The sequence below is a fragment of the Antedon mediterranea genome, chromosome 10, assembly GCF_964355755.1.
Source record: "Antedon mediterranea chromosome 10, ecAntMedi1.1, whole genome shotgun sequence".
NCBI classification, from domain to species: Eukaryota; Metazoa; Echinodermata; class Crinoidea; order Comatulida; family Antedonidae; genus Antedon; species Antedon mediterranea.
Window position 1 is genome coordinate 2,875,662 of NC_092679.1, and position 288,358 is coordinate 3,164,019.

Consider the following 288,358-nt stretch of genomic DNA (forward strand, 5'->3'; position numbering starts at 1 on the left):
GTAAGTCGAAACAAAAAATTGATAGACCCTCAATTAAGTTATTATAAATTGTATTTGTAGTAAAATATCTATGAGATAAAAATAAAAAAATTAATTTTAGCCAGCCAGAAAGAATATTCTTTTTTTTTCTGGAACGCAATTGAAAAATACGGTTCAGCAGAGTAATACTAAAGGGTTGTTCGGTCAGTCACTTTATAATAGGTTAAAAAGAGGTGAAAGGTCAAAGGTTCATGGAGCTGGCAAAATGAAAATGCAGCAGACGTAATAACAACAGAGTTTTTGTGTCAGGAATTTTGTGTGTTAAATTCTCATTTTCAACGTTTTTCCGATCATTGATGAGTTATTGACACACATTAGAGTGTTAATTAAATATAGTACTTCTTTTCAGGTGCTAGAAATTTAAAACTGGTACGTAAGTTTTGTTGTTCAGTTCGTTCGAGCAGCTAGCTAGCTAGGCTAGGCCTAGATTTTAGGCAGCAGACCTGAGGTTGTACCTGCGGAAATGCTGTGTTTGACGGGGTGGTTGGAGTGGCGTTACTGTTCAACGGAACATGGCTACACAGTAGCTTGGAACATGGAGGTATAACTCCGTGATCGCAGTAAATACTATTAATTGGGCCTCTGTACTTACTAATAACGCACTAATAAATCTGCTAATATAATAGAAATATATAATAATAAATCAATATATTAAATTATCATATAAATAAATTGATGAATTTACTGCTGCTGTATGTAGAGTACTGTAGGCCTAGGCAAGCCTCTCTAGGCGAGGATAAACTGGAAAAAAATATTTGCAATACGCTTTTAATTAAATATTGAGGGTGTACTGTTGGAACTAATTCTATATTTAATATTAATATTATTGAATACTTAGAATGAAAATGTAATTGCGATGTTGCTAAAAATTAAGTTTATTTTTTATTCATTTATTTTAAACTCTTTTTAAGGCATAACTTAAAGTTTTTTAATCTTTGTTCTATGTTTGAAAAAGTCCTACAGACTTGTCATACCAATTGTTAATGTGTTCTATTTGCAGATAAATTGGGACCTTGAAAAGATTAGCTCATAATGAATCTTGGAAGAAAGTCAACATGATAATTACACAGTAACTTTTTTTTCCATAAGATTAAATTTAAAAAATACTGTTTCTCAATGTCACTAAATTCAATATACACGACGACAACGCATTATGGGAACACTATGGTGGAAGTTAAATTAAACGTTTATGATATGGTGAGTATTATTATAATTATATTCAAATGAGTTGCTTATGTCATCAGGGGTGGATCCAGCATTATAGATTAGGGGTGTTGGGGGCAGCTAAATATTTCATATATGATAAAAACGACCTGTCGGGTTGCAGAAAACTAAAAAGAGGCATTATTTTATTTTAAAAAGACATGGCTGTTAAATTTTATGCGGAGGAGAAGCTCAAGCCTGATTAGCCTCCACCTAAATCTGCGCCTGGTTACATTATACTTCTACAGTACCATGTGAAGAAAATGTGTTTCCCATCGTCTTTCCCAATATCCTTCTATGTTCCCTGAAAGAATTTTACTTTTTCAGTCATTAAAATGTGGCCAAATGGCCAAACTAGTTTCTAACTAGTGTGATACGTAATAAACTAGAACATCACATAAATGTGTTTGAAAGGTTATCATTAACAGCTCATTCTTGTCAGTAACAAATGATTTCTTATAGTAGTGACATTTTACAGAGTATATATAATTAGTGTAAATGACTGACAGTGCATATATTAGTGCATCACAGGCATACACCAAAGCCAACCCACACAATTGATGTCTGTCTGTAATTTCAATAGCTGCTCCTTTAATTTACATCTACTCTATGTGAATTCATCCATTTCTAAGTAAATCAATAATGAAATTAACTCATAATGTGGAGTATAAAATTAATAAAAAAACTCTATGGAATCGAGAAATCCTTGAAGAGTGTAATTGCAACTCCGAGATGCAATTTATTTGGTAGTTTCCTACTTTATTTTGATAAATTAATAACAATTGACTAACAACTATTTGAATTTAAAATTGTTCACTTGTCCAGATAAATGCAAGGTAGTACAGTGCTTTTCCATTAGTTAAGAGAGAGACCAAAATGGCACTAAAATTAAAAACCATGTTTTAAAATTGGACCTTATATTTATTTGTGTAAGTTGAAAGAAAAACAAATTTAAAGACACCAAAATGGTACTAAAACTATGTTCTAAAATTGATCGTATATTCATTAAAATGACAAAGGAATAATAATGTCATTAAAATTTTATATCGTAACCAAAATTCTTTTGTAAAAGCATGTTTTATTTAATGTTTGTTAGATGATAATAATAAATGGGGCTTCAATATACAGTAGCACATTATGCAAAAGCTCTATGCACTTTAACAAAAGAAATAAAAAGCAGAAAATTAAGAGAAAAAGGGGTAAAAAGGTGAACAGCCTTCAAATAAGCGATGGAAATACAGCTATACATAAACAGATACAGTACTTTTATTATCCAATATAATGCTCATGATATCTTGGCTTGCCTTAAATAAACATAAAGAAAAGGAACTATCTTACAAGTAGCCTGATAGATAAGTTTGTTCTCATTTTTTGTCATTGAACTATAAATAAACAATTACATTAATTCTCAGAAAGAGACAATTTTGTAAAAAACATTTGTATCATTTTTTTTGGTCATACTTTATGTCATCTTTCAATGTTTTTAGTTACTTCATGCCACATTACTTCTGATTACATTTTTAATATGTGTATTCTCAGCTTTAAGATTGATCATCCCTTCCTTTAATATATTGCTTGTTATTAGGCTGAGTAGTTTTTGTTGTTATTAAATACAAGTCCTAGAAATAAAACAATTCAAAATAGTTCACAGTATAAAAATGTGCTGTTTTCTGTTATTTTAAAGTGATTTTGAATGTTTTATGAATAATTAATATTATGGAATATTTTGTTTCTTATTAGTACTGGATCAATGATTATACTACAACATTAGGCCTTGGAGTCTTCCATTCTGGTGTAGAGGTGTTTGGCAAAGGTTGGTTTCATTTATTATTGATAACTTTTAACATACGTTTTCGTTCTGTGTTGAGACGAGTGGCCAAGTAGTAAAGCAAGTATGCCTCAGACCATAGCAATAAAATCAGTACAGGTTTTGACCATTGTTCTGGTGGTAGAAAAAGTCTTATCGGATAAGAACTTTTAAAACTGGAGGTCCAGTGTAAACATCTGACTTTTGTGTTCACTTTAAAGGACCTAGTGCATCTATCAGTAGAGGTTTGACCATAGATTTGGTGGTACAGTCAGTAGAACAAATATTCTCCAATACTGTAAGAACTTACAGTAAAACTGGAGGTCCGGTGTACACATCTAGCTTACAGTGTGAACTTTAACCTATCAGAGTATGGAGTTACCCTTGTGTACTGGTCAATATCAGTCTTTCTCTGTCGTTCACGTTTAGTCCACGTCCGTATAGGACCTAATCTAAATTTTCTCAATTTGAGCATGGATGTATAAAATAATATATAATTTGAAACAATAATATTTTATACCTCCATGATTTGAGTATGAATATTTTCATACAAATACTGTACTATACAAATAAACCTGGTTCATTTGTAGAGTGTTTCACGTATGAACCAATCGTAATTAAATACCAACACTGTATCTTGTGACAGTGTACAGTATTAAGTGAAAGAAAACAATGATAAATATTGATCATATTCTGACAGTATACTGTACATAATGCACGTATGATTTATAAGGGTTTGTAAATGACAATCATTATTTTATTACTGGTACAACCATCATCATTCTCTGACAGGCATTGCTGATAAAAACCAATCATCCATCAAGTAACAACAACAAAATGAATTTTACTATTGATTGTCATTTTTTTTCTAGGACAAATTATAAGCTGAAAAAAAGTATTATTTTTTGTCGAAAATGTATTTAAAATTATTATAAAAATGTAATTATAAAATGACCAAGTATAGTAATAGTATGAAATTTTGAATGATATGATGCAAATTTGCTATAATAAGAACACATCCTGTGTAGAGCTCCAATAAACCATTATGTGGTTTTGATATACAGGAAGCCTTGTAGTCTTGTACACTTTATGTGGCTTGCGCTAATGCCATCTTTATTTCTAATTCAATTGTAGGGGTACTGTAGCTAACAATTTTACTGTAGTCTGAAACGTTCAAACATTAGTTTTATTTTGTTTTTTATTTAAACCATATTTTATGAGGGTGATCCATCTAGCAATTGCTGATCATTTGGGATCCTCAGAACAGATACAATAGACAATATACAACAATAACAGTAAAGTATAAGAAAAACAAAGGGCTATAAATAAAACAAATTACATGATATTTTGATAATTAAAAATCTGTAAAAAAAAATTTGGAAGACCAGGATTTGTAAATTTAATACTGTATAATGACTTAAGTATAATCCCATGGTAGAGTATGTAATTACATTATAAATACTTATTTTTTTTAGCAATTAACAGTATAAATTACGAATAAATTAATTACAAAATTATATGAGAAAATTTTATAATTTGGCTTCCGTATGTCTGCTTGTTTTCTCTCACTGACAATGTACAGTAGCTCATTGATTGTCAAACCATTTCCTATACCTGTAGTAATCTAATACTAATAGTATAATGATACTACTGTGTGAGTGTAGTGTGTCAAGGGTCACTCGAAATGTATAGTACAATGAGATTTACCAAAGTCTTGAATTTAGCCTACTGTAAATATATTGGGGGGGGGGGCTTACATATAATCTAGCATGGGATTATACTTGGGTCATAGACGGTAATTGTAGTAAATCCTGGTCAGGTATGTTGTTTGATCATTTTAGACTATACAGTCAACTCTAAAAAAAACTCTCTAAAAACCGGAAAATCTCCCAAAACCAGACTTTTCTTGAGGCCCAAAAGGTACCAAATTCATCTTTACCATTAAAAACACATTCCAAATACCAGACTTTCCAGAAAACCAGACATACTATAGGCCAGCCCAAAGGTGTCCGGTATTGGGAGTTCTGAGAGTTGACTGTCTGTAATTTGTTGCCCCCTATTTGCGTTAAATCTTTCAATGTATAGTTCATTTGAATTGGTTTCTTCTTGCCAATACAGATTTATTTTTTTTGGACATAGCTATATACAGTTAATATAAATATATATTTCTATGAAAACAACAGAGCAAAGTAACATTTCGACATATTTATTTGTTTCTTATTGAATGCATTATTTATATTAATACAAACATATTTATCACACAAAAAATTCATTTTCTTAAAAGTAACCCGTCATATTGTCATAAACATTTATTGATAAAAAAATGTTTAGTGTCTCTATAGTAAACATACATTATTCAGAACACACATCAAAAGCATTCAACTGTCACAGTGTATGTACATCATGCTCCTGGTGGTAATATATTCTTCCATCTCACTACACAACCATAAGAAAACACGTAGCTTCCCATATTGAATAATTTATTTGGTTTTTTTATGTCATTTTTATTGAATGTTGTCAGCGTCGTTGTGCATACCAATGATCTTACTATCCAGTTAGGTTTTTCTATTGCAGTTTTTCAACTTTTAAGTCAATTTTATTTTATGATGAACTTGTGTACTGTATATTTTACCGGTACTGTAAAGTGTCAACTTCGTGTACAGTACTTCTTTGAAATTTCAAAATAATGGAAATCATCATTTTATTAAATTGTTATCAATAATGAGCTCTTTACAATGGAAATAATATTTCTAAATTTTAAATATATTTTTTTGTATTGTTATTAGTTTAAGTAATGTTATTGTTTTGTGCTAGTGCTATGTATTTTTTGTTAATGGTTTTCCATATAAATTCAAATCAAACAGCTTATTCCTCCCCTATGTCCAGAATGGTATAGACTGCTCACCTTTCCTTTTACAGTACTTACAGACTTTACTTTTATCAAATCATAATGTTTTTTTCCTCTTAATTTAAATTTTCATCATTATTTAATTAAACATCATACCTGTAGTAGAAGTACATTGTTTATTTATAGGAGTTACTTAGAGTAGTGAGTAAACAATTTAAAAGGGTAGAATTAGTATCAGTAGTAAATAAGGCCAGCAGAGTTATCGGTGTAGAAGTGAAACCTTTAGGGCAATTCCATGCAAACATGGACATGACCAAAAAAATTCAAATTAATTAGTCAGCTCAAAATTTGTGTTTATGTTACTCTTTGAATATGTGGGAACTAGGTTTTTAACTTTTTCAATTCATTTATGACTTTTTGCAGCCAAAAAATTACGTTTATTCAATGTTGAATATATATTTTTTTTTAGGTGTGAAAAATAGGTAATTACGTTAACTGATTATTATTTTCCCAATAAAGCAATATTTATAAAGTAACATGTCTAAGTAATACGGTAGTACACTTAAGATGTATGGAAAATATGATATAACTACAAATGTTGAATATCCCATAGAAGGCTGTGTATATTCTGTTATATATTAGGGTATGTAATGCGAGTGACAAAAAAAATGATTTTTTTTTTTTATACCATCATGATGATAATTTTTTTTAATGAAATTTTATAATTTAGCTATACTACTTTGAACAATTAAAATTTGACAAATAAAAATAAAAAATCCCCGTAAATACAAAATTGCTGAGACATTGAAAAGTGAAATGCGAGTGACATGTAATGCGAGTGACGTTAAAAAATGGACAATGTAATGCGAGTGACATTACTAAAACTCTTTTTTTTGTAAAGTAAAATAGTAATTAATCTATCATTAGTTATGAATTAGTCCCAGAATTAGTATATACATTAATTTCATAATACAATGTGTGATTTGGCCCTTATTTGGAGGCACTACAGTATAATAATTATAGCATTAGGTTTGTTGAGGGCACAATCCCTAGCAACGACCTTTTTGCAGTTAAATCATTTGAAAAATCAATCATTATAAGAGCTCATTAAATAAAAAACACTAAATCTGGTGAGATTTAACAAATTTGGTACAATCTTTTGTGAAGATAAGAAGGTAAGAATAAGTATACATTTATATTTAATCACAATTTTTAAGTTTTTTTTTCTTATATTGTTAGTGTTAATTATTTCAAATTCTATAATTTGAAAACACCGCATAGGCCTAGGCTATAATAAGTTATTTATATATTATTATTTATATATTATTATTTACTAGGCATATTTTACACCACCAGGTCTAAAGCATTGTAGTTTTAAAAACAAAATATATAATTGCTTATTATTTAAAAATAATTTTAAAATATCATTCACATTTGCATCCTGCCTTTAGAAATGGCCGAACGACAGAGAAAGTACCTAGAAAAACTGAAAGCCGAGGGAAAATACACCTCATACAGAAACAAACAAAATGAAATTTCGAAAAGAAGTAAAAAAGTAAAAGAAAAGAGAAAATTCTAGCTCTGCCACCAGCTTTGAAGAAGCAGAAGATTGATGCTCTTAAAGTTGCTAATAGAAAACGTGTGGCTATTAGTTCAGAGCAAAGAAGGCTGCTTTGGCATCAGACGGGCCATCACCTTTTAGAAGTGCTATGGCTTTGCTAAAGCCACTACCAGGGCAAAAAGAATGCTTGATGCTGGTTTGCGAAGAACTTTGAGTTCCATAATTTGTAAAATGGCTGTTTGAATTTTCTATTTTCATTTTTAGTGACCGTATAAGTGTTCTGTTACTGTGTTTGTAAAAAATCAAGATATTCTGTTAGTGTTAAAAATAGATGATGTCATAGAACTTCATCCAAATGAGTTGAAATAAAAGTTTTTACTTGAAAATTGATATAACATTCTTTGAGTGGTTTAATGTTGCATTATTTAATTATTGTCTACTTTTCTTTCTGCTTTGTTTAGTAAATACTAAGTTCATTTCTTACGGTAATGCGAGTGACAGTAATGCGAGTGACGGGACTTTTTTGTTAAAATGTAAAATATTTTTAAAATCTATGTAATGTTGAATTTTTTTTATTATCCTATTTTATACTTTAAAAGTACAGTAATTAAAAATATAAGATCTTTTGATTCATATATTTTTAGTTTAAGGACACGTTCTTATCAAATCTAATCAAATTTTTGTTGTGTCCTTTTTGTGTAATGCGTGTGACAGAATTTCGCAATGGCGTCATTGTCGAAGTAAAAGACATACAATTTTTTTTATAGTATTTTATTAAAGACTTGCACCTAAAGTATGTTCATATAAAACATTGACTTAAAAATCCAATTAGTATAGAAAGTACAAAGCTTAGACTAACAAAAATGACTGTAATGTGTAATGCGAGTGACCATGGAATTGCCCTTTAGATGAAATGTTTAATACATTCATACTTCAGAAATTTGACACAATTATGCAAGACCCATCACATCCATTACATTCAGACATCATTATAAGTAGATCAGGAAGGGTTAGACTGACACAGAAAAAAATATCCACAAACCGTTTCAGAGTTTCACCAATGTACATAGCATGCAATTTATTTAACAAAAAACTTTCAAGATAGTCACTTGTCATTTGTATTTATTTATAATATAGTTATCACATCGTATTACTTATTCTACTCGGGTACAAAACATATCTCGAAATTGTTAACAATTTTGACAATAAAGTTATCTTGTATCTTGTAGTCAGCTAATGTAAATAAATAATAATTACACCAATAAATATTACAATAATAGTTAAGCCAATAAATATTATCAAATCCTATTATCAATATGCATGTAAATTGCAAAGATAAAATGTATTCATTATGTGATACATATCAAAGAACTCTAAATTCCTATTTATCCATTATACTGTACATTAACTTGAGAGAAACTAAAGCTCTGTCTACACTATCAAACTAGTTTGACAACAAAATGTGATGTGGCCAAATATGAAGAAAAATGAAATAATAATTGATATCAGAGAAAAATTTCATTTTAAAATTTTGTTTAGCATTATTGCTAATCAAACTGATTTTTTAGTCAAGAAACATAGTTTTGTATTGTATTTTTTGCTAAGCAATTTTAGAAATGTGTTGTTGTTGTTTTGTATAGCTTTTTGCTACACTGGCGAAATTATTCCCTGATTGTCAAAACTTTATCTATTTACTTTACAGTTACTAATCGAGGCTCAATAGAATTATTAATCCACTTTTAATAATTCATCTATTATATTTTCGTTCATTCATTATTAAATATTATTCAACTCAATTTTATATGAGGGTTGTTATCATTTGTGATTCATACAACATTGTACGTGTGAATATTTAATTGATTTAGATAATTCTATGAAGGTAAAGTAGTTTATTCATTATTCATTTATTAATTCATTTATGACATTTGTGACATTAAAAATAAAAACATTATCCATTTAATAATACCGTAATTCTATAAAAAAAAAAATTTTTTTGCATGCTTTTTATTCATTTATTACAGATTGTCATTTATTTATAAACATTGGTCGTTTTAGAGGTTCTGATATTCCTGTAAATTTGTAGAATTTCCTTGGGTCGAATCTTTATCGGTGTGGCTTTTTCTCATTCTCACGTATTTTCGTTTAAAAATTAAATGATTTATTCATAGTATTTTTTCTATGGCTTAAAATGCCTGTACAGTGTATTATTAAAAAACACATACTGTATATTTTTTAATGCACTGAGTCATGCCTCTGGTAAAAATATAACATGAACTGCTTAAAACATAACATGAAATTTCATGAAGTAATTTATCCATTATCTAATAAAAACAATTTGTCTTTTTTCTTCCGTAGAATATGCATTTGGTGGGCATCCATTTCCAATGACTGGAATATTTGAAATATTACCTCGTGACGTGGATGACTTGGGCCAACAGTTTAGGTTCAAGTAAGTTTAAAGCTTGGTTCACATTATCAAACTTTATATGACAACAAAATGTGATGTACCCATATGGACATGATGATGTCATATCATATCACTAGCATTTTTTAGCATATCACTACTATATTTGGGCACACTTTTTGTCAAACTAGTTTGATAGTGTGACTGAACTTAAGAGTTATATGTCTGACTGGAGTATAGTTTATCTGTTGGGAAGGTATTGATAAAGATATCGATTATTGATCAAGATTGATTTATTGGTAACTGAAAATACAGTTTTTTGTCAAGCTAGTTTGATAGTGTAGACAGAGCTTACAGTAAGTCTGTTTTTAGAAAATACAACAAGAACACATACAACAGTCTTTATTCAACTCAATTAGTCATCTTTCTTTCTCACGCATTTACTGTATTTCCAAGTTCTTTAATAATAATAATGTTATTGAACCGCTCATGAAGAGATACTTTATCATATATCATAATTTAGAATGTTTGTACTAAATAAAGAAAATGTAACACGAGACGTGCAATGACATTTACATTCCTAGAAATCTGAACATAAATAAAAAGTAAATTGTATTTGAATCAACAGCTGTCAATGCACTCGAAAACTTCTTGTGTTTTAATTGCTGCAATTTATTTTCTAATGTATGTCACATTCATTTAGACTAGACAAAAAGTAGTGAGCCCTCTAGCGGTCATTTGTGATTTCTGAGATTCATCGAAGCGCGACAACATCACCCGGAAATGATGTGATTTTAAAATTTTAATAGGGTTAAACTCTTTTAACCAATTGAAAGCCTTAAATTATAGTTCCTTATGAATAATTCATGACAATAATTAAAGCAAGGGTTGAAGAAGCATGTGACTTGGTTTTTGGAACAGGATAGCAGTTATGATCGTGTCAGGTAATCATTGAATTTGCTCTTCTTTTTGTTAGATTTTATACGGTTTTTATCAATAATAATATTGTACATTTTTACGAGACCATAAAAAAATTCCTCAATTTTTGAGTAAGCGAGTGACTAAATAAAAAGTTACTATGTAATGTAAATATTCGTTTGACAAAAAATGGGCATGTTGATATTTTCAGGTATTTTTTAAATGGCGATTGAAATAGGTAAACAAATCACATGTATAACGGTGGTTTGTGCGAAGCTGGGCCTAGCCTTGATGGTCCAACGCGTACTGTGTGTTAATCAATGCGTATAGATACACACGTAGTCGTTTAGGCCAGTTTTTTACATGTTTATTTATTAATATTAGGCCCCATTCTCATTTATTTTAATTAATGTACTGAATGTACCACACTTTACAACTCTATATAAATTAGATTTTGTACATGTATTAAATTCAAACGTTTTATGGGATTTAAAACATTAAGCTAGGCCTTGTAGTAGGCCTAGGACCACATGTTAGGTTTTTCAGCCTAATTTATCATGCAGTATACCTCTAGCCCATCTTTCAAATACATATTTAAATTAAGATACTTTTTATATTTCTATATTTTTTATAGGATCTGACTCCAGAAAACATTTGCATCACTTGAAAGCGGCTATTTATGGACAGCATGTTGACATTCAAAAAAATTTGACCAGCTCTTATTAATTAAATGTCTTTTAAATTAAAGGTTTTCATTATAATGAAATGTACGGTGACAGAAATTTAAATGATTCTCATAATTGAGGTTTCTCATAGATTTAATATTGAAGGTAAATAAATAAAGCTGTTTGTTATTCTTGCCTTTAGAAATAAACATGTTGTTAGTACTATATTATTAGGCCTAGGCCATTATACAAATTAAAACTAAAAAATACAATAATCATATTTAAGGCCTACACAGCAGTACCTTACTTGATTTGATTTTTTTCAAATATTTAATTGATGAAATAAATGAGTTTGACTTTTCAATTAGTTGCCATTTTATTAGTTTCTGTGTGTTTTTATTTATATTCTTAAAATAATTGTATACAACAACTTTAAAGTATTGCGAAGAAGTGATCAAATTATAGTAGGCCTATTTGTATGTTATTGTCGCTTAAAATTATGCAGTTAAAGTATTTGATTTTAGGGTGACAGAAACGGTTAGGCAAGAAAAGAAATAAATTTGGGAATTTTGTTATGCGGTAAAAACAATTAAACATAATTTACCCCTAATGCATGTAAATGTAGAAAACATTGCTTATGTTAGCGCGACCGAAACTCGCTACTGGGAATAGAGCCTGCAAAAGCGACGCGTACACACCTACTCGGGCACCGGCGGAGCGCGATTGATAGTAAATATACCCGATTTCAAATGATCATAAAATTCTTTTAAAAAATATCAACATTTTGATTTTTTGAGGATTAAAAGTAAAGATATTGAAATTTAACATGCTATTTACAAATATGTATTTAAAAATTCGGAAACAATTTTAGCGTGATATTAAAACAAACTTTTTAGAGTTCCGCGATTTCCTACGCAGGATTTGTTTGTTTTCATTGTTAATGGGCGAATGTTACCTAAACTAGAATCGTTATAAATCTTTTAAATTTGTATTATAAGTAATTTCTTTAGTATTCTTAGTAACATCGAATGTCTCTAATTAACTAGCAGTTATTTATACTAACTATTGTTCAATAATAAGCGTGTATGAAGTGAAAATCTATAGTAATAATGTTCTTAGTCAGTTCGTCTCGCTCGCGTGAAGTCTTCGGGTTTCTCAATACAATTCTCAGCGGTAAGATAGGCTCGCGCTAATGTTTAAATCAAAAGCGCTCTCAAAACACTTTTTGTCTAAAATTCGCAATATGACGTGAGTGTGATGTATAATTACTATTCTTGATTGTGTGATGAAGATCAAATTGATCTTTTTAACTTTATAATTATATACAGTATATCTTTCTCTCTTTGTTGTGTCTTGAAATTTAACGTTAATCTAAAGACATAATATTACTCAATGGTATAGTCAAAGTCAAACAAGTGGCTTTTGATAGGAATGTCCACTGTCCAAGTAAGAGCTGTGGAAAATGAACAGAACTGAAAGATGTACAGTATCATACCGTAACCCTTAAAATAGTAATCAATTTGTCACTCTCCTATTCTGCTTATCCATAGTACAGTTTATATATCATGTTTTTCATTTACTACTCCCTGTTTTTCAAAAACTATTTTTATTTTTTATTTTTATTTTATTCAATCGAAACCAACAGCGATAATTACCACCACTAACAGGACTGTTTAAAGCACCGTGATTGGTCCTAACATTGATCAACGGCTTCTCTCATTCAGTGCCCACCTTGACTATGTTTAATGCATGCATTATGAGCCTTTTTCCAATTCCAAAAAATGCCTATTGATTATGACATAATTTGACCTATAAGTGCATATGATGTGTGCCCAGTAACGATTCTTTATTTTGACCTGAACCAGAAGACTTGGTCTATAAACTACTTTTTTTATACTTACCGTATTTTTAAAAGTTTTTTTTGTTGGTTTGGACGCACCGTTTGACACCAATATAAAGGTGTCGTTTTCCAATAAAGATTATTATTATAAACACACACAAAAGTACATAGCATCAAAGCTGTTTGTCGTTTATATAAAAATGATTAAAGTAATTGGCAGTGCTCCGCAAGGAAAACATCTGTTGGTATTGATTCCCACTTGTAATTTATAAATTATTGATGCTTTACAATAACGCAGTACTGTAGTTAGTGGTCAAATGTGTTGATGTCTAAATATAGAAATACCACATGAGAATTTGATTAAAATGACACTATGTTGTCATTATTACGCATAAGTGTAGATTATTATGCATTTTTAATTCTCCATGCCTTTATATATACAGTATTATGTCTTGTTTTCAGTTGTAAAATATTGCTTTCCAGTCCATATGTTTATACTGTTCGTAATTTATCAACATAATTATCCTATTAATATCTGCTTTTATGCAAATTAGTTACGCGCTGCCAATGTTAATGTGGAATTTTGCTAAATAGCTGTAACAATAATAATAGCTGTGTGACTGTCACATAGGAATGAATATGAAGTGTTGTAAGTAGACCATTGGCAATACATGACTTTGTTCAATGTGATACTAGAATGGCGTTTTGAATGCATGATATCAACTTTATTTAAGCTATGTTACTTCATAATACAGTGATAATGAGTTGTTTTTTTCTATGTGGAAACAGACCTTATTATGAAATACCTTGTGGCCCTTTCACATGGGCTAGAAAAACTTAAGAGTTTGTACACACTGGGGTGCACACCATACAAAACACATGTGATGCCGTGTGTACTTAAACATTTTCTAGGTACAGTACTGTGAAATGGGTCTTAAGCTCTGTCTACACTATCAAACTAGTTTGACAATAAAAGTGTGATGTGCCAAAATATGGCAGTGATGTACCCAAATATGGCAGTGATTTACCCAAATATGGCAGTGATTTACCCAAATATGGCAGTGATGCCCCCAAATATGGTAGTGATATGACATCATCATGTCCATATATGGGCACATCACATTTTTGGGTTACATTACATAAAGTTTGATAGTGTAGACAGAGCTTAAACACATGTGGCTGAAAACAGTGTGAACAAATTATTATGAAATTCTGACTGAATCCGAAATACGGACATACTGTAACATTGTCATAAAACATTATTAAGGTTGAAAATATAATATTATATTTGTAACACTTCTTTGAATACGGACAATGAAACCAAGTTGTATAGATGATCAGTCAGTCTACTTAATATTGTGTTGTGGTCTATTAAATTCTGTCAGTATTCAGCCAATGAATATGTAACTCAAATTATTGACAAAACATTTAATTACAGTAACTCTTTCCCCATCAATAATTTACAACTCAAAAGTGTACTCTATGAATATTTGAATTATTTTCCTAACAAATTACTATAATTTATGAAACGTGAATTAGTTCCTGGTAATAAAGCTCTATGTAATTAGGAGTTAGATGTTGGTATATTGGGTATTTAGACGTGAAGGAATATTTTAGTTTCGTTTCATTCACATCCTTAAACTCAGAAAATTGTTTATCAAATCCAGATGAGTACACTTTTTACAATTCTTTAGTTTCATTTTAGAATATTCTTTATTATAACGGTACAGTACATGTACCGATAATTCTAGTGTTCAATAAATATACATAACAATCTTCAGAATAAATTCTAAACCGCCCGGTGATATACTGAAATGTATTAAATAATTTGAAACGATAAAGATGAGGAATCTTTTGGAATGAGAAAAAGTTGCCTCAACTTATACTATAAGAGAGAGCATTTATACATTTGTTCCATCCATACCATTTTTGTGTTCCTTTTAATTCAGTTCAATAAAAATCATACATAAAAGTAATACCACAATTACCCAAAATTGCCTCCCTCTGGAGGCCACCTTCCCCAGTAAATTTATATATAATATTGCAATAAAAAATAAGAATTAAAATAAAAATTTCCAAACATATTATATTGTAATGTAAGATCACTATTTCTTCTCTGACTACATAACACTATCAAACTTTTTGTGACAAAAAAAATGTGATGTGCCCATATATGACAGAGCTTTAACAATGGATTCAGACTTCGGGAATTTTCGATCTGTATTTTTGCCATTTAATGTGGATTACATAGTAAATAATCTGTGATGTTCCGTCATCAATGTGGTCTGACGTCCACTATGGTTCATCTCAATATTGACTTGGTCAGTCAATATATTGTAATTTAAAACAAACCAATCAAGTTGCCTTGATTATAATTACATTATTTAAAATAAAATAATGGTTTGCAATATAATCAATTCTTAATTAGTTCTATAATTAGATCTAGATGAAATAATTAACTTTCATTTTAATCAACTTAATACAATAATTAATTAACTGACTAACTTGGAAAAAGTGGTAGTGCTATGATAAATCCCTGTGATATTTAAATAGCGTCTTTGTTTTAAGCTCTGTCTACACTATCATCAAACTAGTTTGAAAAAAAAAATGACATGACATTTTTTGTCATATAAAGTTTGATAGTGTAGACAGAGCTTAACTGAACACTTGTCTCCCTACATTCACACTGAACTAGCCTAAAATAAGATGGCAAGTTGGACCAGTACTTAGTTATTCAGGCGTTGTGAGTGAATATATTGAAATGAAGCAATTCTTATTTTTGATTTGCATTAGTTATTATACAGATATTGACTGCTTAGAGGTTAAATATAAGATTTGACATCCCCGAGGGAATGATATTAAGTTCGAGGGAATATATATTTCCCGAAGCGCCAGCTGAGGGAAATATATATTCCCCGAGAACTTAATATCATTCCCGAGGGGATGTCAAATCTTATAATTAACCGATATAAAAGGCAATATCTGTTATATTATATAGCCAAGAACAAGTCTGCTGGGTTGGGCGAAGCTAGGCTAGGCTAGGCCTCCTATAGTATTTGTATTGTATTTAAAACAAGCCTGCCTAGACACCTTACCTTGCGAAGAATAATATACAGATAATTACTAATTAATGATTCCTTGGCAATAAAAGATTCACTTAGGCCTAGGTCGTTTAAATTAACAGAAGAATTTCCATCAATAAGCCTATTAATAATAATATTATAATCAGGTAGGCCGAATAAACAATTCGTCTTCACCGGATGTTCAGCGCGTACTAGTTACTAGGTTACTACCGTGAGTATTGACCAATCACAAACGGTGTTTCATCACATTTAGGGTGGACTTATAACAAATGAGGGCGCTATGTATGCATAGCTTAAATAGTTTAGAAGATTAATTTCTTCAAGCAAATTCCGTGGCCCAGCGGATGAAACGTTGTCTTGCGATGGAGTGACAATTCCACCCGAGTTCAAGATCGAGTAGATGACTTTTGTTTATTTATCGGCAAACTCGAGTGTTGCACACGAAAATTACACAGTCAATATCATCGTACTCGAGAATTTATATGATTAATGACAGGGGACACGATTATTACGCGAAAATTACACAGTCAATATCATCGTTCTCGAGGATATATACGATTTACGATCCTCGCAGCGGTAGTCATGTGATGCAGTTTCAACCAATCACGTTCGCGTATTTACATAGGCTATGTAATATAAATTATTATTTAATGTAGTAGTTTAATGGAATTTGCTTGAAAATTTACTGAGTGGTGGTGAAGTGCTTAAAGCCCTATTAGTACCAAAACCATATTAATATGTGTAGTGCGTCACGTCAAAATCATTGTTGCTGCTGTATAAAGTGGAAATGTGTATTGATCTGAACGACACTCCAGCCTGACGACAGTATTACGTACTAATCCATTTAAAGAGCAAATACTCCATTAGAAAGAAGATCTTGATCTACAAGATAATAGAGCGTACAACGCAGTTGATGCTTTGTCCCGCTGCTGCGTGGACATTATCTATGTTAAATGGGCTATGTCTCGTTAATACTCCGACGCAGACTAGTCCGACGTTAAAGGGTAAACATCCAGAATTGGCCTGCTGGGATTGGATACTCATCCTTAGAGTGGCCGTGAATAATAGCAGTTTATCGAATTGTGTTATTATAGTGATATGTAAGCCACTGCGGAGACATTATTCTTGTTAAATATAATTTTTTTAAAGAAGTCTATTCAAAGTGTAAACACTGTTAGACCTCCAACTGTGATGGTTGAGCTCTTATGTAACAATTAAAATCCATATTTTGATCATTATTTTCATCACAATTGTCATTAACTGCCATGCTCACAATTACTTAACATGTACAGTAATACAAATTTATTTCATTAACATTTATTCGAAACATTTACATTTACAATGAGTTACATGGCAACGACAATAATAGGAGCTGTTTCAGGGATTGGAAACAGTAGTAAAAGAACTTGTCTTATACCAAACTCTAAACAGGAAAAAGATATATAAACAACTGCATTAAATCATTTGCTAATGTTAGATATATAAATTTTAATAATCATAAACCATTTTTTCAAATATTTCATTTAAAGACCCCTTCCCTGCAATTTTGGACGTTTTTTGGAAAATAATACATATATATCACTTTAAAAACATTAAACCATGTCATTCCTTGTCTTAAATGTACGTTTTATGGTAAATTATGATAAAAAGTGAGAAACAATGCACTACCTAAGTAGCTCGCGGCGATCGACCTCTCGTGGACGGTCTTAGGCCTAGCCTAGCTAGACTTAGTTTTGTAGGCCTAGCTGGTAAACATCGATAACGTACGAACATCGTACGCTAGCTATATACCTAGCCTGACGTTGTATAGTTGCTGCATTAATTGTCTTTCTATTTTTGCCAGACTCCGTTGATACAAATTGGGGAAAACCCGGTATTTTCGCTGAAAAGTTAGGAGTCTTCCATTTGTTTTGGCTTCACGATCGATCGAAAAGTGGGCGAATTACAGGTGAAAAACAAAAATATCAATCCGCGCGCAATGCATTTTGGGATTTATAGCGGGCCGCTATAATTATTAGAATCGATTTATTTTTCACATTTTTAACCGTTTAAAGACGAAAAAAGTTATCGCAATAGGACCATATAGTATTATTTTTACATTAAATATAGTTTGTGATCTTAAATTAGATCTAAAAAACGTAGGGAATGGGGCTTTAACAAATAAAAATTGTAATAGATTTTTCTGTTATTTTCTGTTGTAATAATAGGTTATTTATTTTGTTAATGTATGATGTGTTTTCTATTATTGTTTACCTTCTTCCTTTAAGTGTTTTATATTTGTAGTCATGTTTTGCCCTCCATATGCTTGGTCTTCCAAGCTGTGACCTGGGATGTTTGTTACATTTAAGTGTTTTATATTTGTAGTCATGTTTTGCCCTCCATATGCTTGGTCTTCCAAGCTGTGACCTGGGATGTTTGTTACATTTAAGTGTTTTATATTTGTAGTCATGTTTTGCCCTCCATATGCTTGGTCTTCCAAGCTGTGACCTGGGATGTTTGTTACATTTAAGTGTTTTATATTTGTTGTCATGTTTTGCCCTCCATATGCTTGGTCTTCCAAGCTGTGACCTGGGATGTTTGTTACATTTAAGTGTTTTATATTTGTAGTCATGTTTTGCCCTCCATATGCTTGGTCTTCCAAGCTGTGACCTGGGATGTTTGTTACATTTAAGTGTTTTGTATTTGTTGTCATGTTTTGCCCTCCATATGCTTGGTCTTCCAAGCTGTGACCTGGGATGTTTGTTACATTTAAGTGTTTTATATTTGTAGTCATGTTTTGCCCTCCATATGCTTGGTCTTCCAAGCTGTGACCTGGGATGTTTGTTACATTTAAGTGTTTTATATTTGTAGTCTTGTTTTGCCCTCCATATGCTTGGTCTTCCAAGCTGTGACCTGGGATGTTTGTTACATTTAAGTGTTTTATATTTGTAGTCTTGTTTTGCCCTCCATATGCTTGGTCTTCCAAGCTGTGACCTGGGATGTTTGTTACATTTAAGTGTTTTATATTTGTAGTCTTGTTTTGCCCTCCATATGCTTGGTCTTCCAAGCTGTGACCTGGGATGTTTGTTACATTTAAGTGTTTTATATTTGTAGTCATGTTTTGCCCTCCATATGCTTGGTCTTCCAAGCTGTGACCTGGGATGTTTGTTACATTTAAGTGTTTTATATTTGTAGTCTTGTTTTGCCCTCCATATGCTTGGTCTTCCAAGCTGTGACCTGGGATGTCTGTTATAATACATTCTTATTGTATTTGAAATAAATGATCATTTGACGACCTTTAAATTTAAGCCTGCCGTACACAGTAAAACACCATTTCTTTGAATTAAATACTGTACGAATAAACTCGTGTACCACTATTGACTTTTAACTTTACAGGGAGAGTATATGTTTAGGAACGACAGACTTGACAGAAGATCAAGTGATGAAGGTCGTGGACTGTCTCGGTAAAAAGTATGCGGGCGATTCTTATCACCTTATACACAAGAACTGTAATCATTTTACACAAGAACTATCACAGGTGAAATAATGTTTGTATACTAAGTTACCATACCTAGTGTGTTAGTGGCGAGTGAGTGGCTGAGCACTTACGTAGCCATAACATTGGCAAGGGTTTAAGGCTTCATGTTTCTGGTGGTAGAACAAGTCTTCTCGGATAAGGACTATAAACCGTAGGTCCAGTGTACACATCTACCTCATGTGCACTAGTACATCTTTTGAGATGAGTAGGGGGTTACGGGTGTACTAGTACGCTGATCATAACTAGGCCTTCGGAGTATAGGAAGAAGATGATGATGATAAGACCACCATCGGATATCAGATAAACTCAAGTTCATGTTAAAACTGATTATTTGTGGGGGTGAGGTGGTTCCTCTCCCAATCTAGGTTTGATTGTATTCATGGATATTGGCGTATTCAGTAAACTATAAATAATTCTGTTGATGTTGTTATCGTTGTATTGCAGATTTTATGTGGCAAAGATATACCAAATTGGGTGAACAGACTTGCCACAGTTGGTGCTAGGATGCCGTTTATGGAACGAATGCTACCAAAAGAATGGCTGACACCTTTAGCAATTGAGGCTACAGTACACGTGAAACAACCACAACTTTGACCTTAATGAACTTCAACCTTATAGAACTTTGACCTTATTGAATTATAGTATAGCAGGTTTATATTCAAATACAAGAGAAAACTAAATGAATTTCATTATCATACTATTTTCTTACATATATTTTTTCTGACTTGATGTGACTCTTTTGTTGGTAGAATATTAAAACTATGAAAATAATTAAGAAATTTATGAGATAATTGATGAAGTTTTCTAATAATTGATGCCTAAAAATTCTACTTAAAGTATGTCTGCTGAGCATAGCATAATTTGTTGATACGACTGTATTACCATACCTTGTTCATACCCATTACCAGATTGTTAGTTGGTCATCAGTTATTAGTGTTTGGTAACCTTGTTACGTACAACCAGGGAGTACCGCCCTGGTATAACCAAGTGTGGTGATTTCAATGGTATGTTGTAACCACTACCAAGTGTGGTGATATCACCAGTCAAAATTGATACCCACAACCATGTGAGATTACATTTCATTTACATGTTAGACATCTAAAGGACGTCTAAAGAGTCAATGAAGCTATACTGTATGGCTCACATGCCAGAGATACTCACAATCAATAGTACACATAACCAAGTGTAATGCTCACCAGTCAAAATTAATACACACAACCAATGGTGTTACCCAGTTAAGATAAGCACCTATTCCCTTGACAACAATTTGTCATTTGTGTTTGGGCCAGTAAACAGGATAAAGCAAAAATGAAAAAATAAAAAAATGTTTAAAAGCAAATAAAAAAATTCTTTGTTTAGGCCTTTCTTAAAATAGCTATGAACAAAAACCTTTCCTATTTCTGTTTTTTTTTATTTCCTATTTCTAATTAATTGATGTTTAAAATATTATTATTAAGAAATATTATTGTTAAGTTCATCTGCTGGTCTGAAACTTTTCATTTTTTACAATGCAATCCTTTATTTTTATTTATTAATAGATATATCATATATTTTTTTTATTAGGACATGCATGATTAGATATCTATAGATTAGATCGTGTTTCGAATTAATATTAGCAAAAATAATATTCTGGTACATATTGCATTTGAAACATAGAATACTTTAGCTTTTCCAGACAAAATCGAAAAAGACAAATTATATATACATACTTGGTCTAGTCTAGAATATAGACAATATTTCAGTTAGTAGATCGTCCGTCAAACAATCCCTTGGCTACTTAAATCTTCTTTCTCGTGTGCATGATCCGTAAATAAAGAAAAATATATTTATTTAGGGACCATGTCAAAATTACTGCAGTAACTCCGTGTTGTTTACTCTCAAACCTGTTTATGCAATTATTTTGCCTTTAAGCTTTGAAATAACTCGCACTACTTCTACATTGAAATTAATGTGCAATCATACGTTATCGCAGTACAATTACTGCAGTACAATTACTGCAGTACAATTACTGCACTAACTGCAATAGAATAATTTTGACACGATACGACATTTATGTTTTCTTTTGATAAGCAAATTTATGCTTAAAACCAATGCTGCTTCTTAAGTATTTAAATGAGATACAAACATACAGGTATAATCTTGGCATTGCTAAGTCAGGGTGCTTTTATTGGTTTTTGTACTTTTCTCTACATTTCTACACCAAAAAAAATACTTTATGCATTTAAGTGTAGGAGTTGATCTCCTGGGGTGTGTGTTTAGCATTTTGAATAATTGCCTTTGGACTTTGAGGGGGTTGTTATATTACCATATATGGTTTGCTACATAATGCATGTTTATTAACTGTTCTTTACCAATCTGCTATTTATATAGCTTCATAAACTGTACATACTGTTTTTGTATTGTGCTTGTGTTATGCTTGTATCTTGTGATAATAGCTGATATAATTATACCATATATCGCAAACTGTATGATTCTACCATGGACCTATTAGTCTATTATTCTAATGTATAGGTCCATGACTATACCATATTGTAGCCGATTCTAGATACTGTATGTGTCCAGTATCATAGGTAATTCCTATAATACAGTGGCATATTGTATCACATGTGACACCTGTATCATCACCTGTAAGCTTAACATACAAACAGTATGTGATGTGACACTGTGTTATAGAATTGTCTATGATACAAGACAATTTATACTAGATACATTACAGAGAATCTGGTACCATATGGGTGTGTGACTCAACATATCATGTATATTAATACCATAGCTTTTACACAAAAGCGGATTGAGAATTTAGAATGGTGTAAATTTAAACAATATAAAGCTCTGTCCACACTACTATCAAACTATTTGAAAAAAAAGTGTGATATCCCCAAATATGGTAGTGATATAACATGTAATATATGTCCATATATGGGCACATCACATTTTTTTTGTCACATCAAGTTTGATAGTGTGGACAGAGCTTAAATCATTGAACACATTGATTGAATAACCTTTAAAAATGGGCACGTTCTATTTAAGTACGCTCTGGTGTTACGGTTACAGACAAAATACATTATGTGTAAATCATCCGTGTCAATATCACATGTTATTTTGGAATCACATAGATTTATGCATACAAGTTGTTGTTCTATGCTACATTAGTGCCTATAGCACTCTTTAAATATTCACTTGTTTTTGATATTGAATTTTATATGAAACAAGTGCCTTTCAAATCAGACCAATCAGATGCCAGCATACATGCACATATTGCAAGTAGCTTTGAAAAACACACAAATTCAAACTGTGCGAACTGGCCTTTAGTGAAGTACAAATTGTAGTATACATTTTTCTCAAATTTTGCAACAATAGTTACAGGGTGTTTACATTGAAAGTAGTGGGTTTTTTTTCTGTTCTTTATAATATTAATAGATTAAAAGGTTTACGTAATTTTTCCTGGTTTATTTGACCTGCTAGTTCTGACGTCAAAGAAACTAAAAATATACCATTGTTTACTCATTTGTAATTGAATGGGAAATTGGATCTGCATGTTAGTTATTTTGTAAAACAATTGTAAATAGTGTGATTACGCACATTAAAAACAGAAGACATGACTTTGTATTGAATGTAATGTACATCAATATGATTATGATTTTGTTTTGATGTGAAAAAACTAACTCTGCTAACAAGAAATATATTTGTATAAAGTTAAGGCCGCTTTTGAAATTGTGGTTTTAAATTGGAATTACTTTTATAAGAGAATTGAAGGAAGTTGAAGACATTTTGTTAAAATAGCTCTTTCAAAGTTTTGATGAAGTATTAAATCATTGCATAGATTCTATACCTTTTTTTTGTGCTGGAGAATTTATAGTTTCGTTCTATTTGATTAGCTTGAATTTTAAAGCATAAATAAGAACTAGCTTAACTTGGTTATACATTAGTACAAAAATATGTCCCCTTAATTAATAGGGGTGTCCCCTGGATAGGTGTGTCCCCTAATAGGCGTGTCCCAAAAGGGCGTTCTATTGTATTTAAATACCATAAATAAATACAGTATATATCACTACAGGAGAAATTCAGGAAAAAAGTGAATGAATTTTGAAAAATCATAATCTTAACCAAATCAGTTTTTTTATGAAGAATAAATGTCACTCAACTTCCAGCTTTAAAATGGAATTGACTTAAGTAAATTTAAATAAATCAAGGAGGTAGTCAGTATGCAAGAATTCAAACTAATTTTCTTTCACTTAGGCGATCGATTTACAAGTATAATTTTAAATACTTGAGGAGAATATTTAATCATGTTTCATGAATAATTTATTGCATTTAGCTAGATTATACTTTTAAACTGTTTACTTTATGTACTTAAAGATGTATTGTCCCTTGAAACACAAAAAATGAAAAAAAAAAATATTCTAAATTTAAATTAGCCATATCAAAGTAATATTAATGTTATTCACTTTAAGTCGGAAATTCGAGCCAAAAACAACAAGTTTACGTAATTAACAGGTAAATTAATTAGATTACATTTCGTCTGGGAAATCGCCGCAAGCGAAAGTAAACAAAGAGTATGCATTATGCATGATGCTAATTAGGGTTGTTTTTTTTCACACAGATCGCGAGGAAGTTTTATGATTATGCATACAGAGTAGCCAAACAAGCGCGTTGCATTATGAGATATGTTTTGATTGAAAACTTTGACTGGAAGTCAGAGTTATTTTTTGAACAAAAAAACATCTGTATTTCGGTTAAATTATTTTTTTTTCTGACTAATTTTTGGTGAAAGTTAATAACTATTATGATACTTCAAAATGACCCCCTTTTTTTTTAAATTTAAAAAAAATATTTTTTTTTAAATTAGTCAAAGGGACAATACATCTAATAATATATTCGCAAAAGTGCATTTAACGAGGCATTTGATTATTAAAAGTACCGTACGGTACCGTAGACATTTGGCTGAACATTAGATTAATTCATGTTAAGAGGTGTGATTATTTCATTTTGTAAAGGGATTAAAAATAGGAAAATATAACATTTGGGTTCTTAAATAACAGTATAACAAATTGTATAGCATGTATAAATATTAAATTTCATAATGTTTCTATAAATTACATTTTTATTAGAAGTACACTAATTAAAATAAATATGTTGTGTATACAGTATTACAATCATGTTTTCTGATTATATCCAAAGCATATGCTCATATTATACCAGGGTTTTAAGACAGACACGTAGAGACTTTTATGTGGTTCTTTTCGTCTATTTTCTAAGCCTAAGTTTAAGCTACAGGCTTCCTTAAATAGTATATACCCAAACGTCTCCCTATTATACTTTATCTCTTTTTTTTTAAATATCAAATCTTAACAAAAACCCTGTGTACTATTTGAACATACATATACTGGTCTATCACCAATGATTCTTGGGTATAGACTGATGTTTTGGTCCTCCAAAACTTTTGTCTTGTGGATGGACCCAGGTCAGTACTGTGATTTTAATATTAATTTATATAGTTTATAATATTGAATTATTATTTGCTATACATTGATATTTGATTTATTTTTAAAGAAATTTCTAGAATATATTGTAACATTTGAGCAGTACAGTATGTAAAATATATTAAATCAGACATTAATATATACTATAATGTTTGTTTCTCTATAAATTATGAAATAAATTGTACATTATTATTATTATTATTTGGACCCGAACCTCTTCCAACTGCAACTAGCTCAGGGGTGCTAGATTTCAGTGTCACTTTTTTGACTGCAATGCTCATCTGATCAAACAATTAAAAAATCCAAAAATTTTTGACAAAGTTTATTTCATCGTTTATTCGTTACTAAAACAAAAAAGAGGTCAATCACCATCAAAATATTTCTCCTGCTCATCCTGTGTCCTTGTTTCAACGGAATCATAATCCGAGTTAAAATCAACGCTGGCATAATCAAAATCCTCATCTTCCCCATTTAGGAATCGTTCTCGCATACGACTCATAAATTCCTGTCGAAGCATGTGTTTCTCCTCTTCTGATATCGGTTCAGGAGCCGCCATGATCTGTTGGCTGGAATGCGGTTGATCATCTGTAAGACAAATAAATAAATGTTTATCAACATTTTAGTGGAGGTTTTTACCTGTCAGTTGTTTTAAAATAAAATAAATAAAGTGTAGGCAATCATCTATGGGGAAACATATTATACTATAGGTGTTCAATTTGAATACAGTACAAGCATTTTTCCAAAACCACTTTACACCCCTGGGCAACCATAGATATATTTATAATATCTTTAGGGTGCAACCTACCAAAATAAAATAGGTTGTAACATCAACTTGGAAAATCTCTATAAAGGGCAATTTACACAGACGAGTGGTAACGGTAATAAAAATATAGAATTTATGTTATTCCTTCTGACCATTTGCACACAATGTGGAGCAGACGAGCGGTTTCCTCTCAGGATAGATACAGATTCTACGTGGAACAAGCTACGCGGTTTACCGCTTACCGTTACCGCTCGTCTGTGTAAATTGATTGACCTTTAACACTGCTAGATAGATACATATTCTACATGTGACAAACTATGCGGTTTTTCGCTTGACGTTACCACTCGTCTGTAAATTGGCTAATTGGATAATTTTTCATTTGAACAAAAACAGTTTATTAATGAATAATAACCTATATTATTTTGCTCATTTTCATTTTCTGTAATTTGCTCTTCTTTATCATCATCCCCTTTCTCCTTTTCGTCTTCCTCATCCTCTGTGTCCTCATCCTCCTCACTTTCCATACACTCCTCTTCTTCCCTTTGTCGTTTAAATAAAGCCTCCCTTTCTTTCCTTTGCATAAAATCTATCAAGACCGTTGAAAACTTCAAATTTTGATCGTGTACGTTATCATACGGTCTTTCTTTTTTCTCTGCTTCACTCTGATATTGTCCAACGTAATAATCATACATAAAGGGCGCCCTCTCATTCATGGCTTCATCCCCGAAATAAACACCGTCTTTCTCAAGTTTTTTTAGCGCTTCATATCTTCTATTTTTTACAACCATTGAGTTTTTAGAACTTAAACGTTTTTTGGCTTCGTTCAAATAATAATCAACTTCGTAGTGTTGTTTTTTATCATCAAATGCAACCAAGTCATCGTCCGTTAAATACATATGAAATCTTTCAGCAAAGATTGACGGCTTTTCCTCAAAAAGTTTTTTTAGAATTACAACTTTTTCCTCAAGTGTTAAGTCTGTCTCGTCTTTTTGTTGACTTGAAATTCTCGCACCACTACAGGCAATGTTTTCAAACATTCTCTTCTCAATTATATGCATCTCATAAACAGATGATGATGTCACACTTTCATCGTCATCTGTAAAAAAGATATATCTGTTATTATTATTAATATTTGTTCAATGTAAATAGTCATAATTCATACTATAGTTATTGTGACTTCAGAAATTACAAAAAAAATCCTAAAAATTAGATTAAGAATTAAATAATTCGCTTCTTCAATTGAATCTTGGGCAGACCAAGGCATAAGAAGGGATTGCATGTCTTAATAATAATAATGGGCTAGGTCTAGCCTGTACGGTACCATGCCACACCAGGCAGGCACTGAAGTTCCTGTCTGCGCCGTTGTGCATACCATTTTGAAATTTCGGGCTTGGCCTATAGGTCTAGGATCGAGGGGCCTAGGGAAAGCCCTAACCGGTTAGACCTGACATTTCGACACCATTTTTAATTCTTAATTTATAAGTAACACTTTATTTGGAATTCTTGATAATAATAAAATGGTTAAGTTGATGCACATTCTATTTTCAAATGCGATTTGTTTTAGAAATCTTTGTTTACGTTACTTACTGTAAGTCGCCATATTGTCACCTTTGACATGATCTGTTGTTTTCATCCAATCGGAATCAGTTTTATAACGCCGATAGGAAACTTCGGAAAAAAACTTTCTCTAGTACGTCGGAGTGGTCGGAGCTCGTCGTCGACGCATCTTTCGCAAGCTCCTTAGTAGGCCTAGGAAAAGTATTCTTTTTTATTTAAAAATGAAAATATCTGTTTTGCAATGGCAGGTATATTGGTTGAACTGTATGTATGGTCTATGAAGAACTCGGTTGTTATTCGAGGTGTGTTCAGATATATGGTTGTAAACAAAAATTGGCCTTTTTATTATTTGTTTTTTGAATTCTTCAATCTAGGCTAGGCTAGGCCTAGCTAGAGCCCATAAAGAAAGTAGCCTAAGGGTCCTAACTGTAGGCATAGGCCACCTACTACAACTAGGCTATAGCTAGCTAGAGGTAGACATTCCAGGCCTAGCCTAGGCTTTACTACTACTATAACTAGCTAGCCTGGCTGGTCTATTAGTATTATTTATAATAGACAATAGGGCCTTAGTCAATGTCGATGACCTATTGAAATTCATATTTTAAGTTAAGTAGAAAAAAAAATAAAAAAACACCTTTCCCCCCTGAAACTTAACAACTACATTTTTTGTCTGCAGACAAAGATGTAAGCTGCCACAGCTATCATGACAAAGGAGGACTCAGTGAGTATTGTGGGTTTGTGCTTAAGTCATATAATGTCATTGCATTCACTTTTTCCGTTTTATTGATCATTTGAATTGGGTCATCAGAATTGTTCTTTTGTAATACAATCATTGATATAATTTGTCCTACATCTGTTAATGGATTAGATGCTGATTACAAAATGTGTCTTAATGATTAGTTACCATGGAAACTCGTTTACCTAAAATATTAAATAATGGTTTTTGCTATCAATCAATGTATATTTAACAGTATTGTGTGGTATTACTACTGTAATACACCTTAACATGATTAGAATTTCCCATTTTAATAGCATTTTATTGCTTATGCATATTCATTAATATTTATTATCTCTTTGACAGGCTCGCAAGGTTACAGTGAGCAGAAAATACAATACACAGAAAGTAAGAATTGATATTTTGTCAAGTCAGGTATCTTAATATATTACTATGAAATGAGTGCTCACCAAACTATATCCTATCTACTATTTATGACACATATAAACATACAATCAGGACATAAAGATACACACATAAAGAAAACAGATTTGACCTATACAGTATTATAAATATAATTTTTCCACTATTAATGCATGTTTTATTATAAAAGGTCGAGGTTTAATTTGGACACCGAAAAACAGACGACCTGAAAAGCTGCGTGAAACTATAAAGGATGCAGAGGTAAGTTATAACAAAGATGAAAAATATTTACAGGTACATTATTATTATTATTATTATTATTATTTTTATTATTAATGGAAAGAGCAACAGTTTTTAAATGCAGATTCTCCAAAAATCCTAAAGCTCTGTCTACACTATCAAACTTTATGTGACAAATATATATTGCACCCATATATGGACATGATGATGTCATAATTCACTACCATATTTGGGCATATTACTACAACATTTGGACACATCACACTTTTTTTTTTCAAACTAATTTGATAGTGTAGACAGAGCGTAAGGTAGTTCTGTAGATAAAATTTATATTCAGACAGAGCTTTAGAATGAATCCCTTATTAAAACAATAAGTGAATACTAACTTACATTTGCAGGATTTCCTTTCAAACAACGAATGCATTACAACAAGATGGAGATCAAGAAGACAGCTTCAGGTATTTGATAATTCATTTAATTCATTCAGTCATTTCCTTTATATAGTACATCCATATACAAAACAAAAAGAGAAAAAATGTCACCAGGAAAATAACAATACCATCTTCAACAAAAATATCCTAAAGCTCTGTCTACACTATCAAACAAGTTTTGACAAAAAAAGTGTGATGTGCCCAAAATATGGTAGTGATATGACATCATCATGTCCATATATGGGCATATCACATTGTTTTTGTCTGATTTTGGTAGTGTAGACATAGTTTTAAACATCAATTTTGCTGATGCAGGTTGGATTGTGGAAGTACATTAACTATGGTTTTAATTAATAGATGACATACATACAGTAAACCTAAATTTATTGGTAAATAATGGTATTTTTATGTCTGGGAAAGTCAGAATCTAAAAACATATTCTAGTTTAAAAATACACTGTTTTCTTGTTTTTCTTAGGTGCTTCTCAAGAACTGTGTGCTTATTACCTTCCAAGTGTCATCCCATTCTGGTGACGTGGAGCGAATCCTGGTAGACAAAACACTCCAAGGAAAATTGTGCAGTGACACTATTAGTCATGGTAAATTAACATTCATGTGATGATAGTAGTGTACTACAGGGAATCAAATATCCGACTAATTCCTGATGCTAAAATATTTAAATTTTGTTAAGAAATCATCTGACAATTATTACTAATTATTTTCTAATCTTATAGCTACCACCAGATTTAGTAACCAACTTTTATAGATATGTAATTAATAGTGGTGCTGTAGCTTGGTGGTTAATGTGCTTGCCTTGCAATCCCACGGTCCAGGTTCAATCCTGACTTAGTGCCAGAGTTGTAACTCACAACCTATTCAACTTCACTCCCTAAGCCTCAAATGAGACTTGGTTTATAAGCTCGATAATTTAATTGGCTAGTTTCTCACTGTTGTATGCGTATACAATTTTTTTTAATGTAATTTAACGGTGAAGATGGATAAAATATTATTTTTTACAGCATACATAACGGATGGATACATTGCGGTTACGTTTCCTGATAAAGCAAAACTAGGTCTCGTCTACTTGAACAAAAAACCACCTACTGGAAATGAACCTAACAAAAAAATGGAGAAACTTTCTAGCTTTGATCCTAAGGTATGCTAAATAAAATTATAAAAAAATGTGTAGAAAACAAAAATTTGCTAATGCTGTCCTTTAACTTTATGTGACAAAACAATGTGATGTGCCCATATGTACACGATGATGTCATATCACTACCATATTTAAGCATATCACTACCATATTTGGGCACATCACACTTTTTTGTCAAATAAAGTTTGATAGTGTAGATAGAGCTTTAAACTTATATCAATATTTAATTTAGATTTCATACATTGATCTTCCTGGAACAAAAGCTAGGAAACCAGAGCGAAATTTGACAGTTAACGTTAATCAAGAATGGGTAAGTTATTTTTTTTTTTGGTCGTTTAATGGCTAAAAAATTTAGTTCTAGTTTCAATTGTTTTGTAAAGCTTGGTTCCCACTAGCGATGCAACTTACGCAACATTAAAAAATGCCCTTCTGATTATTGTGTTTGTCCCTGTCTGCGTGAAAGCAAACCTGCGATGTTTGCAGCAATTATGCTGGAACTTTAATCCTTGAAAATCAGGTCAAATGCGGCTACATTTTGTGATATGTTGATTTTATTTTTTTCTTTTCCTATAAATAATATGTATTTAATTTTTTATTTTTTGGTCAGATTGTTGTGTGGTGGTCAATAAGCGGTGAAGAGGCAATGCCCTGGACACCAGCGTCCAATGAGAGGGATAAAGCCAACATTGTCATGTATAGTGTTTATGGGTAAATATCTCCCTCCATATTATTGGAATAATTGATAGAGTTATTATACACATTATATTTGGGATAGTCTAACAACAGTGAATATTAAAGTAGTAATTGAATAAAGCTTTTAATGATAATATAAAAATGTTTGTATTATGATTTTCTGAGGAAAATTGTTTTTTTTTTGTATTTAGAGGGAAATTAGAGGAGTTGAGTTACATAGCTACAGAGTGTGACCCAGTCAACGTTGCTTTTAGGTGAGTGATACCTTGTTTTAACATGGTTAAACAAAGAAAATCATGTACTGGTCCAGCTAAAATCATTTTGTTTTAATGTTATAACTTGCCAAGATGTGTTTATGTCACATACCATATAATGTTCCTGTATAGTAAATCTGGTGTCTATTCCTTTTTATATATAATTACCATTGATTTTATACTTTTATACAAATTTTAATATTGAGAATATGTAAATATCTTTGTAATTCAGCTTTGGCTGCGATGATGCTATTAAAATAAATGAAATGAAAAAAAAAAAAATGAAATGAAAAATACCATACCTGTTTTTTATACCGAGATTTAATATTAACAGATCAGCTTATTTAAATGTTCACGCCCTCATAATTATTTCAGTCATAGTCAGCCTCGCCATATCCACAGCTTGGAAGTCTCGTCTCAATCCACCGAGGACATCAGCATCGACACATGCATCTACGAATGTTCCAAGTCAAAGGTCAATTTACCTTTTGTTGTGTTATAGTTGTAATTCTTAATTTAATAAGTTAAAATAAATTCTCCAAATAAAGTTTTACTAATGATTTATCAATAAAAATCAGTATTTGTCTGTTTGCAGATTCAACGAGCTACTGTAACTACAATACCATTAAAAGGTGAGTACCATATTTATTTTGATAAATGCCCCATTTATTCGAGGAGGTGCTTATTTTTTTGGAGTTGTAAAACATAACATATATATATATATATATAACATACTGCATATACCCAATTATGAAAAAGGTGTAAAACATAATATATAATATTGTATATACTCAATTATGATAAAACTTTGATTTGAAAAAGTACAATTAATATCAAGAAATGGTAAAATAGAAATTGTATCAAAATGCTTTGTTAATTGTGAATCGTCTGTAGTAAATGAATTCTAATTTTGTTCAAGGAAAAATTTTATTTCATTAAATAAACAATATTTTGTTTTCAGCTTCTGTCACAGCTTTTGGAAGAAATCATGCGGATGATAAGTTAGTGCTGGGCTGCGAAGATGGACGTCTCGTAAGTAATCAGTTAAAAAATATGTTTGTTCATATAATCACTGTACTAATATACTGTTATTGATCAGACATAATCTTCTGCAAAATTTCTGAATGTTTCTACTTTAGAATTTATTGCTTTTTTAGGTTTTATATGATGACCACAAACGCCTGACCCAGTTTGTGCAATCGGCCCTGGTGAGTATGGTTTATCTCTCTAACCACACTTATAAAAGTTTGGAAACTATTTGTACAATTAAAGGTGTAAACATGAATTTGTAAAATAAAAAACTTGTATTTACCAGAATATCTTTTTCTTTTGTGTTTTTTCCCAGATGCCTAGTATGGTACAATGGCATCCTGGTGGTAGTGTGTTGTTTGTGGCAGGATCAGGAGCTGAAATACAGGTATTACAATTACAATAGGGGTATTGTACTGGGCTATTTTTTAGCAGATCTAACTTCTCAAACTCCTGTATGAACAGTGGAAGTAGATCACTGCAGGGTTTTTGCATGTGACCTGTAAAGCTTGGTTCCCACTAGAACGTAACGCAAGGACGTAAACGCAACACAAGTGTTTTAACCAATGACAAGCAAAGTTATAGACAGTTAGCAATCACAAGCGAATAAGCGTTGCGTCGCTAGTGGGAACCACGCTTTACAATTACCAGTATTACAATTAATTTTAGGTTTATTCTACTGGGCTATTTTTAGCAGATCTAGCTCTTTAAACTCCTTGCTGTTTATATATTGAACAGATGTGGTCACTGGGAATTGTTTTCATGTGACCAGTTGATTATTCCTAATGATAATGAAAACGAAGATGTTGATGTGGATAACACAGTAAAGAGGATGATCGTGAACAAAGAATACAATTGGTCTTATTATTATTAATTTGGTTTAATCAATTTTTCTTGTAGGTGTTTGATATGGCTCTGAACCCGCTAACGATACTTTCAGTAGGTGAGGATCCAAAACCTGCCCAGCTTTTAAATTTAGCTGCGTTCTTTAGGTAAGCCTATATTTTGTTATAGCATTTTTTTTTGTACCATTAGAGGTATGAAAAAATAGAAGCGAGACCTCAATAAAGCTATGTCTACACTATCAAACTTTATGTGATAAAGTGAAAATGTGATATGCCCATATATAGATGTGGTGATGTCATATCACTACCATATTTAGGCACATCACATCTTTTTTTGTCAAACTATTTTGATTATGTAGACAGAGCTTTAGACAAATTACTACCTGACTATCTGTTATATACTACCCATAGAAAAGTCCTATATCAAAAGCATATATATTCAAAAAAGTTGTTTGAGGCAATTGTGTGCATCTTTCTACCCTACAGAAATAGAAAGTACAATATGTAATTATTTAAGTAATCATAGTAAGACTTGTTATTACTTTAAATTTAATTAGTTTAATTGTTTTAACTTTCAGAATGTCTGTGACGGTAAACACAATGGAATGGAGTAAGCCAAGCAATACACAAGACTACATTGTAGATGCACATGATATATTAATGCTATTATTTGACAGGTAAAATGTCTTCATCTCAAACAAACAGAACAGAACCACTTAAAGATGTATTATCCCCTGAAAAAAACTATAAAAAAAATTGTTGTTTTAATGTCGCATAATACTTATTCACTTTGACCAAAAATTGAATCGAAAAAAAAATTTACCTGAAAAAAAGCTGTAATTTAAAGCACAAATTAGTCAAATTGGCAATGAGGTTTTTGATGTATTTAACCCTGGACCTATAAATTAGTATGATGTAACCATTTATTGCGTCATTTTATAAGTGAAAACATAATTTCTTTTTTTTTTTCCATATAAAGTGATTTAATTTTATTAAAACTACAACATGGCCTATACAAAGTTTTATTAATCTTAATTTGTCATATTTTTTGAGTGACAATACAGCTTTAATTCTACACACATTTATTTCTACAGAGGTCCAGTTTGTATGTTACAACTTCACCTTGGGGTCAAAAGTCGCGGTAGACTTGGTCCAAAAGAGCTGATGCAACATTACCTGGACCATAAACAGATTGACGAAGCCGTAAATCTTTTGAATTCACTCAACTGGAACACCGAATCAACAAGCTGTTTCTCTTGCATCACGAAAGTTGTCAACTATTTGCTCCGACTTCCTTTGAATGCGCAAAGAGAAGGTAAGAAGTGATACACACACCTAAATCTCTGTCTACACTATCAAACTTTGTGTGACAAGAAAATGTGATGTGCCTAAGTATGGACATGATGATGTCATATCACTACCATATTTGAGCATATCACTACCATATTTGAGCATATCACTACCATATTTGAGCATATCACTACCATATTTGGGCATATCACTACCATATTTGGGCATATCACTACCATATTTGAGCATATCACTACCATATTTGAGCATATCACTACCATATTTGAGCATATCACTACCATATTTGGGCATATCACTACCATATTTGAGCATATCACTACCATACTTTCAAAACTAGATAGTGTAGGCAAAGTTTAAAGCTCAGGTACAGGCATGAATTTTAAATATAATATCTGGTTAATTGTACATAAATCAAATATTTGTAACAAAAATAAAGACGAAAAAACATGAATTTCTTTTAATATGGTCAAATACAAAATTTAGCAATATTCTGCCATAAAAACCAGGAAGAATTTTTTTCAGTAGTTAGGTAGTTAACCTAATGTAATAACATGTCTGGTGACTCCCTAGAAGGTGAAAAAAGATGGTGAATATACGGTGGATAATTTTTGCTATAGCATGAAAACAAAAATCTGAAGTTGAATAAAAATACCAGAAATGTAAAATTCAAGTTATATTACCTATATTTAGTCATCCGATAACATTTTTTACCACACCGTTTAGTTTTCATAGCTTTTTAAAATGCCTCTCTATTTACACAATTTGTGTACAAAAGAATAGAGATTTTACTGTGTAATTTGAACTATCCCCCGCTGATAAGAAAGTGCTTATTTTCAACAAGCTCGTGTAACACAAATGAAATCCCAAAAATGATGAAACATAGGGGAAACTATAGATCGATGATTATTGGAATGTATGATCAATAGAAATGTTGTGCCCGCACCTGGCCTTTAAGGTCCAATTTCTCCAGATTGTTTTGAATACAATGTAAATTTACTGTTTAGATGCTACTAAAGGTAGAAAATATGTTACCAACCATGGTATGCCATGCTTAGAGCGCCCAGCATACTCATTGCTGATGCCAGATATTTTAAATAGCACCCTCTATATTTGGTTGTATTTGTTTAAAATATAGCACCCGCCATAATTTGTTAATTATTTTATATAAAGTCTTACGATATTTAATTTTGTTAAGCTACGACCTCTGAAAGATGCATTGTCTTCAGTCAACAGCTCCTAGTTACATTATCATAATCGATAATTTGTAATGTTTGTATTTCAGGTGCTTTGGAGTCGTGTCTCGGCAGCTTCTATGCTCCGGTGCGTCCAATTTCCGAGGTCATTGTCATCGAGTACAGAGACCAAATAAGTCGTCTAGCAAGGCGGTTTTTTCATCAGTTATTAAGGTACATAATTAGTTACAATTTAATAAATGAAACGCGTCATCACCTTTGTTTTCTTGACATCAGACACTGACCCCATTCCAATATCATTCCCACTAAAACAGTGCAATTTGACTTTATTGTTGTGCAGTTTTTAGTTGCGTACGACAGGTAAAGCTCTGTCGAACTTTATGTGACAAGAAAATGTGATATGCCCATACATGGACATGATGATGTCATATCACTACCATATTTGAGCATATCACTACCATATTTTTGGGCACATCACACTTTTTTGTCAAGCTAGTTTGATAGTGTACACAGAGCTTTTAAAAGAGTTGTTTGTTTATGAAGGTAAAAGAACTTCTTTTTACAGTAACATTATCAAAGTGTAAATTGAGAGCATTATAATAATATTTTACTTTAGTCGCCAACTGGTGAAATATGTCATCATTCAAGGTCGAAAAACTTTATGTATACTGTTGAGTTATGTTGATGATTATTTTACTGTGTATTTATGATGGATGATGTTATATTTTGCAAGTGGCCTGTGACAATTATAACTATATAAATCAAAACATGTTCGTCATTGTGTCTCCTTTAAAAAAAAAAACCCCATTCTTGGTGTTTGCTCTTAAAAACATCTCTCACTACAGCAATGTAATAAACACAGCTATCATAAATATACAAGAGCAGTTTTGTTGAGGTTGTTCACCCATCCTATCTGAACCTGTGTCTGGATGTCATCATTTGAAGTATCTATAAAAGATATTTATAAAGTTACTACTCAAAACTCACCTTTTCTGATTTTTTTTTTACAGCGCCATGAGCAATGAATGTTGAAATGGCGCTATATAAATCGAACGATTGATTGATTGATTGATATTTAAAATAAACATTCTCAAATTCTTTATTTGGACATGGCTTCCAATTAGTGACCATATACAGTATATTATTTAATTTTATCGAATTTAGCTGCAAGATTCTATTGTGTTTATAATGTATGATTGTAATTCATTGGTATTTATTCATAAAACAAAAATATTAAAACATGGCAGCAAAAATGCTGAATTGCGTTTCAATTTACAAAATATGTATAAAAGTGGTTAAAATTATTTAAAAAAATGACTGCTATAGGTCATAAACAAATTTCATAATGAAGAAACAGTAAAACTACATTAAAAGGAAAAATTATAAATGATTCATTTAAAAGTCAAATTTGGAACAGGACTGCAAAATTGGCGGTATCACATTGAGTTTCCAACAAACGTGTGTCTATGCCTAGTATTAGAAGGAGATAAAAAAAGCATGTAGTCTAGAAGAATCTCTACAGAGGCTCTTGGCAAGTAAGGTACAAAGTTCTTGACGTCTATCAATAAGTGTACCCAAGCGCATTTTGACGCATAGTGTTCTGGAGGAACTAACTCATAGTGTGTAGGTGTGGTTTTAATTGGGGAAGGAGAAAGTTAAGAAGTTTGGTCAACCCATCAATCACTCAGACCCATAGACAGCGTGTAGAATGAAAGATCGGGCCATCTTTAGTCGCTTTGAATCAGCTTGTATTTGTGTAGTTTTAATTAGAAAAGCAGAAGTTTAAACAGGTTTGACAACTCCTACTCACTCAACATGATCGAGGTAGATATGTACATCCGTAATCTGCAAGGTGCCTTCCTTCAAATCTCGAATTCTGGGTTCGAGTCCTATCTTATGATCCTTTGACAGGAAACATTATAGTACTTAAAAATGCCTACATCAACTGTAAATAGTGAATGCTAGAATTGGCAGCACTGACTACTTGGAAAGAAAAGTGTAATATTTGAGTCCACAGCGCCATGAGCAATGATCGTTGGGATGGCGCTATACAAATGGACATAATATTATTAATCATACTGGTGATGTCTATGCCATTGTATTAGTTACATAGAAATAAAATGCAAAATATCATATTAATATGAAAGGTCTTTGTTTTCATTTTCAGGTATAAACGTTTTGATAAAGCGTTTCTCCTTGCTGTAGACATGCACGCCAGTGACTTGTTTATGGTAGGTTTATTTGTCAGTTTTTTATTTTCTTGAGTGTTCCATTCTGTCATACTGTACTTATTAGCGGCAAACATGTAGTTGAACATACCGTGAGATAAAAAAACTCCAATCTGGTTGATGTTACATGTGAAAAGCTTTGTCTACACTATCAAACATTATGTGACAACAAAATTTGATGTGCCCATATATGGACATGATGATGTCATATTAGTACCATATTTGAGCATATCACTACCATATTTTGGCACATCACACTTGTTTTTTTTAAACTAGTTTGATAGTGTAGACAGAGCTTTACACTAAGGAAAATTGTGTATTAAAAGGTTTTATACTATAGTTGATACATTTTAGTGTAGAATTATATAATATTATTTATATAACATTTTGTATGGTCACCAAAATGATTGCATTGCAATCTGTGAACTCTGAATGAACTTCCTCTTTGCACATTGTGTGTGGGTTACGTTTAGCAGTAAAGTGAGTGGAAAAACTAAAGCATCTTCCCACTACACCTGTTTTAAACTACATTAATCACATTTTATTATTTAAAGGTGTGTTTTCTGCCATTTTAGTTTATTCTGAAATTACTTTCAGGGAACAGATAAAACGATAGAATAATGTATTAAGCATAATTTTTTAATAATCGGCTACAGTTGGCTTTTTGGTATTTTCTTTGTATTTGTGCTTTAAAATAAATGACTCTACACTATCAATTAAATAATAATCTAAAGCTCTGTCTATACTAGGAAACTTTATGTGACAAAAAATGTGATATGTATCATATATGGACAAGATGATGTCATATCACTACCATATTTAGGCATATCACTACCATATGTGGTACATCACACTTTTTGTCACATAAAGTTTGATAGTGTAGACAGAGCTTTAAAACTGTTTTTATTGGCAACATACAGATTTCTATCACATTAACTGAGTTGCTGGCATTAATTATAATTTTTCTATTTTTTTTCAATTTATGTCTGAGCTCTTTTCAAACTACAATATTAATCATCTCTTCCTTCTTTCTGCTACTACTCCCTCTGGTGTATTTTGGACATAACAATCATTATTGTCAACCATTACAATTACTTTTAGATTAAAAATTGTGCATTGCACTATTCCTTTATTTGTCAACACCCCCTCTGATGGTTTTTTGGACATTAACAATCATTACTGTCAACCATTACAATTACTGTTAGATTAAAAATTGTGCATTGCACTATTCCTTTATTTGTCAACACCCCCTCTGATGGTTTTTGGACATTAACAATCATTACTGTCAACCATTACAATCACCGTTAGATTAAAAAATTGTACATTGCACTATTCCTTTATTTGTCAACACCCCCTCTGATTTTCTGCTGACTGACTAAATATGCCAAGCATCTGTCAATGTTGATCACATGATTGAGTTGTCGCAGACTTTGTAACGGAAAAATCCCGTACCGTCAATTGCCAATCAATTACTAATAGGAAATTGAAAATCTGTAAATGCTTTTGCTGCAACCAATCAGACAAAAGATCTTCAAAATTATGGAAGTCCTAATCATTCAAAATCCAAAATTACGTTAGATAGATATTTTATGATTGATAGATAAAATAACGATTATTGTCACTTTGATTGACATGATTTCATGGCTGTGTGTTTGATTCAGTAATATATATATTATTTCATATTTCATCTTGCAATCTCTCTTTTGTTAATTATATTTGACACTATGTTTGGCTGGTTTTAATACTTTTGTGATTCAGCCGCCACAAAAAGTATTTCCCTACCTTTTTTTAATAGTGTTTTGTTAGTTACCTCCTTCCTGCACATTTTCCTGTTGTGTACATGCGACCATTGGCTTAACATCTTATCTGAAGCAATTAAATAAACTTAAAAGACACCAACCAAAAGTCAATGAAGTATTTAGGTCATTTGTACACACAACCCATCAACGCAATAGTATAAAGCTCTGTCTACACTATCAAACTAGTTTGACAAAAAAGCCCAAATATGTTAGTGATACACCTAGTTACGGTAGTGATATGATCATCATGATATCATCATGTCCCATATGGGCACATCACATTTTTTTGTTGCATAAATTCTCAATATAATACAGTATTGCACTAGCTAATCCCTCATTTAATTTAAACTATTGATAGAAAAAACAACCTGGATTAATGGAAGATTATGGAAAAAAAAAAACATAATATATTTTAATTTTTTATGTTTCAAAACACATCCCTTTATTTTATCAACTGACAATGACCTTACCTTGCACCCTATGTATCTTGTGTCTGTTTACAATAATCCTTACAGGCAGCTCATTGTTTATTTATAGACACAGTTTGTCATTTTTAGTAAAACAACATGAAATAGGCACACGTTTCTAACATGGGTAGCTAAGGTTGTCCAGTACCAATGTCAGGTATAATTTGTCAGAAATCTCTTTGTCACAACTGGCAGTTCAATAAACTCCGTAAAAGATGATTAAGACTTATCTATACCTTCATATTCTATTATGTATTTAAATTTAATTTTTTTTTTCAATTTTGTTGAAGAATCATTGCTGTCGGAGTTTGAAAAAAAAGCCTAAAAAGCTCTGTCAACAATATCAAACTTTATGCGACAAAAAAATGTGATGTGCCCATGTAGATGGGCACGATGATTCTTATTCTTATTCTTTTATTGCCAAATATAAAATACATGAAAAACACGACATACAAAAAAAAACAATAGAACCAACTGAGTGAGCTGGCATGGGACACAAAAGCGAACCTAATCAGTGTGACTTAAAGCCTGTGTTCCTCACTCACCCAGTTTCACAATAGAACCAACTGAGTGAGCTGGCATGGGACACAAAAGCGAACCTAATCACTATGACTTAAAGCCTGTGTTCCCCACTCACCCAGTTTCACAAGCAATGAATATATCATCTTAAAATATAATATATCAAAATTCCATGATGTTAATATCACTACCATATTTGTGCACATCACACTTTTTTTTGTCGAACTAGTTGATAGTGTAGACAGAGCTTTAAAATGGTGACAAAGTGCTGAATTAAAACTGATGTCGTATCTTGTGCATTATAACTTAATACATGTATGGGGTCCTAGGCCAGCTACCCAATGTTATCACAATACTGTACAGTAGTCATAATGTAACACGCTAAATTTATTACTATTACTAGAAGAATTTGTTAAACCTGTTTGAAGGTGATCACTACCGTATATCATTCACAAATTATTAATCTTGAGTTTATGAATGTTCTTAACCCAGATTACAGGTAGTAAGTTATGTTATATAACTCAGCTGTTTTCTCCATAAAGCACTGCTAATTATGTTTGAGATTTGCCAGCTGTTAGTGCTGGGAATTTTTCCATTTTTTTTTGTAAGTTTGAATAAAATGATAAATTATAGCTTAGTTACCACTTGGATGTAACACAACGACGCATGCGCAATGCAAGTGAGTTTATCGATTAAACGAAAGTTTAGTACCGGACCAACCGCGTTGTGATTGGCTAGTTTACTTGTGCCATGTTTACATGGTGGGATACAATCTTAATCAAAAAATAATGTATAATACAGTGATTATATGTATTTTAAAATTTCATTCAGTGTTTTACTTTATAACATCTTTTATTTCTGTTAAATTCTGTCTTTTTTAATTCATCATAATTAAGAAAAATATTGTTCAATGTTTGTTTATTTTTCAGGATATATATTACTTAGCATTAGATTTAAATGAACACGCCTTGGCAACAGTCGCTAAGCAGAAAGCAGACGATATCGAAAAAGAATTGCCAAATTCAGATACAGGTACGTAATTATTAGGGATGTCTTTATAATTTCTAAACGACTATTAGTTGTGTTATTTTAAACATAAATTTGCTTATATTAGTCTAGTCTTTATTTATAAATATTTTATTATTATTTGTTATTCTAGAGAACTTTGATTCTGCAAGTGAATCACACAGCAGCGAGAATGAGTTCCAAAATGAAAGTAACCAACAAGAATTACGGTAAACAGAAAATAAACTTTCAATTTTAAAGATGTATTGTCCCCCAAAAACATGAAAAATAAAAATTAATACAATCAGACTTTAAATTGGCCATTTTGCAGTTTTAATAAAGTTATTCACTTCTGGGAAAAAAAACATATATATTTCACTTATAAAAAGACAAAAGAAATGGTTAATTTTAACCAAAAACCAATATCTGACAGACAACAATACTTAAAAGTATTTTTTGCTTTAAATTACATTTTTTTCAGGTACTGTAAATAAATTTGTTTTTATCCAGTTTTTGGTCAACAAAGTGAATAACTATTATGTGACATTAAAATGGCATATTCAACAAAAAATTTCAAAAAAATTATTAAAAAAAACAAGACAAGACAATATATCTTTATATCACTTTAATTTAATTTTAATATTAAAAGTTGGATATTTTTTAAGTTGTTGGCCTCTTTTTGTCACTCCTTGGTGTAATCTATCTATTGTTGTTTTTTATATTTGTGTTTTTCCAAAATAAATAAATAAAATTTAAAAAAATACTAGGCCAATAATGTACTGTTTAAGAATAATATTTAACTCCTATGTTGTACATGCCCCATAACCAAATATTACATATTTTTATTCGCATACCAAACCCTAATTTCTTCCCTGTTCTATTGCCAAATTAAACATAAAAAAGCCAACGTTCAAATCAATTACGAACACTTAACACCGTTTCACACCAGTTCTCTACACAATTCAACCCACAAAATCATCACCCGCATCTATATATAAACATAAGTGTTAATATTGTAATTAATACGTTCGTATTCATTACATATCATATAATACTTAAATTATCTTTAAACGCTGTCAGACCACCCGAGTGGAATATTTTTGCTTTATTTTTGTGTGTGACTGACAAGAAATAATTGTATGAGTTCTTCCCCTACTTGATATGATCGTCAGCCAAGGCTAGAGAGTGTTTATTGTAATCTATAGGAATGTTATTTTCTCCCCAGTGTCATAAATTTTATCTGAGGTATTAAATGTTGCCTTTGGGGTGTTATTTTATACTTGAATGTTATTCATCATATTAGTTATCCTTTATAAATATGAAAATACATAAAACATAAACTATTAATAGAATCATCATAAAACTTGAGATAACCCATAATTGAACCCAAACCGATGAGGATGAAAAGGCATAATCAAAAGCTGTAATGGGAAAAACAAATATGAAATAAATATTTTATGTAACTTGTATTTCTTTCTGGTATTCTCAATTTAGCAATTTTGCAAAAATAAAAAGCACAAAAATTAATGGGCAAAAATTTGTTTTTCAGTTGAATTAATTTGTTAAATAAATAATTAAACAATTATGTGACATAATAATGTCATATCACTACCATAATAAGCATCACTCCCATATTTGGTTTGATAGTGTAGACAGAGCATTAGTTTTACAACAATTGAAAACAAAAAAAGACATTCTGCAGTAAAATAAAATAATAATTTCAGAACTAGTGGTACAGCTAAAACAGCAATGCAAGAACTTAAAGAGAAACAACAGACAAAGAATACACACTGGAAAAAAACGGAGGAAGACATAGACAAGACATACCAACGAACGTATGTGCACAGTTACATTACAATTTACAATCTATAATATCATGTATTCTTTGTTCTTCATAGAGAACCACAACTTTGAAACAAAATTTTTGACTCCATATTTGGTAATTTTAACCAGTTCTATCATTCTAAATTTATAGTTTTTTGATTGTAAAATGTAATTGTTCATATTTATTTAATATTAGATTTATTATTTAAGAATATATATATAAAAGATTTTTTCTCACGTTATAAATAATTTGTTTAAGAATTTATGCAAATCAGTTTGTATTAATTGAAATGAAATCATAATTATAGCGGACACTTACGAAATCCAACTCTGAGAATAATTCGGTTGTTTAAATTTTTATTATTGTTATTTTATTTTATGAAACATATTTTTAACAAGAAGCCTATTCAATACAAGCTATGCTTTCATTTAGGCTCCTCCACTTTATTTAAATTATTAGTAAAGTGTAATAAAATGAAAGGTATATTGTAACTGTGTAATCATTTTAATGTTGAATGTTATTGCTGCTTTTATTTTATTTTTTTTTAAATCTATAAATTTATGAGGCATCCTGTTGGCTTTTTGCTGTTGCATGTGTATAAATAAATAAAATAAAAATTATGATATTTTATTTTACAGTGCGGATCCCGATGACATTGTTATTGATGCTTCCCGCGGACTTGCCGGGATTCCTGAAAGTGTTTATTCCAAGGTGTTGATGGATAATCCATTTGGATGGGATAAGACAGGTAAGTAATCCACACAAATCCATCTTAATCTCCAGATATTTGATCCTAATACTTTTAAGATTATAAACAAATAAATGTTATGATGATGTTGTGTTAAGAACAAAGTGAAATGTTTGTTTTAATATTATTTCTCAAACATGTTTCGCAAGCGGATAAAATTCAATAAATATCGCTGGATGTAAGCGATTTAGCAGAGAATTTAACGAATAATTTGTAAATCCTGTTTCTGATTTTCCCTGTTTGTCGGCCTTCGTCGATTGCGTTGGTATGTTGTACTAATGTGAGAACTAGTTTGGTAAGAATTACGAGATTGCACGATTAATAGTGTACTTTAGTTTTTGCATAGTTTTAATGACTGCTTCTAATGCAACAGAACATTTGTATGTGTGTGGGAAAATGAAATCTATTTCCTGACCTGTGTCCAAAATGGGTGAGGCAACAACAGTTGACTCAAAGTCTATGGCGGTCAATCAAATCACTGTTATTTTGCGTCGCACTGCAGCTAAAAGTTGCATAGCGCTAACCGGTTTAATGTGTTCCAACAACTATTTACTGTTTTAACTGTTTTTGTTTTTTTAAATTTATCCTGCTTCTGCCTCAAAAAAGATTGTGGGTAATTTATTCATACAGTATTAATCAGTTATTTGTTAGTCGCAGCAGAAACAAGGTCCTACCACTAACTACTTAATATCATAAACAAGTATTTTAAGAGCTGATAAATGAATACATTAATTGTATGTTCTCATAGATACTGTAGGTGCTAGGCCAGACAGTTTCAAATATTGATTGATAAAGAGGCATTCGTTCAGCCTACTTGATAGCCACTCATGGTGGCTAGGTTAATGACTGGTAATTGGTGATGTTAGATCAACAAATCACATGTCTAGCCACCTGTGACAATCATGAAACTTAACATTCTTTATTAGTACATCATGTGTCCTATGTATCAAATGTATAATCTTTATTTATTTGGGCTGTGTTCATACGCGTCCATAGGGACGAATTTAAACGGATTCAAATCATATAGTAAACTCTTCCAAAACCAGACCTTTCTTGTCCAAAAGGTCCCAAATGTATATTTTTCATGGGCCCAGTTCGTACGCACTAGTGTTAAGCGTCCATAGGGACGAATTTAAACTGATTCAAATCATATACAGTCGGATCTCCCAATACCGGACTCTCTGAAAACCATTAAACTCTCCAAAAAATAACAGACTTTTCTTGAGGTCTAAATGGCTGTGTTCACACCAATAGTGTTAAGCGTGCATAGGGACAAAATTAAACTGATTCAAATCATATATAAGCTACAACTATAGACTTGTGTGATGTTAACTTCTCTTATTAAGGGTCATTCACACTCAATCCGGCATGGTTCCAATCTGGTGCCAGCAAATCAAATCATGCGGCTATGTGCATATTGATTTATGCATAGCTGCATGGAGCGTCATGAAAGCGAAATAATGAAGTTGCAATTTTTTTTCCGGACTGGAACCGTGCCGGAATGGGTGTGTTGTTAACTTCAAAGAAACACTTTGCTTCTCTGGCAAAACGTTACCATACACAGAAAAAGTTAAACTGATAGAGAAAGAGTTTGAATGTACCTCGTTGATATATTCGACGTACAGTAACATTAGACCACACATGTTTCAACCCTGAGTTTGAATATACCGCTGATATAACTTATTCAGAGTTATATCCAACTTAACACTATACAATATACACAGATTAAGTTAAACCAAAAGTATTTAACTCCGAATAAGCTTGGTTCCCACTAGCGACGGACATAACACAACGTAAGTGATTTGATCAATCATAAACGATGGATTATTCGAACAGTGGCTTATCATTTGTCAACACCCTTGCGTCGCACGTATGTCCTTGTATTGCGTCTCTAGTGGGAACCACGCTTTAGAGAAAAATCATGCAAGCATAGCTTTAGCGGGTTGTTCTCTCTGTTACAATTTATCAAAATGCAAAAATAAGTTTACAGTACATTCAAAAATTTTAATATAACTACCAGCTTCTGTTATTAATCATACCCATATTGCACTGTGACATCTTATATCAATCATTATTTTGTCAATAAAACTTGAATGATGTATTCCAGTCACATGACCTTTGACCCGACCTGTCACCACCTCTAAATCATAACTAATGAATCATTATGGGTCCATATTGAATGTTTTCGATTTTGTAAGTAATTTTGTATCAAATGTTTGAAAAATTGTAAAAAAGGAGAAAAAATGTACTTATTGTTAAAAGGTTTGAATGACAAATTATTTTTTTGTGAAATCAAAATAGGTATTCTGTATATCAATCCAGTTTTATTGTTTATATTTCGAGTGTCAATTGGTTGGCACTGGTAAAATATCAGTTATTTTCTCCAACATGTGCAAATGAAGTATGGCATAAATTTAGAAAGAATCCATTATTGTTTGATCAATATGATTTATATGAAAATTATATCTTCATAATATCTTATTCTCTCCAATTCTACCTTTACCCTTCAATATATTAAAACAATATTTTTACTTAAATCCAATTGTTTAGTCCTTTCGGTCGAAACATAATCTATCATAAGTATTTCGCCCTTGATCATAGCTCTGTCGAGAGCCCCTAACCGGCCTAGTAAAGCAGCCTAGCTTTTACCGCCTGCTTTTCTAGTGAGTTCAACCACGTGCACTTGTTACTTTGAAATTCCGGAACTCCTTTCGGACTCTTTGTTCTGTGTATTAATGCTTTCTTTAAGTGTTTAAGATATTTTGTCTGTTAGCAGATTAACTATTTTGATTGAATTAACACTTAAGTTGTACAATTGAATGTGTTTTTGCGCATGATAAATAATGTGATAAATGTTTACATAAACTGTTGGTTGTAGTGGGAGATGATTAATTTTGTTCTATTAGTAGGGAGAACAAGGTGACCCCCCCTAGGGACAAACAACAAGGTCAAAGTTGGCGTTTAGTCTTCTTAACAAACATGCTCTTAAAGTTAAAATTATCTTCACACTGTATTATTTATCGAGGGGCCTTGGATATAAAATTTGAGGAACTTAGGTGGTGAGATTATACTCGGGCTGTATTAACAAAGTCCTATGTCCATGTTTAACCTAAGTTAGAACTGCAATTATTGAATTATAAACTGTAATATGGTACTCAATCAACTTTCAATAAATTATAGAGAAACTTTAGAAATTACATTATCAAATGAATGACTAAATTTCAATACTGGAATTAAGATTGGTTTAATATAAAAACATCTTAAATGATAATAAATACATCTTAATAAATAAATACATATCTTTCAACTGATATAGTACATAACATTTTGATGTATAACCTATATTATTAACCATATTTCAATACTGTGACATATTTGGGTGAGACACCAAATAAAAAGGTGCAATTACCCAGTGGTAAAATTAAAGATACATTGGGGAAATCCAAGAGTGCATTGTACTCCTCACAGACATATTATACTTGCATCATTTAGACAGCAGTACAGTAATATTGGTTGTTGTTTTATCGTCCTAGATTGTCACAACTACCATAAATCCATAGCCGTTCTACAAACTTTATTTTTAGTAGATTCAGCGTGGTTTTATAGGTTGCCAAAATATACTTGTCATACTATTGTGATCCGTCTGAAAGTTAAAAAAATTTTAATTCATGATCAATTTGCGTAACCTACTTTGATCGGTGTTAACTGGTGGCGCCAGACATTCCGTTGAGATTTCCCCTTCCCTTGAGTTGAGGGTGAAATTTTAACATCTGTATGATTTCACTTTACCATACCAGCTGTGTTATTTTAACACAATAAATAGGTCCTCCATTCTTCTGTCAGCTTTATGGAGAATCTGTTTGTTCCCAGATATGTATGATTCTGAATTTCAAAATGTACTTTCAAAGTTAAATAGATGATCCCTCCGAACAAACACTATGTCTGTGTTTATAAATTGTAAGCACCCGGAACATACTGGTGGCGCCAGAGAACCGAAACATCCTTAAATTGAGTCAGTCAGACCAAACTTAAAAGCTTGGCTAAACGTGTCCTCATACAATTATATTTATTAATTTATCAAATGTTCTGTATATTTTTTTTTATATTCTATTGTGTGAAACCATAAACTTAAACTTAAACTTGAAGTAAAAGGCTACAAATGAGACATTTAATTAACAGCAAACTACAGTACCAAAAGGTATCAGTGGGAAGCCCTCCAATAGAGAGGCATTGTTTTAAGCTGTCTAGTGATAACCCAGCCATCTAAACACTTCAGTAATTAGTTATGAAACAGAAAAATAAGTTAACAGTTTATAAATTAATATGCCAAGTTAAGTTTAGACCCCAACATGGGGTTGACGGTGTACCAATTTGGTACTAGCTGCAGGGCTTGATTTGTCACCTACAGACATGCACACACTCCGATACCAATGATAAATAAAAGAAAGCAACATGGGGTGTATAGACAGTCACACTCCTTCATGGGGTCCACCAACCACAAGTAAAAGCCAAATAACTTGCAGCATTGAGCTTATCAGGTAATTATCTCACTGACGGTCCAGGTGTGGTATAGAACAGATTTTACAAGAACTAGTTTCTGAATGTTTTACGGCAATTTAAAGAGTTATTTGATCTCGGTTAATGATTAGAATTTCAACGAATTTAGCAAAACAGCTGACGGCTTATGTTTTAATGTTACAGACGTTTCCTGTTCTCATATTCACCATTTTAAATATAAATATTTTATTAATTTTATTATAAAGAAATTAGCTCTTTCAATACAATTTATTATTTATTTATTATTTTTAATTTCAGATTCAACAAGTGATAGCACAGGTGCGGAGGAAACGGCTGAAAAACAAGAAGAAAAATCCGAAGAAACTACATCAGCTAGGTTACATGTTGTACACTTTGGAATGGTATGAGGAGGAGAGAAATAGTCTTTATTTTAGACATGTTCAATGGTATGAAATGCTAAAGAGAGCAGAGGATTTTGGATATGTTGAATGATATGAAACGCTGAGGAGGAAACGTGTTTAGCCTTATTAAAATTGGTTCAAGAAATGGTTAGTACTGTATGTAGGTTGGGATAGCATACTTGCATTGCCATGAGACTGAACTGGTGCAAAATGTGAATGATGAAAAGAAGGAACCCGTCTGTAAAAATCCTGGCTACAGACTTGTAGCTAGTTCTCATCTCATTATATCTACCATATAATGACCATCTAACATCACCACCATAAATCATTGTCATCATCATCTCATCAACATAATCATTATCATTTTTCTTCATCACCGTAATAATCAAAATCACCTGTAATTTAAAATACAAAAATAACAAACAATTTGTATTTCTGTTTTTTATTCGATTCTATTACAGACATACTGCAGTTGTAAAAAATAAAATAATTATGATTATGCAGGCCCAGTGTGGACATCACACTATCCTGTCATAATAAGTACTATTATTTGTATATAAACTGTGTTCACACTGTTGTAAATAATTCTGTATTTATTGTAATAGGCCTATACTTTGTAATAAAGTCTCTCCTATTCTATTTAACTGATTTTAAATGTAACTGATGTATGTGATAAACTTCGGGAACCACATAACTATCATCATATCGTTGTCGTGAGGTTTCACTAATGTTTCCTCAATCTAGGAGGAAAAATGATGTGTATCGTGGGCACCATCTAGTAGATTACTGTATCTAGCGTAGCCGTGAGATTCAACTCATGCGGCAAGTGTGTGATACCATGGGACCATCTCCCACCCTGTTTTATCATGAGGATCTTTTCTAAGGGTTGGTGTATCATCTTGGCGTTACTGTGAGATGAACTGATGCGGAAAATGTGAGATGAACTGATGCCATCAGAAGAGATGCTGTATCATGTTGGTTTTGCCGTGAGATGAACTGATGCGGAAAGTGTGAGATACGAGAGCCATCAGGTGAGATGCAGTATCATCTTGGCGTTGCCGTGAGATTAAACTGATGCGGCATGTGTGTGATACTATGGCGACCATCTAGGAGAGATGCAGTATCATCTTGGTGTTGCAGTGAGATTAAACTGATGCGGCATGTGTGTGATACCATTGCGACCATCTAGGCTGGGATTGGTTCCAACAGACTCTATTGTAAACTTCTGCAATATCGATGTGAAAAATAAGAAAATTTCCATTTTCGCTAGATGCTCCCCTAAACAATTTCTGCGACCTAAAATCAAAAATCAAAATCGTTGTTTACTGTTGAAATTTATTTAGATTTGAATACAAGCTTCTGCGTACAGAAATAAATAGTAATCATAATGTTGTTTAAATGTCTCAACAGAGACAGTCACGTGACTCACGTCGCGTACATAACTCGATGTACCTGTGATCATCTCGATTTTACAAAACTTTTGAGTCGTATAGTATTAAAATTTCGCGAAAAGGTATAGATTTTATCTTATTAAGGCCTAATTATTTCGTGTGAATATATATATATATATATATATATATATATATATTGTATCTTAGTTTCGAAGTCGTTAAATTTCTAGAAAGTGCGCGACTATCCTCTTCTACCAATGTCTGCTGTATTTGTCGGTCACGTGTTTGTACACTTCTCAAATTAGTTACTTATTTTGTTATTGTTTATTAGACGTGACCAAATTGTATTAACAATTTAATTTCTGTTTTCTTCAAAATGTGCGAAAGATGTTGTACCTTGGGCCATGAACTAACAGGTGTCGAGAGAAGATGTTTTGTAGAAAACGAACATGTTAAATGGGACTACAGTATTATGTAAGCGGAGTGCGTCTTCTAGGGGTTGTAAGTTCAGGGAGCAGACGGTATAATTTGTGCGGTAAACCTAACAATCTGGAGTTTCGCTTTATACGTAAACCTACAGATCTTCAAAAACAACTGTATCATCTGTCGATGTGTATATGTAACGCAATGACGTAAGTGCAATACAGGCGAGTGACCAATGACAAAGAGAGGTTCGAATAATCCGTCACTTGTGATTGGTCAAAATACTTGCGTTGCGTTTACGTCATTGCGTTGCGTACCAATGGGAACTAAGCTTTAGGCTTACATACTTACCGGCTGAATATGGCATAAATGCTTCTGACGTCACTGTACTATTATCGTTGGGATCCAAAAACCGTTCTGGTCTGAACGTGTGTGGTTCGGACCACTCGTCTTCGTCCATGTGAACAGAGTACAAATTTCCAAAGATTGTTGTTCCTTTCGGAAGGTTATATCCACACAAATCAATATCCTCGACCGTTTCATGCGGTATGACCATCGGGATGACATTGCACATGCGCAGAATCTCTTTAATGACTGCCTGCGTGTATGGCAGCTCTTTCCTGTCACTCATGGTAACGTTCTTTTCTCTGCCAACAACTTTATCCAGTTCATCCTGAACCTTCTTCTGGACGTCTGGGAAAACCAGCATGTATACTAAACTCCACATGATTGCCGCGATGACGGTTTCTGTGCCACCAAAGAACAGATCAATAACAATGTACTTAAGGTCGTCGATGTTGTAAGATGTCTTATGAACGTCTTCTTCGATTGCTCCATTCTTTTTTGGTTGTTGATATTTTTCGTTTGCCGTGATAAATAAATCTATAAAATCTCTTGGTTCGTCTGCATTGTAAGTCGCCTGATGCGATTCGATACGCTCTTCTACAAACCGCATGATAAACGTGTAGGTTTCTTCTACTGCAGTATTCGCCTTCATTGGCAAATACCAGAGAAACGGCAAAAAGTTCGTCGCACTTTTACTGTCTATATTTTGAAAGAAAATCCCAACGTAGTGTATTAACTTCTGAAACTGCTGGTCGTCGTATTCGAATCGTTCTCCAAAGCATATTGAACAGATGACGTTACTGACCATTCGTTGGACATTGTGACGGAGGTCAACTGATTGGCTGTCCGTCTTGTGCAGATCTTGAATGAAGTACGACACCTCTTGCGTTACTTTGGCTTCCATCTTTGAATGGCGGTCTCCGAATGTGCGCAGAATGTTAGAGGAGAATTTACGGATTTCCCGCCAATGAGTTGTCGGCTGATGATTTGCAATACCTATAAAAGTGAAATGAAAGAGAAATTTTTATATACAGTAGTTGCCCCTGTTTTGATTATTGTACTGTTAAACTTGGTTCTCAGTAGGACGCAACGCAAGGAAGTAACGCAACGAAAAGTGATTTTACCAATCTCAAGGGATGGATTATTCGAACAGTCGCGTGTGATTGGTCAACTCACTTGCGTTGCGCCTACGTCCTTGCGTTACGTCCTTGTGGGAACCAAGCCTTAGAACCCCTTCGAGACCCAACAAAGCGTCCCATTAATGGCGGTTGACTGAAAAGTGCCCCTTAATAGATGTGTCATCTGAATAGGGACTTATTGCGGTGATCATGAACAATTGAATTGTTAGTAGTATGCATATTAGATTTTTAATCACATTATTATCATGACATGAACAAATTTGAGGCGCGTACAAAAATGGATAGTACAACCGTTTTTATACGCGCGAAAAATTATGCGCGTACAAAAACAATAAATTATTGTAGTCGTTAATTAAACATTTTTAGAAAAAAAATCATTAAAGCAAGTAGGGCCTACTGTTCTGTTCATTTATCACAAACGTTTGCCAAATTTTAATAGTCCCTGAGAATACTATTGGGTGATTGATAACCACCCCTCTACAAACAACTAATTAATCTTGGTCTTGAGACAAGGTTAATGTGCACGGCGGCCGTCTACATCAAGGTCATCAACGGTGCGCCAAACTAACATAGTCAAGGTGAACATAAATACGCGATGACGTCAATCAATAAACAGACGATATAGGATGAGTGATAAAATGTAGTTTAGACTATTTTATGTTGCTCATTTTTCCATCGTCATGTTTGCTTATCTCGACAGCATGCATGATAAATTTCATTCGGTAACCTTGATAAACGGTACAAAATGTTTAACAATTCTTTTTTTAATGTAAATAATCAGAGAGGAGAATAATGCGGACTGAGAGGGCGATCTGTCATCTACAGGCGCAGACTAATCGGTTTAGGGTTATTGTAAAAAAATGAATTCCCGCCTTTTCTTCTTCCTTTGGTCTATAGTTTTTGGTGCAACGGTTGGACGTGGTTCTATGCGTTTTGTTAATCGAGTGTTGTTTTTTTAAGAATCTGCCCATAGTACACGTCTATATGCCTTGTATAGTGTCCCTTTCACGTGACAGCAGTATAAACACACTCGAATACATCCCTAGTAATTTTCTGAATCAATTCGCCAAAACCTAACGCGCCAATATAGAATTGACACCGAGAAAAATCCGTACTAATAGGAATCTTGGCCCCCGCAGAGGTCTGGTTACAATGTAAACTAAATATGTTATTTTTATATAATTTATGATGATAAAAGTACTCACCTCGACCGCCGTTCAGTTTACTTAGCATCCAGTGTGGACGTCCTGCAAACTGGCGCCCCTTCTTCACAAACGCTTCCCGGATAACCGTACATCCATTCAGTACGACCACAATTCGCGAACCCATCTTCACGCTGTAGATAGGACCATATTGCTTGACCAGCTTTGTAAACGTCTTGTACGGTTTGAGACCAAGAAATGGGAGGTAGCCGACCACTGGTAAACCAGTCGGTCCTGGTGGCAACCCTGTATGCAGTCGTGAGCTGACGTAGTGCCATGTGAAGAGGAGTAACACGACTGGGAGGAAGAGAGTCAAAGTGAGATTGCTAAGATGTATATCCATAATTGGCGTATTTATAAATAATAAAGCAACAGTTTGTGTTATATAAGTCAGTACTGGTCTTAATTGATGTCGCTCGCGATTTTTGATAAAGCTCTGAGCTGGTTTGATGGGAGTGCTTGTCTGATTTCAGTCGCTCGAATTTAGATAGAGGTCTGGTCCGAGTATATGGTCCTACTCCAACGACTTTGCCGATTGCTATTAGCGTGGTAATTAGTTTGTTCAGTGCAATGTACTTCTAGAGAGCGACCGATCTTATGTCTCTCCAACTGGGTTGATGGCGGTAACAACGTCACGGCTGATATCCAATATACGAGAAAAGTCACGACACACACTGTCAAAATTTTAAACAATGTAAACCGCGTATTTTTTGTCGATAGTATAACCCGTAAGGTTAGCACGTCGTCGTTTCCTATTGAGGTCCTCACTGTGACGATTTCGTGAAGAGGTCATGTATACGCAGCGCTAGGGTCGCCTCACGACCCGTAGGATAGGTGTGAAGGCTTGCCGCTGATATGGCATAGTTTGGCCTCAACAGATGTGTTTGCATCACGATCCATATGTGTCATAGAACATTGCATAATGATTATATAATATTAAGCGGGTGTGGATTGGCAGTTGGCTTAGTAACATCCAACCAATGCGTGTCGTCCGAAGTTAAGCCTTGTCGCTGATTGGTGCATTAATGCACCGCCCATTTCTGAATTCTAAAGTTAAAGGTTTTTAATTGTTTTTTATCACACTTCGAAAAGCGGAAGCGTAGGGTACCACGGAAAATGTATTGCTATTTTAGTCCACGGTATTAGAGGTATTTCAGCAGTATAATCGTAACATCATTAAAATAACTGTTCGTATAAGAAGGGTCGACGTTCGTACGTGTCCTCAATTATAAAGCTTGGTTCCCACTAGAAAGCAACGCAATGACGTAAGCCGCAACGCAAGCGAAATGTCCAATCCTAGCGATGAATTATTCGCTTCCGTTGCGGCTTGGTTCTTGCGTTGCGTTCTAGTGGGAACCAAGTTTAATTGTGTATAAGTTTCTAGCAGCATCCCTAAAATTAAATACACTATAAGCAGACTGATTACAGAGTAACTAAAGCTTTGTCTACACTATCAAACTTTATGGGACAACAAAATGTGATGATGTGCCCATACATAGATATGATGATTTCATATCACTACCATATTTGGGAATTATTATCAGTATCATATTTGGGCACATTTTTTCGTCAAACTAGTTTGATAGTGTAGATAGAGCTTTACCGAATAGAACATATAGTTTATAGTATATTTTTAACTTTGACACCGAAAGTATAGATTATACACCACGTTCTCAAAGCTTCCTTCCCCGCCGGCCATTCGACAGGTGCGCAGAGACCTATTGTACTCCATTTTAAACCAAATTCTCGTTGGCCCAACTAACTTTTCTGTGAAAACCATTTTCTTCATATTTTTTAATCTAGCAAACACACAAGGTACGAAATGCGACAGTTTCTAGGATAAAAACATGTTAATCCCTCACACCTCTGATTACATAATAATCAAACTGTCTTCGCTTGAATGATCACAGATGTGTGATATCGCTTCACATCTGCTACGAGTAGTGTCGTCACAGGTGCGCAGTGACGCGCGCAATATCGATTATTGATCAAAAACAGGAAACAAATGTGTGAATTTACCAATATATGTTATTGATTAGGTAAAGTAAACAACATAACTCATCACAAGATAAAATAAAAACACCCTTGTTTTTTTTTATTTCAAAAGTCAATTGATTTAATAAGAAACGATAAGAGGAATGTAGTGTGTGAACATGCCATTAGTAGGAGAAGGAAGACTTACTAAAAGTGTGTTTCACGCTTGGACGCAACTTACAACGACGTAGGTGCAACGCAAATGAGTTGACCAATCACAAACGATCCATCGTGCCGTGATTGGTCAAACTTGCGATGCGCTTACGTGAGAGAGAACGGCAAGCTTTACGTTGTTTCTGTCGAGTACTCTACTCAGACTAGTTTTCAATTATTTGGTAGCGCCCTCTATCTCGTCACATAAAAATGTTTCAGACAGTCGTAGTGTACAAACAGGTATATAACATTTTACCGAGGAAAGACAAAATTCCAATTCAAGTTGTTCTGCTAGATGTTCACACATCTTTCTACAATAACGTAAGCTTTGATGGCGTAAGCTATAGTATTAATAATTAGTAAATCCAAAGTTAATTATTGAAGAATGAATGAATTAATTGGATGGGTTCAGATAGGTCAGTAACATGCCTTAGTTATTGTAATAAGTAGTCTACCAAGTATAGAATAAACGCAGTATATTTACTATAGCATTATATTACAGGGTAAATAAAAGGTAAATAAGATTATTTAATCAATCCCCTCCCAAAATTAGGGACCACATAGTTTTGAGTGATTTCGCCCTCTATGTCAATCTTATTAGTTATTAGCCTGATTTTACAGTCTGACTTTTGGATAACCTGAATATTAGTATTATATTAGGCCTATACATTATATTTGTTTATCTTCCAAAACTACTATCGTATTACTAATACTAACTACTGTACCGTACTCTCTATTTAGAAGGGAAAACAAAAGGTGCCACCATGGTTAAGTAAGATGTATGACATAAAAATATTTTTGTTACTCAATTGTATTGTAATAATGAATAAATAATAATAATCTGATGATAAAGTGACAATACTTTACGATGAATTTTCGCATTGTTAGGGTGTGAACAAGCGTAAGATTCTTTTTAAAAAATGATAAAATTAATATGCTAGAATTGTCAAAAACAAAGAAATTGTTTAAAATAGGTGGCGCTGTTTACAAGAAAATCAAAGAAGATCGCATTTTTTACCTTCACCGCGAAAAGAAAAGATTGAAAAATGGGGAACAAGTTAGGAAAGGGAAAAACATCTTACGATCTAAAGGCCGCAGACGGAGGCAAACCAAATAATGTAGAACCTAAAAGTTCAAAGAAGAAAAAGAATAAGGGCAGTAAGGTAAGTAAATAATTTGTTTATTCAACATTAACAACACAACGTGTGTTTCGGCTGGCTGCCTCATGTGTGGTAAAAACACGCCCTGCTAGGAGGATCAGGGAGCGAGACAACGTGAAGCGTCAACCGGTGGTTTGTGGTAACGAAAAGAAAATGGCCTACCTTTCCGTTCATTCTCCTCTTTATTTTTGCACTATTTCTAGTCATTTTGATTAGATATTTTAGCTATACAATGATTTTATTTAGCATAGAGCACAGAGTGGATTTCAACATGTTATTTTCATCATTTTATTTTCATCACTCATCCAGCTCTCAACCCATCAACCTCCTTTTTATCAATATATCATCATATTCATAATTTATCCATACATTAAAATAACACTTTGTTATGAATAAATAATAAGTAATGATTTATTCATTCACATTGATTACACAAAAGTCTTTTAAAAAATGATGGAATGTCATTAATTAATATTTCAAATTAATAAATAAGGTATTTAATTAATCAATTTTTCTTTTTTGTTTTTTATAAATTGTCACAAACCATAACCCATGGGGAAGTACTTTGGTAAAGTATATAATTACTGTGTACTCTGACACCATAAAATGTAATGACACCATAAAACAATATTGTAGTGATACAGTACAACAAGTTTGATTTAAAATCTAGGTATTTTTTAATTAAGAATAATTTTAAAACAACAAAAAAATTCTTAAATCATGTAACAATTTAGAAATAATTGCTCTGCCATACCGAGAAGAACGGTCTTCATAGCATCCACATAATATTGATTACATTATGTACAGATATATCTGCTATGATGATAAGTTGCGTACTCTTGCTTACTCATGCGTTTCGTTCCAAAGTAGCTGTGCATAGTCTATTGATTTTAAGATGCTTTTGTGGGAGTGATTGGCAGGAATGGGAAAAGTGGAATTGATTGCTTGAAACACCGGTGCCAATCAAATACATTTAAAAATTTTAATTTTTGAACCACCGGTGCCAATTAAATACATTACAAATCTTTGTTACAAAAAAGGTTTAATCTATTAAATGAAATATTTTTCTATTTTAAAATCATTATTTCTTCAACTATATAAAATTTTATACTGCCATATTATTTAAAGACACGATATAAACATGGTTTTTCTTGTATATTTAATTTTTATTGAATTGTAAAATATCTAATTATTTTTAATTATTTCCATATGTATGATTTTACATTCGTATTTAATATTAAATATATAGTCTGCTCTGCAATAACAAATGTACAAATAGCTTTTGATGTTTTTTTTTTCGTAGAACATTAATGTTGTACACTAATTCCAACTTCCCTCCGGAGACGTTGAATTTCCGAAAATTACTGTAGCATGATGCATGTTTTGACAAAGGAAAAAAAACTTCATGCATACATTTTCACTCAACTTAAGTGTAATGTTAAGTTTGAATGTTAACTAAAGTATTATTGAAATGAACAAAGATTTCAATTTTTATGTAAAAGAGAAAAAAGCTTGAATACTCGGACTGAAATCAATAGAATTTAAACAATTCAGAAAAGAATAAAAAACAAAATTGAGGTTGAAACATAGATTTTTATATAGTAATTATAAAATTTACTCTGCGATTGGAACTAGTCAATATTTAGAAATATTCATAATTTATACCCAAAAATAGTAAATATACTGTACCTCCAATTTTAAAAATGTTATTTGTATTATCAAGTACTGTGTGACATCATTATTTACTGTATCTTCAGTCTTGTCATGATATTAATTATACAGTATTTGGCCTTCATTTGTTCTATATTAATTAAGATAGTATAGTATTCCTTTTTTTTTTATTAAAAATTAAATTTTAAATTAATACAGTAAATTAAACTGCACAGTACAGTACCACAATCATACCATCATATTTTCACACATGGCCTATTTATTACTACAATATAGTTACTTGATATTGGAACAGGTATATTTTATTAAGAAATATTCCTTATCTGTACTTTAGTGCTGGTTGGTGATTTGCTAATTCCAAAAGGTAGATGTCATTATGACTTGGAAAGTGCATGGTCACTCACTCACCACTAGCCCAACTTCCTATATCCTGTTGGTCTTGAGTAAATGAAATATTAATTGTACCCAAGTACTGTAAATAGTTTTAGCTTGATTGATGTTTTTATAATAAAGTTATATTTTAGGAGTCCCTGTTGTAGGTTTATTTCAAGGTGGGCCTACAGTATTCGAAGGTGGGCTTACATACAGTACTTTATCCAGAGGGTGGGCTTATTCTATGGTGGGCTTACTGTATGCCAGAGAGTGGGCCTATTCCAATATGGGCTTATTCCAGAGTGTGCTTATTTGAAGGTGGGCCTATTCCAGGGTGGGCTTGCTGTATCCCAGAGTGGGTTTACTGTATTACAAGGTCTATTCCAGTTGGCTTACTGTATTCCAGAGGGTGGGCCTACAGTATTCCAAGGTGGGCTTATTCCAGGGTGAGCTTGATACATTGATGGTACAGTATTTCTAAGAGGATATTTTCGCCAGTTTACTATAATTAATAGTGCAGTCAACCAAATGAGCTACATAAAAAACTCATTTAAAAACTTTACAAAACTTGGATTCATACTCCAAATTCAGATTGATATTTTAATCAAAAATAAAAATAAAAAGGTTTCATGAAGATACAGTAATTAATTAACTGAGGTTGAAAACATTCATCTGGTTTACTGAGATATAAATTAAATGATTTTAAGTGGAAGCTTACTAATGAATTTAAACGCCACAAAATCAGTGAGTTGATAATTTATAAGTTAATGACAAACGTTAAGTTTAAATGTCTATTGGGGAAGTGTACTAACACGATTTTGTAGTTGTAGCAGGTTAGTTCAGGAGAAGTTGTTTCCGACGCAATATTTGACCGACTAAAACAAGACAAGTGTTGAACAGTATTGAAGGATACTGTTTAACATGGTTTAATTTAGCTAACCCTAAACAGTTGTATTTGACAAAATTTCCAATACCAATGACAGGTACTGTATTGGCAATTATAAACATATTCATATGTGATAGATCTAGCCGAACACAAGGACAACAAAGAGATGCGTTGTGTTTTACACCAGCTGTCTACAAGTGCCTAGCCTGTAATTATTAGGCTTACCACTAATAAAATGTGGTTTTATTTATTTTTTTTTAAGAGAAAGAAAGACTGTTTCATTTTATTTTTCTTCCATCCAAACAAAGAGATTTTAATATAAAATTATTGCTTTGTGATATATTACTGTTCTGTATCAATTCATATTTTGCTATGAGAATATTCTACAGTATTGACATTATTACATTTATTTAACATTGTATTGAATAATAAATAAATTGTTCCTTTTTTTTAAACAAAATATATTTCATTTTACCCATTTCATTTCAGTATAAAAATATACTGTAAAGACAAGATTTACATTTATTGTTGCATTTGATCGTATTTTTTCAAACAATAAAATATATTTAATTTTATTCATTTCAGTATAAAAATATATAGAAGGTATATATCTCGCATCAATGTGAAGACAAAACAATATTTGATACTATATGATAATTTATTTATTGTTTGTTCTATTGAGAAAAAAATGTAGAAATTTGAATAGCCACATTCTACCATTCTCAATTCCTTTAAGTTAATTTATTTCAAGAAAACGTTTTTCTTTAGTATTTTTGGTATTAATTGGTTGCCACTGGAATGCAATGACGTGCATTCAATCCAAGTGCATTGACCAATCAGAAGCGACGGTTTGGATGATCCATTGCATCATGATTGGTCAAAATTACTTGCGGTACGCTTACAAATCCTTGCGTTGTGACCAAGTGCGAACAAAATTTTATGATATTTTCACTTAAAAAATCTTCCCAAAATGTGTTCTTCATTCGGATCCAAAGTGATAGAAGGTGAAATCGTTAACTTCCTGTAGTTGAGTATCCGGAACAATCGGCACTTCCTAGGAACTGGAGCAGGCTTATTTGCCAACCCTCAACAGCTAATTCAGGATGTGGTGTGGTTTTAACACTTTGATTTGGCCTGTTTTTATGTTATTACATCAACCTGTGACTATCCAGTTTTTTTTTTTTATGTGCTCAATTCCACGTATATAGCCAGGAGGGTTTGAAAGTTCAAACGACCCACCTTTTCCTGAAGTGCCGTTTTGAAAACAAGAGACCATAGGTGTCCCCAGAATATAGCTTTTGCCAGAATAGAGGTGTTCCCAGAATGGAGGTGTCCCTAGAATGGAGGTGTCACCAGAATGGAGGTGTCACCAGAATAGAGGTGTCACCAGAATGGAGGTGTTCCCAGAATAGAGGTGTCCCCAGAATAGAGGTGTCCCCAGAATAAAGGTGTATCCAGAATATAATTTTACACAGAATGTGTTTTTTTACTGTACTGTACTTTTTATAGCAATCAAATCTAGGGAAGCTATAAAATAAAGTAGAACATCATGACAAATAATTATGTAAAATTTGCATGAACCCCTGTGAACTAATAATAAATCAAAACAATTCACTTAAAGTAAAATAAATGTCATTTTAAAGACATATGAGTTATATAAAGAAATCGTGGTAGAAAACATTTATAGATTTATCGTTTAAAGAAGTATGCAATCTGTAGAGATGTGGGTATGTCCTAGCCTGTCTACTGATGACACCATAATGATTTATTAATAATCACAGATGCTTGAGTCACAAACAGCAGTGTTGGCTTTAGTTCAGATACACCCCAACATACCAGATAATACATGCATTTTTGTCCGTGCTATCAAATTGAGTTTGTGCTTTTGGGGAACGGCCAAAAGTGTCAATAAAAAAAGCTATACGGTATATAAAAACATCTAATTTTGTGTTTTGTGATACAATACATATTTGTGGAGATGGGAACATCGCTAGATAAAATGGTAAGTATGTAACTTTGGTATTTTGTGCTGTTTTTTTCTGAAGTGATGCAAGTCCGTATGAATTTCATATTATTAGCCTACAGTAATAGTTGTGAAGATGGATGGATCAGACAACCATTTACTGTAGTTATAACCAGAGCCTATACTGTACATAGTGTAGTGTATAGCAAGACCTTACAATAGGATGAAGGCGAACTGTGGACCTTATGTAAAGCTTCTATTCACCACACTCTCCTCACTGTTGAAAAATGAAATCAGTCTTTTTATTACACAACCTGGGTTTATATAACTCATATTTTGATTATATCTACAAAATGTAACAACTTGTAACCAGGTTTGCGAAGTGTGAAGACAATTTTCTGGAAATTCTCCAGATATTTCACAGAGGATCCTTGTGAATCAAACCCGGTTACAAGTTGTAACAATTTATGCAGATTTGAAAAGGGTATATTGAATGTTTAATGACAGGCATTGATCTTGAACCTTTGTTATAAAATAAGCCTAATAAAACCACTTTTGTATAATTTGTGAATTTAATCTTGTATTTGAGCTTGATAGTAAATACACAGTGCCCATGACACTTGGTCTTGTTGACAAATGGTGTTTGCAAAACCATGAACTAAATCTATTCTTACTGTAAGCAGTTATTTACAAGATATTTAACATTATTAGCAGTTACAGGAGTACAGTAGCCTACTTTACTGTACATAGAGACTACTGTACTTTCATAGAGCCAGGCTGTTTGTTGCGATGCTAAATCTGCTTCGTGCCTAACTTACCTGGATAAACCAACATAGGATTTTCCCCTCTAAGGAGAAAACACGAATTTCAAACTAACAACAACTTTAGACACCCTTTCAATACAATAGCATTGTCCATGCATACCTTACAAATTCATACTGTAGAATCACTAACATTTGTTGCATTACCTAGTAAACATGAATTTAAATATTTTGGGTACTGGCCATACCGTCCAGTGCAGGAGCTATCAGTAATTTTTATTTATAATTTGTGTATTGTGACACAGTACATTCATGTAGCTATAGGTTAAAGGTTATTTCATTTCAGTACATACAGTATACTAATATTTATAATAATAATATTCTTGTTTTGGCAATCTTCCAATGTAAAGTGTAACAAAATTGACTGTATTGCTTTCAATTCAATAATGGCAACAAAATGTTTTGACAATGTCAAATATCTGTATAGGAATAATGGATTTCCTAAAACCATCAACCATTGTAGGTCACTGTGCCTGGGTAATTGAAACCTGGAGTCCCATGTACTTCACGGTTTTGAATTCTAAAATTGCAAATTAAAACTATTTCATAGACATTTTTATAGCTTTCGTTTGGGGACGGTAGATGATAATTTAACAGACTGTAATAGCTCGTATAATGGATACATTCTACCGGCTAAATGTGGTGGCTAAAATGTACAGAAAAAATATAAATACCCTGTATCTTGATTAAATTATCAGAAAGAAACCAACAATCAAGTCAGTCCACAAAGTTCTCAATTCTTGATTAACAAATTCCTGTACATTAGTAAATAGAAAGTCTTTTAAAAAGTTGTTTACACTTCAATGCAAATTGTGGTTTAGCCTAAAAAAAAAAAATTATAAAGCAATTTGCTCGATTCGATTCCACCCATCATGATCATATGATACACCACACATGTTACCATAATTCAGTTTATCACACATGAATAAAAATATCATAGATAGTAAATAATAGAGGGCTATAAAATATATTTGCTTGTATCAAAACTTTATTTTTCAAACCAATTTGTAACAAAGTGCATTGGGTCGTATGTTTATTAACGTATATTTAGGTTGATGTCTCCTGCCCATACGACTATAAATAAGGAATTGTCATGTGACATAATATTGGACGTCATTGTATGGAATGTTTTTCTTCATTTATGAATTAAATAATTTGTTCAAAATCAGATTGTAACCTTGATTTTATCCAGGTCCATTTGTTCTATTGTAAATTAATAGAAATGTGCAGATTAGGCCAAATAGGAGAAATGTTTAGTTTCTTCTGACCAGGATTTGAATATTTAATGAGGGCCGTTTCATAGTACTGTATATTGTGATGGACAGCACCAATGTCAGAATGATGTTTAGCCAAAATTGAGGCTAAACCACAATTCGAATTGAAGCAAAAAAAGGTATTTATTTACCCTGGACATGTTTTATCAAGAATTGAACACTGAAATTATGGACAAATTTGTTGATGTTGGTTTCTTTTTGTATTCTTTCTGTACATTTTAGCCACCACTTTTAGCTGGTTGAATGTGTCCATTTTACACAAGCTGTGACGGTTTGTTAAATTATCGTCTACCGTCCCCAAACGAAAGCTATAAAATTGTCTATGAAACCGTTTTAATTTTTAATTTTAGAATTCAAAACTGTGAAGTACATGGGACTCTAGGTTTCACCTCTGAATGCTTGAATTTTTTTTACAATTGATTAATAAAACTAGCTACTGCGTTTATGATAAATTTAGTAAAGAAAGTTATGCAACTCTAAAATTAGATCGAGGAGGGGAGGTGTAGATTTGAAATTAGTATTTTTTTTTTATTTTGTCTTTGCTGCTTGGTAATCCTGATTGACATAATGAAAAATGAAATGTGAAATATGGATATGGAAAGATCTTTTTAAAAGAGATGGGCAGGTGGGAATAATCCAGGGAAAAAATGGGGGGGGGGGGGAGAAACTGGTGACATCCAATATTAAATTTAAATAGAAATGTACTTTTGTGTTATTATTACAGTATACTATTCACGTAGGAAACTGAAATAACCATCATTCATTTTGCTGTTCTTGACGTTTGATGTAAAGATTTTCTTCTTGATAAATGCAAGAAATTGGTATTTCCAGGGGGAAAGGTGTAAACAGACTTTAGCAACCTCCCTCCCTAAAATTTAACACTCAGCCATGTCTTTTGTAAAATAAAATAATGACTATTTTTATTTTTTTGCAACCCGACGGATCGTTTATGAAATATTTAGCTACCTCTAATCTATAATGCAATTTAATTGACATAAATGCAAGAATTTGGTATTCTGGCAATTTTCCATATTATCATCACATGACTATACCTGTAGAAAGAATGGCATTTCATAATAAATGTTTAGAATTGTTTTGATTTTTAGTAGAACTCGTATAACTTTCACTTTAATGGGTACTTCACCCTCTTCCAGTTGAAAGTTTAAAACATGTAAAAATTCAAAAGAGTGTACAACAATTTGTTATTATTATGCAACAGCTTAATGTCTCATATGAAGGACGAGGCAATAAGATCTTGCTTGACTCTGTGTACCTCTTTAGTCAAAGACTGTTCTCCCAGAGGGCCCAGTGAACTACCTGTAGTATATCCGGTATCCCCCTACTCAACTCTAAGGGCCTGTTTCTATTGAAAAATAAAAAAAGAACAGTTTTTTGGAAACCGATTTCGGCAGTTGTTTATAAATAAAAATCGCGTTGCAGCTCAATTTTTACTCCCAATACAACCGGTTCCGTCCATGTGCGTTCGTTATGAATGACGTCATTGTATACACCACAATGCAGTTCATTAGGCGGAAGCACGATTGGAGCGAGGTCATATTTACCTTTTTTTCGCATAGCGCGATCCCCAAGAATTGCATCCATTTCGTCATAGAAGGGGTAGGTAATCCTGTCATTATTACCTGAAACGTTATTGTGGTCTTTGGTTAAAGTATAGGGCCTAGGTACGTCGCACCCTCCGATATTGTCAAGTTGAACTCGTCTAGCTTTCACACGCATTACAATATTCTTAAAAACATGTATGTATTTGAGTGTTTCTTCCGATTCCCGGCAACTCCCCTCATCTTCTTCAATCTCCCCACATATTATGAACCTCGTAATGACATCGGTCCACATTTTTTAGTTTAATAAAATATCTAGAGAAATAAAAATGACTAGGCCTAGGTCCTATCGCGCGGGTTTGACTGCGAGTTGACCGCAATCATGCTGCAGAGTTCAGTTTTTGGGGTCAAATTGAGATTGTGTTGCAGCTAAAAATTGCTCCACGGAAACCGGTTCCAGAACGGTTCTTTGCGATCGAGACCGCAATTAATTGAGGTTTTTGAAACCGTTTTTAAGATCTGTGTTTTTTTGTGGGGACCCATTTCTGCTAGCATGAAAAAACCGTTCTTGATAAGAACGGTATTCAAAACCGTATTTTCTGCTCTATAGAAACATGCCCTAAAGATGTACAGGTTCTTTAGTGAACATGAACCAGATGTGTCCACTGGACCTACGGTTTATAGTCCTTAGACGAGAAGACTTGTTTTACCACCAGAAGGATGGAGCGAGTAAGCACAGCTTCTTTTCCAAGTATTTTCTAACATCCAATTGTTGTTACATGTAGTGCAATGTTCTCCCAATATAGAATTCAAGTCTGGGCAATTAAACCATGGAAGTACTATTTTTATATCTCCATGATTAAACAATGTCTGAATCCTAGGTGATGGTAGTAGTATGGCAGACATCTGTCGCAAAACGTCGTCAAATAGACAATTATTACGGAGGCCATTTCCTAATCATCTTGATGTTTGTTTGTGGATGGTCATGTTTTATCCCATTTTGCAGTATGAATTCACTGACTTTACATTTCTTACATCATTCAGTCAGATCTACGGGGCGCCATTTAGAACATTACTAAATTTTGTTGACATAATATAATGTCCAGAACCGCGCCTCGTACAAATCCAGAATAGTATTATTCCAGTAAACCTTGCTGGTAAAAACTTGCTTTGGGAGAACGTTATTTAATTTTGTGAAATTAGACTTTTTTCATTGGTTTATTAGGTTGTCTCTCATTGCTTTTGTTGACTGCTGCCAGAATTACTAACCTACTCTCTGTATGCAAGTAAAGCAAAGTGTTGCTGTTAACTGTTTAATATTCAGAACGCATCATACTGAATCATTTAAATTTTAAAGGCTGGGTGTACATTCTTATTAACATACATGGAATCATTCTCATTTGAATTTTGAGGATTGTATCCTACTTTACGGTATTCACTTTATTGAAGCTTGAACAATTTACTGATTTTCAATTGAGACCTAATTTTAAAAAGTACTATACTGTATACAAATGTTTAGTTGTTATATAGCGCCCTGTAATTGTCTTTCCATATTGTTCTCTAGTACTTGTAAAATTCTGTCCAAAGAAGAAAAATATTTGTTTTTAGAAGGACGATGATAAAATAATAATAAATTTAGATTATTAAAAATGAAATAATTATTTTGTTACTATTATTTTTCATTTAATTTCCTGTTATTTAATATCGAAATATTTTTTTTTAAATGAAAACCAATAATTATGAATATTTTATGAGAGCCACTACATTCAAAGAAACATTTGCGGTACTATTACTACAGCATAATACCTTTATGCTATCAATGTAATATGACTCACAGCTATTTACTAAAAAAAATGATTTCATTATTGTAATATGTTTATAATATTCTGACCTTATATGGATAATAATAATCATGTGTAATCAAATTCTTATATAAGTTCCTGTAAATGGAATTTTATATTATTTGATATTTTTTATAAAATTACAATTTTGGCGCAATTCAGATTATTCTGCAATGCCACTTACATTTTTAATAAACTAGAATTGTTTGAATTGAAATCTCATTCTGTGGTGTTAAAAAACCTATCCATAAGACACCTTTCCTCATATTTATTAAGGGGACACTACTATTCATCGAAAGGACACCCCTATTCATAATGGGGAATCCCTGTTTATTAGAGGAAAACCCTATTCATCAAGGGGACAATCCTTGTATTCATCAAGGGGACTACACCCCTATTCATCAAGGGGACTACACCCCTATTCATCAAGGTGACTACACCCCTATTCATCAAGGTGACTACACCCCTATTCATCAAGGAGACATCCATTGTATTCATGAAGGGGATGCCCCTTAAGGGGACACCCTATTAATCAAGGGAACACCCCTATTAATCAAGGGGACACCCCTATTAATCAAGGGGACACCCCTATTAATCAAGGGGACACCCCTATTAATCAAGGGGACACCCCTATTAATCAAGGGGAATCCTTTGTATTCATCAAGGGGAATCCCTTGTATCATCAAGGGACACCCTATAGTAAAATATGGGTGAACCTATTAAACACCCTTACGAAGGGGACACAATTAAATTGTGAAACGAACGCAATACTGGTATGTACTGTAACACCAATAACGCCTATCCAGGGGACACTACTATTATGGGGACACTTTGTATACGGGTCCCTTACTAAATAATAGCAGTACATACTTTCTATAATGAACTTTAAGTATAGAAACCAGATCGTCTATCAGTAAAACGTTCAATAAAAAGTGAATAATAGGTAGCATAGTACCTAAAGAATATAATCATTAGCAATCCACTGTACATTACAAATTGAGGTTCTCTACTGTAAATTATTAGAAAACTTACTAATTTGAGTGAACAACAAATACCTAGGTATAATATATGAATATATTTTAACGACGTCATCTTCTATTAAAATGAGTCAGCAGCCTCTGTAAGTCATTTTAAATTAGTATTTAATCAATGTATTTTGAAATTCTACTTAAATATATTATAGAAAACATTTAGTTTTAATGATTTGTGTTGACTAGTAAAAAAATGTAATGACCCTTTGTTTGAAAATAATTGGCAGATTATTTTAGCATTTAGTTTGGACAACAGTTCAAGGAGATTTTGTAGGATTTGATATTCTGTGTCATCAGTATGGGTCAATTCAAATTGTCTATGAAAGAAAATTTTTAAACATATTACTGTATTAAAAATATCATTCAACCTGAAATTATACCACAACATTTCCATCGCTAAATTATGAATGAAAAAATTATCGATAATTGAGAAATTATGTTAAAAACTTTCAATATATTACTGCTTTTGTTTTTTTATAGTTATAAAATGTATTGTATTTTGTGTTCTAAATACTTTGTTGAGGTTTCCACTAGTTGCAGTCAAAGTTCTTGTAAAGTTAAGGTATACTGTTATGAAGCCTTAAAATACTTTGTTATCCAAAGGCTTTTGAGCCTTTCCATTTTCTCATCAAAATGGTTTCACTTGAATTCCTCATAAATAGTTGGCATTTTATTAGGAGACCACTACACCAATAAGAACAGTGTAATTCTTAGAATAAAGTCAATCATTATTGAGTAACTTATCCATTGTGCGTTTGGTTCCATGTAATGAACACATCGCACACCTATGTTTTAAGGGCATTTCTCAACACTGACCGCATAATTATTCCAAAACTATCACTTATTTATTTAGATGGAATACAGTAGATACAACAAAACAAATTTCAAAGACGTGTGTTTGAGGAGTTGGCTATGTTCTTTTTCAAACAGTAATTGATTTTAATTAGTTGCGACAGATTCTATAATTTTAGGCAAGTAACCAATTTTAGGCAGGCAGTGAATTTTAATAGGTGTCAAGTAGTTCAGATTGTTGGTGGCGAATATTAGGAATTTACTTGAGCTGCATATATAAAGTTATCCAGTAAAAATGGTAATAAATTGCATATCATACATATCTATACTTGTTAACAATAAACATATTTAATTGAACTGACTAAATTATGTCAAACTATCCGGGTCAAAATATGGAGAGAAAAATGTACAATAAAGTGTACTAAAAAGACCAACCTAAATCATTGAGAAAAGGTTGATTACAGCATGAAAGTACCATAAAAAATGATTGAAAAGAACAAAGGATATCTACAATATTTATTTATTTACTTGTGAAAAATTAAAATTAATTTGTTGCGTCAATTTATTGTAATTCTGTATGAGGGGTCAAGTGTACCTTGTTCTGTTTTCATACAAATATCATGTTCCTATAATTACCCTGAACAAGGTGTTTATTTACCTTCAAAAGTTCACAAATATGATATCCTCCAAGCCAGACATCATAGTCTCTCACCTGTCACATTTATCAATTAAAGAATTTCTGGTAATTGAGTCTAGCTTATACATGCATATTAATGAGGTCAGAGGTTGAAAGAAAAGTAAAGTTCTTGAAGATGATTCAAAGTTGATAAATATGATATCCTCCAAGCTAGACATCATAGTCTCTCACCTGTCACATTTATCAATTAAAGAATGTCTGGTAATTGAGTCTAGCTTGACATGCATATTAATGAGGTCAGAGGTTGAAAGAAAAGTAAAAATTCTTGAAGATGATTCAAAGTTAAGAAGCATTCCATGTCTAACGTGGCCTTCAAATCTTGGGGATTTATTTTGGGGAGCGTTTCAATATTTTTTGGTACGATATTTTATCGCGGGATGTCAATGGAGAATCAAGTGCAGGACTCGATAAACGCTATTTGGGCGGCCATTGCGGCATTAAACCGGAGGTTGTCTTCTCTCGAGGACCTAAATACTAAATTGTTAGAAGAAGCAACTGTAAGTTTTATTTACTATTTGTTATTAATGCACAAAACAACATTTGATTTCTCTTTTGTTTTATATCTTTAAAATTATAATTTTAACCTATTTAATTTTTTGCTAGAAATGTAAATTTTACATAATTATACACTTTTTAGATAATATATTGTGCAGTTGATGAAAAACATTGATTATTTAAAATACAGATAGTACCGGTACTGTAGTAATAATGACATCTGATTATATTTTTTACCAAAAAATAGAGCATTAAATTTGAAATTGCTGTAAAGTTTAAATTAAAACATGACCTTCCTCTAGCAATACTGTGATTATTTCTACTGAAACAACCCAAATTCATTTTGAAACATTTAAATTTTACCCTTATAATTTATATAGAAATATATTTTTAATCTTAATTTAAAATTTTGTTTGATGAAGCATTAAAAATTGAAAGGGAATTAATAGAAGAATAATACAGTGTGCATTGCTTATTAGAACAAAGCACCAATTAATTAATTTAATTAATTGCATCATAATATTTTCTTATTAACAATTCAGTTTAACCTTTATAATTATCTAATTACCATGATATAAATTTTTAATTTAAATTGCGTAATATTTTATAAACGTCAAAGGAATAGTTATGTGTGTGTATGTATAGTAGCATACCAGAGATTCCATTTGATGAAAAGAGTTGACTTATCGAGTGTCTTCACGCATTACTAAAAGATGAGTCAGTCATGTGACACACAAGACCAGAATGCATCAGCATGCGTGTCATATATCTTGTTACATTTTATCATAGCAGTATCTCATTGCCTATTTATTTCATTACGTTGAAGGCTTCGTAAAGGTTAATCTATTAATATTATATTATTGCATATATTGTGTGTATTTTGAGCTTTAAATACTGAAGATGATAAACAAGTAGAGATTATATCTTTCTAAATACATTTTTACATTTGTTCGTTTATCTACTTATTGTAATACTAGATTAATCATGTATTTTTTTTTATATATAATTGAATTCTTTTGAAGATTTTTAACAATTACAAAAGGCTAAAAACAAACAAACACCACAATAATCATGATAATGTGTCCTTTTCCCTAGAAAATGATTATGATATTGATATCATCAGTAAATACAGTACAGTAGGCCATATGAAATAAAGGATTGAAATTAGTTAAAGTTAAAAAAGGTTTTCAAGAATAGGGATACCATGAAGGTACCAACAGCAGATGATGAGATTAAGTGGCAATTGAGAGGGTTTAAAAATACAGTAACTGCTTACTCTATCATTGATCAACAATTTTCAAAAGAGATAGTAAATTAATGTGATGGGGTAGGGATTGTAAAGATAAATAATAAAAAAGAAATATGGATATTAAATCCTTGTCCATCTTTAACATGTCACTGTGTATATAGCACTATGCACCCACTCTCCACCCGCCACACCCCAATTTCTCTTTTGAAATCTTGCAACCAAGTCTACAAGATTTCAATTCACCCATGTACAGTACAGTAGCTTGGAAGGGATGACAGTTGACCTTCATCTAGGCTAGTTTGCACAACACATTGGGTTAAACATCCTATTTTGCCAACTTCTTCCATTCTCAGTCAAGAAAACATGGATTACTAAACATACTTTCCCAATTAATGTAAAGATTGTGGCCTTAAAATGAATCAACATAGCAGTCTATTAACAACGCTCGTTGTTCAGAGGGTTTAATTAAATTCAGTACAATATCATGCATGTTAAGTTTAAAATATGAAATTTGTATTTAACAGGATTTAATTTGTGTTGAATTACACGCTAGACTGGGTACATAGCACGAGGGAATTCCGTAACATCTGTCTCTAATTTTACTGTATTCCTAATATTCATTTAAAAAAACTATCATCCGAAACCAAAATATTTTATTTGAAAGTGCAGTATTGTCAGCAAACATTTTTAGGCTTTTTGGTATGAAGTAGTGGGAGGTGCTTTCCTTCTTTCTGTTTTTCATACAGTATGCATCTAACAGCGAGTAACTTGCCAATTACACAATGGATAACCTATGTAATAATTTATCGTGCTTATAACCTAAGTCTCATCTGAGGCTTAGGAAGTGGAGTTGAAAGAGTTGCGAGTCACAACCCTGACACTACAGTAGGTCAGGATTGAAGCTTTGGATTGGAAGGCAAGCATGTAAACCACAAAGCTACAGTTCCACTACAAACAGTTTAATTAGGAAAAAACTTTTTGTAGTAGATATCAAATTTACCAATAATTTGCCATGTATTGTTAATATCTTTATGAATATTACTAATTCACAATGATATTAATTATTCAAAGTGCAGTTAATACACTAAAAAAGCTGGTTGATATGATATAGTACACGTCTATTAAAACGCTAGTCTTTCATTTATTCTTGATACACACAGATGGCCAGCATACCTAATGGTTATAGCCTAATGAATGTTTGGTGAATTATGTATTAAAAAATTCTCAACAGCAATGCTAAATAAAAACTGGGTGTTACAGTATCATTTTATGAATTGGAAATGTAATAATAATGTAATAATCAGGAAGTATGTTTTGTTATAAAAATGTTTATTAAAATTGCAATCAATCATGTTGGATCATAAGTAACATATAAATTAACAAAAATAATGATTTTAAAACATTTTTTATAGAAATTATATTATTTTCAGTAATATTCTATTATGACTGATAGTATATTTTTTCTTGTTATTTAGGAAAATTGTAATTTATGTTTAATAGCTAATACTTGGACAAATTTCAAATTATCAATTTTTGCACATGTACTGTTTTTAAAATTTCATACAACAATATTTTACGAGGGTGGTCCATCCAGTCGAAGCTGATCATTAGGGACCCTCATAAAAATACAATGTGACGAGACATAAACATGAAACAATAAATATTGAATTGAAATAAATAGAATTTATAAAAATAAACAAAATAAAATAATGCACAACAAAATTTAGAATGAAAAATTATATAAATTAAATTTTAAATTCCTTAATTTGTTTTGCAGAAATCCAAGGAAGAAGCAAAGGTTGCCGGAGGAGAAAATGGAATCCAAGAGAATGCAGTAGGAGAGGTTGCAACAAAGGTGGAGAATGACCCAGCAGCAGCAGCAGGTGGAGAGGCTGCATCACAGGTAAACAGTCTATGCTCATGCCTGCCAAGAATATTTAGAATTGCTACCTAAAGCTCAGTCTACACTATCAAAATAGTTTGACAAAAAAAGTGTGATGTGCCTAAATATGGTAGTGATGAGCCCACGATTGTGATGATCATCACTTTTTTTTGTCACAAAGTTTGATAGTGTAGACAGAGCTTTAACTTGTATAAAGAGTCTTTTATATCTGTTCCGGCGCTCGAAAATCAACTTGAACGTCAATGTTTTGTTTCCACAACACTCCTTGCAGTTATGAGGCAATTAAAATATGCATAGCCGAGTGAAAATGAAGCATTGATGTCCAATTTGATTTGACGCATGCCAAAATAGGTGTGAAAGACCATTTAGCCAAGTAGAAGTCGTCTTAGGTTCTTCTTGCGAACAGCTACAGATATTAAAGAGATGTAATGAAAGTTTTTTAAGGGGTTTCATGCAAACATGATCCATAATTGTAGTTTTTTGAATTTTTTTTTTCAGTATTTAGAATTGACAAAATGCAAAACATATTTTCCAAACCTCCAAAAACTGATAAACATTTGCATCCAATTCAGTTGGTATTAGGGACGTAGTTTGGTTGTTGATCATTAAAAATTGAATGCTGCCTATTAATGTCTTATTCAGCATAGAATCACTCACATTTTCTAATTGTACTTTTTGAAATTTTCCAAATAATTGGCCTCATTAACTGCACATTGTGCATAATTGAATAGCCTGTGTTTCTACTTTGCTGTTTGACATTAATTTGTAGTGAAGGTAATTTAAATTAATCAACCTTCCATCAGGGTCATTTTTCTTGTTATTTGTGGGTATTGCACTTAGTTGCCATAGAGAAGATGCAATAGAAATGAATGTAAACAAAATTATATTTTGAGGATAAACTATAAACTGCCTAATAAACGCTACAAATGTCCTTTTTTATCTACTAGTAAAATTAGCAATACATTTAGCAACTGGAAATATGTGTGAAACATCTATTAGAATAAAATCTATCTATGAAAATTCTTTGTTTCCAGCAAAATGCAACAGAACCAGTGGCTGCAGATGTAAAGCCAGTGGAGGAGAAGAAAGAAGAATCAACTGAAGCTAAACCAGAAGCAGATGATTCACCAACAAAGACAGAGGAATCACCAGTAAAGGAAGAGGAATCACCAGCAAAGGCAGAGGAATCACCAGCAAAGGAAGAGGAACCACCAGCAAAGGAGGAGGAATCGCCAGCAAAGGAAGAGGAACCACCAGCAAAGGAGGAGGATTCCCCGTCGGCAAAAGAAGAGGAGTCACCAGCAGAAGTAACAAAAGAGGAACCAACGGAACAAGCTAAAACAGATGATGTAATAATAATTCATTATTTATTTATCTTTTTATGTATGGCATCAGCATTGTTTTTGTTGTTTAATAACACTTGAATGAACAATTAATTAATATTAATACTTAATTTTTTGTATTTTTAGGAAAAGGTAGTGGAAATTCAAGAACCACAAACAATTGAGGAACCTGCTCCAGTCACTACAAAAATAGTTACTACACCAGCTGTAACATCTGTATCATTGGAACAAAGACCAGAATCAATAGAGGCTGTAACAAAGGAGGAAACACACACATATGTTCCTCCAATCTTGGGCTCTGCATCAGTGGAACAAAGGCCAATGTCAGTAGAGAATGTAACAGTAGTTGAAACTGTAGAAGAAGTTGCACCAGCTGAACCCACCCCAGTAGAAGAACCTACACCAGTAGTAGAACCTACACCAGTAGAAGAACCTACACCAGCAGAAGAACCTACACCAGCAGAAGAACCTACACCAGCAGAGGAACCTACACCAGCAGAAGAACCTACACCAGTAGAGGAACCTACACCAGTAGAGGAACCTACACCAGTAGAGGAACCTACACCAGTAGAGGAACCTACACCAGTAGAAGAACCTACACCAACTGAAGAGCCTATACTGGCAGAACAAACACCAGTAGAAGAAGTTCTACCTGCCGAAGAACCGGCACAAGTAGAAGTACAGACACCGACTGAAGAGCCAGCTTTACCAGAACCTACAATGATCCCTGCTCTTGAACAGGTGACTGCTAATGAACCAACACAGATGGAAGAACCTAAATTAGTAGAACCTACTCCAGAACCAACAGAGGAACCAGAAAAAACTGCATCAGTAGAAGAAACAATACCAACAATAGAAATAGATGAATCTGGACCTTTAGACAATACTTCAGAAGACTCCATAGAAACACCTGCCACAGAGGAACCGTCCCAAACTGAACCAATTCCAGCTGAAGAATCAGCAACAGTAGAAGAACCAACGGAAATAGAAGAATCAGCACCAGTGGAAGAATCAGCACCAGTGGAAGAACCAGCACCAGTGGAAGAACCTACACCAGTGGACGAACCTACACCAGTAGATGACCCTACACCGGTTTCAGAACCTGAACCAACACCAGAGTTAATTGCTGTAGAAAATACAAATGGAGAAATTGACAAAAAACCAAATGACAAAGTTTCTGTGAACTTTATGTGGAATGAATCTGCAGATGTTGTAACTGTGTCTGGAAGTTGGGACAACTGGAGTGCCAAGACTCCCCTTGTTCATGAGTGAGTATCTCTATATTTAATTTGTGAATTTAAAGATTGAAATATTATCCAAATTTAAAAATTTAGAATTATGTTTTTGAAAGTACCTTGTCTCTGCTGTCATTTATGGTGAAGCATACGTTCAAACAAATCGTTCAATTAATTCAGACTTTTTTGACTAAAAATGATTGATAATTCAAAAACTATGTTTTGTTGCTCATTTGTTGTTTTGCACTTATTTTTATATATTGTTTGTGTTTGCCTAATTTTATATTTAGTTGTAATCATTTGTTTGCATGTTCAATATTTTCTTCAGTGTTTTTTTTTTTAAAGCTGCAAATAAATCGTGTTTAATGCATTAATTACAAGTGTACAAGAGTAAACAATTTGGCTTGTCTCTGCTCTTGGTTAAAAGAATACGCTGATAATGCTGTACTGTTACTCTGATTGCAGTAGACAATGTTCAACTGGTTAAGGGTTGTACAAAACCTAAACCAGGCCTTCCAAACTAAAACAAATAATCTGCAATGTTTTGATATACAAAAATATCCAAATAGTGCATAACACTTCTATTTAGTCTTTACTACTAGGCCCATTTTGTTTATCAGAAATTTGGATAATCTGTTTACAAACAATGTTCAGCATATGGCACATGTTGAATGTGCCTCTCATAACAAGGCAATCTAACAACAGCATGCTGAGCTCCAGAGATCAAAGGATTTATCTGTGGCTGCAACATAATCAGTTCCACACCGCTTAACAGATACCCTGTGCCACATAGAATATGTACAAAGTACAGTCCTGTTGGTATTTGTTGCAGCCAGACATAAGATCAAAGGACTGTTGCGAGTAGAGTTCCTATTTGGCAAGGCAAGCTCAGTGTCCTGTTGTTAGATTGCCTTGGTCATACCAATTGTTTACTGTAGATGCTGATGAATTTTATGTTTGAATGTATTTTTTAAACAATGCTTTAATAAAGTATTTCCGAAAGTTCAATTTTCAAAGTTGGCAATGTGAAATATTCCATTGAATGTTCTATTCAAAAAAATTAAAAGCTAATAAATTAATGCATTAAACAAAGTTATAGATATTGACTGACTTCAGCTTTTAGTAATAAGTTCTGCACTTCTCATTTTTGTTCAAGTTTTTATTTGTTATTTATATTTAAAACTAAAATTTTAATCTAAAAACAACATTAACTGTTCAACTTTACATACAACAAATTAAACATTTCATATAACTTTTTACTAGAATCAATTCAACTCTCTCATAACTAATTATCTAATGAAAATTGCTGTTCTTAACATTTTTTTTTTTCATTTCGCCCAGAGTTTTGCTTTAAATCACAAATCAAAAACATTTTAATAACACTGTGCTGTAATTTCACTAACTGTTCATTTGTTACGTAGTGGCATGCACCATCTGTCCACCATGATAGCTCTATCGCAAGGTGAATACGAGTATAAATATATAGTAGATGGTCAGTGGAGATGCGATAACTCCAAGGTAATTAGCATACGCAAGACAGGATGTATGAGGGATTCAATGCCAAACAAAACTGAACCTGTTATTGCGAAAAAAGAATTTAAATCTATGATGTTGTTTTACGATTAAACAAAAATGTTGTCATTAGTTTTCACATTAGGTTTCATGTTACAGTGGTTTTATGGAAAACGAAAATTTGGCAAAAGTCCAGTTTCAGTTTTGTTGGCATTGTTTCCTTTTAAAGCATGAGGCATGAAATGTGCATCCTCTCCTTACGAATGGGCATTTTTTTTTTTTTTTTTTTTTTTGTGTATATAATAATGAATAATAACCAATTGGGTTCATGGACCCCATTTTTTCCACAGTGAGGGTAAATTTATTTTGAGTATTGATTTAGCGGAGGGTGAATACAACTACAATTTCACTGTTGATGGCGAAACAAAGGTAGACACTGATCAGGTGAGGGAATTGTCCAATGACGATTCAGTATTTCATCGTTTTCCATAGCATGCATGTTTGAAACTTCCTTATGGCATTTTGTTTAGTCTTGTTCTGATGTAGCATGTTTTGTTCATTTCTTTTGTAGTGCAGTAGAACTCCTCTAAAGAGAACTCCTTCAGAACAATTCTTATTTAGGAGACTTCTTCAAAAGACAATAAAAGTGTCCCCTTAATATGGGCTGGCGAAGTGTAAAAATAAAACATATATCGAAATGATATTATATATCATTTCACAGAAAAGTATCCCCTTAATGGGAGTGTCCCCTTAATGGGAGTGTCCCCTTAATGGGAGTGTCCCCTTAATGGGAGTTTCCCCTGAAATATGTACTGACAGAAATGTTAAAATGTTTTGTATTCATTTTTTATAAAAGTTTCCCAAAAGAGTTCTACTGTAGATTTTTAATTTAATATTAACTTTACATTATTGACTTTGCATTCTTTATCTCATTCGAATTTAATACAAATTGTTTATTATTATAAAATCAATTTTATCATGATCAAAAATACATTTTAACAATGCTTTTGATTACATTTACTTTATAAAGCTCTATAACTATCAAACTTTATGTGACAAACAAAATGTTATGTGCCCAAATATGGAAATGATGATGTCTCATATCACTACCATATTTGGACATATCACTACCATTTTTGGGCACAAATTTTGTTGATAGTGTAGACATACCTTAACTTCTATTTAGAATCAGTTTTAATGTTCCTTTTAGATTTAGCAAATCTTTTCATTTCTTTTGTTGCTTTTCTAACTACATGCATCATACTCCTTACATCGCTGTTGTGATAGTTCCAAGGACTACACCAATCAAAGTTTTGTGCATTTTGTAAAAGCCAAATACAACACAATTTTCGTTCAGATTTTTGTACAAAATATCCTCCACTCTGTCTTTTTGAAATATGATATTTGAAACAGAAAGAATTGAAATTTTTTTTTTTTATTCTGTAAAAGTTTTGGCAACAGAAATATGGTGTTTGTCCAAATTTTAAATTAACATAATTATTTCAACAATTTGTGGTTTAGCTTGACGGCAGAATTTTGGCTCTTTGCATGATGTGTGCATTTTAATTTTTTTAGTAATATTGATAACAATTGCGTTAACTAAATTCAGTAGATGTAGTGCGTTTTTTAGTATTGTACTTAATTGAAGGTAGGAATCATTCTAAAAGTTATTTAGTATTAGACAATTTTATCATGACCATTTGCACTACAATTTGTTTTTTGGTTTTTTTTAACCTGCTGTCGCAGTTGTGTTTCACAGGACATCTCCATCTTCCATTCTGTTTTTGGAACAAGTTTGTATCTTTAATATGGTACCCCAAACTTGCTTTTGTGAGAGTTTTAAAAATTGCATTAAAATTACAACAAAGGGTAAATAATTGAAATGGAGAAAACAATGCAGTGTAAATCTATGTTTCCTTAATCTCGGTTTACACTATCAAACTAGTTTGCAAAAAAAGTGTGATGCGCCGAAATATGGTAGTGATATTCCCAAATGGTAGTAATATGACATCATATCCATATATGGGCACATCACAATTTTTTGTCACATAAAGTTTGATGGTGTAGACAGAGCTTAATCCTAATTCGGCTTGATCAGCAGTTATGGCCTTGAATCAAAAGTTATTAATGAAAATTGTCCATAAATATAAAAGCACATGTTATGTACAGTATGTTAATGCATTTTATTTATCTTTTTTTCAGCCAACAGTAGAAGCAGAATTTGGATTGAACAACGTAATCCAGGTGTCACAGTCCTCCTAAGGAGGAACCACTAAGGGGCATTAAACACAAAAACATGTGCAACATCTCACCGTGTGATTCCTTAAGATTCCAGAATATTCTAAGCTAAAACGGCTTAGAATTCTAGTTTTATGCCTAGGTTGTTACAAAGACAGAAAATCTTATGGGATGAAATAAAGACTAATGACCTGGATTTAGTCTTTGCTTCAACCTAGGTTCCAGAAAATGCGGCCTAGAATTCGGCAGTCTTTTAATATTTCTACGTTATTGGTTTTTGGTACACATCATCTCTTTAGAATCTATTGTACAAACAATTATATTTAAAAAAAGACAACTTGTAGTTAGTATAGACAATAGACATAATAAATAAATTCCACCTATTTATGTACTTGGATGATAAGAAAGGTCTTTTGCCAGGGTCTGGTATAACAATAGGCTTAATAATAATGGTCATCCAGGGACGTTTAGAGAGCGTTTTAGGGAGGTTAATGCTTTCCTTAGAATATAAAAGGGGAAACTAAAATTGCCTATAGTTAGGTTTTCTTTATGTGTGCTTTTTAGAATATTATGGTGGTCGTCCATCTAAAGATCTTTCTGGATAAACCATGACTTCTGACCTCCTATCCCTAGGTTGTAACCCTGTTCCCATTCCCAGAAATGACCCCCCTTCCTATTTATTTTACAGATAATTTTGAGAGGGTGTTACATATATAACAACAAAAAAACATTTTGCTTATATAAAGTTTTCTGTACCCACCTAAAAAATTCCAACTCTATTTTGTATTTTAATGCCATTCTTTTACTTTAACATTTTATTTTTTGTATTATGTTTATATCAAATTGGCAAATTATATTTACTTGTTTTATAGAAGAAATATTTGGATTGAGGTTTCTAAAAAATATACAACATTTATTTATACATTACAACAATATAATTATGTGTATACGTTAATAGGAGTATTGTAAAAATTATCTAAAATTTCCATCCATATCCTATGTATAATTTGCAGTGGTTACATAAAAAAAACAGCGCCCTCACAATGTATGAAATCAGTGATGTGTTATCAACGTGGCTCTCTGACTGTATTATGTTTTACATGTACTGATATATGCTTTCTTAATTCAGTTTATTTACCAATATCAATCAATTGATATCTTTCAATTGATATATATTGATTGATATCTATCGATTGATATCTATTGATTGATATCTATCAATATCTATTATTGATATCTATCGATTGATATCTATTGATTGATATCTATCGATTGATATCTATTGATTGATATCCATCGATTGATATCTGTTGATTGATATCTGTTGATTGATATCTACCGATTGTTATCTACTGATTGATATCTATTGATTGATATCTATCGATCGATTCAAAGTATTCACAGTGGTATTGGGTTTTGTCCAAAGCCGTGTTAGATATTTGATTCAAATTTTGTGAATGTTTTGCTTGCTTGTTACTTATGCAATGTTGTTAAATGTAGATCCACTATGCAAATACTCCCTCCAATTAGAGACCACTATTTTACATGATAAATAGAACATAGCTAGTGATCCTAATGATAGACCAAAACTTATAGGGTTGTCTGTAGTTGATTTTTATTAACATCATATTCAGTACAGTGATAGAACAACAGGGTAACAAATTGCGGTCCCTTTTTGGAAAACGTTATTTGTGGTTCCTAAATAGAGTTTCAGCGGGATTTATTTCATAATAATGGCTTGTTGATAATATTATTGGTAATATTCCTGTTTATGTAAAACATAGTATATAATATTACAAGAAGAATATAACACATTTTTTTTTTGGCAAATAAATTGTGCACTTTGTGTTTAAAGCGCTCTAATACAATAGAAGGTCGAGTGAGGTTGATTTCTTAAGGTGAGCTGAGCTCGTATTTAAACACAGTTTATTTACGTTTAGGTGCGTAGTTTACTTTCGTTGCCATAAGGCTTTAAAGGTATTTGCTTCATGATTACATAAAAACAACAATGATGACTTTTACTCAACTCAATGTACCCTACACTGTACATATAAACCCAAAGTATAATATAGTTGAGTAAAGGCTTTAATGTTCCTTCTACCTAATTGGCTGCAGCCGTTCATACTATCCTTCGTTGTTCAACCTATTTGGTACGCTGATCATAAGCAATTCACCTGCACTAAAATACTCTATTATGTAAATAGCAATTGTCCAATTTACATAGTGTACAAGTGTTTTACAGTCCGACAATCTTCTTGTTAGTTGTTCCATTAGTTTTGCACATCTGTGGTTGCGTACATTTAAACATACGAGGGCATTGCCTTGTGGGTAATAATATGCAATATTGAGGATTTCTTGCGCAATTTTCAAATAGTGAAATTAAATACATACTTTCACATTTGTAAATATCATTTTTTTTTTAAGGCTGTTCTATGAGTTTGCCCCGCCGCATGCCTATTAACAATTCAACCTGAATATGCAAATTTTGTGACGAACAATGTTTATTCAAATGCATGTAGAATTTCATGTTAACTGTGTATTTAGCTTAGCTATAATAAAGCAATATGAAGTATCTGCTGTTTGTGTTTGTTTAAATTGATCTAGTTTTTTAAAAACATTGCAAAAACAAACTTAACAAATCCTGAATGATATATGTTGCCCTGACCGTCTTCCGACAAAACACAAGTTTATTTTCTCCGGTTTTTTTTCACAGTTTAATAATGCAATATAGTAAAAATTTCAAACAAAAATTATTTGTATATAATTATTTGGACATCATGAAATATAAACAGCATTTTTTTATACTTAAAACGTACTTTATTAATGTTGATTTTAATTAATAATGTTGGTGAAGAAAATAACTGTTTACTTAAAATGTTGGTGAATTCATTTTAAAAAGGAAAAGAAATTGACTAAAGTTTTGAAATTAAGTAATGCACAGTTTATGAATGTATTTAATACCCTCCTTGATGATTAATTTGTACTAAAAAATAATAATTACACAGTGTACGTAGTACAGAGAAATATATAATTAAAAATGAATGAAAAGGTTTTGAATTTAAAAGTAATAATATACAAGGTAATTTGTTATTAATTCATGAAAGACAAATTTAATGTTTTTATTTTAGACTTGGTTCTCCTTGTAGCGTTGGAAGAAGTATTTATACGTTAAATTTTCCCTTTTTACTATAAGCAATTTGCTACCCTGATATTAATCTTGGTCATGTTCTCAATCTTGCCTAATAAATTGGAGATTTATTACTACTACGATGAAATTGATTTCATAAATTTTCAATGTGGATTGTAATTAAAAAGTAGTTTAAGCAGTAGGTAATTAGTATATTAATGTTAAGAGTTCCATAATTACTATTTTCACAACAAAAAAATGTGTTTGTTACCAGACATCATGATTACAGTGTTCATTATGCTTGCTGATTGACTCCAGTTTTCTCGTAATTCAAAATGTTTAAAATGATTTTATTAAAACATACTAAACATTAATGCCTTTTACTTTAAAATTTTGATCTAACAATATTTAGAACGTTTAACATTTACACAGAAGAGTCTATGATCAAGTTAGAATGCTATTTTGTTGATAACATCTTAAGTAAATATGGAACACCATATATGGAAAACGATCCCATTCTGTTGTTATCAGTTTACCACACTGACGCAGGTGCAACTTTACCCCCAGGTTTTAGTCATGGGTAATAAGCATCCCAAAATAAAGGTTTGGGGAGTCGTGTGCGACTGTAAAAGTGTACTATAGGTATATAGACAACCTTTTTGTAAAATGGAATATATAATTCACAATGTTATTTTGTTTGGATTTCACCGTTGCTTGCCTGGTTAACAAAACAGTAGTAGAACCCATCCTTCGGGACAGGACAGCCCTATTCACAAGACATTTTCCCATGAAACGGATAAGGGGAAATATACTTTTAACTATTCAGAGGTTGTGTCCTGAAAGTAGATACTGTATGTAGTAACATATCCATGGCAAGTCTTTGTACAGAATAAACCTGTTTGTATTGTGGAAGTTGATCAATTCAGCAGAATGGGGCTGGTAGTAGATGTCAAGCTGTTTGAATTATATTTAGTGTTAAATATTACTTTTTGAGTTCTGGTGCTTTGTGTGCTTATCCTGTTATAACTGAAGATTAAGTCTACTGCGACTATACCGCACTTCAGAAAATGCAATTAAAAGTATATACTAATCTAAAATTGACTATTGAGTTTTCTTTGACTTTTTTTGTGAGCGGTGTTTGGAGATTTCCTCAATGAGGAAGCCAAAAGTTCCTGTGAAGGACAGTGTTTCAATTTGTTAAATACAGTATGGAGTTTAGATCCAGTATGTTGTGAAAGTTGTTTTGAAACACATTTCCTTTCCAATTTCCTAAAAATGCCCTTTAAAAAAAAAGAGGGTGGGGTGGAGGTGATTGACTAATAATTGTAGTTCAATAACAAATATTCTCTTCCCCCTCCCCTATCATTTATATCAACATTATTCGATAGCTTCCATTCCTATTTTGAAGTGCATGCAGAACTAATAAATGCATGCACCAGCAACAGCCTATCTATAGTATACATTAGAGAAATATAATAAATGTTGAAATAATTTTTATCCGTCACTCTGCAAGTTTTTGATGGGGATTTTTGAAAAAAAAGAAAAGACAGGAAAAAAGGGGCAAGATGCATTGTAATAAGCCACCTTTTCCTTTTATCATAATTATCACGTTCATACTAGAATAATCTGGCTAAATACAAAAATTCATGACGTTTTGCACGTAGTCCATGGCCCAGCAGACGACGTATCCTGTATTTAATATCTTGTCTGCACTCTAGTAGTGAGCCACCAATGCAGAAATTCATCGAACCATGTGCTTTTATTGACCTGGAACATTCACAGGCCACTGACCTAGTTATTTGTACCCAAGATTCTCAGGAAGTAGACGATAGTATTTACAAAACGGGGGTGTTTATTTAGAGCTATAGTCAATCTAACTCAACAATTGCATTTACATATTATTTATATTTATAAAACGTAGTAAATATGTTATTAATGTATTTTAAATATGTTTGCAAATTTGTTTTAACGTTAATGTAAATTGAAATTCGGGATTTAAACTCGTTTTTCTTTTGTTTACATAAATCAACTAGTCCTGACCCAGGTAATTTTATCGACGCCATATTTGTTTTCATCAGTATGCTCGGAAAGAAGCCACGAGGGTAGGTAAATGTAAACAAACTTTTTTATTCGAGATTGTTCACTTGTCTCTACAAATTGGGAGAAATATTTGAAAAGGGATCGAAAGGTAAATTACTGATGTATTTTTTATATGGGAATATGCTCAAATCGGTTATAAAATTTCGGATAAACATTACATTCTTTTTTGGTTATCATTTTGCGATCTGGATAAATTGAGGCTGGGTTTGGCGGCCACCAACGGCTGGTCATCGCCATCTGCTGTTGCTCTGCATACTGCATCATGAATTCGGTATTTGTTGTAAACACTTGGTTATATTATTGAACAGAACTATCTTTAGAACATGTACCATATCATTTATTTATCCAAAATGTATGTTTAATTATGCTTTGATGTTTAGTGCATTGTTAATGTTAGCTGTCAGAAAGGAAATCAAATTTAATTTAATTAAGAAGGACGAAAGGCCAGTTTGTATTTTGAATGTTATTTTATGGTGTAAAAACGTAGCCCTCCACTCCACTGACACTCCAGCCTTCAGCCTATTTATATTATGACTGAGCAAAAAGAACATTCTCTATGGCCATTGTACTGTAGATTAAGGTAAGGGTCATGGCAACACTACTATGACCGAAATGGAGGCATATCTGTAAGTTGATTAATATAGGCATAATAATATTTTAGTGACATTAGGTCAAGATTTGTTTGTGTGAATAGGCTAGATCCTTATTTTAATTTCATTAAATTTTAAAGTATGTTAATAATATTAATAATAATACATTTTTCATTGGAATGATTATTTCTATTTATTTTAATATTATACTATTGATGCACTCTCACTTGTATTTTTGCTAATGAAAATTTTTGAATATTTAAAGTTCTTATTTTTGCATAAAAAATTAAAATGCAATTTTGGTTGCAATTGTAGTATGCCCTTTTTTTTCAAATTATGTGATAGCAATTTGTTATTGAAAACAAACAAGGGTATTTATTCTTTAGACCCTCAATTTAGGGTTACTTAGAATTTACTTAAATTATCATTGAATGTATTCAGTTTATTTTCTTTCTCTCCATTGTTAGAGGGTTTTTAAAATAAACTATTTGGAATTTAAAAAAAACTATTTAATAAAAAAAATGACATTCAATAAATTCTGTAATTGGCGAGTTACTTGCTTTATATTCGATGCATATGAAAAAAACATATTAATCTTACTTTATCTAAAATAAAGATACTGAATAAGAAATTGAGTTTAATTACTTACAGTAGTAATTATAATCATTTAACATTCACTTCTAGATGTACTTACAGTATGCATCTTTTTTTTTTTCGTAAGAGAACTTAAAAATCATGTAATCTACCAAACAACATTGCATTTGCATTTATGAGATTGCAAACATGTTTTGTAATTAATTGCCTTTCCCCTTCAATGTCATTGTCATCATAAGTAAAACAGTACTTTATACTGTACATTCAAAATTGTTTAAATTCTCAAAATTGTGATTTTATTCTAGTTTTCCTTGAAAATATTTAATTTTTATAACATTATAATGCATTGACACTGCCATGATAAGTGTACCGTGAGAGTGGATAGCTAAATTCTTCCAATTTCATAATCCATACATCTTTGTGTGGAAGATGGCAAACGTGAATACACATGTGATTACGCATAAGGTGACATATTTGTATTCATGTAAAACACAATCGCCTAGTGTAAAACAGGCTTAATGTTCATAGTTTATGGCCACTTACATTTTTATATACTTGAGAGGTAGGGTTTATTTATAGTTACCATGGAAACTCTGGTACCATCAAAATATATCAAAACTGAAAGGGATCAATTTGGCATTATGCAAAGCATAGAACATCTTGTATAACACAGTAGTAAAATCATTTAACAGAAGGCTAAACAGAAAAGATTGTCTACTCAGAGAGTTTATTGAACTGTGATTGGGAAACTGACATGAATACCCAGTCAGCAACAGATGTACAGTAGATTGCACATTAATTCATCTATAGCACATGGAAACAACAACAACATCGTAAAGGCATTGCATGGGTTGTATGTTTTTAGGTCAGCAGTATTGGTATCTGCAGCGATGCATGCACAAATTAAGAACATTGCAAAAATGCTTGCAAATCAATATCTCTTAATATTATCATCGACAATTATCACCTGTGTCTTTTGATTGCGTAGAGGTGGTCAAAGACCTGGCGTCAATAACGCAAGAATGCACAAACTGTTTTTTTTTTTTAAATGTCTTTATTGTTTCCGCATCTGACTGTTTTATACAGTATATTATTATTCTACAGCAGTATCTACATTTTCTAACTGCAGTACACATTTTCACTGTATGTGTTTAATAAGCGACGTTGATAACTCCAGAGGGCGCCATGTTTACAAGGTCAATTGGGACAAAAAGTTCCATCTAGGCGGTACAAATTTACATAACCGCAGTAGGGCCTAGATGGAAATTTTTTTGCCTGATTGACCTTGTGAATATGGCGCCCTCTGGAGTTACCGAAACCGCTTATTAGGTTTTTTAAGGTTTATTGCAATGACTGACTGATAAACTTCATCATTGAAACAAATTACAGTAAAACCATACGTATTATTGCAGTTAGCAAAATATAATAATAATAGTTCATTCTTATAACGCGCATAAGCAAGCTCTCAATGTGCTGCACATTATTGGATCAAACATATAAGGAAACATACTCCCGTGATAATGCAGCTAGTAATCAGTGCAGTTGTGTCTTGATCTAACCAGTACCCATTTATACACCTGGGTTGGGGCGACGAGAGGCAAATGTAAGTAAAGTATCTTGCCTAACGATACAAGCAATGCAGCGAGAGTTGGAATCGAACCATGATCTCATGATCAGTAATCCATTGTCCAACACACTGCACACACCTCAATATAGAAACTATATAAACTGTACTGCAGTAAAATAATTGTGCATGATCATTTAAAACAGAGCAATAGAACAATTGCTGCTCATTTTTATACTGAGTGGATATAAACTGATCCATACAGTACTGTACATAATAATATAAAACTAATACTAGTTCAATACTTGAGTCAGTTTTATATTTTAACAAATGTTGTCTTTTTATTCAGTGTTTTCTAGATCCCTGCAGTTCCTATTGCCTCAGTTCGTGACTCAGTTTTCAAAACAGATGCTTCGTCGTATTCACTCTCAATCTTTAAAGCGACTCGGTACATTCAAAAGTATTCGAAAGAAGTGCGGTCTTGTATGAAAACACACTATGGGCAACACCAGTGGTAAAGAGAAGGGTAAAGATGGTTTGCCTATGTCGCCGAGCAAGGAGACACCGTCATTTGATTTTAATCCGCGCAATCATCAGCATCGTAAACTTTTCCAGCAGTTGTCGTTAGATGATAATGACTTATCGCAAGCAAGTTTTAAGGTAACAATTGTTTTTAGGGTGAATAAAATGAAATTTCTATTCTCATTGTCATCAGCATAATAGCATAATACACTGTGGTGTTAGTTTGGTACGGTATCTTTCTAAATGAATATAAAGTTAAACACACAATAATAGCTTTCATTTACACTAGATAGCAGATTTGAATTGGGAAAAAAAAGCATCCTTATGCTTCGGAAAAAATGTTAATTACTTTGCTTCTGCTTTCTAATAATGACCAGTTAAGTAATTAAATGCACTATTAGAATAGCCTAGGGTGTTCTAAACAATTTAACCTTCTCCCTACGCACATTTTAATAGACCCCCTATGTCGGCCTATATTTTTCCTAGTACATTGTTGTGACCTTGGCAGATGACCAGAAGGTGAACACCAATTATCAGGGATGCGCTTAGAAATTCAGTTTATAAAAATATCAGATACTGTTTTCTTCTTTTCTTTCTACTGTTAAGAAAAGGAGATAAATTTAATATGATTTGTTCTTCTGTAGCTTGACAGCATATCTGCCAGCGCTTTGTTTACGGATTCTCGTTTTAGTAGATCATATTTTATAGTTTAGTTGCGCAGAGTATTTTTAGAGTCAGTCTACCACTCAGCTATTCCAAGGGAAGTGGGTGAGGATCTTCAACACTGATTCTATTGTTGTGTTCTTGGCACGAATCCAACATTATTGTCCAGATCCCTTCGGGATGTGATTCAATAATAATAGGCAACATTATGTTTTACTTAAAAACAATATTCAAGGACTTCAATTGAGTTATTTATAATCAATCATAACCAATGGAGTATAAAATTAGGGTGTATTTTTAGCTTGAATATTTCATCATTATACTGTGTAAGGATCTATCTTATATTATACAATGAAATGGATAACAAACATTTTAAAGCCCTGTCTACACTATCAAACTTTATGTGACAAAAAAATATGGACATGATGATGTCATATCACTACCATAATAATAATAATAGTACGAATTTGTAACTCGCCAATTCCAGCAGTAAGTGATCAAAGAGAGTACCATATTTGGGCACATCACACTTTTTTTGTCAAACTAGTTCGATAGTGTAGACAGAGTTTTTAAACAGTTAAAATAATGCCAAACAAACTTGTGGATGGATAACCAACTAAACCCACACAAATACATATTTAAAACGGAAAAAAATAATTACCCAATTCTGTACTTTATCTGGTTTATCAATATTTGTAATACATACAGTGTCACATGAATACTGTATTACAGAATTTGCCTATGATGATACAGTATCTAGAATCCGCTAAAAATATATGTTGTGTTTTATTCCATGTTAATTGCTTTTAATTGAACTATTTATTTCATCATTATTTTAAGAGGGTGACCCAGCCAGCGTGAGCTGATTTTACTCAGCCCTCAAACCAACATTGGTTTAAGCTCTGTCTATACTAACAAACTAGTTTGATGTGCCCAAATATGGTAGTGATATGAAATCATCGTGTTTATATAGGCTACTCGGTGTAGTTTGATAGTGTGGACAGAGCTTTATAACTTATAGTACAGTAGGCCATCTTCATTCCGTTGTATATTTCACATCTTATATTTTCACATACATGTCTGTTTGTTTTAAAGGATATTCATAGGTCAGAGTTCACAAGACCCAGAGCTAGTACTATTGTTGAACAACCTGTTCTCAACCTAAAAGCCTTACCCACTGTGTTCCATTGGAATGGAGGAGGCAAAAATGTGTTCCTATCAGGGAGCTTTAACCAGTGGAAGACCAAGATTCCAATGTCTAAAAGGTATTTGAAAGATTTTATTTATCCTAGAAGGCCTAGTTATGATCAGTTGCTGTGATGTACCAGTACACCGGGGTAACCCCCTACTCGTCTCGAAAGATGTACTAGGTTCTTTAAAGTGCACATGAGCTAGATGTGTGCACTGGACCTACGGTTTATAGTCCTTATCCGAGAAAACTCGTTCTACCACCAGAACCATGGAGCGAGTGAGCCTCGAACCTTTGCCAATGTTATAGCTATGTAATTACGGTTCCACTGTCTTAACCGCTTGGCCACTAGAAGGAATATAATTTCACACTGTCCCTATGAATACCGTATCATATCTGGCTGCTGAGGTCAGTATTGAGAAGGTGATAATATAGATTTACTGTAGCTACTCAAGAGTGCTCAAGAGCCTCCTCTCCTCAAAAGCTAAGAAAAACATCTTTCTAGGCAATGGTGATGACAGTAAAGATGAGGATGAATTAAAGAAAAGAGAAATAGACATTTTAAAATGGACCGGCCGTTGGAACATAAATTTCTCCATCTGATTTGTGTGCTGTATGTACAGTATGTGTACCCTAATATTTTGCATTATAATCTATTATACACTTACTAAAATAGCAAATTTAATAATAAAACACAGTTAGCGCTGAATTCCCAATATTATTGATTAAATCCAAGGTGATTTTTATACTTGGTTTACATTTTATTTTATATAAACAATTTTTTTTCAAGTTACAATTGTGTTTTATGAATAATAAATGAAAATCAAACATAGCATCTTCGCCGTATTGCCTGAAGATATTCTTCGAAATGAATAGGTTACAATACAAGATACATTATTCCCATTGTAGATATTGGTTGACTTATTCACCATTGATTCAATTATGAAGTTGGTTTTAGACTGTTTGTTGGTAATAATACTACTATATAATCAATATTGTATCTTGGCAGTCACAACATTATATATTTCTGTTTTAATTATCAATTCAAAGCCATTAGATTCTAATTAAATGTTTTTTTGTAAATATTTTGTAATAATTTTTCTTATGGAAGATATTGGGAATAAGCTGTTCCATCAATACTCTGAATTTCTTAAAGTTCTGTCTACACTATAAAAACAAGCACGAATGTGCGATAGTCGGGGTACAGCAAAGAAGCTATGATGACGTCATAAGACGCGATGTGACGTCACATACACATCAATAACCTCGCTACCAAATATTTTATACGGCTATACGGTACCATCTTCGAGACGTCATATGGCTGCATCCGGTTTGAAATTTAAAAATCCGGCTCTATAGCTTTGAGGACATCACTTTTTTTGTCAAACTAGTTTGATAGTGTAGGCTGAAAGCTGTACTATCAAACTTATGTGATAAAAAGAGTGATATGGACAGGATGACATCACATCACTACCATATTTGGGCACATCACACTTTTTTGTCAAACTAGTTTGATAGTGTAGACAGAGCTTTTGGCTAATTTGATGTTGTTTGTGTACAGTGTGTTTGCCTGTTTAAGAATTATTGATCAACAATTAATCATAGCTAATGAAGTTCGTTAAAGCGTATTATATAACACCTAAATAAATTCCTGTCATTTGATTGGACGATTGTGGGTCACATGGCGTGCAATAGTACGCACTATTAAACGATCGTTTAATAGTACTTTTTGAAACATTTTTGTGTACGAAAAAAAAAAACGTCTCGCGGATGAAAAAAAATCTAGTACACAAATTATCCTATGATATGGCTCTGTACTGTGAAATACAACAGCGCCACCTGTCGTCTGGCCTCAGTTTCGTTTTCTTTTAAACATTTGTGTACGAAAAAAAACATTCATTATTTGTATACCATGGCGAGATCACTAACCTACCCATACTGTAGTTTATCAACACAACCTTGTGTAAAAAAAATGTATATCTCTCTACTGATAAAGTGGATTTCACAGCCTTTATACCGTTTTTAAGAACTACATACAATGTTGGAGGTTGTGTTAATAATGCAGGCCTTTTCTTTTGATGTGAGCAAGTGCGATCACTCATCTAACACACTCCTAAACTGCACTTTAGGAGTGTGATTTACAACACACTTAAATTTGGTAAACTGCTACTCACCAAAATACAAACAGCACACCTACAGCACCCTTGAATGTATTGACGAGTGCAATTTGTAGCACACCTACAATTTTAAGGCTCGATAACGATAAATTAATGCAGCTAATACCCACCCACGACAACAACAAGTGCATGTGTGTTTTAATTACATTTGACGGAATTTGATTCCTAGTTCACATGTTTACTGACGTGGACATGATCACATTTCACAAATCTATATTTCAATAATGCTTCTGTAGAAAAATAAACTTGCCGTATAGATTTTCTCGATGTATTGTTATTATGAGATAGATTAATATGCTCTAGAAATCTGCACAAGGTCTTGTGTTTGATATTAACACTTAATGCTGATCCTAAAAGGCTGCCTTTGGCGCTAATATCGAGCTGTTGCACTTACAGTACCAAGGTTTTTATAAAATATTAGTATAACAATAGCTAGGTTCATGTTTGCTAGACATCTCCTGTTGTTTTAAATTTTTGATAATGATATGATGATATTTCATAATTAATTATGTTTCTTAATGGTTATTCATTGTTATTGTTATGCTCTAAGAAAACAACCAAAGATCATCTTCACATATTTAATCCTGCATCTCTTTTTTAAATTTTTTAGATTGAAATTGTATATATTTTTTATATCTTGTATCATAAATTGTGTTACTTACTGTTGGATGCGTATGAAATAAAATGTTTAAAAAAATTGGTTAAAGTTAATGATTTTTACCAGATTAAACCCTTCATGATTTATACTATAGTTATTCCAATTTGCAATACTTTGCAAAATTTTAAATGAAAGTTGCCAGGTCAGCATTTAGCAAAATAATGATGATTACAGTATCATATTGATTGCCTTTAAAGGAAGCATATAGAACATTGTTATCTAATCTAGAGACAAGCCTCAGCCACAAACAAGCATTGCTTTCAGTTTCATTTTTCCTGAGGAAACCCTGTTTTGTGGTCATGTAGTGAAGGTTACATCCAGGGGCCTACTCCAGTGGATAGCTTTATCAAAGCATTCATTATTGACCAATCATTGAACTTGACCTTGTTGTTGAAATAGCAGGTCAATGACCAGGTGTGAGGTACATAGCAGCGATTACTCACATGGATCTGTTTTGAATAATTTGATTTTTATGTCCACACTATCAAAGTAGTTTGACAAAAAAAAGTGTGATGTGACCAAATATCATGGTAGTGATATGCTCACATATGGAAGTGATATGGTATCATCATGTCTATATATGGGCACATCACATTTTTTTGTCACATAAAGTTTGATAGTGTAGACAGAGCTTTTAATGACTTGAAATTCTGCAGAATACATTTGATATTTTTGAAATATAATGCATTGCAACTAAAATAAAATTGGTGACTGCATTAATATTTTTGTTTTTTATAGCACTGGTGAGTTTGTGACCATAGTGGAGCTTCCAGAAGGCAAGCATGAGTACAAGTTCAACGTGGACGGTCAATGGACTCACGATCCTAAGCAGGTAATACACAACATAAACGTAGTGGAGCTGTAGCTTAGTGGTTAACGTGCTTGCCTTCCAATCCCAACGTCTGGGGTTCAATCCTGACAAAGTGCCAGAGTTGTCACTCACAACTTTTTCAACTCCACACTTATACTGGGTTTATAAGCACGATAAATGATAAATAGTTTATCCATCCTGTAACTGGCGAGTTTTTGCTCGCGTATGAAATATTTAAAAAAATTAATACAAAATAATGAATGGTCATATGTGACACTGTATTACGGAATTTGTGGTGATACAGTCCAGTGAATCTGATGCAATTTCAGTTTCTTTTTTTAAATATAAATGATAAAATTTGAAAGTGAATAACATTTCAAATCATAAAATTGGTTGATTAAAACTATATTGTAATTTAAATAACTTCTAGATGCATTAGTGTTCAACTTCATCCAATTATTACTGATAATAGTTAGTGGCACCATTCATTAAAGAGTGACCCTACAGATATCATTCATCTCCTATTACATTTACCATTTTCAAAAGCTATCAATATTTCCTATATTGTGTAATTAGAATCCAAAGTTATTTAAACTCGTTCTTTCTAAATTGAAGGGGAGCTTCGGGGAGGCATGTTTAAAACGAGAAGTTTGCGTTATTAGAGCCGTTTAATTATAGTGTCTGAGCAGGCTTGTATACTTTACAGACTAAATTAACCTTTTGATTTGGCCTCGGACTACAGCGATTTCTGAATTAGAAGTAGTTGAGTGATATTATGCAACTGTGATTTAGTCAGTATATGATTTGTATGAACACTGAAATGAAAGGATTTTAGCTAACCCAAAATATAAAATAAAGGAATATCAAATTGCCAAAAATATTGTGTAACAGATATAATGTTTTCTGATTTGTATTGCTTTTAAGATGGTATTTCTATCATCAGATAGTCTGGTAGACAGCTTAGTATTTAAACTAGAATAGGTATGTGATATGTTAGCAGGCGGCCCCTATAGGGCAGTTTATATGCTTAATAGTATCATGTTGTGGGCTAAGTGCCAATTGAAAATAGGATTCAAATGTGCTTGCTGCCTAGCTAAGCTTGAAATGTAACCCATGATCATACTAATGTACTGTATCCCTACCACCTAGGGTTCTGCAACAGCAAAATTTCAGTATTTTGGCTCTGTACCAACATTTAGAAGTTTAATTTAGACTGTCTGGTTTTTGATGATTTTTTTTTATTGGCTTGATACCAGCACATTTGTTCCTATCTGAAATGTGACAAGAACTAACAGTATACCATTGACCAATTAGATCACTTACCGCCAGTTGGTATGCTAACAGATTTGAACCAATGATTTGATGACAAGATGGCTGGCACCAAACTACAGTACCTTTCTCAGTTTGCCATTGCAATATAATGTTTATAGATATGAAATATATTAGTTTTCACTTTGTTTTTGTACCTACCAGCAATAGTGATAATTTTACTGTATATCAATTATATCAATATTCATATACGTGTTGGTATGTTCATTGTGTCATGATAACTAGCGTGTACGTCTCAGACACGGTGTTCTTTTACTGTTGTAGCTGCAAGTTTGGTAATGTCAATAGCATTTTCTAATTCATTGTTTAATTGTATGACCATTCTATAGTACTAGTGACTGGTTGCCTAGGTTCTAGGCCCTTCTGTAGTGTTACTTTATTTTTACAGTATTATATCAAATATCCCTTCTAAAATCATTTTTTAGACCACGCCCGAATAAATAACTGACGAAAGATGTACTGTAATAACCGGAAGTTCTGTTGTGTTTTTTTCTCTTTTAGCCGACTGTGGATAATAACGTAGGTAGTGTAAACAACACAATTAATGTGATGAAGTCTGACTTTGAAGTTTTAGAGGCGTTAGCCATTGATTCTATTAACAGTAGCAGTACTGCCCATCAGAATGTAACAAAAGGTATGCTCTTTAGATTTCAACATAAATTGATATGGTAAATTACATCTAACAACAGGACACATTTTCTATCAAAGTTTGATAATGTAGACAGAGCTTTTTGACTGTTTTAAAGACAATAGAATGAGTAACCATAACAAGCACAAACATTTATTCCCAAGTAAGCCAGCCAGCCAACTGCAAAATTAACTGATTTTAAATTTCAATTTGTTTGTAGGAGAGAGTAGTTCACCACCAGGTGACTATAGTCAAGAAATACCTAAAAGGATTTCACCCGAGAAGTCTGGAGGTCCTCCAATTCTTCCACCACATCTCCTGCAGGTGATGTTGAATAAAGACACAGGTCTACAGGTTAGTGAAACAGTTCAAATACAGATTTGATAATTAATTGTTAAGATGATTCGATGGCAACACCTTGGCAACCATGGTTTCTCACCATCATGCCAGGAGTGCCAGTCAGCAACCACGCCCTGGGTGGGGAGGGAGGTTGCATCGCCAACCAGCGTGATAAGAACCGTAGATAAGGAATCATTGGTTGTAAAATGGAATGTTCTCTTGTCTGTGTTCTCATGTGAAATTGTGAAAAACTCTCATTCTCTCTTTCCTACACTATCACACTAGTTTGACAAAAAAGTGTGATGTGCCCAAATATAGTAGTGATATGACATCATCATGTCTATATATGGGCACACCACATTTTGATAGAACTTTAGCTTCCTATAAAACACTACATTGAGTCTGTATGCTATTTTATTTTTATAGTACGATCCTTCGTTGCTTCCTGAACCAAATCATGTGATGTTAAACCATTTATATGCTCTGTCTATTAAGGTTAGTATCACCTCAGTATGACCTCAAATGACCTTTTGGAGGGTACAGTAGAACTCCTCCCATTAAAGAGACATTTTGTTGGCTCCTGAAGAGTTGTACTGCAATCTTAATTGCCAATTTACACAGACAAGCGGTAACGGTAAGCAGAAAACCGTGTAGCTTGTCCCACGTAGAATCTGTATATATCCCAAGCGGAAGCCGCCTGTCTGCTCCACCTTATTCATAAGGAATAACATAGATTCTATGTTACCGCTCGTCTTTGTAAATTGTCCTTAAGAGTACAGTATAAATAAATCGGACCATAATAATGTTTTCCATGGGGGATCTCATTTATATTGTAGGTTTTTTTAACATTTTTAATAGAATTTGTCTTACTTTGTTTTAATTCTTTGCCATGTAGGATGGTGTGATGGTTTTAAGTGCAACACATCGGTACCGCAAGAAATATGTTACAACAGTAATGTACAAACCCATATAAAAACCACAGAATGGGGTGTTCTGTTATATATTTGCTCTAGTCTGGACTGATAAAGATGTTTTATGTTTGTAGATACCCATATATGGTCATGATGTGTCCATATATAGTCATGAAGTACTCAAGTTTACGACATGTCCATATATAGACATGGTGTACCCATATATGGTCATGATGTGTCCATATATAGTCATGAAGTACTCAAGTTTACGACATGTCCATATATAGACATGGTGTACCCATATATGGTCATGATGTGTCCATATATAGTCATGAAGTACTCAAGTTTACGACATGTCCATATATAGACATGGTGTACCCATAATGGTCATGATGTGTCCATATATACTCATGAAGTACTCAAGTTTACAACATGTCCATATATAGACATGAGGTACCCATATATGGTCATGATGTTTCCATATTATCTTATGCCTATATAAGGTAATGATGTATCATATATAGTATAATATAATGCTGATATATGGTAATGATGTACGAATATTAATATCATAATGTGTTGTCATGCCCATATTTAGCTGTTGGGTAAGATGTCACCATTGCCTTATATAGGCATTTGTCCGTTAAAAGGTTGACTTTAAAGTGTGATTTACTTTCTATAGGTTATTGTGTACTGTAGGTGTGCCAAATTTATCAGTAGTATATTAGTCAACAAGGTTTGTGAATAATTGAAATATGATTGGCTTATAAATGTTTTAAAGGAGAGGGACTATTTTGGTGTAAATGTTTCGGTTTATAATTGATAAAATTGAGCGATGTGGTACGGTGTTAACGTGCATGGTCATTTTAGTGCAACATGATTTAAAACCAAAGAGTTCATAATACTATCGTATTTAGCGCTGAGGTTATTATAACTATTTTTTAAACCCACTTTCAGCTTACTAGCCCTGTTATTTACTTTGCTGAAATTGGTTTATTGCTGAAAATTTGAGGGAGGGTTAAGAAAGATAATGATTGTAAAGTAAGGGTTAGGAAAATTGTAAAATTACTGCATAAGCGTTACTGCAGTTTAGGCAGTAGAATTACTGCAGCAATTGTAGTAGGACTGCCACTGCATTAGTGCTAAGAGTTGCTTGTCTATGTTATTCGAGAATGATATGAAAATTATTTTAGTAAGAGAGAAAAATGAGATTTAAATTTGCAAGGATAAAAGATACTTAAAATCTGAAATTTACTACTGTACAAAAAATGACATTCCTTGTATTTGGAGGTTAACAATTTTAATTTTTTTTCGGCATACAAGCATGACAATGTCAGAAGACACTAGATATAAACATTCTGTATAACATTTTTTAAAGAAAAAAGCTCTGTATAGAACAGGAATGATAATTGGGTCTTTTTTTATAATTTAAAACAAATATGACAGCAAAAAATGGTTTATTTTGTGTTATATAATATAGCGTACCAATATAATTAAATTTCAATTCTATAAAATTTATCTTGAACTATTATTTAAATTTAAAAAATTATAAAAAGATTAGGTAAGTTGTTTTTTTAAATAAGTTTATTGTTAATATGCGAAAATCAAAATCAAGGAAAATATGATTATATAAGTTCTTTAAAATAATTATGTGCATTTAACACATTGGAGTAGGCAAAGAATATAATAATAATAGATTATATTCTTGAAAGAATGTATTGATCTGTTGATTAAGTGTGATTGGTATAAATTACCACTCACAGTATAACTTTTATTAAGATGAAATTAAAATGTAAAATAATCCCAGTGTTGCCAGGTTATATCTATATTTGACTGCCCAATTTCCAGTTGTAAATTCTTAAGTGTGTGCACTAAGTTTTGAGTTATGAAGAGTAGGGTAATAAAGTAAGAATTTTGTAAAGTGTTAAGAAGGAAAAACGATCGTACAGTATAAAGTTATTACAAAATAATTGTTTATATCCAGTTGTTAAGGTCTAAGGCTATGTTCAGACTGACTGACTAAGAAGTAGATTAGGATAAGCCAACTGTATTTTGATAAGCACACTAAATTGATTTCTGTCCACATATTGACCAATAGAGGTTCACCTTGCAAAACATGTAATATATCCCCATATATATAGCAACAAATATAATAACTTCTTATATGTACACTATCATATCGCGGTCAGTCTGTATGTTAGTCCTAACACCACGTTTAAAACAGTTAATCAGATTGTCTTTTGTACTGTTGTACATTTTGTGCCAAATAATATATCAAACAATATCAGTACATTGGTACTAATATAACAGTTTTTCTGGAAACAGCAAAAGTGTACGAAGCAATTTGAGGCTGGGCCTTGTAAATAATGTACAAAGAATATAGGGAGATTAAGTCAAATGGTTGGTTTGTAGAGCGACGGGAAAATAAAAATTATTGATGTTGTAAATGTGTAATATATTAATAATGTAATTCATTGCTGTATAATCTATCAAATTGGCAGGTGAATTATTCAATAACACTGTTCATGGTACATCAATGTCTGTTTTTAATTTCTTTTTTCAAACATAGAGATAATTAAGAGTAGTATAATAGTATACCACATATATATGGCGCTCTTTTCATGAATAAACATTGGTCCCCTGAATTTATACAAAAAAAAAATTTAATGTATAACATTCTACTCCAATGCATAAATAATAATAATCACAAAAAAATCATTTAGGTATTATTGGAGAAATTTATTTTCATATTTCATTGGTTTTTATTTCAGGATTTACATACCCAACTATAAAAAGCACCACTGTATTAAATAGATTGTGCGTGTCATCTATAACTTTTATATTTAAAAACTTCTGTGCAACGCTCTGTCTACACTATCAAACTTTGTGACAAAAAAAATATGATATTTGGGCACATCACACTTGTTTTGTCAACCTAGATTGATTGTGTAGACATAGCTTTAGGCTCTTATTTGTCAATGGAAGAACAACAATTAAAAGTCCTTATTTATTTTTTGGTTTAGAGGTCCTTGGGGGTTAGACAAGATTAGTTTCAACAACTCATTATTAATACTTAGTATTTTTACTAATAATACCAAAAATGTTTTTTAATACCGATTATCTTTATATTATCTACGATTGTCTTTCTTTCCTTTTAAATATCTTAACAATAATCTTATTAATCACACTATTTTACACATTAAAACTTGTTGGTTTTCTTTCTAAATTTGATCGACGATGTTAGCAGCTAGCGTGCATGTCAGTCCTGTACCGTCGGGTTCTACATTAATCTTCTTTACCACGCCATCTTCAATAACCATTGCATATCTGAAACATGTCAAATTATACTCTTTTAGTATTTAACTTTAGTATAACCTCATTAAAACTCTAGTATTTTCAACTCTTAAGCTCCTTTCCCACAACAAGAGTGCTTGTATAGATGCCTGCATTGGCTCAGGGGAGGAGAGGTTAATTGTTCAAATGTTTATTGTAAATAATGGATTTCAATTCAATGTAAAAACTCCAGATTGTTGGACCTCCACTTAAGTTCTGTCTACACTATCAAACTTTGTGTGAAAAAAAAATGTGATGTGCATATATATTGACTTGATGATGTCATATCACTACCATATTTGGGCACATCAAACTAGTTTGATAGTGTAGACAGAGCTTTAAACCTAAGTTGGGATATGCATCACAGTTAAAGTGACTAGTAAAATGTGCAACCCCCTTAATTTTATCATGTGATCTCCCCTTATATTATTTACATATCTGGTATCTCTAGGTATAGTTACAGTACCACCATTCACAAACAACATTACTATATTACAACAATAACATGAATTTGCATAAAACATAAATTATGTGATCTTTAATCATAAATAGTAAGGTTTATTAGTATAAATATTGGTATTGTTCGTACCTCTTTGATCGCAGGTTTCCTAAAATGGCAGTAGCGTCCAGTCCCAAGTCAACGGCCTGTAATAAAATAATAACATCGTATATTTTTAGTTTATTTCTCCTGTATTGATACTCTTTATTTACACATTGAAAAAAAAAAGAATTTTGACAAACCTTAGTAAATTCTGCACATGTATCTGCTAGCATACGAATCTGAAAAAGACAAGAAAATTAACATAATTATACAGGTGTAAATATACACCATTGATCGTGGCTTTAAACCTGATATACAGATAGACATATAGATATCACATGTTGAATAGCAACTCTTCTCCAACATGGCGGCTCTCAATCATATAGGATAGGGAATGTTTTTAGTGTTCTTTTAAAACGTGTAATAAGCGTACCTCTCCAGCTTTGTGGGCATCTCCCCACGCTGACATCACAAAGGCATCGTTGACAGAGATACAAGCAACAATGTCAATGTTCTTGCTTTTGATCTTGGCAAAGTCCTGCACATACCCTGGTAGATGAGTCTAAAAAAGAAACGTTTTATTCAATTCAATATTTTATTTCGGAATCCCTAGTCTAGAATCAAATATCATAATTAAATGAAAGGCTTGTTCTAACCAAAAAATGAATACGATTGTACAGCATTTGTAGAGTTACCTCTCTAGATAGCTTACCTTTGAACAGCCAGGGGTGAAAGCCCCAGGCACGGCAAACAGCACTCCCTTCTTGCCTTTAAAAAGGTCCGCCATATTGACCTTTTGACCTGGATTGCCTTCATGAACTTCCACACTGGGAATTTTGTCACCAACCTATAAAAAGGGATTTACATTTATTTAATAAGATATTAACTATATTGCCATGTGTGCACAAAACACGATTCAAAATAAATATAATATGTGTGTGTACCTTTCTTTCCTTTCTTTTTGTTTAGAAAGTCAAAGAATTAAAAATTAAAAAAAAAAGAATAGGCTAGGCCCTAGGGCCTATAGTATTACTATTAGTAGGCCCTCAATTCAACAGTGCCACACATGCACAGTAACCAGCGCGCCTAGCCTAATAAGTGGCCTACTGATGATAGAGCTAGGGCCTAGGCTTAGGCTAGCCTAGTCTCTAATAAATAGATACCGTTGGTTAGGCTAGCGTATGCCCTACTACTCTAGATAGACTAGAGGCTAGCCTAGGCTAGGGCCGCTAGTTAGGCCACTAGGCTAGCCTAACTAGCCGCCTGCCTTGAGACTAGCCTACTAGAGAGAGGTCCATTTTAAAAATGAAATGCAATAATTTACCTGTATCGGCATGTTATTTGCGGTAGATAGAGTAAATGCACGTAAAGAAAGACGACTAATATATACTTTTGAAATGTTTTTCAGTAAGTTTGAACCGAGGCTATTTATACATGCCATCAAACACGGATGATTTCGCACCTTTTTTTAATCGGCGGCTCGCTCTCAGATCTTTTTTACAATTTCTCGTTACAGCGCATGCGTAATCCTAAAAACTTTTTAATATACTGTTGTTAAGCTTTCAGCCATGCTTCAATATTATAAGTACGTACCTGCATATTGGACACACGTGCCGTAAAACTGCAAATCATTCAACCGCATTATATAATTCCCGGAAAAAAATTGTGGATAGTCGAAACAAAAGCCGCATAATTGCTTGACCGTGTAATTTTATTACAATTATTTCTTAAGTGCAAATGACCTGTCTAATAATCCTGATGATGAATACTTAAAATGTATTTATAACTATGACGTATTCTACTTGGTTCATTCCCGATGCTGTTTCGCTTTTTGTAATTACTTGTTGTATATTGAATGTATATGTATAGTTTTATGTGTATATTGAATAAATCAATTAAAAAAATAAATTTGTTTTTTTTTATTCATTTACTCTCTTGCTTCGTGCGTGCACCATAGTCACGTTGCGCGCGCAAAAAACGCGAGAAAGATAAAAATTGGAATAGCGCCACCAATTTGTTTAACTCTCGATCTCCAATTTCGCAATCACGAATTGTTTGCCAGAAATAATTTAGGTTTGTATTAAATAAATATTGGACTATTATGATATAATATAAGAGTATTACTTTATTTCGGTATTTTATCTTTGCAGATAAATATTTGAATTGTATAATTTATTACAAATTTATATTTAATTATTTGAATACTTTCAACGTTATCTTAATTAAGTCTGGCAACCATCTGACAAATCCATATGGATTTCCAGAATTTCGACTAAGATTATTCTTGCAATTCGTGAGCGTGACTGTTGTGCGACATTTTGTTGAGGTAAGTTGATTGAAATTACGTGGCAATTTCGGTATAAAATTGCTACTTAAATATGATCTCAGTTATGTAAATATAACAATTAACTAGTATAGCATTACTCAATTGATTTACTTAATTATATCGTTTTGTATTTTGATTTTTACAGGACATTTATCTACGAAACCGTTTTTGTAGCTTCTACAGTGTTCGTGTGCCACTGTAACGGCGCCACACCACACAAATTGACTTCCGTTCCTCTTTTGCATAGGAACGACCATTATTCTCGTTCGAGACAACTTGAATTGAATTTTTTTATGTCTTTGTTGGGATATCACGGTAAGATTAACTAGGCCTAATACTCATTTTGTATTTTTAGACCCTTTCCTAATTTGTAGGCTTATTATTTATTAAAATATAAATAAGACATTTATTTTTAAAATATTTATTTTGTTTAAATAATATTATATTATATAATAATATTAATAATAATATTATTTCTATCTCGTGCACTGCATGATGCAGACCGCCGTGAAAACCTCCTCTTGTAAATAAGTAAAAGATGTATTAATACCATCCATATGGTGACAAAAAATACTTGTGTAAAAATCTTACGTAGATGTTTGTTTAAATACGAAGACGTATAGTAGTATTAGGAGATCCCAGTATGAAACCTGTAATAAGTATAGCAACTATAATAGACGTTGTTTTTATGAGCCATGATTTTATTTCTACAGAGCCATTGGTTATACGAGCCAAGACAAGACCGCCTGCAAATTCTATAAAGCAGACGACGCCACTAGAAACTTGTATGTCCAGCTCAAAGTGTGCCAATCTACATCATCAACTGCATTTACATCAACAAACAAGACATAATATATTTAAAAATAAACACGTCGGTGATTCGTCGAGAAGATGTCTCTCAACGTCAATCGTAACATCACCGATCAATTCTACCGTTACAAAATGCCCCCCATCATAGCCAAGGTAAGGTTTTGGTCCGAATCTCTAATTGATCACCAAGAAAATAATATTATTAATTAATAATGGGATAAACAAATAGAATACTGAATAAAAACATTGAAACTTCTAATAATAATTGTATTATTCTACTTACTAATGATGATAATTTATCGTCCAATTCTAAAACTTGCCTTTTTTTTGTTTAATTGAGAAATTAAAGATGATTAAAAATTGTAATTTTTTCTTGCGTTACTTCAATAACTGAATCGTCATTCATTCGCTCATGACAAATTCATGATGAAATATGCGTTAAATAATTGATTGAATGCTAATTCAGTAGCTATGATATTTTCAAATGCCACTATAGCTGCGACTTTTACAGAAATAAATAATTTAGTTTTCCATATGATTTTTTCAGCTGGTCCCCAACCATTAAAAGGATAGAGATAATACATTATGATATATTTTGTACTATAATTATTATATAATACTTTTTCAATTGAAATAACCCTTACATTAAATATATAACAGTTTTTAACTCTATTAATATATTGATTATTTTTAATATTATGGTACAATACTAAAAAATGATGTACTTAATTATTCTATTTATTTTTTTAAATAATTATAAATTTGGTTTCTTTTCCCTTCTAGGTTGAAGGCAAAGGCAATGGAATCAAAACAGTAATCGTGAATATGGCGGATGTAGCCAAAGCCCTTAATCGACCTCCGACATGTAAGTTAGCGAGAAAGTTGATGGTCCTATTTTAGGGTCTTTTAATTGTTTATTGGTTATCCGCACTTGGCGGATAACCCCTTGTTATTGTCAGGATCTTTTTTTTTTTTTTTTTATTTTTTTTCTTTTTTTTCTTTTTTCTTCTTTCTTTCCCAGAATTTTGTTGCGCGTGTATCTCTAAATCTTCTTAACATAACATTGTATAACTTTATCAGAAGATTGACCTCTTACTGAAGATGTCGTAATAAGGTTTTCGGTCCCGTCCGAGTTGCGCAGCGTAAGTTACGCGTGATTTTATGAATTTCAATTATTGATCATAGATTAAAAACCAAAAGTCATTTTGTATTGAAACTTGATGAAAATTTAAGTCATATTAAGCGCAAACTTTCTATGAATTAAAAATGGCAGGTTGTGCAGTAAGTTACGCGCGCACGCGCGTTTAAAATTTCAAAATGTGAAAAATCAACTTCTAATCAACTTTCTACGCGTTTCATGTCATTTTGAGCATTTCAAAAATTCCTACACGTGCGCAATTTTTTTACGCGCGCGTGCGCACGTAACGCAAAAACATCATTTTTTGGCTTGAATTTTGTTTTTCCTGTCTTTTTTTAGTAGATTTACCAACTTTCAAACAATTTTGACTAAAAATCACGTCATACGAGCACGTAGAATTGAAAAATTTGCGCGCGTTTTTGATGAAAAAGTTAAAAAATTCGTGAAAATTATGCCTTTTTAAAAAAAGTCATAGATTGTAAACTACGTGGTGAACTTTTTTAAAATTACATATTCTGGAAGTTGATTAGTTGTAGATTTCGAATCATGCATCGATATGGCGAAGCGGACATTGTGACGTCATCGTTTGGCCACTCAAATATGAAATATAGGATTTTTGTCTCTTTCGTCATAGCTCGTCACATTTAATAGAGCGCATCTCCCCTTATCCGTATTCCATTGCCCTCTATTTTTTATATTGTCTAGGTCAATCAATTATCTTTCGCATGATTCACCATTTTTAACATTTTTATGACGTCATCTTGTTCAAAAGCGTCAATAACTTTGGTCCCTTATTTTCACCTATTCTGAACTGTACGTAGTACATATACAGTATATAGTACATACTGTATATACTCAAACGTGACACAAAATAGAGAGCGCACTAACATTTTTTCAATGTCATTAATCGTTTTTTTTTTGCGCGCAATATTCTAACGTATGAAGTGCACGTGCCTTTTGCGCTGCGGATAACCTAACTCGTCCGTAGTGACGAGTTCAAATCTAGTCTTTTTTTTCTATTTTCTTCTTTCTTTCCACGAATTTTGTTGCTAGTGTATCTCTAAATCTTCTTAACATAACATTGTATAACTTTATCAGAAGATTGATCTCTATCTGAAGATGTCGTAATAAGGTTTTCGGTCACGTCCGAGTTGCGCAGCGTACGTTACGCACGATTTTATGAATTTCAATTATTGATCATAGAATAAAAACTAAAAGTCGTTTTGTATTGAAACTTGGTGAACATTTAAGTCATATAATGCGCAAACTTTCTATGGATTAAAAATGGCAAGTTTCACAAAAACTTACGCGCGCACGCGCGTTTAAAATTTCAAAATGCGAAAAATCAATATCTAATCAACTTTCTACGCGTTTCATGTCATTTTGAGCATTTCAAAAATTCCCACGCGTGCGCAATTTTTTTACGCGCACGTGCGCACGTAGCGCAAAAACATCATTTTTTTGCTTGATTTTTGTTTTTCCTGTCTTTTTTAGAAAATTTACCAACTTTCAAACAATTTTGACTTAAAATCACGTCATACGAGCACGTAGAATTAAACAATTTACGCGCATTTTTGATGAAAAAGTTCAAAAATTTGTCAAAATTATGCCTTTTTTTAAACAGTCATAGATTCTAAACTACGTGGTGAACTTTTTTATAATTACATATTCTGGTAATAGATGAGTTGCAGATATTAAATCATGCATCAATATGGCTAACCGGACATTGTGACGTCATCGTATGGCCACTCGAATATAAAATATAGGATTTTTGTCTCTTTCCTTGTAGCTTGTCACATTTAATATAGCGCATCTCCACTTATTTGTATTCCATTTCCCCCCATTTTTTTATGTTGTCTAGGTCTATCAATTATCTTTCGCACGATTCACCATTTCAAAATTGTGATGACGTCATCATGTTCAAAAGCGTCAATAACTTTGGTCACTTATTTTCACCTATTCTGCACTGTATGTAGTACGTATACAGTATATAGTGTATACCGTATATACTCAGACGTGACGAAAAATAGAGAGCACACTGAAATTGTTTTCAATGACTTAATCGTTTTTCTGCGCGCAATATGTATGACGTGCACGTGGCCTTTGCGCTGCGGATAACCTAACTCGTCCGTAGTGACGAGTTCAAATCTAGTTTTTTTTTTGGTTATCCGCACTTGGCGGATAACCCCTTGTTATTGTCAGGATCTTTTTTTTTTCTATGTTCTTCTTTCTTTCCCAGAATTTTGTTGCTAGTGTATCTCTAAATCTTCTCAACATAACATTGTATAACTTTAGCAGAAGATTGACCTCTATCTGAAGATGTCGTAATAAGGTTTTCGGTCACGTCCGAGTTGCGCAGCGTAAGTTACGCGCGATTTTATGAATTTCAATGATTGATTATATATTGAAAACTAAAAGTCATTTTTTATTGAAACTTGGTGAAAATTTAAGTCATATCAAGCGCAAACTTTCTATGGATTAAAAATGGCATGTTTCACAAAAAGTTACGCGCGCACGCGCGTTTAAAATTTCAAAATGCGAAAAATCAATTTCTAATCAACTTTCTACGCGTTTCATGTCATTTTGAGCATTTGAAAAATTCCCACGCTTGCGCAATTTTTTTACGCGCGCGTGCGCACGAAGGGCAAAAACATCTTTTTTTTGCTTGATTTTTGTTTTTTCAGCCTTTTCTAGTACATTTATAAATCTTCAATCAATTTCGACTTAAAATCACGTCATACGAGCACGTAGAATTAAACAATTTGAGCGCATTTTTTATGAAAAAGTTCAAAAATTTTTAAAAATTAAGCCTTTTTTTAAACAGTCATAAATTCTAAAATCCGTGGTGAACTTTTTTTAAATTACATATTCTGGAAGTAGATGAGTTGTCTTTCTCGAATCATGCATTGATATGGCTAAATGGACATTGTGACGTCATCGTATGGCCACCCGAATATAAAATATAGGATTTTTTTCTCTTCCGTCATAGCTCGTCACATTTAATAGAGCGCATATCTACTTATCCGTGTTCCATTTCACTCAATTTTTTTATTTTATCTAGGTCAATCAATTATCTTTCGCATGGTTAACAATTTTTAAGATTGTTATGACGTCATCATTTGCAAAAGCGTCAATAACTTTGGTCACTTATTTTCACCTATTCTGCACTGTATGTAGTACGTATACAGTATATAGTGTATACCGTATATACTTAGACGTGACACAAAATAGAGGGCACACTAACATTTTTTCAATGGCATAATCGTTTTTCTGCACGCAATATTCTAACTTATGTGTCATGCGCGTGGCTTTTGCGCTGCGGATAACCTAACTCGTCCGTAGTGACGAGTTCAAATCTAGTTAAGGTTAGGCTGGTTACAAAATGCAGGTTGAATGGTGCTGTACAGTATGCTATATCTAGTAGCTTGCATGCTAGGCTGCCTATAATATGTAATTGTCCTTGTGGTAACCCTGGTTAGTAACCGTAATTGTGACGGAGATCAAAGGAAAAAGACCTAGAGATAGACCAACCAAGAAATGAAGGAATAGCATACGAAATGACATTATCAAGCTAGAAGTACTGTTACTAGCAGAAGCAGGAAGGATGGCTAGAATGACCTTGTCGGAGGTCATGAAACAGATGGCCAGCCACAGTGAAATTTCCACTCATGCTGATTAGAGCTAAAGTTAAATTATTGAATTTAAAGAAAATTTTAATTAAATGGTAACTTTTATTTTCCCAGACACTACCAAATTCTTTGGTTGCGAGTTGGGAGCTCAGACCCAGGTAGATTCAAAACATGACCGTTACATTGTGAACGGATCGCATGCAGCTGCTAAACTGCAGCTAATGCTGGATTCATTCATCAAGAAATTTGTGCTTTGTACAGAATGCGACAATCCTGAAACAAACCTGGTAAAAACATTTCTTTTTTCTCTTGTGGCCTTGTAAAAACTTGTTTCTCTTGTGGCCTGATAGAAATTGTATATTCTTAAAAAAATTATAAATTTTTTCATATTGCCAAGGAGAATAAGTGAGTTTATTCACTGTTCTTCCTCAGTCGCAATCCTGTTTCCTAAGACAACACCTGCACTCCAGATGTTCTACAAAAAAGGCGTATAAAGACCAATTTACGAGCAGAAAGCAGCATAGCTTGTTCCGCATATAATCTGTGTTTATGGTAAATGGTCATAAGCAATAGCATAGATGCTATATTACTGTTGCCGCTCGTCTGTGTAAATTGGCCTTTAAAAGAAGAAAAACACTGTCCTTGCTTTGTAAAGTTGATATTTATAAACAATCATTTCTTTATCCTTTTGTTTTTCTTGTGGTATTATAGATCATTAAAAAAGAGCGTATTGGTAAGGTCTGTAAGGCTTGTGGTCATCGAGCTCCAGTGGACATGAGACACAAAGTGACCACCTACATGACTAAACATCCCCCTGAGGAGTCGAACACGCCAAAGAAGGATAAAGAGAAAGCTAATAAGGGCAAGAAACAATCAAATGGTGTCGCTGAGCAAGATTCTGAGATTGTAGCTCCTGAACGAGTATGTAGTTCTTTCATTTTGTAAAAATAAAATAAAAAAATTGTAAATATACGCATCCAAGAGCGAGTAATTTTGGCAATTACAGGTTAGATAAACTATTTAATATTTTATCATGCTCATTTGAAGCTTAGGGAGTTGCAACCCTGGCTCTAGGTCAGGGTTAAACCCTGGATCTTAGGATAGGAAGGCAAGCAAATTAACCACCAAGCTACAGCTCCACTATTTATATTGTTTTATAAGGGTTTTTAGTGATAAACATAAGCCAGAAATGGCCACATTTTCACCCTTGTTAATAAGGTATAGTGCACATTTCTTTTCATTCAATAGAACTAATATTGAACGGCACCTAATGCATTATTAACTAATCAAATTGCAATGGTACAATCGGGTGCATTATAAATTGCAATAATGAATACTTTTGTGTTTTAGGATGACTATAGTGATGATGATAAAGATTGGTCTGTGGATACCAGCCAAGCAGCTGTAGCTGAGAGAATGAAGGACTTGACGGACGGTGCCAAGGGGCTAACCCTCAATGATGACTTGGAGAAAACACAGGCTGAACGAATTGATATCTTCTACAAGTATGTGCAGGTATGTTATGAATTTATTATGATTTTAATACGACTAGGGCGAGATTCTTAAAAAGTGGTTTTCACAGATAAGAAACTGTTTAAATTTGAATACTATTTTTCTAAAGCTCTGTCTACATTATCAAACTTTATTTGAAAAAAAAAATGTGATGTTCCCAAATACGGTAGTGATATGCACAAATATTGTAGTGATGATAGTGTAGACAGAGCTTTAGCCTAGGTGTGAATGGTGAAGACGGCCACATAGGTTCCTTTATCCAAAGCTCAAATTGTTAATATTGAAATTATATTTTACTACAGTACTAATAACAATTGAAATGTGAGACAAATAATTGAGGGCGCTATTAATGGCGACAAAGGCGAATCAAGTTTAAATGATGATGACTAATAATTATGTTTTTAATTTCAGAAAATGAAAAGCGACAAAACCATTTCAGAGACTGATTCTGACAAGAAGTTGCTAGCTGAGGCTGAACGTCTTGAAGTGAAAGATAAAGCGCCGTTGGTTCTCGGAGAACTGCTTCTAGACACGGGCATTATCGAACAGTTGAAGCGATACAGGATTCACTTCCTCAGAGTACGTTATACAAAAAGAGCATTTTTTTATCCTACCATAAGTCAACAATATACATATATTGTCGCAAATTTGATTTTAATATTGTAAATTTATTATTAATATTTCTATTTTTGTAATTCTTTATTTTATTTTGCTTGTATTGTTTGTCTAGGGTTGGAGAGACTCGCCCATTTGCGATAGTTGTCTCCTCAGTGCTCCCTTTTAATGTTTCACTGAAAGCAATAAATAATTTTTAAAAAGACCATTAGAAAATGTTTATAAATTGACCTTTTTCAGTTCACTCACGACAACCCGAAGGCTCAGAAGTATCTTCTTGGTGCGATTGAACAGTTGTGCGGTAAGGTTTACACCGCTCAGCTTATCGCTAAGGTCCCCCTGATTCTTCAAAAGCTCTATGAGCTGGATATTGTGGACGAAGAGGTGTTTGTTGCTTGGGGTAGTAAGGTAAGTTTTGTAGATTTAGAATTAATTTTTGCTATTTGTTGGTTCAGGTTGGTTGGGCTTCTACAGTGAAACTAATGTCACATTTGATATACTCTACAATAAGCAACAGAATGTGCTGAGCTATACAATTGGTACAGATTCAAGGCACTCTTCAACCATTGTTCTGGTGGTAGAACAAGTCGTCTCAGATGAGAACTCAAAACTGGAGGTCCAGTGTACACATCAGGCTAATGTGCACTTTAAAGAACCCAGTACATCTTTTGGAAGAGTACTGGTCCATTTGATAGCAGCACTTGACACAAAGGGACCCTTAGGGGAGTAGAAAGTTGTGGTATGGTTCCTCCACACCTGTGCGCAATTCAGCCCTGTAGGCTGCAAGTCGCTGGTTTTTCCCACGTTTACATTTAAAATGTCAATACATATATATACATATGTTTTAATTACAAACACTTATTTGCAGCCAAGCAAAAAGTATGTGTCGAAGGAGGTGAGCCAGGATTTGATCAGAAGAGCTGCTCCATTCTTAAAATGGTTGGCAGAGGCTGAAGAGGAAGCAAGTGAAGGAGAGGAGGAAGAAGTCCAGGTAAGTAATTAAAATATCAGCAACTAAACAACGCAATATATAATTATCTAAACTGTGCTTCTATCAATGGCACTTGTTAACCCTTTTATTACCGATTTTCTGAAAATAATAACGAACCCCTATTCAGAGGACGCCACTGTTAAGAGAACACTGTTGGATCCTGAAGGTGACCACCCTAAAGCTCTGCCTACACAACTTTATATGACAAAAAAAAATAATGTACCTATATATGTACACGATGATGTCATATCACTACTATATTTGAGCATATCACTACCATATTTGGACACATCACACTTTTTTGTCAAAGTAGTTTTACTTTGTTTGATTTTCAATTTCTTTTCATTTGTAGGTGTCTTTCTCATCGATGAGTACTGGTTTGGAAGTCAAGACCGTCAAAGATGAATCAAAGCCTCCTTCTGCTTTTGCCGAATCTGATGAAATAAATATTGATGATATCTAAACTAATGCTGAATATGGAAACATCACCTGAAAAAAAAGTTTCACAAGAATCTGTATTCATATATATATGTACAATTATTTTACTGTATTGAGGTTAATCTACTATTGTTGTAGCTTAGCCTACCACTATGGCCTACTGCAATTTCATAATGCTATCTACATTATAACAATAACAGTAGGTGTTCCACTATGGAGCACCCTTTACTTCAGCAGCTGCAGTAGAAGCTTTTTAACACTTTTCAAACCAATTTTTAAAAATCTTAACAATAATATAAAGAGTAAAATACTACGTTGCTGTCTGTCACAATGCATCAATCACATCTGACATATTTGATTGTGGAGTTGGTATTTATAACAATGCTAAGTTAGCACTTGACAAAAAAGTCAAGTCGTTTAACATTCAAATATACTGTATTTAAAATGCGCAAACATTTCCTAATCAACGTCAGTTGCGTAATTTCTGTTAATAGACAAGAGTTTTATTCAATTTATTTTTTATTTAGTAGTTAAGTAGATAGTGATAATTAGGGTTAATTAGTGTCACTTTTGGTATAAAATACTATATATATAGACAGTTGAATAGAAATTAATGTACTGTATCTGATTAAAAGGTGAATTTCATTATGACCTTTGACCTTAAATGCGCTATACATGTTTTGTTTATATTTCCAAAAGTTACACAAAAAAAACTATTAATTAATTTGTTTAAAATGCATGTTAAATTTTATGCAAAGACAAGTTTGGTTTAAAATTGAACAATGACAATTGTTTTAAAAATACTAAATTGTTCTACAAATTCAGTTTTTCTCTAGATATAATAAATAGTGTCTGGACTATACATTGCAAACAATTTGAGCAAAAAGTTGTTATATATATATATGGTGAACCAGCCACAACCTGTTGTTTTTCTCAGTATTTCAGTATCATAGAATGGTATTGTATGTTATTAAAGTTAATGTCTGCTTTTATTGAGTGACACTGCTTAATAAATGTTGCATAATAATTATATTGATGACTTTTTATTGTTTTTAAACTTTTTATTTTAAACAAATGAGTTACAAAAGTTTGATTTAGAACTGTAGTTGGCCAATGCTTGCAAACACGTGGCATTACACTACCGGTTGGTGATATAAATAATATTAAATACATAAACAATTTTTTAACCAAACTTGCAACCAACCGGCAACTAGTTGACATAGCGCCCTCAAAAAAATCTATTTGAAGAGGGCGTACTTGCAGATCAGCTGGGATGACAACACTGACCTATTAATAGAATAAAAACATAAAATACGAAGAAAGAAGAATATAATATTTCATATTAGAATTCTTTGTTAAAGTTAGCCAAGATAGGTTCTGATATGTCGGTAAGACGTGCCACGCATGCAGGGAGTTGGTATAAAAGTTCAGGTAGGCTGCAATTTTCAATTCTGTTCAATCTAGTAAGTAGGCTAGAGAAAGAAAGGCCTTCACATCTGAAAATATCGAGGGCGAATCTTTCCGAACGAAGTGTCGAGAGTGATGAAAACAAAAGAATCAAAGAAAGGAACTTAGGAGGGTTGGAACAAATAGTAGTGGGCCTAGTATATTCATTTGCTTATTATAATATTAAATGACCTTTGTCATAAAGTGTCTTATTTACACAATGATTTACAATATTTTTTTTATTTTTTTTTTATTGTACTGTACAAAGCAGAAAGGGTATAGAAACTCTCTAGTCTAGTGTTACTGTTGGTTTTTATTGTTTATAATTTATATGTTTTGCAGGTCGTGTTTTATCAAGTGAATTGGAGGAATGGTTGAATAATGCGGATAGCAACCACTCGCCAGCAAGGGCGATTATTGCTCCGTAAGTTGGTAGTTATTTACAAGAATATCGGTCATGGTTTATTTAGACAAAATATACCCTTTGCTAACTTATAAACATTTAACTAGTTTTATTATTATTGAATTTTATATATTATTTATCATTATCTTGTGATTTTTTTCAGCCATGCTGGCTTTACCTACTGCGGAGCATGCGGTGCGCACGCCTACAAACAAGTTGATCCTACTCATATGTAAGTTGAATCAATGTGGTGAACTGCAACATTTTTCTACAAGATCACAGAATGTTCACATTCCAACACCTATTGAAATATCTTAATTCTCTCCTCAGAAAACGTGTTTTTATACTCGGGCCTTCGCATCGGTTTGCTTTACGCGGATGCGCGTTGACCCAAACTACTTACTATCAAACACCTCTTTACAATCTACGAGTAGACAAGGAAAGTAAGTAGTTTATTGCATCAAGCCTCGTAAAAATAGAACGTTTCATCATGAAATTATCTGTACCATTGCACTTATGAACATTTGTTATTTGTATAATAATCCCCAGCTTTGGAGCACAACAGGGCTATTATAATTTCTTATAGATATATTAAGTCAAGCTATACACAAAATTTAATAGTCTTCATGTTAATTAATTTGTTTTAAACTTTTGGTCAATTATCCTTATATGGTTATTTTTCCAGTGAATGAAACGCTTTATGCAACGGGTGGATTTGATTGGATGAACATACAAACCGATGAAGCGGAACATAGCATTGAGATGCATTTACCTTACATTGCTAAAGTGATGGAAAGGTAACATTTTTTTATATACATATTTTCTTGAGATGTTATATCATAAATTTTTAAAATTTTACAATACTTTACCTCATTTACCATTTATGTTTTTCTTATGGTCTAAAGTGCAATATGTTTAGCGATTTAAATAAAGTCCCTACCCTGTAATATACAGTACTATAGTTCATGGTTTATGATTATATTTTTTCATTCTGTACAGTAGGCCAGACTATATTTACAAAATGTTTAATTCTGATTGTTAAACAAAAATAATTGAGTGTGAATCATTTTTTTCTAAAAAAAGAACAATAAATAAAACTGTTAGGTCGAATTTTTTGCAAGAAATATTTCTTTTTTTACAGTAAACGCGATATGTTCACCATTGTACCTGTATTAGTTGGTTCATTGGACTGGAAGAATGAACAACGATATGGTCGACTTTTTAGCCAATATCTCGAAGACCCACAAAATTTATTTATTGTTTCCTCAGATTTTTGCCACTGGGGTAAGTAAATGTTTTAAAAATATAGATCAGAAAACTATTAAAAAAAGTCTGTATTATTTCTAAAAGTTTGATCAACCTATATAGTTCTCCTCAATTTTCGGTATTTAAAAAGTGTTTTTGTTTTGTTTTTTTAGGACATCGATTTGACTATGAGTTTTATGATGCATCATATAAATCAATTCACAAATCTATAGAAGCCTTAGATAGAATGGTGAGTTTTTATTTTTGGTTGCCAAAACCATTTTCTTGGTTGGCCAAACCTTTTTCTTGGTTGCCCAAACCATTTTCTTGGTTGTGCAAACTATTTTCTTGGTTGCCCAAACCTTTCAGAATTTTTAGTTGGCTACAAGCAAGAATTTCTGCAAATCCGTATACTGTATGTGTTCAGTGTGTGTTTATTACACAAACGTAATATTGTTTCCAAGATAAGATGATATTTTATTTATTTGGTAGGGTATGGATTTAATATCATCTCTTGATGCTCATGGTTTCCATGACTACCTAAAGAAATATTCGAATACAATATGTGGTCGCCATCCAATTGCTGTGCTTCTAAATGTAAGTAACTGATTTTTTTTATTTTCTTTGATTAAAAAAAAATACTACTTCATATGAAGAATGAAGAGGTAATACAGACTTAAATAAATAAAATGACCACAAGGTAAAGAGAAACATGGGTCTGTGTAGCATGCCATACATATTTTATCAGTAGCGTGCCATACATAGAAAATGTACTATAATATTTTAATGGAGATTAAAACATTGATTGTAAAGTTTTCTACACAGCAACTGCAACAAACTAAATAGGCAAAAGAATTTTTTATTTTTTTATTTTAGGCTGTAGAAGATATAAAATTGAGACGAGGAGGCGAAAACGGAATGTCTTTTAAGTTCTTAAGCTATGCACAATCCAATCAATGCAAGAGTAAAGGTGATAGTTCCGTTAGCTATGCTGCTGGTGCTTTAGTCTTCAGTTGAGGGCGCTCCAATATTGCAATATTAGCAGTAGGTAGATTTTACAGAAGACAGTGCTTGTTAGCATTTGGACTTCCAAAGCAAATCATGTAGGTAGATAGCTAGACACATGATTTGTTATTTGTAATTATTTAGATTGTTTTATTTGTTGTTGATAATACAAACCAACTTTGAAGTCACTGTAGCAAAAAAGAACAATAAAACAGTTTGCAGTTTAACATTAGCATTGAAGATAATAACAAAGAATTTTAATGATAAACACACCAATTATTTACCCGATTCTCAGTGCTGTATATCCACATCCAACAATATTTGCCCTGTATCATAGAAAATTTCCATAATACAGCATCACATCTATCACATGTGGTGCCTGTATCATGTAAGTTTAAAGGATAAGTTAGGGTCTATGATACTATATGAAAAGTGATCCTTTATTACACCTATGACACTGGGGAAATCAGAGATCAGGGTGATTTATGAACGAATCTAGTAGCTATAGCAAGCCAGCAATATGCATGCATGGGTTACTGTCTTCATCAGTAACCAAGGATGCTGTCTTAATCAGTAACCTAGGGTGCTGTCTTAATCAGTAACCTAGGATGCTGTCTTAATCAGTAACCTAGGGTGCTGTCTTAATCAGTAACCTAGGGTGCTGTCTTAATCAGTAACCTAGGGTGCTATCTTAATCAGTCACCTAGGGTGTCAGTAGTATGTACAGTGTATCCTTTGTGTAAAAAACAGTAATAGTAATTTCATTGCAATTGCTTTATTCAAGGTAAGGTAAGAGATATAATTGTTCTAATACCTTATCACATATTTGCCAAACGTAACAAGTTCTGATAGTATGAAAGCAATTTTATTTTAAACAAATCGCGAGAGAACAACACTAGCAAGAGGTCTGTTTTTCTCTGAATTTTATGCCCAATTGAATGTGTGTAATAAATAGGGAGATCAAAATATGTTTTAGCTTTTTGGAAGAACAATTGATGTATATGTTAGTATTAGAGGGTATTAGATTTACTTAATCTACAGATACTTTGCCTCTAAGTTAAGCTCAAAATATTAAAAGGCCTACATAGATTGTAGATGCTATAAAACTGTATAGAAATAAGAATATTTTCCAATTTCCTTGCAACCATAATCTTTGGTACTACTGTATATGTAAACCTATATTATGTGAAAGCTATATTAAACATTTTTATTATCACTCTCTTTTTAAAACGAGAAAGAAGTCGATTTGAGAATTTATAGTGTGCACTTCCACCTTTACAACATTGATTTCGAAAAATTGCCATAATATCGGTTTTTTAAATTTCAATTATTATGCACACGCACACTTTAATATACACATGCACACTTTAATATACACATATTACCATATGCCCATATTGTCTTATCATCATCTTATAGGGCCATAGTAACTACTTATGAAAATAATCGAATAATGCGTTCTGCGCATGTGAATTGTGCAATAGTAACCACTTTTGACATAAATGGTTACTATAGCATAATAAACATGCGCAGAGTCGAATAATGCGTTCTGCGCATGCCAATTGTGCTATAGTCACCAGTTTTATAGAAAAATAAAAAGGTCGAAAATTGGTCCTTTTTTAAAAAATCCCTGTACTATAGTACTGGGAAATTTTCGAAAAATCGGCAATTTTTGACCTTTTTATTTGTTGACATAAATGGTTACTATAGCATAATAAACATGCGCAGAGTCGAATAATGCGTTCTGCGCATGTCAATTGTGCTATAATAACCACTTTTGACATAAATGGTTACTATAGCATAATAAACATGCGCAGAAGCGAATAATGGGTTCTGCACATGTCAATTGTGCTATAGTAACGAGTTTTATCGAAAAATAAAAAGGTCGAAAATTGGTCCTTTTTGAAAAAATCCCTGTACTATAGTACAGGAAAATTTTCGAAAAATCGCCAATTTTCGACCTTTAAATTTGTTGACATAAATGGTTACTATAGCATAATAATCATGCGCAGAGTCAAATAATGCGTTCTGCGCATGTCAATTGTGCTATAATAACCACTTTTGCCATAAATGGTTACTATAGCATAATAAACATGAGCAGAGGCGAATAATGGGTTCTGCGCATGCCAATTGTGCTATAGTAACCAGTTTTATCGAAAAATAAAAAGGTCGAAAATTGGTCCTTTTTGAAAAAATCCCTGTACTATAGTACAGGGAAATTTTCGAAAATTCGCCAATTTTCGACTTTTTTATTTGTTGACTTAAATGGTTACTATATAGCATAATAAACATGCGCAGAGTGGAATAATGGGTTCTGCGCATGCCAATTGTGCTATAGTAATCAATTTTATCGAAAAATAAAAAGGTCGAAAATTGGTCCTTTTTGAAAAAATCCCTGTACTATAGTACAGGAAAATTTTCGAAAAATCGCCAATTTTCGACCTTTTTATTTGTTGACATAAATGGTTACTATAGCATAATAAACATGCGCAGAGTCGAATAATGCGTTCTGCGCATGCCAATTGTGCTATAGTAACCACTTTTGACATAAATGGTTACTATAGCATAATAAACATGCGCAGAGACGAATAATGGGTTCTGCGCATGCCAATTGTGCTATAGTAATCAGTTATAATAATGATATAAGCAGTGAGTTAGGCAGATCATAAGTCAGCTCTCCTTAATTGCCTAAGTCACACAGCTGACTTAGGCAGAAACACAAAAAATATAGTATATTGATATAAGCAGTGAGTTAGGCAGAAAAACAAAAAAAAATTATGAGTAAGACACTTTTGTTATGAGGCTGTCGATATCATCTATATACAAAAAAATGCTACCTTTAAGTAACAACATTTAATAGCATAGCTCTTCAGATTAAAATTAACACTGATGATTTTAGAAAAGGTAAGTAGCAATAAAAGAGAAAGAATTTGTAACAAATGGGTTAAAAAATATACTATAAAAATGTATTTCTTATTTTATTAAAAAAATCATGAGTCTCCTCTCCTTAATTGCCTAAGTCACACAGCTGACTTAGGCAGAAACACAAAAAACGATCTGAACATGTGCAAATGCATATAAAAGCACTCAGATAATGTACAGAGGGCAGTATAATGATATAAGCAGTGAGTTAGGCAGATCATAAGTCCGCTCTCCTTAATTGCCTAAGTCACACAGCTGACTTAGGCAGAAACACAAAAAATATAGTATAATTTTGATATAAGCAGTGAGTTAGGCAGAAAAACAAAACAAAAATTATGACTTAGACACTTTTGTTATGAGGCTGTCGATATCATCTATATACAAAAAATGCTACCTTTAAATAACAACATTTAGTAGCATAGCTCTTCAGATTGAAATTAACACTGATGATTTTAGAAAAGGTAAGTAGCAATAAAAGAGAAATAATTTGTAACAAATGGGTTAAAAAATATACTATAAAAATGTATTTCTTATTTCATTAAAAAAATCATGAGTCTCCTCTCCTTAATTGCCTAAGTCACACAGCTGACTTAGGCAGAAACACAAAAAACGATCTGAACATGTGCAAATGCATATAAAAGCACTCAGATAATGTACAGAGGGCAGTATAATGATATAAGCAGTGAGTTAGGCAGAAACAAAATCATGACTTAGACACTTTTGTTATGAGGCTGTCGATATCATCTATATACAAAAAATGCTACCTTTAAGTAACAACATTTAGTAGCATAGCTCTTCGGATTAAAATTAAAACTGATGATTTTAGAAAAGGAAAGTAGCAATAAAAGAGAAAGAATTTGTTACAAATGGGTTAAAAAATATACTATAAAAATGTATTTCTTATTTTATTTAAAAAATCATGAGTCTCCTCTCCTTAATTGCCTAAGTCACACAACTGACTTAGGCAGAAACACAAAAAACGATCTGAACATGTGCAAATGTATATAAAAGCACTAAGATAATGTACAGAGGGCAGTATAATGATATAAGCAGTGAGTTAGGCAGATCATAAGTCAGCTCTCCTTAATTGCCGAAGTCACACAGCTGACTTAGGCAGAAACACAAAAAATATAGTATATTGATATAAGCAGTGAGTTAGGCAGAAAAAAAAATTATGACTTAGACACTTTTGTTATGAGGCTGTCGATATCATCTATATACAAAAAATGCTACCTTTAAGTAACACAATTTAATAGCATCAGCTCTTCAGATTAAAATTAACACTGATGATTTTAGAAAAGGAAAGTAACAATAAAAGAGAAATAATTTGTAACAAATGGGTTAAAAAATATACTATAAAAATGTATTTCTTATTTTATTTAAAAAATCATGAGTCTCCACTCCTTAATTGCCTAAGTCACACAGCTGACTTAGGCAGAAAGACAAAAAAACGATCTGAGCATGTGCAAATGTATATAAAAGCACTCAGATAATGTACAGAGGGCAGTATAAAGATATAAGCAGTGAGTTAGGCAGATCATAAGTCAGCTCTCCTTAATTGCCTAAGTCACACAGCTGACTTACGCAGAAACACAAAAAATTTGGTATATTGATATAAGCAGTGAGTTAGGCAGAAAAACAAAAACAAAATTATGACTTAGACACTTTTGTTATGAGGCTGTCGATATCATCTATATACAAAAAATGCTACCTTTAAGTTACAACATTTAATAGCATAGCTCTTCAGATTAAAATTAACACTGATGATTTTAGAAAAGGAAAGTAGCAATAAAAGAGAAAGAATTTGTTACAAATGGGTTAAAAAATATACTATAAAAATGTATTTCTTATTTTATTTAAAAAATCATGAGTCTCCTCTCCTTAATTGCCTAAGTCACACAGCTGACTTAGGCAGAAACACAAAAAACGATCTGAACATGTGCAAATGCATATAAAAGCACTCAGATAATGTACAGAGGGCAGTATAATGATATAAGCAGTGAGTTAGGCAGAAACAAAATCATGACTTAGACACTTTTGTTATGAGGCTGTCGATATCATCTATATACAAAAAATGCTACCTTTAAGTAACAACATTTAGTAGCATAGCTCTTCGGATTAAAATTAAAACTGATGATTTTAGAAAAGGAAAGTAGCAATAAAAGAGAAAGAATTTGTTACAAATGGGTTAAAAAATATACTATAAAAATGTATTTCTTATTTTATTTAAAAAATCATGAGTCTCCTCTCCTTAATTGCCTAAGTCACACAACTGACTTAGGCAGAAACACAAAAAACGATCTGAACATGTGCAAATGTATATAAAAGCACTAAGATAATGTACAGAGGGCAGTATAATGATATAAGCAGTGAGTTAGGCAGATCATAAGTCAGCTCTCCTTAATTGCCGAAGTCACACAGCTGACTTAGGCAGAAACACAAAAAATATAGTATATTGATATAAGCAGTGAGTTAGGCAGAAAAAAAAATTATGACTTAGACACTTTTGTTATGAGGCTGTCGATATCATCTATATACAAAAAATGCTACCTTTAAGTAACACAATTTAATAGCATCAGCTCTTCAGATTAAAATTAACACTGATGATTTTAGAAAAGGAAAGTAACAATAAAAGAGAAATAATTTGTAACAAATGGGTTAAAAAATATACTATAAAAATGTATTTCTTATTTTATTTAAAAAATCATGAGTCTCCACTCCTTAATTGCCTAAGTCACACAGCTGACTTAGGCAGAAAGACAAAAAAACGATCTGAGCATGTGCAAATGTATATAAAAGCACTCAGATAATGTACAGAGGGCAGTATAAAGATATAAGCAGTGAGTTAGGCAGATCATAAGTCAGCTCTCCTTAATTGCCTAAGTCACACAGCTGACTTACGCAGAAACACAAAAAATTTGGTATATTGATATAAGCAGTGAGTTAGGCAGAAAAACAAAAACAAAATTATGACTTAGACACTTTTGTTATGAGGCTGTCGATATCATCTATATACAAAAAATGCTACCTTTAAGTTACAACATTTAATAGCATAGCTCTTCAGATTAAAATTAACACTGATGATTTTAGAAAAGGAAAGTAGCAATAAAAGAGAAAGAATTTGTTACAAATGGGTTAAAAAATATACTATAAAAATGTATTTCTTATTTTATTTAAAAAATCATGAGTCTCCTCTCCTTAATTGCCTAAGTCACACAGCTGACTTAGGCAGAAACACAAAAAACGATCTGAACATGTGCAAATGCATATAAAAGCACTCAGATAATGTACAGAGGGCAGTATAATAATATAAGCAGTGAGTTAGGCAGATCATAAGTCAGCTCTCCTTAATTGCCTAAGTCACACAGCTGACTTAGGCAGAAACACAAAAAATATAGTATATTGATATAAGCAGTGAGTTAGGCAGAAAAACACAAAAAAATTATGACTTAGACACTTTGTTATGAGGCTGTCGATATCATCTATATACAAAAAATGCTACATTTAAGTAACAAAATTTAATAGCATCAGCTCTTCAGATTAAAATTAACACTGATGATTTTAGAAAAGGAAAGTAGCAATAAAAGAGAAAGAATTTGTTACAAATGGGTTAAAAAATATACTATAAAAATGTATTTCTTATTTTATTTAAAAAATCATGAGTCTCCACTCCTTAATTGCCTAAGTCACACAGCTGACTTAGGCAGAAACACAACAAATATAGTATATTGATATAAGCAGTGAGTTAGGCAGAAAAAAAATCATGACTTAGACACTTTTGTTATGAGGCTGTCGATATCATCTATATACAAAAAATGCTACCTTTAAGTAACAACATTTAGTAGCATAGCTCTTCGGATTAAAATTAAAACTGATGATTTTAGAAAAGGAAAGTAGCAATAAAAGAGAAAGAATTTGTTACAAATGGGTTAAAAAATATACCATAAAAATGTATTTCTTATTTTATTTAAAAAATCATGAGTCTCCTCTCCTTAATTGCCTAAGTCAGACAGCTGACTTAGGCAGAAACACAAAAAAACGATCTGAACATGTGCAAATGTATATAAAAAGCACTCAGATAATGTACAGAGGCCAGTATAATGATATAAGCAGTGAGTTAGGCAGATCATAAGTCCGCTCTCCTTAATTGCCTAAGTCACACAGCTGACTTAGGCAGAAACACAAAAAATATAGTATAATTTTGATATAAGCAGTGAGTTAGGCAGAAAAACAAAACAAAAATTATGACTTAGACACTTTTGTTATGAGGCTGTCGATATCATCTATATACAAAAAATGCTACCTTTAAATAACAACATTTAGTAGCATAGCTCTTCAGATTGAAATTAACACTGATGATTTTAGAAAAGGTAAGTAGCAATAAAAGAGAAATAATTTGTAACAAATGGGTTAAAAAATATACTATAAAAATGTATTTCTTATTTTATTTAAAAAATCATGAGTCTCCACTCCTTAATTGCCTAAGTCACACAGCTGACTTAGGCAGAAACACAAAAAACGATCTGAACATGTGCAAATGTATATAAAAGCACTCAGATAATGTACAGAGGGCAGTATAAAGATATAAGCAGTGAGTTAGGCAGATCATAAGTCAGCTCTCCTTAATTGCCTAAGTCACACAGCTGACTTAGGCAGAAACACAACAAATATAGTATATTGATATAAGCAGTGAGTTAGGCAGATCATAAGTCAGCTCTCCTTAATTGACTAAGTCACACAGCTGACTTGGGCAGAAACACAACAAATATAGTATATTGATATAAGCAGTGAGTTAGGCAGAAAAAAAATTATGACTTAGACACTTTTGTTATGAGGCTGTCGATATCATCTATATACAAAAAATGCTACCTTTAAGTAACAAAATGAAATAGCATTAATAGCTCTTCAGATTAAAATTAACACTGATGATTTTAGAAAAGGTAAGTAGCAATAAAAGAGAAAGAATTACAAATGGGTTAAAAAATATACTATAAAAATGTATTTCTTATTTTATTTAAAAAATCATGAGTCTCCTCTCCTTAATTGCCTAAGTCACACAACTGACTTAGGCAGAAACACAAAAAACGATCTGAACATGTGCAAATGTATATAAAAGCACTAAGATAATGTACAGAGGGCAGTATAAAGATATAAGCAGTGAGTTAGGCAGATCATAAGTCAGCTCTCCTTAATTGCCTAAGTCACACAGCTGACTTAGGCAGAAACACAACAAATATAGTATATTGATATAAGCAGTGAGTTAGGCAGATCATAAGTCAGCTCTCCTTAATTGACTAAGTCACACAACTGACTTGGGCAGAAACACAACAAATATAGTATATTGATATAAGCAGTGAGTTAGGCAGAAAAAAAATTATGACTTAGACACTTTTGTTATGAGGCTGTCGATATCATCTATATACAAAAAATGCTACCTTTAAGTAACAAAATGAAATAGCATTAATAGCTCTTCAGATTAAAATTAACACTGATGATTTTAGAAAAGGTAAGTAGCAATAAAAGAGAAAGAATTACAAATGGGTTAAAAAATATACTATAAAAATGTATTTCTTATTTTATTTAAAAAATCATGAGCCTCCACTCCTTAATTGCCTAAGTCACACAGCTGACTTAGGCAGAAACACAAAAAAAACGATCTGAGCATGTGCAAATGTATATAAAAGCACTCAGATAATGTACAGAGGGCAGTATAAAGATATAAGCAGTGAGTTAGGCAGATCATAAGTCAGCTCTCCTTAATTGCCTAAGTCACACAGCTGACTTAGGCAGAAACACAAAAAATATAGTATATTGATATAAGCAGTGAGTTAGGCAGATCATAAGTCAGCTCTCCTTAATTGACTAAGTCACACAGCTGACTTGCGCAGAAACACAACAAATATAGTATATTGATATAAGCAGTGAGTTAGGCAGAAAAAAAAATTATGACTTAGACACTTTTGTTATGAGGCTGTCGATACCATCTATATACTAAAAATGCTACCTTTAAGTAACAACATTTATTAGCATAAGCTCTTCAGATTAAAATTAACACTGATGATTTTAGAAAAGGAAAGTAGCAATAAAAGAGAAAGAATTTGTTACAAATGGGTTAAAAAATATACTATAAAAATGTATTTCTTATTTTATTAAAAAAAATCATGAGTCTCCTCTCCTTAATTGCCTAAGTCACACAGCTGACTTAGGCAGAAACACAAAAAAACGATCTGAACATGTGCAAATGTATTTAAAAAGCACTCAGATAATGTACAGAGGCCAGTATAATGATATAAGCAGTGAGTTAGGCAGATCATAAGTCAGCTCTCCTTAATTGCCTAAGTCACACAGCTGACTTAGGCAGAAACACAAAAAATATAGTATATTGATATAAGCAGTGAGTTAGGCAGAAAAACAAAAAAATATTATGACTTAGACACTTTTGTTATGAGGCTGTCGATATCATCTATATACAAAAATGCTACCTTTAAGTAACAAAATTTAATAGCATTAGCTCTTCAGATTAAAATTAACACTGATGATTTTAGAAAAGGAAAGTAGCAATAAAAGAGAAAGAATTTGTAACAAATGGGTTAAAAAATATACTATAAAAATGTATTTCTTATTTTATTTAAAAAATCAGTCTCCTCTCCTTATTGCCTAGGTCACACAGCTGACTTAGGCAGAAACACAAAAAAACCATCTGAGCATGTGCAAATGTATATGAAAGCACTCAGATAATGTACAGAGGGCAGTATAATGATATAAGCAGTGAGTTAGGCAGATCATAAGTCAGCTCTCCTTAATTGCCTAAGTCACACAGCTGACTTAGGCAGAAACAGAAAAAATATAGTATATTGATATAAGGAGTGAGTTAGGCAGATCATATGTCAGCTCTCCTTAATTGCCTAAGTCACACAGCTGACTTGGGCAACACAACAAATATAGTATATTGATATAAGCAGTGAGTTAGGTAGAAAAAAAAATTATGTCTTAGACACTTTTGTTATGAGGCTGTCGATATCATCTATATACAAACAAGGCCATATAGATGGCTGCAGTAGCGTGCTCATTAGTGTTTACCGTCCGACCGACCAACCTACCAACTGATCAAAATTACTGAACATGTTTAAAAATGTTGAAATGTTTAAAAACATTTATATTTTTTTAATTTACACGTGCGTAGCCTGTCACTTTTAACGTGTTCGTATAACGTAATTTCGAGTTGAAAAGTAAGTCAAGAAAACAGAAATCGGGCAAAAAGAGTGCGCAGTGCGCGCGCAAAAATCTGCGCACTCATGGCAATTTTGTAAACGCTTAAAATTGCCTGAAACGTACTCTTATTTCATCGAAAATAAATTTTGAAAATTTTTAGCACGCGTACGCATGCGTTACATGCGCTACGCACGTAATTGTATTGCCATATGATGATTTATGCCCTGAAATTTATGAGTACCAAATTTTATTTAATTGTGATTCATGGTTGGTTTGATTACAAACGTGATTTCGTTAAATCGTGCGTAGACCACGTAATTTTTTATTGCGCACCCTGAAAACATAACCACATCGATTCCTGGCCATAAGGAATATACTGTGAAAAATTGACTTAGCTAGATTAAACTGATATCGAGATAAGGTCAGAAAGCGATAAAACGCATAGTGATACCGGACCGACAGACAAACCAACAGACAGACCGACCGACCGACATAGTCAACTATAAAGTCGCGACCACGCGACTAAAAATCCCTGTACTATAGTACAGGGAAATTTTCGAAAAATCGCCAATTTTCGACCTTTTTATTTGTTGATATAAATGGTTGGCCCATACAGGAAAGAGTTTCCTGTATACAAGTACAAAGGATTCTAAAATAACCCATGTGGATTTGCCCGAATGAACCCTCTAAGGACCCTTTTGGGATCTATATGTGGTGTGCTACATAAGGCCCTGTATTAGAAATTAGTATGGGGTAAATAGTTCATAGATGAACTATGGAATAAAACTAAATGTGCACCCTCAATCTTTAAATAACATTTATGGATTTGCCCAAATGAACCCAAGGGCCGATCCTTCATGGACCTTTCGGGGTTCTCTATGTGGGGCTACAAGAGACCCTATATTGGAAATAATGTATGTGGGGTGAAAATGTGGGTTCATAGAGATATAATAAATATCCCTGTGCACCCTCGATCATCCATAAGGAATATTTTATGGATTTGCCCAAATTAACCCAAGGGCCGGTCGTTCTCCATGGATGGACATTAAGCCCCATAATGGAAATATAAGGGGTGACACTTTCATATAGACAGGCGTGGCCTATGAATTAAGCTGCCTGTGCACTCTCGATCCTTAAGAAAAATTTATGGATTTGCCCAAATTAACCAAAGGGCCGGTCCTCCGTGGACATTAAGCCCCATAATGGAAATATAATGGATGACACTGTGGGTTTATATAGACAGGCACAACCATGGAATAAAGCTGCCTGTGCACTCTCGATCCTTAAGGAACACTTATGGATTTTCCCAAATTAACCCAAGGGCCGGTCCTCCATGGATGGACATTAAGCCCCATAATGGACATATAAGGGGTGAAACTGTGGGTTCATAATAGACAGGCGGGGCCCATGGAATAAAGCTGCCTTGCACTCTCGATCCTTAAGGAACACTTATGGATTTGCCCAAATTAACCCAAGGGCCGGTCATCCATGGACATTAAGCCTCATAATGGAAATATAAGGGGTGACAATGTGGGTTTATATAGACAGGCACATGGAATAAAGCTGCATGTGCACTCTCGATCCTTAAGGAACCGATTTGGATTTTGCCTAAAATGAAACAACAGCAGGTCATCTATTTAAACCCTTCTGTGGTTCTCTAACTGTATGTTCAGTTCTACATTTGGCTCCTGTATCGGATCAATGCATTTGGCTACATAAGTTACCGTGTTAGAAATATATCGGGTAACTAAAACTGTAGGTTCCAATATTAAGCCATGGGAAAAGCCTGTCTGTGCACTCTCAATCCTTTTAAAAGGAACCCATATGGATTTGCCAAAATGAACCAAGTGTAACTTCTGAATTCTCTATGAGCCGTACATTCCGTTTATTGGAGATTCGTGGATACCTGATTGAAATTGCTCAAATATTTCTGAAAGACATTGTACTGTATAGTAATAGTATTATTCCCCTTCCACACCTCTTTGAATTAAATCCGCCCTGATAGGCTCTTAGGTACAGGATTTAAAGGCAATAATCACACTTGCATTTTTCAAACAGTATAATCTATTAGATTGAATAAAAATATCTATTATAAACAATTTGCCGTTAGAAATCTCTGTGCCATGTCGTTATTTAGATGAGAAAAACAGGTCAAAGGTTAACATTACAGACAAATAGGTGTTTCAGTCACTTTTGAAAAAAAGTTGCATTATGGCAAGTATAAACATATATATTGTGAACAATTTGACACCACAATTGGCTCCTTACGACAAATATTTATTAATTTATGTTTTTATAACCTTATTCAATTATGTCAAAGGTTAATAACCACACTTCCGGTCATTTTCAAGCAATATCATCTGTTATACTGAATATAAATGTATATCTTGGGAACAATTTGCTCCTATTTTTAATTCTGTCCGACCTGCCGTTACATAGATATAGCAAAAAGAGGTCAAAGGTCAAAATTGCTAACAATGGGGTTTCCGGTCAATTTTTCAAAGAAATTTCTGTTAGAGCTAATATAAACATATACATTGTGAACAATTTGACACCAACACTCACTACGCCCAGAATTTCCAGAGATATAGCATGTTTTTATATTGGTCAATTTTGAACTTTGACCCCTTATATCTCGAAAACGCTTCCTATCCTGATCGATTACCTTCCATATTCGTAATCTACGGAAAATTCTGGTCTAGAAAAGTTGGATGGCAATTTGTCCCCTTTCGGGTGGTGATATCCCCCCTCCTGCCACCGGACTAATACGTGTATAAGATAATTCAATAATATCACCATATATTGTTATCATCTTATAGGGCCATAGTAACTAGTTTTGTTAAAAAATAAAAGGGTCAAAATTTGGCCATTTTTCTAAAAAAAAAGTCCCTGTACTATAGTACAGGGACTTTTTTTCGAAAAATGGCCAAAATATAAACTTTTTAAAATTCAATAATTATGCGATAACATTGCCATATATGCCCATATATTGTCTTATCATCTTATAGGGCCATAGTAACTAGTTTTGTCAAAAAAACAAAAGGGTCGAAATTTGACCAAAATATCAACTTTTTAAAATTCAATAATGAAGCGATAATATTGCCATATATTGTCTTATCATCATCTTATAGGGCCATAGAGCCCGTTCGGACGGAACAAATTTACACGTGTAATGGTCGCATGTGGTGTAAACTTTTAGATAAACTTGCTGTTTCAAAAAATCTACCTCATGAGGTGGATTTTTCAATTACACCTTAAACCGCAAGCTGAATAACCGCAAGATAAGGAGCAATCTGACCCTAATAGTGTAAAGAGATGCACGAAATATGACCTTTACACGTGTAAATTGTTCATCATCCAAACGATCACTGATTACACATGTAAAGTTACACATGTAACTGATTTTACGTCCGAACACAGCCAGTCGAAATCTGGCCTATTTTCGAAAATTTCCCTGTACTATTTTTTACGAAAAATGGCCAAAATATAAATTTTTTAAATTCAATAATTATGCAATAATATTGACATATATATTGCGTTACATCACCTTATAGGGTCATAGTAACCAGTTATATCAAAAAATAAAAGGGTCGAAATATGGTGCATTTTTCTAAAATGTCCCTGTACATTTATAGTAGTTTTTATAAAATGGTTGGCAATATATATGTGTACTTTTAAGAAATAATAATAATCATATTTAATAAATAATTTCTGAAAGTAAACCCAAAATGTAAACTAGAATTCAAATTATCATTTACTAGTTTTTATTATCAATTATAAATTTGTTCGATAAAACCACATTTTATCTATTCCATGATTTAAATTACTCTACCTAGCCTTCATATAATATTCTATTATAACCAGTGGCGTATCCAGTAGGGGGGGCCGGGGCCCTGATTTTGTTTCTGTCGGCACATCATCGCGGCCGTCGGCAAACAAAGGTGCCGGGGAAAAAAATAAACTATTTATTCTGACAATAATTGAACTGTAAACATAATTCTTTTGAGTGTTTGTTTATTTACATATTATATCATCATTGATCCCTTCAGATCAACTATTTTTTATTTTCATTACATCTAACGAAACACGTAAAGAATGTGTAGCACGTACGTACGTACGCGGTAGATTTTTTACTCAAAAGTCTTTGACCTTACCCTAAAACCTTGTTTTTGCATGCAGTTGAGCCTCTCATGACCTGGGATTTGTATGTCTTCCTACGCTAAGAGATTATATAGTTCCACATGCCATGCTTTTTTGTCTAAGATATATTTATTATAAGTGCCAAAACCGGGTTTTTTTTTCTCGATATGAGGCCTTTATTATTCAACATTTTTAAAGAAATCGCGATTGGCATTGCTCACGGTTGAATGATTTAGGATTCTAGCTGATTTGATTGGTGGATGCGAATCACCCGCAGCGGAATGTTTTCTCTCGCGCGTGTACCATGAATCTCTCTGATCGTTACTACACAAAGTTAGAGCAATGAATTTGTCCGAATTCCGTTAAGTAAACAACTTTATAAATTTTATAAGCATTTAATAACATGTTTTATTGATATTTCCAATGGTGATATATAAAATAAATTACTAAAAAACGTAATTATATGTAATTATTTTAACCAAAAATGGCGTAGTTAATAGAATTATCGACTACTGAGGCCGCAAATTGTTTTACTTCTTTCGTGGCTAAAAACGATCATTTTTGGCGATGTTTTAGACCCTATATTTCGAAAACTACAAATCAGATTTTCCCAATTCTTTCTTTATTGTAATATGAATACAACATACTAACAGATAATGTTGGTTTGGTTTTAATTTTTATCGTTATCCCATATAAGACAATGACTATGTAATCCTAGAACATATATTGATCAGAGACGTCGTATGTACAAACTACAGATAATGACTCCAATTTTGTCGGCAAATTGGCAATTCCCGGCCCCCCCAACTTCAAAATCCTGGATACGCCACTGATTATAACACACCTGATTGTATTCTTGCAATTGGTTAATTACGCATGTCGTGTCATTTAGAATTAAGCCCTACATAGCTGATACCTTATTGGTGATAATTTAGAGTGCTTTAAACATTTTAAAATGTTTTTCCACGTGACGTTACTTCGCATTAAAAATTCGGGTCTGGCTCCATAACAATAGAGCAGTCAATTTTTCGACTCATGAAATATTCTCACCATCCAACTCATAATAAACATTAATCAATTGTGGAATATTCGTAGCTGATAAATATATAACATACAGTGGCGTAACGCAGAGGCTTATTTTTGACAAATCTGCTCATGGCCCCTGGGTTTAGCGAGTAAGCACTCATAGCCATTATGCCACTGATAACATATTATTGAATCTATACCTGAATTATACAGAGTTTGTTTTAGAAAGCATGGGTGCATTCCCCATCCTTTAATTAGCGACTCCTGTGCTTGTTTTTAAAATACAGCTGATAAATATTGTGTCATACGTCTTGTTCTTTCCTTTTATTAATTAATGTTAATACGTTTTGCAATTCCTGTTCTAGTTGTAACTGTAGACCTGCCATCTTAGTTGTTCCTTCATTTTCAAATTCACCATGTTGTAACTTTTAATAAACAAAACAAAATATAAAATTGATTTAAAATAATTATTAAAAATTGCGCAGTTTCTTTTTTAATACTGAAGCAATCCCAGATCGGAACAAATAAAATTGAGATATCTTAAAATATTTATATTATACACTTTCCTTCTTTGTACACTTGTGTTAAACAGCACATTGAGACTATTTTAAAACCATTAAATTACTTTACAAAAAAATACTATGTAAATGTTTTGGTAAATTAATATGAAGCCTACCTTAGTATTACTATGGACTGTCTTAAGCATCAGTTTGGCGGATGATAGTAACTGTATTGCTTCTCTGTGACTGGTTTTAGATTCACTCACCAATTGATAGGCTAAAGAAAAACAAATCGCATTGTGACCAAGAAATATCCACAACAAGCTATGAAATACCATTTGCGATAGCCTCAATATTTAAACATTTGACCATAACAAAACGAATAATATCATAATAAAAAGATTTTCTGTATAGAAAAAAATTATAATTTTTAACAATTATATTACACTCAAATGTGACAATTCACAATTGATTTTGTGAACGTTTATGGTTGACTCATTCATGCATATAGAAGCTTGGTTCTCACTTGGACGCAATGTAACAATGTAGTTGACCAATTACAAGCAACAGTTTGGTTGACCCTTTGTATCGTGATTGGTCAAATTACATATACATCTCTGTGTTGCGTACAAGTATGAACAAAGTTTTAATAGTATTACAGAATCTTCCATTACATGTGATGCATACCTTTAGAAAGTTCAATGGACTGTTCCATTATCACCATGCATGTTTCTACATCTTTGGACCAATCACTGTTTTGTGTTCTACAACGATGAGACTTCTGAAGACATTGTATTGCCTGAAAAAAATTAGAATTAGACAATGAACATGATTTGTACATAGGCTCTTAAGATCACAAACCCACCCACACCAAGAGTGCCACAATTTCAACACAACCAAGATACAAGACCCAATACCTTGAGATGGGCAGATTGGTCCACATGTATACCTTATCATTGTCTATTTGGTCACTTGAATGTCCATCACCTAGGAGTCTTGCGTACGACCTCCACACATCGGCATTTCCCGTAACAATCGATGTCAAACGACCAAACAATTCCTGCAGTTTCTTCCGGTGTTTTGAAGCTAACATAAAAAATGAGATAGCGATTGTTAATACTATTACTAATACAGTACATTTTTATTTCCAAATAAGGACAATTCAACACATACCTGGTACTCCATCACTGCCTGTGATGTTGTTAACAACTGCCGTTACTAAAATATTCATAATCTCTTCATCGACGTACTTGCCTTTTAAATCCAACAATCTATGACACGCTTGTATACTGCTTTGGAAATCACCAACGTCAGTCGCCACCTCAATTAAAAAAAAAATGGGATAGAAAATAAAGATAATGCATAGCATATGAATAAACATAAAAAAATAAAATGTATTGTGTATTTGTAAGTTCCTGAACTATGACCTAGGACAGGAAGTAAATATCCTAGGTCAACTCTTAGGAACCACATCTCAATGTTCATTATAGTGATACAGAAAAACTAGAACAGTTCAACCAATCACAAGAACCGAGAGATATTGCTTTACCACAAATGTAACACAGGCACAATCATTGGACGGACTGAACTGCTGACTAAATTTGTGGATGTTTTTTGAAAGAAAATTATTGAATTTATTAAATATATAAGGCTAATCCAGAAAACACATCTTTTACAGACATACAAGGGATGGGCTTATACTACACAAATATTGCATACTTACAAATAAGAAGTTTTCCCAAACTTTTTCATTTTCATAGTTACACTTGATCGCTTCCTGCAGTGTTTTATGAGCTTTTCCCCTAAAAAAAAGCAACAAAAAAAAAAAACTTTTTAAGGAGAACACCACTTTCAAGATGACATACTTTAATTTAGGTAAATTAGATATGAATACATCCATTCGTAAAACAGCCTTAACATTTAGGCTGCAGTCCATTGAAGTAAATCAAAATTAAAACCGTAGTCCCAAACAATTAAATTAATTAAATGCTAATTATTTATAATAATTTAATAATTATTTAAATACACTTAATACGTCTACTTTTAAGTTGATATTTACTTGCTTATTTTTAAGTTTAAAAACTTCAAAATAAGCAAGTAAATATCAACTTTATAATAACATATTTATCGAGAATCAATCAAGTCAGGTTGACTTACTTTTCTTTTAACTTTATATGACAATGTGCAAGATTATTCCAAGATTCAAAATTCTGAAGAAAAAGAAATTATTTATTTGACAACAATTCAATTCAATTCAAATTTATTTAGTCATTGTTTATATTTACAATTTCAGTATATAATTGATGGCAAGGGTCATGCATAAAGAAGAGAGTGCAGATATTCAGCAATGATAACAATGTCAAAATATTATCTTGAAATCCAAGTATCCTTTTGTGAATTAAAGAACAGAACATTCTTTACATCCCGGTATTAGATTGACAACTTACATCCATCTCTATGGTAAGACACTTTCGGTACGCACGTATGGCCACTTTATACTGTTCAGACTTGAGGGCAGCAAACCCAAGAAGAAACCAAGTGTTGTACTGAAAACAAAAAATAAACATGATTTTTAGCAACAAATCAGTACTTCAAATTGTTTCTTAGCGTGAAAGTTCATTTGTAAAGCGCCCTCACCGGCCATAATTTCTTTGTCAGTTCCTTAACTATGACTTAAGACAGGTAGTAAATATCCTAGGTCAACTCTTAGGAACCACATCTCAATGTTCATACAGTGATACAGAAAAACTAGAACAGTTCAACCAATCACAAGAACCGAGAGAGATATTGCTCTACCACAAATGTAACACAGACACAGTCATTGGACGGACTGAACTGCTGACTAAATTTGTGGATACTTATATAATTCTATATAATAACTAAAAAACACCAAAAAATACTTCTATAATATGCTAACTACTAATGGGTTTCCAGGCTTACATCTACTTGTTGCCCTTTTCCATCATAAATTCAACTTACCTGTAGTGAGTTCCTTTCTAGAGATTTTTCAAAACACTGGATACTTTCTTCATATTTTTCATCATCTAAATATAACCTTCCCAGCGATCTCTGCGCTCTAGCACTTTTATGATTGGATACTTCCCACGCTTTTAAATAATGCTCCGGATTTCTAGTCACATCACCAAGTAGGCATAGCATCAGTGGCGTTTCCTTGGCTGACAGTTGGTCATGTATAAGACGTTCTGCCTACATAAAAATTAAGAAAATAACTAATATTGTACAGAGTAAAAAAAAAATTTCATTCACAGTTACATCATTTGAAGATACTGCTTTTGATTTTAAAAAGAGATAAAAATGACATGACATATCGAATACATTTTATACAAATAACATATGAATTTTAGAAGTCTATTTCCGATTGATAATTGTCAGTTCCTGAACTATGACCTAAGACAGGAAGTAAATATCCTAGGTCAACTCTTAGGAACCACATCTCAATGTTCATTATAGTGATACAGAAAAACTAGAACAGTTCAACCAATCACAAGAACCGAGAGAGATATTGCTCTACCACAAATGTAACACAGACACAGTCATTGGACGGACTGAACTGCTGACTAAATTTGTGGATATTTTGTAAAAGCATATTAATGTAATACCTTATCAAGTTTATCAAGTTTTTGGTAACAAAAAATAGCCTCTTCCCATAACTGCAGTCTTAAGTATACTTGTAATGCAGCACTTGTAGATCCAAGACTTAGTAGCAAGCTAGCTTGTTCACTCTATGAAAAATAAAAATGACATGGGGGTTTCAAACAGGAGTTACAAAACAACTTTTATTGGGACATATCATTTTTTTTTTATTCATTCACAATAACAATGTTGAATAAAGAAAAGAAGCGGGTGCTTGACAGTTTGAGAACATTCATAAACAAAAACAAATAAATAAAACATCAATATGGGTCACCCACGACCAGTCAGCACCTCCGGTGGAACACTCCCCTGTGGGGAATAATGGGGAGATACTCCTTTACCTTACTAGTGATTCAATACAACTTTGAAACACAGTAGAAACCTATATCTGGTTACCAACATTCAGAGGGAACCTTTTCATAAAAAGAAAGATATGCAATACATGTATGTGTTAATACGTCTTTATCGAACATGAGGTTACTGTTTATAAACCAAAGGATGGACCTTGTTAACATGTTGAGAATACAGATATTGACAAACGTACCTCAACTACCCATTTCGGTGGTAGATTTAAAGAATAGAAATGATGGAATCGAACACTAACTGGACACTTCTCTTGTTTTAATTCGTTAACTAAAACCTGAAACATAAAAAATATATATAAATGTATATTAATCTTCATTGTACTAAAAAAACAAGTATTGCTATCATTGTCACATTTATCTTATTTATTTATGATATCTTATAACAATAATAAGAAATAAAATGTCAGTTCCTGAACTATGACCCAGGACAGGAAGTAAATATCCTAGGTCAACTCTTAGGAACCACATCTCAATGTTCATTATAGTGATACAGAAAAACTAGAACAGTTCAACCAATCACAAGAACCGAGAGAGATATTGCTCTACCACAAATGTAACACAGACACGGTCATTGGACGGACCGAACTGCTGACTAAATTTGTGGGGGTACAAAAATAAATTATGATAATTTCTAGCATTATCATTTTAATGTTTACTAATTTACTTTTATGTCACTTCAACATTTCTTATGTAATACAGTACTAAAGCTCTGTTTACACTATCAAACTTTATGTGTTATTATATGTATATATGGACATGATGATGTCATATCACTACCATATTTGGGCACATCTCCCTTTTTTTTGTCAAACTAGTTTGATAGTGTAGAAAAAGCAATGATGTACAGTACCTCAACCTGCATCATGGCTCTCTCAATTTTTCTTCCTTTATCTTTCTCCAACAATGAACGAGCCATTAGTGCTTTTATTTGGGCACCCCAACACTGTGGCTGTCCCAATACATTCTGTAAAAACAAACATTTACAAATTATTTATAAAACGATTCAAAATTAGCTCAAACTTACAATAGTCTATGCATGCTAAATATCTTGGGTACATATCTTGAGTAAGCTCACTGGGTACAAAGGCTTACAAAGTAGCTAGCCTAGTGGTTCTTAACTTTCTAGTACTATATAAAACACTGTTCTACTTACGTCAACATACGCATTAAGTTCTTCTTTTAAAAGTTCAAATTTTGCGCTGTTTCTTTTATGGTGAGAACTAAAAAAATAAATAATTTTCTTATTCATAACAATTTGAAAACTGTAAATCAATTAATTAATGATATATCGCATCATCTTGCTTTACTGTGCAGAACCTAGTTGAGTATATTCGCACATTACACTACACAGTCTTCAACAAAATATTATGGCGCTTTTTCCTGGTCAGCTGCTGTTCTCGGCAACGCCCTTCTAAATTCAATCACGAAAGCTGAATCACTCACCACATTCAAACAACTCCTCAAATCCCACCTTTTTGATTTGCACTTTTATCATTAATCTTTTACTCTTTTAAATTTCTGTTTTCTGTTTAGAGGCACCCTGCATTTTGCGCAATATAAATTGAACATTATTATTATTATTAACATGGTAAAAACCCTCATAGAGACAGGTACATTGCTATTCCAACTATTTTCAACTTACAAGAGCCCAAGTACAACTGCTTGTTGTAAAGGTGCAAGATCCGTAGACTTTGTTTCATTTGGTTCAAGAAGTTGAACACGTTCTAAAATAACATCATCATCTAGGTGAAGATCCTAAAAGAAAAATAATTATTATAATAATTTAAGCAAGCATTTTGTTATTTTCACCAATATTTTACGAGGGTGGTCCACTTAATACATGGTTAAGCAAAATTAAAGTTAGACTTTGGTTTCTCCAAATACAAGTTTTGAATTTTGCTTTGTGTAAAATGAATGAATGTTTGTTTATTTTTTTGTAACATTGTTCATATATATATATATTTATTTATTACAATTGAACAAATAAATATTTACTTGACTTGAATTTGTCAAAAACAAAGGCTAGACAGAGATACAGGCAACTGCAATGGTGCTATGCTCTCTAATGTTCTGTCTACACTATCAAAAGTGTGATGTGCCTAAATATGGTAGTGATATGCCCAAATATGGTTCAAAAGAATATGTGAAAAAGAACACAAAAGAAAAATTACCTTTGGTAGATTTTCTTTAATTAATGATTTATCATCTTCTGATAAAGCTGTTGATAAAGTAGCAATCTCTTGTTTTTCAATCTTCAAGATCAACTGAGCACAATTTGTTTGCTGAAATTTTGTCCTTTTTCCTAAAGCACCTAAAAAAAAAAAATAAAAAATGGAGCAGGGTTGTCAAAAGTATGTAAATTGTAAATTTAAGCTTTCTGAGGGATGTGGCAGTAACCAAACATCTTTACAGAACTTTGGGAATTGTTTAGTTTTATTTAACTTTACCGACTTGAGTTACCAGTCATTATCATATTTATAGCTTGTCTACACTATCAAGCTTGTGATGTGCATATACCGTAGTTCCTCGGGTATAATCCCACCTCCGGTATAATCCCACCCCCGACTTTACGATTACCTTCTCACGCAAGCATATCCCCGGGCAAAGTCCCAGTGTATAATTTAACATTAGGCCAGAGGTGAGCCTAGGCCTACTGTAGCTAGCTAGGCATAGGCATAGCACAGGTAAGACCAAATAGGCCGCCTAGGCCTAGATGGCCTGGCCGTCTAATTGCTAGGCCTACATCGGAATATAGCTTTTAGATAGGCCTAGCCTAAATCGTAGCTAGAAGAAATTTCGTCATTTTCAGTTCATGCAGCGGGAAATCTCCGGGTATAGTCCCACCTCCCAAATTCGGGAAAATTTCACGTACAAGGGGGGGTGGGATTATACCCGGGGAACTACGGTATATGGACATGGTGATGTCATATCACTACCATGTTTGAGTATATCACTACCATATTTGGACACATCACACATTTGCTTTTACCAAACTAGTTTGATAGTGTAGACAGAGCTTTACTTTCTTATACCATATATATTTGAGTATGGTCAATCCATTTTTACGTACCTGTAAAACTGACTTTTATTCCTGCGGCTTTTTGAGCAGCTTCTAAATGATCTTCGCTTTGTTGATAATGATAGTAATAATGCGATAGAGGGCAGCATTCAAGATGGAACATCACGCACAACTCCATGTTGTCCTCATTTGCCACGAGGACCTCATTTTTAAGAACTTAAAAAGAAACACAAAATGATTACATAACACAGGATGAAATCTGAAGACATTTCAAAAGACAAATATATTTTGTTACAACCACCAAGGCTGTACAAAGATATTCAATTGATATTGAATCAGTGACTACATTAGTATAACTACAACCTTGTTGTAAAACTTGGCCATTTTGTAAAATACCAACCTATTAAACATCTATGATTGTATATTAAAACTTACTTTTTTCTCTACATTTCATAATTTCTTCATGAATTTCGGGAGACTTTTCATCTATGAGTTGTTGTTGAATCCACAAACATCGCATAGCCCACCAATCAGAAGTCTAGAAAAACAAATGAATGAAGTATATTTGTGTAAATTTAAATAATTACATTTTTTTTTAAATTAAAAAAAACTAGCTCAGAATATAAAGTAGTTTTCCAATTTTTTTAAAAACACAAATTGCATTTGATGACATAACATTAGACCTAAAAATTGTATTAAATAATTCAAATGAATTTTACAACTGAATAATATTAAATAATTCAAATGAATTTTACAACTGAATAATATTAAATAATTCAAATGAATTTTACAACTGAATAATAGAATAGAAGAAAATTAGAAATGGTCTACAAACGTACCTGGCACATTGTTAATAGAGGGCGACATTGTACAAGAATAACTTTCGCAAGGAACAAGTATTCCGGGAAATCTAAAAGTGAGTATACAGCATCGCTACTGCTACTTAGAGATTCCTTACAAAACTCTTTAAAATCCTGAGCCTAGAAAAATATAAAGAGATATCCATGAACACAAAACACACAAAAATAATCGTACCTAATACTGTATAGAGTGTGAACTTCTTAATATTATTATTTGTCCTTTTTTTAAACTGGCCTTCTGGTTGCTTAGATAGTCAACTTCTAAAGCTGTCAAACTAGTTTGACAAAAAAGTGTGATGTGCCCAAATATGGACATATCACATATTTTGTCACATAAAGTTTGATAGTGTGGACAGAGCTTAAAGTTTGATAGTGTGGACAGAGCTTTAGGGATTATTCTTTGCAAATTATAAATATACAACTACCTTAGTATCAAATTGTAAAATGTATTTAGGTGGGAAGAGCTAGATATGGAGAATCAAATATAGCACAATTTGTACATCTTTATAAAAATAATAATAATAAGTGTACCTTTTCTGTTGTTCGCAATCCTTGTGATAGGAAGTGAGTTGGTTGACATTTTGTTTTTGGTCCAGTCCAGTTATTCTGTACAAACAAGTTGAGTAGTGAGATACCAATGCACAAAACTTCTAACTCTCTATTTCAATTTTTTAATGAGAAATGAACAAAAACAAAATTATTTTCCATCAGATTGTTTCTTGCAAAGTTTATTGCAAAATAAACCAGCAGAGTAAGTGAATACTTAAATTAACAAGTGCAATAAAAATAAGTGTATTGTAGCATGTAGAAAATTGGTTTTGTCTGGCGAAATGCATTGAACATGACATTACGCCATCTACACACGGAAGTAATAATTTAATTACTCTATGGTATACACTATAAAACTAGCCACTGGAATAAAAGTCAGTTTTACAGGTACATAAAAATGGATTGACCATACCCAAATAGATATGGTAAAAGTAAGTATAGCTCTGTCTAACACTATCAAACTAGTTTGAGAAAAATTATGTGATGTGCCCAAATATGGTATGATATCACATCATCATGTTCATATATGGGTGCATCACATTTTGTTGTCACATAAAGTTTGATAGTTTAGACAGAGCTTTAAGATGGCCTTATGCCCACACTAATATTTAATGAAGTACCTTTCTATACAATTAACCTGTTCGTCATTGAGGTATTTTTTAATTCTGTTCTCAATAGCATTTCCCAAATCTTCCATCCCTTCTTCTTGCGTGTTAGTTCCAAGGATATCGACACTTGTACCGCACAAAAGACATGATTCATATTTACGATTTAAAACAAGCTGTACACATTTATCACCTAAAAAGAAGAGAATATATATTTATAACGCATAATTTGAGATATAAATCATATACTTATAGGGTAGTTTCTTAAAAATTTGTAACAAAATTATGGCCCGTCTCATTTTATCATTATTTATTTCCCTACTTTATTTTATTTGTCAAATGTAATATTATAGGGCCTAATTAAAATTATAGGGCCTATATTTAGTCCTACATACAGTAGTCTAGTATTTTATAAAAATATTATATAAATAGGACTAGCCTAGACGACCTCCTAGTAGTAGGCGTAATTTTGTAATTAATATTATCGTATTATTAAATATGCATATAGCTACTAGGACTAGATAGTTACTAGTAGCTAAAGGCCTACCTACCCTAGGCCTACTAGCTAGTAGGCTATTTATTTAGGCCCTATTTCTATTTGTATTTTATTTAAATAAAATTAAAATAATTATTAAATTCCATTCACAATATGTAAATCATAAAACATATGCATTGTCGGAAACTATGTGAGCATCAATTCGCCTCAATTCTTTGCATGAAATGATTTTTGATCAACGACAAAACAAGTCTGCTTAGGCTAGGCCTAGGCTTACTAGACTAGAGCATACCCGTAGTCGGACTGCCACGGTTACCTTCGGGTTCTGTCCACGCCGCCGCTGCCGATGTTTTATCATCCAACTGTTTGCTTACATTCTTACTTATTACATTCGATTCAAGTAATAAGCATTTTTCAGTATCCACAAGAAGGTTATAATCTGAAGGTAATGCCATTGTATTTCAAAAACTTTACAGAAAAATCATAAAACACAACATTTACGGGACAGACCAAAGTAGGCCTAGAACAACCACATGGCACATTACGTCACAGATTGAAACTTCATTCCTGCTACTTAGTGTCAACTTGCGTCAACACCAATCAAATCGCGTTTAAACCAACTTCAACACGTTAACTACGTCAACTTGAGTCCATTTATATTTTGGGCATTTGATGATAGTCTGAAATCTAGGAATGTTTCACACTCATTGTGTACAACAACAAACTCATTTGTTTAAAATTTATTTGTTTTCTATTTCATAACATGATAATTCATTTTTTGCACAATTTAAAAAAACAATTGTATTATTTATTTCTCAATTACAATTGATTGTTCCAATCATTTTTTAAAACATAATACAATAATTCTGATTTTTCTGCTGTCATTATCATATTTGTTATCACTCTGGTTTCTCTTATTAATTTGTTTATATTTGTAAATGTTTTAGATGCATTTTCAGATGAAACTGCTAATGTAATCTTTAAATAAATACTAATACTGTAAGTTTATTTAAGCCACTTCAAATACAGTAATAAAATGCACTCCATCATGTGATTTGTTTTAAAAAGACATCAGTATAGAGTTATTCACCAGGAGATAATAACAGCCATTTGGAGTATTGTATGCAACATACTTTCAAATACTTCATCATCGTTTGTGTTTATGCAAATTAGGTGCTGATACTTTAACTTTTCCTGGTATATTTCTTGATAAATCGGTGTCCTGAAAAAAAGTAAGAAAAATATTGAAAATTATGTTCGTGTACACAGTGTTTCTGTAACAGTTTAACCCAAGGAGAAATAATCGTTTAAACAGTTACTGATTACCGTATATTTATTACCAAGTAAACTCCCATGTTCGAGTATAATCCCATGTTCGCGTATAATCCCATGTTCACGTATAATCCCATGCTCAAGTATAATCCCATGCTCGCGAGTATAATCCCATGCGTGAGTATAATCCCATGCGTGAGTATAATCCCATGCGTGAGTATAATCCCATCTTCAAATATAATCCCATGTTTGCGAATCCCATCCTCAAGTATAATCCCATGCTTGCGAGTATAATCCCATCCTCAAGTATAATCCCATGCGTGAGTATAATCCCATGCGTGAGTATAATCCCATGTGTGAGTATAATCCCATCCTCGGGTATAATCCCATCTTCAAATATAATCCCATGCTTGCTAGTATAATCCCATCCTTAAGTATAATCCCATGCGTGAGTATAATCCCATCCTCGAGTATAATCCCATCTTCAAATATAATCCCATGCTCGCGAGTATAATCCCATTCTCGAGTATAATCCCATTCTCAAGTATAATCCCATGCGTGAGTACAAACATAGTATAATATCACCCACAAGTTTTCTCAAGTTTCATAACTCAGGCCCATGGGACTATACTTGTGTCATATATAATATTATGACTACTGCATCAAATTAACAGTATAGTTATTGTCATCTAGCTTATAATTGAAAAAATTTCCTCATACCTTTATACTTCTAAAAAGATCTTTTTCACGAGGAGTTGATTCTTTACTCGACTGAAACATATGCATTGCAGTTTTTGCAGCTAAAAGAAAAAAATACCGAATTATAATGCAATTTAATTACTGAAATTAATGTAAAGCTAAATATATTGTATTTTGTGTAATTGTGTTAGTGATTAATAAGTTGTTTTATAAAAATCCAAATTGAAAAAGTAAATATGAATATTAAAGTTGTTACCTTTCCCACGCTTCCCTGTTCCTGGCGTAAGCTTAACTTTGAATCTAAACAAAGAAAAGTAGAGTTTGAAGGGTTAAGCCTTTATGCGACAACAAAATGTGATGTGCCCATATATGGACATGATGATGTCATACCATATTACTAGTTTGACTGAATTATACACCTGGCCATATTTTATTTGATATAAACCTGTCTCCATCTACACTATCACCAATTCCTGTGCTGCCAACTTTAAGCTCTGTCTACACATAAAACTTTATGTGACAAAAAATGTGATGTGCTCATATATGGACATAATGCCATCATATCGATGCCATCATATCACTTCCATATATGTGAAATATCACACTTTTTTTGTCAAAATAGTTTAATAGTGTAGACAGCACAGGAATTGGTGATTTTATTCACCTTTTTAACTAGAATATAGTAAATGGTATGACTCACTTAAAATGTTGCATTACTGAGTATGGAGCGCAAACAGGCAAAGCAAACAATAGCAGGTCTTCTGAATGAGGTTGACCAGTTACACTGTCCAGTATTGACCCACTTGCCTAGAAACGAATTAATAAAAAAAAACAGGTATTACGTCAAAATGAACTATTTCTTAAAATACAAAATGAGTTCGGTAATATGCGTGCACATAATGTATGAAGTTTTGAAAAGTGGAGGGAGAATTCTGGAAGTTCAAGAATTGGGGAATGTTAAGCTCTGTCTACACTATCAAACTAGTTTGACAAAAAAAAGCATGATGTGCCCAAATTTAGCAGTGATATGCCCAAGAATGGTAGTGATATGATCATGTCTATATATGGGCACATCACATTTTTTTGTTACATAATGTTTGATAGTGTAAACAGAGCTTCAGTGAAATAGGGTAGGATAGGGTAGGACAGGGTGTGAAAACTAAAATAATAGCAAGGCTCACAGAGAAAGAGAAACAAACCTCCGAACAATATAATAAGTGTGTAGTAAATTTGTTAAAATTGAAAATAAAATTTCTCATCACCTGAATACTTTCCTTCTCTTCATCATCTTCGTCGTCGTCCTCAACCTCATCTTTGGCATCTTTCCTCCACGTGTGTGTTGCAACAAATGGTTTCACAACATCCTCCTCTTCTATTGATAAAAATAAAATTATAAAAATAATGTTACTTTTATTGACCATATGGTTTCCAACCACTGACAAAAAAAAAACTATCTCAGTATATTTAATTTAACAAACATAAAAATATAGAACTATAAAATATTATGATTATGGCAGCCGAGAGAGGTCCATTCCAGTAATAATATAAGGGTGTGGGTTGCTATACATCTTGAAACTACCATGATGGTGTTAGCTTAATGTGGTGATTTTCTCATGGTGGGTGAATAGAGATCAAAGGTCAAGAATATTTACTCTCTAAGCCTCTGTCTACACTACTTTGATAGAAAAAGTGTGATGTGCCCATATATGGTAGTAATATGATATCATCGTGTCCATATATGGGCACATCACATTGTTTTATCACATAAAGTTTGATAGTGTAGACAGAGCTTTACTTCTTAAACGTGATGCCATAATATGTTTCTTCACATACCTTTTTCTAGTGTCTGAATTTCCTCAGGTACAGGCTTAGAAGGTTCATCCCCTTCTGGTTCCTGAATGCTATCCTGCTTTTTATGTTTTTGGTAATTCTGTTTTTGTTGTTGATATTTCTGCTGTTGTTGAAGTTTCTTTTTAGCTTTCTTTCCCTTCACTTCTTTTGGGGCACCTGCAGACTTCAATCAAATAATAATTGTATTGTTTAAAGATGTATTGTCCCCAAAAACATGAAACATTTTTCCGATCCAATTTAAAACATTTTTTTCAGGGGAACAATATATCTTTAAGGATAACATCAACCCTGTCAGTTTTTACAGAAATTTTTTTAAATAAATAAATAATTACAGCAAGTAACTCCATTTTCAACTTCCTTTCCTCCTCATCTTGATCCTGATACTTTGCTTTCATCTTCTTTTGTTTCGCCTGAATTAAAAAAAAAAAATTAGATTTAAAATGTTTTACTACTACTTTAGAAAGATTTTACTGGAAAATTTTTTTTGTTTAAATTCAGAAAAAAGATCCAAATCAGAATGTTTGAACAGATGGCAAGCTTTTTTTAAAACATAATCAGGGAAAAGAGAAATTAAAGAGTGAAATTAAAAGAGTGAAATTAAAAGAGTGTAATTAAAAGAATGAAATTAAAAAAGTGTAATTAAAAGAGTGAAATTAAAAGAATGTAATTATAGAGTGTAAAATGTTTGAACAGATGGGAATCTTCTTTTAAACATTCAGGGAAGAATAAAATTAAAGATTGAAATTTTACTCTTCACTAGCACGCAATTGTGAAAATAAAACAATTACATAACCTTTTGACCTCTCTTCACTGGTTCTTGCTGCTGCACTTGCTGAAATATAAATTAATAATAAATGAAAAGTCACCAATAATTACAACATAATGATTAATAAAATTAATAAATAGAAGTGAATGATGGAACAAATGTGACAAGATTTAGTCATACTTTTTGCGCTTTCTTTTTGTTTGACGGTTCAACTTTGACCTCTGGTTGTACATCCTCAACATCTTCAACTGTAGTATCTTTTTGAGCTTTTTTCTTAAGATCCCTAAAATAAATCAAGATATACACGAGTTTAATTTGATCCATCACTAGTTACTGTAATATGGATTATATATACTGTAGTCCTTTTTACTATAAATAATACAGACAATGGCACAGACTGGTCTTGAACCCATGCTAAATGCATTCTAGCTTAGAAACTTACCTCGTTTTATTTATTTATTCTATACACAATGTACTAAAATTGTTATAAAACCTTTATTAAAGTATTTAAAATAAAGAATACCTTCGTTGCTTAGCAGACAATCTCTGTTTCGTTTTCTGTTCCTAGAAAGAGAAAGTCATTGATACCAAATACATCAGATAAGTAAGAGAATGCTCTTCTTAAGCTCTGTTCACACTATCAAAACTAGTTTGACAAAGTGTGATATGCCCAAATATGGTAGTGATAATATGATGTCATTGTGTCCACATATGGGCACATCACATTTTGTTGTCACATAAAGTTTGATAGTGTAAACAGAGCTTTAGTTCAGTAGCTACCATCAATTTAATTAGTAATTGTTCAAATATTGACTAACCTCTTCAGTTAATTTCTTTCCAAGAACGATTGGCTGATTATCACCAAGGTAGATGACATTGTTCTCATCATCGTATTCATCGTCAACACCGGTAAAATGTTGACTACTGGTGCTAAGAACGCTAGAACCTCTGGTACGCTGCAGCTCGTATCTAACAAACGAAATCACAATTCCAAATAAGTTTACATCCGAAAGGATTTTATTTAGTTTGTTTAAATAATTTATCAAAATTAGTTGATTATCTGTACTGTAGCAGTATCATAGGTAAATTCTGTGATACAGCATCACATGTGAAACACATGTATCATAGACCATAACCTGACCTTTAACATAACCTACAATGCTGTATTACAAAATTTGCCAAAATAAATATTGCCATGTATAAATACAGCACTAAGTGTCTATACTTGGCCGTATCTTTGCACATACACAATTATAGTAAACAGTATGATTCTCTTAAAATTAACCTAACCACTATGGTGTATTACGAAATTTGCCTAACCAAATATTGTCATGTAGAATTACAGCACTATTAAGTATTAAAATATTTTTAATTTACTTTTCTCCTTGGATGTGTTGAACTTGAATAGATGTGTCAGGAAATAAAGATTCTCCATCACTCTCACTACTCTCTTCTTTTAACTCTTCCATGTTGTCTGTTTGTTCCTCCTCTTTATCATTCATTTTCTCCTCCTCAACATTCTCATCTTCGTCCTCCTTGCTTTTGACATCATCATCATCATCTTCAATATCTGATGGGAGTTTTAATTCCTCCTCATCAGCAGTACTCTCAGTCTGAATTGAAAAAAAAAACAACTACAGATTAGGCCGAATAAAAAGAAGAATTTTTCTTGTTAAAAAATGTTTACGACTATTGACTGTTGATTTTATTTAAATTTTGAAAACCAGATGTTCCTACGATATTTGGTCAAAACAATGTTGGACTAAAAATGTCGATGAATTAAAATAAAAAATAAAAAATTAATGAATTAAATGGAGTTAAAGTTTCGACTTTTTCACTCCTGAGGACGATCAAAGTATATTGATCGAAACGTCGAGAAACTCAACAGTTCTTTTCAGAACTAATACACGTGGTGTACCGCAAACTTTATATCAACAGTTTCGACTTAACAAGATTATTCAACAAGACTGACATGATTTAACAAATAAGGTTTGGGTACTGTACATACTGCAATACTTTCTTCATCTTCCGCACATCGAATCTTCCTTTCATTTTTATGCCGGAATACGGACGACTCATCTACCTAAAAAAGAGGAAAATTTTTTAATCTTTAATTTAAAGTAAATTTGAATTTGAAGTTTTTAATATTTAGATGCCAAATTCAGATTCTGCAATTTCTATTTACCTCTTAACTTTACTTTTACCTTTATGTTCTTAAAATCTCTAGTACCATAAGCTGAGACTCAACTTTCAAATAAAAAAATAAAATTCTTTACCTTAAACATAATTCCAAATCCCATTAATAGATGCGTCGGTGGCAAATAGTTTTTTTTACCTACACACAAATAGATATGTATATAAATTATAATCATGAAAAAATAAATGTAAAGAATCTGGCTTAAAAAATATTAAAATTCTGCCACATAGTAACTGAATTAATTATTGATTAAATTAATGAACTAGAAAGCCACTCCGAGAGTGCATACCTCCGCCTACTGTAAAATTCTCCTACATAAGATTTCTCCGGGAAAAAATATATATATATTTGTGTGTCTTAATGCTGTGATTTAGGCTAATTTCACTACAAGCATGTGCGAGTTTGGTGTAAAGGTTATGTAACCCGCCTTTCAACTAACAATAGTTTCAGCCAACAGAACAGAAACGTGAACATCAAACGAGCGAATTTGAAAAGAAATAAGGTTTTAAAACTACTCGCATCAAAAAACGTGCACATTAAATCAAATTATGTTTCAAAATTACAAATCACAAATTATCACTCTTGCCCCTTGTAAAAAAATGAAGTTTTTTGGACAAGTAGTTTTCGAGAAAATGCAATTTCAGTTTACTTGTTACTTTAAGATTGCTCACGGGCTTTTGAAAAATTCTGTCCTATCTTTTAACACTAGCAGGTCTGAAAAGTATACTCAAAAAGTGGTCCAGAATTAGGACCAGGGTCCCAAATGGTCCTAAAATTTAATGGAATGGTAATTGACCACATATCTATCTGTATATTCATTTTGGTAAAGATCTTGTAATAACTTTTTGAGTAATCCTGCTAACAAACAAACAAACAAACATACAAACACACGCTACCGATTACATATACCTCCTTGGCGGAGGTAAATTACTAGAATGAAATTAATAAATGAAAATAACTCACCCCTGACCATAAAACTACCAGTTGTTAGGTACTCGCCTGTTGGTGCAGTCTTGGAGACCTGACAAATAAAAAGATCTAAATAACAAGTTGTGTAGATTCCCTTTCACTCAAGACTAAAGTCCTAGAGGCTTCAGGTTGAAATTAATTCAATTGATTATACATATTGGTATGTAAACTTCTAAACGCCTTTTTTTTAAATTTAGAATAGAATTTCTTTACTGTTAGCCTACCTGATCATGCTTAACCCACCAGGCACTTGTTACCACTCTAGCCTCCCAGGCCACACTGTAACAAATAGCCATCACGCCAGCTTCCTGAAGGGTCTTTGGTGGAACAGGCTGACCTACAAACAAAATTCAATAAAATATACTAGGCAATGGGTAATGATTTTAATCTATCACATCAGTAACCAGTTTGCTAGCCTAAACATTGCAGTCTAAATACAAAATAATGAATAAGTATAACTCACCAGTTGTGTTTTTAATGATGACACTACTAGCGCCATGCAGGTCTGCATGGACATAGATGTCACCAGCATTTAGATATTTCTTAACAACCAGTTCATTTTGCTGTTGATCTCTTCCAGCTATTACCAGAAAGTTCTCAGAACTTATAAACCAATAAAATTTTTCAAACCTGAAAAAGATAGGAAATACAGTCATGCCCATATTGTTGTCAACTTCCAAAAACGAAACTTTCGCACCAGTCAAAATGTTATCCTGGTCTGGAAATTCTGATATTTAGTAACACACTTCCTTTGTGAGACCTCTATTAAGTGCCACTTCTATTAAGGGACACTTCTTATAAGAGAAACTTCTATTAAGGGACACTTCTATTAAGAAGGCACTTCTATTAAGGGACACCTCTTTTAAGGAGACACTTTGTTGTGTCCCCTTAATAGGGGTTGTACTGTATGAATGAATTTTGATATTATTATATTATGTCATTTATACTACAACACATAGATCCTAAATGTGGTATGTATACACTTTATTGACTGGAATCTATATTAAATTTTCTTACCAGTATGTTTTCCTTGCTTTTTTAATACTAGTGACTGTGGCAACTTCTTTTAAAGCTTTCTTTGTTTTTCTTTCTGCTGATTTGATAGCCTAGAGGAACAAAACCGATACTTTTTTTAAATGTTATTTCTGAAAAGAACTGTTGATTTTTTCGAAGCTTCGATCAATATGCTTTGATCGTCCTCAGGTGGCCAAAAAAAAATCCCTGTACACTCAACAGTTCTTTTCAGAACTGATATACGTGGTGCACCGCAAACTTTATATTAACACTTGATTTTGCCATGCAAACCTTTATACCATAAAATGTTATTAAATATATTTGTTTATTAATTCTTTAGAATGCCCAATAAAACAAAGAGTGCGAGAATATTTATAATAATATCGAACAAACATTTATAAAGCGATCTTTACCGCAGTCTCACAGTGCAATATGAAAAGAATAGCTATTGAAATAGATTTTCAGGAGAGTTTTGAATTGAAAAGGGGATGGAGTGTAACGGATGGAATGAGGAAGTTGGTTTAAGAGCTCTGTTGCCTAAGCAAAGCCCTTAGGCACGGATTTAAGGTTTTAGGTGGTGTTAACATAAGAGGAAAATGGGATATTGCTCCTACAAAAAGCACTATACATGTCATTTAACAAGGAAATGGTTTTATAGGACCACATTGGTTATATAGAGCCACATTTCTTATATTCATTTTATACATAAAATAGCAAATAATAAATTCAAATTTCAAACCTTGCTAGATGATTCAAGTGTTCTTGTTTCTTTCATTTTGGAATGTTTCTTCAGATCAAAATATCTACAAACATCAATATATTGTTTTGATGATATATTTCAATTTATTTATTCTCATAAGATACATTATAATATTTAATAACAAAAAGTGAAGTTTAAAAAAAGTAGAATGCTGGAGAAACTTAAATAAGCCCAGAGAGAAATATATATATATATAAGTCAAAAATTCTAAATTTTAATTTATATTCACATCCAACATCCAAAGGCCAATGACAGGATGTCTTAAAAGACACAATATAAATATATATTTAAACAAGAAATATTTCTTACAAAAAACGCTGCTCGCTTATTGAAAAATATTTTTTATTTCAAATGTTTTTGAATGTGTCATTTTATTGTCACATAATAGATAGTTATTTTACCTGAACAAATGTAATTTAAAGCAACAAATACTTAAATTGTCTGTCAGACAATGGTTTTTGGGTTTCTTTTCATTTTTTATATGTGAATAAATATTACTTTTTTGTTACAGAAGTGAATACTCAATTTCTGTCACTTTAGTTAATTTTATTGCTAAGGTCAAATCTGGGGGTCACTTCATCACCCTAGATATTTCAATTGTGAAGTATCCTATTACAAACACAAACTTTAATGGACTGTTTCGATAATAATGAATATCTGACAGTGAATATATAGGGATTTGTAATTTTAGCATGACATGTCCTAATAGACTCTTTCCCAGCCGTTTTTTGGGTCTACTGTAGCAGCTGGAATCAATAAATCATAGTGGAGTTTCCATTTTCACAAAACTGTCTGTCCTTAGAACTATAACTGCTGCTTGCTTTAGCTTCTGATTGAGTAGTCCTAATGGGACGTAGCGGGCTAGAGCAGCAGCGTGAAAAAGACAGAAACAACAACAACAACAACAATAAAAAGACGAAAAACAACAGGGAGAGAGAACACAAAAATACAAGGCAGGACACAAAAATATTAAAAAAAATAAAAATAAAAAAAATAAAAATATTAGTGTCAGTTTAGTGAAAAAAACAATTTCTAACTAATATAATTATCATTGCTTACTTACTTGCGTGCGTTTGCGTAAGCTGACAGACCCAGGTCAACATCTATCTTCATTGGTTTACTGTTCTCAGATTTCTTATCTTTTTTTTCTTTATCTTCATCCTCATCATCTTCAATGATCTCAAATGGATCTCTACGAGATAAATGTATAATATATTGTAGATGGAGAAGTATTCTTTATATTTAAGCTTAGAGTTTGTGAATTTTCTTTTTCTGTTTGTAAGTTTTTTGATATGGATGAAATATTTCTGAAATAAAATTGATTGATGCTTAGAGATGTTGTGTATGCAGTATATATTTAGTATATTCATATGTAGTTCTTTGATTATAAACCAGTATACAATTTAACTTATGTTTCAAGACAGTTTCATCTAGAATATATCTATACGAATGTGATATAATTACTGCAGTAATTGCAGTAAATAAATTTAACCTTATATCTAAAAAGCATTACCTTACTGACATTGTGATATGATTGGTATCAAGCTTAATGTTTTTATATATTTATATGCATGTGATATAATTACTGCAGTAATTGCAGTACATAAATTTAACATTATATCTGACAAGCATTACCTTAGTGACATTGTGATATGATTGGTGTCAAGCTTAATGTTTTTAATTGCCATGGCAACAGGATCACCTTGAATTTGCGCTTCGTTGATAATACCCTTAATTTCCGTCCAGTCAATCTGATTGGCTATTGCGCTACGTACAATCTGAATTGCCTGGTCAACCTATCAAACACAAAAAACACATTACTATTCGTTCTAGGCAACATGTAATCGAAAACCGACCGGTTATACTATAGGATGTGATTGGACATTGCCACAAATAGAAATAGTTAGTCGTTATGATTTTTAATTCACCTGAAGCTCTGTACACACTACCAAACTTTATGTGACAAAAAAATGTGATGTGCACATATATGGACATGATGATGTCATATCACTACCATATTTGGGCATATCGGTACCATATTTGGGCATATCGGTACCATATTTGGGCATATCACTACCATATTTGGGCACATCACATATTTTACTTACTAATGTTAGATTGACTTCTATCAACTCTGCTTTCCTTTTATCGGCTTCCTGCAAGATAAAAGAACAGATTTGTTTTTGGAAAGACTTTTTAAGTACGTAACAAATAAAATAATGATGAATAAACATTTCATTTCAATTTTTAAATATGACTTCAATTAATGATATATTTATTTTTTTTTTATTTTATGTCTTTAGGCAATGTGGCCAAGGATTACCAATAGTGAATTAATCACTGTCCTATCAGATAGGTGGTAATCCCCCTGATACAGGGGCTATTTTGTGAACCAGTTCACCGGGGTAACCCCCTACTCTTTTTCGAATAATGAACTGGGTTTCTTTAAAGTACACACAGGTTATAACTGTGTACACTGGACCTACGGTTTATAGTCCTTATCCGAGAAGACTTGTTCCACCACCAGAACTAGGAGCGAGTCGGCCTCGAACCCTTGCCGATATATATATATGTGTTTTAACCGTTTTTGATTGAAAATAGTGTTATTTTCTTCATTCTCTTCTGAACTAATGCTGTTTACTTAGTGATTATAACTCCCTTAAGGGTCTTCCACAATTGTTCCAGCACGGTTCTGGTCCAATGACGGAAACGCCCATCAAACGTCAATGTTTCTTTTTCACGTTTTTCATATCGATTGGCGCATAGCCGCGTGGAGCGTCGTGAAAACAAAACATCCGTGCCGGAACAGGTGTGAAAGACCCTATACACAAGTAGATAATGCGAAATGGTATTACCTGGTTTGTTTGTAACTGTGCTATTCGTTTGTCATGATCTTTCTTGACATTATCAAGTTTTTTAAAAGCTGCTCGCTCCTACATAAAAAAAAATGTTATAGTTATTAAAGGCAACATTAGAATCTCTAAAGCACACTTCAATTATAATAAAAATAAATTAAAGATGTATTGTCCCCAAAAACATGAAAAATGAAGAACTTTAAATAGGCCATTTTGCAGTAAAAAAATAAAATAATTATTTTACTTGAAGATATTTTTTAAAGGTAAATAATTTTTTCTCCAGTTTTTGGTCAAAGTGAATAACTATTATGTGACATTAAAATGGCATATTCAACAAAAAATTGGAAAAAAAGAATTTTTTAAGGGGACAATGTACCTTTAATATTTGTTTATTTTTACAATTTGTACTTACCTGTTGTAGTGCTTTCATATCTAGTTTTTGACTGCCAATCTTGGAGTAAAAGTCATCTACAGCCTGGAAAATTTACATACAAAATGTTTAAAAAAATTGACTGGATTCAAAAAAGTGGTTGGATAGCATAGTGCTAAACTGACCCAACATTATACAGCAAGTTACTGTTATGTTTGTAAACATATTATATATTATATAACACCTAAATAAATTCCTGTCATTTGATTGGACGATTGTGGGTCACATGGCGTGCAATAGTACGCACTATTCAACGATCGTTAAATAGTACTTTTTGAAACATTTTTGTGTACAAAAAAAAAAACGTCTCGCGGATGAAAAAAAATCTAGTACACAAATTATCCTATGATATGGCTATGTACTGTGAAATACAACAGCGCCACCTGTCGTCTGGTCTCAGTTTCATTTGTAAACACCACCGCGAGATATGCAACAGCAGCAGATATTTGTGTACGATTGATTCAAATAACTAGAATTTATTTAGATGTTATATAAAACAAATAATGAATGTTTTGTATTCGTGTAATGGTACAAATAATGGCACTTGGTGAATGATGAAAGGTTATATCAACTCGGCTTTGCCTCGTTGATATAACCTTTCATCATTCACCTCGTGCCATTATTTGTACCATTACACTCATAAACATTCATTATTTGTATAATATTCTTACCTGGTCAAAAGTATCAAATTTTAAGTAAGAAAGTTGTTCATGTTGACGATACAGAAAGGGATGATATTCTGAATATCTGTAAAATATATCAATATAGTTTTTCTTTTCTTTATATATAATTCAAATTCAATCTACCTTGTTTAGGTAGCACCTTATTAATTTATATTTTGTAATTGTTTATGAAAGATGAAAGAAAGGAAATAAATGTTTACGTTGAATTGAATTAACTTTTCATTTATGTATATCACAGAAAGACATTCACAAATCTTGAATTCTAAATTTTGATGATGCATAAAGAATGTTACAAATATTTTGATAATATACTTACGTTACAATGGAAGAGTCTTGACCCTCTGAGGAGGCAGGCTTCTTTTCTACCTTTTGTATTATGTATCCCTGACAAAAAATAAAGATATAAATTTAAGAAAACTGTGTCAACTGATGGTTTCAAACAACTGTCCCACTGTAAGGTAAGCTTTGTTCACACTAGGACGCAACATATGAACGTAAGCCGCAATGCAAGCGAATCGACTAATCGAAAGCGAGGATTATTGCAACTGTTGCTTGTGATTGGTCAATTTGTTTTCTTTGCAGCTTACGTTCTTGTGTTGGGGCTTACATTCTTACGTTGCGTCCTAGTGAAAACCAAGTTTAAGTAAATAGCTAGGCTAGTCCAGGGTGGTTTTACTAGATACTGAATCCTGGGCTAAACCACTACATATTTATTTATTTTTTTTTTATTTTATGTCTTTTAGGCAATGTGGCCAAGGATTTCCAATAGTAAATTAATCACTGTCCTATCAGATAGATAGTAATCCCCCTGATACAGGGGCTATTGTGTGAACCAGTTCACCGGGGTAACCCCCTACACTTTTTGAATAATGAACTGGTGCACACAGGTTATAACTGTGTACACTGGATCTACGGTTTATAGTCCTTATCTGAAAAGACTTGTTCCACCACCAGAACTAGGAGCGAGTCGGGCTCGAACCCTTGCCGACGTTGTTGGTACGGTAAACGGCGCCCCTGCTTTAACCGCTCGGCCATTTGACTAGCATATGTATGCATTTACCTTTTGTTTTACTGTTCCTCCACTATGCATCATTTGTTCTGCTTCCTTAAGAGCTTCCATTAATCTAGGTAAATCTTTTAAATAACAATCAAAAACAAAACAAAAGTTATATGCTAATAATATACAAACAAATACTAGTAAAGCTATAAAGTAAAGATTTTAAAAACAAAAAAATTGATAAAAATACATAAGTATGAAATGGAAAAGATGACAAAAAAAAGAAAAAAAACATGATCAGGGTATACCATAATTGATAGTCGAAGAAAAAACTGTTGTGACACTGTCATGTGACACTACTACTCGCTGTGAGAGAGGTGAACAAATTCAACACAAAACAAAAACATTTCCCATCATACTGACCTTCATTTACATTAAACCCTTGACCTATCTTGACATTGTCCATGAACCCTTGACCTCTCAGACAATGGTCAATAAGAGCAGGACCATAAACTAATGGAAAATAAAATTTAAATAAAAATGTTTTGAACTACAAATTAAAAAAGAAAAAAATGTAAAATATATATAATACAGGAGTGGAGTTGTGGCGTGGTGGTTATGATGCTTGGCTACCAATCCAAGGGTCCTGTGAGGTCAGGTTTTTTCTAATGACAAATTACAACTCCACTCCCAAAGACTTGTAATAAGACTTTGTTTATGTAGAGCATCTTGTGTATATGTTTGTCTTGTGAACTGGATTGCCAACTTTAGGAAGGATAGTGAATGAATTGGCTTATGACTATCCTTGGCAATTTGTCTAAATATATAAAAATACAAAACAGCATCACTTACCAAAGTTTGGATTTAAAACCCTTTTAACTACTTCACCAGATTTGGCCCCAGATAGCAGATCCTGTAACCTGGTTAAAAAGTAGTGGTAGAGAAAGTGTGAATACACATATAAAGCTCTGTTTACACTTTCAAACTTTATGTGACAAAGAAATGTGATGTGCCTATATATGGACATTATGATGTCATATCACTACCATATTTAGGCATATCACTACCATATTTAGGCATATCACTACCATATTTAGGCATATCACTACCATATTTAGGCATATCACTGCCATATTTAAGCCCATCACTACTACACACTACTTTTTTTGTCAAACTAGTTTGATAGTGTATACACAGCGTTAAGAGAAATTTGTTTATATATTAACACAGTAATAGATATATCCAGAACATTTACCTTCCAACTTCCATAAGAGGCTGAGGCGTTTTAACAGTCTCAATTGGATATTTTTCACGAACAGCAAACCTTACATCATCGCCCTCTTTTCTCGTTCGTAGCAACGACAGAATGTTAAACTCAAAATCTGTTAGAATGACATTTCCCTAATAATTGAAACAAATTTATTTTGATAAATTAGTCATTGGCCGTTCTACGTTCACAACTCAATTATGGTTGATAATGCACAGACAGCTTACAAAGTCTCTTTAATCTAAAGATCTATTGTCCCCCTGAAAAATGATTTTATTGCCACACAATAGTTATTCACTTTGACCAAAAATTGGATTGAAAAAAAAATTGGCTACCAGCCAATGGGTTTTTGTTTGAATTTAAACATTTATTTTGTCATTTTATAAGTTAACTTTATTAAAACTGCAAAATGACTTATTTAAAGTCAATTTTATTAAACTTCATTTTTCAATGCAATACATCTTTAAAAAATAGTATATATCTTAATGAGACATTATTTTTATTAATTCTTTTAAAATAAGATCTCATTAACTTATTTACTTACTCTATCATAAAGTTCAACAATGAGGTGATAGGCAGCTTCATCAGATCCAAATTGAAGGTCTACAATACGATCCATTCCAAGTTGTTTGATTTGAACAAGACGTCGTGTTTTTAAATGTTTTCTTAATTTCATAGAGAAGCTTGAGGGCATCATGTTCTTCGGCCATTCAAAAGTTGTTGAATGGATTCGATTTCCAGATTCAAACAACAGCACCTCTTTTTGATCTGGCCTAAAATTAAATAAAAGGTTTGTCATTGACATTTGTAGGTTCCTGTAAACTATAATTTGTTTAAATTATTGGTACAGCAAAGCTCTGTCTACACTATCAAACGAGTTTTGACAAAAAAGTTTGCCTTAATACAGTATGTTAGTGATATGCCCAAATATGGTATTGGTATGACATCATCATGTCCATATATGGGCATATCACATTTTTTGTCACACGAAAGTTTGATAGTGTAGACATGGCTTAAGGAAAATTACTTTGCCAGTCGAATTAAATATGTTTTGTTGTCTACATCATATACATTGAGAACACGCATTCCCATCAACCTGAAAAAAAAGTTGGAAAAAGTATTAATATTATTAGTTTAGGCCAGCATGGAGTAAATTTACTCCATCCATGGTAAGGTAGCCTACTAACCTAGGCCTATGCTAAAATCTCATAATTTGAGATTTAAAAAAAAAATGTGTTACGACTTCTGTCTTGTTAGCTGCTTGGCTAAAAATGTATCTTAGCCTAGCTAGTACCTAGTACTACCTTATCCCTATTCAATACACTACTACAGGTCAGGCTCAGACCAGGGAGGTATAGTAGGCCTAGCGATAGGCCTGCAGCGAGGGCGCTAGGCCTCTTTACACCCCTATTAGAGGCTCGGCGGGCCGGGCCTAGCCTAAGCTAAATCGAAATACTTTATTATAACTATAAATGTATAGTCCTAATTTTTTACAAGCTCATACCTATCCCCAAGTTCAGACAAAACACATCTTAAATCAATAGTCGTAAATCGCGACTTCATCTTTCATAAATTATAATTAAAGTAAACAGAATTTAGTACGGCCAGGCCTGTTTGTACGGTGTACGACGTACGTCAGCAGGGTACGTCAGGTACTAGGTTAAGTATGGAGCGCCAATAGTGCCTCCAGTTCAGACCAGCAATCAATAAAACAAATTCACTCTTATCACAGCAAACATCTCTTCCTGCTCCTGGTCATTTCAGCTGGAGGGTACCAACTTGTCTGGTCACTGTTCTTTGCTTCGATAAAAATACAATACCTCAAACATGCAATTATATCAAAGAAAAGTCACACATCAAAACACTGTATTTCATTTTATTTGTACAACAATTGTTGTAATTTTAATGCTTTTGAGGTACACATTTCTCAAATCCCTTTTGCATATAATATAGAATGATGAATGAGATACCATGCATGTATTTTTTCTTCTTTAACACCACCCTGTTCCAAGTATTTATATTGCTTATGGTGATGCAATTATTCATTACTTATTCAGATATTTAATTAGTGCATTATGAAAATCTAACCCAGTTTGTGTTCTCAATCAATTCAAAATGAGATATTGAATTGGGTACTAAAAGTATAGTATTTACAGTATGTGAATAGAAACGCAAATTAATTAATCAGGTCAGTAACTATGCATAAGTAAGCAAAAGGGTAAGTGTGTTACGATGTTCAAACCATATCAAAAATAAACCATGCTTACAATATTTTGTAGGTTATAATTATATTAACTTTGTTTTGCTGTTCTAGGACTCATCAGTTAATATGACTATATTTGCAATGGAATTGGTGTGGTAGTTATTAAAGCATGTAATAAGGGCATGATGACACACAAAGTAAGATAAGTTCCGATGCAATGCTCTAATTGAATTTAGAGGAAGTATATGAAATATTCACTGTATACATTTCATATACTTCCTCTAAATTCAACACAGTGTAATCCTGTCATATTACAATGTCGTTGTTGTTGTTGTGGTTACATTTTTTTTCCAGGTAAATCATTTTTTTTCCAATCCAGTTTTTGGTCAAAGTGAATAACTATTACGTGAATTGAAAAAAAAATGTTATAGGGGACAATATATCTTTAACTATTTTGTTTTTTTCCAGTAAAACTTCTTTAAATTATTTGCTGTTAAATCACTCAAGTTTATATAAGATTTGAATTTATATGATGTTGCTGCTTCAATCTTCTCCATGCTCTTTGTTTCTCTTCAATATCCAAATTTATCGTTTAAACTCGTTCTACCATCACCAGTTTGACCTACAATGAAAAAGAAAATAAATTAAAAATGAATGAAAAAAAATTAAATATAATACAAAAAATGAATTTTATAAAAGAATAATAAATACAATTAAAAAGGTAAAAGCCAGTCAGAACAACACTATCAAACTAGTTTGAAAAAGTGTGATGTGCCCAAATATGGTAGTGATATGCTTGAATATGGTAGTGATATGTCATCATCATAAATCTATATATGGGCATATCACAATGTGCTGTCACATAAAGTTTGATAGTGTAGACAGAGCTTAACTGTAGTAGTAGGCTAGGCTAAATACTAAAAAAAAAAATTTTTTTTTAATTTTTGAACTATGAAAAAATGTTTAACCTTACCAGCTGGAGGTACCCAATCAGATAATTCTTCCTCCACTGCTTCCTCTGATATTCTATCCTGTTTTCTGTTCACTGTTCCCCTCTCTTTTTCATTATCCTTCTCCAAATCTTCTTTCATATAACTTGGGGGTAGCATTGGCCCTAGCGTTGGCCCTTTTGGTAATGATACTTGTGAGACACAAGTGCGTTTCCCTTTAGAATGTGGCATTGAGGGACCACTCTGCTTCTGAGAAAGTGGTATTTTCGGCACTTCAGGAGTTAATTTTGTCTTTTCCGTGACATTTGTTGATAATCGAGCTTGCAGTTCACCATGGTGCGATGTTTCCGAGGAATCGCCTGAAATCTTTTCAAGATTAAATTAAAACATAAATTCAACATATAGAATTCAAATTTGTGTAAACTAAAGCTTTTTCTACACTATCAAACTTTATGTGACACAAAAATGTGATGTGCCCATATATGGACATGATGATGTCATATCACTGCCATATTTAGGAATATCACTACCATATTTGGGCACATCACACTTTTTTTTTGTTAAACTTGTTTGATGGTGTAGACAGAGCTTTAATTCTCTTAAATAAATCCTTAAATGTTGAGGATATAATTGTAAATAGTGTTTATTTTCTTTTACTTTATTTGTCTCTTCTTCTCTTGTTTTTTCTTCTTCTTCTTCTTCATCATCCTCTTCTTCCTCCACCTCTTGTTCCGGTTGAGAAGATACTGTCACAGCTGACACTTTACTGACTAGTGGCTAGCAATAGAAGAAAAACAAAATATAACATGAAGAAACAATGCAATATTGAGTACTGTGTGCAACCCTGTCTTGTAGGTACCATTACAAATTACAAAAAACTTTCTTGCACTATATCTATGTAGGTATACAATAGTCAACGCCTACACAATCCTAACTCAAAAGCAATCCACTTTGGACAGTTATTATGTATCTTAGAATGATCATATCTGCAAAATTTTATCATTTTCAAGCAATAAAACATACAATAGGTACACTAAATAAATAACAAGCTTGTTAGCATACTTACTGCAAATCTGAACTTCTTAGCACCATGCATCTTGCCAATCAAAGCCTGTGTCTTAGGTTTAGTAACGCTACTAGTACTCTTAGATGATGAAGTACTATGGACAAAAAAAACAACATAGATTTAACAAGTTAACTAATTAATGAAATACAACTATAATCGAATAAAGCTATGTCTACACTATCAAACTAATTTGACAAAAAAAGTGTGACGTGCCCAACTATAGTAGTGATATGCCCAAGTATTGCGGTGATATGACATCATCATGTCCATATATGGGCACGTCACATTTTTTTTGTAACATAAAGTTTGATAGTGTAGACAGAGCTTAAAAAAAACCTTTATATTGAACACTTGTCTATACATTACAATTGAAAATAGATAAAAATTGATGATGCATATGGCCTTATTGTAGATGTGTAGAGCTGTGGGTGGTCTTATATTAGAGTGCTTTCATATCTATATATTGGGTATACAGTATTTATGGTTCAGGTCCTGTTGGAAACACTTTCCTGTCATGAGTCCATCCTCTAAAGCTTGGTTCCCACTAGAACGTAACGCAAGGACGTAAACTCAACGCAAGCGTTTTAACCAATGACAAGTGAAGTTATAGACAGTTAGCAATCCCAAGCGAATAAGCCATCGCTTGTGATTGGTCAATTCACTTGCGTTGCGTTACGTCTTTGTGTTGCGTCGCTAGAGGGAACCACGCTTTACCAATCTATATAATCTCATTGGTATACTAGGGTCAGTATGGCTTGTCCTAGTCACACTGACCCTAGTATAACTACATACCAATAAACTGATATAGATTGGCTAGAGGATGGACTCCCGACAGAAAAGTGTTTTATTTTCATACCCCTTTAATTCTGGAATTTTGGCTGGTTTTGCAATATCGATAAGTTTTTTTAATTTCATGTGTTCTTTTCGCAGATCAACAAGCCTCAATTTCAGTTTAGCTCTTTGATTTCTGTCTTTGAAGCCACTTTTAATTGAGTCCATAAAAGCATCCAATGAATCCTCGGCTTTATTCTCATCTTTATCTTTAAAACAAAATAAAACAACAACTATAATTACAGTAATATTTAAAGCTCTGTCCACACTATCAAACTTTATGTGACAAAAAGATGTGATGTTCCCATTATATGGACATGATGATGTCATATCACTACCATATTTGGGCATATCACTACCATATTTGGCCACATCACATTTTTTTCATCAAACTAGTTTGATAGTGTGGACAGAGCTTAAGAAGTATCGAGTATTGATTTATTACACAGTGATGTATTCGTTCAATTTTATTTGGTCAAACACAAAAAAAAATTGCTTTGCTTGCCACGGATAACAATTTAAAACACACTAAACAAAAAAAAGTCATAAAATGGGTAAAATACTGACAGTACAGAACAGTAAACAGGGGGAAGCACTTGGGGCGTGCCCTCCCCTTACCTGAAACTATTAACTACGTTTCTATATCTATTTTTGACAAAATATTAACATCAGCAACACTGAATGTCACTACGTTACTGTCGGTTTCTTACCATTAGCCATTTTTGCCAAGTTATCTTCAACTTTCTTCATCTCCTTTTCAAGTTCTTCTAGTTGACCAACCTGAGAACAAATTATCATTTTTTTTATCTCTAGTTATATTTTTACTATTTATTACTATTATTAATATATTTGCTTACGTTTTATCTACAGTATATTTGTCAATCTTGAATTTTAAACTCATTTAAAATTAATTTGATTGATTTAGAAGAGAGTGAATTGTGTATAGCACCCTCTGTTTGTTATTTTAGATTTTGGTTTAGTAAAGAGTTTTCATAATTAGCAGAAAATGAGCTAAAAATAACATTTTAACAATTGATATGGTTCTTGGGTAACATTTTTTGACTTAAAGTTTAAATTTGTGCATTATAAATTTTTGCATACTTTTTTCATTTTTTTAAAAATTATTTTCATTTCTTGTTTTTTTAAAGTGGTCTTTTGAACATAAATTTTAAAAAATGACTTTCTACAATATAAATAAATATTAAGCGCTGTCGACACTATCAAACTAGTTTGATAAAAAAGGTGTGATGTGCCCAAATATGGTGGTGATATGCCTAAATATGGTAGTGATGACATCATCATATTTGGGCACATCCCATTTTTTTGTCACATGAAGTTTGATAGTGTAGACAGCTTTACCAATTTATCATAAGTTAATATTTCCTGTTTCTCTGCTCCAGCTTTTCTCATCCTTTTCAATCTCTTCTTCTCTATTTCTCCTGTTCGATCCAAGAACGTGTCTTCGTCACTATCATAATAATCATCTGCTGCCCAATTTTTGTCTTTCCTTTTTTTACTTTCTGTGACAAAAAAGAGACTAAAAATTATAAAGATTCAAATAAAAAACCAAAACATCTGATAAATTCCACAAAATATTGTATTGAATATAATCAATAATTTCATGAATCTGTCTACACTATCAAATTTTATGTGACAAAAAAATGTGATGTGCCCATATATGGACATGATCATCAATGACATATCACTACTATATTTGTGAATATCACTACCATATTTAGGCATATCACCACCATATTTAGACACATCACACTTTTTTGGTCAAACTAGTTTGATAGTGTAGACACAGCTTTAGGATTGAATGAAACTTCAGGTTTTGTTGTTAATGGAATCTCAATTTGACTCCCTAAGAAATCATACAATATTGCGTAAACTTTTATATTTGAAAGAATCAAAAAGTTGGTCATTACAGTTTTCTCATTGTGATTACATACTTGGAAACATTGCAATAGACACTCTAAAGCCTGAGACTGTTAGAACATCATCTTACCGTGTTTAGCCTGCCTTAGCACTCCATGTCTGTCGAGGATCTTGCACGCTTCCAGCGCACATGCCAAAACGGCTTCTTTCTTTTTACCAGATACAGCTGCCTCAGCTACTATAGATTTTCCACTAGGATCATCCAAAGGTAGACTGACAATTTAAACATAAGGAAACATGTTATTTACAATCACCTGCATCCAACACCATGGTGACAATTAAATGGCGAGTTATTTTTGTATGGGTTCCCATAACAATTAGACTAAGCCATAATAAGGCTTTGGCTGTAGAACTGCTATTTCAACAAAACACTGTTAGGTTAAAACCAATAATAGCACTTCATTGATACGAAGTACTACAACTACTTTATCTATAAAAAAAATTGAATTACATGCATGACTGGTTTTGGGTCTTCTCTTGGAAGAGTTGGTATCATTTTTGGAGAAAGATTATTAATACTCAAGAACAAAAATGAAGTGTGTTGATGTATACACGGTATATGTATATTATTTCATAATGTAAGAAAACTATCTCAAATTTGGGAGGTAGGCATATTACTCAAGGGTAAACATACAGTATACTGTATCAGTACAACACTACTGAACTAGATAGCTTTAGTAATTAATAGCACTTACACAACCTTGCAGATATATTGATGACTTCGTCCAATGCCCATTTCTTCCACGTTGTATTCAAGCTCAATATCTAAAAATATACCAATTTGTTTAAAGCTCAGGTACAGGCATAAATTTTAAATATAATATTTGGTTAATTGTACATAAATCAAATATGTGCAACATATATCATGACAAAAAATATGAATTTCCCTTAAAATGGCAAAATACAAAATAATCTGCTATAAAAACCAGATAGACTTTTTTCCAGTAGTTAGGTAGTTTAACCTATTGTAATAACATGTCTGGTGACTCCCTAGCAAATGAAAAAAAGATGGTGGGTATACAGTGAATAATTTTTGTTATTGCACGAAAATAAAAATCTGAAATTGAACAAAAACGGTTATGTTACTGTTACTTATATTACGTTCTCATTTTTAAAAATGCCTCTCTATTTAAAACATATTTGTGTACAAAAGAATTTACTGTGTAATTTAAACTATCAACCCCCCCCCCCACCCCTGCGCTGTTAAAATTCCCAAAAATATGAAACATATGGGAACTATAGATTGATAATTATTGGAATGTATGATCAGTAGACATTTTTTGCCGGCACCTGGCCTTTAAAACATATATATCTTGAGGCTGTGTGTCCTTCCATGCATGCAAAGCATTAGATCTTATTGAGTATAGGGAAAATACTTCATGTGGTGGTCAGACAAGTGATTCTACAAGCCAGTTTTAAAATTAATTGATTGAGGACAAGCCAGTTTTTTAATTTATTGATTGAGGTTGACTCAACAACAAATGTAGGAAGTGACTTTCAATCATTGCTGGTTTATATAGTACTAATAGAGTAGACTCTACATTGTTGTTTTAAAATCATTGTTGGACTTTCCCCAGAGTCTAAAAAAAAAATTGTTGTTGTTTTTACGTTTTTATTATTCATGTGTGCCACTAGCAGGATTTAGATTTTTTTTTTATCAACCACAATTATAGGCATGACATGCCATGTGTGCCAAAATGTTTTCCGAATATTAAGCCAATTCACAGTCTGGAGCATAGACTAAATTATTTTAAAGAAATCTATGGTTTGGAAAAAAATTGTTGATAGTTATTTAGAACGTAGTGATGGTATAATTGATGCTTGATGGTTTAATTATAATAAACTGCTTAAAAAAACACAGATACTGTTGTTACTTTCTTAAAACCAATTACCTTCTCTTTCAAAAAATCCTCTTAGAGCCTTCTTAGGGTCCTTCAAATAAGGAGCTTCTTTATCGTCGTCGGCATCCAATGCGAATGGATTGTGGGATAGATCAGACTCTGCATCCGCATCGTCAGCTAAAGAAATGATTATTAAAAATGTGTTAACTGTTTTTAAAATAGTGCGCCACCCTTCAAAGAAAGATGGAACTAACGCTAATCTTGAAATAAAGAATAGAATTATATTTTTTAAATGCTCCTCGTTAACTAGTCAACTAGTTTTTAAGCCATGTTACACTTATCTATATTACGCGCAATTAAAGGGAAATGACCCCATATGTATTTCATGATTAATATCGCAGTGTTTTTTAATAAAAAAATTGATTGGTTTACAAGTTTGCTTTATAATGCACTGTACAATGTATTTGGGTCTTCCTCCCTATGAATGTACAGTACAGTAGTACTGCAGTAACTGAAGTAAAATCATTTACCCATTCCCCATGATATTCCAGTGTTGGAATCATCTTCCTTTACATGTTCTTTCGTCTCTTCCTCCATTTCTTTCATCCTAAGCAGTTCTTTTTCTTCCATTTGTCTTTGTTGCATGTCTTTTAACTGTTCAATTGAAAGATCATTTCTGGTCCCATCCATCGACGTATTTCCACCCTTGACAAAAAATAAATTGGAAGTACAAATCACTTGTATTGTTACATCTTTGATAAATAACCATAAAAGATATGATAAAGACTTTAAAATTTTATTTTAATTTTATATACAAGAACAAACTCCCTACTTCATAATTTTCAAAATATTAATTATAATTAACATACTGTATATCCCAATATTAATATTTGGAATTTTGGAGGGAAGAGGGTGTGGGAATTAGTTTTTGTAAATAAACTGTTGATAATTTCATTGTATCTATACATACTCCTCCCAATACTTCCAAGCAAACATATTATTGTTATTGTGTTTTAGTAGGACTCGTTTAAATATATTTTTATGGCAATTATTTATTATAACATTGGTATTTTGTGTTTATGATCTATTTTGTTGATTTAATTGTGTTGATGTACAATTGTACTTGGTGGTTATGATGCTTGGCTACCACTCCATGGGTCCTGGGTTCAAGTCTCGTCACATTTTTTCTAAGGACAAAATTACAACTCCACTCCCAAAGACTTGTAATAAGACTTTGTTAATGTAAAGCATCTTGTGTACTGTTTGTCTTAATGATCAGCAATTGCTGGATGGATCACCCTCATTAAATATGGTCCCAAAAAAAATTAATATTTTATATATAATTAATAAAAAAAAAAAAAAAAAAAAAAAAAAAAAAAAAAATGTCACATGTTATAAATACAAAGCTTTCAGTTTCTGATTTTTGTATCATTTTAAATAATAAATAATTGTGTGCGAATAATATCCTACTTTCCCTGGTGAATTCATGATTTAATAATAATAATATGTGCTAACCTGCAATATATACAAACGTGTACTTCCTGCGAGTTTAAACATATGCCCAACAAGGACTCTACAAAACACCTTGGGTTCTATCTGCTTCTTATTCAATGTTGTTCCATGAGTGCTATCCAAATCATACAAGTAAAATCCTGGATCGTGATCATTATCCCCGATTGTTCGATATTGCAGTACGGCGTGATAGCGAGACAGAGAAGGATGGTCCAGTTGAACATGGTTGCTTTCGAGTCTACCAAATAGATGAAATGCATGATCGTTCAGTCCAATTTTATCACATATCGTACCGCCTTTTAGAACTTCAAGATAATGTTCATCTTGCGGGATACCACTCCATGCTGGCTCACGGTATGGAGGTGGCGGTGTGGCTATTATTTCGGCTGGTGACCGTTGACTAGGCCTAGCCTTCTTTTTTAGTTTAATATTATTAATAATATTATTATCAACATTTTTTTTATATTCAGGTTGCACTAGAGTTGTTGTAGAATCTGAAACGGATTGATCAGCCAAAATCTTTGGTACCTTTACCTTTTTTGATGTTTTTCGTATCGGATTTTTAAATATTGGCATTTTGAAGCTAATATCCCCACTATCACCAACACCAACCCTAGGCCTGCTTGTTCCTGCTCCATCAGACAAGGACGACGTAGAATTACTTGATTCACCGGGGATAGGCTTACTCCCAGGCTTACCTTGTTGTTGGTCTAGGCCTAGTAGGCATGCAGGTTGCATTGTTTTTATCGACTAGGTAGGCCTAGGCCCTACTACAACAAGCAAGGCCTACAATGGGTTTCACTCTAGTTACTACCCTAGCTGGCCCTTAGCCCACAAAACTCCCTAATATAATTTATATAATAAATGGAATGGAGGCATTAGGTTACGACGTACCGAAGACGAAGACGACGACCGAAAACAATTGTTTCTGTTTGTAATGTCGCCCTCTATATTCCCATTACACACCCGCCGGTATAAGATTGAAAAATGTGTAGTGTGTCCGGCATTCAAAAAAGTGTCCGTGCGGACACTTTTCAGCATTGAATAGTGCCCAGTTGCATTTTTCAACGGGTTCGCGAGCGGTTTTCAGCAATTGAATGCTGTCCGGCCCGTTTAATAATGTCTGACCACGTATTGAAATGTGTCCACCATTGAATATTGTACGGGAAAAATATTAGTAGTCAGGTTTGATCGCGCATGTACTTGTCTTCTTTTTAACGACCTTCGTTAAAGACCACTACAGTATTATAATTAAGACTATTTTCTGTGCGGCCTGTGCATGTCATAAACGGCAAAGTAGGTCAAAAGCTTTAAATTATAGTTGGCACAAATGATGCTCAACTAGTTTTCTTCCAATTAACGATTTACTTTAAAGATGTATTGTCCCCCTGAAAAATAATTTTTTTAAATTTTTTTTGTTGAATATGCTATTTTAATATGTCACATAATAGTTATTGACTTCGACCAAAATTGGATCGAAAACAAATTTATTTACCTGAAAAAACTATAATTTAAAGGAAAAAATGGTCAAATTGGCTGACAGCCAATGGATTTTTGGTTGAATGTAACCATTTATCATGTTATTTTATAAGTGAAACATTATTTTTTTTTCGTTTTTTTTTTCTACGGAAGTGGTTCACTTTATTAAAACTACAACATAATCTATTCAAAGTTTGATTTAATTAATCTTCATTTTTCATGTTTTTGGGGGACAATACATCTTTAAGACACCTCCAATTAGCGACCATAATATTATTTAGTATGAGTACAGACAAGAAGAATAAATAGTTTTTAATCATTATTGTGACAAAAAAAGGTAACTGTACTGGTACAATTAAAGATCACTTTACTTAAAGACACCTCCAATTAGCGACCATTATATTCAAATTGATATGGCTGTTCTGGTCTGTGAATCAACAGGCTTTATTATAATTTGATAGACTATTTCTCCTGATATAACAATAATAACAATATTTATGTTTTGCGATTCAAGTTGATATTCTAAGAAATTTTAAACACCCTAAATGGGAGTTGAATGTCCAGTGGCCTAATTGTTAGGCCTACATAAAGGTGATGTGACAGTCAAGGGACCTATTTTGTTACTTACCGATGAAAACTTCCCGGGCGGGTGGTTGCAACCATTTTCAACAGCTGGTGTTACACTATTCACAATGTTCAATCTTCTGGCACTCCGAAAAGGATCTTGACACTATATTAGACGTATTAATTGGCGCTACTGCAGTTTCGCACCACACTGTTATATCTTCGATTTCTTGCTTCATTTTTTTCTCGCACTCACATCATACAATTTTGGGCCATTATGTAACATGTTCCCATGATTTAGCCACCGTTATATTACCTTTATCACAATAAAAAATGCCTTTCAAAACAGCTCCTTTTTTCGCGAAAACTTCGATTGAACTGTGGCCATTTTAGATTCAGAAAATTGCCAGAAATCAATGTATGTTTTATTTTCTGCTTTTATTTTTAAACTGCAAAGAGTGGTTTTATAAAGAACCAGCTGTACATATCAAAACGGCGACGATATGAGTCCGTACATAAAACATTGATAGGAACCATTAATATAAATAATAATAGTAATACTAATAATTAAATATTAATTTAACCTTTATTTCGCCAGCTGAAAACATAGGCCTATATGTGTAATCGGATTTTATAACACTGCCCTCTATAGTTTCTACAATTTTTGGGGTAAAATGAAGCATAAATTCTGGCAATTAAGTGATAAATATAAGATGGCGAACATTTCGCAGTGTGTTGACAGCGAGTTCAGTATTGTTTAAAATGTTTTGAAAAGTATTGTTATTTTTAAAAAATTACTTCGTAAGTGGTCGAATCGTATAAACATGTTACATAATATTATGTTGTGAGTGTAAAAAACGAAAGTTTAGGTGAGAAATCGAAGATATAACGGTGTGGTGCGAAACTGCAGTAGCGCCTATTAATTAGGGTTTTCATTTCGGTAAAAAGAATCTTTTTAAAAGATCACGTGTGAGTGTCGCATTGTTGATTCCATTCGTTGTTGTTGTTGTTGTTGGATTGGTCGATAGCACAGCCACGAAAGTTAAAATGAGTTGACGGACTTCTTGACGGATTTTTATTTTATTTTTAGTCACATTATGTTTTTTTGGTAAAGTTGGGGAGCCAAAAAGGGTTTACGTGCACCCTCTAGCAAACTATGTTAACAATGTTTTTTGCTTCCTTATATTAATACAAATCAATTTTTTGCTGTTGGCCGAAAAAAAATTGGGATTCTTGGTCAGTACAGCGGCCAAAAGGTCAATATGGTCAAAGTTAGAACTGTGCGTAACTTGGTAACTACTAACGTTTGAATTTGGATTTGCGTGTATTTCATCGATTGTAGTGTAATTCGTGCACCATATAATTATTATTAATTATGTTCTACGTACAACAATGTATAACTTGAACAGCATGCCAAATTAATCATCAAAATTAAATTATATACGACTACTCCAGTATACGACTTTACTCTTGCAAAATGATTGTATTCTTCTATTTCTGTATTTAGGTATTTTAGTGTAACTATCATTTTATTGAATGTAAACATACTACATACTGTATACACTACACCAATCATACGCCTCTTTCCCAACGAACCACAAATCAATACATTATATGGATCATATCCTATCATACTGCGTCGTGTTCTATGTTCTGTGACATTCTTTTCTATTGGCTGACGAACCGGTGAATCTATTTTAATTACACTCTTGTTTAAATTACCAGACCAGCCAATTCTATGTGTGCGTCACTTAGAGGGGGAATCCCGATAATCTGATAATTTGATTGGTGAATATTTCATTTATATTCATAATTAGATGATTTAGGCCTACCAATAGCCGCGCGTCGCTACCGGATCGAAGCGGAGTACCAACAATTAAGGCCCGCCCATAGCTATGGAATTTGGTTTATGACTCGCGGACGATATGTGAATTAAAATTTCCGTACGAATTTTTTTAATTCGCGGTAGGCCTAATCAACTTATTTCTCCATGGCCTAATGTATGACTGAAACACTGCATATTTTCCTACAAACTGAGAACTTACTCACGGGATCGACTGGTACAAATTGATTAACTTTTTAGCGTACATCGGTGAATGATCAGAGGTGAGATAATTTTGTACATTTGTGTATGTCACTTATACATTTTTTTTTAACATTTTGAATATTTCTTTCTTCGCCTTTTGTAATGTCTTTGGTGCCAATAGGCAAATAGGCCTATTATTATTTATGCGCTGCACTTTTGTATTCCACAAACCACCTGTAGGCCTAACTCTCAGTGTTAAAATTCTCATTAAAAAAAATGGTATAGTATTGCACGCATTCCACATAATATTTGATGCATAGATACACTATTTTTTACGCAGATGGAACCCAAGAAATACCCCGTTGAACCGCCAGAAGGCCAGATAAACGATGATGTAGAAAATATAAGTATACCACCGATTCAAGAATCGGAAGAAGGAGATAGTACTGAAAGTATTCAAGTTATTTCAGGTGCACATCTACTAGCAACTCCTGACCAACCGAAAAGCCAAAAACACAATAACGGAAATATCGGTACACCGATTCAACTATCGGAAGAACGACAAGATGTGGTTGCGAGATCGATTCAAAAATCAGAAATTCACAAACAACCAAAGAGCCAAAGTGATTTGAGAGTTATCGGTATTCCACCGATTCAAGTATCGGAGGAACGAGATGGTGATGAGACTGAGAGTATCCAAATTATTCCACAACCAGGACTTCCTGAACAAGAACTATCACGTCAAATAATAAGAGAGTTCTGGAGGAGCATGCGCGTTAGACGACCTGTACAAGAAGTTGGCAACGCTGCTGCTGCTGCCAAAAGAGAGGGAACCAGCGGCACCGTCGTGTTTTACGATCCTATCAAATTGAGTATTGAAGAAACAAACAAAAACTAAAAAGGATAATCGTATGTATAATAAGCCTATACATAATAACTTTGACATATTCGGTAAATCGCGCATTTCTTCTAGAATTTTTATTCGATGGTATATAAAGTTGGTTCGTACTTCCGGTACTGATTTTAACCACCTAATGTAACCCTATTTACTAATTAAGTTGAGTTAGATAATTAGTTATTGAGGATCGCTCGCGTACCATCTAGTTATAATAATAATAATTAAATATTTAAAGACAAACAACTTAGATAAGAATGATAATATACGCACCATTATTAATAGGGAACTTTCGATTTGCGGACCAGGCAATGCAGTTTTGGTCCACGGGTTGCTGTTTCCGTTATGGTTTTATTGTAGTTTTGTATATTCTAGGCCTATATATAAAGAGCATTTTATGGGTAATATTATAATATATTCTTTTTTGTTTGTGCTAAATTTGTCAAAAGTCGTCGGACACATACATACACATATATATATACCGTAGTTCCTCGGGTATAATCCCACCTCGAGTATAATCCCACCCCCGACTTTACGATTACCTTCGCACGCAAGCATATCCCCGGGCAAAGTCCCAGTGTATAATTTATCATTAGGACAGAGGTAGGCCTAGCTAGCTAGGCCGACGTCGATTTTTTTTAAAGAAATTCTCACCAAAAAATAGAGTAATTTCTCTGAATTCGGCTGACTTAAAACTCATCAAACATTGGCCATCGTAAAGTTGAATACAACCTTAATATCATCGCCCCGATCTTCGCGTTCTGCACATCATGCATTCGCCGCACACTCGCTCGCCGTGTACATTCTGCATGCCTTGTTTACACTACTGCATGCTTGATTACCATAAAAAAAACACTACGGTACATACAGGCACAATGTCGCAAAGATGGATTTGCTTCTGGATTTGTACGATCGACTCAATTACAATTATTCAACCAAGACCAACGGCACACGGTAAATTGAGGAGTATAATAATGAGTAGTAGGCCTATGTTTTCTTTTGTATTGCTATTGAGAGTTTTATGGTAATTGTCAAATACGTTGGATCAATAAAGATATATTTTAGTGCATTGTTAAAGGATAATAATATTGTATTGACAAACTGGGAAATGTTCAAACTGTAACTTGTAATACTGTTGGAATGTTTGTATCATTTTATTCTTGATTTACAGGCCTTAACTTTTTAGTGTAATTATATTTTTTTAATTTAGAAAAACTGTAAATGCATAGCAATTATTATATCTCTGTTGTTATATTACCAAATTACTCGGAATATTTCACCGTGATCATATAATAGTAATGGTATACATAGATAAATATAAATGATTATCGATCGCAGATTGATAGTTGATGTTTAAAATTTATACACTAAACATTTTAGATTTTATTATTTTACGAGTGTGGTCCAAGTCGATCCATACTCATAGATAGATAAATATAATTGGTTATTGATCGCAGATAGATTATTGACATTTATGTCATTTATTTGTACACAATTTCGAAAATATATTTGAGACGACTCTGTTAACGTTCATTAATAAAAGTAAAAGAAAAATCTTTAATAAATGTAATTTTGTTTTTCTTTCACTGGAGCACTTCCACTTCGATTTTAGCCGACTTTCAGTGTTGCAAGTTGATCAAAATATGTAGACCTAACTCAAAAAATATTATAAATGCAGTAATGCGAACAAGACGGGAAGAATTTACTTCACCGTCGCCTAGTTTGCACTCTAGTTGGCCTGTAATAACTCTATGATCAGCACAAAAAGGACCAAATGACTATTTTATGGAATCAAGTGTACATAATGTACATACAACTTAACTTTACAAAACGTATAAGCAACGTTGAATCATGAGCATCATGATAACCTTTTTATTCAAATGGTAAAATAGATAATACTTGCTTGATACTTGCTTGATGTTATGGGTCGGTTAGAAAGCTAAATATAGCTTATATGACCCTTCCTGTCTTCTTATGACTCCGCGCTCTGGGTGTACACATAATGTTCCAAAGTGTTTATAAATGTGAAAAAGTAAACTTGCAGTCAAGGGACTGCCAATGATCATTGAGGAGTGACTTGAACAGATTTAAATTTGGAGCTTTTACAACATTAGATGGTAAGTTATTCCACGAGTCCACAACTCTACAACTGAAGGAAAACTTCCTGAAACTAAACTTGTTTTTATATAGCTTGTATTCATGACCTCTAGTTCCATGACAATAAACAAATGTAAAAAACTTTCTGCATTCTATAGCGTCAAGACCATTTATAATTCTGAAGATTTGGATCATATCCGCTCTTAATCGTCTGTACTCCAGTGTAGGTAAACCCAAAAACTTCAATCTATACGGATATGCCAAATGTTTTATTTCTTACAATGATTTGGTAGCTCTTCGTTGAACCGACTCGATTTTCTTAATCAGTCCAATTTGATGAGGTGCCCAGACACAACAGTTAAATTCCAAGACAGGGCGGACTAAAGATTTGTATAGACTAAGAAACATATCCTTATCGTTGTAACAAAAAGTCCTTTTGATGAGACCCACTATTTTATTTGCCTTAGCAACACAGCAATTTATATGATAATCAAAGTTCAATTTATGATCAAAGTATACTCCGAGATCCTTTTCTATAGCAGTCTCTTCAATTTTAACTTTATCTTGTACATTTACAAAATACTCATTCTTTTCATTTGTTTTCCCCATATACAACATCTTGCACTTGTTGGCATTGAAAGGTAGTTGCCATCTGGTCGACCAATTAAACATAATAATTATCAAGTGAGATCTGCAATTTTTCTTGGGATTCCCCATAATCATAAACTTTAGTATCATCAGCGAACATCTTAACTTCTGATACTGCAACTTCAGGCAAGTCATTGATAAAGAGTAAGAATGAAATCGGACCAAGCACACTTCCTTGCGGAACACCACTTATCACATCCGACCATTTCGACAGAGTCCCATTTAACATTACTCGTTGTCTTCTACCTTTTAAGAAGTCTTGAATCCAATTATAGACGTTACCAGAGATACCATAAGCTTCAACCTTCCTTAACAGTCTCATGAGGTACAGAATCGAAGGCCTTTTGGAAGTCCAAATATGCCACATCAATATCACGCCCAAAAAATAAAATGCTTAATTAAAGAATCTCTAATAATGCTTTCCATAACTTTACAACAAACAGCAGTCAAGCTAACAGGCCGATAATTATTTACTTCCACCCTGCTTCCTTTTTTAAAAATAGGTACAATATGAGCTTCTTTCCAATTCCGAGGAACAATACCTTCTTTCAATGAATTAGAAAACATTTTACTTAGCGGCTCAAAAATATAAGCTCTGCACTCTCTTAAAATCATAGGGTGAATACCATCAGGTCCTGGACTCTTAGTCACATTTAAATTCTTAAATACAACGATTTGGGGTGATATTTCAACTTCAGAACAAACTGTATCAAAAACTCTTCTTTGAAACTCTGGTACGTTATCAATATCTTCCCTTACAAAAACTGTAGAGAAAAAAGTATTAAGTATCTCAGTCTTGGACTGATCATCACTGTGTACCACATTGTTCTCATCTTTCAGGGATGGTAGTCTCGCTTTAACCTTGGTTTTGGAGTTTACATATCGCCAGAATGATTTGGGTTTCTGTTTTATTTCGGAAGCAATCATTTTTTCAAAGTTCCAAATGGCCTTCCTTTTCATGGATGTTACTTTATTTCTAGCATCTTTAAATTTTGCTTGATTAGATCTGCTTGGACAATGGTTATACCTAAACCATGCATTTCTTTTAAGCTTTATCATTTTTTTCATTTCTTGTTTATCCAAAGAGGCTCTTTGACCTTACTGTTGTCCCCCTTTTTTGCCTTGGGAATGTGCCATCCACTAGTTTCTGCAATAATTTCACTAAACAAATTCCAACACTCTTCTGTTCCACCATTTTCAAATTTCCCCTCCCAATCAATCTTTTTTAGTTCTTCATTTATTTGAACATAATCACCGTAATGATAATTTGGTTTTAACAAGATATTGTCTTGCGACTCAATGTAACAATCAAATTTAAATGTTAATACTGCGTGATCGCTTTTACCGAGTGGTGCACTGTAACAAATGTCATCGATCATGTCCTCTTCATTTGTAAAAACCAAGTCTAAAAGACTAGGATTCTGTCCATCTCTAAATCTAGTTGCTTGTGTTACATGTTGAAAGTAAAAATGATCCTGAACCCAGTTCATAAAATTTGTTCCATCATGACTATCAGAGTATAAGTAACATCCAAAAACAAAACAACCTCTAGGCCTAGTAGATGAACAAGCAAAATAATTTATTCAAAACATAATGTAAATTGTAAACGTAGTAATAAAAAAAAGAAGTGCTTAATTAATTCTTTGCCAGAAATATGTTGATTGTAAACCACAATCTATCCAAATATGGTACATTTCTCTCCAAATATGGTATTTTTCTATCCAAATATGGTATGTTTCTTATATACATATTATTATAAATTAATTTTACACTATTTAACTTCAAATTTGTTCTATGAAGAATATTAATAGTAAATGGTTAAAACATAGCGGGGGGGGGGGGGGGGAGGATGCTTTAAATGTTTCTGTTAAATAAAATAAAACTAAACAAACAAATATAAAAACATGTAACATATTAGGACAAATTATATCTTATTATGTAAATATTAAGTAAAGATAGGTTTGCATGTATTTGAATTAGACCTACACGGTGTACAGAACCCGGTGTGGGAACAAAATATTTGTGAAGGGGGGGGGGGGGTCAGTTTACCATATTTATTTGAATAAACGCTCTGCTTTCTTTTGTATTTATCAAGAATTTGAATAAAATAGTTAAACAAAAAATTTAATATCAAATTTTACTTTAGAAAGTAAGATTTAAAAATATTGATTGATGGTATTAAATAAAATGTATGTAGTTCAAATACTATGAGGAAGTCTCAAAAAGTTTAAATTTAAAGTTTAAATTTAACATAAAAAAATGCTCAATAAAATCATTTCAATTAAATAAAGCTCTGCTCAAATTAATTTATTTTCTAATGTGATATATATATCTCATTATAAAGTAGAGAGAATAAACAAATGTGTATTAAAATAACAATAATTTGGTATTGTAATAAAGTTTTCTACAGTATAATAGGGGGCACTAGATACCTTTTTTTCCTTCTCAAGTCATTCAAGCAATACAATGAAATACAGCTTTTTGTATCGTAATTTGACTCAACAGGACTCGAGATGATCCACACGTATTGGAAAGCAAACAAAGAACCTTTTTTTTTGTGGGGAACCCTGTTTGTTGCAGATGTTAATATTATCTTATCATCGTCATGCTTCATCACCCAGCCGGAGATTCTCAGATGACCTTGGTGGTACAACTGGTTTTAATATTTCAATATCCATTTTATCATTTAATATAGCATTGTTGCATACAACCTTTTTCTGAGTATTATTTACAATGAGTGCTGGTGAGCTAAAAAACAAATACAAAGAACATTTAAAACAACTGTAAATGATCGAATATGCCCAGTAGTCTAATAAGCGCCTTAGTTCAGTATAGCATACAAATATTCTTTTCATTGACAGTTTCCGATTAAAACTCTATGGGCAGCCAGAGGTGCCTGAAATAGGAGGGCTATTACTCGCTGAGGGGGTTTGAATATGTAGGTATGTTGAAAGAAAGCCGATTGTTGGTTAATGTAATCAGGGAGTTGTTATTAGATCTTTAACAACTCTGAATGAATTTTGTCACTTTATATAAAGGTGGTTTGAATGTTGCCGTTCAAAAGCACCAGAGGGCACTATTTCATAAGTTGGCAAACATCTCAGGAAGCTAGATCGGATGTAAAATGTACACTTGGTGCAGATTTGGCTAATTTGCATACAAGTGTCTGAATGCAAATACCTTACTGCACCTGTAGATATAAACTTCTTAGCTTACCAGTGGAATATGGATGTCTAATTACAAGGTAATATAAATTGTACGAGACATCTGCGCATAATTATTGCAAATATTAAAGTTGTACATACAGTACATTTGGTGCAAAATCTCTATAAATTAACCACTACACCTTCATTCCATTTTACTGCGTTCAATATTTGTAACTATTTCTTCATCGGAGTCATCAAATGCGGCGAGAGCCCTGTAAAAAAAGAATTTTATAAATAGAATAACGTTAACGATAATAAAGGTGAAAGGCGTCTTCTTGTCTTTGGAATGATCTGTCACAAGCTATTAGAGAGGCAACATCAATCGATATTTCAAGTCTTAAGCAACATCTTTTTTCTTACTTCGGTAGGATAGGATAGACAGATGCCCTTTTCACTCTAGCTCCTGTGAATACTGTTCCAGCTAGCTCTCATATGTAAGCTTCAAAGTGCTGGAAAACGGAGCAGTGTAAATGGCTCTTCTGCTTTTTTTTTTTTTTTTTTTTGCTATCTTAGGTTATTTTATGGATCATTTTTTGTGTAAAGCGCTTAGAGACATTGTATTAGACTACCATTATTATTATTATACAGTATTGGTATTTATTATACCGAGCAGTTAAGACAGTGGAACCGTAATTACGTAGCCATAACATCGGCAAGGATTTCGAGGCTCACTCACTCCATGGTTCTGGTGGTAGAACGAGTCTTCTCGGATAAGGACTATAAACCGTAGGTCCAGTGTACACATTTAGCTCGTGTGCACTTTAAAGAACCTAGTACATTCTTTTGAGACGAGTAGGGGATTACCCCGGTGTATTAGTACATCACAGCCACTGATCATAACTGGGCCCTCTGGGAGACCAGTCTTTGACTGAAGAGGTTACCCAGTATAAATATATATTTCAATTCAATTCAAAAATATATTTTAATTCAATAAATTGCAAGATAAAAAATGTCACTTACGCATCTGCTACAGAAGCTGGAATATTATCTTCGATCCACTTAAGATCGTCTTCGACTTTATTTGGCGTAGAATCAGTACGGTTTACATTACGCATTTTCATGCCCTCTGAAAAATATATAATTATGGTAAGCTTCACAAAGTAAACCAGAAGGCAATGAATGAAGAGTGAAGGGGAGGGGGGACGGGGTCGGTGAGAGGTTGAAATGAGACCTACCAAATGATTCTGGAATCATAGGCTCCTTTGACTCATCATCATCAAGCGCGTCAGTGAGCGGTGAGTAAGCGTAACGCTGGTTGTTGGCGGTTGGACGCCACAAGATGATGATTACAACAAGTACAATGTAAAACAGAATGTGCCAGTACGCATCGTCCAACCAAAGCTCCGACCATCTCTAGCAAAAAATGATTTAAATTATATTTAAATAACAAAGTTAATAACACATCATCTACAAAGTTTCTCCTGCACTTAGTTTGTTTCAACGTATTCAATTCAACTTTATTTAACCAGGGAGGCCCAGATCAACACATGGTTGTTCTTCCCTGGGGCCGTGCACAAACAAAAAAATACAAATTCAACTACAACAGTTTATGTTTAAATGATGTTAGGGTCATAGACGAGTGAATGTTAACACCAAGGTTGTTCCATTCAAGTGCAAGGCTTTGTTTTTTTATAGATGTAGATCCATAAAGGCCAATTTACACAGACGAGCGGTAACGGTAATAAAAATATAGAATCTATGTTATTCCTTATGACCATTTACATACAACACGGAACGAACAGGCAGTTTACACTCAGGATAGATACAGATTCTACGAGTAACATCGTAAGCGGCTTTCCGCTTACCGTTAACGTTTGTCTGTGTAAATTGGCCTTTAGTCCGGTTTTGTTGATGGGTAATGAATCAACAATTAAGATACTTTAGGCTGTGATAAAAACATATATATTTTACAAATTTGTAGATGTGTATTTTGCTATCATATAATTCAAAATGCAATGAACAGAAACACTTACAGTGACACAGACAGCGGCTTTGTGTTCCTTCAAAGACCATACGAGGAAAATGATGGCAGCAACGATGCAAAAGATAAGACAGTTGGTGAAATGGCGGTACAGCCAGAGCTTGACAAGGTTACGGCGAAGTCTCAGCGTTCTCGTTGTGTCCACCAAGTTTGTAAAGATGTGAAGTTAAATGTAAGGAAGATAAATAAAACTCTAACGTATTGTTTATCATTGATAACATTGAAAACTAGAGTGCTGCTGAAAAATAAAAGAATCGCCTGTCGAACTAAATATGAAAGTTGTTTTTTTCAAAGTGTGACAGCATTCTCATTGACTTATACCCCTTTCACACCAAAAGCAAAACTCTTGAGACACTCCGGAGTTGACGCCCCGCTGTTTGGTGTGAAAGGTAAAATCAAGCAACTCCGGAGTTTAAAACTGCGGGGTTGAACAGTTGAACATTCTCCGGAGAGCGAACTGCGGGGACACCCCGGCGCGGTGTTTTGGTGTGAAAGGTACCAACATCAAACTCCGGAGTGTTTCGGGTCAAAAGGTTATCCTCGCACGATCACTCATTGCTTTAGTTACTTTAAATATTTGTACAAAATATATAGCGGGTTTAAAAAATAATAAGTAGTATCAATTAAACATTATATTACTTCTGAGACTTTTGAAAGTAATTATTAAATTAAAAATATTATTAATTAAAATGATTCTAATGATTGTCGCTATGTAAACAAACAAAATAGAGGGCGACACTTACAATTTTATTTTATAAACCCAGGTGTTGCTAGGTTGGTGTGAAAGGTTATCTCCGGAGTTTCTCGACGTTTTGAATGGTCATAAACCCTGGGGTGTCTCCGGAGACATTCCGGAGTATTGGTGTGAAAGGGGTATATGTGTAATAAACTTCAATTCTAACCAATGAGAATAATTAGAAAAGAAGTTACAATTCTAAAATTTGGAATAAGATGACGATGATACAGGCCTTGTAACTTGCAGCCATACTACAAATTGCACTCCTCAATACATTCAGGTGTGCTGTAGGTATGTTTTTGTATCTAAGTGTGTAGAAGTTTACCAAATCTAAATCACACCACAGGAGCATTTTAGGTGTATGTTAGGCAAGTACATGCCTCTTAAGACAAGGCCTAGTATTACATCATTTTGAAATTCCCAAAGCATAACCAAAATATTATGAAATAACTTTATTGCTTTTTAGAATACTAATATCAATACATATTGTGATATCAATGGTTGGATAAAGCTCTGTCTACACCATCAAACTAGTTTGACAAAAAAAATGTGATGTGCCCAAATATGGTAGTGATATCATCATGTCTATATGCCCTATATGGGCACATCACATTTTTTGTCACATAAAGTTTGATAGTGTAGACTATAGGAACACTTAAAATGGACCTGAAATGGAATTTTGATTTTCAAGAAATTCACACATGTTATTTAAATCTATATATAAATTTACGTAAGGGCAAAATTCGGTAAATCTCGGTTTATTTCTAGAATTTCTACTCAATGGTATATAAAGTTGGTTCATACTTTCGGTACTGATTTTAACCATCTGATGTAACCCTGTTTACTAATTAAATTGAGTTAGGTAATTAGTTATTGACGATTAAAACGAATTTAGGTTCAACGATTTGCCCCAAATAGGGGTGTTTTCCGATCGTGGTATACACTGTCTAATGGATGTCCATCTTGAAAAATACCCGCCACAAAAATACGAGGAGGCTTCGCATTTTCCTATCTCCTCCTACGATAATTGTTTTTAATAGCTGAAAACTGGTTGAACAGCTAGAGTACAGCATCATAATGTTGAAGACAGGCCGATTTTCTTAAAAAAATACTATTTTGATAGATTTAATATACGATTATACAAATGTATTGATTTGCGATGAATGGAACATTCCAATCTCTGTTTCACAAGTGTCTATTCCCTCAGGCGTCGTAAAGGCAAGTACAGCACTGTATACTCGAAATTCGATCCATTTTTGTTTTCAATCTGTGCTGCAGAGGTTGGATATAATTTTTTTTTAAACGGATAATGAGCTAGCGTTTTCACTTGCCGTATATTATGTACAAATCTTTATTATTGCAGTTAAACCACCCACATCATCACCTTTCCCTCACTGGCATGAGTAGCGTTGTAAAACCAGTAGAGAATAGGCCTACGGTACATCACATGCCCTAAACGCAGAACAACTTTGGTGGGTAGGGTAGGAACCAACTTAAGTATGAATGGGCTCTAAGAAACAATTGAAAACCATTAGGCCTACTAATTAAGTTGAGTTAGATAATTTAATATTTATTGACGATTAAATCGAATTTATGATTTTCCCCGAATAGAGGTGGTTTTCACAAATTGTTTTACATTATATTATAAACATATACACGTCGTAGTGATGTATCGTTACATGTGCTGTACTATTTCAATCGACTAGGACGGTGATAGTTTCAACAAAGTATTACATCGCAATGTTTTACTGTGTTTAGTGGTATATTATTTGTAAAACATGAAAGCAATTAATATTTCGTTACTAAATGGATAAAGAATATATTTTAACATTGTTCCTCTTTGCACCCATCCTCTTCCCCATCCCTCAACCCTAATGTTACATACAAAACACAAATTAAGTTTGTTTAAATTTGACTTAAACAATTGGTCTTATTTTATAATATAATAGGGTGCTAATTTTAGTTGAGTACATAAATCACAGTGTCTATTTATTCGTTCCTGTAAACGACATGTATTATTGTCCTGCGGTACGTAACATTTGAAATCGCCAGTTTTTTAACGCTGAAATTATTATGTATTCGAGAACCATCTGTGGGCACGACCTAGATGGTATGCGAGCGAAGCGAGCGTACCATCTAGTGTATCAAATTAACACAAACCCATACAAATAAAAACAAAATGTATAGTATTTTGAGTAAAAACGAAATTTTAAGATACCATGGTAAATTAGCGAAAATTACTCACGCCATTGCAATATTCTATTTCAACGGCCGTCGGAAGCCTCTATATTCACGACGTCACATATACACACGATGATATCGAGAGCGTGTATGCCGCCCGATAGTCAGTGAATGATCGACGGCCTGGAAAGATACGTGAAGCGTTGACACTAATACTAACTTATTCAATATCTAATGTTGTTGAAATATAGGTTCCTAAAATGTACTTCGTTTGTTATAAAACCCGAATTTAGAAGGCCTACCTCCCAAACCTTTACTAGGCCTAGGCCCCCAATCAAGCGCGCGAAGTCGATCCACCACACCCACATCATGCGGCGAGGCTCCGTTTCATGTGCATCCAAGGACCAAAGCGATATCAACAACTTGCTGCGCTCATTGTCAAGCCAAAGTAAAATATGAACAAAATTCGTTTTCGAACTGCCTGATTCGTGACAAATAAATTATCATCTCATATTACTAATTTAATTCTGCTAAACTAAAAACTAAAGAAACTAACACATTTTAGCAGTATAAATTACGAACGATATACAAAATACACGAACGGAAAATATGGATACGCATCATTGCGCACGGAGCTGTATCCCGGACAACGTTGCCAGGCCAACTTCGGTATTGCCAGAAAAAAACAGTTGATTTTAAGATTTTAAATCGTCATTTACTCGATGAATAACCGTTTATACGGTAATAATTTTATCTAAAAAAATTCTAAATACGTTTCTGCAAATGCACAAGCATTTTTTAGAAAATACTCCATAGATTTCAAGAGTTATAGCCAAAAAACTGCAAATTGTCCATTGGAGGGATAGGAATATATTCGCAAAGTGACGTCACCCGCGAATTTCTTTGATTTTCAAATGGGGCTTTCCCCAAAAGGGCCAATTTATATTTTGTAACAATATACATTCTAACAACACCTAATAGCCCCCAAAACATCATTCTAAAATGAAAAAAATCGAAAATCCATTTCAGGTCCATTTTAATAAGAGTGGGTTGTATGACACTAACAAAAGGATATCCAGTAGCAAATGACAGCATCCAGGACAGCTAGAGGAATGCTGGCTACAAGGTCTTGCTGTACACTCTATAAAGATAAATAATTATTAATTTATAACCTCATCACCAATTGTTTTTAGGCCTTACCAAGAAAGACAGTGGAACCCCTCGTCTGAAACACCTCTATTAAGGGGGTCCTTTCATTTGAAAAGAATTAGGGGCAATATATGTTATAAAACCACGGCTAACCTTTATTCAGGGGAAAACTATATAAAGGGGCCCTTTTATTTGAAAAGAATGCGGGGCAAAATACGTTATAACACCACTGCTAACCTTTATTAACGGGACAACTCTATTAAATGGATACTTTTTTAAGTCCTGAAGTGGACCCCTTAATAGAGTTGCTACTGCACTATATACAGTACAGACAGATCAAGGATTAAAACCACATCTATGATTTTGAACGTGGTCTCAGAAGCAGAACATGTTAATCAATTCACTTACACCTTGTACACGCAAACACGCCTCAATTGAGCTTAGCACAAAGAATAAAAATCCAACTCCAATCACACGATGCAACTGAGGTCCAAGACGTGGTCTGAATAAAAACAAAAACATAAAGCTCTGTCTAGACTATCAAACTTTATGTGACAAAAAATGTGATGATACCAACAGCATTGTCATTTTTTCAGTAATTTGCCTTTGGATTTGAATGCATGGATATAATCCATTAAGTCTGTTTTCCTGTCAACGTTATTCAACGCTATCGTCGTTGATCGTTAACAGTTCAACAACGATCGTTTGAAAACGATCCAAGTTGAAATGATAACGATAGCGAGTACCTTTTCCTGTCAATTGTTAACAATTCAATGTTTACGTAGGAGATTGCCAATTATTGTTAACGATAGCGTCGAATAACGTCGACAGGAAAACAGGCTTTACTGAACACAGGAATCTAAGAGAGATCCGGGAGTGAAAGAGAGATACACATGTGTGTAACACGAACAATAACAAAAATCTTCCGAATCCTAAACCAAATTGTTTCAAATGGAGTTGAAGAGGTGGTGGCATGAGCAAGGAGGTGGTGGCATGAGCGAGGAGGTGGTGGCATGAGCGAGGAGGTGGTGGTATGAGCGAGGGGGTGGTGGCATGAGCGAGGAGGTGGTGGCATGAGCGAAGAGGGTGACACCCATGTCCGTACAATTACGGACTTACTTTGTGATTCCAAATCCCATGCTAACAATAATAACAAGCATTCTTGCGACTGTCCTCTTCAGACAGGAGACCAATTCAGCAAAGATCAAAGCAGCGGGAGAGGAGAAACCTGTCTTGTTCATGTGGTGGTACTCAGAGTAGAACACTACTTTCTCAAGAAGACCTGAAATGTGAAGGGAAAAAAACTACTAAGTAGTGTCACACTTGTAAATCAGAAATCTTGTATTGTCTCTGTCTGGCTTTTATAATTATACATAATTAGGTGTGAACACACATTATCCTTTTTAATATTAATATACTATATCTTAAGCACTTTCTACACTATCAAACTTTATGTGACATCAAAATGTGATGTGCCAATATATGATGATGTCATAAACCTATCATAATTGGGCATATCACTACCATATTTGGGCTTATCACACCTTTTTTATCGAACTAATTAGATAGTGTAGACAGAGCTTTACTCTTGCATCTTTGCTCAAGTCATTGTTTTAGTTGTAATTATCTGTAGTTTATCATCTGTATTATAAGGAACCATGTAAAAATTATTCTACTACAGTAACAATATGTATTACTGCAGTAATATATGATTTTAGTTTATGTTGTAGACGTTTATGGGGCACTAAAGCTTGGTTCCCACAAGGACAAAACGCAAGGACGTTGACCAATCACAAGCAAAAATTCGAATAATCCATCGCTTGTGATTGGTTAAATACCTTAAGTTGTCGTGTTACGTCCTAGTGGAAACCAAGCTTAAACTACACAGTTATCACAAAAAAGATGTTAAATAATTGCATATATACAAGAGGAAATGAAATGTAGTTACTGAAGCGACAGTTGGAATAATCCATCAATTCGCTTGTTTTGCGGCCTACGTCCTGTGTTTGCGTTCTAGTGGGAACCAAGCTTAATTAAATATTAAAGCTTCTACCTAATATAACAACACCACAGATCCAAAACTGAATTCTAAGTATATCTCTCCATTGACAAGCCATCATTAGAAGCCAAAGGAACGCTAGTATAGTGTAAGCAGCACACATCACAGCATAAAACTGTAAATAATAAAAAATCAATTTAAACACACACACACTGGAAAGGACATGACTAAATCTGCCAAATTGGTAGATTTAACATAAGCTAAATTTATTTTTAGTCAGTGTGAACAACGAAATAATTAACTAGTAATATATTCAATGTTGTTCACATTTCCCTTTCTTCTGAAAGTTGTTGCTAAAGTACAAAAGACACTATGTTTTTGTGTCGTTTGGCAGGCAGGAAGAGTAAGTAATGCGGCCCCTATCAAAACTTTGACTAAACTATGTCATATGTACGGTTCATCTTGTTGTTCCTTGTAAGTGGCCGTCGGGAAAGTCTAATGGTATCAGGATTTTCATAAAATAATAAAATAATATACAATACAATACTTTATTCTGTCCAATATACATGAAATACATACATATGAAAAATTGACTGGTTCCAGTGTTAATAAATTTAATTAAATATACAAAATTGACCATTCATACTTTGATCACACATTACTGGTCATTGAGCGGCCTAAAGTCCGACGGGAAAAAACTGTTTAATGACCTATTTGTTTGGTATATAATAAATATAATGATATATAATCAATAAAATGTGATTGTACAAAAATAATATAAATAATAAAATAAAAAAATAATTTTTAAATTTAACCTACCGTAAGAAGAGGTTTTTGAGTTGCCGACAAGTAACCATGCTCATTTTCGAATTCAATAGTAACTGAAAAAAAATAAATAAACAATAACATGTAGAATAACTTGCACCAAAAAGTTAAAATTTAGTATATAGGTTAAAAAATGGCTACTATTGATGAATTGACTTTAATAGGGACAGGAGAAATGGGTGAGTAGAGATTCTGTGTTTGCTGAAGCATAAATATTTCTTCTTTCAAGTCTAGCGCTGGATAATCATTTTGTCACATGCATATTACGAAGCCGTTTATATCTTGATGAGTAAAGCCTCTCAAATTGCACCCAGATGAACCAATTGCTCATTACAAAAAGAATGGTGCAACCATAAACTTAAATATAACTTTATTTAAACAGGAAGGCTAAGATCAAGTTTTGGTTGTTCTTCCCTGGGGCCGTGCACATACAAAATACAATTTCAACAATGTTTTAACATCATTACGCTCTGTATATAAATATAACTTTATTTAAAGACGGAGACCAAGATCAAGTTTTGGTTGTTTTTCCCTGGTGCAAAATACGATTTCAACAATGTTTTAACATAATTATGTAGTATATATAAATATAAAAATCAAAATTTTTTAAATAAAGTTTATGTTAAAATGATTGTAGGGTTATAGGGATGAATGTCAACACCAAGGTTGCATCCACTTTATAGCAGTTCTGGTAAATAATAACTTACTGTTAAAGGATGGATTTTCGCAATCTGTTTCAATGGAAATCACAAAGATATATCGACCATCCTGCCATGTGTTTGTCACTCTATTTGGAACCTAAAACAATATAAAAAAAACAGACCAGGTTGATTTTGACAGGCGTTCTACTGTAAAGCTATGTCTACACTATCAAACTAGTTTGACAAAAAAGTGTGATGTGCCCAAATATGGTAATGCTATGCCCAAATATGGTAGTGATATGACCAAATATGATAGTCAATCTATGGGCACATTACAATTTGTTGTCATAAAGTTTGATAGCAGACAGAGCTTTAGAGTCAATCATGCTCTAGCTGAATGGCCATAAGCTGGAACAGAATGTGCTACTTCAAGGATATTGAAAGAAAATTCAAAATCAAAGAATAGCTGGGTAGACGTTTTCCACAATAGATATTGATAGGTAATTATATGCCCAAATATGGTAGTGATATGCCCAAATATGATTGTCAATATATGGCAGATCACATTTTTTTGTCACACAAAGTTTGATATAATGTAGACAGAGTTTAAATGATAAATAAGCACAGCAATGCTTATCAATATTTCAGAAATTTCAATGAGGCAGTTTTGTTTTTTTTTAATCTTTTATAGGTTCATTTTACCATGGACAAAATAAGTAGGCATGGAAAGGCATCAGTCTGACATCAAACGTTCCACCTCTCCTGCAGACAGAGTGCGGCGGACCGCCCACAATGTTACAAAATAGCGGTGCATGCGCTGTTAAGCTGTGTTGTGTATCGAAATCGTTTGATGTCGCCTTCCTTTCTCTTGTACAGGATCCTACTTTATTCATCAATATAAAATGAATTCCATATATTAAGCTCTGCCTAAACTATCAAACTTTATGTGACAAAAAATATGATGTGCCCATATACGGACATAAAGCTGTCATATCACTACCGTATTTGGGCATATCACTACCATATTTGGGCATATCACTGCCATATTTGGGCACATCACACTTTTTTCTGTCAAACTAGTTTGATAGTGTACACAGAGCTTTACAGTAGGATGGCTGTCAAAAGTAACCTGGTCTTTTTTTTTTGTAAAAACAAGTTGATAGTATAGACAGAGTAAATATATCATGGATTGTTCTATAACATGAGGCAGTTTTGTTTTTGACTGTCACTAGTCTATTTAGGCAGCATTTTGTGGCATATGCACATGCGATTAAACCAACATTGAACATGCACTAGTGATTTATGCATATAGTTCTTTTTTAATTCTCCTTTAAATTTGAAAAGAAATTAGGGATAATTTTTGTGTATGTGATCTTTTCTTATTTTTCATATAACATAGTTATATTTATTATTCAATTGTGTTCTTGTTGTGATTATTCTATTTTGTTGTGATAGAAATAATACGCAAGCTGCTAGTGTAAAAAAATAGATGAATGACCAACCGTTGATTTGTCCGATGTGGCCTGCTTGGCTGCTGTGGCCTGCTTGGCAGGTGTGGCCTGCTTGGCAGGTGTGGCCTGCTTGGCAGGTGTGGGCTGCTTGGCAGTTGTGGGTGGCTTGGAAGTTGTGGGTAGCTTGGCAGTTGTGGGTGGCTTGCCATCTACGGATGAGTTGGGGTCTCCTTCAGTTTCCTAATGATATTTAAAACATTTAGTACTAGTATGTCACCAATTAAAGTACGAAAAACTTTATGTTTTTAAACTAGTTATACCCTTCACTGTACGATGTCTATAGCCACATCATAACTTTCCAGTTTGTGATTCAGTCAATCTTTAATTTTAACAAACTTTAAAATTTAGTATAATTTTTATCTACTTTTAATTTTTGTTTTAACACTGTATGCTTAAGTTCTTTTTATGTGAAGTTGATACGTTTAGATAACAATGAATTGCAGTTTTAAATTAATATAAAATTTAAAGATGTATTTTCCTCCAAAAATATAAAAAAACTTGAGGGTACTCCGAGAGTACAAACCTCCGCCTACTGTAAAATTCCCCTACATAAAATGTCCCCGGAAAGTATATATATTTTTTAAATATTTGTTTTTATTAGCTCTAAGTGTAAATAGGCTAACTGCACACTACAAAGTTGTGGATGAGCGTTTGGTGTAATGGTTATGTATCCAGCTGAGATCGCTGGTTCAAGTCCCGCTGAGGTTTTTTTTTTTTTTAATTATTATTATTTTTTTTTTTTTGTGGACCTTGATCTTTGACCCTGACCCTTCAAAATTTAACAACAATTATATGATAAGTCATTGATCATTGTGGCTAAGTTTGGTGAGAATCGGCTAAAAACTGTGGCCTCCAGGCTGTTCACAGACACACACAAACATACAGGGGTGAAAATATAACCTCCTAGGCGGAGGTAATTAAGATTAAAAATCAGACTAGACTAGGCTCTATATTTAATCAAATTAATCACTTCCATGGATAAAAAAGAAATAAAAAAGACAACCAATTTGACTATTTTTTACATTAAATAACATTTTATTCAGGTAAATAATTGGGGTTTTTTTTCAATTGAATTTTTTGTCCAAGTGAATAACTAATATGGAAAATTAAAATTGCAAATTCAACAATTAAATTTTCAAGAAAAAATATTGTTCAGGGGGACAATAATTAATTAAAAAAAGACAAAAACAAATCCAATATTTTAAAAAGATAGAATTTACTCACTCTTTTCCGTCTGGATTTTTCTGTTTTTTCTGTTACCGAGTCCTTTTTATCTTTGTTTTTTCCTTTATTTTTTTCTTCTTTGCAAAATTTAATATCACCATCGATGGTTGTAATGCACTGAATAGGTGCAAGATTACTCTGATCCTGGAAAAATTAGAATGATGTATTATTATACAATTTTAAGCACAAGAAATTACTGTACTTACCAGTGACTCAAAACTATAGTATACAAAAATCAAAATGTGAGGCAATTTTTGTTCTGTATGATTTCGTGTGAAATTAAGCAGATACTGTTGGGTTGACGGAATATTATGATTATGCTGTTTCCTGTCACTTATTGCGGAAAGAAATGTTCCCAATTGAGGGCATGATTGCAGACTAGTCCTTTATGGTCCAAGAGTGTTATAGGAACTTTTACTTTTCAAATCTAAGCCCTCACTCTGGAGAGCACAGGCTATTTTCGATTTATCCAGGTAAGTCTGGCACAATAATATAGACTATTTATTTATAAATACTACATTTCTCTAATAAAATCATAAACTTCAATCCTTATATCACAGAGATTTTTTTTTAAATATGTTAAATAACCATTAAGCCCAGCATACACATTAGCCATAGGTGACGAATAACACTTTGCTCACTAAAAAATTTGCCATCCAGGCTCCATAACAAAATGATGGAGATCCTGAGATGATCTGATACCAGTGTTTTTTTAGTGTGTGCCTTTTTTATTTAAACTTATTTATGCAATTGATTTTGTAACTATGGACGTCTATTTCCCAAATAATTTAGTATAATGTAATGTAATAAGCTGTACATATTAATGTTACCTGAAACATAGTTTTATGATCACATGTCTCCGTCTCATTGCCCGCAATAGATTGTTGAAATCTCATTATATTTTCAAACTGAAACATCGATAATTCTGGGCTGCTCAACAAAACTGAAGTATTAATCTAAAATAAAACAATAATTTTTAGGGAAAAAAAATATCAATATCTTTTTCGCATATGTACTGTAATAACTTGAACCTAGAGATGGTGGTACGTTTGAACGTTCCCAATTGAGGGAGTGGTTGCGGACTAGTCCATTATGGTCCAGGAGTGTTATAGGAACTTTTACTTTTTGTATCTAAGCCCTCCCTCTGGAGAGCACAGGCTATTGTCGATTTATCCAGGTAAGTCTGGCACAATATAGATTATTTATGAATAAATAATATATTTCTCCTACTACTACATGCACAACTAAAATAAAAATACAATTAATAATCCACAAACATTCTAAAACACTCAATTGAAAAAGTTTGTGTTTGTAATTGTCATGTTCATTATTTACAACTGTATTGTAAAGTGATACATATTAGTTCTGAGGACGATCAAAGCATATTGATCGAAACGTCAAGAAACTCAAAAGTTCTTTTCAGAACTAATATACGTGGTGTACCGCAAACTTTATATCAACATTTGATTTCGCCATGCAAACCTTCAAACAATACATGATATACTTTTTTTCATTTTGATAAACAATAAAAAATATATAATACCGAAAATGATACAGTAAACTTTCCCAACACTGAACTCTCTGAAAACGGGAAACTTGCCCACAACCAGACTTTCCTCAAACTCAAATTAATTTTACCATTAAAAAACACATTTCGGAACACCAGACTTTGCAGAATAGACCAGCCCAAAGGTGTCCGGTATTAAGAGAGTTGAAATTATTCACATTACAGCTTTTGCACTGTACTTACATTATTATCTACAAATGCATTATCACAATCAGAGAAACGAAGAACCCACTTGAGTTTGATTTGGCAATTAGAATCTTGACACTTGGCTGAAAATGAAAGTAGAAATGTAGTTAATGACTTATGAGTAACAAAAAGAGGCTAACCCTTGATGAGGAATACTGTAATTTGTAATTACATTACACATGTGATAAACAGCGCATAGAGACTATTTGTATTTTGCGCTATATAAATTTAAAAGTTAAAATGACTATAGCGAGGCATTTAATAAAAAGGCAAACTGCCTTAGATTGTGACATGTTTCGAGAAACTATTCTCATCATCAGAACAGTAAACAACGCCTAGAGTGCTTATATACCAACAGGACATGTTGTATGTAAATAAGTAAGTAATTAGCATAATAAAAGAACAAGGAATGTAGGCTACAAACAATCATATGGCAAGTGTGACACCTAAGTTATAGATTTGTTTGTTCAAGGAAGGTTTACTCCACGAGATGTGGAGGGCTTCCTTGACCTTAAGTTTGAAAACGGAATCTGCAGAAATCAGAACGGTGAAGCATTCCGCCTTAGCGAGGACCTCAAACCGTTCTGAATCATGCAGATGTTGAAAAATGTGAGAAGCCTTGTCCCTGAAATGTTCACGCACCCGCATTGATAACCGTCTATTGGTTTCACCAATATACATGGAATTACATCCCATAAATTTAAAACCATTGTAAATGTACAGTACTTTTTCACACAGATATCACTTTATACATATTATCACACCTTATCACACCATATTGGAAAGCATCTGCATTGTGTATAATTGAATTTGAAAATGTTTAAAAGTCTATCATCATACCTATCAGTGTCACGTTAGTGTTGTTATACATACTCTTAGAAATTGTAATTACTTCATTCCTCTAAAACAAAACAAGTAGAAAAGATAAATTAAAACAACATAAGAAATTATTCGATTGACAGACGATCAGGGGGCAGATGATCGGGCTTTTTTTTAAAGACGATCGGGTACAAACACGTGCGGACGTTCGGGCCCAACTTTGTGGACGTTCGGGCTCAACGACTCGGACGATCGGGCCAATATAATTAGACGATCGGTCCATAAAAATAAAGGAAAAACGAATGAATTTATAATTGTTCACCATAAAATAAATTAAGGGTGTTCTTTCCACGAGTTTGTGATACAAATGTAATAAACTATGTACATTGTAAGATATGGGTCTATCTATACTGTGATATACGCTAAGACTTTATACGAGACATGGACTCATAATCGCCATTTTTGTAAGAGTATTTATTGATCCACACATAGGTGGCAGCATACACGATTTAAGTTATGTCAAGTACGTATTACTATATTATTCTGGGAAACACTACATACATACAAATAATGTTAGTGACGATCGGGCCAAACATATAAGACTCGTCTCTATGGCCCGATTGTCTGTTCACCAATTACTCAATCAAAATATGGAGCCTATGAGGAATAACTTTATATAATGTGTATATAATATTAATATTCTATTTTAGAAGACATTGTGATATGATTGATACTTCGTATCTAATTATAATTAATATCATAGGGTTTAATGTTTATGCGCAAAATACTTTTTTTCTTCAATAACTTTGTAACTTCAAAATATTAATATTATATTGTATCTGTCCCTGTGTCATCTTGAGACAAGTTATTTGAGCTTCTAATTGTGTTAATCTAAATATGGATCCAAAATCTAAATTTAAATCTGGCTCCAATATGTACAGGGATACAGTAAATGTATTTTCTGTTAATCAATTAATTAATAATATCGAAGAAATTATAAATGTTTAAAATAATAATAAAATAAATATGGAATAAAACATTTTTTTAACAAAGAAATTGGGAGCTCAGGTTCATGTGACCAATATGAGGTTGATGATAAATCTGTCAGCTACCTGTAAGGTTAGAAATGATAAAATAACATATATTAATTCATTTTGAAAGAATATAATAAGTACTAAACTAGGCCTCCTAAATAAATGTAAATATAAATAATTATTTTATATTATAATATAGGCCTATATATAAGGCTAGGCCTTTATTGTGCATAAATAATTAAATTATGTTAATTTAAATTACCGTTAATTGGTACACACCACACACACATACAACGCAATTGGTACATCTGTCTGCTTGGCCTATCTACTCTCGACTAGGCCTAAGCCTACCAGCGGTTACCTAGGCCTAGCACTAGTTTAGAGACTACTACTGTAGGCCTAGCTAGCGGCGGGGAACAGACGATCGGGACCACGGACGATCGGGCCCAAGACGACCGGGCCCAGAAAACGTGGTCCCGATCGTCTTTGGCGTTGGGCCCGATCGTCTTCGGCGTTGGGCCCGATCGTCCAGTGTTTTCAGAACCACGTTGGGCCTGATCGTCTTACCAGTTGGTCCCGATCGTCTTAGCGTTGGGCCCGATAGTCGTTTGTGTTATATAAAATAATGTGCCACATTTCATCATTTTTAATTCCTAGTGCTAGTGTCAACGTGCTTTTCTTGCATAATTAAGATTTTAATTAAAAAGGTTAGATTTTTTTCTGATTTTATCATCCTCTAATTAACACTATCACTACTACTGGTTTTAAGAATTTCTTACCAATACTCTCCATTTATGAATAAATGTGATTGTTTTGATTGTTATTATTGTGTTGTTTGTATTCGCGTATTTATTTAATTTTCCGAGAATGTTTTGGGCCCGATCGTCTTGTTTGTTGGGCCCGATCGTCTTGTTTGTTGGGCCCGATCGTCTTGTTTGTTGGGCCCGATCGTCTTGTTTGTTGGGCCCGATCGTCTTTCACCCTGACTGGGGCTTGATGGGCCCGATCGTCTTTCACCCTTGATGGTCCAGATCGTCTCACGATTTGGGCCCGATCGTCTTTCACCCTGGGGCTTGATGGGCCCGATCGTCTTTCACCCTTGATGGGCCCGATAGTCTCACGATTTGGGCCCGATCGTCTTGAAGTGGGCCCGATCGTCTGATAACCCTAGCGGCCTGGCCATAGCCCTCTACTTACTACTACTAGCTAGGCCTAGGCTAGAGACAGGCTAGGCCTAGTAGGCCTAGGCCTAGTACTAGAGTTAGGCCTAGGCCTAGGCCTAGGCTAGGCCTACTAGGCCCCTTTTCTCAGCTGTTTGTTAGGCTAGTTTATACAATACAATTAAAGCAAATCTTACAGAAACTGTATACTTAAATACACCTGGTTCAAGTGCAGCATTAATTAATTGCAATTTAGTAAAACATAATGCTATAAATAAAGCAAAGTTTAGCTTCCACGTAGAACCCATCTTTTCGTAAATTTTATCACACATCACCAAAGAATATATATCACTCTTTGACATCACACATACAGTCACACGCAACACATCCACGTAACTCGAGAAATTCGTACATCAGCTGTGTGTCGTATAATATGATTGGTGGTTCAAAGGGATAAACAATTGAACTATCCAATCAAAACTAATGTACAAAGTTTTCTCGCAACATAATTTTAATTCTGATAACGCCCTCTTTATTTATAATAGTTGAGTTTTTTTTTACAAGGAAGAAATAAAAAGTTAGAGTGACATGCGACAAAAATAATCTGATAAACTACGAAGAAAACAACGATATACTTAATCCGTAAATAATAAATATAACTGCTTTATTGAACTATTGAATTATTAGAACCAGGACTATACGGTGTAATACGCACATTTGTTTTTAGTACAATAGTTTCGGTAGATAATAAATAATTTGCTAGGCCTAGGCTAGCTAGGCCCTAACCTAGCTAGTAGGTAGCCTAGGTACTATATTCTAATAGGACTATGGGCCTGGCATGATATGGCCTCTCTACACTACAGTAGTTTATCCTCTTCTACAACTACACACTAGGCTCTAGCCAGGCTAGGCTACATAGTAGGTAAGGCCAATCTACACTAGGCTAGCTAGACCTCAGCTCAGCCTACATATAAATAAAATATAATTCTAGAGTAGGGCCAGGCCGGGTTAACTTGGTCCATATTTCTATTTCTACGAGTGATGAGAGAAAAATTAATGATGATATAAATAATGCAATGGGCCTATCTAGTATAAAAATAAAGGGCCCAGATACTCTATTTCTAAAATTCAAATATATTTTCAATACATTTTTTTTCCTAATCTAGATGCTGGAAGCCTAGAGAAAGAATGTCATTCGTCCAGAAGTATAAAGTTTCATTTGCAATTATAACTGGATTGGCGATTGTGCACCTTGGTTGGTACTCACTAGCGAACAACTCAACATTCAACAATAAAAAAAGAGAAGCAGGAATCGTCACGGCAGATTATAAATCAACTAACAGTAAAAAGTGACAAATAACAAACCATACGTAGTATGTATGCATATTTGTTGTTGACTTTAAAATTAAAGATGTATTATCGCCCAAAAACATGAAAAATAAAGATTAATAAAATTAGATTTTGATTAGCCCATTTTGCATTTTTTTTAATAAAGTTATTCACTTCTTATTTCAATTTTATAAAAAGACAAAAGAAATTGTTAATGTTAATTTTACTATTAGACAAAAACCATTGTCTGATACACAATTTAGGTATATTTTTTCAGGGAAAATTTTTTTTTTTTTTTCAAAGTGAATAATTATTATGTGACATTAAAATGGCATATTCAACAAAATTAAAAAAATATTTTTTTAGGGAAACAATATATCTTTAAGCTGTTGTTAATTAATTATGATGTTTATTATACTCTATATTTATTTGTTCATTAATAAATAATAACCATGGAATGAGGCTAAACCTTTGAAACAGATTCTGTACTACTTAAACTCTATATTAAAATAAAAATGTGAAAAAAACAAAAAAAATTAAAAACTACTTTACAGTTACTTTAAAAATACAAAATACGGGCTAAAATACAACTAGACATCAGCCCAAAATATTTATTGAAATTACAGTATTGCAGGCCTTGTCTTTTGAAAATTATAGGTGTGCTACAAATTGCACTCCTCAATACATTCAGGGATGCTGTAGGTGTGCTGTTTGTATTTCGGTGTGTAGAAGTTTGCCAAATTTAAATTAAATTTAAATTTAATTTGCCTCAAGGGCAGTTTAGGAGTGTGTTAAGCGAGTGAGTGAGGAGCTTGGTATTGCTGTTGATGAACTTTGAACTTTTCATTGAACTGCAAGAGATTATGATTATGATGTTGTTTGAATGTAGAATGTATTATTTTTAGTGGATGTAATGTATTGGGTATGTCAGCCAAAAATTTGTATTGAAATTATTGCTGATTGTTGAACTTTGAACCTTTCATTGAACTGCAAGAGATATGATTATGTTGTGGTTTGAAAGAATGAATTACTATATTAGTCCATGGAATGTATTGGGTTTTTTTTGGCAGATTTAGTTTTCCTTCACTTGGTATTTGTGATCATTATTTGAACGTTTTTATTCCTTAAATTTCAGAAAAGTTGAGTTGCTTTTTTTTGTAAAATGGGTATTGTAAATTGGGTCAAACATAACAAGTACGTGTCAGTTGGCATTGGCTTAGTGGTCTTTCATCTTGGCGCATATACATTATTTAAATCTGCATTTTCACCTGAAAAGCGTTGGACATCATCTGTCAATTATGGAGCATACAGCAGGTCATACGAAGAGAAACAAGAAACCAAAGAATAGGTATATTTATAATTCTATTTTTATTTTTAATCTAAGTATAGAGTTGGAGAATTTTACTAAAAATATGAAATTTACACATAAATGTGTGATTAAAGTGTATATGTAACTTTTATTTTCAGATAATTATGAATAAATCAAACATCTCAAAAAGCTTCTCATCAAATTTTGAATCATCCGTTTTGAATAATGAAGATAATTGGTTGGCACTCCAAACATTTAGAAATCTTATCAAATCTTGCTATGGGCCTAATGGCCATCTCAAGACTGTCCAGCATCATAGTGGTGGCCAGGTAACCTTAACATCCAGCTCTTACAACCTCTTAAGGAATCTACCAATTAAAAGAGCATTTCTGAGATTGCTGGTGACTGCTGTTACTGAGCACCTGCGATTATTCAGCGACGGAGGACTCTTTGTTGCGCTGTTTGCTTCGGAACTCATTTCTCTTTCTTGTTTTACTGATCTTCCACGGATATTATGCTGTGACGTTAACAGCATACTATTAAGTTGGTGCAAAGAATTTATGAGTATCTGCAAGATTCCTGTTGACATCAGCAGTATGGACCAGATGATGGCAGTGGTTCGATCAGTCATATCAACCAAGCCAGCTTGCTCATTTTCTCAGACAGACATCTTGCAAATTTCGAGTTTGATCATACAAGCTTTCTTAAAAACTCTGCCACCTGCTGACTCTCATAAACTCATGGATCAATTTGTCCAATATATCGAGGTCGGAGGTTACGATACAGCGAACTCACAGATTGTTGATGGTGTGTTGTTTCAGCTTCCAAATGACCTTCAAGAGGACTTCCTTCCACCAGAAGAGAGTTTTCATTCTGGTTCTTTAAAGATTGCCCTCTTCAAAATCTCTTTAGCAGGAGATACTGACGATTTTGTGAACACCGTTTACGAGGTTACAGAAGGGTTATCCCCAATGGATGTTGTTACTCAAAAGCTCTTTGACATTGCAAACAAACTGATTGAAGATTCCGTTGATGTTTTAGCCTGTCAAAAAGTGATTCACCCAAGCCTTAAGAAGTTTCTTACAAAGAATAGAATATTAGTAATTGACCGTCTGTCTGTTGTTAATATTGGCGCCATTGAGACTCTTACAGGTGACTTTTATACTTTAATATTTCTTTAAACTAGATTTTGAATTGAATTGAAATATATATTTATACTGGGTAACCTCTTCAGTCAAAGACTGGTCTCCCAGGGGGCCCAGTTGGTGATCAGTGGCTGTGATGTACTAATACACCGGGGTCACCCCCTACTCGTCTCAAAAGATGTACTAGGTTTTTTAAAGTGCACATGAGCTATGTGTGTACACTGGGCCTACGGTTTATAGGCCTTATCCGAGAAGACTCGTTCTACCACCAGAACCATGGAGTGAGTGAGCCTCGAACCCCTGCCGATGTAATGGCTACGTAATTACGGTTCCACTGTCTTAACCGCTCGGCCACTCACTCACATTTATATTGTGAATGTTTAATGCAAATAAAAACCCATTAGACTCACAAGCTATAAAGTTTTGTTTTATTGATTTTAAAAAAAAGTATTTTCATGATCCGCTATGCAACTATTATTAAGTTTAACAAACATTCTGCAAATGCTCTTATGTTTCTGAGCATGCTCAGTTGTATGGTCCTAAAACGTGTTGTTATTTTTTCTTTTTTTCATTTTTATTCACCAAGGATAGCCCAATAATTCTGTATCATGCTGAAATTCAAAAATAAATTTTAATAAATTATTTTGTTTAAAAGGTGCACAGTGTATTTCTAGCTTGCATTGGTCCGACCGAATGGAGGGTATGTATGGAAGACTGGAGAAGCTTGAAAGAGCAAGTTATTTCAAGAAAAGCTATTACCATTTTGTGAATACTGCTACTCCGGTGTGTACATTGATTTTGTGTAGTATACTTCAAGAAACATTGACTGAAATAAAGGTAACAATAAGCCAATCTTATGTCAGTTACAAATATTTACATATTTTTTGATTAATATTTATTATTTGTATTTTTATCTGTTTTAACCTCTGTTTACACTAGTTTGACAAAAAAAGTGTGATGTGTCCAAATATGGTAGTGATATGACAACATCATGTCCATATATGGGCATATCATATTTTTTTCGCATAGAGTTTGATAGTGTAGACAGACCTTTAGACTTTAGAGGTGTAAACTAATTCTTCTCTATTTTTTATTTTCACCCTTTTAGAGTGTTTGTATGGTTGCGCAAAATGTCTTGCGAAGCCTGCTTGTAAATCCAGTCGTTTTACCTGGTGCCGGGTGCTTTGAAGCGTTGCTTACTGCTTATTTGAAACAGAAAGTAAGTGTATGATGTAAGGTGTGAATGGGGTTTAAACAGGGAAATCCAATTACACTTTAAAGTGAGATACTTAGTATTTCACTTAAGTGAGATACTAAATATTTCACTTAAGTGAGATACTAAGTATTTTACTTAAGTGAAATATAAAGTATTTCACTTAAGTGAGATACTCAGATACAAATAAAACTATTCAAGCGCCGACTCGATCGCTATCGTAGTCGTACGTCACTTTACAATATACAATGAGTTAAAAAGAAAAGAAATACAAACAATTTTTATATAGTACAGTTATAACTGACAAATTTTGTACCAAAATTTAAAAATAGTAATATTAAAAACTCGAAATAAAAAGATGTCTATACCGCAACAAAACAAAAACATTACATGCTATTTGCGAGTTGTATAAGATTGTTTCGTATTTTCCCTGATCTTGTTAGGTATACTGTACAAAATTTGTCAAGACACAATAAAACATTATTACTAATGGGAAGTGTATCCTTCCCAGAACATATAACATTTTTCGTCATTGTTACTGGTGCAGAATGTTTCCCAAACATCTAACTCGTCTTGTTTAATTATATTTAACTGTTCTGCTCTTACACATTGTAATGCATCACAGCTAAATAAAAAGTGAGATATGTCCTCTATATTTCCAGAGTTACATAATGAACAGAGACCATCATTCTCCATGGTCCATTTACTTAATTTAAAATTTAAAGGTAGAGTATTGGAACGGGCTTGAAATTTAAAACGAGTACCATTAAAATTTGTTTTATCAAGTAAAAACTTTTCAAGATCCGGCTTTGATTTTAACTTTGCATAAGAAGATAGCGACGATTTAGATGCGAGGTCCTCTGACCATTGATTATTTACATTATCTAAAATATTTTGTTTCAGTAAATTAAACCAATTTTCCATAGTGCGATTTTTAATAACATTGTTAAAAATATGCATGCATTCAAATCTACAGAAAGTGGTTCGTACACAACTAAGGAATTTAAACCGTAATTCTTTTGTGTTGTAATTAAGCATAGTCTTGTACAATAGGTTGGGCCATCGTTTCTCATTTAACCCGACTAAACGTTCAAAGAATTTTAGTTGTAATATGTTATGAGATACGGTTAAGGGTATCCATCCTAAATCTCCATATAAGGCCACTTTAGGTGTATACGCTGGTGCTTTTAGAATATATCGTGCCATCTGCATTTGAAGCCGTTCCAGTCTATCGATATCTAAATTGGACCCTCCAGTCCAAACAGAGCAAGCATAAATAATAGAAGGTAAAAATTTTGTTTTCCATAAGATATTTCCGTGGGCATCATAATTAATACATTATTTAAATCTAAAGCTGTCTACACTATCAATCTTTATGTGACAAAAAAAGGTCCAAGGACCTTTGCCAACAACTAGTTCAATCGCTCGTGCTGTCACATATTGATTACGCCAATGCATTGTATTATGGTCTACCTGCTAATACCCTTGCTCCAATGAAGAGGTTACTGCACCAAGCTGCGAAAATAATTGTCAGGAAAGGTCGGTATGACAGTGCAACTAACGCCATGCGATCCTTGCACTGGCTTCCGATGTCTAATAGATGTCAATTCAAAATAGCGTATCTTGTATGGCGTTCGCTTAAAGGTTCCGCTCCAAGTTACCTGAGAGATATTCTTACTGTGCGGAATGTTTCTCGTAGTACTCGTTCAAGCACCAGCAATTATAACCTGACAATCCCACGAACTAAACGAAAGACATTTGCTGACCGTTCGTTCGCCGTAGCAGGACCCAAAATTTGGAACAGATTACCAAGTCACATTAAACACTTAGACGACTATAATCAGTTTAAAAAACATTTAAAAGCACTATATTTCAAACAATGTTACGATACTAATTGATGTGAAGCGCCGCTGATTATAATTAAATGTTGTATAAATGTGCGCTATACAAGTAATAATAATAATAATAATAATAATGTGCCCATATATGGACATGATATTTGGGCACACCACACTTTTTTTCCAAACTAATTTAATAGTGTAGACAGAGCTTTAGAGAGTTGAAACCACTGAGAAGCATACTTTATTTTGTGTTTACAAAAAAATATTAATTAATTGTAAATTAATTAATTTGTAAAAATATAGAGTAAATTTATGCATAGTGTCTTGTTTTTTTTTTTGTCAAAGGTGTTGAATGTTGAAAATGCACTATGTTCAAATATTGGTTGTTCTATCTACCAGTTTAAACTGACAGCTAAGAATTTTATCGTGGCTCTTCAAACCGTTGCTATTAGTAACCAAAATGGTTACCCCGTCACCAACATCGGCCAATCACATCTGTGGATAGTTCCTGATCAACATAAACTAGATTCTGATTGGATCGTTGATAGAGTTTGTAACTGTGGACTGTGTACATTTGATAGTTCACAGAAAACTGTGGAATTAAAAAATACCAATATGGAACTGTTTAGTGAAACTAGTGAGGTAAGGGGGGAAATCAAAACTAGTTTTGACACCAAAACCATTGTTTTAAAGCTCAACAAAGATGCAGTCATTGATCAATATGATATAAAAATGAATGGGCTGAATATTGCCGTTGAAACTGGCAACCTTATTCTTCGTATAAATCATGCTTTTTCTATTTCTGAATGAAAATGTGATCATAGTTGGCAAAGAAAGGAATTGTGTTATGTTTCACAATCTATGAGAACAAAAAAAGTCATCCCGATAATTACACATGGTTTCAAGAGTACATTAAAATATCCAGCAATTTAAAGATGTATTGTCCCTTTGATTCCCAAAAAATATAAAAAAAGATTTCAAAAAGTCATTTTGAAGTATCATAATAGTTATTAACTTTCCCCAAAAATTTGTAGAAAAAAAAATCATTTGACTGAAATACAGACTTTGACTTCCAGTGACATTTTTTGGTCAAAACATATCTCATAATGCAACGCGCTTGTTTGGCTACTCTGTATGCATAATCATAAACTTCCTGTGTGAAAACACCTTCTCAACCGTGACGAGTTGTAAACAATCCTAAGGGCATCATGCTTAATGCATACTCGTACTTTGAAATCTTTGTTTACTTTCGCCGCGACGATTTTCCAGACGAAATGTAATCAAACTAATTTACCTGTTAATTACATAAACTTGTTGTTTTTGGCTCGAAATTTCGACTTAAAGTGAATAACTTTAATATTACTTTGATATGGCCAATTTAAATTTAGAATATTTTGACCTTCATTTTTTGTGTTTCAAGGGACAATACATCTTTAAACACAGTCAGGTTTGTTTCGTGTATGATGTCGCTCATAATGGTATCAATACATATTAAAAAGCTAGAATATAATTATACTGAAATGAAAAATAGATTGATAAAGAATTAAAATGTTATTAAAATAAAATGACTGTCTTTCATTTATAAATTTGTCTGTTGAAAAGGAAATACAGAGAGGTAGTTGTGAGAAGGTATATGGTTGGATCCAGGAATTTCAAATAAGGTGAGGTGGGGGTGTATAAAAACCGGAAAGATGTATAAATACTTAAGTACTGAGAACGAGCTTTCGACTCGATAGACGCGTTTCGAATTCGGCATAGATCATCTATTGGTAGAAACTAGTGTATCACAACAGCGATTGTTGTTTTAACAGCATAACTATACAGTATTTACTTTATACTAATTATGCAGGTCGATATTTATATATATATTCATTGTTTTGTTGTTTTGGCCTTTGCTTTTGAACTGCTTTGTGAATATTTTAAATCTAATTAGGCCTATACCTGCATACATTCGTATACTTGATGGTAGTTTTATAAGTATAAGTAGATTATTGCTTTTAAATTAGGTATTATAAATGAATATTGCTTTGCTGTGTGCATAGAAAGATTATACAGCCGCTAACTACCACGAATAGGGCTATACCATCGCTCTACCGAGAGCAGCATTTGCAGAGAAATTAACAATTATAGATGGGACGTTTTTTTGTTTTGTGATCACGTAAGTATTATTTCATTTTAAAGTTACCACAATTAATATGTATCTTCTACTGTTTGTTGACATTATTTTGTTTAAAAAGAGAAATTGAATCTTCTATTTTTATATAATATTTCTAGATTGATAAATGTTGTAAATTTGAAAATCCAAATTACGGGACAACAAATAGATTTACCAACAACAATATTATACAATCGATTGTCCCACAGTTGTTATAATGTTATTGGTTATTGACAATTATTAGTTTTCATGTTAATAAACCCTTATGTTCATAGGCCTTTATTCGGCATCAAGCACATCTTGCCAGGAGCAAGCAATTGTGTATTTAATTTCAACGTACTGTTGCTCCACCACTCATTCTAAAAAAACGTAAGTACGATCCAAGCAGCTCTCAGATCTTGTTTCATTACACTGGCTGCCGGTTAAACAACGCATAGAATTCAAGATCCTCTGGTAGATATATTATTCAGAGAAGAGAGAAATTACGAAATTGTAATTTCACTCACTATGCGGGTAGATATTATCACCTGGTTTTAATAATGCTCAATAAATAAAATCTTGAATATGTTAAAACATTGTTATGCATATCTAGATATATGGATCTCATTTTTGTTCACAAAACTAACATTCTTTTTTCTTCTTCATCCCACCCCGCCGCACCCCTTTACTTTGTATTTAAGCCAGGACCACAATGCAAAAACTTATTTTGTTTTACCTGATTGTGTAATCCTGTATAGGCCTAAAGATGTTAAATACATTTTAACAAATAAATCTTATTTTCTGTATAGCTTTCGGCATCATATACAATGACTTCCTTACTCAATTGGTGGATCATCTTCCACGTGATATTGTGGACTCGTGTAAAAAGCTATACTAATAAACCTAACATCATAGTCTTCCTGGCTGATGACATGGGCTATGCTGATCTGCAGAGTTTTGGAAACCCGTTATCGCGTACGCCACACGTAGACGCTCTCGAAGCAGGAGGCCTAAAGCTGACACAGATGTACAGTGCCTCAGCAATCTGCAGCCCCGCAAGGTTAGAGAAGTTATAATTATAGAGAATATTCCGTGAATACAATATAACGAGTATACAATAATATTTAGTAGTAGTAGGCCTAATAGGCCAAGGGTTAGACCTACGTAGCCACGTAACTTAAGGTACGCAATAGCAATCCAGTATTAACTACAATAGGCCTAAAGCCATGGTTCCCACACTAGCGACGCAACCTACGCAACGTAAGAAAATGCCCTTCAAATAATGTTTTTCCCCGCCTGCGTGAAATCAAACCTGCGATGTTTGCAGCACTCATTGCGTCATCGGTTCCCACTTGTGATTACGCAATACAACACTTTGCGTCGATACGTCGCTGCGTTGCGTTCTAGTGGGAACCAAGCTTAAGGACCAATCTTGATGAAGTTTGGTGCGGATCTCCGTGGGTGTGTCACAGGGAGGTGTCAAAGTAGTATAACATATCCATTACGTGTTGATTTTTTTTTTCAGGGCAGCGTTACTAACGGGGCGCTATCCTGTTCGTAGTGGAGTCTGGACTCCAGACGACGGGCAACTCGTGTTTGCACCCAAGTCCGTGTATGGTCTTCCTCTTAACGAAACGCTTATTCCAGAAATGCTAGCCCAACAGGGTTACAAATCAGCTATTGTCGGCAAATGGCACCTTGGTGTTGGGCTTAATAAGAAATACCTGCCTACAAACCAAGGCTTCCACCATTATTTTGGAATGCCATACAGTCATGAGGGATGCGTATGTGCTGCATGTTTTTATCCAGACGTAGAATGTGTGAACCCTAACGTGTATAATAATTCTAATGCTGTGACTTGTCCATTGTTATTAGAAGAAGATATTATTGAGCAGCCGATTAATTTGACATCTTTAGCTGAACGACAGACTAGAGCCGCTAGAAGCTGGATACGGGAATTCGTCTGCGAAGGAAGCCCTTTCTTTATGTACTATTCCACTCACCATCCACATACCCCGCAGTTTGCTAACAGACACAATGAGGACGCAACACTGGGCGGACAATACACCGATGCACTGGCAGAGCTGGATTGGGAACTAGGAGAAATAATGGACGAGTTAAGAATAAACAACATAATAGAAAATACGTTAATATTATTCACATCTGATAATGGGTACGTTAATAAAATAATGATATGCCTATAATGAATAAGAAGATACAATTAAAAAAGATGATTCTCAGTTGAGGTGCAACGCAAGGACGTAGACGATGCAAGCGAGTTGACCAATGACAAGCGACAGTTCGAATAACAAATCGCTTGTGATTGATCGAATTACTTACGTTACGTCCTTGTGTTGCGTCTGTAGTGTGAAACAAGCATGAAAATGCGCTTACGTCCTTGTGTTGCATTCCTATAGTGGGAACCAAGATTTATGCTGCATAAAGTGCTCATAAAATTAAAATGTTCTTAAAATTTCCTTTGCAATTGTGTAGACCTGATAGAGGAAGCCATACACTCGGTGGATTTTCTGGAGCAATGCGATGTGGAAAGTATACTACTTTTGACGGCGGGTCGCGAGTACCGACCATTGCGCACTGGCCTGGTCACATCCAACCGGGTGTGTCTAGAGAATTGCTGAGTCATCTAGATATATGGCCGACTCTTAGGCGGTTAAGTGGTTCTTCTGCTGAAGATTTTGATGTCATCCTGGATGGGTATGATGTCACAGACGTCTTATTAAATGGAAAAGAGGTTAGTTCCATGGTTATTTACAGTTGGTTAGAGATTACTCGCATATTTATTTCTGATGAAAAATATTAACAGTTATCAGTTATATAAGGAGGCATACTGATAAGAAATGTAAGGTGTTTAGTGACGCATATTTTCTTTCAGAGTCCACGAAAGTCGATCTTGTATTACAATGTTGTAACAGACCCAGAAATAGGAGCATACGCAGTGAGGAACACTCAGTACAAAGCACATTTCTTTGTGGAAAAAGTTGTGTACACAGATGCACTGGATAACGATGAGATGTGTAGATCCGATAATTTCACTGTTGATGCATTTTCACCGCCAGCTTTGTACGATTTGTTACTGGATCCCGAGGAACGGTTTGATATCAGCGGTAACTCTGAGGACATAGTGCAACTTATGACTAAACTGATGGAGGAAGAGTCTCGTAGAGTGACATTTGGGACAAGTGTTATTGGACCGTCGAATGTAACTTTAAAACTGTGTTGCAATGAGGAATGTGAAGAACCCACTGTTGATTGTTGTGACTGTCCTTCTTTATACAATGACGATCTTTTACCATTACCATCTTTACCATACGCAGACTGCACAACACAAAATCATTTCACAAGATAATGAAACAGTATTTTAGTAGTAAGATTATAGAAATATATATAGCGCGCCACTATCCCACAAGATGTGGAAATAGACGCAACCTTTTTTGACACGCTTCTCCGATAAATCGATTATATCAACTTCAGAGAGAGCGCGAACTTCACTCCGCGTCTTATGGTGCCAGTCTCCTTAAACGCGGTAACTTAACAATGCGCGTGCCTCGCCATGGAAACCTGTCTGGTTCATAATAACAATTCATTTTAGACACGATGTCTGACAACAAAGCAAGTGCCTATTGTAATTCAGTAAATAGAAATCATTTTGGAATTTATAGCCGCGATTTTGGAACTTTTGACATCACAGTCTGTCCTGGGTATGATAATTCTGAAATAGTTTTAGTAATCATGGACAATAAGTACATAATAAATGGCGTCCCAGTAGACCTTGACAGGTCTGGAGTACTGTTGACGAATGGTTCTGAAAGAAATCCTCGACTTCAGTCATTTTATACTTCTGCCATGCAAGCAAGAAAAAACAGATCAAAGAAGGATGACTTTATTGAAGAAAGGTATACAACGATTGTCGTATAATAGGGACACATTAATACATTACTTATTATTCTGAATGAATTGTTGAATGTCATGTTTTGTTCTTATACTTTATTTCCTGTAGAAACTCAAAAGCACAATTGTTAGTTTCAACTAAAAGCTTGTTTCGAAAAATGAAATATTTACTCAAACAATCTCATAAGCTGGCAAACAGTCAACATCTTTATCTGGATGACGTCAGAGTTCTAGATGATCTGGTTAAAAACGTCGTGAGAAGCATGTGTGTTAAAATGAAGTCTAGTCAGCATATTCTGATGATGAATGGAGAACTATCTGAACAGAGAGAAATATTGATGAAAACATTGAAGATATTCTGTGAGGAGTCGATTCGTTCCAGTGAAATAAGTAAAGGACTGACGAATCGGTTGCAAAACTCTGTTGAGAAGGCTATTGAAGAAAATCGACAAAAAGACGGTCTCGAAAGTCATGTATTCCATAAAGAAGAAAATGACCTAGAATTGTTTAAAAATCTTAAATCAGAAGTTAGTAATTTAAGAGAAGATTTAGAAAAAATTAGTAAATCACAAACTTTAAATAGCACAGCACCGTCTTTATGGCAAACAATATGTAACTCTTGGAAACGGGATAAGATTAAACGAAGTGATATGAATACCTCCACGATGCCTTCAACAGAAATAAGTGATATCACCAAAAGGCTTGTAAAACATGGTGCATCAACCCCTGACGAAGTCAATTTGATGAATCTCATTGATGTCAGTGTTCAAGAGGAAATAACAGAGTTAAAGAAAAAGAATTTAGAATCTGAGGAATTTGTACATGAATTACTGGATGAAATTGGGAAACAAGAACAAATAATTCAGGTTAAAGATGTGGAATTAAATGAAGCTAGAGAACACATTGATGTTCTTTTAAAAAGGTCAAAAAATGACCTTGCGACAAATGGAGAGTTGAGTCAACAGAAACGTCACGACCAAGATTGCTGTAAACTCCAAGAAGATAAGTCAATGATGAGTTTAGAATTGGAGAGACTTCGACAAACAAATCGTCGTCTGCTTAACGAAGTATGTTGTCTACGTCATAGCAACAGAGAGTTGGAACAACTTATCGAAAAAGGACAGGATCAACGTCTTACAACAGAAACGCACAATGAACACGTGAGAGGCACGCAGTTACATGGTTTTTACGGCTCTGGACACTTCACGCCTGGATTGTACTTGCGAAACCAAATAACAAATGCCTCTAGTCCTGCTCTTGTCACAACAGGTCGTCACGTGATTCCATCTTCACAATTTAGCCAGTCAATGTTTGATGACGTCACATGTCTATCATCAAACAATGACGAAGCAAAATGAATACCGTATACTTCTAAATAAAAGAAATGTTCGAAAAACATTATTATCATTGTTAATTTGTTTCTTCTTTCTTTGTATTCCTTATGATTTCCGCACATTATCTACCCTCACGTAGTCGTGAGGTGTAGACCTACGTTTTATCTTGACGCTCTGTGTACACTATCAGCCTAGTTTGACAAAAAGAAAGTGTGATTTGCACAAAATATGGTAGTGATATATGCTCAAATATGGTAGTGATATGACATTATCATGTCCATATGGGCACATCACATTTTTTGTCACATAAAGTTTTGATAGTGTAGACAGAGCGTTAAACTCTTTTTTCGCGTATTCAACATTCATTCATTTAGGCTAAAGGGAATTTCACTGCACGATCTTTATTGACCTGAAATGATTAGAATTTAAATATCATTTAACATATGAAGAAGACTTAAAAATAGGTCATTTCGCAGTTTTCATAAAGTTCCGTAACAAACCCAACACAATTTTAAAAAAAATAACTTACAGTTAATTTGACTATTTTTGCTTTAAATTACAGTTTTTTCAGGTAAATACATTTTTTTCCTATCTAATTTTTGGTCAAAGTGAATAAATATTATGTGACATTAAACACGTAACATTAAGATCAGGTTTAGATATTCAGTTAAGTATGATTGGTGCTTTTACCACGAGTTAATAAGTATAAATACATATTACACCGTGCACATGACTTTTATTGACGAACATCTATTATTTACTTTGCAAATGTACGTGTAGGACTGTTAGTGTTAGTTAGTATACATAATTATGTTAATCAACGAATTAAAAGCTTTGCATGAAGTGAAAATCAAATGAAAATTAACATACAATTGTATGGGTTAATATTTTATTAAATATCAATATTTTTAGGCCAACATTTAATATTGTGCAAAACCGACGTGTATTCGGTCACGTAGGCATTTGTTTGTTTGTTTGTTATGGTCTAATGTGTCTATAATGCATACTAAGTCTTATTTTTAATGCAAATAATTTTAACTAAAAAACAAATGTATTAAAAGAATTGATTTGTTTTATTTTGGAAGCGATAAAACCTAACTTTACTCAAAATGATATTTTGATATACAAAATACCATACATTGATCCACCACACATTCGGAAGTACCAGTATCTAGATAAAATAACTTGAGTTAGCGTAATGAGATAAACTTTTTGCTACCAAAAATCAAAACTTGGCCTTGTAAGTGTCTACACTATCAAACTTTATGTGACAAAAAAATGTTCTCATATATGGACATGATGATGTCATATCACTTATCACTACCCTATTTGGGAACATCACTACCATATTTGGGCATATCACTACCCTATTTGGGAACATCACTACCATATTTGGGCATATCACTACCCTATTTGGGAACATCACACTTTTTTTGTGAAACTAGTTTGACAGGTAGACTGAGCTTTTATAGTGTTTCATCAGTATAGCAGTTTATTTTGTTATTCAAACATTATTGAAGCATTTATCACATTAAACGTGGCATGTTTGCTAAGTTAGTTACTATTTTACTAATAAGTAGATGCAATTTAAATAATGATATAATGACATTCGTACAAAGTCTACGGGCGTGGTAACGAACGGTATTAATCAACTTCACAGTCGAAATAAGAAACTACTAAAATGCTAACATTACGGTAAATACACTTAATTTGTGTTGCTTGGAAGAATACGATATGAATACGTCATCATTACGTTGCCAAAATAATATAAAATAAGGAATAAAGTACTTAATTAAGTAATTAATACAAAACTTTTTAAAACATTGTAAATGAAAATGAAAAATAGATGGGGAACATAATATATGGAAATAAAAGTGGGATAAACCCACATTAGATTAAAAAAATATTTACGTTGCCACAACTAATAAAATAAAGAAAATCCAATCAACACACGCAATCTCATTCAATATGTAATAATCGAATATCAAATTATTAGTGGGTCGCCTAACTAACTATGTCCTTCTTTTCTATTCTTATTGTTTATTTAAACACATTACTTAATGTTAATCATTAATCTCTCTTCTTTGTCGTTTTTGATGTTTCTTTTTTTTTTGCTTTGAACATTTAGCCTGAATGTTTTTTCTTCTTGAATCAATTAGCACATTGCTTTAAAACAAGTTCCCCTCATGTTCTCCTATAAATAATGTCTTCAATCTGCGATCGTTTGTGACTCGTTTTGTTAATATTGATAAAGTGACGTCATGTCCCTGTTTCTATTCTTCTTCACTTCTTGATACGTCATCTCTGTAATCTTGCAGTTCGTCGTCATCATTGAACCTAACTTTGGTTTGTACAGTAGTGAGGCTGTGTTCTTCTTCTTCGTTGTGCAAGCCAGAGTAAGGGAACGAGTATGACATTCCGGAAAAGCGCAGTGTAATCTTCATAGCAATTATCTGTACGATGATGACGATAATTGCTAGCATACAATGCCAAGCAAATATCATTGAGAAGAATTTCACATTCAGGTGGTCATCTTCATCCCACGAATAATCGCTAAGAGGATGATAGAGGGTGCAGCCAATCTGCAACATCCAAGATCCCTGGATAAAAGTAGCCCATATACGTAACCATGGTAACACATCATCTTTCGGCAGCCAAATTTCTCCTAACGTAAACAGCAAACAGAGGAACACCATTATTACCTGTATAACATGCATTCGTATGTTCAGTGCTGATCGACCGTGTAGATGGAAAGAAAACAGCGTGCATTCGATGAAAAAAGCAAACGCTAGAAAAACGTTAGCCCACCTTTCTTGACCTTTAAACCAGGTTCCGACGGCAATTTTTGCCGCTCCGTACATCGCAAAGCCGGCCCACATAGTACAATGCTGCCAAATGCTTGAGTATATAAACACACCGTCTTTGTTGAACAGTCTCCACCTCCATGTTTTGTAAACTTGTTCGCCTATAAGCCCACTAAGCGCTAAGACCAGCACGAGAATCCCTTCAACCGGCAGTCGTCGAAGAAGGAGATGTAGTTTAGAATATCTGTTATTACCTTTTCGTCCACCACCACCAATTCTTGGGTAAGTTGAATTGAAAACTCTTTGTAAATTCCACCATACCGACAACGCCATGAACATAATACCAGAAGCGGCATGCCCAAAAAATCCACCCATTATGACGTCTACAAACAAGCAAGTAAATTAGTGTATAGTGTATTCATATTATCAAATGGTATTTTTTTAGGCCTATACTTGTGACGTATGTGCGTTGTTGATCACGTTTGAAATGCAAATGCAAGGTCAGCTAGCTAAGAATCTATTTGTATTATCATGGATTAATCCATGGTATTATCCAAAGATCGCATTTGGTACTTAACACTCGATGAGTAACTTTTGACCCAATTGAAACGGATCAATACAGTGGCTAAGAAGACAATGCCCATTGTATGACTTTTTAACTATGGTACTAAACGGTATTCTGTCTTGCTGTCTTTAAAGCCATTTTTTAACCATCATTTTAGACATTTGCATTGTTTTAGATTGTTTATAAGATTGTTTCTTCTTTTTAAATTTGAGTCTCAAGTTTTAACTTTCTGTATTGTAACATTGTTATATGTAATCATGTATGGAATGTTGATTTTGACCGAATAAATGCATGAATAGCTTAAACGGTTTTTCTCGAATATAATATAATATCATAATAATAATATTATTAGTATTAAATTATAAGCCTGTCAAAAATAGATATGGTTGTATAATGAATGGCAATGAAGCTCTTCTGCCCACCCCGTGTCCACACAACGTAAGCGCAACCAGAGGCGGAACCCAGAGGCCTGAGGCAACTGATTTAGTAACCGTAAGTGGCCCTCTGATTAAGCTGGAGGCCTCGGGCGTTTTAGCCTTTTTTTCCCGACATTATTTCAATGCTTGTTTTTTCCCCATAAGCTCCGGGGCCCCCTGGGGTTAGCTAGTTAGCGCCCATAGCGGTTACGCCACTAAGCGCAACGCAAGTGAGTTGATCAATGACAACTTCGACAGATAATTATGACCACAGCCGCGTAGTGATTGGTCAACTGCTTTAGCTTGGTTCTAACTTGGACGGAACGCAGCGCAAAGACCGAAGCTACCGTGCCAAGTAATTTGACCAATCACGACGCAATTTATCTGATTACTCCGACATTTCAATCCAGTGTGTACCTATTTATTAATTTCAGTACTTTTTAAGAAAATTGTGTTTAGGATGGTCGATTTTCCTCAATCCAAATTGTAATTTGTAATCTCTAAGTGTGGTTAATGGTTCTTTCAGTAAACATATAGGCCTACCTTATCTTGCGGTTGAATTAGTGTATATTATTTTGTTTGGTTAGTAAATTTAAGATGTGTGTTTATTTGGTGAGCGTGTTCTTGTGTGTGCTTTATTTTGTAAATTATTTTGTGTACTTGGAAATCTTTGAAATTCACACGATGGGATAAAATTGAATGGACGCCGCGACGTCTTAATGGCCAATTTACACAGACGAGCGGTAACGGTAATAAAAATATAGAATATATCTATGTTAATCCTTATGAACATTTACACACAACGCGGAATGGACGGCGGTTTCCGCTCAGTGGAGATTCTACGTGGGACTGACAAGCTACGCGGTTTTCCGCTTACCGTTACCGCTTGTCTGTGTAAATTGGCCTTTTAGCCTATACTTGATGAAATGAACGAAGTTTTCGGTTTTCTCTATTATGCAATCTTATATTTTGTTTGGTTATAAATTAAAGATTGGTTTCTTCGTTGACCGTACTTGCCATTTTTTAAAATAGTTTGTGAACCAATTGAAGGCAATCCAAAGATCTTACATAAGCCGACTTAATATCACCTCTCTGAATAAATCCCAGTCTATCCATGGATTAATGAATATTCATTAATCAATCCGAGTTATTGTTACCATATCACAATGCACCGTTCGAAATACGTTGTGCCCAAAAGGATTTCAAATCACGTGATCAATTGAAAGAGAACTTTACGAAATGTATGTTTTAGTGCGAATTCTAGACGGCGATTCGCTTAATATTGGCATACATATGGCGTTTCATAAGGCAAAAATCGAAACACCAACTGGTGCTCACGGGTACTGCTGTGAATTTCCTGTGAAGGATGGAATAAAGTTTATCTGTATCTGGTCGACTAACATAAAAGATGACATTATAAGACTAATTTGTGTTCATTTGTTAACATCCTTCTTTCTGTTTTATCTAACAATATACTAATCAAATCCCGGGATTCATAAATTTTTTCATTAATCGTATCGATTTATTTGAACTAATAGGCTTACTATAGGCCTGCAAAACACAAGTTAAACCCATAACATTGAATATGAATTATATTTTATTATTTTAATCACGTTATAAACTATTGTCCGACCAGTTATTTTGTGATCTGTTCCCGCCTTGTAAACGTTCCAAATACATAGTGTCACTTCGTTGTTCATTATCACTGTCTTCCCCTATCTCGAGCTGAGAATATCCTCTCTTGTGTCCGAAGGTGAACTTCATTGCTATTGCCACGATCAAATACAACATCACCACTGATATAACATTTCCAATACAATGCCAGGCGAAAATCATTGTAAAGAATTTCACACTTTGGTCGTCTGGTTTCCATTGGAATCGCCCGGTTCGTATCGGATACAATGCGCAGCCAACCTGAATCAACCAAGTACCATTTACAAACGTAGCCCACATTCTCATAAAAGGTAAGAACTTGTCCTTTTTCATCCATATCTCCATTCCCGAAAATAATACACACAGTAAGATAGCAATTAACAATAAAACATGCAGTTTTGTGTTGAGTACATCGCGGTCTTTTAAGTGGTTTAGAAACACGATACTCTGAATGAAAAAAGAAAATGTCCTGAAAACTGGTATCCATGGTTTTAGATTGACGCAGCAGCACGCGGCCAGGATCTTAACCAATCCAAAGATCCAGAATGCCACCCAGATTGTACAATGTTGCCATACATTAGCCTCTATAAAGTTTCCTTCCTCGTCAAACATCTTCCAGCGCGTGTAAGGGTACATATTTTCCGCTATGAACCCAAATGCTGTACACAGACAAATTATGATACCTTCAAGTGGTATACGCCGACACAGCCTGAGAGGTCTTGACGGTACTCCAGCCCTTCCATCCCGTTCATACTTGTTTCGTAAGGTGTTGAACGATAATTGGAGCACCCACCAAGATGCCCAGATTAGAAAGAAAAACCCAGAGCCTACGTGGCCTAGCCAATTGCCCATTGTAGTACATCAATTCCTGTTAGAAACAACAAATCATAGTAATACTACATGAAAGTAGTCACCAAAAGTCCAAACTTTGTCATTTTTTTATAGACCGGCTCTTAAAAATTCTTTAAAAAGTGTGTATCGACCCTCGATACACACTGTACTAACAATAGTGGACTTTGAAACATGCCGAAAGTTTCATGTAACGAGTGTTGGCAAATTCCCTTTTGTACTTTTGTGATAAGGCATGTATGATTAACACTTCTGCTGATTGACAAAATGAATGTTTATCCCCGGATCGAGGTTTACTTACTGGTTCGGCTTGACTGGCTTTGTTTTACTTCTGGCATGAAACGGTGCCCGCCGAGTCAATGATAGACTTTGAAGCTATCTTTGTTTGAAGGCACAATCGACGTTCCATATCATCGACATTCTGTTTGTTTGAACGTTGAGGGCAGGAAAACAAATAGCAACAACCTAATTTTTCTGTCTTAAAAATAACCAAGTAAAAGTAGGAATTATTATAAAACTACTACTACTTTTTTGTAAAACAAACTAATCGCTAATGTAGAATATGCATTTACTCTAGTTGAAGATAAATAAGCGTTACATAATAAAAAAAAAATGTCTTCAACGACAACATCAAAGGCTAAGCCTTCGGGTTCAGGAGCAGCAACAGCAGTAAGCCCGACTTCAACGGCCTCTGCAGAGTCCCCAAGGCCAAAAAATGTTACACCAAGGTAAGCCTAGCTTCTTTGCAGTTAAATACATTTTATTTTTGTGTAAAGAATTATAACACTGATGTAATTACACTTTACAGTCACATTATTAAAGACTCCTTCTTGTCACTGACTGTGAAATAGGCCTATAAATTAATAATAATAGGCCTATAAGCCTAATATTATTAATAAATATAAAAAATCCCAGAATTATTGATAATTGTATTGTATTGATGATTAAATAAATGTGAATGTTTCTATTTTCACAGCAGCGGCAAGACTGGCCCTAGTGATGGTTCTGATAAATGGTTAAATGCCCATTATGATCCTGTTGCAAGTCTCTATACATTCACAACGTGCATGTGTGAGTAATGAAGACGGCAATGTTGTGTGTAATTTTAATGATTTTTGCACAATTTGTCTCGGCTGCCTACTAGAGAGTTGGAGGGAGTATTAATTTATTAATGTGCCCAAATACGGAAGTGATCATCGTCATCATCATCACATAAAGTTTGATAGTGTAGACAGAGCTTTATTGTCAGTTTTTTTTATTGAAGAAAAAATAATATTCTATGTTATTTTGAATTAATTCATAGGTCTGTCGGACATCAATGGAGATGGTGAAAACAAGCTAATAGTTGCTGACTTAGGAACAGGATCGTATGATATGAAATTGAAAGTCTACCGTGGAACAACATTGATGAATGAGAACACGATAATTGACTTACCAACAGGCGTCTGTGCTTTTCACATGGATAACAATGAACATAGAGTGCCAGGTAGGATAGGTCTTGTCTCTTGAGACGTGAGAGTGCGATCTCTCACCTAACACACTCCTAAAATGCCTTTTGGAAGTTTGATTTACAGCACACTTAAATTTGGTAAACTTCACACCAACCAACACCAACTAAACACCTACAATACAGCACCCTTGAATGTATTGAGAGGAGTGCAATTTGTGGCACACCTGCACAAGGCCTTGTAGGAGGTTTTATCCTCCATAATATTAACAGTCCATCCCATCTTTTAAAAGCTTTTTAGAAATCATACTGACATACATAAATTATATATTCAGACTCTGTTGAATAACTCCTGTCACTCTTGAATTGATAACATTGGAACAATGTTTAAAAATTAAATATTAAATATTCTTATTTTAACAACAAAAATATTATTATTATACTATTTTTCAGCTATTGTTGCAGCCTCTGGTCCCTTCATATATGTGTACAAAAACCTACGTCCTTACTTTAAATTTACACTACCCCCTTTGGAAGTGAACCCCATCGAGAAGGACCTCTGGAACCAAGTAAAAGAGGTAAGAATGCTTAAGAGAGAGGGCCACTACTTTAAAATTGGGAATTATAACATCATCACAGAGAGACACATTCACTTGAATTGAACCCAAGACCTTAGGAATGGTAGACAGGAAAGTTAAACCCATGTTACACAGTCACACTAATGTACTGTAATTACAGTAGTTACAATAATATAATTTGTTTTTATTATTTTAGGATAAGATTGATGTAGTCATACTTCAAGAAATGTTGGAGGGTATTCAGCGAGAGTCCAACGAGGGCGCTCTAACAGTTCGTTCTTTAAGGTAACATGTGTATTGACATTTTATTATTTACTTTCTAAGTATATTATTACTAGAAGACTGTATAATAATTGTTATTATTGTTATTGATGCTGATGCTTTGTATGTTATGTATGGTTCTATGCTGAAATAAAAGATTATTGATTGATTGTTTTTTTTTTTATAGATTTTTGATGATTCCAGATAAGGAACAAAAAATGGATTTTGCAAATCTCTATAAAAATACTCCACTTAAAAGACAGGTGAGCTTATTGACATAATATTCTGACCCCATGAAGTGACTGGTGACATATTTAATGGCTGATTTTTCACTACTGTGTTTTTTATTACTCTAGACTGTCATTACATGTCTTGGCACACTCCGGAAAACAAGTGCTGATGACGATGCCATAAGCTGCCTTGTTATTGGTACAGAGTGTAGAGAAATTTACATACTTGACCCCGAAGCATTTACCGTTCTTTCTAAGGTTAGCATCGCGCAAATGAACATCCTGTTCAATAAAGTGAAACATTAAGACAGTTGTTTAAAAATAAAAAAGCTAGAATTGAAAAAAAACTAGTTTGACAAAAAAAATTGTGATGTACGCAAATAGGGTAGTCATGACATGTGCTTAAATATGGTAGGGATATTACATCATCATGTCCATACAATATATGGGCACATCACATTTTTTTGATAGTAAAGTTTGATAGTGCAGACAGAGCTTAAGTCACAGAAGCTGTAATGATCGGTGCGGCCACATACCAGTGTTTACTCCCTTTTTATAAAATAGAGAAAATATCTGTATATCATAACTTTGTCTGTTTCCGTTGGTAGATGGACACTCCTAGTGTTCCAGTATTTATGACAATAACCGGTCTGTATGATGTAGAATACCGTATTGTGATGTCATGTCGAAATGGTAATGTTTACACACTTAAAAGGTAAATAGTTCATTTATATATATATATTTATTTATTCAAGACTTGATGATATCAAGGATGGAGGTTTTCTGATGAAACGGAAGAAAAATTACAGTAGTATTGGCTTATGACTTTCGTATTGGCTTATGCCTTTCCTTTGGTCAAGGTGGCCACTGGACGAGAGAAGCCTTTGATCAATGTTAGGACCGATCAAGATGCTTTAAACAGTCCTGGCTTTGTTTGTATCAAACCTGTTAGTGGCGGTAATTATTGCTGTTGGTTTCGATTGAATAAAATAAAAAATTAAAAAAAAATAAATAGTGGAAAGTTGTTATCGTAAGGTTTAACCATGGAATACAGGTTCTATCCGTCCATGTGTGAAGTTCCGCCCTCAATATAGTTCATCCTTGATTCTATACTAATATTGACTGTGAAAATGATATTATTCTCTTCTGTTTAACAAAACATGACTTTCCGTATTATGTTAATGTTAAAGTGTAGGCCTAAAATGGTCTATAACTAGCTAGGCTTCTATTTTCTATGTTTTGTCAAACTTGAGTTGTGAGAGTACATTTTAAACCTTTCTCTTAGGGGAACCAAGATGGCAAGGCAGTGCTTTGAGTTAAACTCTCAGCCAGTAGGCCTAGAAAGAGTCGGCAAAAGTATAGTAGTTGGCTGCATGGATAAAACACTGCAGAGTTACACTACAAAGGTATAGCACTGTTTGTTTTATTTAAATGAAATTTACAAATATTTATAAAAATCAGTTTATTGTAAACATTACATTCAATTGTTGTTAAACTAGGGTAAGAAGTTATGGACGGTAGGCCTATGCCTAGCCTAGGTACATTAGTGTACTGTATATTTTAAAATAATTTACGTTTTCATTAAAATGAAATTTATGAGTATCACTGTTATAATAAAATCAGTTTATTGTAAACATTCAATTCTTGTTAAACTAGGGTAAAAAGTTATGGACGGTATACCTAGCCAGTAGCATCAGTACTATGGGGCTGATGGACCATCGACAAAAGGGCTACAAGGCTGTGTTAGTAGGCCTAACAAATAACCAGCTCCAGATCTATCGTGAGAAATACCTTATCAATACTATTAACACAGAGGTAAATATAGAACAATAGTTTTCTTTTCAACATACGGTAAATCAAACAGAAAAGTGCTTAAGAGGTTTCACATCATTTGGTACTTTATAAATCTGGTCAAAGTCAGTAGAGTCTTTTTGAATTTTCTAATCGTTTCTAATGCCAAGGGTATTTATTTAAATTTTTATTTTATTCTTTAAGGCTACAGTAACTGGTGTTCAATTTGGAAGATTTGGACGAGAAGACAACACTCTGATAATGGTCACCAAAGGAGGTGGCATGATCGTAAAGATCTTGAAGAGAAACTCCATACTTGATGAGAAGATGTCAATGGCACGAGGACCTCCAGCAGCGCAAGGACAGAAGCTGAACATCCCAAAGAAAACAAAGACGTTTGTTGATCAGACGTTAAGAGAGAAGGAGAATGGAATTGGTAAATGATTGGTTTATTTTACAGCTAAGAATTTTAGAAGAATTATAGACTTAGGGGAGAAGAAAGTTGTGGTATGTGTCATCCATACCTGTGCGCAATCCAGTCCAGTAGGTTCAAAGTTGCAGTTCCCCATTTATACTATTAATCGTTTAGTTAGTACTTACTATACTAAGAGCAAGTAGTTTCTTTTTAAACAGTGATGCATAGGACTTTTCAACATGATCTATATCGCATGAAACTGACGGCCGCCCGAGCCTTCCTGAAGTCACTAGATAACAGCATGAGTCCAATCTCATCAAATCCTGCAGAACCACTTAAGCTCTCTGCCCAGGTGAATATGCAAATTTTAGCTACTTCATATATTATGCTAATTAAGTGATATTAGGATAAGTTTTACATAATCCAATAAATATCTACCGTAATAATTTAAGGTTTAAAAATCCTCTAATCTAAAAGTTTAAACTGCAATTGCTATATCGACCTCTTCCCTAGTAAAATTATATATTGTGTATATATTTAATAACTATTAATATTTAAGTAAATACTGATGATTTGCATTTACAAATATACATACAGTACATTACAAATGTCAGATCAATGTCTAAACAATGTTGATATAGTAAAACATATTTACATTACAATTTTCAGCATACTACAGTAGAAAACTGATCCTTTGGGGACATTCCTATAAAGGGGACACTTTCGTGTAAAACAAACAAGTGGAACGCTAATACCAACCTCAGAGGACACTTTTTTAGCTCCCTAAAGCGTTCAACAGTATACCTGTTGTGTGCTAATTTATCTATTTTTTTATACTGTAGGTTCAAGGCATTGGTCCGACCTTTAAACTGAGTGTCAGTCTTCAGAACACGTCCATCAACCATCCTTCAATTAACCTATTTATTAGTTTCCTTTTTGACGAGAAACTGTACTCGCTGCAGAAGGCTCTCATACAGGTAACAAACAGTTGTTTAACAAACAGTTGTTTAAATGTATTTTATTCATTTATTCAACTTCTCACTAAGATATACATTAGGTGTGTGTGACAGCGGCTGTGTGTGATATTTTTTTTTTTAATTTCAACTTTATTTATAGAGGGTAACCCTTCCAGCTGAACCTGCAGGTCAGCTGATATTCAGGGGCCCTCTTTAAAGTGCAAATGAGTTAGATGTGGACCTACGACTTATTATTTATTATCCGAGAAGACTCGTTCTACCAACAGAAACATGAAGTGAGTGAGCCTTGAACCCTTGCTGATTTTACGGCTACGTAATTACGGTGCCACTATCTTAACTGCTCAGCCATTCATTCACTATGTATGTTGCTAGTGCTATTATCATTATTGTAGCACTAACAAAATAAATACTTTTTTTTCTCTCCGTTTTTTTTTTTTCATCAACGCTTTTTTTTATTTCAATATGACATGAATACAGAAAAGGTTTACATAATAGATAACAAGAGAGAGAGAGAGATTTTGTTATTATAGGAATTATATAATAATAGATGGCGTCTTCTCCATGATTTTCTTGTACGATAGTAACTATTTACCTTGAAGTAAAATTTGTTGTTCTTTTCTTGCCTAGGTACCGATGCTAGTTCCAGGCTTAAACTACAGCTTTGAGACACTAGTTGAATGCTTAAGTGACAAAGGATTGTCAGATGTCATCAAAGTGTTCGTATTGAAAGAGACTGAGACAGCACCCATCATCACTGCAGTCATCAACATGCCAGTTAGCGAGACGGTGGTTGTTGTCTAGTACTTTAAAGCGTGGTTCCCACTAAGGCGCGACGCAAGGACGCCAACGCAACCCCATGCGTGTTGACCAATGACAAGCAACAGTTAAAAAAAACAACCCTTGCGATTGGTCAACTCACTTACGCTATGTTACGTCCTTGTGTTGCGCATCAATTGGGAACCAAGCATTATCAAGATTTTTGGAAAGTGGTCGAGCAACAACACATAGTTTTATGCTGGTACAAATGTGTGTGTTCAATTAATTCTTTAGTTTTTTATTACTGTACCATAATAGAATTCTGGTTAAAGGACAAATAACTTGTCTAATTTTGTCCTGTGTGCAAAAGTCTGAATTGGGGGGGTATTTGTGGCTTAAATATTATAAATAGTGTACAGTAAAGAACAGTCCAAGTCAGTTTGTTATTACACAGTATTTATTATTATTAAACTACATGTTTAAAATTCTTATCACTTTTTACAGAAATATAAAAAGCCCAGGTCAATGCAGGACTGTACACATACACAATAAAATCACTGTCCAATTAAAATATTGTAACTATTGTAAACATTTTTATCTTTAATTAAAATATACTGTTAATTATGTCTAATATTTAACTAGAATGAATAAGTACTGATTTTGGGTGAGTTAAGCTCTGTCTACACTATCAAACTTTATTTGACAAAAAAATGTGGATGTGGACGTGATGATGTCATATCACTACCATATTAGGACATATCCATGCATTCATCAGTGGAAAATTACTTCCCATTTATTGTCATTTGCATATAAAATATACAAAAACAGTGATTTGGACACGTCACACTTTTTTGTCGAACTAGTTTGATAGTGTAGACAGAGCTCAAGGTAGTAGACATAGATAACATTTATATTCTAATACATAACGCTTTTATTTGTAAAGAATCTTGTAAAAGTCACCTTGGAAGTCTGTGTAATAAATATATGTACAAATGTAAACCTATTTTTATTCTTTTCACCCTAATTTTTATATACTCCATGAATACTTTTCAGTTTTTATTTACAGCCATTAAATAAAATTCAGGATTGGGGTTATGTTTTCACCCCTGTTTGTCCATATACAATATATCTTATGAAATCCAATGGGATAAATTGTATACTGTTAGTTGTTGGTCAATATCCTGATGTGATTGGGTAATTGCAATGATGACGAAATGTGGATGCACTCTTTCAGCGCTGTCTTGTTAAGCTCTGTCTACACGATCAAACTAGTTTGACAAGTGTGATGTGTCCAAATATAGTAGTGTTATAGCCAAATACGGTAGTGATATGACATCATCGTGTCTATTTATGGACATGTCCCATTTTTTTTCGCATAAAGTTTGATAGTGTAGACAGAGCTGAAGATTCTATATACTATCCAGAATACGTTAAAAATTACATCTAAAATATTTAAAATATGAAACTACCTTAGTTAAAATTTAATTTAAGAGACTAATAATAAATTATTGAATTCGATTTAACACCTTGCATACAGCTACGAACGTTCCAATGAAATGCACTTTGGTGTCTCAAATAGGGCTTGTAAAATTCCAAAGGTCATTAAACAGAACTGCCACTATTTTCGTCATTGCTTTGGTGTTCTTCCTCTTGTACTGGTGCAGCTGAAGAAGAAATACGATCTGGAATGCTATCATCATCCTTTACATCCTTGTCAGATTCACATTTGTCCTGCTCATCTTCTATGTAGCACTCTTCTTCACTCTGCTGCTCTTGAATGTCTTCAGTTTTATCTTCCTCAATTTTTTTTTCTTCTTCTTCCTCAATTTTATCATCTTCCTCAGTTTCATCTTCTTCTTCCTCAATTTTATCATCTTCCTCAGTTTTATCTTCTTCCTCAATTTTATCTTCTTCCTGATCGCTACTTTCTTTCTTCTCATCTGAGCAAACTTGAATTACAGACGATTGTTCTTCTTCGTCATGTCCAGAATCGTTGTCACTATCTTCATCATTAACTGGCTCTTCTGAAATAACATGCGTCATTTGATCATCATCCAGGCCATCTCCGTCTTTGGTGTTAGATGCAGCGGACACTTCTTTAGTATCGGCAGAATGGACGTCTTCATCCCTGACTTCTGACTGTTCTTCTTCAACGGTTGAACGAAGCGAAGATGGAGCTGACGTGACATCCTGTTTAAATGAACCAGTTATGCCATGGTCTCTTACTTGTGAAGGCAATGGTCTATCAGCCTGTTGTGGAGACTTTCCATACATGTCTTCGTCCTCTTTCTCTTTTTCGATAACGCTATCAAAATCGTTTTCTTCTGTTTCGGAATCAGAATCATCGTCTTTCTGCTCAAGGTCTTTTGTAGAGTCTTGATCTTCAGTTTCGGGATCTTCCTGTCCCTGTTTCTCACTTCCTTCTTTCACATCAGCGTCTGCTGCATATTGTTTCTTTTCGTCTTTGTTTATTCCTTCGTTTTCATCATCATTGCCTCCAGGTAATTTGATGTCAAGCCCTAGTAAAACGCTTAAGATATTCAAAACCTCTGGACTTTCCAACTTACTAAAATAACAAATTAAATGCGTTACAGTTATAAAAAATATATTACAAGATTCTGTTTTGAATTATTCATAAAATAATACCTATAATCCCTCTTGTTCATCAAAAATTTTATCATTTCGAAATGTATATAACGTAAGCTTTGTCCATAGAGGGATATGATGATGTCATATAACTACCATATTTGGACATATCACTACCCCTATTGGGAAAATCAAACTTGTTTTGTTAAAATAATTTAGACGGAGCTTTATAATCCCTTTGGGACACCTATTCGGGAGACACCCCTATTAAGTTCTACTGTCATATTGAATTTTTAACTCACTTCCCAAGTGATATTGGATCTGTTTTCAGTTGTTCTATTAGCTGTTGATAGGCTTCCTCTTCCATTAGTTTCTTGGTCCTATCATCATTCCTCAACTTCTCTTCAACTCCGGGCATAGCAAATGGGTTAGCTAACGGTTGGCTTAGCGCAGGACCTTTAAAACAAATTAGGATATTGTCCTATCAACCAAAAATATGTATCAAATGCTGGTAAATTAGAATCAGATCTGGAAAATGATAACCGTGACACTTTTCTTTGAATTCATTCGATATGTTTGAATATTATTACGTCATGCAGATAAATTATCAAGAGAATAAAAAAATCTCCGAACAAAAGGTTCCTTTAAAATTTTAAGAAAGTTAATTTAGTTTTTTCGACGCTTTTCTTACTTTTAAGCTTCTGGTTGCAGTTCTCCAACTCCTTCTTCATAGTCTCGTTTTCAGGATCATACTCAAGGCCTTTATTATAAGCTTCTTTTGCTTGTTCGTACTGCTCCAAGTAAAATAGTGCCGTGCCTTTTCGTGAATAACCCTAATTTGTATAAATAAAATATCATAACATACATGTAGACACATTACAGGATATCTTTCAATCGGCCACCATACTATCAATGAGGCATTCTTTCTCTTTATAGGGTGAAGCTCAGTCTACACTATCAAACTAGTTTGACCAAAAAGTGTGATGTGCCCAAATATGGTTGTGATATGCCCATATATGGTAGTGATATACCCAAATATGGTAGTGATATGCCCAATAATAGTGATATAACATCATCATGTCCATATATGAGTACATCACATTTTTATTGTCACATAAAGTTTGATAGTGTACAGAGCTTCAGCCTTGTTTTACTTTTTAAAATATCAATATATTATCGAAAATATCAATATATTATCGAAAATATGGATGTGAAGACAAACTTAGATGCGCTTGTGACGTTAGACAACATTCATTAGCAGACAACTTTTAAGGTGAAAAAGTAGATCCTACCTTCGCCCAATCAGGATTAAGTTCAATCGTTTTTTCTGCGTCTTTCAATGATAATTGGTACTCCTGCAGATGGGCATGCGTAGCAGAGCGGTTGCTATACAGGACGTGGTTGTCAGGGTCAAGTTCGATAGCTTGAGTGTAGTACTTGACTGCTTCTTCGTAACGTTCTTCAGATAATGCTTTGTTGCCCTTCTCCTTCAAATCAATTGCATTTGTAGACTTACGAAAGGTCTAGAAATAAACAAAGAAAGAATCACAATCACAAATGACAGGGATAAATTTCCCGCTCCCCGGATCAAGATCGGCCAACATAGAATTGGTTCATGAAGGTAAATATACTTCCTGTTATCAATTCCGATTTGACCGGAATCCGATTTATTCGGAATCCCGACCTCACATGCGTATATTTTACTCAGTGTTATTGACGCAACGCAGCGACGTAAGCAACGCAAGTGAGTTGACCAAGTTATTTGGTTCCCTGATATCCATTTAACTAACTAACTAAAGCTTGGTTCCCACTAGAACGTAACGCAAGGATGTAAACGCAAAGCAAGCGTTTTAACCAATGACAAGCGAAGTTATAGACAGTTAGCAATCACAAGCGAATAAGCCATCGCTTGTGATTGGTCAATTCACTTGCGTTGCGTTGCGTCCTTGTGTTGCGTCCTAGTGGGAATTGAACCGCGCTTAATTAATGAACTAACTTCATGCTTATTATGTGCGCTACCATATGACACCATTTTCCAAATAGGCCATCGTCAATGGCCTATTTGGCATCGATCAATATTGACGAAACAGCCCAACATCGAAATAAATAAACAATCATGAAAAGGTTAAAACCAGATTTTTAAAGATTTAGGCCTATACCTCTTGTTGTGTTGATACGCCTTCTGTCTCCATGGAGCTAGCTTCAGCCATCATTAAAATACTAAAAGTTAGTCTGTTAAAGGACAATATAACTCGAAATGTCGACAGAAACACAGCCTAAGCTTCTCAGCAGTATATGAATGTTATTTTTGTTGTTTTGGTTTTCCCCATAATATCAATAATTCCAAGTAACGCTATTTGCATAACAAACATTCATGAATACAGTTATATACATGTAATAAAGCGTAAGTTCACAAGCTTTGAGGCTTAATGAAATAATAATTTATTGTGGATTCGTTTTCAAGAGAATAAGCACTGAGATACCACGGTACATCTCATTAGGCCTACAAAAGAAATTATTATTTTAAAAACTTATTGATGCGCTTATGATGAATAATTTAGAAAATAAAGAAAATTACCTATTTTAATTTAAAACATTCATCATCAACAAATAGGTCATCGCCGATGGATACTAAACACTCTTTGTGATTGGTCATCTCCCTTACGTTGATGCACTGCGTCCATTAATGGGAACGAAGGCTTATGGGCAAAATTCAGTAATATGCTATGTAATTTTGTCGAAAATATGGATACTAGTAGAGGTTTATTATAAGCAAATGACAAAATTCCAAAAACAATTTATTTATTACGATAGAGGCCAATTTGAAAGAACCACTGTAATTTTGTATATTAGTTTTAGTAAAGGTAAATCATTTATTTTTTGTGAAAATGTTGTAATTAGTTCCATCTAAATCGCTCCATTCTCCTCTCTTTACTCAAAACACCACGCGTGGCGCGCACGCACAATCGCACAATTCGCGTAAGTATGGACTGCGCATGCCTATAGGTGGCAGACCGCACATCATATCAGCAGCAGAAGACACATTCAATATGGCATCTATCGTGAGAAGAAGTATAACAAACAGTCCAAAGCTTATCTCGATTTTAAGGTTTAACAGAGCTATTAAAACAGACTTTTCAAGGAGTATATCATGCACAGTGAGTTTATTATATCAAATGCATATTTTTAATGCGAAAACCGCCAAAAAATAAGCGTTTAGAAACTATCTAGGCCTAGGCCTCGCAACAAATCTAGAGTCTAGGCCTAGGATAGACTCAGTAAACTCAGCGGACAGGACAGGGTGTAGGATGTAGTTGTAGAGTACAGTAGACTTACCAATAATATATTGTATTTCTGTGAGGGTCCCTAATGATCAGTTGGATGGACCCCTCTCGTCAAATATTGTTGAAATAAATAAAGCAAAATAATTTTCTTTTTTTCAGAAATCCTTAAGATACAGTGATGATAATTTACAAACTAATTTCCCAGGTTCTCAGTCCTCCTACACAAAAAAATTAGATTTTATTCGTCCAGAAACACTGGACTCTATTCCTGTTTATCATGTAATGAATCGTGGAGGTCAGATTATGGACGAGAGCCAAGACCCTTGTCTCGACGAGCAAACTGTCCTGAAGATGTACAGAAGTATGACAATGATGAACACAATGGACCGCATTATGTACGAGTCGCAACGACAGGTAAGACTTTTAGTAGTCGCTTGCCCCAATACCGGACTACTCTCTGAAAACCGCAGACTCTATCAAAACTGGAAAAACTCTCTCCCAAAAAGAAGGGTCCCAAATTCTTTTTTTCTTTCTAGAAAATCATTCTGAAAATTGTGTTATTTTATACACTGCAATTGTATTATAATATATAAGCAAATATTTTTGCTTAGATATATTAATAAATCTGACTTAAGCAAAATCAAGGATTAGTTTGATAATCCGGCCCCTGGAATATATCAATTTTGAGTCCTGCATCATTTTGTTTTTCTAATGCTGCCTGCCATTGGTTCATGCTCCTGATAGGACGTTTAAAATGCTGCAATATGGCACCTGTAGCCTTCCATAGACGGAAGATAATAAAACAGCAATAGTAGACCTTCTTATTTTACTATAAATATACTAATTAGAAATACTAAGCATCAATACAGTTAACTATTTAACACAATATATTTCATATATTTTTATACTATGACAGGGTCGAATCTCATTCTATATGACCAACTACGGAGAAGAAGCAACACACGTTGGAAGTGCCGCGGCGCTTGATGACAGAGACATTGTCTACGCACAGTACCGAGAAGCTGGTGTACTTATGTGGCGTGGATATCCGTTAAGCAGTTTTATGAACCAATGTTATGGTAACAGCGATGATCTTGGACATGGTCGCCAAATGCCAGTGCACTATGGATCAAAGGAACTTAACTTCTTTACTATTTCATCGCCCCTTGCAACTCAAATGCCGCATGGTAAGTGTGCCGGGTGCTCTAATACATTTATTACTCCGCAATAATAAATGAGTGCGAAAGGAGAGAATGTATTACACTGTATATCATATTATACTGTATGTACATGGTCTGTTTTTATAATTCTTTATTTTATTTTTGCTTGTATTTTTTATCTGGAGACACATCCTTTGGCAATAATTTTCTTTGACAGCTCTTGTCTCTCCTCAGTGGTCATTTTTTTATGCTTCACTGAAAGGAATAAATAAATATTTTGGTATGTACTTGGGTCATACAGTATATATGTGTTGCAAATCTGTTTTAATACAAACAAAATCAATCTAGAGTTCACAGAAACTTTCCATCTTATTTTATTTTTCAGCATCTGGTGCAGCTTACGCCTTGAAACGAGCTGGAGCAGACATCTGCGTGATATGCTACTTTGGGGAAGGAGCAGCCAGTGAAGGAGATGCCCACGCAGCATTCAACTTTGCCGCAACTCTGGATGCCCCGGTTATATTTTTTTGGTAAAAGCAAATTGTAAATTAATCACCCCTATAAAATATTCTGTATATATAGCAAGCACAAACATCATTTTTTACATGATAACCAAAGTTAGAATAAAGAAATATTGAGAGGACATTGTTTGTTCCTGAAGGTGTCCCCTTAATAGGAGTTGTACTTTAGAACCTTTTACAATTTTTTTTCAGTCGTAACAATGGTTATGCAATTTCTACACCAACATCTGAACAATACAGAGGAGATGGTATTGGTACGTTAATACACTTTTTATCTAGAGTTCTCTTACTGTGTATTCAACAATTCAACTTAGACAGGCCTACCTAAATCTCTGTCTGCATTATCAAACTTTATGTTACAAACAAATGTGATGTGCCCATATATGGACATGGTGATGTCATATCACTACCATAATGTGGGCATATCACTACCATATTTGGGCATATCACTACCATATTTGGGCATATCACTACCATATTTGGGCATATCAATACCATATTTGGGCACATCACACTTTTTTTGCAGAGAGCTTAATGGCACATCAGAGATGTTATAGTATTAGAAGACCTATAGTACACATCAGAAAATGCAGGCGATGGATTTTTTAAATCTAACGATTTAACGATGCATTGTCCCTACTAACTGTTCATACATAAATTTGATGTTTAGATTTGTATTTTGTTTGTTTTAGCATCAAGAGGTGTAGGCTATGGTATGCATACTATACGTGTAGACGGTAATGATATATTTGCTGTATACAACACAGTGAGAGAAGCCAGGAAAGTATGTGTAGAACAAAGTAAACCTATTTTGATAGAGGCAATGACGTACAGGTAATTTTTTCTGATCTGTCTGGGTAATATCTTAAAACCATAATTTTGAATTTAGAAACTACTATATGAAAGGTATCGGTGGCCAATAACGGCTCGCCTCTGAAGGCATAAAGTATAGTCATTATCATAATCAAATTAGCCATTTAAAAACATCCGTCCATTTAAATCTATGGCTTTAGATAAAGAGTGAAAATGATCTTGTTAGATGTACTTAGAACTGTCTGTTACGATATTCAAATAAATGGGTAAAAATCCTATTTTAGTGTGATTTTCTGTTTTGTATTAATTTTTGTTTTTCTGAAATACAGTGATCAATTTAATTCAGTTCAATTACTACAACATGTTTGTCATATTTTAGGTTAGGCCATCATAGTACAAGCGATGATTCATCAGCATATAGGTCAGTGGACGAGGTCAACTATTGGGATAAGGAAGATCATCCGATTGGTAGATTACGAGCGTTTATGATTAACAAAGGATGGTGGGATATGGATAAAGAGAAGAGCTGGATGAAGGAGGCTAGACAGCAGGTAAGTAAAATCGTTGATAATTTTTGAAGATTTTTTCTTTGCAGGTTTTTTCCTCCCATCCTCCCCACTCCAACTCTTGATGCATTGCTTGTATCCTTAGGCAATACACTTTACTTACATTTGCCTCTCTCCACCCAGGTGTATAAATGGGTACCCGGTTAGATCAGGACGCAACTTTGCACTAATTACTAGCTTCATTATTATGGGAGTATGTTTCCATACGTGTTTGATCCATAAAATGACTGAGGTAACAATGTGCAGCGCATTGAGAGCTTGCTTAAATGTGCTATATAATAATGAACTATTATTATATTTTTTGCAGGTAATGGAGGGTTTCCAAGCGGCTGAGAAATTAAAGAAGCCATCTCCAACACAGATGTTTTTAGATGTTTACGACAAACCACCAAAACGACTACAACAACAGCTGAATGAGATGAAACAGCACGTAGAACAATACAAGGAACACTATCCTACAGAAACCTTTGAGAAATTCCAATAAGTCTGTATCTGTAAATTATCTATCATTATTAAAGTATCTACAGTACCTCCTTCCTCCAAGTTTCATAGAACCAACACATTCTACTACTGTACGATTACATTTCTAACATATTAGATGATATGGACATTATTTATTTTATGTTTAAAAAGTTAGTAAAACAAGTAGCCGCTATTTGCAACTCGCAGATTTTTTTACAGTATTTTAAAAGTAGATATTGGCTGACGTATAACCAAGGGAATCTAACAACAGGATGCTGAGCTCCGGAAATCAAAGGGTTTATTGGTGGCTGCGACATGATCAGGTCCACACCCATTAACAGACACTACGCGCCGTGAAGAATATATACATAGTACAGTGTTGTTGGTATTTGTTGCAGCCAGACATTAAGATAAGGGACTGTTACGAGTTTGTAACATGGCAAGTGTCCTGTTAGATTGCCTTGTTATAACATAGGAACAATATACTATGTGTTTTTTGCCTTTTATGGATTTTGGTATTTGTGTGAATGCTCATGATTGGGTAGCTATAACTTGCCTTCTTATATTATTTAGTAATGCATTCCGATAAACTTTATTGTATTAATAATGTGAATTTACAGAACCAACCAAAAGTTGGCAATCAGGGTTTTTTGTGGAAGGTACACTATTTATAGGATCGATCCATTTCTGAATGGGGCTTCAAAACTCAATTTAAAGCCTGTAGATAGAAAAAGTATTTTATAAGTTGGTATAAATATTAATAGGCGAGTCTTAAAATGTTTGGTGGGAGTTTAAATAATGGATGATGTGTTCTTGGAGGTTTACTTGCTTCTGGTCCTACGTATCACCCTTAATTGTAATGTAAATATATGGATGCACATACAGGTGGCGTGAAAACTTAGTTTTCTAATTTACAAATTGGATATAGGGTTAGTGTATGATAAATTATTGAAGTGTGGAGGAGGGTAAAAAGTAATAAAAACATGTTTGCAGATTTAAAGCATACAATACTAGAAATTAAAAACAGATCGTGTATTTTATTATGTGTTTTTTAACCATTTATATACTGTAGTATAAAAGACCATATGCTGTGCATTGTAACTTAGTCCAAGAGAATTAGGGTTTGACCCGGAAATTTCTGGTAACAAGCTAATTTTTTCAGGAAAGGTCCAGAACTATGGAACATCATACTGTAATTGTTAAATAAGTTCATTTGGATCTGATAATATAATGTGATAACAAGTTACTTTTATATGATCCAATATAATGTCAAGTTTGTAAGATGATATCGGTTCTTGCATTGCCAGAGAACCGATATCATCTTACAAACTTGACATTATATTGGATCATATAGAAGTAACTTGTTATCACATCATACTGTAGGCTAATAACTGTAAATGGAAATCATAATATGTACATTGTGGTGCATAGTCCAGTCATATGTAAAATTGGTACAAAAAAAACAATTTTCCAAAATCCAATAGACATTTTTATTGTCATTTTACAGTACTGAATATCTAAAAAACATGATGTTTAATGATCATTATTTTAATGATGAATGGATGATTTAAATGTGACTATATTACTGTATATAATATAATTTAACTTCTTGAAAAAATAAAATATCTAAAAGCATAATATTACACCTAAATAGACTGTCCCAAAAAGAATCCCTATCATGTATATAAAAACATCTACAAGAACCACAAACCAAAATTATTATTATTCTAATAGTTTCAATTAGTTTTTAGATTTTCGCAGATTAAGTCTTCCAATGTAATTCCCCCCAAAGCTTCCCAAATACAGCTCATTTCCTGTGTCCAAAACTTCACTGACACTAGAGACGACCTCTCCTGTGGGGTCATGCAAACTTTGAACTATTTCACCTTTCTGGTTCACTTCTATTATAAGTCCATATTTTGGAATGAACCGGAAAAGTGTCCTTGGGTCGATGACCTGAAAAATGCACAATTATTGAAATTAAAGAATTTGTCTACACTATCAAACTTTATGTGACAACAAATTGTGATGTGCCCATATGGACATGATGATGTCATATCACTACCATATTTGAGCACATCAAACTAGTTTGATGGTGTAGACAGAGCTTTATGATACACATTCTATACTAAAAAGGACTGCTTAATTGATTTGGTAGTGGATTTTCTATTTATAGGTATAGAGTTTAAAAATATGTGGATCACTGTCAATGATTCCATTATATAAACCTACCTTTGCGATCATATTTCTGATCCATGGATGCTGATACAGAAAATCAATCACCGGCATTGATCCGGAACGTGCGCCTGGATAGGCTAAGCCTATCCAAAATCCACCACTACTGCTAGGACTGATGTTGTCTGGAAATCCGGGCAAATTTGAAATGAATGTCTCTGTTTGTCCAGCCTTCTCTCCCTTTAGATAATATCTGTAAATAGAATTTTATTTTTTTTAAGCCTTAGCCACATCCTTTTATATACAGTACCATAATATTGACACAGATGCAGGTATGTAGCCACATGAAATAAAGTGGTCCAGTTTTCGCAAGGAAAGAGCACAATTTGTGTTCAAGCCACTGGGGTGTCAAAGGCGTCAGTGGTCAGGTTGAAACCTTACTGGTGGCTACGGCCCTGAGATGTACAAGAATATTTTAGTAACCATTAAGGATTAAAAACAATACGTACTTGTGAACACGGAATCGGGTTGTCTCACAAAACAGGAGGTATTCTCCGTCCGGTCCTATTGCCATGCCGTTGGGAAAATATGCCTTGTTAAGGAATGAATCCATTTGATTGGTTTTTTCATCAAACCATGAAACTCTGAAAGTATATATATATAATCAAATTATCATCATAAATATCATTAAATGGCTTTTATTTTGTACTCTTTGCAATAAAAATTGAATTAGATTACAAATACATAAAAATCAATATAAATATAAAATGTTAAACTTTTTAGGAGAAAACCATTATGTCTCCGGTTTGAATAACGTATATACAAAATCTTGAGTATAAAGATAGAGTAATAGCACTCCAAGATGTTGTGTTCAAGACCCCTGTCCGAACACAATAGTACACGTCAACTGACTTATACCTGATTCACACTACACTAAATGTTTGTACAAGGTAAATCAGGTATTAAAATAAACATCTCAGTTGTGTGTATCTTCCATCGAGGTATTATACATTGGCTAGAGGGCATACTCCTGACTGGACTTCTCACCTTCCACAGTTTTCATTTTCCATTATAATGTATCCAAATTCTCTTCTCTGCCATTTGTGACTAGAATCGGTGAAAAATATTGTTCTGTCACTTCCCTTCACAATGTCATTGAAAAATTTAAAGTACACCCCTTTTGCCGACCTGTCATTCTCAACTAAATGTTTAAACTTTCCTGAAAATGAGAAGAGAAAATATTTTTAAACTGGCTGCAGTAATCTAATAGCAACCCTGTGATACTAGATACCCAGTGACCGTATTCACCATTACACTTCGGTTTTTTATGGGAAACACTTACCCTTAAAATTAGAAAAAATCTATCTAAAAGAATACAATTTAAGGGAAATACTTTAACTTAAGTGAAACACTTATAGGAAATATCTCACTTAAGTGTGATTGGTGAATACAGTTGTTTGTAAGGAAACACTTACCCTTCAAAATTGAAAATATCTCCTATCTAAGTGAATACAATTTAAGGGAAATACTTAAATGTTTATTGAGAATACTTAAATATTTATTGAGTTAAGTAAAATACTTAAAGTGGAGCTACACTCAGACTTTCTCAGCTTATATTATGTTTAAGTATGTTTAATTGAAAGTGATTACATAAAAAAAAAACAGGAAAAATACGGAAATATTTTTCAAAAACTCATTTCTAAAAAATCGGTCAGAAAATAATGTTTTTTAACACATTACAGTTTTTCAGTAACTTAGGGGTTATTAGTTTACAATACGTCGCAAAACGCGTTAGACTTAGCGACTGACGCGTTTTAGTCGCCGGTCAACGCATTGATGAAATGTCTCCCCTTTGTTTTGGTAAATTATGTGAAAAATGGGGAATCAATTTTATACACACAATTAATACGATTTGTTTAGGCCTAAGTAATATTTCCGATAAGAAAATACAAGTACAACAACAGCATAATAATCTTATCAGATTGCTTTTAACTTTAAGCTAGGGCTAGGCCTAGCTCAGCCGTCTGCTCAGCCTAACTAGCCTTACATTTTTGTCTGGAGGCCTATGTATTCATAGGCATGGTCGTTTCGCCCCATTTATCGTTCCTGGGTTTTCTCGCACATTAAGAATTGTGAAACACAAAATCCTATAGTATGCAGAACAAGAGTAGTAAAGCGATGTGCAAGCTTAGACCTGACTGAAAAGCAACTATTCAGGCACCCTATAATGGCCCATGGGTAGGCCAAGGTCGGGTGCCAGCAAAACAAACTTCACTGCTGTCAGCCTAGCCTAGCTAGAGGCCACGCAGCATCGGTACATACCTACACTCTAGTAGGCCTAGGCCTAGCTTTATTGAATATATAGCCACGTCTTTCTCAAATCTCGTTAAATTTGACATTTTAGTAATAGTCTCATAATCACATTATTACACTGTGAAACATAATAGGGTCACATTCAGAATGTTTTAATATACTTTTCGCCCGTCAAAAATAACATCGCGACAAAATAACAGATCGCCAGCTGCAGTAGTAGTGTGATTGTGAAAAATGTCACGTGATTGTACTCCCTAGCAAAATAAAAAACCCAATTGGACCCGAACGGGGGAAAGTGTCTATTTACGCAAAATTGCGCAATGTATAGGTGATAAAAATACCAGAAATAGAAAGATCTGGAAAAATTACATAAATATACATTTTACATTTTTTTTTTGGTGAAGAAATGAATTTTTTAGGATTATTCAAATATACCCCCCTTTTGCATGTAAAAGAATAGGAAATTACAAGGTATCCCCCCAAAACGCAAAAAGGCGTGATTTTCAAGAAAATCGTACTCATTGAAAAAAATTTCAAAAAAATATGAAGTATAAGGGATGATATTTTTAAATAATAGTTGAAATGTATGAAAAATAGTAATTTTCTGGGTGGAGCTCCACTTTAAGGGAAATATCTCACTTAAGTGTGAGTGGTGAATACGGCCACTAGTTTTCAAGTTTTTAATCAATACTCACCAGTTTTAACATTTAATCGAAAAATGCCTAGGTATGCGTCGGCGACAAGGAGCTGATTCTCGGACTCAAACTTCAATCCTAGCGGCCTTCCGCATATATGTTCGTTTTCTTCCAAGCCTAAAAGAACGAACACAATGTTATACTGGATTATACAATAAGTCTTGCTACCAAGATGGTCAGTGGTTATCACTTTATCACAAGCATTGGGTCTTCCAGAAATTTTTTATAATTAAGATAATTTTTATTTATAACTCACCACAAGGCTTGTTTCCAAATGTTGCTACTGTTGATATTTTGCCATCTTTAATTCTGATAATTTTACCATCGTGTGTGCCTGTATAGATGACGCCTAAAAATGTAATGAAATATAATTATGACTTTATTTTTCACCAGAATGTTAAAATAGGTTGTAAATACTAGCAAATAAAATGCTGTAGCTTAAAGCTAAAGTAATATTTTATAATTTTTATCTGAAATTTAGAAAGCCTCATCGGCCAGGTAATTTCCAACACCCCTCCTCGTAAATCCTCCCTCCTCGTAAATCCTCCCTCCCCCCACACCCTCTCCACGTCCCTAATTGTTGAACATGATTTTTATTACCTTTCTGCATTGCAAATGATTCAGCTCCACTAACTTGACCTTCAAATAATCGTTCAACATCCTGTAATCGAGTATTTGGAGCAAGAGCTCCAGTGAAAGGCCTTGGGGTTGGTGCACTGAAATGTGTAATATAAATTTATATATAAATTTCATATATTTAAAAAATTTACCTATCTCCGAACATCTGAGACAGCTGGGGGTGGGTAAAGCTCTGTCCACATTATCAAACTTTATGTAACAACAAAATTTGATGTGCCCATATATGGACACGATGATCACTACCATATTTGGGCACATCACTACCATATTTGGGCATATCACTACCATATTTGGGCACATCACACTTTTTTTGTTAGTGTAGACAGCATTGTATCCACCTATCTCAGAATAGCATCCCCCACTCCAACTAAAAGGAAAAGTTAAAGTGAAATTCTTTAAATATTTTTACGAGAGAAAAATATAAAAATCAACGTTGGTATGCCTATGCTAAAATGAACACAGTGAGTTGATCCCTGACATATTAAAACCAAGGATTTTAAACAACAATACAACAGGATCTAGATATTTATTTTTTTTAAATGACAATGCAGAAAAAAATGTACGGTATATGACTATGCAGCTATTGAGTCTAAAAGTCATTTTGTGTAAGCTCATATGTTTCTGAGTCCGTGCAAAATGACTTTTCGACTCAACAGCTGCTTAGTCGGTAATAAAACTTACTTGAAAGTTGTGGCATGGATTTTATCTGGAATGACTAAAGCTATAAATAGTGTTATAGAACATACAAAAAATACTCCGAACATCACGGTGTAAATTACGAATTTTAGTAAAGAACAAGAACGATCTCTGAAAAAAAACAAGATAAATTTACTAAATTAACGGTTCATCTGATATGAATCTGATTTCATTCTCAATATTCAAGATGGAGGAACCAGCATTGCATGATGGGAATGTAACCTGTGCATTACCATATTCGATGAATCTGTTAAGTACCTGTACTTATTTTATTTGAATAGTGTACATTGCAATGCAAGATTGCTCGTTTAATTACTGTTCGAAATACTAGTGACCATTACCACAACAAATAAAATGGTGCAAAAACGGAACAATCTCTTTTCATGTCACTGGGTTGTCATAGGACTCTGTGAACAAGTGGTCAAGTTGAAACCTTACTCTGTAATTAAAATTACTCAACAGAAAAACAATACTCCCAATTGAATACACTAATTGTTGGCATTTCACTCAAACACGAGTTCATACTTCACACTGGAAATTAACTTCCATCACAATCAGCCGATTATTTCCAAAGTATCATAGGAATATTTGTATGTGTTTCCCATGTATCTAGTAGTAACCTAACCCTTAACATAACCTTACATGATACAGGCACCACATGTGATATAAATGAGATGCTGTATTACCAAAATATTTCTATGATACTTCGGAAATAGATAGTCGGAATACTTAGTTATGCAATACAAATTAATTATTATATATAGTAAAAGTTAGTGATTTTAAAATATATTTTTAAACTCATCAGGAATAGTATATCGAAGGATGTAATGATCCCATAGGAAGTGGTAATCCTGTTTGCTCTCCCAGATACTTCCTGCTTTATTGTAAAAATCAAACATTTAACTTTGATGACTAGGCATATTTTTTTACAGTTTTACACCCATATTTTTATTTTATGAGATGGCTCTTGGAAAACCACCACCATTCTTTCCAGACTTTATGCGAGACAGTAAATAATCCTCATTCAAACCCACCTCTCCCTCCCAAAGGAAGTACTATACCATCCCAGTCACCTCCTACTACCCTCACAACCCAAGCCCATCTATGAAGCTCTGTCTGCACTATCAAACTTTATGTGACAACAAAATGTGATGTGCCTATATTTGGATATGATGATGTCATATCACTACATAATATTTGGGTACATCTTACACTTTTTTGATAGTGTAGGCAGCTTTAGAATGATAAATTAATACAAATATTTGTCAGCTTATCATATTTTAATTTAATAAGTGTGATTGAAAGAAAGGCTGTATAATATTTAAATACAAAAACATGCAGGTACCATTACATCAGTTTAGAAAAGAAATATGTAATATATATTCATATAATAATATAAATTTTTGCAACTAAATAGGCCTACATTATCAATTAATATTCATTCATTCACAAAATATACAAATTAATTAAGTCTGACTAAGCTACATCAATATTTTTATATTAAAGATTATATATTTAGTTTTAGTCTCCAATTTAAAAGACCACTCTATTTCAACATAAACAGACAAGTGCTAGCTAGCATGTGAACAATATTTCTACCACACTTGTAAAAACTTACACAATTGTTGGCGGTTTTAGCTTTCTTCGTCTTTTCTTTGGTGAATCACTTTGAGATTTTGTTTCTTCATTGTCTGGTTTTTGATCAGGTTTTCTTTGACGCAAAGATGATTCTGATTCCATTTTTCTGTTAAAAAAAAAATGTAGGCTCAATATTAATGTTGGCTGAGATTTATTTTTGACCAGTACGGTTCTTTATTATAGATCGGTGATTAACTGACTGATCTTATTATGATACGTCATATTTTTGGAAAAGTAAATAAGGAAATTAATTGACTCTGAAAACCTTTACAACAAAACTCTATTGCCGATCACATAATAAATTGATTGATGGATTGATCGATTAATTCAGGTTAAAGTGGTGTTGGATGCGCCTGAACAAGATATACTCCACAAGTAGCCTCAACCTTTCAACCACCTCTCATCATCCCCTCCCATCAATCTCCTGACCCCTCCTTCTTCCAGAGCTGATTGACCTCTCCCTTTCCAAACATCCTGGTGGTTTCCACCGTTTTTATTATTTAATAATAATAAAATGTAACTTTAGTAACACAACTCTACCTAATAATATCTTACATTTTCTATTGTAATAAATCTAGGTTTACCTGAGGTTGTAGCTTACACTGGTTAAATTTAGATAAAACTTCCTCTTTCCTGGACCTTGTTCACTGGCTCTCAACACGTAATGAGTAGGCTGAAATCCGAATTAAGTTTGGTCTTACAAACTTCCTGGTGGTAAAGTGAAAACCAACCAATCAGAAACCATAAGACTGTTGTTATCACTACTAAAATGATCTTATTGCTACTAAATTATCTATTTAACCAGCCGCCGTTTATAATTAATTCAGGAATATATCTCACTTTTAAAAACTGAGATCGTTCTGGGCCGCCAAATTATACTGTTTTAATAGAAACGAGGATCGCCGGGAGAAATTTGACCCAATTGGTCGTCTGCTTTTTTCTGTTGTGAAAAAAGTTGTCCTTTTACACATAAAATGGCAAGTTTACGAGATAAACAAATTGGTAAATATTTTCTTTAAACACCTATAGTTAATTTAATGTTTTTATTGAACTATTAATAGTCTATTAGTTTCGGTTCTTCAGTGTAGCCCGGTAATTTGTCAATGAATGTGTGACAGATGTGTGAGCGACCGGATCGATGATGTGGCAGGCATGCAGCACTGACGGTGTGTAGGCCGTACGTGCAGCCTCACCACCACCAGTCATTCGTCTAGCATAGGCTAGGCCTAGTAGGTAGCCCAAGAGATCCGCTGGTGGCGGTGACTTGCCAGTCAATTTTGTTCTAGGGCCTAGATAGACTAGGCCTAGCCTACCCTATATTTATATGATGATGATAGATAATATCTTTTTTTTTGTAGGTAGGCTTAATACGCCCCCTTTTCCACGAAACGAAGACATCTTTGAGAGATGACAAACAATGCTGTGCAGGGAAGCATAACTAACAGAAATAACAAGAGTTTTCAGGGGATTTCAGGACACCATGTCAATTAAAAAACTCTTGAATGGAGAATTGTATGAGAAAAAAATTACTGGAAAATGTTTTTAAAAGAATTGCCATCATTGCGCATGATTGAAACAAATTGGAAAAATTGTTTTGACCGCTTAAAATCCAACCATCATTAAAGGACCACAGTGTATAAAAGCATACAATGGATTGTAAGCGTTGAAAAAAATTCAACTTTGTTTCAATCACACAGTTATGTAGGCTATTTTTTTATTAGGAACATTTTACATTAAAAATGTTTTCATTTAGGAGTTACAAATTTTTAAGTAACTTGTCCTCTGAAAATATGCTCGCCAAACTATGTTATTTCTGTTGGTTACGCTTCCCTGCACAGCATTGTCATCGATCGAAGATGTCTTACATTTCGTGCAAAAGGCCAAACACTGAATGTTTTAAAACTGAGAGTAGGCTCAATATTGTCAATGCACGTCAAATGTGTGTATATATATTTTTCCTCTCCTTTACCATGTCACCTAGATTGTTTTAGATCTAATTTAAGTAGGGCGGGTGGCACCTGAATCCGGGATGACCGAGACACAACTGGTGCTGACCGGGGTTCAATTTGACCGATCCCTGGTTAGCGACGAAGGCGTATCCCCCTTACTTCGGTTTGGTTTTTTTTTTGGCATGGTTGGTTTTATCGTATTAGTTTATGTACAGTGCATAGAGGTTTCACAATATTAGGCACTAAGTAAATCCAGGATATTATTATTATTATAGGCCTAGGCTGTCAACCGTGCTGATATTTACGCCCGTATTCTTAAACCGGACTTTAGTCGTAGTTCGAAGTTCGACTTGGAAAAGTCGTAGTTCGAGCTATTACTTCAAATTCGATTCAAAAACGAAGTAGTCGAAGTTTGCAGTTCGACTTAATGAAGTCGAGCTTTTAGTCGAGTTGCACACGTCTGGGTAACAAAGGCTATACATTGGCCAATGACAAGAGAGTATTTGAGGAGCAGACGAAATTTTGCGCATTGATATCACTTTCCATTTCTTACAACACTTTTTACGCATCAGGACTATATACATGAAAAATAATTTTAATCGTTAATTATTAGAACAATATCAGTATTAATTTAACAGTGAAGTATATTTGATTAAAAACAAATAAAATCTTTAAAATATATTTAGGAACCATGGCGGTACGGTAACTTTTATATTTTCTAGGCCCCCAACAAAGTATGATCGCCACGAACCACGCACTTCATAGCGTGACAAGAAAGCGCTAGGCCCCCTAAACATTCCATCGCGTGGTGAATTGCCGCATCTCCCATTGTCGCTATGGCGTGACGTAGCTCAAGTCGGACTTGCGCGAAGAAAATAATGTAATTTGTATACAGTTGTAAATAAAGATGATTTTCATTATTATAATTTATACCAATGTATATTTAATTAAGCTAATATAAATATAGATATTTCATTCTTCAATATCTGGCCAATATAACAACTCAATGACTGTTACGTTTTTAATAAACATCATTTAAAAACCATTTAGTCAACCATTTAGTCTGTCCCCTCCAGGACTAAAAAAATCAATCAAAATCCGTCTCGATTTAGTCGAGGTTGGCCTGATTTAGTCGGTGATTTAGTTGAAGTTCGGTTTATGAATTAAAATGACGTCATTTTTTAAGTTTTAGCTCGAACTACGACTAAAGTCCGGTTTAAGAATACGGGCGATAAACTTAATTATACGCAGAGTCAAAACTGGTGATAGAAAATAATAAATTACACACAAGTTGGCCACCCATACACATGTTGATAGCCCTACAGTAGTCTAGGCCTTCAATATTTTCATAATTTGAAACATTGACTGGTCTATTCAACGAGGTGGAGCCTTGCCAAATAGATAGACGAATACATCTATTAATTAGAATAGGCTATTTATTTTAATCACCTTTTTTACCTTATCTTTTTCATATAAATTTTATTTTATTTTAATTTTAGCGTCATTGAAACGAATGCTCAATCTGAATGCACCACTTAGCAAAAGTTCCCTCAATGAACCAACATGGAAGGTAATAAAAAAATAAATAATACTAAAAATAAATTGTATTATAAAAGATGTTTGTATCATTCTTACCTTTTTATAACATAGAGTAATTTTCATTGTTGTAGTAAATGGTTATTTTTATATTGTATATCCTCAGGTGTAATCCCACTTCAGGTCTAATCCCACCCCTGCTTTATGTCTGAATGTCACAAACAGGCATAGTCCCAGTATTGACTTTTGATCTGGATGTAGGCCTCTCTATAGCCACTTCTGGTGATCTTTTTGATTCTTTTTACAAGGAATGCTTACCGATCATTTTTTTTTCTTTAACCAGGCTTTCCCCGGGTATAGTCCCACCCACCAAAGTCATCCCAAATTCGTGTTCTAGGTGGGTAGGATTATACCAGAGGATATACGGTATTATCTACCAATATTTTATTACAATTACTGTAATTTTATATAGGCTCTTGTATATGACCGATTTGGCCAAGATATCATCTCTCCACTTTTGTCTGTGCGTGAACTTAGAGACATGGGTGTCACTCTTCACCTGTAAGTATTTGTTACCGTATTTAATTATTAATTATCTATTTTAAAGATGTATTGTCCCTTTGACTAATTCCCAAAAATTTGAAAAAAAATTGTTTTCTGAAAAAAAGTGGGTCATTTTGAAGTAAAAAAATCATTTAACTGAAATACATACATTATTTTGTTCAAAAAATATCTTTTGCGAGCAGTGACGGATCCAGGATTTTGAAATAGGGGGTGGAGTGAGGCAGGACTAAAAATGGTGAAATGAAGGACTGAGCTTAATTTTATGTCCTATATTTTGCATTACAATTTGTGAACTTTAGGGGTGGGGGAGGGCTGGTTGGGCCCTGCTTTGAAATCAGCAGCTCAAGCCACACAAACTGGATTTCTAATAAAAAATGAAATTTATTTTTATTTAATTTTAATTTTTGTTATTGATTACTTTTCTTTCCTTAGTTTACTTCATTCTGACCGTGGCACATTATCAGATGTGCCAGCTGTTTATTTCGTCATGCCTTCTGAAGAAAATGTCTCAAGAATATGCCAGGTACAATGACATCATTTTTGTGAAATACAGAAAAACCTCTATTAAAGGGACACCAATAAAAAGTGTCCCCTTTAATCATGGTGTCACTGAATAGAGATTATTAAAACATTTCCTCATTCTTATTTCCAAAAAGGGGCATAAATCACCATAAAAAAGGCTATAGTCCAGTTATTTAATATGTCAAAAGCTCTCTCTACACTATCAAATTTTATGTGACAAAAAAATGTGATGTACCCATATATGGACATGAAGATGTCATATCATTACCATATTTAAGCATGTCACAACCAAATTTGGGCACATCACATTTTTTTTGTCGAACTAGTTTGATAGTGTAGACAGAGCTTTAAGAGGGTGGGAAAAAGGTATTGGTCGAGTTCTAAAATACCATCTGCCTTAATTTTAGTTCTTATTAATAGCAATATGTTTCAATTGCAAAATCTTTCCCAGGATTTCCAAAATCAACTCTACGAATCTTATTACATCAATTTTATATCAGCTGTTTCACGGCAACGACTGGAGGATTTAGCCAGCACGGCTCTACAATTCAATGTAGTTTCACAAGTATCAAAGGTATGAGCATTTGATTGGAATGGAAGTTAATTTACAAGAATTATTTATGGCTTACCATTAACCATGTACATTAAATTCTCTGTAGTTAAGACCATCATTTTGAAAACTACTTTTTAACATACATTGGAGTTGCAGTTTGTGGTTAAAATGAATGCCAACAGTGTTGCCACCTTTTAAAGGACAATGATTGAACACACGTTTGGCTATTCTTGGAAATTTTCCTAAAATAAAAATAAAGCTTTGTCAACACTATCAAACTTTATGTGACAAAAAAAATGTGATGTGCCCATATATGGACATGAAGATGTCATACCACTACCATATTTGGGCTCATCACGCTTTTTTTGTCTAACTAGTTTGATAGTGTAGACAGAGCTTAATGTTTTTTGCATTTTATTATTTTAGGTGTTTGACCAATATTTAAACTTTATCAGCTTAGAAGATAAGATATTTACTGTTAGACACCAGAACAGGAATGCAATATCATATTATGGTATGTAATTAAGAGCATTAATTTTTTACTTCTAGCTACTCATAAGTATGACTTTCGCTTATCCAGCCAATAGAGAGAAATGGCGAACCGCGATGACGTCACTCAAATTTCACCGAGTGGGTATAGATTGTAAACAAACCATTTCGCCACATGTTTTTGTATGGGAAATTCCGATGGGTTGAGTTAAAAAGGAAGGTAGAAAAGAACGTTTAAAACACACATAATAGCAGTATCTTTTTTTTTGCGCAACACCCTTAACAATTTTAATGTTATATGGGCAAATCTTAACATATTTTATTTTAATTTGGATTGAATTAAGACGCGTTTTTGTTATATACTGTACCCAGCTCTAGGCCCTAGATAGTTGGCCTGTATGCTGTAGTACCTCGAGCCTAGCACTGATTATCGGTTATTATAATAATAATATTGGAAATTCGTTATTGCATACTGTACTACTACTACTACTACTTTAGCTAGGGTGCTGCTAGGCGTCTCCTAGCTAGGTAGTAAGACTAAATAGAGCATCTCTAGTAGATGTAGGCCTAGCATTAGTTTCAGCTTGACAACTGCCATTTTGTTATGTGGCTAGTGGTGATGCTTCCTGCTTCAAGCCACACCAGCCTAAACTAAATTTCAAATACAAAGTAACATTTATAAATGTTTATTGATTTATGTCATTATTGTCATTGACTACTTTTTGAATCTATGTTATTCCTTATGACCGTATGAAAAAAAAAATGTGGAGCTGACGAGCGGTTTCCGATAGACGATAGATACAAATTCTACATGGGACAAGCTACGCAGTTTTCCACTTACCGTTTCCGCTCGTCTGTGTAAATTGGCCTTAATTTCCCCTGAAATAGGATTGGCCGTAGTATTGAAAAATTTGTTGCCCGATGTTTGTTTCACGGGAAAGTCCTGCTCAATAGTGGTGTCCCCTGAATGTGAACCCTGGAACTAGTTCTACGAATGCATAGCATAAAGATTTCCTCATATAATTATTGTTGTAATTTTGTACAGCTATGAACAAAGCTGATGTAAAGGATATTGAAATAGAAGCTATCATGGATACAATTGTAGACAGTCTGTTCTCAGTATTTGTGACCTTTGGCGCAGTACCTATCATAAGGTCACCGAGGGGAAATGCAGCAGAAATGGTGGCTGAGGTTAGTCTTAATATTCAATTAAGTTTGTACTTTTAATAATGATGTTATGCCATCGGTGAAAATATCTAAAATACTCAATCAATATAGATACATTAATCTAAAGCTCTGTCGACACTATCAAACTTTATGTGATGTGCCCATATATGGACACAATGATGTCATATCACTACCATATTTGGGGATATCACTACCATATTTGGGCACATCACACTTTTTTGTCAAACTGGACAGAGCTTTATGATACTTTCAAGTATGAATATTGTAACTTTAGCAGATTTTTATTGTAAACTTCAACAATACTGATACGATTTTAAAAACAAGAAATTGACCTTTAGTTGATGCAAACCAAATCCCCATGCGCCTCCCATACTATTTCCTCACCTCACCCTAATCATTTGTTTGAAATATTCCTTGGTCATGGTATATAGGGAAATTGCATCACAATTGAAAAATCAAAGAATAACAAAAGATTTTTTTTGATTTTTTAAGAAATTAGATAAAAAGTTAAGAGAGAACTTGAGGGACGCCAGAAATAGTTTATTTACAACAGATTCAATGCAATCGGGACAGCTAAGGTAAGTAACTAGTCATTCTATGTCAATTGATTAGTTTGATGTTCGCTAAAGTGATCATAATACATAGTATAGTCAATAAATTCATTTTTTTCCATTTTATTTTATTTCTATACAACAGACAAAAATAAAAAAAAAAGTAAAAGAAAACAAGGTTAACTGAATAAACTGAGGATAACCCACAAAAGTTTAATGAAAACTTATTTCCATTGGGTGTCCTCAAATACAAAAAGAACACATTGAAAACAATCCTAAGATTAACGTTATTTCTGAAAAAAAAACCCTGTAATTTAAAATTTATCTATAAATATATAAATTTTCTGATTCATTGCGATTTTTTAATATTATTTTGTTTGTATAAGTTTTCAGAGGCCCCTTCTTGTGGTATTAGATCGAAACATGGACTTGGCCACGCCCCTCCATCACACCTGGACATATCAGGCATTGGCTCATGATGTTTTGGTGAGTATAAAAACAAACTTCATATATCTGTATATGGACATGATGTCATATCACTACCATATTTGGGCATATAATAATAATAGGAAGGAATGTCAATGTTATCGACGCAGTTTACAGGCGCGATGTTATTAGCCAAGTTAAGAAAATAATGGAAGATAACTCACACCCATTGAATGATCAATATGTTGTTAATAAATCAGGTAGAATTCGTCCTTTAATGTGCAATACCACTCGATGTAGGAAATCATTTGTCCACAACTCTATTCATGTTTCCAACACTACATTCCAAAGATAGTTTGTTTACTACTGTATATAGTTTTAATGTATTGTATTGATATTTTTAATGTTTTATATATGGTATGTGTTTTTAAGCATCAAAGGAAAACCAATTTCATGTTCGCCTTGTTGTGTTCATGACCATAAAGATTTATCTTATCTTATCTTATATCACCTTCATATTAGGCACATAACACTTTATTGTCACATTAAGTTTGATAGTGTAGACAGAGCTTAAGCTAATCATGGCCACAAGGATATTTATTATTGTTATTGTATTCTATTTTAGGATTTTCAACTAAATAGGGTTGTATTTGAGGAGAAATCACCACAAGATAGTCAGCAGTCAGGTGCTAGACCCAAGCCAAAGGTCAAGTCATATGACCTCGGACCATCGGACAAATTCTGGATGAATCAAAAAGGAAAGTGAGTACAGATGAAATAAATGTTTATTTTCTGGTATTTCAAGAACTTAAAATACACATAGAAGTAAAGAGGGATGTTAGCAGGGATTCTTAGAACAAAAATCATTCATTTTTTGATACATGTTGTATGGATGTATCTAAAAAGATTGGGGGGGGGAGGGGCGGACCCCATCTGATTCAATGATTTTATATAGCTGAAGGCTAGATGTCAAAGAACAATGTTATCGCAGTTCAAAAAGTGATTCTTCATGGAGAGAGAACCAACAAGATGGCGGCTGCAATCGACCAATCAGATATACCCTGCGCAGTAAGCACTGCTATATGCCTTTGTTGTGCCTATCTGCGTGAGAACGATACGCAACGCAGTGTGTTAAGCGTATATCGAGAGCGCATTCTATATGATCCTCGTATACAAAAAATGCTAGGTTATCAAGACATTTTTAATTCCATTGCGATTAACAATATATTTAATTTTAAATAAACTTCACTGTACTTTGGCAAGATAATTTATGTGTTCTTAATGTATTATATTACATAGCCTATGTAAATACGTGAACGTGATTGGTTGAAACTGCGTCACATGACTACCGCTGCGAGGATCGTAAATCGTATATATCCTCGAGAACGATGGTATTGACTGAGTAATTTTCGCGTAATTATCGTGTCCTCTGTCATTAATCATATAAATTCTCGAGTTCGATGATATTGACTGTGTAATTTTCGTGTGCACCACTCGCGTTTGCCGATAAATAAACAAAAGTCATCTACTGGATCTTGAACTCGGGATGGAATTGTCACTCCATCACAAGACAACGCTTCAACCGCTGCGCCACGGAACTTGATTGAAGAAATTAATCTTTTAAACTATTTAAGCTATGCATACATAGCGCCCTCATTTGTTATTAGTCCTCCCTAAATGTGATGAAACACTGTTTGTGATTGGTCAAAACTCACGGTAGTAACCTAGTAACTAGTACGCGCTGAACATCCGGCGATTCGGCTCCTCGAAGAGAAGAAGGCGAATTGTTTATTCGGCCTACCTGATTATAATATTATTATTAGTAGGCTTATTGATGGAAATTCTTCTGTTAATTTAAACGACCTAGGCCTAAGTGAATATTTTATTGCCAAGGAATCATTAATTAGTAATTATCTGTATATTATTCTTCGTCAAGGTAAGGTGTCTAGGCAGGCTTGTTTACATACAATACAAATACTATAGGAGGCCTAGCCTAGCTTCACCCAACCCAGCAGACTTGTTCTTGGCTATATAATATAACAGATATCGCCTTTTATATCGGTAAAATATAAGATTTGACATCCCCTCGGGAATGATATTAAGTTCTTGGGGAATATATATTTCCCTCAGCTGGCGCTTCGGGAAATATATATTCCCTCAAACTTAATATCATTCCCTCGGGGATGTCAAATCTTATATTTAACCTCTAAGCAGTCAATATCTGTATAATATTAGATTATTATTTTTTATATTAAATAATGTTTTTGAACACAATACGGCCGCCATCTTGTTGATTCCCCCTACTGTTGGAATCACTTTTCAGTCTGGAGTACGCCCTCTAGCCTTCAGCTTTACATCACTGATCTGTTTTCACATGTTATAATCCCCCATTTTGGAAACACAAGATGGCCGACAAAAAATTCAAATATAGTGATGTATGGTATCATTGGAAAGGCAATTATATGCCGATCAAATAATTGCATTACACATTAATATTTTTTGATTTCATGTTATATGACAGTCTGTCTTTATTAAAATGTAAGCAATCTACCTGTTTTTTTGTGCTAGGAACTCCTACTATATCTCTCTACTTACATTAAAAGAAGTAAATAAATGAAATAAAATAATGCAATATGAATTGTTTTCTTTCAGTCCATTCCCAGAAGTTGCGGAAGCTGTACAAAGTGAATTAGAATCGTACCGTGCTTCGGAAGAAGAGGTCAAAAGGTTAAAAAGTGCAATGGTAGGAATTTAGTGTTACTATTATTAAGGATCGTGTCAAAATTATTATACTGCAGTTACTGCAGTAAAAACCTTTGTTTATTTGTAAACCTGTTATTTATTTGAAATTATATAGCAAGCTTTTTGTTTGGTAATCATACACACTGTTTATTCAGGGCTCGATTTTTGAAATTTTACTACCTAGACCACTGGGCTTGTTCAATGTGAGTTTCACTAGCCCACTGGATGTTTCACTAGTCCGCTTACTAAATCTTACTGGATAAATACCACACACCTGAATCAAAACTAACTAAACTACTGTAAGTTCTAGTTAGTTTATAAGTAGTGCCAAAAAGTTTATCATGTAAAGCAATGAGTGAATGCACTAAATTGCTCTCCTTGTACTGTATTTCAAATAAAATATGACCACCCAACCCCACTATCCTCACACACCAAATTCTAGCACCTACTCATCATGGACTTCGAACTATACTGCGGTAATTTTTTTTATAGAAATCCGGCCATGGCCTAACTTGACTGGGTGCCATTGGCCAACCAGGCATACTTAACCTCTGGCTAGCTAGGCTACTACTAGCCTACTAACTAGGCCTAGCTAGGCCTATAATAAATAATATAGGGCTAGGCCTAGAAATTCAAAACAAAAAAGTACCTGTATTTCACAAAGTAATAAAAAAAAATATCAAAAATATCATTGCTAAGTATCATTTTAATATTACATCTTAAAAATGTAATTAAGGAAAGGGTATTTGGCTGTGTTTACATACGGCGGTCACACACGCGATGCTGGCTAGAAGAGCTAGACCAGCTGCAGGGATGGTGAGACTAGAGCACATGTTTTGCCACTAAATTTGGGTAACCAAATTGGTTGATTTTTTCAGAGAAAAAATTGATTAAAATTCCAAAGACAGAAGTGAAGCATCTTTCTCTAATTAATAAATATAATAGGCCTACTTCTATTTTTATTAACTATATAATAAAAGAAACCATTTGGTTGGGTACTTATTCTGGCTTAAGAGACTAGTTGAGGCGTTTATCTGACACCGCACTGGATACACTGTGAGGTGTAATGGAGTAAATTAAGGAGGAACGTGATTTTGAAGAGCGCTCTATAAAAATGATGGACTACAAAAAAATTAGGCCAGTGGCTAGAGTATTTTAATAATGCATTTTGAAAGTCTAGGCCTCTAGTCTCTTGCTTAATTATTTACACACTAGACACCCAGGCTTGACGGGCGGAAGATTGACTAACCCAGAGCAGTTTGAACTAGACATTGTACGCCGGACTAGTGAAATATCGAGCCCTGGTTTATTGCAAGGACTGTCTCATAAACTTCTACATGGAAATATACAACAATCGTGCATTACTTCAGTCAAAAAATATAGGTACTGCAACAGAATATAATATATATATTTTGATCAGGATACCTTATTAAATTATCAAAACTCTTCAAAATCACATTGTGCAAAGGCATGTAAACTTCGAAAGTGTTAAAAGCGGCATATGAATTAAGTTTAAAAAGAAATATATTTAAATAAAATAATTCAAGCTCAGGTTTAGTGGTGAATACTAAATAAATGACCTGCTATCATTTCTACCCTTCATCATCATGTTCTTAATTCTAGGGACAAACTTAGTTGGTATTGTTTGTAAATTCTTGCACATTGTCTTAAAATTAAACGACATAATTTGACCGTTGCCAAAATCGCATTCCTGAAGCGATCCATCTCGTTTACACGTACTAACATCAGTTGAAAAGTTAGCGTCAAAATGAAGTCTCCGTTCGTATGACATTACAGGCACACCATTCATTTTTACCACTTTTTCTTTAACCACACACACGTTATAAAGAAACAGTTTGAGTTTACGAAAGACGGCAAGATCAGATTCAAAATTCGGTCCGTACTCTTTTATGTGATCGTGGAAACGTTTTTTAAAATAGTTATAAAGTTTCATGTCGAGGAGATTCCAGTTGCCTATCTTTTGAACGAGATCTTCGGACAATGGCACTTTAAAAGTGCGTTTCTTTTTGGGCAAATAGACAATATCATCAAATTTCCAGCACATTACCTTCTTTAATATTATCAACGATTCATCAAATAGTTCCGTTATCATAACAAGATCGAAATCTTTGTCCAAGTTTTTGATGGATTTATCCACTACAAATGTGTTAACATCAAGCAATGGGTCGACTCCCAAATCAAACATTTGTTGGTTATGACAAACAAAAGGTTGTTTGCTGCGTTTGCAGTTTTCGAAAGGATTTCGCATCCATTCTGTTAATTTTCTTGTCTTATTTCCACCATGGCCGGCGACGCCAAAATAATCAAATGCGGATTCAAACTGTGTTATAGGGTTACGTATTATAGTTACATACATCGGGTTTTTTTTCATCAAAGAGTCTAGAATAGTTCTGTTGTACCGGGTATGTATGCTAAACATATTGTACTTATATTTGCTGTAGTCGCCTACACGAACTCCCTTCGGTGGAACTAGAACTTTTACCGTATTGTTATTCATAAAATGATCTCCAATAGGTTTTGTTCTTTTTGGTATAAACACTTGTAATTTGTTTAGAAGTGCAAAATTCTGCATTATCCACCATATTGTCGATCCACCAGTTTTGTGAGTCTTCAAAAAGACAACAGTTTTCTTTTTTACACAATTCTTTGTTTTATTAATCCATTGACTGTCATGACTCCTTAAAAATAATATATGAAAATTGTTTAAACAAAATTAAGAAAAAAGAAATGTTGTTCATTTTCTTTTGATGAATTTTTAGCTATACAGCTTCATGTTTTTTCCACTCTTCAAATGATTTTAAAAAGTTACCTAACATAAGTATAGAGCGTATATGGGGGTGGATGGAGGTCACAGTAAGTTCATTGAACTTTAAGTCGTGACCCCTGCTTCAGTATAATAATAACATGCTACAGAGTAGACTAAAATATATGTTTAAAAATGAGATATTTACCTTGTTTGTGTTAAATTTTTTCTGTTTCTAGCAGAAAGTTTGGTTAATGAGAGTTTCCATAATAAATGCATTGATAAAACAGCTAATATCATCGTAATAATGAAAAACCGAAGAACCTGGGAAAGATTCAAAATCATTAGTAGTTATTTCTTTAGTTAGAATAATTATAATTCTATTGTTTAATTAACATTTTCAATTTTAATAATATGTCTATTTAAAATACACAGTTCAGGACTCTTTTAAAAGAAACTTCAAAAACAATATATTGACATTGTAGGGGTGGGGTGAGAAAATTATACAATGAACAAAAAGTATCAATAATTTTGATTTTAAGCCCTGTCTACACTATCAAACTAGTTTCATAAAAAAAAGTGTGATGTGCCTAAATATGGTAGTGATATGCTTAAATAGGGTAATATCAATAATTTTGATTTTAAGCCCTGTCTACACTACCAAACTAGTTTCACAAAAAAAAGTGTGATGTGCCTAAATATGGTAGTGATATGCTTAAATAGGGTAATATCAATAATTTTGATTTTAAGCCCTGTCTACACTATCAAACTAGTTTCACAAAAAAAAGTGTGATTTGCCTAAATATGGTAGCTAGTGATATGCTTAAATAGGGTAATATCAATAATTTTGATTTTAAGCCCTGTCTACACAAAAAAAAGTGTGATGTGCCTAAATATGGTAGTGATATGCTTAAATAGGGTAATATCAATAATTTTGATTTTAAGCCCTGTCTACACTATCAAACTAGTTTCACAAAAAAAAGTGTGATGTGCCAAAATATGGTAGTGGTATGCTTAAATATGGTATTGATATGACATCCTCATTGTCTTTGTCACATAAACTTTGATAGTGTAGACAGAGCTTTCCGACTATCCTTACCTTTTTCTTGGTAAACATGGTTCACTGAAAGAATGATGAAGTTCAATGAATAACAGTATACAATATAATGTACAAAATACTGGTTCAAAAGTGGAGTATAATTTAATACTCACTGATTAGACTGGACGCCCAGAGAGTTTAATCTAAGCCACAAAAGGTTTGATGGTCTGGTCATATTCAATAATCAATAGGTGATGGCAGATTCTGTATATTTAGCCTTGGGACAACAAATGGGAGAGGTAATGTGAAGGCTACACATATGTAGATTGAACTCTGAATTAAATTTATTGGTGTACATTACACAGTGACCAAACAGATATACAATACAGTTGTGTTGGAGTGAATACAATACAGTTGTGTTCGAGTGGGGATGACTCTTTGTATACTGGTTCACTCCAAAGCAAACAACAACTGTTACCAAGTTATTTGATTGCTAAATAATGACATGTGTCCTACTTGTGATGAGTAAATAGTCAACTTGTCTCTAGTGTAAAATAATATACATCATTTATTAAAAAAAAAAATACATAAGAATGTAACAAACATCCTTAAGGTCACAGCTTGGAGGACCAAACATATGCAGAGGAAAACAAGACAAACAAATACAAAAGACTTAAAATAAGAAGGTAAATAATAGTATAAAACACATCCAAAAGGCATACAATTCAGGTTGTTATAAAAAAAAATGACATTATTAATTCGGGAAAAATTTTTTTATGTCGGTTTAAAGCGGGCATTTCATATGTTAAGTAATTAGTGAACCTTAAGTTTGTTAACTATTCTAGTTTTACAGACCTTTAAAAATTAAGAATAAAAAAAAATTATTTTACAGTTTGTGGCATTCTCAAGCGAAATCAGACATAACTAGGAGTTCTTAAAATTCTGATTTTCACAAATATTGAAACTACATAATCCAAGATTTAAAATACTGAAAAAAATAGCTTACCATATGCCCTACTTCCAGAGATCAAAGTCTAAATGTTTGGTTGTTACAATGAGTGTTCTAAGAAAAATGCAGGTATAGAAAGTGTTCTGGAAATGACAAGTACAGTACAAAAAAAGGTGTTTACGCCTTAGCAAAGGGGTATTCTAATTGTTGTATTTCAATAAAACTTTGCACCTTAATTCATTAACTATTGTTCTATTATTATGCAAAATTGTTATGCAAAACAACCCATTGACACCTTCAATTTAAACAACAGGTAACACCAAATTTGTAAAATTCCTTAATTTATTTGTCTCAAAATAGAAAAACACCAAGGTAATGTAAATAAATACGGTTTCAACTATCATCTTCTGAAAAAAAATGTGTTTTTTTATAATTTTTCAGCCTTTTTTCACATTTATACTTAAAGATGTATTGTCCCTCTAATTTTTTTTTATGAATATGCAATTTTAATGTTACATAATAGTTATTCACTTTCACAAAAAATTAGATCTGAAAAAAAAATTACCTTACAAAACTGTAATTTAAAGCAAAAAATGTCAAATTGGCTTATTGTTTTTCTGGGTGAATTTAACCATTTAATTTGTCTTTTATAAATGATAACATTCCTTTTTTTTTCTACGAAATTAATTAACTTTATTGAAGCTGCAAAATGGAATATTTTAAGTTTTATTTTATTAATCTTCATTTTCCATGTTTTTGGGGGACAATAATATATGTTATAGTTTTTCTTTACTTTTAAACCTTGGAACTGGATCATTTTGAAAACCAGTACTACGTTACTAAAAATGCAATCCAATTAAAATAAAGAATAAATAAATACAATAAATACATCTTTAAGATGTGTTTTTTGTGTGTTCATTTTGACCTACTAATGGTATCTATAATTTCACTCTTCCTTGCTATTGTTGCACTATTGTTTAATGACATATTGTCTATTGTTCATAGGGCTTAGAAGGAGAAGAAGAAGCAGCCTCCGGAATGTCAGATACCACAGCTAAGCTAACATCAGCAATGAGGTATATACCTAGATTGATATTGATAATTTATTGTAACTTTCATTTTCATTTCATTATTTATTCGGTCCTATTTCAGTATATAACAACAACAAAACTGAAATTGGGGAGACCAGGATCAATAAGTAAACTTAATCACTGTAGCTGAGCCGGTTTACCCAACCCCAAACTAACTGATCGCTTGTTAACAAACTCAATCTTAAGCTCCGTCTACACTATCAAACTAGTTTGACAAAAAAAGTGTGATGTGCCCAAATATGGTAGTGATATGACCAAATATGGTAGTGATATGACATCATTATGTCCATATATGGTCACATCACATAAAGTTTGATAGTGTAGACAAGGCTTAAGGCAACTAAAAAGTAGAAACAAGCTGTTATATTCATTATCTCTGATTTATCATCCTTATTAATTTTAATCCCAATTAAATCAAGTATCATGAAAAGGATCAATCATGGTCTTAAAGAATCAAGTTTCTAAAAACAGTTTATAATGCGTACTCATTTTCATTGGAAGCACATCTGTGAAGAATGGCAAGAGCAATTTAAAATTAAGTTTCTCCTTATTACGTTTGAACTTTAAGTTTATTTGGGCCTCACTGTGTAAACAGAACATTGACATAAATAATTGGCTTTTTCTGCCTCCATAATTTAATTAAATATTTCCTTTCAATTTTGTAAGTAATGTGGATCAAAATGTTTTTGAAGTTATACAAAAATAAACAGTAATATTTTTTTGTAACAGTTTTTTCATCAGAAACATTAAAATATAAACATCATCTATATTATTATCTAATTATATAATTTTAAATCATATTGCAATATAATAATGGCTACTGTATTCTGTAAATAAACAAATACAATATAAACATTCTCTATTCCACATTTGTAACAAAAATGTTATTAAACAATTTAACATTTTTTATAGCCATATCTATTTCTAGCCTTATTTTTACAATATGGCTAGAGTATGTGTACTGGAAATAAACAAAGCATAAAGTATGTTTAGCCAAATGATGGTAATTGTTTATTATAAATAAACAAATATAATCAAAGTTTAATTTTCCATAATTATCGAATCATAATCACTTGTTGCCATGTACTGTACTGTACCTTAAGAACTCATGTACTAATAATAATAATATCCTGGATTTTTCAAGTTTAAAAGTGTAGACAGAGCCTTAAACAGTTAAATCTTTGGTTTCTTTGCCAAGCACATTGATTTGGAACCAACTAATTAATCTTTTATTTTCCTTTTACAGTTCTTTACCAGAATTATTGGAAAAGAAACGCTTGATTGATTCCCATACAAACTTGGCAACATCTTTACTAGACAAAATAAAGGTACAGTGAAATTAATTTTTTTTAATGTTGATATTTTTCTCATTACCAAAATATAAATCAAATGTAAAGCTCTGTCTACACTATAAAAATTTATGTGAAAACAAAAAAATGTGATGTGCCAACAGAGCAGAAAATGCAATCTTTTATGTGACAACCATTTCAGCATATTGGATTGGTTTTGTGTCCTGCATTCCACTTCCAAAAACACACAGTTTAAACCACTTTCCACAGTGTTAATCTTTTAAGCAATTTAAGTCACTTCTGATTCAACAATTATTTTCGTCTTTTACCACTGTTTTTAGTGTTAGACATAAGTAAACAGCCCTTTATAGATATTTATTATTAATATACAACTTTGTTATGTAAACTTATGGGTCAAACTTGTTAATCCATGCAAAAAACACTGCATGAGTATCATAAATTAGCATAAATTTGCATTTACAGGCAAGAAAGTTAGATGTTTACTTCGAAGTGGAAGAACGATTGATGACAAAGATGTCCTTAGATAAACCGCTAATGGATATTATATCAGATGTTGATGCTGGTACCCCTGAGGACAAGATGAGAATGTTTATTATATTTTATATTCTTGGACAACAAGTTACAGATGTAAGTATTAACAGGCCTTATTCACAAAACGGAAGATTTCTTCGATCGATGACAAACAATGCTGTGCAGCGAAGCGTAACCAACAGAAATAACATAGCGTTTTCAGGGGATTTCAGGATACCATGAACGGAGGATCGTATGAGAAAGAAAATTAATGTAAAATGTTCTTTAAAAATTGGCCTACATCAATGTATGTATGTAAAAATTATAAACAGTTTTTCACCTCTTAAAATCCAACGAAAAAAATACCACAGTGTATGACTGCACCGCGGAAAAACAGTGATGACAAACGCTCATAAGATCCTCCATTCAGGAGTTATGATTTTTGTCTCCACTATCAAACTTTATGTGACAAAAAACTGTGATGTGCCCATATATGGACACAATGATGTCATATCACTACCATATTTGGTCATTTACTTTTAAAATACATATTTTATTTTAGCCTGAATTTGATCAATACTCATTAGCATTAGAAGCAGCTGGCTGTGACCTTTCACCTCTAACTTACATCAAAAGATGGCGGTATGTAAAATATTAATTACTTTGGTTTCTTATTTTCTTTATGGTTTTTTTTTATTAATTTTTTATTTTTTTATTTATTCAGGTTTAAAACTTACAGGTCTCAATCATTAGAAATTAATAGGTCTTTACCAAAGCTCTGTCTAAACTATCAAACTTTATGTGACAAAAAAGTGTGATGTGCCCATATATGGACATGATGTCACTACCATATTTGACAGAACATTAATGAACACTGTTTTAACAGCAAAAAAAACTGAAAACAAATAACACTGTATTTATTCACCACCAAATATTAGTATGTAAAGGGCAAAAATCTTTTCAAAAGATATATGCATTTTATTCTCAATTTATTCGCATCGCAGGAATTGTAGACATTCTTTTTTATGTGAAAGTGGATAACAGTAAATTGTAAACATATAAGAACTTATATAATACATTTTTGGATTTTATCGTTGCCTAATCGATGACGAAAGCTTTTTGTCTCTTTGTAAGCCATTTTTTGATTAGAATAAAATGAAAAAAGCAATCAATACTTATTTCACAGCGCTTATAGTAAGATGTCAGTGATGCCAAATCCGTACGGAGGAGGAGGAGGAGGAACAAAACGAATTGGTATGTTTAGTAAACTGATGAGTACGGGATCACAGTTTGTGATGGAAGGAGTCAAGAATTTTGTTGTCAAAAAACATGTAAATTTTAATTTTATTTTTTATATAATATAATCATTTTCTGTCATGTCGTCATATGCATAGCCATCTTTTTTTGTCAGATTTGGCACCATTTTAAATCAAGTTTTGAATCAAATATTATAGTGTCTTTTTTCGATGTGATATTGTTAAATATCTTAGTATGCTACTTTGATATGTAGTTCATAGTTTTTTATAACACTGCACTGTTTTTGTTATCAGAATTTACCAATTACACGAATTGTTGATGCATTGATGGAGATGAAATCGGACCAGGAGACAGATGAATATAGATACTTTGATCCTAAGATGCTACGAGTTCTTGACAGGTTATTTGTATTTATTATTTATTTATACTGAGTGACTACTTCAGTCACAGACTGTTATGTGGGTGACAGTGGCAGTGTGTGTACTAGTACACCAGGGTAACCCTCTACTTATACGGGGTAGCCTCCCAGAGTGAATATATATGATGAGTTTCTGACAGTGACAGTGTGTGAACTAGTACACCGGGGTAAACCCCTACTTGTCTTGAAAGATGCACTAGGTTCTTTAAAGTGCACACGAGCTAGATGTGTACACTGGACCTACGCTTTATAGTCCTTATCCGAGACGACTAGTTCTACCATCAGAACCATGGAGAGAGTGAGCCTTGAACCCTTGCCGATGTTATGACTACGTACTTACGGTTTCACTGTCTTAACTGCTCGTCCAATCACTCGCTCTTAAGTTAGCTATACTCTTGAAACTTTTTGTAGGTAAAGTGAAGTGAGTACTATACTCTTCTAACTTAAACATGTGTATTCATGACGTGTAGTTCAAATTTCATGTTTGATAATTTTGTTTCCAATAAATTCCAATTTAGTTCTTCAATACCAAGGAATAAGAATCCCTACCAAGAAGTTGTTGTGTTTGTTGTTGGTGGTGGCAATTACATTGAGTATCAGAATCTTATGGACTATCTTAAGGTAAGTGGAGCTGTAGCCTGGTGGTTAACTTGCTTGCTTTCCAATCCCAAGGTCCACGGTTCAATCCGGACCTACAGTAGTGCCAGGGTTGAGTATAAAATTTAAAAAAACGTTATTAGGATCCACATGAATAACTTGATAAGAAATAAAAGATTCTTGATCATAATTATATTAAAATCATCATCTGTCGCGAACTCTTTTTGAACCCTTTTTTTTTTATTTATACATTTCACAATATAATATATAAAAGAAAACATTTTTTAAGGCTTGCAGAGAAATTGAATTCTAAACGATTGATTGATAGAAATCAGGAAAATGAAATGTGATAATTTTATTGTAATTGTTTATTTTCTTTTTTCTTAAGACTAAGGCAACTGCTGGTGGAAATAATAAAATGATCTGTTATGGATGTAGTGAAATATTTAACGCTGATCAGTTTTTGTCGCAGGTAAGTTACTTTTACTAGTTATATTTTCTCTTTAAATGTTTATTTGTTTAAAGCTTTGACAAAAAAATGTAATGTGCCCAAATATTGTAGTGATATGCCCAAATATGGTAGTAATATGCCCAAATATGGTAATAATATGGCATGTTCAGCGCATTGAGAGCTTGCTTATATGCGCTATATAAGAATGAACTATTATTATTATTATTATCATCATGTCCATATATGGGCACATCACATTTTGTTGTCGCATAAAGTTTGATAGTGTAGAAAGAGCTTAAATTATAGCCTTGACCTTTCATGACACGCACCTAAGCGCAGCTGTTAGAGTTGAACCGTCTTTCTATGCATGCCCATATGTTTCTGAGCAAATGTAAAATGACTTTTCGACAGTTATTTAGTCATGTGGTGTGTAAGAAAAATGAAAGGTCACTATTCAACATATGTGTAGGGAATAGAAATTGTAAACAGATTTTTATTTTTTTTTTCAAACATTGTTCAGATTTGTCAACTTGGAAAAGAGATATGAGTAACATTTTGAAAAAAAAATGTCAATACTTACAATAAATATCTGCTACTGTACTGTTGTGTTTGAGGGAGGAAGTTTTGGGGTTCATTCGACGAGGGAGGCAGTTTATGGGAAAACAGGCTTATGACATCCTCCATTGAACTCTTGAGGGAGGCAGTTTTGGGGTTCATTCGACGAAGGAGGCAGTTTATGGGAAAACAGGCTTTTGACATCCTCCATCAAACTCTTGATGTAGAGGAAAAGACATTGTTTGTCAGTGATGATGAGGCGATTATTGGAGTCATTTTTACCCCCTCTCACTTCTTCTCGTCGTCTCTCCAGCCTACAATGCCAGTTTTGGGAAAACAGGCTTTTGACATCCTTCGTTGAAGTCTTTATGTAGAGGAAAAGACATTGTCGATGATATGAGGCGATTGTTGGAAACCTTTTTACCCCCTTTCACTTCTTCTCGTCTCTCCAGCATTCAATTCTGTAGTAAAAACTTGTGAGGCTCGCATACATACTTTAAGAGTCATTGGTCCTGGATTTAATTCATCTACGAATCGTAATGGGGAGCATTTAATTTGCGACGACTTGTCATGTTTGGCAGATTTAGCCAACAACACTGTATGTGTAGGAATTATTCTACAGTATTTATAATTATATTTATGATTTTCATTTATAAAATCATAGTGAAAACTGATATGATGGCTTTGTATAAACTATAATTTTTACAGAAACCTGGTATTGTAAAAATTGGGGTTTTTTTTATCATTGATTTGTGTATTTTATGATTCTCACATTTCGGATTTGAAAGCACGTAAAGGCGTGTGGCGCAGTGTATTTAAAAATCATAGTAAAAACTGATATGACGGCTTTGTATAAATTGTACAGAAACCTGATATCGTAAAAATTGGGTTAGTTTTTTTTTCGATTTGTGTATTTTATGATTCTCACATTTTGGATCTTGAAAATATTTAAGGGCGTGAGGATGCAGTGTGTTGGACGTTGGACTACTGATCGCGAGTTCGAATACACAGTTCGTCGCACATTGCTTGAATCCTTGGGCAAGACACTTATGTTTGCCTCTATCCACCCAGGTGTACAAATGGGTACCTGGTCAAAACACAACTGCGCTGATTGTGGCTGCAACATTATGGGACTATGTTTCCATACGTGTTTTATTCAAAACACCACCGCGGTAATAATGTGAAGAGCTTTAGAGGCTTTGTGCATTAAGCGCTATATAAGATTGATGTATTATTATTATTAGGGGATTACCACCTATCTGATAGGACAGTGATTAATTTACTATTGGTAATCTTTGGCCACATTGCCTAAATACATAAAATTAAAAAATCCATGCATTACCACCGAGTATTAGTGACAATCATTGATATAATAATAATTTGTTGAGCATGTAATAATTATGTAAATATATACATACACATTCAATTAGTGTAAAAACTTTACGTATATATAATTATTTATTTTATATTTCGATGAAACATCTGGTGGTTTTTTTTTTCTTTTTCCCTTACTGGTAGTTGGGTATTTTGCCTAAAGGGCATATGACTTTAATTTTCTAGTTTTCGCAAAATAATTTTTTTCTCTTTCAAATATCTTTTTTCCTTCTATTTAATTTTGTTAAAAGGTTACATAATTTCAAATAGTACATGTGTAAATAAAAATATATCTAAGAAAAATAATATTCTATGTTATTATCTTATATATTAGAAATGTTTGGATTGTACGATGGTTAAGATTAAGTCCTCATCATCGTAATCATCCTATTCACCCAATTCTCTGTACTACATCTCCACATTGCATTGTACTGTATCCAATATCACAGGAAAATTCTAAAATACAGTCACATATGTATCACATGTGCTGCCTGTATCACCTGTAGGCATGTATAAGCTTTTGGTCTATGATGCAGGCATTGCATGTGACACTGTATCAAAACATATGCCTATGATACTGTAAACATACAGTACCTAGAATAGACTATCAGGGAAAAATTAGTCCAGTCGTCAATGTAATAATTCTATATAACAAATTAAAACTCAAGACATACAGTATTGTATCAGTTTACAATAAAATTAATTTAATTTCATATTCATACAGATTTAAATAATTTGAAATTATCTTATAAAGATCATTAAGACATCTGTACACCTTAATATTGACAAACAATCACATTAATTGTCTCAGAAATTTTAGAAAGCTGCTGCAAAAAAATAGAGGTGTGTCCACACACAAAGTTTCAGATTTCATCTGATGTGCATGAAACGCACCGATGTTAACAGTGTTTATACACAAAACAGAAAGGTGTAGTTGTGGACAGAATTGGGGTGTAATGACTGAGAAACAATCTGTTTATTCAGCTTATATACCAGTATTTTACATTCTGAGTAAAACTAATATAAAAATAATATTCACACTAAACTGAAAACCATGAGAACTTTATAGGTTTAATATTCTGAGTAAGATTCGTAAAAGTAATAATCTTAAAAAAAACTGAACTATGACAACCTCAAACAAATGATCCAAATAAAATGAAATATTCCTCAATCAATAAGAAGTGAAAATTAGGAACATTTCATAATTTCATATTTAATAATTCTATGATAAATTTTGCTGGATAAGAACGAAGGAATATAGTATATTTTGTAGTTTCCAAAACTCTCCAGCATAAAATCCAATAATATATATTCAATTGTGGCATTTTGTATCTGTAGATTAACTAAAATATCTCCAAAAAAAAATAACAAAAAATATAAAGCTTAATCCATTGACAAAAGTTGGAAAAAAAAACAACTAAATCCTTATGTTATTGCAGAAGCACCTACTATGGAGCACAAGATAAATTCCTACAAAAAGTCTTCAATAAATCTTTAAAAAAAAATATCTGAAATATACATGTTACAATAAAATGATCAAAGAAGCCTGCTGCTGCAAATTTGTTTAAAGCCTGGCGCACACTGTAGCTATTGGCTGAGCCAACTGCCACTAACAAAAAAAAATGTGCCGCAAACTGTGATCGCGTTCTATTGGACGGCATATTAAACACCAGTACGCGAGTTTCTGATTGGATGAATGCGCAGCAGTGAAATTTTTTATCGAGCTGTTAGCTCACGTTTGGCATAAACGCGCGACAACAAAAATTATCTGTACAATACTAATTGCATCCTTAGGCAAGATGCTTCACTCTCATTGCCTTGTTCTTCGGATGGGATGTAAACCGTTGGTCCCGTGTACTTAACAGTGCATGTTAAAGAACTTGGTACACTATTCGAAAAGAGTAGGGGATCGTCTCCCGGTGTGCTGGTCTGTTAGGCGCTGCACTGCTGGCTTCCGTGGGTCCGTGGAGGGCCTAATCCGAATTTTCTCAGTTTCCAAGTAAAACTTGAGGACCAGTAATAATACATTTAACATTAAACACAATAGATATTTTCCTCAGCGGCATGCATGGCCTATTCCTCACAAATTGTCCCGCGCGCACTGTGAACAAAATGTTATTCGTGCCAGTTGGCTCAGCCGATAGCTATAGTGTGCGCCGGGCTTAAGCCGATTAAGTGTGCGTTTCCTAAGTTTAGTTTACCCTAATTTAGTTTCAACTTGCATTTGTCTATCTTAAGCGTGGTTCCCACTAGCGACGCAACACAAGGACGTAACGCAAGCGATGGCTTATTCGCTTGTGATTGCTAACTGTTTATAACTTCGCTTTTCATTGGTTAAAACGTTTGCGTTGCGTTTACGTCCTTGCGTTACGTTCTAGTGGGAACCAAGCTTAACATGCCGCTTTAACCAAAAAAGCATGGTACAAAGGTTGTATGGTGAGGTGCTTATTTCATCAATATTGGCAACCAAATAAAAATAATGTAACTAAAAATAATAATCATTTAAAATAAACCTTAATATAAAAGTCATGTCCTGGATGAAACTATACATCATTAATGTTAGTTCTATTGCAAATTTGCGTCAAATAAAAATCATCTCACTCCGTCTACAGATATTGTTGAAGGACATTACTGTTAAATCGGTAAGTGTAATATATTTGTAAACTATACTGTACACATAAAAAAGCTTTACATATTTAATTTATGTTAACAAGTTTTTCTTAACATTAAACTATAGCATCTTATATCAATCGTAGCACACATTAGGGTGAAGCATATGTAGTGTATGAAATGACGCATTCATTTTCCCCAAGTCTCTTTTTTATGATGGTATTCCAGTATGAAACGACATGTGTGCCAAAATATTTTGTTTTTCCAATACAATATTTAGGCAAATTCCCACCTAGCTTAGTGAAATGACACTCCCTATCTATCTATATATATTGTAAAGCTTTTATTGTTGCTTTTAGGGAAGGATCCGCCAATGAACTCCCCCCCCCCCCCCTCTTCCATGAATCATTGTCTGAATGTGGTTCAGAGAGATGTTGTATGCCAAATGCCATTCTTTGCCATAATCTCCACAATCTTGAGTTATGTTTTTAATTATTAATATTTGTTTTTTATAATTATTGTTGTGAAATAGACAACTGCATCTGTTCAAAAATAAAGTTTTAAAATGAATGTCCTTATTACGAAATCCAAACACGGACACTCACTGCATTACCCTCATTGAATACATTCTCAAGGCATTATTTGTGAGCCAATAATTTTGTTTGTGAGCCCATATTTTTATTTATTATAAGCTGGTCCCATTATCCAAAATAAGTTTATCCATTATCAAACTAATTAACAAGTACATTATATAAAAACAACAAATTGATTACAAATCATCACTAGTTCTACTATAGCAATTGTTCAATATCTGGGTAGTGTTCAGCATTTGGTCCCTTCCTATTAAGTGTTCACATCATTTTATGTATGCTTACTTGGTGTCTTTAACTGAAGGAAATGATGGAATTATGTAGGTCACGTGACACTGCACCATTAATTTATACTCTAGTGCTTATGTTCACTTTCATGTTCATTTTTGTATACTGAAGGGAGATTTGTTGTTGTTTTTAGAGATAAATATTCTTGCTACACATTATACATACAATGGCGTAACGGCTATGAGCACTCACTGGCTTAAAAACGGGATAAAATGTCGAAAAAGGCTAAAAACACCCTAGGCCTCCAGGCCACTTAGAGTTCCTAAACCAGGGGCTTCAGGCCTCTGTGTTATGCCATTGTGTACATTTTATTTACTATCATCTTGTTTGTAGTAGAAATGTAAATATATTGTCTTTTTTTATGCTTTAAATAGATTAGTCTATAGAGACATTACAAATCAATTACATAGTTTAAACCGTTTAAATGTATCAACATTCTAACAGGCTTTAATGGTAAGATGTATTCAATAATTTAATTATTTATATATCATAACAAGTTGACATATTAAGGAAAATAATAAAGAAAAATGTAACTTTTATAGCATTATATGCCTTCATAAGTTTGTACGGACACCCCACAGATTGTTGTATTATTATTTCTCCATTAATTTGCATAAAATGGAGAAATAATAATACATAAAAATGGATTTTATTATTCATAGGTCATTCATACACTTGTCAGTTAATAGTCTGTTTGTCTCTGTCCAATCTTGGCCAATATTGAATACAAAACACTGGACAATAACTTAGTAACAGATTTATAAATTAACTTGATATATTAACATATTCATTTAAAATTACTATTTATGACAGTAAAGATTGTACACATAGTATCATGGAGGATTTGTTTTCCTTCATGGTTGTATGTAACCATGGCAATTGGTCATTACTAACATTAGATTGGTCAGTTTATTGTGGGAAATGTCTACCCAACTATTCTTTGATTTTTAATTTTCTTTCAATATCCTGCCCCATGAAGTACCCCATTGTTCAAGCTTATGGCCATTCAGCTACAGTATGATTTACTCAAGCTGTGTGTGACAAAAAATTGTGATATGCCCATATATGGACATGGTGATGTAATATCACTACCATATTTAGGCACATCAAACTTTTTTATATAGTGCGGACAGAGCTTTAGAGAATTTTACCTTATTGTTTCTACTTTACCCCTTGTGCTACTTAACCTATCATTTTACAGATTTCAATATATAATGTCAAATTCATATACTTAAATTAACTAATTTTAATATTAATAAATACCATTTAGTTGTACTATAATATCCAAGGGTCAAGTCAAACACTGTGGAGTAGTGCCAAGTTGAATACTTGATTTTATTTTGTTAGAATTGGCCTAACATCAGATATTTTTTTTGTTTCAATCGTTGAATAATTGGTCATCTTCATACTCTGTACCTAAAAGAAAGTAAAAAAGCCCAGAAATTAAGAATGGTGATATGGATTACTGTGGTAATTCTAGAGCTAGTACATGCAAACAAGCGCCGACCTAGCAGAAGGTGTGATTTTATTAAGAAGAAGAAAATGTTCTGATCAAGAAGCATTAGTCTCAAAATCCTGGTAGAAGAGTGGAGTTGTGGCTTGGTTGTTATGATGCTTGGCTACCACTCCAAGGGTCCTGGGTTGAAGTCCTGTCACATGTCAGGATTTTTTCTAAGGACAAAATAACAACTCCATTCCCAAAGACTTGTAATAAAGACTTTGTTTATGTAGAGCATCTTGTGTATATGTTTGTCTTGTGAACCTCTGAGGGCCCCTAATGATCAGCAATTGCTGGATGGATCACCCTCATTAAATATGGTATAAAAAAAAAAATAAATAAATTTAAAAAGCTAGAGGAGGCATAGCACTGGATGATATACTAATGGCTTAAACCGTTCAGAGTACTGTATAATGAAAAGTAATTGTTGTTTAGGTGCCTGCTAAATTGGACTTGGAGTAAATGTTGAATTGAATGAATGAAAAGGAAGTAAATACTTCATGCTAACCTGTCGGAGTGATGTCGTGAATGTCCATCCCGCTTCTAGCGTTGGCCAACATCTGACTTAACTCCTTTTCAAAATCATCAGGAGAGGTTGAAACGAGTCCTCCATCGTCTTGCACAGCTAGAGAAATAATCATTGTACTGTATTAATTCACTTGAATACAATTTAGTCGGGAGTGTCAAGCATGTCTTAAAGGGAAGTCCAGTGAGAGCAGAGAGGAATCCAATCCAATGGTTCAAACACAAGAACATTACACAAGCTGTGCCAAGTAACTTTATATGAATTTGAATGAATGAGACATGATACATTGTTTAAAGGTTTGCAAGGCGAATAAAGTCATTTAGGTTTGTGGTACACCATGTGTTTTCAAAAGGAAAGAATTGAGTTAAGAATGTCTAGTTAACTAGTGCACTGGTGACCCCTTCAGTCAAAGACTGGTCTCCCAGAGTGCCAAGTTATGATCAGTGGCTGTGAGTGAACTAGTACACTGGGGTAACCCCCTATAGTCCTTATCCGAGAAGACTCGTTCTACCACCAGAACGATGGAGCGAGTGAGCCTCGAACGGTTCCACTGTCTTTATCCGCTCGGCCACTCACTCGTTTTCATAAGATAAGAGAAACCAAACACTTACCCAGGGTATTAGTCTTTGGTATATTGACTGCACCTGCATTGAATATTTTAGCAGTGTCCAATTTACTATCAGATGATTCTAATGTTTTATCCTGGTGACCATTATGTTGTTCATCAACCAACGAGGCATCGACATAATCCCCGCACGGTGTCGTGGAGATTCCGGTTCCTTCTGGAGACTTACTTTCACCTGGAATGACTTGAGTTTTATGGATTGCACTTGATGTTGCCACGACTGGCTGCTGTATATTGCTGTCTATAGTACTGTTGCCAGATTTTGTGTTAAAATTGGGTGTATTTGTCGGTGTGTCTGTATGCGTGTTGGCTATTGAGGAGTCTCGCTTATCTGTTTTAATCATTTTGTTATCCAGTGTTGCATTTGAGTTACCTATTGTAGAAATATTATTATCTGTTACTGCACCTTGGTTGACCTTTGAACCTATCGGTGCACTTTCAAGCTGAGTGTCTGTTGTGTGATTGGTTGAATCACCTTTTACTACCTTTTTATGCGGACTTGTATGTTTAACAATAGTTTGTGGCTGTGTTAAGAGCTTAATGTTCCCGGTGATCATTATACCCGGGGGTGACCCAGCCGTGACCTGCTGCTGGATGACCCCCAGTGGATCTAGCGGCTGTCTAATTGGCTCGCTCGTCTCAACATCTGTCGCAAGTTGAGATAACAATGGATTACAGTCCTGTGTGCTTTGGGAGTAGAATGAAGGCAACTGAGAAGCCTCGCCAACAATATCTGAACCACATTCCCAAAGTTTCTCTGAATCTTTTTTCATGCTCGTTAGATAATCAACATCATTTATTGCCTCTGTTATTTCTCTTTCAATCAAGTCCGATTCTTTTTCCTTGTTCAAATCTGATGAATTTGTGAAAACTCCTTTACTTTGAACAAATGTTGATATGTGTCCATTGATATTTGTTCCCATGGAACCAGTCCTAGGCACCTCACTGCTTGGTGAGGGAATATTTTCATCTGGTTTTGTTTGTTGTCCCAACAACGCCTGCCTTTGTTCTTCTGCTTGCCGTGTACTCTCTCGATTCCGATGCAGATAGACGGCAATCTCTTGCTGCAGACTTCTTTGAATTTCATCATACCCTTTAGTCTAAATAAATACAGAAAATATAAATGACATATGATACTACTGTACTTTAAAAATGTGATTTGACCATATTTGGACATGATGTCATATCACTACCATATTTGAACTTGTTAATTTATTTAAAATGGTATAATACTCACTGAATCTTTCTTAACTTCCCTATCAAGGTCTAATCGTAGTAGCGCCTTATTAACACGTAATGCATGAGCGAGCGCCATTAATCCTCCGGTACGGATATCATTTTGTCTCACATCTAGTCTCACCATTTGGCAGTTGTCTGCTAGGCATTCAGCTAATGCTACGGCTCCTGTTTACGATGCAAACATAGTTTAAACATTTATTTTTTATTCCGATATCAATGTTTTTTATTTAATCAATCTCACACAAAACCAAAATTACAGAAATATTTTGTACTCCAATTTCTGAATTTTTTAAATTTATATTTTATGTTCAGTGCAATTGTTTCATCTGCTTAGCCAATCTTTCACCAACCAGGGGTAAATAGGTGATTAGTGGACCCTTCTGACTGTTTCTACATTTATCATAGTTTAGCAAAACTGTCCAGTAGTTTACCACGGCTCAATTACCTTCATCTGATATCCGACATTGATATAAGCCTAATCGTAGAAGTGAGTGGTTCTTCATGAGGGCGTCCTTCACGGTGTGAATACCTTCGTTGCCAATGTTATTTTGTCCTAAATTCAAGGTCTCTAGTGTTGTCAATTGTGGCTGAAACAACAATACATATAATATTTCAAAACAGTTATATTAACAATGTCTTCCTTCACCTCCCTAAAACCTAATATATAATAGTTAAAGTACAAAGCATCAATAAGCTATGCCCAAATATGACAGTGTTACTGTATGACATCATCATGTCCATATACAGTATAGGCACATCATATTTGTTAAATATATAATAAAGTTTGATAGTGTAGAAAGGAGGAGGAAGCTTACGAGAATGCATCTACTTATTAATATTCTAAGTGAATTCACAGTAGGCCTATAGGTGCATCATTTTCTTTGTGTCTCTTCCTTCAACTCACCAAAACCTAATATGTAAAACGTCAACACAACTCAAATGTACAAACCAATGCTTTTGCCAGATGACGCATTCCGAGATGTGTTATCTGGTTATTCCATAGAACCAGCGTTGAAAGGCGTCCAAACTCTTGATCTATTAAACCATCGCACAGATGAGAAAGTCCAACATCCTATGCAAATACACAAAATAAGTGGCGGTGATCATCTGTGAATGATGCATTTATAGGCCAGCGGCGTAATGCATGGGGCAAAGGCTCCTTGCTTAGCATACTTAAGGGGCACCATCCAACGCTGGGTAGTTGCATTATGGGTGCTCATGCTGTGTGGCCCCTTTAGCATGGTTCCCACTAGGATGCAACGCAAGCCGTGAATTGATCAATCACAATAAAAAGTTTGAATAATCCATCACTTGTGATTGGTCAAATCACTTACGTTGCATTGTATCCTAGCAGGAACTAAGCTACAAATGAGCGCTCATAGCCATTATACCACTGCTGCTATATGCCCAAATAAACCAACAGTATTGAGGGTAGCCAAGACAATGTATTTGTATACCTGTAAATGATTGTTACGGAGATCAAGAAGCTTAAGTCCTTTATTGTGCTTTAGCATGCTCCCGAGTTGGATAGCGTCGGATGCAACCAAACGATTTTCGGCAAGGAAGATATCACGTAAAGTTTGGTTTAATTTCAATGCTAAGGCTAAAAATAAAAACAGATTATTATTATTATTTTGTCCACAGCCTACACCAGACTTCAGTTTAGGTCCCACAGTTTATTTCCATCAGATAGAATATTTGTGCTTTATGCTTTTGATTAGCAAAAAGTATCAACTTACTCAGTATAAATAGAGGGCGTCCTGTCAAGTTACAATTTTCTAGATGAAGGATATTGATTGATATGTCATTCCTCACAGCTCGGGCAAGCGCCTGAATGCTAGGCTCCGACCAGACTGTGTTCCTTACATCTAGATGTTCTAAACAAGAAGTCTGAAAAACAAAATGTTAAAAACTGACCATTTTTTTCACTGTAGGTATACTGTTAAATAATTGAATAACAAATTCTCTAATTATACACATTATCAACATGCAGTATGCGAGTTTAGGTTCTTTTTTAAAGAGTTTGGAGAAAGCTCTGTCTACACTATAAAACTAGTCTGACAAAAAAAAGTGTGATGTGCCCAAATATGGTAGTGATTTACCTAAATAGTGATATGACATTATCATATTATGGGCACATCACATTTTTTGTCACATAAAGTTTGATAGTGTAGACGGAGCTTAACACTGTCTTATATTTTACAGAAATTTAGTTATTTATTATTTTAATTTCTCATCCCAAAATAATTTATCAAAAACTGTAGGTTTAATCTCTCACAGGATGGATTTAATGATCTCAAGCTAATTTGAACAACTCATTTATTTTCTTGGTACAACATCCCTAATTGATATACTTGTCTCTTATACAAACAAACTTGGTTGGGCCTAACCTTTGACCTTAAATTAAGTCTAGGTAGATGTATTGACAGATAGAAAGCGTATGTTGCCATTAACATCCAATTTGAAAGATAATTATGAAATGTAAGAGATGCCTTTAAACTAACAATAATCAAATACACCAAGATGAAAGATGTCTTGCAATAGAAATTCAGAAATGTATGCAACAAATTGAAAATAAGACTACAGTGATCTTCAATTCATTCCTTTATTCATAAATATTTTATACTGTAACTAAATTCATGACAAAGAAAACATTTGGCAAAAATTAATAAAATCAGGGGCATATCCGGGTTTTTTTGCAGGCCATCGCCAAACAAGGAGCGAGCAATCAAAGAAGGTTATTCATTTTTTGTAATAATGTATTTTTGAAATACACTATAACAACACAAAGAGATTTTAGTTTTAAGGAAATTAAAAAATTATATAACAAAGCAAACCAATTACATAATATATTTTTGTAACTATTATTTAAATGCAGATTGTAGGCTTTTAACTGATTGAAATTTGTCTTATCAAATATGTAATTTCCTTAAAGATAAGTACAGTATAAATTATTTCATGTAAAAAGCAATAAATTGGCTTAACAAAGTTAAATAAATATTATTAATTGAAGATCACACATGTATGTATGAGCATGGAGTAATGGTATGAGAGTTGTTATCCGAAAGATTGCAAACTCTCTATCTAATCAATTTATCGTAGGACAGCGACCCGTCACAAATTGATCTGTCTTCAAATCTGTAGGGTTTAAATCGAAATATCAATTTAAAATTCTATTCATGTGAATTTTTAATAACATTTTTCTGTCAGCTAAATACTACTAAGTATTGTATTTGTTTTGGCACTAAAAATAAATCATAAAAAAAATGGCAATTACAGGAAATTTGCAAGTGAATTATTAATGAATTCATAATTTTGTTGCAAAAACATTCATAGATTCCTTGTTTTCTCTATTAAAATCAATTTTTTTTTTACTAGACCAACGTTGTATTTAATTATAACATGGAGTTTTACCTTCACGATTATAATACATGTGAATTTATATTAGTAGGCTATTTATTATTGTATGCATAACAACCCACTTTTGGTTTAAAGACCCCTTCCCTGCAATTTTGGACGTTTTTTGGAAAATAATACATATATATCACTTTAAAAACATTAAACCATGTCATTCCTTGTCTTAAATGTACGTTTTATGGTAAATTATGATAAAAAGTGAGAAACAATGCACTACCTAAGTAGCTCGCGGCGATCGACCTCTCGTGGACGGTCTTAGGCCTAGCCTAGCTAGGCTTAGTTTTGTAGGCCTAGCTGGTAAACATCGATAACGTACGAACATCGTACGCTAGCTATATACCTAGCCTGACGTTGTATAGTTGCTGCATTAATTGTCTTTCTATTTTTGCCAGACTCCGTTGATACAAATTGGGGAAAACCCGGTATTTTCGCTGAAAAGTTAGGAGTCTTCCATTTGTTTTGGCTTCACGATCGATCGAAAAGTGGGCGAATTACAGGTGAAAAACAAAAATATCAATCCGCGCGCAATGCATTTTGGGATTTATAGCGGGCCTCTATAATTATTAGAATCGATTTATTTTTCACATTTTTAACCGTTTAAAGACGAAAATAGTTATCGCAATAGGACCATATAGTATTATTTTTACATTAAATCTAGTTTGTGATCTTAAAATAGATCTAAAAAACGTAGGGAATGGGGCTTTAACATTAAAGAATTGATCGTAAACCTAACTATATACAGTACACACAGTACAGTACACCATGGAGTAAAAATTCTTTATTCCATGAGTACACTAGTAAAATAAAAAAATATTTGACATAATAATAAACATTAATCATTATCTCCTTTTTTATTACAAAAAATATTTTTTTTAAGGTATATTTAATCTCATTTCTTTCTTTAAAATCTTCTAGTAATGAATTTGTATCTGTAAATTCTCATTTAATTTACTGTTTCCTAGAATCTATAAGCCAAAGTTCATTTTAAATCACATTTAGAAACAGACCAATAGGAAACCAAGAGTTTGCTACTTAATATTCACAGGACCACTCCCAGTAAGGGACCACCTCCATTAAGGGACCATCACTTTTCAGAGTATTTTACCTATTATATCTCGCACTTTAAACACTATTTGAATGGTGTTTAATCTATTCTTATGTTGGTAATTACTATTGTTTTAATTGTATATGATTAATTAATCAAGATCTTCTATTGAATGAATCATTTTATAAATGATAGTTCCATTAGTAGTCTGCTAGCAATTTAACTTCTTTTCTTTGATTGGTTGTTCTGCTTGAATGACCTTAGCATTGGATGTCAGTAAAAATATGGATTCTTCCATTTTGGTTATATGGTAACTAGTAATATTCATTGAAAATAAAAACTATTTTCAATTTCTCTTTACAAAAAATAATGATTCACCTTATGATTCTTAATATTAATATTGATATAAAAATACATATTGTAGGTATTTGTGCAAATTTATTTAATATTAATTGTTTTTATTATACTAGAACTACCTATTAGTAAAATAGAACATATGTTACTTTCAACTTTGACCATTCTTAAGAGCAGCAGACTATAACAAACATGGCTGAAGCAGAAAAGGAGAAGCCTACTCAAATCTCTGTGGAGAGTGGAGCAAAAAGGCTGTGTTTGGACATGAAAACAAAGGTACAAATTATTCTGGATAAAAGTGAGTCCCCTAAAATTGGCCAGAGACAGTTAGCTAGGAAATATGGATGTAGCAAGTCACAAATTCAGAGAATTCTTAGTCATCGAGCTGAGATAATTAAAGACTGGGAATCGGACTGTAGTAGCACCAGGAAGAGAGGCAGATCGGAAACGTACGGCGCTATCAATTCCTACTTGTGGGAATGGTATCAAAAGTGTATACAATCAAACATTCATGTAAATGGACGTATGCTTCATGACGAGGCGTTGGCTTACGCCAAATTGACCGGAGTGACTGCTTTTGACGCTTCACGAGGCTGGCTTGAGAAGTGGAAAAAACGACATGGGGTCGCATTCTCCGATTCAAACCGTGGAAGACCAAGTATTGATGGAAAATTTCAGAACAGTTGGGCAGAACGATCGAGTGAATTAATGTCTGGTTTTCAAGCAGAGGACATTTGGAACATGGAACTAACGGCAATCTACTGGAAAGCACTACCTACAACAATGTCCTCAGAAAGCGAAAGAGGTATCGAACAAACGCCTAACCGGAAATTGACATGGGCCTTTTTCTTTAATGCAGCAGGTGAAAAAATGGAACCAATTGTAATTGGCAAAAATAAATTACCGATGAGTTTCAGGAAGTTGAGAATGCCAGAAAGACCGTTTGGATGTCGTTATTTCAGCAATGTGAAAAGTTTGATACAAACGAGCATAATGAAATTAACATTGATGAGACTTGATAGGCGGTTAGCCCTTGAAAGAAGACAAATACTACTATATTTAGACACGGCTCCTTATCATCCAAAAACTTTACGAGACTGCGTACAAAACATACACATTGAGTTTTTGCCGAAAAAATCCCCACAACACACTCCCGTGCTAGAATCACATTTGATACGATCATGGAAGATTAAAACACGGAATCGATTCTTGCGGTATGTATGCAGCAAAGTTGGAAGTGGGCTGACCGTTGAAGAAATTGCGGAGACGGCCAGTTTACTCGATACTATACAATGGGGGAAGTTAGCCTGGGACGAATTAGATGCACACACCGTTACCAAATGTTTTAAAAAGATTGGACTTTTCTCAGATGAAGCTGATGAATTGGACGATCTTTACGATGGTGTAGAATTCATGGATTTAAAACACCTCTGCGAAAAGATAGACAGCGGGTTTGACGCGATGCAGTATATCGAAGATAAGGTGCCGACGTGCGAGATACCAGTTGATGCGTCTGATCCGAAATGGCGAGAAATGCTGCAACAACAACTAATCAAGAACATCATCATCAACCAAAGTGGCGAAGCGGATGATAACGATCTTGGAAATAATCACACTGATGATTACGAGTTTGTAAAAGATGACCCGATGTTTAAGTCCTCGTCTGAGGCGTGCGATTCTCTCGAGCAAATTAAACTCTACGCTAATAACATTGATGATGAGGATTTGGCAAATATGTTAGAAAATGCGCTTGATAGATTGAGAAGTATAAGTATAAATCAACGGAAGGAAAAGATGTACACTAGTGTAGATCATGATAGAACCGTATTAAATGAACTAATGATGGACCAACACTCTATGGAAGATCAGGATGATCGCTCTGGAAGCATGTTGCTGTTAGATGAGGACAGTGTTAACTTGCCAGAAACAGAAGCAGTTAATATTAGTGACCCGACCAATACCGACCTGGCACATGACCCCAACAACCCTGTCCATCCTACTGCTAAGGATGATGAACAGGATGTTAGTGACCCACCACATAATGTACTGAATCAACAAGATATTCGTGACCAGACTTCTGAAACTCGACCCTATATTAGTGGCTCTTCAGATACTGTAGAAAAGCCTACCACTAGTACCATTGAACATACTGTACTTCATCAACACAGTAATAACAGCTCACCATGCGCTATTATGAATGAATATAGTACCCAATCGCATTCTGTAGTAAACACAAAGTATTTTACCCCTCCTGCACATACAATATCTAGTGCAATACTAAATAAACCTGACAATGACATTCGTGATTCGTTACCAAGTAATCCTATCTTACCTGGTGCCCCATTACAAATTCCTAAACCTACTATATGTGATCCGATGCACATCACATTCAAAGATGTCAAACACAATGACATGACCCGAGCAGATGTTAGTGAGCATGCTCAATCTGCAGCTGACCTTTGCCATACTGATGTTAAAGATGTCCCCATGGACTAAGGTACTAACCATGGGTAACTGTAACGTGCATACGCAACATATATTTATATTCGCTTAAGTAATTGTATCTTACCAAAATATTATTAACAGATTATTTGTTTTAATTTTGAATTAATAAAATAATTGAGTATGAATGTACCAACAGGACTATTAAATGTTTTTGTGTTTAAAACTCAAATACGTGATTTTAGCGCAGCATAGAACACTTCAGTGCTTCCATGGTGTCACAGTGGCGTGTGAACACTCACTGGCTGAACCCAGGGGCCCCACAAGATGACGTCTCAATGTAACTACCCAGTTTTTTAGGGCCCCTTAGGAGTGCTAAACCTGGAACTTGCCCCTGCGTTACACCACTGTGGTGTCGTCTAATGAATATGTTTCCTGCTCAATAAAATACTGCAATTTAATTGTAGGCCTTTTTTCCTCAATTGTCTGGCATCAAACTTGTCTTTTTGAGAATTTGTCCAAAAACCATAAATAATTTATTCTACAAAAATGACCTACAAAATCTAACCCATGTAAATGCCTTCATTCCCACGATAAACCTTATATTTTTCTTGTAAGTTGTTTTAAAATATTTATGTAAAATATACTACTACATAATCTGTTTTTTTTTTCTGTATCCCTATATTGGTTGTCCATCAAAGAAAATATGATACGACATGCAGATATTTTTAGATCTACTTTAATGAGAATGTACGGCAATGAAAGTGAAGCCACGAGAGCGCTTTTGCATCTAATGTGTCTGAACTGAAGACCACTTAACATATTACCTCTCATTAATAATGTCTAATGAAACCAATTAACAACCTTGTATTGATTAAATTTCTCTCATCTCATAGAGGATAATACAATCTCAGCAGTAGATAAGATAAACAATATTATGTTGAGGAATGATAGATAGGAGATTGATTGGGCTTGCCATGCAGTTGTAGCATATTAGTCAACATTATGTCAATGTTATGAATCGTAGCTTCTCATCCATTCTTGATCTTAAAACAATTATTATGACAGTATTGCCTATAAATAATATGGCACAGTTCTTTTCTATCTTCCCAAGCATTCTTTAATAAAACAGTTTATTTTTCCATCTAAATATAGTACTGTAACTTTGCAACTGCAATTCTAATAATTTTGTTATAATAATGTATAAATGATGACAATTGGTATACAGTATTGTATGTTAATTTTTTTTGGATTACTTTTTATTCTAAAGTCTTGTCTATACTATCAAACTTTATGAGACAAAAAAATGTTATGTGCCCATAAAATGGTCATGATGATGTCATATCACTACCATATTTGGGAACATCACGCTTTTTTTGTCAAACTAGTTTCAAAGTGTAGACAGAGCTTTAGCCTACTGTATACATAGTGTATACATAGTATATTTCGAATTTGCTTTACAGCTGCCACCCCCACAAGCATTTTGGGGTTTTTTTGCCTATTATTTTTTTAATCAAAAAATAAAAAGGAACAGGTTAGTTTATGTAGGAGTAGAACAGATAAAAAGACACTGAATATGTATTGTAGTATCAATTTATGTGTAATTATATTATTATGAACAAAAAAATTACGTTTTGAGAAAAGTGATAAAACTGAAACTATGAAAAGCACTCACTGTAAACCAGCAACACATTAAGCCTTTATGTGAAGCACTACTCACATTGTCATTGATGTCCTCACTAACACATTCTCATTTCTTAATGTGGAATTGAAACTGATGATAATAATATACATGAAATATATAATAATCTCACAATTGTTAAATGAAATTTTTGATTAAATATTCTAAAAAGGAAAAATTTTAAATGGTGATAATATACATTAAAATAATAATCTCACATTTTTTGAATAAAATAAAATTTGTGACTAAAAAAAAAAATTAAATGTGATTAAATATTCTAAAAAGGAAAAATTTAAAATGCTGATTAAAAAAAATCATCACATTTACAATTTCCATTGGGGTACTTTTATGGGGTACTTTTTATTAAATGTTAATTTTTTAATGTCTTTCATAATATTTGGATATTTTATTCTAACTTGGTAATTTATTTACCTTTGAAAGTAGACTTAATTGACGGTCAATGTTGTGCCAATTGTTTTTATCTTATATGACCACTGTATCATTCCTAATATATGGATGCAAATTTTTTACTGGTTTAAAAAGTACTTAGATGTTCAACTGACATAATTCTTAATATTTGTTTTACTCTATATTCTGTAGGTTATTTAAAAAAACCAAGGACTTACTCGGATGTTCAACTATATTTTGTTTACATGTAATACTTACGTCACCTACCACTTATTTTCTCATCGTAATTGAAAACTCAAATTATACTTAAATAATAAATCTAGGTTAAAAAGATTTTTTACTGTACATAAAGCCAAAATGTTTGAATGTATCAGTCTAGACATACTACTCAGTTTTAAACATGAATTCCTCAATGGTTTAAATAAGAATTTGTCATGATTGTAATTAAAACGTTGGATAACATTCACATTAGCAACAACAGAAATGATTTGTAATCGGCTAACAGTAATCATAATGATTTTTCATTCCTGCATAACATCTTTGCAATGTCTGTCTGTCTCTGAGAATTAATATTCACAGACCAAGTCTCCCAATAATTCGCGGGAGGTTCCCTCTAATTTGTGGGAGGTTCCCGATATCTTGTATTATCCCAACCCCGCCCCAGAGACATTTTCGGCCGTTGCAACATCTGCAAACTTAGCACCAATATTTAAGTGTATTTTTACAGTACATCTCCAGTCTGGCTAAATTTTCTTCTACATTCTCCTGATATTTCACTTTTAGTTCTGACTCTGAATTTGAATTATCATGGAGTAAAGAATGAATGTATTCTTTCTTATTCTTTACTCCATGGAATTATCAAATCAGGGTGGTGCAGATACACATAGGGATTGGTAGTTCACAATGCTATGGTTAGATAGCATGTTTAAGCAATATAGTATGTCTGTATGGTTCTGTAGTGTGAGTTGTTCAACAGTCGTTTGTTCACTAGCATTCATTCAACCAGTAGTGACAATGAAGTGTACCACCATGTGAAATGATTAAAGTAAAGCACCTCAGAATAACATGTCAACTATGTTGTGCAATGTTATTTATACATTCATTATTTTATTGTTACTTGTTTAAACTCGCACTAGGTTTGGAAAAGGTTCAAAGTTTGAATCACAAATTACATATTTTGTGATTCAAATTTTCAACATAGATATTATAAACAGTGAATAGAGTATTAAGGAGAGCAATTACATTTAATGTTTTTATTCTCCTAAGATTTTGTCCCAGTAGCCATAGTGATTAGCAACAGATAATGACATTTGAGGTAGAGTCTTTAAAAGCTCTGTCAAATTAGTTTGACAAAAAAAGAGTGATGTTCCCAAACATGGTAGTGATATGACATCATCATGTTCATATAAGGGCACATCACATTTTGTTCTATTTCCTTTTAAAATTTGTAATTATCTCTTGGTGGCTATGAAAACGGTAAAACCAAGCTTGGAAACTTTTTCCAACCCCATCACCAAAACACAAACTGTATCAGAAACTATTTTAAATGTTTTTTCAATCCGATACATACCTTTTTCATCATTCGGCCAGCTGCTTGCCATCCTCGTATCCCAATGTTACGATTGCTAGCAACAATCAGTTTAATTGCAGACTCATAGAATTCTACCATATCGAAAAGAGCAGTTGATGACTGAAAAAAGAAGAACTCTCATTTTACACCACTTATAATTTAGTTTTAAAGTACAAGGAAAGAAGCCTGTATCACATGTGCTGTCACATGTGGTAGTACTCTTTTGTTAACATGTGACTACAGCAGTAGTTCTGTGATTTACCATTAATTGATTTTAGAATGTATTACTTTGTATATTGGACAAAGCATTGGTAACAACACTACTGTATATTAATATAGATGTGACAGTCACTTCATGAATTATACCGCATTCTTATCTAGTGAATATCTTCATATTTTAATATTTAGTAAATTACATTTTTTATAAACTACATTCATTTTAAAGTGACTCGTTAAACTTGAAATAAATTTACCAATCAGGTCGCTTGACATTAGCTAAGGTTAATGGCCTAGGGCAAATTTAGAAATCACAAAATCCCAACCTATAGTACAATCCATTTAATCATCAAAAATCTTGACGTAATTAATTTGTGATCTTTTTTACGTAAGCAGAATGTTTAAGGAGCATTATAAATGAGTTAAAAGCATTTAATGGGATTTTTGTGAATAATTTCATGAGTCCTTTAAACACAATAGACATATCCTATACAAGTATAGATATATCAAGTAGTTTATATTCATAAAAAAGTATCTTATAATATTACACTGTACAGGATTATTCTGTATTTGGTTATACTTGGCCTAGAAAACGAGTAGCATAAATATAAATTCATCAAGGCATTAACAAGGTTAGAGGGGAGGGGGTTGGGGTTGTATACATTTTGAACATTAAAGATAGGTTATTTTAGGCTCTGTCTACACTATCAAACTTTATGTGATAAAAATGGACATGATGATGTCATATCGCTACCATATTTGGGCACATCAACACTTTATTTTGTCAAACTAGTTTGATAGTGTAGACAGAGCTTTAGGCTCTATTTTTTACGCCCTCAAAATGTTTTCTCACCTCATCATCCAAGTTGCATAATTCCAAATCTACCGTGTGAAACTGAATTCGGCTAAAAACCGATTCCATCGCTTCTATTGTTTTCATGTCCATTTTCTCACCTAAATTATGATTACAAGAAATAAAACTGTTTATTAGACAGACATGTTCAGAATGAAAGAAAATGTTGGTACTTATAAATTTATCTCCACTCTTTGAAGAGAAATAATCACTGTATATTTATTTTATTACTGTGCGAAACAATTTTAACATTACATTGAACCCACAATTGAACCTATTTTTTTTAGCCTTATGAGAATATTCTTCCAACAATAACGTTGGTGGGAAGGCTTTGGGAGCAAATGTCATGTCACGCTTACGCAAGTGAATTGTTGTTTGTACACACATCGTGACGTTTCCTCTCAAAACCTTCCCACCATGCATTGTGCAATGACGTCCCTCGCGAAATCAATCGATTTGCGATAAACCTTATACCAAGTAATTTTGTAAAATGAAAAAACGTTGGTATATTATTTTAAATCTATGAAATCAATAGAGTAACAAATAGGCTTATGTATAGATATAATAAAGCCTTAAGCTCTGAGAAATAATATCAACTAAAGAAAATGAAAGATGTAGCTTACTCTTCCATCTTCGTTTATGCTTAATAATTTAGTTATGAAAGCAGCATTAATAGATTCAGTCCCAAGTTAAGTAGATAGTTGTATGTATTCAAATGGTTTGATCATTATTATGACTACACAATGTTAATGCGATAAACATAGAGATTAAAGGTTAACAATATTATTTGGGAATTTATATAATTCTCTTGGCTTTTAATACATAGCTTGGTTTATTGCTATTCCACCAGTACACAGTTTAGTGTTTAACCTCTGTGAGCAAGTCAATGCATGTGTATGTATGGTGCTACTATTGAAATATTGACCATTTTTCCAACAACATGGTTAATTCAATAGCACAGGGTCAGTGGTGTAGGCAGAGGCCTGAGGACCCTGGTTTAGGAATGTAAAGTGGCCTTCGTTGGAGCCTTTTTCGACTTATTTTAATGCCTGTTTTTTCCTCTGGACACTGTTCTGGTGTCCTCATAATCTCCAGGGCCCCTGGGTTTAGCCAGTGAGCGCTCATAGCCATTAGGCCACTGCACAGGGTCTAAAAATCTACTGAATTTTTAGACTACTAGCCCAATGTTCTACTATCTAGTACTAATTGGCAGAAAAATCCTATGGCAAAAACTATTATTGTACACTTTTCTGTATACTGAAGTTTAGTCATTTTATATAAGTATAATAATGTTTTTTCAATTATCCTGAAATGCCCTATGGGGTTAAATTTACGCTAAAATCTATTTGCTTTTGCCTTTTGCTGTGAATATTCCATTTTGTGTATTCAATTTGTAATGGTTTTTTAACCTATAAGCTGTATTTTATTCTCCTTTCTACATTTTAACCAATTTGATTTAATGTTCTTTTTTTTAAATGAACTGATGTTTTGAAACATGTCATTTGTAACCATTAAGATCTACAAAATTTGAAAAAAAAAAAAAGAAACATAAATTTTAGTTGGTTCTAGCCAGTAAGCGCCGATTAAAAAGGATTTTATATCCGGAAGAAAGTGTAATTAAAACCTATATAATGATGTAGATGCCATCTTCTATGTCAGCTGCTTGCAGAAAAATGATAATTTACTTTAAGTGGTCCATAAAATAGCTGGGAATTTTATTAGTTATTTTGAATCAGAATACCAACAGATAAAATGAAAATAATCACAATCTATCACAGAATGATAATAATGTATTAGATGGTATACAACAACAAATCTACAGTAGGATTAATAGTTATGGTGAAAATAGATATCAAAATTTATATAACACCTATATAAATTCCTGTCATTTGATTGGACGAATGTGGGTCACATGGCGTGCAATAGTACGCACTATTCAACGATCGTTAAATAGTACTTTTTGAAACATTTTTGTGTACGAAAACAAAACGTCTAGATGTTATATAAAACAAATAATGAATGTTTTGTATTCGTGTAATGGTACAAATAATGGCACTTGGTGAATGATGAAAGGTTATATCAACTCGGCTTTGCCTCGTTGATATAACCTTTCATCATTCACCTCGTGCCATTATTTGTACCATTGCACTCATAAACATTCATTATTTGTATAATAGATCATTTTAGCTGTCAAGGGAGGAGCTGTCAAATTAAGATTAATTAAGGAGGAGGCCACTAAATTAACCACTAGCCTCAATGGCTATGTTACTATCTGGCCTCTGCAAGAGACTTGTCTGTCGTAAAATATTTAATTAAACTATTCCATGGATCCGTCTCGAATAGTGAATGTTTATGATGAGTGCAATAGTACAAATATGATCGTGATGAGTTTAAAATATAACATTACATTGATGTTCTATTGCACAAACTTTAGATGTATTGTTATATAAAACAAATGAATGTTTATATAGATCCTTGTGATTTAAAGGTGACTATTGCACATAACAGGAATGAACGCACATAGTACAAATTTGCACTCATATATAATGAAAACGAACTCTTTATGTCGCATGGGTTCAATAGAGTATACCAATACACAGATTATCAGTACATTGAACAAATACTGTAAAAATCAGGACACACACACACACAATCATTACAAAATAAACATACTTTCTATATTTATTATAGTTCAAAAAATAATCTATATCAGTTTAACAATCAAACAAAAAATACTGTATACTGTATTCATTAATATTATAACATCTATCCATCAAACATTTAGTAACAGGGAACACAAGCTAAATTCATTATACTAGTGTTCTACTATCTTTAACATTATTAACATAATCATTTATTCCTAGACTATCCCAAGAGTACCTCTATCATTGTATGAATTCATTATGTATGGTATCTTTATCAGAGAATTGTGACGTCGTCGTCGTTGATACTTGACATAATGGACATACTGATGGTCACAGAGATTGCAATACTTTCTTCCAATAAATAAAGTACAGTGGCGTAGCAGCTATGAGCGCTCACTGGTTAACACCCCAGAGCTTACAGAGCCCTGGAGCATGGCATAGAGGACGAAAAGATGCATTAAAATATGTCGAAAAAGGCTTTAATAGAGGCCTCCAGCATTGGAAGGTGGGCACTTAGGGTTCATAAACCAGTAGCTTAGCATTGGGTCCCTGTGTTATGCCACTGGCTAAGTACCAACCATAAGAATGTTAACAGTAACACTGTACAAAGATCTAATATTACCTGACCACACCTCTAAATGTTTACATCTACCCTCAATCTTTGTTTGCACTATCAGGGCCAGACATCAAAGGGAAGAAGATGACACACATGTATCTTAAATTTCCTCCTGTTTTAATGTCTGCTTCACCTCTTTCATCCCTTCTACTGCTGTACAAATTTCTTTCCCCCTTTCTTTTTAAAACTGTTTGTTTTAGAGCATTTTTACAAACTATAGGAAACGGTAACCAAGGGTAACAATAATGAACAGTATACTCTGGTAAAAACTATCTACTGAACATTTTTAACATTAGGCAAGTGTAATTAATGGTATATTTAATGTTTAAATAATGTGGTTGAATGTTTTCATTATTTGTTTGTATGTGTCGTCCACACTTGTGTGCAGTTCAGCCCAGTTAGTCTGCAACAAGAAAGTCAAAGGGTATTCCCCCAAATTCATATAATATACATATTTGTTTACCTTTCAATTGCAATGTCTCTATTCTTGACTTGAAATCAGCTGTATTCTGAAATGCAAATAAAAATAATTATTATTTCAATAACTGTATTTTAACAGATAATTGAAACTGTAGTGTGTTACATACTAATTCCTGTTGGGAATACACACAAAGATTCATTATTTTTTGCTCGTACGTTCTACACCTATCTTTAGAGAAACAATTATAGAGCTTCAACGTTAGACAATTTTATGATAATCATTTATTTAATATGGCTGATGGTTTACGCATTATCCACTATAGAGAATCAGTAAATTTTTGCCTATAGAAGAATAATTATTATTATGAAAAGATACAAATATATGTATCTTTTCTACTGTAGGTTTACACATCATCAATTCACTGTAATCATAAATTAAGTCTAGGAACTGCTTTGTTTTTTTTCCTATTCTTTTCCTAATTATTGTGTACATGATTACTGAATAAATAGAATTTTTTTAAATTTATTTATTTGCACAAAAACATTCCAACAGGAACAAAGTCCCCACTTAAGCTCTGTCCACACTATTAAATTTTATGCGACAACAAAATTTGATGTCATATCACTACCATATTTGGGCACATCACACATTTTTTTGTCATAACTAGTTTGATAGTGTAGACAGAGCTTTACAGGTGATGTTTGACAACAAAAATATCCTTAATGAACATTCTAAAATATACTGTAACAATTAAATAAAGATTTGTGAAATAAATTACAAGCGTAAATATAATCAACGTTTGTGGCCATCATTCAATTATTATTATTCCCCATCTGGTCTGTATTCAGCAGCAATATCATAAACATATTAAAACTTTCTTAAAAGCGTGGTTCCCACTAGAGACACAACAATGTAAAGATGTAGACGCAATGTAAGTGCATTGACCAATGACAAGTGACAGTTCAAATAATTCATCACTTGTGATTGGTTAAATCCTCCATAGTGGAACAAAGCATTAGTTGGGATTGTCGCACAGGTACCAACAAAAAAATAATCATTGTAAGAATTTTTTTTTAATTTAAAAAGAGCAGTTATGGTGAAAGTAGCTGTCATGATCTCTTAAGTATTTTCTCAATGTTGCTGGTTGTTAAGCATGATTCAACTATGCTATTGGCTATTTCACTAGCGTTCTAAATGTCACAGACTTTTATGGTGAAATTTACAGGTAAAGATTGCAATTTAGGTCTAAGATGATGTAATGCATTTTGTAACATTATATCCTTAACCATTACTGCAGTTTGCCACAATGGTTTTTAATTTTATGAAGACATGTTTGTTTCTGACAATACATTTTCTATTTCAATATAATTTATAAATACATACAGCAAGTAATAAAGCATGGTTACTCCCAGTATCTATCTGTTTAACCCTTTTACATTGTTTAGCAAATCTCTGAAGTTTACAGTACACACATCAGGGCGCGCATCATACAAAATGATGATGTGTGAGTTAACTTTACCCTATGAGGACTATTGTACCAAATATTTTGTATTACAGATTAATCCACCCATCCTAGAATTGTTGTAAATTTTACATCCAAGAAACTGATCAATGTATTTCTGTAGATTTCTTCATAATTTGTAAATAAATCAAAGACATACAAATAAGAAACTTTTAATCATAGTTGCTTGAAGGGTCTTTCACATCTGTTCCGGCGCAGGAAAATCCAATCAGAACGAATGTTTTGTTTT

General features: G+C 33.3%; 26 protein-coding genes and 1 long non-coding RNA gene across 39 annotated transcripts in view; 15 read left to right on the forward strand and 12 right to left on the reverse strand.

Moving 5' to 3' along the window:
* Positions 1-263: 263 nt before the first annotated feature.
* On the forward strand, positions 264-22,329 carry LOC140060046 (deubiquitinase DESI2-like). The gene is made up of 6 exons (XM_072106093.1): positions 264-408; positions 1,040-1,236; positions 2,983-3,055; positions 9,814-9,907; positions 19,744-19,885; positions 20,330-22,329. Exons 2-6 carry the CDS (start codon positions 1,156-1,158, stop codon positions 20,477-20,479), a joined length of 540 nt encoding a protein of 179 aa, XP_071962194.1. The 5' UTR covers positions 264-408; positions 1,040-1,155; the 3' UTR covers positions 20,480-22,329.
* LOC140060739 (uncharacterized) lies at positions 10,738-11,809 on the forward strand. Its single transcript, XR_011847361.1, has 2 exons — positions 10,738-10,806; positions 11,415-11,809. It is a non-coding gene; the product is annotated as an uncharacterized lncRNA (long non-coding RNA).
* Positions 22,330-24,835: 2,506 nt separating the features above from the next.
* LOC140060045 (coiled-coil domain-containing protein 97-like) lies at positions 24,836-27,735 on the reverse strand. 3 transcript variants are annotated; one of them, XM_072106091.1, is made up of 3 exons: positions 27,719-27,735; positions 26,544-27,227; positions 24,836-25,953 (listed from the first exon to the last, which is right to left on the reverse strand). In XM_072106091.1, the coding sequence occupies exons 1-3, from the start codon at positions 27,729-27,731 to the stop codon at positions 25,730-25,732; spliced, it is 921 nt and encodes a 306-aa protein (XP_071962192.1). In that variant the 5' UTR covers positions 27,732-27,735; the 3' UTR covers positions 24,836-25,729. The 3 variants fall into 3 exon arrangements, with proteins under 3 accessions (XP_071962192.1, XP_071962193.1, XP_071962191.1); XM_072106092.1 differs by lacking the exon at positions 27,719-27,735 and adding an exon at positions 27,504-27,557; XM_072106090.1 differs by lacking the exon at positions 27,719-27,735 and adding an exon at positions 27,453-27,550.
* Positions 27,736-27,841: 106 nt separating this feature from the next.
* Positions 27,842-49,952, forward strand: LOC140060103 (WD repeat-containing and planar cell polarity effector protein fritz homolog). The gene is made up of 25 exons (XM_072106175.1): positions 27,842-27,990; positions 28,365-28,409; positions 28,770-28,811; positions 29,017-29,087; positions 29,465-29,524; positions 29,975-30,095; positions 30,516-30,652; positions 30,882-30,959; positions 31,257-31,357; positions 31,534-31,596; positions 31,972-32,071; positions 32,192-32,228; positions 32,558-32,628; positions 32,754-32,804; positions 32,942-33,013; positions 33,526-33,617; positions 34,049-34,147; positions 34,565-34,785; positions 36,064-36,187; positions 38,142-38,205; positions 41,917-42,019; positions 42,147-42,222; positions 43,717-43,827; positions 44,456-44,565; positions 49,381-49,952. The coding sequence occupies exons 1-25, from the start codon at positions 27,930-27,932 to the stop codon at positions 49,488-49,490; spliced, it is 2,220 nt and encodes a 739-aa protein (XP_071962276.1). The 5' UTR covers positions 27,842-27,929; the 3' UTR covers positions 49,491-49,952.
* A 129-nt stretch (positions 49,953-50,081) lies between these two features.
* Positions 50,082-54,869, reverse strand: LOC140060104 (cytochrome P450 2J4-like). Its single transcript, XM_072106176.1, has 3 exons — positions 53,988-54,869; positions 51,650-52,639; positions 50,082-50,780 (listed from the first exon to the last, which is right to left on the reverse strand). The coding sequence occupies exons 1-3, from the start codon at positions 54,325-54,327 to the stop codon at positions 50,608-50,610; spliced, it is 1,503 nt and encodes a 500-aa protein (XP_071962277.1). The 5' UTR covers positions 54,328-54,869; the 3' UTR covers positions 50,082-50,607.
* A 2,297-nt stretch (positions 54,870-57,166) lies between these two features.
* On the forward strand, positions 57,167-84,441 carry LOC140061200 (uncharacterized). 5 transcript variants are annotated; one of them, XM_072107708.1, is made up of 6 exons: positions 57,167-57,334; positions 73,760-73,885; positions 74,920-75,234; positions 75,355-76,496; positions 77,885-77,981; positions 80,178-84,441. In XM_072107708.1, exons 1-6 carry the CDS (start codon positions 57,218-57,220, stop codon positions 80,235-80,237), a joined length of 1,857 nt encoding a protein of 618 aa, XP_071963809.1. In that variant the 5' UTR covers positions 57,167-57,217; the 3' UTR covers positions 80,238-84,441. The 5 variants fall into 5 exon arrangements, with proteins under 5 accessions (XP_071963809.1, XP_071963811.1, XP_071963807.1 ...); XM_072107710.1 differs by lacking the exon at positions 57,167-57,334 and adding an exon at positions 62,094-62,262; XM_072107706.1 differs by lacking the exon at positions 57,167-57,334 and adding an exon at positions 70,429-70,735.
* Positions 84,442-85,374: 933 nt separating this feature from the next.
* LOC140059866 (5'-AMP-activated protein kinase subunit beta-2-like) lies at positions 85,375-97,691 on the forward strand. Of its 3 annotated transcripts, none has more exons than XM_072105820.1 (8): positions 85,375-85,528; positions 88,538-88,848; positions 90,469-90,638; positions 94,136-94,229; positions 96,039-96,171; positions 96,386-96,519; positions 96,931-96,999; positions 97,400-97,691. In XM_072105820.1, exons 2-8 carry the CDS (start codon positions 88,687-88,689, stop codon positions 97,475-97,477), a joined length of 840 nt encoding a protein of 279 aa, XP_071961921.1. In that variant the 5' UTR covers positions 85,375-85,528; positions 88,538-88,686; the 3' UTR covers positions 97,478-97,691. The 3 variants fall into 3 exon arrangements, with proteins under 3 accessions (XP_071961921.1, XP_071961923.1, XP_071961922.1); XM_072105822.1 differs by having other exon boundaries at positions 85,424-85,446; XM_072105821.1 differs by having other exon boundaries at positions 85,424-85,442.
* Positions 97,692-99,937: 2,246 nt separating this feature from the next.
* Positions 99,938-102,862, reverse strand: LOC140059867 (peroxiredoxin-5, mitochondrial-like). Its single transcript, XM_072105823.1, has 6 exons — positions 102,614-102,862; positions 102,002-102,136; positions 101,723-101,851; positions 101,490-101,528; positions 101,338-101,393; positions 99,938-100,742 (listed from the first exon to the last, which is right to left on the reverse strand). Exons 1-6 carry the CDS (start codon positions 102,728-102,730, stop codon positions 100,637-100,639), a joined length of 582 nt encoding a protein of 193 aa, XP_071961924.1. The 5' UTR covers positions 102,731-102,862; the 3' UTR covers positions 99,938-100,636.
* A 689-nt stretch (positions 102,863-103,551) lies between these two features.
* Positions 103,552-113,780, forward strand: LOC140059777 (eukaryotic translation initiation factor 5-like). Its single transcript, XM_072105678.1, has 11 exons — positions 103,552-103,615; positions 103,761-103,930; positions 104,329-104,578; positions 105,209-105,290; positions 109,307-109,479; positions 109,904-110,113; positions 110,543-110,707; positions 111,116-111,283; positions 111,560-111,727; positions 112,188-112,310; positions 112,663-113,780. Exons 3-11 carry the CDS (start codon positions 104,507-104,509, stop codon positions 112,771-112,773), a joined length of 1,272 nt encoding a protein of 423 aa, XP_071961779.1. The 5' UTR covers positions 103,552-103,615; positions 103,761-103,930; positions 104,329-104,506; the 3' UTR covers positions 112,774-113,780.
* A 238-nt stretch (positions 113,781-114,018) lies between these two features.
* On the forward strand, positions 114,019-118,072 carry LOC140060089 (protein MEMO1-like). The gene is made up of 9 exons (XM_072106157.1): positions 114,019-114,179; positions 114,537-114,618; positions 114,761-114,829; positions 114,928-115,040; positions 115,283-115,394; positions 115,739-115,881; positions 116,016-116,092; positions 116,335-116,439; positions 116,719-118,072. Exons 1-9 carry the CDS (start codon positions 114,131-114,133, stop codon positions 116,857-116,859), a joined length of 891 nt encoding a protein of 296 aa, XP_071962258.1. The 5' UTR covers positions 114,019-114,130; the 3' UTR covers positions 116,860-118,072.
* A 12,656-nt stretch (positions 118,073-130,728) lies between these two features.
* Positions 130,729-142,710, reverse strand: LOC140060160 (tetratricopeptide repeat protein 27-like). Its single transcript, XM_072106254.1, has 21 exons — positions 142,512-142,710; positions 141,715-141,892; positions 141,077-141,203; positions 140,525-140,665; positions 140,121-140,223; positions 139,737-139,901; positions 138,838-138,977; positions 138,309-138,421; positions 137,820-137,886; positions 137,517-137,630; positions 136,846-136,941; positions 136,268-136,390; positions 135,627-135,854; positions 135,095-135,193; positions 134,805-134,857; positions 134,371-134,449; positions 133,821-133,968; positions 133,597-133,733; positions 133,335-133,446; positions 132,824-132,924; positions 130,729-132,572 (listed from the first exon to the last, which is right to left on the reverse strand). Exons 1-21 carry the CDS (start codon positions 142,648-142,650, stop codon positions 132,450-132,452), a joined length of 2,586 nt encoding a protein of 861 aa, XP_071962355.1. The 5' UTR covers positions 142,651-142,710; the 3' UTR covers positions 130,729-132,449.
* A 237-nt stretch (positions 142,711-142,947) lies between these two features.
* Positions 142,948-159,583, reverse strand: LOC140059776 (ribosome quality control complex subunit NEMF-like). The gene is made up of 33 exons (XM_072105677.1): positions 159,460-159,583; positions 158,983-159,051; positions 158,500-158,728; positions 157,944-158,089; positions 157,541-157,608; positions 157,112-157,201; positions 156,752-156,825; positions 156,008-156,075; positions 155,680-155,755; positions 154,991-155,053; positions 154,579-154,656; positions 153,832-153,879; positions 153,359-153,519; positions 152,787-152,915; positions 151,703-151,766; positions 150,967-151,055; positions 150,413-150,579; positions 150,174-150,286; positions 149,944-150,001; positions 149,060-149,118; positions 148,792-148,866; positions 148,161-148,396; positions 147,602-147,752; positions 147,307-147,347; positions 146,964-147,066; positions 146,811-146,849; positions 146,350-146,427; positions 146,000-146,180; positions 145,429-145,538; positions 144,867-144,973; positions 144,423-144,466; positions 144,188-144,267; positions 142,948-143,417 (listed from the first exon to the last, which is right to left on the reverse strand). The coding sequence occupies exons 1-33, from the start codon at positions 159,516-159,518 to the stop codon at positions 143,343-143,345; spliced, it is 3,228 nt and encodes a 1,075-aa protein (XP_071961778.1). The 5' UTR covers positions 159,519-159,583; the 3' UTR covers positions 142,948-143,342.
* A 228-nt stretch (positions 159,584-159,811) lies between these two features.
* Positions 159,812-169,197, reverse strand: LOC140060766 (kanadaptin-like). The gene is made up of 12 exons (XM_072107108.1): positions 168,300-169,197; positions 167,315-167,489; positions 166,836-166,961; positions 165,639-165,708; positions 165,014-165,156; positions 164,365-164,525; positions 163,716-163,785; positions 163,031-163,214; positions 162,175-162,268; positions 161,766-161,885; positions 161,132-161,474; positions 159,812-160,780 (listed from the first exon to the last, which is right to left on the reverse strand). The coding sequence occupies exons 1-12, from the start codon at positions 169,032-169,034 to the stop codon at positions 160,731-160,733; spliced, it is 2,271 nt and encodes a 756-aa protein (XP_071963209.1). The 5' UTR covers positions 169,035-169,197; the 3' UTR covers positions 159,812-160,730.
* Positions 169,198-177,563: 8,366 nt separating this feature from the next.
* Positions 177,564-196,563, reverse strand: LOC140060296 (transmembrane protein 87A-like). 2 transcript variants are annotated; one of them, XM_072106443.1, is made up of 16 exons: positions 196,422-196,563; positions 194,052-194,112; positions 193,209-193,294; positions 192,289-192,414; positions 191,459-191,602; positions 190,226-190,414; positions 188,790-188,880; positions 188,077-188,138; positions 187,312-187,432; positions 186,378-186,540; positions 185,667-185,760; positions 185,183-185,250; positions 181,185-181,350; positions 180,387-180,564; positions 180,172-180,277; positions 177,564-179,423 (listed from the first exon to the last, which is right to left on the reverse strand). In XM_072106443.1, the coding sequence occupies exons 1-16, from the start codon at positions 196,554-196,556 to the stop codon at positions 179,354-179,356; spliced, it is 1,860 nt and encodes a 619-aa protein (XP_071962544.1). In that variant the 5' UTR covers positions 196,557-196,563; the 3' UTR covers positions 177,564-179,353. The 2 variants fall into 2 exon arrangements, with proteins under 2 accessions (XP_071962544.1, XP_071962545.1); XM_072106444.1 differs by lacking the exon at positions 194,052-194,112.
* A 231-nt stretch (positions 196,564-196,794) lies between these two features.
* On the forward strand, positions 196,795-204,608 carry LOC140060697 (molecular chaperone MKKS-like). 2 transcript variants are annotated; one of them, XM_072107012.1, is made up of 7 exons: positions 196,795-196,866; positions 197,391-197,597; positions 198,689-198,901; positions 199,021-200,014; positions 200,663-200,844; positions 201,116-201,226; positions 203,407-204,608. In XM_072107012.1, the coding sequence occupies exons 4-7, from the start codon at positions 199,027-199,029 to the stop codon at positions 203,869-203,871; spliced, it is 1,746 nt and encodes a 581-aa protein (XP_071963113.1). In that variant the 5' UTR covers positions 196,795-196,866; positions 197,391-197,597; positions 198,689-198,901; positions 199,021-199,026; the 3' UTR covers positions 203,872-204,608. The 2 variants fall into 2 exon arrangements, with proteins under 2 accessions (XP_071963113.1, XP_071963114.1); XM_072107013.1 differs by having other exon boundaries at positions 196,816-196,928.
* A 1,404-nt stretch (positions 204,609-206,012) lies between these two features.
* On the forward strand, positions 206,013-207,450 carry LOC140061063 (arylsulfatase A-like). Its single transcript, XM_072107481.1, has 2 exons — positions 206,013-206,255; positions 206,721-207,450. Exons 1-2 carry the CDS (start codon positions 206,023-206,025, stop codon positions 207,397-207,399), a joined length of 912 nt encoding a protein of 303 aa, XP_071963582.1. The 5' UTR covers positions 206,013-206,022; the 3' UTR covers positions 207,400-207,450.
* A 206-nt stretch (positions 207,451-207,656) lies between these two features.
* Positions 207,657-208,562, forward strand: LOC140060911 (arylsulfatase A-like). Its single transcript, XM_072107280.1, has 2 exons — positions 207,657-207,947; positions 208,089-208,562. The coding sequence occupies exons 1-2, from the start codon at positions 207,657-207,659 to the stop codon at positions 208,560-208,562; spliced, it is 765 nt and encodes a 254-aa protein (XP_071963381.1).
* Positions 207,756-210,463, forward strand: LOC140060484 (uncharacterized). 2 transcript variants are annotated; one of them, XM_072106720.1, is made up of 3 exons: positions 207,756-207,947; positions 208,089-209,109; positions 209,214-210,463. In XM_072106720.1, exons 2-3 carry the CDS (start codon positions 208,811-208,813, stop codon positions 210,460-210,462), a joined length of 1,548 nt encoding a protein of 515 aa, XP_071962821.1. In that variant the 5' UTR covers positions 207,756-207,947; positions 208,089-208,810; the 3' UTR covers position 210,463. The 2 variants fall into 2 exon arrangements, with proteins under 2 accessions (XP_071962821.1, XP_071962822.1); XM_072106721.1 differs by having other exon boundaries at positions 208,089-208,914.
* A 2,135-nt stretch (positions 210,464-212,598) lies between these two features.
* Positions 212,599-213,717, reverse strand: LOC140060809 (transmembrane protein 45A-like). The gene has a single exon (XM_072107158.1). The coding sequence runs from the start codon at positions 213,615-213,617 to the stop codon at positions 212,712-212,714; it is 906 nt and encodes a 301-aa protein (XP_071963259.1). The 5' UTR covers positions 213,618-213,717; the 3' UTR covers positions 212,599-212,711.
* Positions 213,718-215,620: 1,903 nt separating this feature from the next.
* LOC140061047 (transmembrane protein 45B-like) lies at positions 215,621-216,728 on the reverse strand. The gene has a single exon (XM_072107456.1). The coding sequence runs from the start codon at positions 216,726-216,728 to the stop codon at positions 215,838-215,840; it is 891 nt and encodes a 296-aa protein (XP_071963557.1). The 3' UTR covers positions 215,621-215,837.
* Positions 216,729-217,171: 443 nt separating this feature from the next.
* On the forward strand, positions 217,172-223,662 carry LOC140060371 (BBSome complex member BBS1-like). The gene is made up of 14 exons (XM_072106549.1): positions 217,172-217,453; positions 217,702-217,796; positions 218,029-218,211; positions 218,626-218,750; positions 218,947-219,035; positions 219,199-219,274; positions 219,368-219,499; positions 219,850-219,956; positions 220,527-220,647; positions 220,898-221,056; positions 221,237-221,468; positions 221,666-221,799; positions 222,290-222,424; positions 223,052-223,662. Exons 1-14 carry the CDS (start codon positions 217,338-217,340, stop codon positions 223,223-223,225), a joined length of 1,878 nt encoding a protein of 625 aa, XP_071962650.1. The 5' UTR covers positions 217,172-217,337; the 3' UTR covers positions 223,226-223,662.
* A 1,119-nt stretch (positions 223,663-224,781) lies between these two features.
* On the reverse strand, positions 224,782-228,049 carry LOC140060372 (uncharacterized). The gene is made up of 5 exons (XM_072106550.1): positions 227,926-228,049; positions 227,059-227,289; positions 226,458-226,599; positions 226,069-226,222; positions 224,782-225,746 (listed from the first exon to the last, which is right to left on the reverse strand). Exons 1-5 carry the CDS (start codon positions 227,977-227,979, stop codon positions 224,783-224,785), a joined length of 1,545 nt encoding a protein of 514 aa, XP_071962651.1. The 5' UTR covers positions 227,980-228,049; the 3' UTR covers position 224,782.
* Positions 228,050-228,816: 767 nt separating this feature from the next.
* LOC140060912 (2-oxoisovalerate dehydrogenase subunit alpha, mitochondrial-like) lies at positions 228,817-233,277 on the forward strand. The gene is made up of 8 exons (XM_072107281.1): positions 228,817-228,924; positions 229,210-229,464; positions 229,967-230,237; positions 230,596-230,740; positions 230,924-230,985; positions 231,424-231,565; positions 231,924-232,095; positions 232,418-233,277. Exons 1-8 carry the CDS (start codon positions 228,817-228,819, stop codon positions 232,592-232,594), a joined length of 1,332 nt encoding a protein of 443 aa, XP_071963382.1. The 3' UTR covers positions 232,595-233,277.
* A 771-nt stretch (positions 233,278-234,048) lies between these two features.
* LOC140059969 (adipocyte plasma membrane-associated protein-like) lies at positions 234,049-241,412 on the reverse strand. Its single transcript, XM_072105980.1, has 10 exons — positions 241,313-241,412; positions 240,709-240,834; positions 239,076-239,201; positions 238,356-238,471; positions 238,012-238,104; positions 237,756-237,872; positions 235,795-235,966; positions 235,257-235,391; positions 234,805-235,000; positions 234,049-234,528 (listed from the first exon to the last, which is right to left on the reverse strand). Exons 2-10 carry the CDS (start codon positions 240,828-240,830, stop codon positions 234,313-234,315), a joined length of 1,293 nt encoding a protein of 430 aa, XP_071962081.1. The 5' UTR covers positions 240,831-240,834; positions 241,313-241,412; the 3' UTR covers positions 234,049-234,312.
* A 216-nt stretch (positions 241,413-241,628) lies between these two features.
* Positions 241,629-269,017, forward strand: LOC140061050 (sec1 family domain-containing protein 1-like). Of its 2 annotated transcripts, none has more exons than XM_072107464.1 (20): positions 241,629-241,730; positions 244,177-244,247; positions 244,686-244,774; positions 245,210-245,300; positions 245,751-245,873; positions 246,279-246,366; positions 247,387-247,532; positions 248,022-248,107; positions 248,467-248,566; positions 249,132-249,268; positions 251,159-251,249; positions 257,006-257,076; positions 258,338-258,419; positions 258,864-259,028; positions 259,474-259,553; positions 260,098-260,242; positions 260,462-260,568; positions 261,105-261,207; positions 261,572-261,655; positions 268,985-269,017. In XM_072107464.1, the coding sequence occupies exons 1-20, from the start codon at positions 241,703-241,705 to the stop codon at positions 269,009-269,011; spliced, it is 1,914 nt and encodes a 637-aa protein (XP_071963565.1). In that variant the 5' UTR covers positions 241,629-241,702; the 3' UTR covers positions 269,012-269,017. The 2 variants fall into 2 exon arrangements, with proteins under 2 accessions (XP_071963565.1, XP_071963564.1); XM_072107463.1 differs by lacking the exon at positions 268,985-269,017 and adding an exon at positions 262,155-264,343.
* LOC140061049 (uncharacterized) overlaps positions 266,545-288,358 on the reverse strand; it is a 24,170-nt gene continuing 2,356 nt past the window's right edge. Inside the window, exons 3-13 of the mRNA XM_072107462.1 lie at positions 286,650-286,695; positions 282,926-283,026; positions 281,857-281,976; positions 272,679-272,829; positions 272,397-272,542; positions 271,889-272,011; positions 271,385-271,526; positions 270,938-271,104; positions 269,687-270,800; positions 269,058-269,174; positions 266,545-268,467 (exon numbers count right to left, since the gene is read on the reverse strand). Coding sequence (XP_071963563.1) covers positions 268,430-268,467; positions 269,058-269,174; positions 269,687-270,800; positions 270,938-271,104; positions 271,385-271,526; positions 271,889-272,011; positions 272,397-272,542; positions 272,679-272,829; positions 281,857-281,976; positions 282,926-283,026; positions 286,650-286,695 — 2,265 coding nt within the window. The 3' untranslated portion in view covers positions 266,545-268,429. The remainder of the gene's footprint in view (positions 268,468-269,057; positions 269,175-269,686; positions 270,801-270,937; positions 271,105-271,384; positions 271,527-271,888; positions 272,012-272,396; positions 272,543-272,678; positions 272,830-281,856; positions 281,977-282,925; positions 283,027-286,649; positions 286,696-288,358) is intronic.
* Positions 275,938-279,306, forward strand: LOC140060222 (uncharacterized). The gene has a single exon (XM_072106341.1). The coding sequence runs from the start codon at positions 275,948-275,950 to the stop codon at positions 278,249-278,251; it is 2,304 nt and encodes a 767-aa protein (XP_071962442.1). The 5' UTR covers positions 275,938-275,947; the 3' UTR covers positions 278,252-279,306.

Coding starts and splice junctions, on each gene's coding strand:
- LOC140061063 (XM_072107481.1), top strand. CDS start 206,023: ATGACTTCCTTACTCAATTGGTGGATCATCTTCCACGTGATATTGTGG. Junction 206,256..206,720: donor GCAATCTGCAGCCCCGCAAG/GTTAGAGAAGTT, acceptor TTTTTTTTTCAG/GGCAGCGTTACTAACGGGGC.
- LOC140060160 (XM_072106254.1), bottom strand. CDS start 142,650: ATGGCATTACCTTCAGATTATAACCTTCTTGTGGATACTGAAAAATGC. Junction 139,902..140,120: donor TATGAAATGTAGAGAAAAAA/GTAAGTTTTAAT, acceptor TTTCTTTTTAAG/TTCTTAAAAATGAGGTCCTC. Junction 136,942..137,516: donor GAGCCATGATGCAGGTTGAG/GTACTGTACATC, acceptor TTTATGTTTCAG/GTTTTAGTTAACGAATTAAA.
- LOC140060809 (XM_072107158.1), bottom strand. CDS start 213,617: ATGGGTGGATTTTTTGGGCATGCCGCTTCTGGTATTATGTTCATGGCG.
- LOC140061047 (XM_072107456.1), bottom strand. CDS start 216,728: ATGGGCAATTGGCTAGGCCACGTAGGCTCTGGGTTTTTCTTTCTAATC.
- LOC140059866 (XM_072105820.1), top strand. CDS start 88,687: ATGGGCAACACCAGTGGTAAAGAGAAGGGTAAAGATGGTTTGCCTATG. Junction 88,849..90,468: donor TATCGCAAGCAAGTTTTAAG/GTAACAATTGTT, acceptor TTTGTTTTAAAG/GATATTCATAGGTCAGAGTT. Junction 96,172..96,385: donor CCATCAGAATGTAACAAAAG/GTATGCTCTTTA, acceptor ATTTGTTTGTAG/GAGAGAGTAGTTCACCACCA.
- LOC140060045 (XM_072106090.1), bottom strand. CDS start 27,501: ATGCACAACGGCGCAGACAGGAACTTCAGTGCCTGCCTGGTGTGGCAT. Junction 27,228..27,452: donor TGCCTGCCTGGTGTGGCATG/GTACCGTACAGG, acceptor TCTTTTTTACAG/ATGACGATGAAAGTGTGACA. Junction 25,954..26,543: donor AAATGAGCAAAATAATATAG/GTTATTATTCAT, acceptor TTTGTCTTACAG/ATGATCAACCGCATTCCAGC.
- LOC140060484 (XM_072106720.1), top strand. CDS start 208,811: ATGTCTGACAACAAAGCAAGTGCCTATTGTAATTCAGTAAATAGAAAT. Junction 209,110..209,213: donor GATGACTTTATTGAAGAAAG/GTATACAACGAT, acceptor TATTTCCTGTAG/AAACTCAAAAGCACAATTGT.
- LOC140061200 (XM_072107706.1), top strand. CDS start 70,535: ATGTCTAACGTGGCCTTCAAATCTTGGGGATTTATTTTGGGGAGCGTT. Junction 70,736..73,759: donor AATTGTTAGAAGAAGCAACT/GTAAGTTTTATT, acceptor TTTGTTTTGCAG/AAATCCAAGGAAGAAGCAAA. Junction 73,886..74,919: donor GTGGAGAGGCTGCATCACAG/GTAAACAGTCTA, acceptor CTTTGTTTCCAG/CAAAATGCAACAGAACCAGT.
- LOC140060222 (XM_072106341.1), top strand. CDS start 275,948: ATGGCTGAAGCAGAAAAGGAGAAGCCTACTCAAATCTCTGTGGAGAGT.
- LOC140060103 (XM_072106175.1), top strand. CDS start 27,930: ATGGCAGGTATATTGGTTGAACTGTATGTATGGTCTATGAAGAACTCG. Junction 30,096..30,515: donor CAGTGACACTATTAGTCATG/GTAAATTAACAT, acceptor TATTTTTTACAG/CATACATAACGGATGGATAC. Junction 34,148..34,564: donor TTAATGCTATTATTTGACAG/GTAAAATGTCTT, acceptor TTATTTCTACAG/AGGTCCAGTTTGTATGTTAC.
- LOC140060046 (XM_072106093.1), top strand. CDS start 1,156: ATGTCACTAAATTCAATATACACGACGACAACGCATTATGGGAACACT. Junction 9,908..19,743: donor GGCCAACAGTTTAGGTTCAA/GTAAGTTTAAAG, acceptor TTAACTTTACAG/GGAGAGTATATGTTTAGGAA. Junction 19,886..20,329: donor TTACACAAGAACTATCACAG/GTGAAATAATGT, acceptor GTTGTATTGCAG/ATTTTATGTGGCAAAGATAT.
- LOC140059867 (XM_072105823.1), bottom strand. CDS start 102,730: ATGGCATGTATAAATAGCCTCGGTTCAAACTTACTGAAAAACATTTCA. Junction 101,529..101,722: donor ATGCCCACAAAGCTGGAGAG/GTACGCTTATTA, acceptor TGTCTTTTTCAG/ATTCGTATGCTAGCAGATAC. Junction 101,394..101,489: donor CATGTGCAGAATTTACTAAG/GTTTGTCAAAAT, acceptor ATTTTATTACAG/GCCGTTGACTTGGGACTGGA.
- LOC140060089 (XM_072106157.1), top strand. CDS start 114,131: ATGTCGGTAAGACGTGCCACGCATGCAGGGAGTTGGTATAAAAGTTCA. Junction 115,041..115,282: donor TCTACGAGTAGACAAGGAAA/GTAAGTAGTTTA, acceptor TTATTTTTCCAG/TGAATGAAACGCTTTATGCA. Junction 115,882..116,015: donor CTCAGATTTTTGCCACTGGG/GTAAGTAAATGT, acceptor TTGTTTTTTTAG/GACATCGATTTGACTATGAG.
- LOC140060766 (XM_072107108.1), bottom strand. CDS start 169,034: ATGCAACCTGCATGCCTACTAGGCCTAGACCAACAACAAGGTAAGCCT. Junction 161,886..162,174: donor CTAAGAAGTTCAGATTTGCA/GTAAGTATGCTA, acceptor TTCTATTGCTAG/CCACTAGTCAGTAAAGTGTC. Junction 161,475..161,765: donor GAGAAGAAGAGACAAATAAA/GTAAAAGAAAAT, acceptor AATCTTGAAAAG/ATTTCAGGCGATTCCTCGGA.
- LOC140059969 (XM_072105980.1), bottom strand. CDS start 240,830: ATGGAATCAGAATCATCTTTGCGTCAAAGAAAACCTGATCAAAAACCA. Junction 238,472..239,075: donor ATCCATGCCACAACTTTCAA/GTAAGTTTTATT, acceptor TACACATTTCAG/TGCACCAACCCCAAGGCCTT. Junction 234,529..234,804: donor TCAGAAATATGATCGCAAAG/GTAGGTTTATAT, acceptor TGCATTTTTCAG/GTCATCGACCCAAGGACACT.
- LOC140060912 (XM_072107281.1), top strand. CDS start 228,817: ATGGCATCTATCGTGAGAAGAAGTATAACAAACAGTCCAAAGCTTATC. Junction 228,925..229,209: donor CAAGGAGTATATCATGCACA/GTGAGTTTATTA, acceptor TCTTTTTTTCAG/AAATCCTTAAGATACAGTGA. Junction 230,238..230,595: donor TGCAACTCAAATGCCGCATG/GTAAGTGTGCCG, acceptor TTTATTTTTCAG/CATCTGGTGCAGCTTACGCC.
- LOC140060372 (XM_072106550.1), bottom strand. CDS start 227,979: ATGATGGCTGAAGCTAGCTCCATGGAGACAGAAGGCGTATCAACACAA. Junction 226,600..227,058: donor TTAATCCTGATTGGGCGAAG/GTAGGATCTACT, acceptor TATACAAATTAG/GGTTATTCACGAAAAGGCAC. Junction 225,747..226,068: donor GATCCAATATCACTTGGGAA/GTGAGTTAAAAA, acceptor TTGTTATTTTAG/TAAGTTGGAAAGTCCAGAGG.
- LOC140060296 (XM_072106443.1), bottom strand. CDS start 196,556: ATGTGTGATAAAATTTACGAAAAGATGGGTTCTACGTGGAAGCTAAAC. Junction 194,113..196,421: donor TATTTAAGTATACAGTTTCT/GTAAGATTTGCT, acceptor GTTTTGTTTTAG/AGGAATGAAGTAATTACAAT. Junction 180,278..180,386: donor TATGATTCCAGAATCATTTG/GTAGGTCTCATT, acceptor TATATTTTTCAG/AGGGCATGAAAATGCGTAAT.
- LOC140060911 (XM_072107280.1), top strand. CDS start 207,657: ATGTTCTTAAAATTTCCTTTGCAATTGTGTAGACCTGATAGAGGAAGC. Junction 207,948..208,088: donor TCTTATTAAATGGAAAAGAG/GTTAGTTCCATG, acceptor ATTTTCTTTCAG/AGTCCACGAAAGTCGATCTT.
- LOC140061050 (XM_072107464.1), top strand. CDS start 241,703: ATGGCAAGTTTACGAGATAAACAAATTG. Junction 248,108..248,466: donor ATGCAATCGGGACAGCTAAG/GTAAGTAACTAG, acceptor TGTTTGTATAAG/TTTTCAGAGGCCCCTTCTTG. Junction 261,208..261,571: donor ATCTTATGGACTATCTTAAG/GTAAGTGGAGCT, acceptor TTTTTTCTTAAG/ACTAAGGCAACTGCTGGTGG.
- LOC140060697 (XM_072107012.1), top strand. CDS start 199,027: ATGAATAAATCAAACATCTCAAAAAGCTTCTCATCAAATTTTGAATCA. Junction 200,845..201,115: donor AAACATTGACTGAAATAAAG/GTAACAATAAGC, acceptor TCACCCTTTTAG/AGTGTTTGTATGGTTGCGCA. Junction 201,227..203,406: donor CTGCTTATTTGAAACAGAAA/GTAAGTGTATGA, acceptor TTTTTGTCAAAG/GTGTTGAATGTTGAAAATGC.
- LOC140059776 (XM_072105677.1), bottom strand. CDS start 159,518: ATGAAGTCGCGATTTACGACTATTGATTTAAGATGTGTTTTGTCTGAA. Junction 152,916..153,358: donor CATATCACAATGTCACTAAG/GTAATGCTTGTC, acceptor TTTATCTCGTAG/AGATCCATTTGAGATCATTG. Junction 151,767..152,786: donor GCTTACGCAAACGCACGCAA/GTAAGTAAGCAA, acceptor TGATGTTTGTAG/ATATTTTGATCTGAAGAAAC.
- LOC140059777 (XM_072105678.1), top strand. CDS start 104,507: ATGTCTCTCAACGTCAATCGTAACATCACCGATCAATTCTACCGTTAC. Junction 104,579..105,208: donor TGCCCCCCATCATAGCCAAG/GTAAGGTTTTGG, acceptor TTTCCCTTCTAG/GTTGAAGGCAAAGGCAATGG. Junction 110,114..110,542: donor AGATTGTAGCTCCTGAACGA/GTATGTAGTTCT, acceptor TTTGTGTTTTAG/GATGACTATAGTGATGATGA.
- LOC140060371 (XM_072106549.1), top strand. CDS start 217,338: ATGTCTTCAACGACAACATCAAAGGCTAAGCCTTCGGGTTCAGGAGCA. Junction 219,275..219,367: donor ATACTCCACTTAAAAGACAG/GTGAGCTTATTG, acceptor TTATTACTCTAG/ACTGTCATTACATGTCTTGG. Junction 222,425..223,051: donor TGCAGAAGGCTCTCATACAG/GTAACAAACAGT, acceptor TTTCTTGCCTAG/GTACCGATGCTAGTTCCAGG.
- LOC140060104 (XM_072106176.1), bottom strand. CDS start 54,327: ATGGATATACATCTTAGCAATCTCACTTTGACTCTCTTCCTCCCAGTC. Junction 52,640..53,987: donor TAAACTGAACGGCGGTCGAG/GTGAGTACTTTT, acceptor TCACTTTTATAG/GTATTGCAAATCATCAGCCG. Junction 50,781..51,649: donor ATTTATGCCATATTCAGCCG/GTAAGTATGTAA, acceptor TTTTGATTTTAG/GTCGCAGAAATTGTTTAGGG.